The 260407-nt window shown below is 42.5% G+C and overlaps 6 protein-coding genes and 1 long non-coding RNA gene across 9 annotated transcripts; 4 read left to right on the top strand and 3 right to left on the bottom strand.

Annotated features, from left to right (window-relative positions):
• Window positions 1-768: 768 nt before the first annotated feature.
• Window positions 769-31046, top strand: slc25a38b (solute carrier family 25 member 38b). The gene is made up of 8 exons (XM_079998496.1): window positions 769-892; window positions 1105-1238; window positions 7859-7983; window positions 8482-8566; window positions 9521-9700; window positions 20287-20455; window positions 26245-26408; window positions 29610-31046. The coding sequence occupies exons 2-8, from the start codon at window positions 1224-1226 to the stop codon at window positions 29730-29732; spliced, it is 861 nt and encodes a 286-aa protein (XP_079854622.1). The 5' UTR covers window positions 769-892; window positions 1105-1223; the 3' UTR covers window positions 29733-31046.
• A 42453-nt stretch (window positions 31047-73499) lies between these two features.
• On the top strand, window positions 73500-80931 carry LOC307229736. Of its 2 annotated transcripts, XR_013844140.1 has the most exons (6): window positions 73500-73534; window positions 75035-75168; window positions 77567-77706; window positions 78899-79128; window positions 79945-80058; window positions 80766-80931. It is a non-coding gene; the product is annotated as an uncharacterized lncRNA (long non-coding RNA). The 2 variants fall into 2 exon arrangements; XR_013844139.1 differs by lacking the exon at window positions 75035-75168.
• Window positions 80932-81959: 1028 nt separating this feature from the next.
• ift56 (intraflagellar transport 56) lies at window positions 81960-99906 on the top strand. Its single transcript, XM_079998748.1, has 18 exons — window positions 81960-82192; window positions 82604-82753; window positions 86087-86179; window positions 86889-87003; window positions 87898-87947; window positions 88093-88235; window positions 90868-91039; window positions 91775-91849; window positions 93105-93207; window positions 94275-94330; window positions 96749-96802; window positions 96886-96949; window positions 97158-97246; window positions 97602-97685; window positions 97795-97864; window positions 98107-98213; window positions 98330-98463; window positions 99568-99906. The coding sequence occupies exons 1-18, from the start codon at window positions 82190-82192 to the stop codon at window positions 99680-99682; spliced, it is 1677 nt and encodes a 558-aa protein (XP_079854874.1). The 5' UTR covers window positions 81960-82189; the 3' UTR covers window positions 99683-99906.
• A 1448-nt stretch (window positions 99907-101354) lies between these two features.
• On the top strand, window positions 101355-124223 carry LOC307229525 (uncharacterized protein; the record flags this gene model as incomplete). The annotated part of the gene is made up of 18 exons (XM_079999524.1): window positions 101355-101663; window positions 102650-102763; window positions 103269-103367; window positions 104565-104681; window positions 105575-105675; window positions 107760-108249; window positions 108286-108414; window positions 111723-111793; window positions 112235-112364; window positions 115999-116129; window positions 116597-116707; window positions 117263-117406; window positions 118656-118706; window positions 119057-119099; window positions 119184-120572; window positions 121151-121352; window positions 123442-123510; window positions 123860-124223. 18 exons carry the CDS (start codon window positions 101355-101357, stop codon window positions 123904-123906), a joined length of 3747 nt encoding a protein of 1248 aa, XP_079855650.1. The 3' UTR covers window positions 123907-124223.
• Window positions 124224-124423: 200 nt separating this feature from the next.
• On the bottom strand, window positions 124424-211139 carry myh10 (myosin, heavy chain 10, non-muscle). Its single transcript, XM_079998521.1, has 44 exons — window positions 211029-211139; window positions 208405-208780; window positions 200562-200718; window positions 176507-176534; window positions 174865-174967; window positions 174219-174248; window positions 169389-169481; window positions 168826-168889; window positions 168108-168206; window positions 167440-167583; window positions 165811-165906; window positions 163725-163843; window positions 163392-163544; window positions 162499-162672; window positions 161956-162129; window positions 159651-159765; window positions 157726-157788; window positions 155783-155976; window positions 154943-155064; window positions 154756-154825; window positions 154476-154636; window positions 153607-153715; window positions 153039-153170; window positions 148143-148349; window positions 146937-147074; window positions 145637-145760; window positions 144222-144393; window positions 139845-140057; window positions 138973-139117; window positions 138364-138570; window positions 138125-138229; window positions 137813-137965; window positions 137089-137337; window positions 135480-135692; window positions 134717-134929; window positions 133510-133671; window positions 131684-131812; window positions 131110-131198; window positions 130505-130628; window positions 130304-130393; window positions 128837-128955; window positions 128330-128438; window positions 127998-128170; window positions 124424-127720 (listed from the first exon to the last, which is right to left on the bottom strand). Exons 2-44 carry the CDS (start codon window positions 208747-208749, stop codon window positions 127570-127572), a joined length of 6030 nt encoding a protein of 2009 aa, XP_079854647.1. The 5' UTR covers window positions 208750-208780; window positions 211029-211139; the 3' UTR covers window positions 124424-127569.
• A 16577-nt stretch (window positions 211140-227716) lies between these two features.
• On the bottom strand, window positions 227717-237933 carry pik3r6a (phosphoinositide-3-kinase, regulatory subunit 6a; the record flags this gene model as incomplete). Its single annotated transcript, XM_079999523.1, has 6 exons — window positions 227717-227835; window positions 229403-229473; window positions 230357-230471; window positions 231100-231173; window positions 233085-233244; window positions 237870-237933. 6 exons carry the CDS (start codon window positions 237931-237933, stop codon window positions 227723-227725), a joined length of 597 nt encoding a protein of 198 aa, XP_079855649.1. The 3' UTR covers window positions 227717-227722.
• Window positions 237934-239116: 1183 nt separating this feature from the next.
• Window positions 239117-255703, bottom strand: pik3r6 (phosphoinositide-3-kinase regulatory subunit 6). Of its 2 annotated transcripts, none has more exons than XM_079999857.1 (20): window positions 255671-255703; window positions 254802-254888; window positions 254286-254377; window positions 253509-253577; window positions 252730-252862; window positions 250320-250389; window positions 249770-249968; window positions 249057-249204; window positions 248725-248811; window positions 247353-247587; window positions 246557-246865; window positions 246083-246182; window positions 245666-245788; window positions 245009-245110; window positions 244146-244248; window positions 243797-243858; window positions 242578-242668; window positions 242188-242246; window positions 241935-242041; window positions 239117-241677 (listed from the first exon to the last, which is right to left on the bottom strand). In XM_079999857.1, exons 1-20 carry the CDS (start codon window positions 255681-255683, stop codon window positions 241521-241523), a joined length of 2346 nt encoding a protein of 781 aa, XP_079855983.1. In that variant the 5' UTR covers window positions 255684-255703; the 3' UTR covers window positions 239117-241520. The 2 variants fall into 2 exon arrangements, with proteins under 2 accessions (XP_079855983.1, XP_079855984.1); XM_079999858.1 differs by having other exon boundaries at window positions 245009-245107.
• Between the last annotated feature and the right edge of the window lie 4704 nt (window positions 255704-260407).

The raw sequence follows: 260407 nt of genomic DNA, 5'->3' as shown, positions 1-260407 counted from the left end.
CTTTTGTTTTCAATAAATTGTTTGAGATGAGGAAATCACCACTGCATGCTTCTACTTAAATGCCCTACTTTCATGATATAATTTCACTGTAGCCTGAACTTTTTACATTTTCCATAAATTTCACCCGAAAGCCAAATATCCCTAACTCTTTGTGAGTAGTGTATAACAAAATGGACAGAAGTCAAATAGGCCTAAAAATGTAAGTATCAAATAAAAAATAATTTTGACTTCAGGGGGAGGCTACAATGTTCATAATCCAGTAATTTGTAATTGTTTTTAAAATGTAGGTTTTAAAAGAATCTATTTCAATTTAAAAAAATATATACAATTCAAAAGGGGACTTATGAGTTTTCTTTGTTCATGGATAACAAAAAAAAATAGCGAATAGGACAAAAATGTACAAGTAGAACAGGCGTTTCAGTCGGTCGTTTCCCACGCGCCTTGAATGCAGCATTAGTAATGCCGGCTTCCATTGACCTCAGAAATCGGTCGTTCCGAAAATGGACCTCGCATAAAACAGCACCGGGTAGTTAAGGTCGAAGTTGGACGTGTTTAAAAAAAAAATAGTCATAAAAAGGGAACCCTGTCCTCCGTGCCGCCATGCCACTTTGACGTCAGGTCTGTTATCTCGGGAAATCCCGAATTAAATGGCCGGGTTGTTGCTTCCCAGCGAGTCCGATTTTTCCGAGTTCCAAACCTCGATGGAACGCAGCACACGAGTCCGATTCCCTGTACAACAGCGCCACCCTGAGTCCAAGAGACGAAACACAATACAGCACTGCGGGGAACCACAACAGCGCTGCAAGGTGTCACCTCCTGAGCGCCAACATCACTATCGTCAAGAAGTTTGCTGAAAGTTTGACCTTCAGTCCCTGGCGGATATCAAAGCCAGGTAGGAGAAGCGGTGGCGGAAATTCGAGGACAGCCAGATGTACTTTTTCAGTGCGGAATAACATTAGCCGAAAGTCTAAAAAGTTAGCTAGCACGCTAGTTAGCACGGTAGGCTAAGTGCTAATGTCACTGTGGACCACAGCCGCATCGATCCATGTGGTTCAGATCGCCGCTGTTTTATTTGCGTCTTCTCTTCCGTATTTCTTTATCTAGCTACGGCTGTTAGTGACCTGCTTGTCAACACGGCAGCCGAGGGGAGACTCCGACCTCCAGAAGAAACCGCACAATCACCCTCTAACCTCCAGCCCCCCTCCTCTGCAGCCCCATCCAGGATGGAGCTGGTCATGGTGGGTTCATGTGACTCTGTCTCCCCTGCGCATATCATTTCATTTATTTGACAGATTCTGATCCGATATTGGTCTGACAAGGAAGGCGTGGAAGAACGTACACTTTGAACTTTATATATTGATCACCGTGGGAGAAAATGTGTCCTCTACATTAGAGAGAGACCAATGCACCATCATCTTTTTTCCCTAAGAAAATCGTTAGAATTTAAAGATAAATCGATGAATCAATAAAAACAATCAATCACAAGCGTGAAAATGCAGCAGCAAAATGTGGGCCACTGGATCTGCTTCTTCCCCTCCGTCCGTCCCTCCACACTGGGTGCCTTGTCCGGGGCCAGCTGCCCCACTGCAGTGGTGTCCTCCAGGGTGATGGGGGAGTCCAGGGCGACCTGCTCCTCCCCTCCCAGCTGAGGCCGATCCCGAGGACACTGCAGTGGGCTCTTCGTGTGGAATCCCACCGCCAGCTTCCTCAGCTCAGGGTTGGTGGACAATGTCCCATCAGGCAGATGGAGGCAGGCTTCAGCCTTCCCTGGGCCTCTGTCTCCTCCAGATTGAACAAAGGTGGTGGTGGTGACGACCCAAAAATGAAAACCCACCTCTTTCCATCCCTCCCACCGTCAGTGTTTAAAATCCCCAAATTAAAAAACTACAAGAGGAAAAGGAAAACCAGTGAAACAAAAAGGGGACATTAGCATGACAACTTATCGATTGATTTTGAGTCTTTTTGGCCTTTTTGCTTTATTCCTCTGTCTTAAGCTCTGTCTTAAGAGTATTTTTTTTTCGTCCAACTGATCTATCCTGACCCTTTTATGCAGTGCACCTGCGGTTTTGATGAATTTGCTTGTGTGAGAAAAATCGGCTACCTTCACAAGCATTAAATCGAGAAATGAATGAATCTCCTCTCGGGTGTAGATTTGATCGTCTAGACTCTAGACAGTCGGCAATGGACATACCATCAGAATCGGTTTCATATTCCTTTTCCTGGCTCTCAGAAACCAGCGCTTCAGTCTCAACCACCGCCCCGTCTCCCTGTCTCTCTCGGACGGATTCGGCTCCCTCTGCTGGATGGCACACAGGGAGCTGGGACAGAGCCATGCATGAGTGAGTGCGCACGGAGCGGGGGGGGCCACCACAGTCCCTGCCGGGCTCCGAGCGGCACCAGCACCGAATATGATAAATAAGGCTGTTTTTGTTTTTTAAATAAAGCGGTATAGTTTGTGCAGGAGTCAAGCCGGCCTCCAAACCGGAGGCACGTCTCTGCTCCGCCGGTAGCTGGGCTGCTCGGCGGCGCGCTGCCAGTGCGGGCACCCAGGCTTCCTAGGCCGTACGTCCCCACATTCAAAGCATTTCATGGTTCCAGAGTTTGCTTTAACCATGTAATGCCCTTCAGCATGTTTTACCCTGAATTTGACAACCGAGCGGGATCATGTCAAATGGGCCGACAATATTACCTTGTTAGTGGAACAAACCATTCACCGCCCTCTCAGCTCACGCACGTCGGACTACTCAGAGAGGGAGGGAGGGAGGGAGAGAGAGAGAGAGAAATAGAGAGATTGTATGTGTAATTAGTAGAGAATGGATGCTTAAAATTAGATAGCAATAATTAATGTTTATAATTTATACTTTATAACAATAATTTATCCTGTGAATCAAAACACATTTTCTGTCTTCTATTTTTTTGTACTTTTGGGCTATTTGTTTGAGACAACTATTATTATTATTATTTTATACTGCTCTTTTTATTCTAATTTTATTTTTATTCTCCATATCTTTCATTCATCATCATTAATCTGATACTTTTTGTTTAATGCATGCTGTGGGTTTGGGTTGACACTTTCATCCCAAACCTGTAGAGGGGTCAGGTGGAGGAGACCTATTTTCTCTGGAAGCCTCTATCAGATTATGATTTATGCTTGCTTTGCATATTTGTAAAAGGTGGCATTACGAGAATGTTTTTGGGAGGATTTTCATGTTTTTTAATGTATACTGCTACTTCATATGCAAATACAGGGAAATGGCAAATCTGAAATTGAGAGCATTTTGAGTAATTTGATCTGATCTTTCGTATCCATCCTGCACGACCTACATAGTCTCTCTCTCTTTCTCTCTCTCTCTCCTCTCTCCCTCTCTCTCCCCATATACCAAAGCCACTGTGTGACTCATGCCATTTGACAAAGGGGGAATTTGGCAGCAAGCGCTTCGAAAGGAGAGGGGGGTGGGAGCTGCGTGTGGCGTATGATAAGGATAGAATTACCCAGAAAGAGAGTGTGTGGATTTAGCTCCTGCTTAGGCTAGAAGAGGGGGAGGGAGAAAAAGGAGAAAAGTGGGAGTGATGGAGGTACGCTATATGAGAAGGTGTTATTCCTAGCTGTGGGCTGGACGGATGGATGGATGGATAGATAGATAGATAGACCGGTGGGAGAAGGAGAGTAAATAGGAGGGATGCAAGAAAAACAGGATTCTCCAGCCGGAGCTCCGGGCAGCATGGGGAAGGTAGGAGGGGGCGATGGGTTTTCCGCTTGTGCACGTTTTACAAAAAACTAAGTGTGTGAGTGCTCTGCATGTGGAAAGCCTGCACGCATGGAATAAGAGGAACAATTTGGTTTCTGCTGCTCTGCATATGTTAGTGCTGTTTGTTGTTTTTTATGTCTATTTATTTGTAGCGTTTATGCACCTGTTCCATCACTTACGTGTTCTGTTTGTCTGTCTATCTGTGTTTGTTTTATTATACTTGTAAGGACCGGTCTCACATTTTTTGGTTTAGGAGTGCACCGGGAACATGGGTCTCCACTGACCAGGTGTATTTAGTCGGACTTCACTTTGAAAGTCCAAAAAATGTCTGTGGGGATGTCCCCGAAATGCTCACGTATCCAATGCCTCTGTTCTGTTTGTCCATGAGGCATGCTGCCGCCGAGAATGCTGCGTCTCGGCCTGATTCACCCTGTGTGTGTGTGTGTGTGTGTGTGTGTGTGTGTGTGTGTGTGTGTGTGTGTGTGTGTGTGTGTGTGTGTGTGTGTGTGTGTGTGTGTGTGTGTGTGTGTGTGTGTGTGTGTGTGTGTGTGTGTGTGTGTGTGTGTGTGGCCCGCGCTGTCTCTTCACATCTGCATCATCACCCCTATGTTCTGTATGTGTGTTGGATGGGCAGGGGCGTTGACTTGGCCTCTGCCTCCCATGTCTGTATGTAAAAAAACCTTGATATTAATATGCAAAGCCTTCACAGAGTGTGTATGAATATTAATATAGCTTCACCCCCCAGGTTGTGTTTTGCTTGAAGAGAATCAGTAATTTATTAATTTGTTTGAAATTAGGGTACAAACAAAAAATACTTGATGTGATTCAATTATATTCTAAATATTAATAGATATTAATATGATGCTATAAGTCAGATGGTAGGAGTAGTGAAAAATTTGGGAGCAATTCACATTATATTATATAAAATGTCAATATATTGATATAGAATCACATAAATATGGGCGTTGACCCTTTCTTCACAAAGTCTAACTTCACATTGAATCTGCTTGAAATTGGCTTTTTGCTTGATTATTTTATTTTTTAATTTATTTTTTAAATTTCTCAGATTAATAAAAAAATATCTTTATTTAAATTAAAACATCTAATATATTAGAAAAGTATTCGCCTTCCTCAATCACTTTGCTAACTCCCACCAGAAACATGTTTAGGCAATTAATATTTTTTCCATTCTTATCTTGTCCTCCCTTTATCATAGACGTAAGACTAAGTCTTTAGTTTCTCTGGACCTTAATGTCAATGAGCCCTTATTTTTTTTTGTTTTTCATTTTCTTTTAATAATACAGAACAGAGTAGTAATGATTTGCGTTGTATTTGTGGATCGGTCTGATTTGTGTTGAATGTTATGTGTGCTATGTCACCTGACTATTACTTACATAAACTTCACTATGAGAACTGAGTTAGTTTGTTTACTCCATTGAGAGCTACTCAGATCTAAAGTCTGGTCCAGAGAGATATTAAAATCGCCACCAAGGACAATGGCCATCAGATATTTCCTTAATAATTTAAATTGCAAATGTTTGCTTTGACTAGAACCAGCACCGAAGAACACCTGAAGTCCAACCAATCCCTACATAACTTATTAGACTTGACTTGTCAAAAGACTGCATCAAATTTCTTCACTTTTTGCGCTTTATAAATAAAGTGTGACTTGACTTGACTTAAGCTGCAGGGTTCCTTCGTTCTCTTGATATGGCTTCCCAGGCTGTTTACATTCCCCGTAGTGTAACATAACTTATTACTTCTAGCCATTTCAGGCAATTGCTAACTTAAAAGATATTAACCTAGCTACTTACTTCAAATGGCCTGTCGCATAAAACCAAAAGTAAAATAAAATTGTAATCTCAATGAATCAATTTTAGTTTTATCAAGCGCCATCTCACTAATGGCGCAGATGTTCAAGGAAGCTTTAAGGGAAATTGCCTCCTTTATCACAAGCCATTGTGATAAAGATGTGGAAAAAGTCTTTGAGCGTGTGGAATGGAGATAACTATTCTACACTCTTGGAGCCTTTGGGTGTGGTCAGACATTTGTGAAATGGATAGAGTTTCTGTATAATCAACCAGAGAAAGCTGTGCAGACAAAAGGAATAATTTCTTCTTATTTCACATTAGGCAGAGGAACTAGACAAGGCTTGGGTCTTTCTTCTGCACTCTTCTGTCTAGCACTGGAACCGATAGCGGCTGCAATATGCGGAAATTACACCTTCCCAGGGGTCAGATTAGGCAATGCAGTTCACAAGCTTATGTTCTATGCGGATGATATTTTGTTGATGGTAGCTAATCTGGTGAGGTCCATCCCAGTTTTGCTTAAATCTATTGCCTCGTTCTCGAAGCTGTCTGGATATAAATTGGACAAAATCTGAAGCACTTTACACTGACCTCCTACTGCCCCAAGTCTTTCTTCCAAGCAGGGTCATTTCAATGGAGGGCATTAGGTATCTAGGCATTGTATTTCCTCATCAATTGAGTCAAATTGTGGGGAAAAACCTTTGAACCCCTACTGAGGAAAATTTCATCTGCTGTAAGAAGATGGTCCTCACTTATGTCCTCCTTATGGGGAAAAGTGATGAACAGCATACACGTACCTAAGATAAAAATGTCCTCCAATCCCTACATATTAATATACCTAGAATCTTTTTTAAACATTTTATTAGAATATGTAACGACCCGGAATCGCCTGGAAAGGCTCTAACTTCCAGTTGATAGTGGGTGTCTAGGGCTGCCTAAACTAGTATTTTATCATTATGCTTTTAGTACCAGACATTTAGCTCAGTGGACATTACCCCAAGAGAGGGCTCCCCCATGGTATGAGATAAAGCGGGTGACAGGCTCTCTACCAAATTGTCTCCCTGGTATCGGTTGCATCCTATCATATCTCATCTGAAGGAAACGTGGACGATAATATGTCACACGTTCAATTAAATCGTTATCTTAACTCAAAATCAAGTATATGGTTAAATCCCAATCTACTAACTGGCAAAGCCCTTTCCGTATGGAAAGAGTCGGTAGATAAAGGCATTCTTACACTTTACACATAGATTTACATATGCTGTATGAAGAAAACACTCTCAAAACATTTAAGAAGCTAGTCTTAGATTTTTACCTTCCCAGATCTAAGTTCTGGCAATATTTACAATTGAAGCACTTACTAACACAGGTCTTTAGCTCACCCAGAAATATCCCTCAAAATTTTGATATTCTCACTAGCGTCACTATGGTATATGGAAGAGGCTTCATTTTATTATTCAAAGATCTTTGATCAGGTCAATAGAGTATCAAATGCTCTAAAGATAACATGTGAATGGATCCTGGGCCTTTCGTTAAGTGTACAGCAGTGGGAGGGGATTTGAATTTTATTTAGATTTTATTGGACACCTTCTCGACTTCACAAATTACGCTTAAGAACTCAGCGAAGGGTTGGAGGTGTCAGGCCCCAGACACAGAGGGCACTTTATTTTGTGCCCTATGGGAGTGCACTGTGATCCAAGACTATTGAAAGAGCTGAAACATGCATTCTGGAGAAGGCACCCTTCAAATCTGAGACAGCTGGAGCAGTTTGCTCAGGAAGAGTGGGCCAAACTACCTGTTGACAAGTCTCATTGAGAGCTACAGAAATCGCTTGATTGCAGTGATTGCCTCGAAATGTTGTGCAACAAAATATTAGGTTATGGGTCCCGTCATTTTTGTCCACGGCATTTTAATTTGTTTTATTATGTAAAATATTCAAAAGCAAAGTCTGATTTCTATTAAATATGGAATGAACAATGATGGATGCCAATTTTGTCAGTTTCAAGTTATTTCAGAGAAAATTGTGTGTGTGTGTGTGTGTGTGTGTGTGTGTGTGTGTGTGTGTGTGTGTGTGTGTGTGTGTGTGTGTGTGTGTGTGTGTGTGTGTGTGTGTGTGTGTGTGTGTATATAAAATGTATTTATCATTATAATTATTCACTTATTTGTCTATTTACTCTTGTCTCCCTCCCCCAGAATAATTTATTTTCCACATTATTTTCCTCCTTTGTGTTTTGTGCATTTGTTCTGTCCTTCACTGTTCTCTCCTATGCCCCCATGTAACAGTCTGCACTTCCCCCCCAGGCTCACCCAGCTCTCAAAGCCTTCATGTGCGGCTCGCTCAGCGGCACTTGCTCCACGCTGCTCTTCCAGCCACTGGATCTGGTGAAGACGCGGCTGCAGATGCTTCAGAACAACATGAAGCCCGGGTACGTGCATGTAAACACACACACACACCCCGTCAAAGAGCCTGCAGACAGGAGTAACGTGCATACTGTAGTTTTGTGCCAGAGTGATCACACAGAGTGCCATTGGGGGTCTCGCACACTCACAGTTTAGCTCCTCTGAATCATCTCTGCGACCCATATAGGCTGATTTGTGCAATCAGCCCCGCTCACTCATTTCTAGGCTGCAATTAGCTCCCTACAAGCACCGTAAATGGAACTGTTATGGACAAAAGGGAGTGTTTATTTAAAATGTCTTCATTTTAATTTTTTTCCCCGATTAGAATTATGACTCCCGAAAGAGCGGTTCTACTATTTAGTAGTTCTAATTTTCAAGGTGTGTGTGTGTGTGTGTGTGTGTGTGTGTGTGTGTGTGTGTGTGTGTGTGTGTGTGTGTGTGTGTGTGTGTGTGTGTGTGTGTGTGTGTGTGTGTGTGTGTGTGTGTGTGTGTGTGTGTGTGGAAGGAAACTTTTCTCCCCCCAGCATGCCCAAGGTGGGGATGTTCGCCGTCTTCGTTCAGGTCATTCGGACAGAGAACTTCTTCAGCCTGTGGAAAGGAGTGTCGCCAGTGAGTGTCTTCGTTAGCACTAAAGCATTCAGTTTATTGCATCTATGTTGGTTTTTCAGCTTGAGGCACGTCAGGCTTTTGTTTCCCCTTCTAAGATTTCTTGCTCATATTCCAAAAGGACAAATAAAATGCAATCAATCTTTGTTTGCCACACTGCACATTATTCATAATTTCTAATATAAGAAACAAATCTGGGTGTTCAAGACGCCATAAAAACTACATTATATTATTGTATAAGTATGATAATATCATTTTATATTTATTATTTTGATATATTTTGTTATTTTTTGGATGACAAACTACATTTCAGGAAATACATAGAAAATATGTATTTGAATAAGGGCTTCAAACGACTAAAATAATGAATCGATTAATCGCAATTTTTAAACTTACTCAAATTTGATCCTAAATATTCTTTCTATTTAAAAAGCATTGCATTAAGTTATAGCCATACTATGATTTGGTTATTATTTGATTTGATATCATTTTCACGATAAACAAACTGGTATTGTTCTCATTTTCCTTTGCACTGAGCCGGTTTCTAAAACAAACTAGCCTGTTTACAAGAAATGCTATATAAAAACATAACAAAATACAACAAAACAACACAATAAATTTAAAAAAAACTTATATAAAATAATAATTTTGCTGCAGAGTTAATGATAACTTTGACAGCCCTAATTTCAAGTGTTGAGTTATAAATATATATAAATGTAAAGAAAATATATATATATTAATTTATTTTGAATCATAAGCTGGAGTTTTCTTGTACATCCTGCAAGATTCCCTTATTTTACCTTGATCATAAATTATTCTACATCCAATGTTTTGTTGGGCGAAAGCATTAGAATTTGTAGCACAATTATATTCTGAACCCTCACACATGAACTTATATGATGTACTATAAGAAAATAATTATTTCTCTCATATTACATTCTCATCTTCCATCGCCAGTCATTTGTGCGCTGCATCCCCGGGGTGGGGATCTACTTCAGCACGTTTTACTCCCTGAAGCAGCATTTTTTCCTGGACCGGGTGCCCAACGCTGGTGAGGCTGTTCTACTGGGCGCCGGCGCCAGAACCGTGGCCGGTGTCTCCATGCTGCCAGTCACCGTCATAAAGACACGCTTTGAGGTAAGGAGCACTGTGAGAAGCAACATGTCACATATGTGTATATGTATAAACAGTATTATGTACGTCTGTGTGTGTGTGTGTGTGTAATAATATTTAAATCATTAATTAAAAAAAATATATATATTGGAAAATGCATAATTCAAGTTAATCCTTTAATTTTAAGTAAATGTTTTTTTTATTCTACATTCACTTTAGTAGCATGACCCCTTTATTATGCTGTAACTTTGAAACATTCCCATTTCCTGCATTTATTGTTTTATAACAATGTTTTTGAGAAGGTGCCACTTTTGACATTGCGAGCATTTAAACTTCACTAGGGGACAACAATTCCCAGAATGCCAATGGCGGGGTCCTCCCCGCCATTGGCATTCTGGGAATTGTTGTTTTCTGCGAGCAACCTGCTGCCACCTGCCAGTTCCGCGATATAATTGAGCTTCTGCCACCCTCTTCTCGTAATCCATAACAACACCTAGACTACATTTTCACAGAGAAGTCAAATTTCTTGCTTCTGGTGTTTATTTGTCGTTGTTGCGTTAAAACATTGCTTACCGAAATAACGTCAGTGTCGTGGTTAAAACATTGAGGGCTGTGAATTATTGCGGTAAAAAAGATTCAAGTCCGGGGCCTGTGATAAAAAAAAGCCTGGATCTCCCGCTCGGCGCTCTTATCTTATTCCGACCTTCAAAAACACTGGAACAGAACAAAATCTGGTGCATACAAGTTTTATTGTGTATGGGGAAAAACAACAACAAACTCGGAGTAGGCTTTGCGAAACCGACTGCATATCTTTCCTTTTCCCATGTCTTTATAATCACAAGATGCTGTTTTATTTACAAATTCCTTCTTTTTTTATGTCATGAAATCATCAAAAATCTGTTTTGAGCCAATCGCAGTCCTGATCATTTGTTCACCTGTCCAATGATGTCACTTCTCAGACAGCCAAACGCAGCCTTCATAGCCAAACACCCTCCCTCTCTTAGAGAGGGCGTTACTTGTAATTTTCTAAAAGCAGGCGGCTTCCAAAAAACAGGTTTAAGGGTCCTCTATTGGTCATATTATGTGCTAGACTTTGGCGTATAACAAAGTGTATTACATTTCAAAGGTAATTTTTAAAGGGCTTTTTTATACATTAAATCGGGTTTCTATGGCATTGGATTTAGTATAACATTAAGTGGGTTAGTTTGATTATAAGTAGTAACATTCATTATGCTGGATAACATGTGGATTGGTATGCAGGATATAATGTAGGCAAACAAGCGGCACATAAATGTACCTGTAAGTGAGTGTATAATCAAACTACTGTAGTGAATATACAATACCACTATAAAACACAACAAACGTATTCAGTATAAAAAATGTATAACACAACTGTGGTGAGTATAAGAAACTAAATCATAACACAACAACTGTGGCGAGTATAAGGAACAAAAACATAACACAACTGTGGCGAGTATAAGGAACAACAACTGTGATGAGTATGAGAAATAAAATCATCACACAACTGTGAGGATCAGTGAAGTATGTGAGAAATACGGGTGTGGGGTTTGCTGTGCATTAACATTGGAGTGGTCATATTTGATTATCAAAAAAAAGTATATACACACAAGTGGGGATTGCGGTTTTACCTGCTGCTCGTTAGACCAACTAATGAGCAACAGGTACGCAGCCACTCTGACCTAATCATCTAGATCCATGTCAGGTCAGGCTGCTCAACCGCACAGCCGCTGAATCTGCTGCAGTCGTTGATTGAGGGTGGAGATTTGCTGGCGCAGATTGTTATTGGCAAGAATAAGTCTGACCACTAGATTTTTGTATAATACAATTTGCTCAAGGCGGGCCCTGAGCGCCTGGTTCCGCCGTTTCTCCTTGACATGTACATGTATTTTACGTAGATGGATGGCTGTAGCTGGTGGGACCCTGGCCAGAAGGGACCGGAAAACCAACAAAGGGAAAGCTGCCACTGTGGTGGGTCGAGCGAAGAACGGGTCTACTGTGGGTTCTAGGCCCTCCTGTGGGCAGTTGTTTGGAGGGGCGTTGTTTGGAGGAGCGTGGTTTGGGTTTGGAGGAGCGTGATTTGGAGGAGCGTGGTTGGGAGGAATGTTGTTTGGAGGAGCGTGGTTTGGAGGAGTGTAGTTGGGAGAATTCTTGTTTGGAGTAGCGTGGTTGGGAGAAGGGTTGTCCAACGAGGAGCTGGATGAGGAGTCGGAGTAGTCCAGTGTAGTGAGGCTGCGACTGAGAGGTCGCATCCAGTTGTCCTGGTCGATGATGGCTTGGGAGCAGTCTAGGTTGACTGGAGTTGCAGAGGCGAGGGGAGTCGGCCATTAGTTGGATGCGGTGGTGTCCTCATAGCGGTGGGGTGTCGTAGTGAGGGCCAAGGTGGTGGGGTGGTCTCAGTCTAGAGCTGGTGTGGTATGGAGTGCGTGGCTCGGCGCCGCTGTTGGGATCCCAGGCAATGGGCGATAGTTGTAGCCGTCTGTCTTATCGGTCACATCTCTGGTCGCGTAGTGGTCCTTCAAGTGGGACGGGTAGGGTTGTTTTGACCTGGGCACATAGACTTAAACACTTGGTGAGAGACACATTGTGACAACATTGTTTGGTCTAGGTCCACGGTTGTAAAAGGAGTGCGTGGAATAATTCTATGATTCCCAAACAGTTATGCTGAATAGCCGACCACAGTCCCAGCACATAAAGTAAATGCGTGCACCCAATTGTAGCAATAGAATTATATTATCACAATTTCTAATATGTAGGTGATAATGTCCATAGAATATCGATTAGGCTACAAAATATCAGACAGTGTGTAAATCATGCAGAGTTTTCAAATTTTCTTAGAATGCATTTCTTGAATGTTGCCTAAACATAATCTTGTCTACATAATCCATTAATTAAGTAAAATCTAAGAGTGGTAAATACTAACTGGACAATCTAATCACTACTGGTTTATGTGGATTAATTCGTACGTGGCTTCTGTTGACAGAAGACAGACCTTAACCGCATTGGTCTCCCGGTCAGCACTTCATGCGGACACCCTGGTCACACCATGTTATTGTCCTTGCTTTGCCATTATCACTAATGGCAGGAATGAAACTCAGTCGAGCTTACCTTCACCGGGATTCCATTAAGAAAAACATGTCAATTATCACCAAACAACGTTTTAACCATGGTAGGGAGTCAGCTCGATAGACCCCATCATGAGGTGTTTAAAAGGAGAATGCAGAAAGCTGGCGGTGGAAATGCCTTTTCCTGTATTGTTGTAGGCACAGTCATTATGTTTACTTAATTCTTAAACTATCCCCCCTTTTTGACAAATGGTGCTCACCATATGTCAAAACAAGGGAGATACAGCTCTCCCTGCGGATCACACAGTACCAAATGTTTCTGCCACTACAAACTTTGGTTTTCCACAACAATATTACAGTGCAGAATGCCTGTGAGTAGATGAAAGAACATTAGTGAGAAATCCTGTGTCCTCATCTGGGGAGGAAACAACCATTATTAGATCAGAGCAGTATGAGGTATGGAGTCTTTGTCGGCTGCGTCAGCTCCAACATTACCTATAGAGATGGGGTCAAGTACATTAACGTAAATAAGACAAATAGGAAGATCAGAATGGAAGTGTTATGACATCAAAACATAAAACAGATGTTCTGTATATCACAATCAGTTACACCGCACTGTATCACATTGGCCTGTACACATTCACGGAATCGAAAAGAATACAAAACACAGTTTAAGACAGATAGAAACACAAACACAAAATACACAAACACAACTGGTTGTATAAAATAGAGAAAACACTGGGGGTTTTTTGGGGGGTGGGGGGTTTAACCTGTGCTGTCAGCATGCTGGGCATACAACAAAAAGTATTTGTATGCCGTTGCATATAGGACAGAGTTAGTCTGCAAGTAGAGCTCAAGTTCTCCTGCAATGCAATGCAACTCTTTATTAATTCTTAAATCATCAAGAACTGCTGCAATAACTCTGTCCTGTGGATGACGTGTAGAATGACAAGAGCACTGTTTTTGGTTATAGAGCATCACCACCAATCCCCCTCTTTGGAGAACTATTTATCATGTTTGGGTCTATGAACAACTGATCACAACTCCAAGAGGGGGAGAATCACCACGGGTGAGACCAATAAACATAGAAACAAACAACATTCACACAAAAACATAAACATTCGACGACAACATGTATTGAAAGACAGTTAATTAGGTCCAGGAAAACTGGACCTACAACTGGTCGTGGGTCTCTTCCTGTCATAGCTCTGGCAGTAAATGAGGGAGGAAAGGAGGGGAATGCAACCAGGAGGGTGCTGGGGTGCACTCGAGGTGTGTGTGTGTGTGTGTGTGTGTGTGTGTGTGTGTGTGTGTTCACGTTCACGACTTATCCCCATTAGTACTGGTGTAGAAGGTCGGTATTATGTCGTGGCCCAGCCCCAAGGAGCATTACCCAGTCTCAGGGAGCATGAGGAGACCCCAAACCCCAGGGGCACACACATACAACCAACCCCCAGGTGCACGCACAAGATACAGAACTCGGGCAGCGGGCCCGGATCCACTTCGACGTGAAGTGATATGTTGCTGATGGAAAGGTGTTGTCGGAGAGAAATTAGCCGATTTGCTTCGTAGCAAGATGAAGGCTACAGTGTGTAATCAAACCCGGCACCAAGTTTCCGAAGACGTCATGCATCTCCATATGATTAAAACAACACAGCAAACTTAAACCCATCTCCTTATCCACAGTTCTGCAATCCAGCAAACCCAACATTGATCAGGTGCAAAAGCTTGTTTGAAAGCAACAAGGACATTCTCTCGTATAGACGGCTTGGCAAACACTGCCTCATTCCACGATCCAAAAAAACAACAATCACAACAGCCCAGGAAGGCCATGCCAGGGTACGACCCTGAGGAGAAAATAAATAATAAAATAAATGTCATGACTTAAATAGTGAACGTTCTTTTGTGCTTGCTAGAGTTATAGGGAAAAATTAACTATGTAATCATCCTGTTCATATTATTTTAGGAAGTCCTGTGTATCCATGACACAAACAGATCAATAAATTATCAACATTCAAGTTAATGTGCTGCCATTAATAAACTAAAAGTCAGTCAAAATGCATTTCCGTAATGTGGCAGAGAAAACCTTACTTGAGACTCCACATAACTTCAACAATAAGTTAAGCAGCTAGAGAGGGTAAGGAAAAACAATGCGATTCACACACTAAAACATTTAGAAATCTAGCGTTCGTTACTATATTCCTAATTTATTTATATAAATGTACTCATACCTTTAAAGGTACAATTAATAACTGTGAATAATAAGCCTGAGATCTCCAGCAGTCATCAAGCTAATAGATGCCTGACTGGTGTTGCTCCTTGCGGTCGCCTGTGTGGGTGCTCAGTGTCGTTTACGGACATTTTAGTATTTTTTTCCATTTTATATATATATATGTATATGTGTATATATATATATATATATATATATATATATATATATATATATATATATATATATATATATATATATATATATATATATATATGTGTATATATATATATATATATATATATATATATGTGTATATATATATATATATATATATATATATATATATATATATGTGTATATATATATATATATATATGTGTATATATATATATATATATATATATATATATATATATATATATAAATTCCCTGAAAGAACAACTTTGGGACGATGCGCGGATCCAGAGTGGCCGGTTGAGATTTTACCCGCCAACACTCTCAACAACAATGGAGCCACTGTTCCACGGGTGGGCCCACGGAGGAAGCACCGCGGTAAACAAGACGGCATTCAGGTCAGAATGAGGATGCAACCTTACTGTCCACCTCTGCCAAGCATCCTTCGTGCCAATGTCCAGTCCCTGCAGAACAAGATGGATGACCTTCGAGCGAGGATTACATTCCAAAGGAATACGAGAAACTGTTGCATCCTCTGCCTGGCTGAGACATGGCTAAACCCGCTGCCGGACCATGCCATACTTCCAGCCGAGGCCTTCTCTGTGTACCGCACAGACAGGTCGGAGGAGCCAGGGAAATCCAAGGATGGAGGCATCTGCCTCATAATAAACGGCCGCTGGTGTAACCCCAACAACATCAAGACTCTCCCACTCCTGCTCGCCAAATCTGGAACAGCTGACCATCTCATGCCGTCCGTTCTACCTCCCCCGTGAATTCAGCTCGGTCATCATCACAGCCATTTATATTCCACCACAAGTGGACACCGACACAGCACTATCAGACCTGTTTGATGTGTTGTGCGGACTTAAAAACAAACATCCCGACGCAGCTGTGGTGACTAGGGACTTTAACAGGGCAAACCTTAAATAAAGTTCTGCCTAATTTCAACACATCACGTGTGCCACCAGGAGAGAAAGAACCTTGGACCACTGCTGCACACCGTACAAGAACGGATACAAGACTGCCGTGCTCCCTGCTTTCGGGAAGTCGGATCAGGCCGCCATCTAGTTTCTTTCCGTTTACAAGCCCGAACAGTTCAACAGTGCGTGGAACAGTAGTGATGAGGGACATAAAGCGGTGGTCGGACCAATCTGAGTCCGCGCCTCACGGCGCTTTGAGTGACGTCAACTGGGAAATGTTCCAATCAAGTTCCAGTGACGTCAGCGAGTTTCCGGAAGTAGCTACGAGCTTCATAGCTACGTTAGCGGACAGCATCGCTCCCACAGTGGAAGTTCGGATATTTCCTTACCAGAAACCGTCGGTCAATAAATCCATCCGCAGTGCACTGAATGCTCGCACTGCCGCTTACAACGACGGTCTTGTATCCTGCAACATGGACAATTACAAAGCAGTGTCATACAAACTGCAGAGGGCGGTGAGGGACACTAAACAGACGTACAGGGACACAGTGGAGCTACAGATGGAGCAAGGAGTCACCAGACACTTGTGGCTTGTGGAACTGAACTCATTTTATGCACCGTTTTAGGCTGGCAACAACACCACTAGCTCGCCGGCTAATTTGAGTTACACCGCTGGGAATGAGCGCGCACTCTGTGTCTGAGCATGATGTCAGGAGGGCTGCTGAGGTGGCTGTCACTTGGGTGCCAGGACAACAGCCTCGTCCTGAATGTCAGCAAAACTAAGGAGCTGATTGTGGACATTAGGAGGTGATTACAACCGAGGACACATGCGCCGTTGGTACTTAATGGGGCTTCTGTCAACAGGGTGAGCAGTTTCAAGTACCTGGAAGTCCACTTCACTGAGGACTTAACATGGACTTTACATACAGACACTCTGGTGAGAAAGGCGAGGTAGCCTCTTTACCACCTCAGGCAGCTGAAGAAATTCAGGTTCTCTGTGAGGATCCTCAAGTCCTTCTACTCTGGAGCAATGGAAAGCATCCTGACAGGCAACATCGCTGCCTGGTTTGGGAATTATACTGCTCAGCACAGGGCGATGTGTTCAGCCCAACGTACCACTGAAACTACCCTCCCCTCCCTGCAGGACATATATACCAGGAGGTGTAGTAGCAGAGCCCGGATCCTCACCACCCCAACAACGGAGTGTTCCAGCTTCTGCGGTCGGGCAAGCGCCTCCGCAGTCACACAGCGAGGACAGAGACTGAGACTGAGTTTCTTACCGCAAGCCATAAGGACTGTCAATGCTGAACTCACCAGGGGTCCTCACTGAGACACTCACATAGGCCCCACTGCCTTACTTGCAACATACTTACTGTATGTTGCATACTGTACTGCATACTGTATCACTGCACTGGATTACTGCATACTGCGCTATATTTCTGTTCGGTGTTACTGTATTGCTGTGCTTTACTTTTGTATACTGTACTGTATATTTCTACACAGACTAGTACAGTGGGGCAAAAAAGTATTTAGTCAGCCACCAATTGTGCAAGTTCTCCCACTTAAAAAGATGAGAGAGGCCTGTTATTTTCATCATAGGTACACGTCAACTATGAGAGACAAAATGAGAAAAAAAAAATCCAGAAAATCACAGTCTGATTTTTAAAGAATTTTTTGCAAATTATGGTGGAAAATAAGTATTTGGTCAATAACAAAAGTTAATCTCAATACTTTGTTATATACCCTTTGTTTGCAATAACAGAGGTCAAACGTTTTCTGTAAGTCTTTTACAAGGTTTTCACACACTGTTGCTGGTATTTTGGCCCATTCCTCCATGCAGATCTCCTCTAGAGCAGTGATGTTTTGGGGCTGTCGCTGGGCAACACGGCCTTTCAACTCCCTCCAAAGATTTTCTAGGGGGTTGAGATCTGGAGACTGGCTAGGCCACTCCAGGACCTTGAAATGCTTCTTACGAAGCCACTCCTTCGTTGCCCGGGCGGTGTGTTTGGGATCATTGTCATGCTGAAAGACCCAGCCACGTTTGATCTTCAATGCCCTTGCTGATGGAAGGAGGTTTTCACTCAAAATCTCACGATACATGGCCCCATTCATTCTTTCCTTTACACGGATCAGTCGTCCTGGTCCCTTTGCAGAAAAACAGCCCCAAAGCATGATGTTTCCACCCCCATGCTTCACAGTAGGTATGGTGTTCTTTGGATGCAACTCAGCTTTCTTTCTCCTACAAGTTGAGTTTTTACCAAAAAGTTCTATTTTGGTTTCATCTGACCATATGACATTCTCCCAATCCTCTTCTGGATCATCCAAATGCTCTCGAGGAAACTTCAGACGGGCCTGGACATGTACTGGCTTAAGCAGGGGGACACGTCTGGCACTGCAGGATTTGAGTCCCTGGCGGCGTAGTGTGTTACTGATGGTAGCCTTTGTTACTTTGGTCCCAGCTCTCTGCAGGTCAATCACTAGGTTCCCCCCATGTGGTTCTGGGATGTTTGCTCACCGTTCTTGTGATCATTTTGACCCCACGGGGTGAGATCTTGCGTGGAGCCCCAGATCGAGGGAGATTATCAGTGGTCTTGTATGTCTTCCATTTTCTAATAATTGCTCCCACAGTTGATTTCTTCACAACAAGCTGCTTACCTATTGCAGATTCAGTCTTCCCAGCCTGGTGCAGGTCTACAATTTTGTTTCTGGTGTTCTTTGACAGCTCTTTGGTCTTGGCCATAGTGGAGTTTGGAGTGTGACTGTTTGAGTTTGTGGACAGGTGTCTTTTATACTGATAACGAGTTCAAACAGGTGCCATTAATACAGGTAACGAGTTGAGGACAGAGGAGCCTCTTAAAGAAAAAGTTACAGGTCTGTGAAAGCCAGAAATCTTGCTTGTTTGTAGGTGACCAAATACTTATTTTACCAAGGAATTTACCAATTAATTCATTAAAATTCCTACAATGTGATTTTCTGGATTCTTTCCCCCCATTCTGTCTCTCATAGTCAAAGTGTACCTATGATGAAAATTACAGGCCTCTCTCATCTTTTTAAGCGGGAGAACTTGCACAATTGGTGGCTGACTAAATACTTTTTTGCCCCACTGTATATGTATGTGACAAAAAATCTCTTGAACTTGAATAGCGTAGCTATTGTGTTCAGTTTAGAACTTATTGTGCATAACCTCTGGGTGCGTTGCAATGACATTTCACTTCATATATGTATTGAAGTATGTATATGTATGTGACAAATGAACCTCTTGAATCTTAAATCTTGAATCCATATGTGCTTGTTTAGTTTTAATTAATTTAATTTCAAAACCATGACCGTTAATATGAAGTTGGTTCCTCCTTTTGCTGCTGTAACATCCTCCATTCTTCTGGGAAGGCTTTCCACTAGATTTGGCTGCACGGATTTGGTCTCATTCAGACATAAGAGCATCAGTGAGGTCAGGCACTGATGTTGGCCGATGGGGCTTGACTCGCTGTCGATTTTCCAATTCATAGCAAAGATGTTCAATGGGGTTCAGGTCTGGCTCTGTGCATGCCAATCAAGTTCTTCCACCAAAGTCTGTGAAGCGTTTCTTTATGGACCTTGCTTTGTGCACAGAGGTATTGTCATGCTGAAACAGAAAAGGGCCCTCCCCAAACTGTTGCCACAAAATTGGCAGTGCACACTTCTCTAGAATGTCATTTTATGCTTCAGCATTAACATTACCCTTCAATGGAATTAAGGGTCCTAGCCCAAACCATGAAAGACACCCTCAGAACATCATTCCTCCACCACCAAACTTTACAGTTGGCACTTGCACTCAGGCAGGTAGTGTTGTCCTGGCATCTGCCAAACCAAGATTCCCCCGTCAGACTGCCAGATGGTGAAGCATGATTCATTTCCACTGCTCCAGAGTCCAATGGCCGCATGCTTTACACCACTCCAGCCGACTCCTCTTGGCATTGACCATGGTGGTTTTAGGCTCGGCCATAGAAACCCAGTTCATGTAGCTTGCGCTGAACAGTTCTTGTGCAGAGGTTGCTTCCAGAGGCAGTTTGGAACTCGGTAGTAAGTGGTGCAACCGAGGACAGATAATTTTTTTGTTAATATACATGTTAATAAAATGAATTATTACATTGCGTCTTGGTCATTGGTCCCTGTGATAATGCAGCATAATGTGTACATTATGTTAATATACTGTACATTGTCTATCTGTGTATTGTGTTGCAGAGCGGTCAGTATAACTACGTGAGCGTGGCGGGGGCTCTGAGGAGCGTGTACAAGACAGAGGGCGTCCGGGCGCTGTTCTCGGGACTGACCGCCACCCTGCTGCGAGACGCCCCCTTCTCCGGCATCTACGTCATGTTCTACAGCCAGGCCAAGAGGGCGCTGCCGCACGGTGAGAGCCACGGCCAAACACTAATCAAAACCATGGCTTTGTAGACATAAATCACACTATGATGGACCCAGGGTTTCAGTTAGAAAAAATTGTTGCTGGTCTCTGTGTCCTTGAAGATTTCAGTGTCCTGGACAAATGGGAGATATTCCAGTCACATATTATCTGTGTTTATTGAGCTCAAAACAATTGATAGGCAAGCTATATAAAGAATGACATAATCAATGTATGTAGATTTATACTATTTTTTATTGAAAAGTAGGCTGCTTTTGCTTATACATTATATTCTAAATAAAATAAGTCCCGTCAATAGACTCACATTCATAATGCTATTTTGAAAATAAATAAATATTACTCTAGCCTACATTTGTTGGGGAAACATGTAAATGCAAAGAATTTCCTTCAGCTTTAGGCCTACATATTCTCAGATAAAATAAAACGGAACAAAAACAATTTGTAAACAAACAAAAAATTACATGTAGGCCTATCTGACTCATAACATTTTAATAACGGCGTGCTGCTGCCGATTTTAAATCAATTAATTTCTGTTCGCTATAAGCCTTTTCTCAGATAAAATAGAATAAAAACTCTTTGAAAATAAACAAATAAAATTATATGTAGGCCAGTTATAATGTAAGTAAGAAGTGAACAAGAAATAACAAGTGCAGCTGCTTTAATTCACATTAAGAATAAGAAGGGAAAAAGGGATAAGAAGTAAGATTAAAAAAAAATTATAATAAATATAGCTGCATACAGCAGCTATTCAAAGGGCTTTACATAAAACATAAAAAGCATGAAGACAAAGTGCCAAGAAACACGTTATTAAAGGACATAGAATGCATAAGTAAAAAAAAATGGAATACATAGATTGCGTAGTGCAAAAGAAACACATTGTAAAAGTAAGAACACATTTTAAAGTTTGGAAATATAATGCATAAAATCAAGTAAAAGTGACAGTGCAGTGCAAGATATAAATATATTTTAGTTTAGTAAAAGGCAGTGGCAAACAAAAGTCTTCAGCCTTGAATTAAATGGGGTGAGAGTTGCAGCAGTCCTGCAGTGCTCTGGGAGTTTGTTCCAGATATTTGGTGCTTAAAAGCATAAAAACTGAACGCTGCTTCTTCATATTTAGTTTTGACTCTGGGGACAGAAAGCGGAGCTGTGGATGACCTCTGGATGGTTCTAAGCATAGCAGAAGATCAGAAATGTATTTTGGCGCTAAACCATTCTGTTCTTTATAAACCAAAAGTAGTTTTTTAAAATCAGTTCTTTGCTGGACAGGAAGCCAGTGTAAAGATCTGAGAACTGGAGGGATATGACCTTCATTCTTGGTCTTAGTGAGGACTCAAGCAGCGTTTAGCGTTCTGAATCAACTGCAGCTGTCTGATTGATCTTTTACGGAGACCTGTAAAGACACCATTATATTACTCTAATCTACTAAAGATGAATGCATGGACAAGTCCAAAGTCTTTTAGTCCTTGATATGTTCTTAAGATTATAGTAGGCTGACTTTGTAATTGTTTTAATGTGGCTGTTAAAATTTAGGTCAGGGTCCATGACAACACCAAGATTTCTGGCTTGGTTTTTGCTTTTTAACATTATCGAGTGCTGACTTTTAGTCGTTCTTCCTTGGCTTCAAAAACAATTACTTCTTGTTTTTGTTTTATTGGAGAAAATCAATCCAATCATTGATTTGTTCAATGCACTTGCTCAGTGATTGTATTGGACCATAGTCCCCTGGTGATATGGTTATGCAAATTTTGTGTCGTCATCATAATTATGGTAACATATTTTGTTGTCTTTAATAATCGGAGCCAGTGGGAACATGTAGGTGTTAAACAGAAGAGACCCCAGAAAGTCATTTTTGTCTGCTCAGATGTGTAATTACCTACAGGCACAAAGTAGTCCCTGTCCTTTAAGTAGGATTTAAACCAGTTTAGTTCTGGGCCAGAAAGTCCCACGCAGTTTTACAGTCGGTTTAATAATATGTTATGGTCAACCGTGTTAAATGCAGCACTGAGATCCAGTAATAATAATTTTCTATTTATTTTTTTTAACCTGTGCTGTCAGCATGCTGGGCAGACAACACAGAGTATTTGTATGCCATTTGCATCCAGGACAGAGTTAGTCTGCAAGAGTAGTTCAAGTTCTCAACCTGCAATGCAACTCTTTATTAATTCTTAAGTCATCAAGAACTGCTGCAATAACTCTGTCCTGTGGATGCCCTGTAGAATGACAAGAGCACAGTTTTGGTTATGGAAACCCACCACCAACCGGGGGGTTGGTGGTGGCTTTGGAGAACTATTTTGGAGAACTATTTATCATGTTTGGGTCTATAAACAACTGATCACTACTCCAAGAGGGGGAGAATCACCACGGTGAGACAAATAAACATAGAAACAAACAACATTTACACAAAAACATGAACATTGGACGACAACATGTATTGAAGAACTGAATTAGGTCCAGGAAAACTGGAACTACAACTGGTCACGTGGCCTCTTCCTGTCAAAGTTATGGCAGTATTATTATTATTACATTATTACATTGCATTTAGCAGACGCTTTTATCCAAAGCGACAATTATTACAATTATAATATACAACTATTCAAAAACCAACGGACGCAGCCATCAGGAGCAATTAGGGGTTAAGTGTCTTGCTCAAGCACACTACAGCATGCTAGCAGGAGGAGCCTGGGATCCAACCAGCAACGCTTAGATTACTAGACGACCAGCTCTACCTCCTGAGCTACCGTCCCCATTGTAAATGAGGGAGGAACGTAGAGCACAGCACCCCAGGTTGTTGGGGTGCACTCCAAGCAGGTGTGCATGTGTGCGTGTGTGGTTTCTTGTATTTCCAATAAAATTTGTTGACTATTGAGTCGAGAGTATTAAACCAATGTACTGTTGGTTGCACTGGGGTCATTGAAAATATATCGTTTATTTTTGGAAGTATATTAATTTTCACTGCTGCTATCCTACCAATTAGTGAGATAGGTAGGTTGTTCCATCGAATTAGGTCTTCTTCAATGGATTTGAGCAATAGAGTGAAGTTAATATCAATTAAGGTCGCAATTAATAAGGCTTATGGGTCTGTAACTGGAGGTGAGGGTTGGGTCCTTTTTGGGTTTCAGCAAAACCGAAATAAGAGCAGTGTTCATGTGCGAAGGCATGGTTGAGTTTGACTTGACCTCTGTATCCATTCTGATGAAAAATCCGGAGATAAGTGGCCAGAAGTGTTTATAAAATTCCACTGGGTAGCCATCTGATCCAGGTGATTTATTGTTGGGCATAGAGAAGAGCGCTTTCCTGAGTTCTTCAAGAGTAAGTGGTTGATCTAAGGTGGTAGCCTGCTCCATCGAAAGTTTAGGAAGTCTCTAAATATGTTATTGATGTCTTGCGGAGAGTGTGTTATTCTACCCTGTGAATCTTTGATGGCTGTAATAAGTGATTTTTCTCCATCACGTTTCAATTGATTGATTTGTCATTGAATTCAAAATATTTTGCGATTGTCCGTGTCATAAGGAATTGTGTCTTTTGATGGATGATAGTTTCAAGTTGAGATGTAATTGTCCTGATCTCATTTCGGATTTGCTCAGAAGATGAGTGGGCTTGTTGGAAATGCAACTCCTTTAGTCGCTGTTCGAGTTTATTTTGGCATTCTTGTCCTTTCTTTTTCTTGTGAGTGGAGAATAAAATAATACTGCCTCTTAGAACTGCCTTAGCTGTTTCCCAAAGTAAGGATGGTGATGTTTCTGGGGAGTCATTCAGTTCAATGAAGGAAGTCCATTCTCTTGAAAATAAATGATTAAATTCTTTATCTGTGAAAAGTGAGGTGTTTAACCACCACCTGCCGGGAGGGTTCCGGTTTGTTTCATTTATCAGGTTGAAACTAATCGGCCGTGATTGGAAATTACAATAGGGTGGATTTCTGGATTAGTGATTTTGGACAGTGCAGAGTTACTTGTTAAGAAAAGGTCCATTCTAGAGAAACTTTGGTGGGGTGCTGAGTAATATGTGTATTCTCTAGAATGTGGGTTATTTGATCGCCAACAATCCCCAAGAGCAAGATCATTCATGTATTGTTTTATAGTGTCCGACGAACGCCAGGATTTGGAAATATTTCTGGTTTGTTGAAGTCTCTTCCCAATATGATAATTGATTCAGAAAATTCTAAAAGTTTTGAAATATATTGTGAAAGAAATTTGGGACATCCTCATTGGGGCCATAAATATTAACTATGGTTATTGTGGTGAGGTGAGCCTCTCACATTCCAACTAACAAACTTAATGGGTGTCATTGAAGCTAGTTAGGGGGTGATGGCACAGTGTATCCAAAGCAATAGCTATACTACCGTTCCCATTCTTTCCCACAGATAAGTCTGGGGTTTCCTCCTTTATATTCCTTTTTCTTGCCATAGTATTGTAGGCAGCTTGTAGGGATACATAAATACACAAACAAATGACGAGTAGACAAAGAAAAATACAGAACATTGCCGGATTACACATACATAAAGTGAAAGACAGTATAGAGTGAAAGTGATAGGAGACGTAAGGAGAGAGGGATTAGGGAGGTGAGATGATGAGAGAAGTATGGAGGGGGAATTAGGAAGGTGAGATGACAGTGAGCGATATTTTAAATCCTGACATAGATAACATGCCTATTCCTACCTCTTGCAGTATATAATAACTGGAATTACAAAAATACATACGTTATGATCAGAATAACCAGGGTGTGGTGGAGGAGTCTGGGTATAACTGACCGTCTATATATAATCTGTCAACAGTCCTGGTCCTCTTCCATCACGAAGGCTTTATAAAAAAAAATCGATATAATCCTCAAGGTCCTCAATTTTGGTTTTGTGCGGTGTTCCCTTTTTTATTTATATATATATAAAAATATTATTTGCAATTTGCTTTATTATTTTGTCTGAGGTGGAGCTACCGTGTTAGTTAGTGTAGCAGGGCGCCGCCATGTTGGGTCTCCGCTCACTACTCACTTTCGCTTCCGTCTTCTCGCGAGATCACAGCATGCTCACACCTCGTCACAGCCTCACACCTCCTCACAGCCTAATACTTGCCACTGTCTGTGTTTAGATGGATGTCATTGAAGACCTTAACAGTGTCTCTGTGCTCTAGTATGGTCGAAATCCTGGCTGGAAGACATCAAAACAGTTGTTTAGTGCCAATAAATTGTTCAGCTGTTGAACAACAGCTGAACAATGATTTTACTTTAAAACGGGAGGTTTGATATTGGCCTATAATTGTTCATTAGTGCAGCAGCTTGATGACAGCTGTTTTCAGGGCCTGTGGGAAGAAACCAGGGAGAAGAGATGTGTTGACAATTTGTAGAAGATCTGAGGCCATGCAATTTGAAACATTTTTGAAAAAGCCTGTTGGCAGAATATCAAGGCAGCAGGAGGAGGATTTCAGAGTCGTACATCAAGCAAGAATGGGAAAGAATTTCACCTACAACAATTAGTGTCCTCAGTTCCCAAACGCTTGAGTGTTGTTAAAAGGAAAGGTGATGTAACACAGTGGTAAACTTGCCCCGGTCCCAGCTTTTTTGGAACGTGTTGCAGGCATCAAATTCAAAATGAGTGAATATTTGCAAAAAAACAAAGTTTATCAGTTTGAACATTAAATATTTTGTCTTTGTAGTGTATTCAATTGAATAAAGGTTGAAAAGGATTTGCAAATCATTGTATTCTGTTTTTATTTACATTTTACACGTCCCAACTTCATTGGAGTTGTTTTTATATATTTATTTATTTATTTTTGTTTTATTTCCAGAGCTGAGTTCGTCGGCCTACATCCCGCTGGTGAACTTCAGCTGCGGCATGTTCGCCGGCGTCCTGGCCTCGCTGGCCACGCAGCCCGCCGACGTGGTGAAGACGCACATCCAAGTCAGCTCGTCGCACATGAGCACCGCCCAGGCCGTGCACCACATCTACACGGTGCGTCTACACATCACCAAGATTGTTTGGGAAGTAGTATTTACTCATATTACTTGATCAGCTTAGCGGTACGGACCAAAATCTCTTACCAACCTCTACTGTGGTCACCATCAATAGGAACATTTTCTCTTCATCGCCGGGCTTTTTAAATGTTTTCAAACAAAGAAATAAATTAATGCCTCTCCTGTCCATCCAATCCATCTCTTAAGTGCTTCAGTTCCGAACAGAGCATTGTTGTATTTCCATCTCATTTGTTGATGATTTGTTGTCAATTATCAAGTCAAATATAGCAAAGGAATGTTTCCTTTACATCCAGGGGTTAAATGAAGTTAATACTATGTTTATTATAAACGTACCATTAACGTCATTTAACCCCATTTGTTATTCTTCGATCTGTTTACATGTGGAAACTCATAAACATAAGAAAATCAATAAAGCTCAGTTGCAGATCAAGGTTTTAATTAGGGCTGTACCCGACTTCCAATTTTGTCAGTTTAATTGGATCTTGCTGTTCAATGCGAATATTTGCCTGTTCATCGACGACCGGGGGGGGGCATTGTACGCACCCGTCTCCCTCTCCGACGGTACCGATGATGCGGGCTGGCGATGGGGTGCCCGCGATCGGCCCACCACAGCAGTGTTTTTATTTTATATGTAGATTCTTTTATCTTCCGTCCAATTTTTGGAACATAACAAGTGAGTATGGAGACACGTTCTCCACGATTCTCTTCCCGATCACCCCCCCTCCATGCGTTATCCACAGAAAATAATCTTAACGACTCTACAAGTCGTGCCCCATTCCTCCGTGCCCTGTCCCCACACTGTTTTTAGTTGTTTTATTTGGAGGAACAGGGCACGGCGATCGGGGCACACGGAGAGCCGTGTTAGCGCCCATGTCTGGGCCCAGATGATTCACACATTTAAAAATATATAATATATATACAGTGGTACTTTGACTTACGAGTTTAATTCGTTCCGTGACAGAGCTCAAAATTCAATCTGCTCGTATAGCAAATCAATTTTCCCCATTGAAATTGAAATGCCATTAATCCGTTACAGCCCCCAAAAAAACACCCCAATTTTTTTAACATAATAAAACATAATAAAAGAGAATGTGTAGATCATTTTTGCCTTCTCGCAGATGATACCCTCCGTCACGCTATCTCCTGCGAGCTGCTTCTCCGTCAACCACACCAACAGCAGATTCTCCATCTTTTCATGGACAGCGGTTCGCAGCTTAGACATTATTTTAACGCCCTTGGCTGGCGTAATACCAGTATGCTACATGTCGTAGAAGTACTACGCTCATACTGCCTCGCCAATTCCATCACACGCACACCTCGCTCATGTTTTTCTATGATTTCATGTTTTAAGTCAATGGACATCAGCCGCTTCTTCTTCTCAGCACTTACTTTCTTAGGACCCATGGTTAGAAAAAAAAAAAGGCAAAATAACTGCACAAAAAGCACAAATCGCGAGCACAAAACACAAAAGAGATGTGAAGGAGTGAAGGAGTGAGGCGCGGGATGCTGGCGGCATTCGCTCGCCACGCCCACCAGCGGCAGTGCACCTGAAGCTCGCTCCTCGTAACTCACATTTTTGCTCGCAAATCAAAACAAAAAATCGACGGAGTGATGGCTCGTAACTCGCAAAACTCGTATGTTAGTGCGCTCGTAACTCAAAGTACCACTGCAATATATATTATTTATAATTCCTCATTGAAATGTTATCCCTGTGCATTGTGTAAGCTTTCTATCTGCATTTGAATGCTTCTATTTATTGTGTGTGTGTGTGTGTGTGTGTGTGTGTGTGTGTGTGTGTGTGTGTGTGTGTGTGTGTGTGTGTGTGTGTGTGTGTGTGTGTGTGTGTGTGTGTGTGTGTGTGTGTGTGTGTGTGTGTGTGTGTGAGACTTTTTTTTTTTAGTTTAAGTGAGACTATTTTAGACCATGGCTGAGAGAGGCCATTTATATTGGACCAGATTAAAAGTGTGATTTAGTCTAAGGAAAAAAACGCCCCTTTTTGTTTACTTTAATCCTTATTTGTGCCCACCCTTATTTTCTTTCCTCATAATTTTCTTTTTCAAAAGAAACCAAGATAAAAGTTAAGTGTGGTTTCCAGAGATTAATATTGTTGCTGTTTCTTTACACTTGCGAATCATTATGTGGTACAATCGAAAATGGCTGAGAGGCAGTCCTCTGTCACCTTCACCCTTCTGGCCCTGTGCCGCATGGGATGCAACTGAAGGCCATTCAGCCAGATCTGGAAGGGGCCCAGCGAGAGGAGACCCAAGTGTATCAGTACAGCTGCAACCTCCTGATGAGAGGGGATTGAGCCCTCTATAAATACATCTTGCGATGCACCTGGACACATCATCAGTGTTGTATCCTGGGTTCATTAGGTGTTTCGGGTCTTGCAACAGACTGAGCCGGGATTGATCAAGTCCCGGCTTGTGTCCAGGTAGCACTACCTCACCCATGCCTCTCCTCTCCTGATCCACAGCCCACTTAAAGCAATTTCAGCTGCCCCTGTGACCATCTTTATGGCCCTTTGCTTCCTCACTACTGTGAAGCCCAGCATGTTACAGAGGGACTGGCCAGCAATCCCTCTGCTCCCTATTTCGATGGCCTCACACCTCACTTGCCACCCATTGGCACAGCACTGTTCCACCACCTCTCTATTTATTGTGTGTGTGTGTGTGTGTGTGTGTGTGTGTGTGTGTGTGTGTGTGTGTGTGTGTGTGTGTGTGTGTGTGTGTGTGTGTGTGTGTGTGTGTGTGTGTGTGTGTGTGTGTGTGTGTGTGTGTGTGACTTTTTTTTTTAGTTTAAGTGAGACTATTTTAGACCATGGCTGAGAGAGGCCATTTATATTGGACCAGATTAAAAGTGTGATTTAGTCTAAGAAAAAAACAGCCCCTTTTTGTTTACTTTAATCCTTATCTGTGCCCACCCTTATTTTCTTTCCTCATAATTTTCTTTTTCAAAAGAAACCAAGATAAAAGTAAAGTTTGGTTTCCAGAGATTAATATTGTTGCTGTTTCTTTACACTTGCGAATCATTATGTGGTACAATCGAAAATGGTAATCATACCATTTTCAATTGGTCCATGACTTGAATTAAAATGAACTTTCAGTAGATCGGCTCATCCTTGATTATCTTTAAACCTAGTCTAAAGGTCGCACTCTCCTGCTCTTTTCTTCCTCAGGAGAGCGGCATGAAGGGGTTCTTCCGGGGGGCCGTGCCGCGGTCTCTGCGTCGCACCCTGATGGCGGCCATGGCCTGGACCGTTTACGAGCAGCTGATGGCCCGGATGGGCCTCAAGTCCTGAAAACCAACCACATGATGGAAAACTGCTGAAAACTAAAAGAAGCTGTGTGTGAGGGATGACGCCTGTCTACCGAAAACAATCCCCGTACCGGAGGAAGAGCCCCGAGACGCTGAGCACAGACTAGAGGTGGATGGACTGATACAGTTTGGGAAGGATGTGTGTATTTAAGTGTTTGTGGAGAAGTGCCTGTGAGTACATTCTGGCCTGTGTGTGTGTGTGTGTGTGTGTGTGTGTGTGTATGTGTATATGTGTGTGTGGCGTGACACCCGATGCACTCCTATCTAAGTCGTGACATTCCCTCACTGCTGTGAAGTGAATTGGCTGTTTGGAGGTAAACTCTTAAGTCCTTAAAAACCCTGCGGTAAGAACCGGACCCGATGACAAAAGCAAGGTCTCTCGCCTTCGACAGGATGCAATAAAACAGGTCAAGCTGGAAAATACGTATTTATGAGTGATGCATTTCTTTGAGTGTGTTTGTTCTTACTAGTGGAATTACTTTTATTTATTTATTAATTTTTGGACAATTAGTTACTTTTTTATTTTGTTTGGAGCTCAGACAATCACACAAGTAGCCACACTGCTGTGCATTGTGGGCAAAAAAAACCCTTCTCTAATCAGTCAATCTCTAATTGTTTTGGTACTGCTTAAAACTATGCTAATTTGTTGATCATAGTAACTATGCCATTTGCTACCCGAGTATTGTTAATAACAAATATGTGATATGTTTGGTTTTACTCTTAATTATTTGTTAAGTAAAGATTCCTGTGGGTTTACACTATGCTGTACCCAGGTGAAAGGGTAAAAAAAGCAGAATCGATCATTTAAAACAAGTTGCTTGTACTTGTACTCCTATTCCATATGTGAAACATCTAAAAATGAAGCTATTCTGTTTTAACAAAGCAAGAGCTTTATTAAAACAAAGCTCTGCCCTCTGGATTGGAAGTGTGTGCAGTGATGGCTAGCAAATAAACAAACTAAGCTTTTACTATGAATCAATTACTTAGGTCTTGACCAGTAAAAACTCAACCACTGCTGAAACATAGTTAAACTTATGGTCAAACGCACTTTAGAAATATGTTGTGACAGGAGTTTGCTTTCTGTTGCGCTATTTATCCTCATGTGTTCTGTGCCAAGATGACAAAGTGGAACTCAAGCCTTGTCAGTTGTCATGAGTCGTATTCTCACTTCAGTTTTGTTGTGTTGATCTACTGTTGTGACTATACTGCATATGGTCATTGTCATGGTGGGCATTTGGTCTGTGCAGGTGTCCTCTCAGACCGATGCTATGCCTCTTGGTTTTGAAAGTAAATAAAGATTCCCTTTTTGTAAAGAAGTCTGGATTCACAATGCTTTGACATGGAACAACATTGCTCATGGTTGCCGTAGTAATGAGACTATGAAATTCCTATGAATGGCAAAACAGCAAAGAGTCAACATCGTGTGATGTTCCCTGCAGTGCTCCAGGGCCTCCTCCCACATCTTTGTCTCCCCCATGACGATCAGATGGATGCAGAAGTGATGGCTCTCTGTAATTGAGTAATCATGCCATCCAACGTAAGAGTGTTCCAGCAAATCCCATCATAATTATCTGCTGTGGAGACTTCAGGTTGTCCCGCAGCCCAGTTATTGTACACGACCTTTGAACCTCCCGACCACCTCCAGCCGTCGGCGGACTGTTTTTTGTGGTGACAGATGTAGACCTCATCATCAGTTATTCTGTTTTTTTTCTCTTAATCTCTCTTCTTACCGCTTGCTGCTGATTGGGAGTAGGTCGGTGTAATTAGCCCGGCAGTATCTTTCCACATAAGGCAAAATCATCATTTCCCTCACATATGTATACTTTCTAAACTCACCTGACGTACTTAACAAGACGAGCAATTTCAAGGTTGTCTCCATGCTGCTTTAGATAAAAACCCGAAAGCAAATACCTAAGCTACTAAGGTTGAGTATGAGATTAAAAATGAAGCTTGGACTCTGCCTTATGTTGGTGCCACAGCTGATTGGGACTAATTAAATGCTTTCCCCTTACTTCCCTTTATAAGGAGCCAGGACTCTTTGCATCCCATTGTAAACATGCATAGTTAAACAACCAATGGGCTGTGCATGTTGTCATTTGCGTTCCATCCCTCATGCAAAGTTAAAGCTGAAAGTCAACAAGGCAATTTTTCTTTTACTCTAATGCGAAGGCCACGAAAATGTGATTTGAGTATAACCAAATAATCTTACCTTTGCTGAAAGATTGAAGGATGTAAGCAACAATCCTTCAGCAGGTTATAAAACTTGAGTAAAATCACCATTCCATAGTCTGGAGAAAAATTGTATCCATCTTTAAAATGACACTTCTGTATTAAAGTATATCATATCATGGTTGAAAATAAGAACATTAAGTTGATATAGATAGATGGAATTCTTCCACTTTGCAACATCCAAGTAGCGCATACACTGAAGATTACAATGGTTTCTTTTTTCTTGAGGTCTGGAAGATACCAAACTAAAGGGAATTACAGTAGTCAAGTCTGGAAAGGTACTTTATGAATGCATGAAGTATTCTTTCAAGGTCATTGGTGATCTGAAATGTCTAATCATTGGAATAGTTCTCAGCTGAAAGATGAACTTTACAACTCAGTATATTTGCTTCTCAAACTTAAGAGCGACATCAAAAATAAAAGCTGTGCTTTTAAGTGTAAGGCTGCTGGCAGGTTGTGGTGTGTTGAAAGCAGCGAACTAAATGACTTGATTTATGTGGAAGGGGAGAGCCTCTTTGGGAGGAATGATGGGGTGGGCCACAGGGTAACTCCGGCCCCGTCTGAGTTCCAGTGTACACAGGTTTTGCTAACAGACAGTGCATGTACTTCGCCAACATTTTTGTCTGTTGACACTGCCAAAAGAAAAGCCGTCTTCAAGCCATTTCAAGTTGGCACCCTCGAGTGGCTCAAAGGGAGGAGCGAGAGAGCCTCTTGCACCAGGGGCAAGTCCCATGACTTGCCCCTGGTGCTCCTTTTAGGAATCTTCTGACCAACCCATTTGACCCTACTGGTTGGTTGTCCACCTTAACATGCTGAGAAGAGATGGCCACTGCATAGACCTTTAAAGTGGGGTTCCAAAGTGGGGTTCCAGCAGGGACTGCCATAGGCGTAGGATTATGGGCACCGAACAGTGCTCTGGATTGTCTGCCTCAGTCTGAGAATATCCTTCATCAGCACGCATAGAGTGACTTGGTTGATGGTGCTCTGGAGTTAAGGGTGGTTCAGACTACAGCCTGGTCACAGACATTCAGCAGTGGTTCTGGCCTCTCAGGGGCCAAACCCACAAATGCAGCTGGCCTGCGTTTGGGTGCCAGATCTGACCTCCCAATTGGGAGAGGAGGTCCAGTCTCCTGGGAAGGTACCAGGCCTGCCCTCCGAGGAGACTGTAAAGCATCGGAAACCATGACCTTCCCGGCCAGTTTGGGGCCGCTAGCATCAGTCTGTGGCTGCCCTGACGCACTCTGTGTAACATTGCCAGGATCAGAGGGGTCGGTGGGAAGGCAAAGAGGAGGCCGTCCAGCCAGGCATGCGCCAGAGCATCCTGGCCTAGCGGGCTGGTACTTTCCATGAGAACTCCGAGGCAAAACGGTCTCTGCCTGCTGTACCGATGCCATATCTCCTCCATAATTTCTGGATGGAGTCACCATTCCCCCGGGGGAGGTTTCTTATGAGACAGGAAATCTGCTGCCTCATTCTGTGCCCCCAGGAGGGGCATTGCACTGAGGATCAAAAAGTGAGGGATGGCTTGGGTAACGAGCTGTGAGACCCAAAGGGAGGTGTTGGATCTCGTACCCCACTGGTGGTTTATCTGGAACACTGTAGAGGTATTGTCTGTCCTGACTTAGACATGCCTGCCTGACCTCCAGACATGAAAGGAAGCACTTGAAAGCAAAGAACGCTGCCCCTAGCTCGAGGAAATTTATGTGCTCTGACTTCTGAGGACTGTCCCATACACCTTCAACTGCCCTGTGCTGCCAGACTGTTCCCTAGCCTGACCTTGACGCGTCCGTGGTGACGTACCTCCTGACGAGAGGGGATCGAGCCCAAGATGACGCCTACCGACAGATAGACCCTTCTCCTCCACGGCTGCAAGGCTGAGAGGCAGTCCTCTGGCACCTTCTGGCCCTGTGCCGCATGGGATGCAACTGAAGGCCATTCAGCCAGATCTGGAAGGGGCCCAGCGAGAGGAGACCCAAGTATATCAGTACAGCTGCAACCTCCTGATGAGAGGGGATTGAGCCCTTTATAAATATATCTTGCGATGCACCTGGACACATCATCAGTGTTGTATCCTGGGTTCATTAGGTGTTTCGGGTCTTGCAACAGACTGAGCCGGGATTGATCAAGTCCCGGCTTGTGTCCAGGTAGCACTACCTCACCCATGCCTCTCCTCTCCTGATCCACAGCCAACTTAAAGCAATTTCAGCTGCCCCTGTGACCATCTTTATGGCCCTTTGCTTCCTCACTACTGTGAAGCCCAGCATGTTACAGAGGGACTGGCCAGCAATCCCTCTGCTCCCTATTTCGATGGCCTCACACCTCACTTGCCACCCATTGGCACAGCACTGTTCCACCACCTCGGCATTCTTGCCTCTCTTCCTCTCATTAGCTTCATTGATGCCATCTTCCCAAGGGACAGTGAGTTCCAACAGGATGACTTGCTCTGTGGCTTCTGAGAGCAGCACCATGTCTGGCCTCAATGTTGTGACAGCAGCAGTTACTGGGAACTTGAGACTAGGAGGCAGACTAAGAGGGGCCAGAGTATCCATGGAAGGATGCCATGCTGGTATATCTAGGCTTTGAACTTTCCTGGAGGGCCTGACTCGTCCACCGCCACCAACCACACTTCCAGTTCTTAATTGGTCGCTCGCATAGCTGCCGTGTCCCTCAGGCTGCTGTTAAACACTTTTCCCAGGCTCTTCACTGGTTTCTCGCTGATCGATGGTATCAGGGTGCTGCCAACCCTGAAGTGGTACTTGTCAACGCTCTTGCCCTTCTTTAGTACCAGGGATCTGGATTTCAATGGCTTGAAGCTCATGCGAGCCCAAGTGATCAGTTCCTCCAGACCCTTCAGGATCCACCTGCTCCTTGGGACAGATGTAGTTGTCACGGAAAGGTCATCCATGAAGGCCCTGATGGGAGGTTGTCAGACACCGGACTTGGTGAGTGGTCCTCTGCACTCAACCTTAGCCAACTTCACCAGCATGTTCATGGTGAGCGCGAAGAGGATCACTGAAATCGTATATCCAGTAATGATTCCCTTCTCGAGCTTGATCCACTCCAATGTTGGAGACCCTCAAACTGAAGCTGTTGTAATAGTCCAGTATGAGGTCTCTAAACTTGCCTAGGACGTGGTGCCGGTTAAGAACCACCTTAACCAGCTTGTGGGGTATCGAGCCATAGGTGTTTGTGTGGTCAAACCACAGCAACACCAGATCCCCCTTGTTCTCCGAGGCTTCCCAGATCAGCTGGGTAACCATGCCCGTGTGCTCCAGACATTCCGGTACCTTTGGGATCCCGCCTTTCTGGAGGGAGGAGTTGATGTATGAATTCCCTAGGAGGAAGTCTGAATATCTTCCCTTCAGCATTGAGCAGTGAGATGGTTCTGAACTGGTCGATGTTCTCTGACTTCTCCTCCTTCCGAATCCACACCCCTTCCGCACACCTCCACTGATGAGCAATCTAGTCCCTCCTCCAGATCACCTTCAGGATCCTCCAGGGCCTGTGGAGTAGCCCCTTCAGCCAGATCTTGAAGGCGCCCAGTGAGAGGAGACCCAAGGGTATCAGTACTGCTGCTGCCGCCGCCAGCATGCCCGTCATTCTCAAGAAGAGACCGAAAGGCGGTGAAGTGCCCCTCAGAAAGTTGAGGAGGAGACAAGAGTATGGCCTCTACCCACTGCTGAGATGGTGATGCCGTCATCGCCTGAGAGTGCAGGAGGATGCCTCTGAAAGATACCCTCTGGCTGGGTTTAATTGAGCTCTTCTCCGTGTTGAAGGTGAGGCCCAGACCTGCCATATGGGTGAACAAAAGTGACATGATTAACCAGTCATCGAGGCAGGGGAGAACCCTTACCACACAGCGCTCCATGGGCAACAGGGCTGCCCCCACACATCTTGTTTAGACCCTAAGGGCTAAGGATAACCCAAAGGGGAGCACTCTGAACTGATAGCCTGAACTCTGAAGGAAAACCATAGGACTTTCCTGTGATGGGGAGCAATCAGAATCTGGAAATAAGCATCTTTCAGGTTGATGGTCGTAAACCATTCACCTGGGAAGAGCATGTGAAATGGCAACACTGAATAAAATCCATCGGGCTGTGCGGGTTGACCGACAGCCTCGATGGCACCCTTCCCCAGGAGGGCGAGATCTCCTGGCCTAGGACTAGTGATCTTCTGGAATCTCTGACCGTGGTCCTTATGACCCGCTTGAAGCCTGGAGGCCAATGTCGGAACTGTGGGGTGTACCCCTTGGACATGGTCTCCCTGACCCAAAGGTCTGATGTATAATCCCTCCAGTAATCGAGGTGGTACTGCGATAGTCTTCAGGCGGTTGGCCCCGGGCCCTCAGGCCCCATTCTCTAGAGGCTCTGGGGGGGTCGATGACCAGTTCCCTGGCCCCTAGGCGTCTGGAAGGACCACCCCCCCGGGGCATAGCGACGCCGGTCCGGCTGCTCGAACAGACGGGGTTGGACCCCTTGGTAGCCACCAGGGCGAACTGCTAACTGTGATCCCACCCCCAGGGGGTTCTCTGCTGACTAGCGGCAGGCCTCAGTTCGCCTCTCAAGTGATATCTGGTCTGGTTCGCCTGCACTGTACATTCCAGAGCCTGCTGTGCTGCCTCACCAAACAGCTGGCCCGGAACGAGTGGAGGGGGGTGCTGCAGAGTGTTAGCCTACAACCCTCCAAAAGAGGGGATTGAGCAAGCCAGACCTGTCGGCGAGCCAGGGTTAGTGTAGAGATGAGCCTGCCAAGTTCCCTCAATATGAATCCAAAGGCCTGCAGTGATGCGTCACTGAGGCTCCATGCTGAGGCATCCTCTCCTGACGTCTGTAACGTCTGGGACAAGTCAAGCATGAGGTGAGACTGGGAGTTCCCCATGTGGCGCATGCAAGCAGCTCTGTCATGTGGTCATCAGTAATGCGGCTCTGAGTCCGGAGTCAAGGGGCCTTAGGCATCAATGCCTCGTCAGGGGAGACAATGAGCAAGGCTTTGGTTGCTCTACCATCAGAATGTGATCCAGCCCATAGGTGCTGGCATCCTGCATGCCCGCCAAGGCCCTGGCACCACTAGAATGGCAGGAAAGGGACCTGGGGTGTGCCCAACACCTTTGTAGCTCCCCAATGTAGTCTGGACTATAAGTATAAGTGGCTGTCTGAAGGGAATGCCTAATGAACACACTGCTGGGGCGGATATGACAGGGGATTCGTCCAATCCTAAGCCTGCCAACGCCATCCAAATGGCTGACTTCAGGCCCTCCTGATCACTCTCTGAACCCACTAATGAGCCACGGTAAGAACCTGGGTTTGATGCAAGCAAGGGTGGGGATGCTGGAGGGAGCAATGGACATCACATCCTCTTCCAGACCGGTGATATAACGGCACCCACCGGTCCGGGTGGGGCATCCCCTGTTTGGAGTGAGAGGAGGAGTGACTTGATCTCAGCCATCTCCGGCTAAGGTCAAGCCCTCAAGATCAAGCCCTCTTTGACTCTCTTCCTGGGTAGTGCCCCTAACGCTTCCGTTGGTGAGTGCCTGTGTGGCCCTATATGAGCACCCACTCTGTTCTGGGAGCAGAGTGGGGGACCCTCGACCTGAGCCAGTTGAGAGACCTTCAGGTGAGTGGCATGAAGGAACAATTCATAGAGGCACTGTCAGTCAAGCCCTGCCTCAAGTGCTCCACCCCCAAACACCTAGGACAGAGATCATGTCTGTCTGTGGCCAGTAGGAGCCATGCACCCGGAACAAGTATGATTGTTCATACCTCTTTCTTTTGCTACTGTTTAACTGGCTGACATGAAGCAGCGGGGCCACCTAATACTATTAGAACTAACGCGGCGGACAGCAATGTGCTCATAAATAAACAGTGGGGGCACCCCAAATAGACATTCCAGTTTATGAGCTGGTTGACACACTCAAGCAATGCCACACGATGCTATCAGAGCTTAATGTGAGGGAAAAAGGGGATATTGGCGTACAAAACAATAATGCTGTAATTCAAACAAATTTACCTTGCTGGTTTAGGCTCCTGGAGCTGAACCTGGAGTTTGCTCGTGTGAGCATACTACACAAACTAGAACAGACTTGAGCTGGCTAACCAGCACTGTGCTGGCGCCAGTTTATCTACATGTAGTGTAGCCTCCTCAGTTCAGTTCTCTGGAGTGGGTCCGCTCACTTGAACCGTACACAAAAACTAGGGATACCGAAGCCGATTCACCAACTGTAGGGTCAGCCTCTGGGGGACCACCAACACTGATCACCGACAGGACCCCACACTGCGTGAGTGTGCAACACCGGGTTTTTTTTAAACGTTTAGTTCGTAAGCTCCTCACGCATCCTGTATTTCTTTCTGCAATGCGAGAAGATCTGAAGGAATTAGAGCCCCGAGTCCCTTCTGATTATATAGGGGTGGTACCTGGGTATAAAATTCTCGACTGTCCATGTGCTGTGGATAAATCCGCTGTGGACAGTGTGAAACACTGCCCCTGGCAGTCAGTAAGAATGAAATAGAACTGCGGATGCAGCGCAAGTCAGTTCAATGTTTCCATACGTTAAGAGCCTTGGAGCAGATATGTCCGCACGTAGACATCTTGATTCTTTAAAAAAAGTTGTTGAATGTTTTTGCAAGAAAAACAATGTTGAATTTATTGTTGTTTCAGTGTAAAACATAATCTAGCTCATATTTACCTGTTTTTACTACTTAGCCAGGTAGCTAACAGTATGTGCTGTGTAACTAACACGTAAGATGTGAATGGTGACGTTTGTGTTAGATAATTCATGCAGATTATTTGACATTTCAGTTATTCTTAATACTTACCTACAAAAAGGGAAGTAGTTCATGCATTTCATGTGTTTCTGAACAATATATTTATACATTCCTTGGTACTGTGTTTTTCAGTTTCACAAAATCAGAAAGGACCAGTAAGGTCATCAAGGCAAGGAAACTGCTTTATGTGAATTTCTTCTGTTAGCTATCTATTAGTCTAGCTAAGTCACTCAATGGTGAGAACAGAAGTCTTGTCAGTCTGCTTCCTGCTGCAGACCACAGTAAACAGCTCTCCTGAGCCTGGAGTAAAACATTTTGAATCCCCTTTTCTTCTTGCTGTGCTCTGAAATAAAAAAAAACAAGGGAGGATTTAGTAAATGACTCAGCTGGTGTTGATGAACGTGGCCAGCAGGCCCTGGTGTTTAAGGAGCTGTTCACTCCAGTCACAGTGTACATCTCCTGCCTGATGTGATGATGAAGGGTTCTGCTGGTGTCTCCTCGTCCAGGATTGGCTCCATGTATGAGACAACATTAGTAGTGATGGGGTCTCCCTTGTCTGAGGCCCGGCTGGAATCATCCATTTGGAGCTTAAAAAAAGAGGGTACGTCATGGCATACCATGAACATTTTTCCAGCTTAGCTTTAGTTAAGCAATTATGGGGTTTTTTTATACCAAGGACAAAAAGCTTAGGGTTCAGAGGTAAATTAGATCTATCATATGATAGATATATACATTTTTACAAAATGTCTCCATTTGAGCCATTGCCAAATACAATGAAACCAGGCTGCTCTTGGCTCTACATGTAATACATCAGGAAGTTGTTATTGAATCTATGCAATTAAATAGGGGTTTTATATATATACGCATCAGCCCCAAACTTGTGTTCATTGTTTGCCTCCAGGCACAGGGGCGGAAATCACGGGGGACCAGGGGGGTCCAGACCCCCCTTCCTAGGAAAAACAGAGTTGTCCCCTCCCATCGACTGATTGCCTAAAGTGGCTAAATGGCTATAGAGCCGGAGTGGATATGGTGACATCCCCGTTTTATTGTGTCCCCCTCAATTCTCAAACAAAAGTTAGGCCCTTGTATGGGCCCCACTACAAGCCTCCTTCCAGACTTGTGAGAGAGATGTGTTCTCATCTATGTCTTCCTTCCATGCATTAAATGCTGACACAAAGGATTCCTGAGAACCAGACACCAACAGGTTGTACGAAAGTGAAACCAGACCACCACGGTAATAATGTCCTTTGACTGCCACCTCCAAAGAGGAGAGGGAAGGCATAGCCAATGAGTGGTTTTAAGATGAAGATATTCCAAGCAATTATGGGGGCTTCCAAGTTTAAAGATATCTGAAGAAGCGCTTTCTTGGAATATCATACTAAGTACCTCACCCTCCTTTTACTTGCATATCTGGAACCCTGTGTAACCCCAAATAAGACTGAAGCAAGATAGAGAAATATTAACAACTGAACATTTATGAGCATCAAACCATCTAATCATATTCAGTACTATAGGATTCTCTTTTTTCAGGTACTTAAGATCCGTTGAGTACATATGCAAGTATAATAGTAAGCTTGAACTAACTGGATAAGACTCTAAATTCAACATAGCAGGTGGATTCTCAGAAGAGAAGTAAACCATAATGGATATCGCATTTGAGCTGTGCAGTAGTACAGTACCATTGAAGTTTTGAACATTGAATCCCTCCGGTCAGATGATAGATACAATAAAGACAGACATAGTCTGGGAAGTTTGAGCTGCCAAATAAAGTTTGTAAATAATTTCTCAATCAAATAGAGAGATTTAGAGGGTATGTTGATATGTTGGAGTTGCTAATCCTGAATGCTTGAAAAAGGTAAGGTGTCCAATTGATATAGTAGTAAATTCCAATAATGGGTCCTAATTTGTTGGAACAATCTTATTTAGCTCAGGGACATTTTCATATCTAAATAAGTAAAGCTCTCGGTCAGATTAAAAGTAGAGGCATACGCACTGGGACTTGATCGCTCTATCATTAAGAAACTAAGACATTATAGATGATTTTGGGTGATTAACTTTACGTCTCAATGGGAGACACTTCTAGGAGTGCAGGGATATAGCTATTTTGTTTTATTCAGAGACAAAATGACATCATCAGCAAAAAGCACAATTCTATGTTCGAACTTCTTTGATACCGAAAAGTTCCTATGCATGCATTCAGCTGTAGCGAAAGTTTCAATTGCTTGAACAAATACTAATGGTGGGCACACCTAGTGACAACCTCTGGAGTCACCGAAAGGTTTAGACACCACATTATTGGGTAAGGAGACCAGCTGTGGGCCTGGTGTAGAGAAATCTATAGCAGTCAAGTAATAAATTAAGTAGAACTCCTTGACTTTGCATGGAAATTCAGTGACTCACACAATTAGGTTGGCAATTCATGGTTCTTTAGTCTAGGTAGCAATAAAAAGTGGAAAAGGATGGTAGATGGCCTAGTAGTAGTAGTTGCATAGTGCTAGCTGGCTATCTCTCTCACAAGTCACCGATAAAACTCTCCACTCCTGCGGGCATGTCAAAGGTGTAGGACAGCTCATCATCTGTCATCAAATGGGGGTCTGGATAGATGATTCTATGCTTTTGCATTCCCTCGCCTCGCAACACCTGTCCATTCCATCACAGCCCGTTGCATCTTGTGTATCCCAGTAGAAAGGTCCGGATGGAAACAAATTTGATCCTTGTCTTCAAAGTTCAGAAACTTCATGATGAGCATCTGTTGCATGAAGGGGCTTTCGATTAATTGTGCCAGAGGTTCAGTCCCAGAGCCTCTGGGAGCAACTTATCCCAAAACACAGCTGAATCCTGGTTCTCCTGCTTTTCAGGGACACCCACCAATCTCACATTATTTTGCCATTTCTACATTCCAGATCCTATACATTACTGTAGTTGAAAGTCTCTTGACTGTGTCTTCCAAACTGTGCACTATGAATATTAGCGCGTTGACTTCGTCTTCAGCATCAGATATGTGTTTCCCTGCCTGGGTAGTATGTCCTTCCTTCACTAACTGAACTGTTTAATCTCAAATACCTGTTAGTATTGCAGGATTCAGGAAATATTAGCACCAAAGTTGTGACCTCTCAGCACCACACCATAACCGGAAGTCAGACATTATTTCTTAAATGGTCGTGGCACATAATATTGTTAGTTTTGATGTGTTTTAAAATTGTCTTAAGTCAGTACCTCTTGGATCATGGATACCACGAGTATATGGAGTATATTCAATTTGAAATGGTAATGTTGATGTAATTTTTTGCTTTTTTTATTAGACTCCTTTGATCAGTAATTCCATCGATTCTTGTTTTTACCTCCTTGCTCTTCAGTACAGGTATCACCTCTGCTGGAGTGCGCTGGACTCTCTCTTTGCCTTTGGGGGGTTCCCACATGACACAGATCTGCTCCACGGCTGCATCAACGACGACTACCACCAGATCTAGCACAAAGAGATTCAACTTTTCCCCCATCAGTTCAGGTGAAATGTTCTCTCTCACCTTCCCCAGGATGGAGAGAACCATCTGATCTCTGATGGTCCAGGAAAAGGTGATCCGGTGGTCAAGGTTTTTCAGAGAGCTGGAGAGGTTGTCCAAAGTGGCCTTGCAGGCTGCAACAGCCGGTTTGCTGAGTTGCTGTGAGGGCATGATGAAGGACAGGCTTGGGGGATGAAGCCACAGTCCCTGAAGGACTTTGGGGACAACCATGATCACCACCTCCTCTAGACTAAGGAGGTTGATGCTGGGCTCTTCATCCTGCTCCTGCAGCATGTTGGAGATGGCCTTGTCAGCGAAGGCAATGATACAGGGGTCTCTGGAAATTAAAGTCAAGCGTCAAGGTGTAGGCTGAGGTCCATACACAGTTTTGTGCTTGTCACAGTTGGGTTGTATAACAGTTCAGTACTCACTCAGGAGCAATAAGTGACTTACTGATAGCGACGGCTGTTGGCCTTTGGTGAGTCAAGGACCATCAGAGCTTCAACCTCAATGTCTCTCATCTTAAAACTGACATTCACGTCCCATGTCTGAAACAGAAAAATCTGTTTATAACACAACACAACACATTCAATGTATACATTTAGCCTCAACCATTGATTTGCTCTAATCTAAATCATGTTATGATAATGGCTTTACCAGTTTCAGGAGTAAGACAGCCTCTTCATCCAGCTTCTCTAGAGTTGACCTCCACATTCTTAAAAATGAATATAACAACAGAAGTGATCTTTCTGCTCATCTCTCCACTTTTGAAGTTTACTATTAACATAACAAGATGAAATCATGTACAAGTACATGTTGTAACTGGTTGTATCAATGACACTCACTGCTCCCTCAGGGATGTTTTGGCCTTCCTCACCAGCCAGTCGATCATGTCCTCACTGGACAGCTGAGGTGGCACCTTGTTCTGCTGTTGGAGCCTGAAGAACTGAACCACTATCTTCATCTACAAAGACATAAACAAATGACAGCACTAGACCACAATACAACATGTTATTCTCCCTTGTAAGTCGCTTTGGATAAAAGCGTCTGCTAAATTACTAAATGTAAATGTAAATGTAAATGTACAAGAATAATATGTCAGAATGTAATATATGTACATATTACATGATCATAATGTAGAAAATCCAATACACAGTACAGGATGCCTCTAACGGCAGCAAAGGGTTAAGCAGGAGTTATTTCACACATTATCCTTTATTATAATATTAATTATTATTATTCTATTTGACAGTACCTCAATACATTTGTATAATATGGTAATTTATGAAGTGTTTCTTACTTGTTGGGTGTAATATGATCTATGCCAGCACATCTGCATAGTCTGTTCATACTCTCTGGTTTCGAACAAAACCTTTACAAAGAATAACATAAATTGAACCACGTTTACATCTAAACTTTGTTAGCAGCTCAAAATGATAAATGGTTTGTACCTTTAGAGGTGTGTATGCAACAGTCTTCTTTTGCATCCACTCCATCTCAAGGTGTGAGGTCAGGAATCGAAACTACACAAGATGTCAATGCTAATATTAATATATAAGGTAAAATTGCAACTTGACAGCAAGTTAGGAAAACACTTAGGAATTCAAGTTTCTTGCAGCGATGAACCTGCTCTGTTCAACAAATAAAAATAAATCAAATTCAAATTAACAAATTAAGTTGTATTCACCAGTTTTGTTGCTATGGCCAAACAAACTATTTTTGTGTTATTATTGGTAAATATTATTTATATTTCATATTAGTATGTTCAGAGAGCGGCATTGCCATGAGACAGAGAGCCTGTAAAGTACCAACACCACGACATTCTATGAAGACATTTTGTGTGTTGTCTTCTGTTTCCAGGTATGGTCCAAAATGTAATATATAAATAGCAATCTTGTGTATTTTTATTTTATATTAATTCTGTTGTTTATTATATGATTACTGTATATTTGTTTTGTAATGTTTAAGAAAATATTGTGTTCTTTAGGTGAACTATTATTTTGATAGAAGAGAGAGCGGCGTTGCCATGAGACAGAGCCTGTAAAGTACCAACACCACGACATTCTATGAAGACATTTTGTGTGCTGTCTTCTGTTTCCAGGCCTTATTTAAATTATATATACTGTATATATTATATATATTTATATATTTATATTTGTCTCTTCATATTTTGCAGTGTAGGCCAAGCGTGTAATATTTCATTTTTTTATCATTTTAGTTCTAAGACTGGATGCCAAGTTCAAGTTCAGCTGTTTTCTAGGACACAGGCCCTTATGATTTGTGTCTGAGACAATTCTGAAAATGTTCATACAATAAGAAAATTCAACACGCACAGTGTGTCTACAGGCTACACAATCTTTTTTGAAGCGGTCATGGCACATAATAATGGCATTTGTGCTGTGTTGGAAAATTGGCATTGGATTTAATTAGAATTATTTTATTTCACTACACTGTCATTGGTGTTATACAAGCAGTTCCCCTGACAATGACAATTTTACCCTCATTGAAATTGTATTGAAGTTATTTCTCCAAGTGAAAAGCAAATTATATTCATGTTCAGTCAATACCTCGTTGATTGTCGGCACTTGGATATCCTCATCGACAGAGGCAGGTTTCTCAGCTGGTACTTCCTGTATGGGGGAGGAGTACTTGTATCCAAGCTTAAAGCACTATATTCATTTTAAAATGGTAATGTTAATGTCAAGTTTTTTTTAGTATTTGACTCTTATGATCAGTAATTCTATTGCTTATTCTTTGTGCTTTTACCTCCTTGCTCTCCTGTACAGGAATCATCTCTGCTGGAGTCTCTGTGTCTTTGGGGGGTTCACACGTGACACAGATCTGCTCCACGGTTGCATTCACAACGGCGAACACCAGATCAAGCCCAAAGTTATTCACCTTTTCCTCCATCAGTTCAGGTGAAAAGGTCCTTCTCACCTTCCCCAGGATGGAGAGAACCATCTGATCTCTGATGGTCCGGGAAAAGGTAATATAATGGTTAAGGTTTTTCAGAGACCTGGCAAGGTTGTCCAGAGTGACCTTGCAGGCTCCAACAGCCAGAGCACTGAGCTCTTGTGATGGCATGAGGAAGGACAGGCTCGGGGGATGAAGCCACAGCCCTTGAAGAACTTTGGGGATAAGCAGGACCACCACCTCCACTGGATTGAGGAGGCTGGTGCTGGGCTCTTCACCCTGCTGCTGCACCAGGTTGGGGATGGCCTTGTCAGTGAAGGTAATGATGCAAGGGTCTCTGGAAATTAGAGTCATCTGTCAGGGTGTAGCCTGAGGTCTTAAACATTTAAACTAAGAGATCCCTCAAAAAATGTTTGTGTGTAACAGTTCAGTATGGTATCCCTGAGAGCTCAACGCACTGCGACTAAAGAAAACACATGCAAATAGACAAAACAAGCAAATTACGGAAAACACAACCGCATTACTGGAAAACACAACCACAAAACCACATTACGGAAGTGAGCCACACGATTATGGAAGTGAGCCACATCGGACACACTGCTTTATTTGCAATAAGATATATTGATTTAGACAGAAGTCTAGTCGTGAGAAAATTAAGGCATTTACTTTTTCTAGGTCGCTGTGTGATAGTATTGGTTTGAAAATGGTTCTCAGTTGAAAGAAGCAGGACTGGTCAAATCTTTTAATTTGTTGTTCAAAGTTTAGGTCAGAGTCAAACAGTACTCACAAGTTTCTGGCAACAGACTTAATATTTGTAGACAGAGTGCCAATTTTGGGGAGTGAAAAATATGATTTCTTATTTTGAATTATTGAGCTGAAGAAAATTCTGTGCCATCCAACAGGAGCTAGGCTGTTTGGGTCGTCTGCGTTGCAATAAAAAGAGACATTGTGTCTGGATATTTTTTGGCCAAGAGGCAGCACATACATTGAAAATAAAATTTTACCTAAAATGGAACCTTGCCGTACACCACTGGTAATTTGAGCTTTAGAGGATCAGTCGTTACCTATGGAGACCGCAAAGGTTCTTGCTAAAAGGTAGGAATAAAACCAGGCAAGTGCAGTGTCCTTGATGCCAACCCAGGTGGTTAAGACCAAGATCAATTAAAATGACGTGATCTACAGTGTCAAAGGCTGCACTTAGATCTAAAAAGAATTAAGATTGAACTTTCCCCCCTGTCAGCTGCTAAAAGGATATTGTTGGTTACTTTGAGGAGGGCAGTTTCTGTGCTATGTAAAGCTCTAAAACCAGACTGGAATTTCTCAAAGTTGTTATTATGACACATAAAAGCCAACAGCTGGGTTGATACCACCTTCTATAAAACATTTGAAAACATTTAAAATTGTTAAGAACAGAGGGATCAAGGTTAGGTTTCTTAAAAAAACGGCCATTATCATGTTTAAAAGCAGAAGGCAAAATGCCTTTCTCCAGCCAGTTATTTATAATACATAATAAACTGGATCTTATTGTGTCAATCACCTCTTTAAGAAATGTGGTGGGGATAATATCAAGGCCACACATGGTTGATTTCGTGTGGGATAGAGTTTCAAGTAATGCAGCAATGTTTTATTTGACTTTTTGTCTTTGTATGGGGCGACAGAGTCCAGAGCAGTCAGACAGGTGACATTGAAATGACGGACAAGCTCCTCTGTGTTAAAATCTGGATAAAAGGCAGTTAAAGGCAAAGCACCAGCACTGAAAAGCTCGGAAAACTTGCTCGCTGACATAGAGTTAAAAACACAGTGGAGGACAGGATTGTTGTGAGTGATAAAAAATTGGGATAAGACCACACTGAATAAAACCTCTTTGTGATCGAACACACAGTTATCCTTGGTCTCAATGTTGTGAGGGCTGAACCACTGCCCAGTATTAAGTCAAGCGAGTGGCTCTTAGAATGTGTAGGTTTTTGTACTGCTTGAGTGAGGTTAAAAGAGTCAAGAACCTCCATAAAATCAGTAATAAAGGTCTGGCTGCGGCAGCAGACATGTATGTTAAAGTCACCTGAAATCGGAATTCTGTCATAATTTGACATAATATGAGAAAACTCAGCAAATTCTTGGTTAAATGCATTATTTGGACTAGGCGGTCTGTAAATTATTTAAATTATCACTGGGTCCTTAGAATTTAGCATAAAACCAAGATGTTCAAATGATGTATGATGCTTTTAAAATCCCTTTTAAAATCCTACAGTATTGATAACGGCAACCCACACACACACCCTGCCCGAGAGCCTGGGTTGGTGGAGAAATGTAAATTCAGGTGATTTTACCATATGCTTCAATAAGAGGACTGCAGTCTCCCTGAATTAACCAAATCTCTGTGATGATAAAAAAAAATCTAAATTATTTAAAGTAAAAAAATCATGATATAAAAAGTATTTGTTATTTCGCGATTTGATGTTTAAAAGACCTATGTTTACAGGTTTACAGATAGAAGCAGCAGAAGGTAACAGTGGTCATTAAGGAACTCAAATTATATTATGCTTGACAGTAAGGGGGTGTGTTAATGAGCATGCTACCATAGGTCTATGAAAGGAAATGATGGTGGTTATAGTGGAAGCCATACCAGTCCCATTTAGGAGAACTGAGTGGGATGCTGGTGGTGACTGTATAGTGAATGGGTGTGTGGGACGCACTGACCATCAGGTGGTGAATGCATTGCAGGAGAGCAGTGTCAGTCTAATGTTTATGGAAAGTAGACTGGATCCTTCATGGTTTGGATGGAGGCGATGGACGGAACACTAGACAGACTGCTTAGGCATGGAACCAGAGGAGGAAGAGGCTGGTGGCGGTGGAGATGCGGCTGGCGGCGGTGGAGACGAGGCCCCCCACCCCCCAAAGCGGGGAACTCCAACGTATCCCTGACATCGACTGTGGGCTCCAAGGCTTGGAATCTGTTCTCCAGCCGCAGAATCTCCGGCATGGAGCGACGCAAGGAGCGCTCGCATCGCCGGCCACCACTCGCTGCCAGGATCCAAGTCTCTGGGGTGGAGCAGGTCTGAGACTTGAGCCATGGCTCTTCTATCACAGCTGGTACATCAGATGGACCCGACTCACCCAGATTGAGAATGAATTCAGGTCAAGGGAGAATGGTGGAGCAGGTCAGATGCACAAACAGTTAATAATTTTTCTTCACATCTTCATGCAGGCTGTGGATGTCCTTAAAGACCGACTTCTCTAGAGCGCTGAGTCTGTCAACCAGGCACAAACAGTTCTCACAGTCCGAGGAGGTAGGCATCAGTGCCGGCATACATAGCAATATGGTAAGCTAACTAGCGCTAGCCAAGCCAAAGTCCACATTCCAAAATCCGAAAAACTATTCAGGTGAGGGTCAAAGCCAAGGAAAAGTAAGGATATCACAGTGCGAGCAATCCAAAGTTTGGAATCCAAAATCAGGTAAAGCTGGGAAGCGATTCAACAAAGCAATGCACTTCTTCAAAAGATTTGAATCGTTCGCGAACTTAACCACACATCACAAAGTCGGTTGAAGCTGTTTTCTCTGTAAGATCACACTTAAATGGCCAAAATAAAAACTGTGGCTTGATATGAAAGTTGTTTTTTCTATTTATTAATTGCATGGAGGAAGCACTTCCCTAATTTCGTAGCCCACTTCTGTAATGTGGTTTTGCGGTTGTTTTCTGTTAATGCAGTTGTGTTTTCTGTTGATGTGGTTGTGTTTTCTGTTAATGCGATTGTGTTTTCTATAAATGCGGTTGTGTTTTGTACATTTGCATGTGTTTTCTTAAGTTGCAGTGCGTTGAGCTCTCAGGACCATTGTAGTTCAGCGTGTCACTAAAGAGCAACAGAAGTGACTTACTGATAGCGAGGACTGTCGGCCTGTGGTGAGTCAAGAACCATTGCAGCTTCAACTTCAATGTCTCTCATCTTGAAACTGACATTCACCTCCCATGTCTGAAACAGAAGAAAAAAATGTTCATAATAACTGTAGCCTCGGGCATTGATTCTCTTTAATTTAAATCATGTTATCATATCGGACTTACCAGTTGCAGTAGAAAAAAAAGGGGTTCATCCAGAGACTCGAGAGTGATCTTCCACATCCTTAATAATGAATCAAACGAAAAAGATGACCATAACCAGATGAAATCATGTACAAGTAAATGTTGTAACTGGTTGTATGAATGACACTCACTGCTCCCTCAGGGATTTCTGTGCCCTCATCACCAACCAGTCAATCATGTCCTCACTGGATAGCTGAGGTGGGACCTTGTTCTGCTGTTGGAGCCTGAGGAATTGAACCATTATCTTCGTCTACAAAAAAAAACAAAAAAACAATAAGAGCACTAAACTACATTACTGACAATATCCAAATTTGTACTTGGGTATTTTATTCATTTTCAGTTTTCCAATAATGAAACATTTCTTCTGAAACAGCACCTTGAATTGAAATATAAAACTTCACAAAACTTCACAAAACCTTCACCGGACTTCACAAGTATTTACCTTTATCTCCATGCTCACTTTATTCACATGCACTATACTGCACATAATCTGTACAAATGGCCTATCCCATATACATAACTCTATTCCCTTCTATTTTGTACCCCCACTTTGTATTGTCTTTTTGAGTCTTGTTTTATTTAAATTTTATTTTATTTATATTATTGTATTCACTAACTGCGTTACATTTTAGAAATCAGTTAGTTTCAGTTATTTAGCTAGGTAGGAATTAGGTTAGCGAATATGTTTGGTTTAGTAACTATTATGCATAATCTCTGGATGCGTTGCAAAGACATTTGACTGCATATATGTATAAACATATGTATATGTATGTGACAAATAAATCCTTTGAATCTCTTGAATTTTGAATCTTGAAAGTTTGTTTATCTGCTGCTTAAACATAAGAGTGTCATCAAAAATCACACCTAGGTTTTATTTTACGTGAGACCTGGCATAGGAGAAAAGATGATGCAGGCTGCAGGATGCTGTTTGTACTCTGATGCAGTGGGAGGAGAAAATTATTCCTCCATGCATTGAATATCTTGTAAACCATCAAGCAATTTGTTTATCTCAACCAGGCTTCGAGTTTTCAGTGAGAAATAAATTTGTGTGACGTCTGCGTAACAGTGAAAAAAGATTTTCCCTAGAGTACAATATGGGGCCCAAAACTGAGCCGTGGGGGACCCCGGGTGAAATACTGGTGAGGAATACTATAGCTGAGCGAGAGATGCCAATCCAGTTCCTCAGCTTTTTATATTTATGAATATTATTATGAGAAACATTCTATAGCTGAGCGAGAGATGCCAGGCCAGTTCCTCAGCTTTTTATATTTATGATTATTATATTTTACAGTACCTTAATACAATTGAAGTTTACAGTGTTTTAAGAGCTACTTACTTGTTGGGAGTAATATGGTCTTTGCCAGCAGATCTCCACAGTTTTCTCATACACTGGGGCTTCAAACAAATCCTTTACAATAATAACGTAAATTAAACCATGTGCTTTATTACATCACATTTTTACTTTTTTAGCTGCTTACAATTATAAAGGGTTGTACCTGAAGATATGGGAAAATAACCACATTCTTGTTCATCCACTCCATCTCGAGGTATGATGTCAAGAATCCAAACTACACAATAGGTCAATATTAATATTGTAAAACTATAGCTAGATAGAAAGTTAAGAAAAATGACCTTCTGGCGGCTTGCATCCAAATGTTTATAGGCTGAGAGTTGTGACATCACAAACATATTATGATGTTTCCAGGTTACTTGGGGAATTCCCTAATATGTTTACAATGGGTTTCTGTGACAACTGGGTTTGCGCTGACAATAATAATTGTAAGAATAATAGTACACACTTACACATACTATTATTATTGTAGTTCAACACAGAAACATGATGGTGTCTGCTGGGCACAGAAAAGATAGGTCACAAAAATATTCCATCAATATCCAAATTATCCAAACTAAGGGGGATAGAGTGGAGGGGATAGGGTTGACGGGGCAGTTTGCAAGGAGAGGGGGTGAAAGGCAAAGAGAGTTGTTTGGCCACTTTGATTTCCTCCATTTCCTCTCAGCTGCCCCAGGGTTCAGTTCTATGGGCTTGCAAAGATTCATACAGCCAGGGTGCGGGGTGGAGAGGACCGCGTAAGTGGAGTAGTGAGCAGACAGAGAGACTCTAGCGAGGAGGAGAGAACTGAGAGATGAATAGAAGAGGCTTCATCGGTGGACAGGTGAGAACTGCTCAGCCAAAAGGAGTGAGGGAATGGCAGAAGAGAGGTAGATGAGAGGGTTTTTAGGTTATGCCAGATGGAGATGGAAATGGGAAGTGGAGCAAGATGGGGCAAAGACAAGATCAAGCAGATTCCCTGCCTCGTGAGCTGGAGGCCAATGGGAAAGTGCAAGAATAGAGAATAGAAAAGGTGGAGCAAGACAGGAGATTTCAGCTTCTCTGGAAGGATGTTGAAGTCTCCAAAACAACAATGGAATACCATCTTCAGGAAAGAGGGTGAGAAGGACATCCATCTCATCAAGGACATTGCCAAGCTGATCAGGGCCCCCCTGATAGATCACCACGATGATGAAAAGTGAGACAGAGGAAGGGCTGTGAGAGTCCACCTAGGTTAAATGAGAAGGCCTTCCAAGGCATGAAGAATATGAATACTTCTTTTTTTTTCGGCTGCTCCCGTTAGGGGTCAGCACAGCAGATCATCTGCCTCCAATACCTTCTGTTCTGCGCATCTTCCTCCCTTACACCAACCGCCTGCATGTCCTCCCTCACCACATCCATAAACCTTCTCTTTGGCCTTCCTCTTTTCCTCTTGCCTGGCAGCTCCATCCTCAGCATCCTTCTCCCAATGTAACTCTCATCTCTCCTACACACGTGTCCAAACCATCTCAATCTCTCTCACCTTTCACTAAACTGTCCAACCTGAGCTGTCCCTCTAATGTACTCATTCTTAATCCTGTCCATCCTTGTCACTCCCATTGAAAATCTCATCATCCTCAACTCTGCCACCGCCAGTTCAGCCACCTGCCTTTTTGTCAGTGCCACCGCCTCTAAACCATACAACATAGCTGGTCTACCGTCCTGTAGACCTTCCCCTTCACTCTTGCTGGAACCCTTCTGTCACAGATCACTCCAGACACTCTTCTCCACCCACTCCACCCTGCTTGTGCTCTCTTCTTCACCTCTCTCCCACACTCTCCGCTGCTTTGGATGGTCGAACCCAGGTGCTTGAACTCATCCGCCTTCTCTACCTCCACTCCTTGCTTTATCAGCTTTTCGCCGCCCTCCTTCCCATTCAGGCACATTCTGTTTTACTCCTTTTTTGCTGACTTTCATTCCTCTTCTCTCTAATGCATGCCTCCACTTCTCCAGGCTCTCCTCAACCTGCTTCCTACTCTCGCTACAGATCACAATGTCATCCGTGAACATCATAGTCCACGGAGACTCCCGTCTGATTTCATCTGTTAACCTGTCCATCACCATTGCAAACAAGAAAAGGCTCAGAGCTAATCCTTGATGCAATCCCACCTCCACTTTGAATGCCTTTGTCACGGCTACTGCACACCGTACTACTGTCTGACTGCCCTCATACATATCCTGTACCACTTTTACGTACTTCTCTGCCACCCCGGACTTCCTCATGCAATACCACACTTCCTCTCTCGACACCGTATCATATGCTTTCTCTAAATCCACAAAGACGCAGTGCAACTCCCTCTGGCCTTCCCTGTACTTTTCCATCAGCATTCTTAAAGCAAACATTGCATCTGTGGTACTCTTTCCTGGCATGAAACCATACTGCTGTTCGCTGATCCCCACCTCTCCTCTTAACCTAGCCTCCACTACCCTTTCAAAGCTTCATGCTGTGGCTGATCAACTTTATTCCCCGTAGTTACCACAGCTCTGTACGTCTCCCTTATTGTTGAAGATGGGTACCAGTACACTTATTCTCCACTCCTCCGACATCCTCTCCCTTTCCAGGATGGTGTTAAACAGCCTCGTTAGGAACGCCACTGCCATCTCACCTAAACATTTCCATGCTTCCCCAGGTATGTCATCTGGGCCAACTGCCTTTCCACTCTTCATCTTCTTTAATGCTGTTCTCACCTCATCCTTGCTAATTTGCTGCACTTCTTGATCCACTATCCCCATATCATCCACTCTTCTCTCCCTCTCATTTTCTTCATTCATCAACTCCTCAAAGTACTCCTTCCACCTTCTCAACACACTCTCCTCACTAGTCAGCACATTCACATCATTATTCTTCATCCCCCTAACCTGCTGTACATCCTTCCCAGCTTGGTCCCTTTGTCTCGCCAATCGGTACAAGTCCTTTTCTCCTTCCTTACTGCTCCTTACAACTCGTCGTATGTCTTTTCCTTTGCCTTTGCCACTTCTCTCTTCGCCTTGCACCACATCAGCTTGTACTCCTATCTAATTTTTTCTCTCTGACCATCCCATTTCTTCTTCGCCAACCTCTTCTGCTCTATGTTCTCCTGTACTTCCTCATTCCACCACCAAGAGTCCTTGTCTTCCTTCCTCATCCCACATGATACATGGAGTACTTTCTTGGCTGTCTCCCTCACCACTTCTGCAGTTGTTTCCCAGTCATCTGGTAATGTTTCATTCCCACCTTTTGCCTGCCTTACATCTTCCCTTAATTGCATGCACTCCACACTCCACCTTTTTTAACTTCCACCATTTTATGTTTGGCTCTTCTTTCACTCTCTTCCTCTTGTTGGCCTCCAGAGTCATCCTACACACCATCCGATGCTGCCTAGCAACACACCCCCCTACCACCACTTTGCAGTCCCCGTGCAGTTTCCTCATGAATTGGTGCCATAACTTGGGATGCTGTAAATGACCATGGAAAAGAGGTGTGCATCCAGGTGATCAGCTAACTGGCCATTTAAAAAAAGAGAACTGCTCAGATAAGTGAAGAATTACACCTCAATGTAATATCACCCACAACATCTAATACAATCGACATCCTAGACAGAGTATGCCTGTTTTACCTTACCAGCTTGTTTCTCAGAGTAGAAATGGGACCTTCTTCAAGCGGACAGGAGATTTATAGACAGTTTGATGCCTTTCCCAATGTGGGTTAGACTAAATTTATGCTTTTTTAATAAATTTTTTCTGATAAGTGTTTTACTCACTTTTTTCTGTACTCGGGAACATGGTTCGTTGTGGATGAATCAAAACGAACGATTCAGTAGTTGTGAGTCACTCAGGCAAACTGCAGCCAGACACAGGGGTGGATTGCCTCAAATAAGTAGATCATATTGTACAGCGCAACCACTCAAACGTTGCTTTTATATAAATTAATTTCTAATTTCACTTTTTTTTTTAAGGAGTAACAATATGTTTCCATTTTTAATTATGTTTTTCTTCAAGAGGATCCACATCAATCTTTTGTGTTTTGAAGTAATAATTTGGATGTCTCCATTTGAAAAATCATACCGCTGTAAAATTGGGTGTTGCATTACTTTAATAATTTTAGCATTTACAAAGACAATTTAAAATATTTCCAGATTTCTTATTCAAAAGACCACTTATTGAGATTCATCAGACCAGGCAACCTTCTAACGTTGTTCCATGGTCCAGTTCTGATGCTCACATGTCCATTGTAGGCGCTTTCGGCAGTGGACAGAGGTCAGGATGGATATTCTGACAGGTCTGCGGCTACGCAGCCGCATATGCAGCAAGCTACGATGCACTGTGTGTTCTGACACCTTTCTATTGTAGCCAGCATTAACTTTTTCAGCAATTAGCTCTTCTGTGGGATCGGACAAGACCGACTAGACTTTGCTCCCCACGCGCATCAATGAGTGCCCATTTATCTGATGCTGGTTCAACGGTTGTCCTTCCTTGGACCACTTTTGGTAGGTACTAACCACTGCACACCAGGAACACTCCACAAGACCTACCGTTTTGAAGATGCTCTGACCCAGTCATCTAGCCATCACAATTTGGCCCTCATCAAAGTCGCACAGATCCTTACGCTTGCCCATTTTTCCTGCTTCCAACACAACTTTAAGAATTGACTTTTCACTTGCTGCCTAATGTATCCCCCCCCCCTTGACAGGTGCCATTGGAACGAGATGAGCAATGTTATTCACGTCATCTGTCAGTGTTTTTAAAGTTGTGACTGATCGGTGCGTACCTCATGACCTTGAATTGATCTGGAAGGCGCTGGGTTGTTGCTGAGGCCATTTTGCAAAGATGCATAACCTGGTGGCGTAAGGAGCACAAAACCTGGATCCATGATTACTGAAATAAAGTAATTTAGTCTGATGAATGTGAGAGAAGATGCAGATGATCAATGCTTTGAATGATGTTTCATATGTGTTTTATTAGACAATAGCCTTTTTTGTACCTTATGTAGCTTTTTAAAATACATTGACTTTTAATGACTCACTCAGAGCTCACATTGAAGAGACATTGTTTTTTTTAAGATCAGACCACATTCCTCAAGACCAGACCAAATTCCTTCCTCACTCAACCCTGTGCTGAGATTGTAACGGGTGTGGTTAGGACCCAACTGCAGCACAAAGACAGGCAGGGATATTTGGTAATGTCTTTTATTTGTAGAGCAGACGGAAGACAGGCAGGGGACAGGCAGGATACATCGTCGGGGACAGGCAGGTTCGATAACGAGGAGTACAGACAGAAGACAGGCGGGGGGGGCAGGCAGGATACGTGGTCAGAGCGAGGCAGAGTCGGTAGCGGGGAATCAGTCCGGAGAACTCTGGAGAGTCTGGTGCACACATCGAAGACAATCTGGCAATGGGTGACTGGTGAGAGAGGCATATATAGTGGTTAGATTGCAGATTTGGAACAGCTGTGTGCGCAGGTGAATAGAGTTGGGCTAATGGGACAGGTAAGGAGAGGGAGGGGAAGGTAGAAGAAGGCGGAGATCATGACAGAACCCCCCCTCAAGGGACGGCTTTGACGTCCCAAAAAATTAGGAAAAAAAAAAAGAAAATAACACCAAAAGTCCATGCAGGGTGGGAGGAGGGGGTCCGGAGGAGGGCTAGTACTCGTCGGAGACCCCATCCATCTCCACGTCCTCCGCTAAATGGGCCACGTGATCCTCATCGGAGTAGTCGGAGACCCCGTCCAGGTCTGTGGCTGAACTGGTCAGGGTGTTGTGGGCATATTCCACCCAAAAGCTGCTCAGACCAGGACGACGGGTGTTGAGACGTCATGCAGCGAAGGGCCGTCTCCATCACCTGGTTCTTCAGCTCCGTTTGGCCGTTTGACTGGGGGTGGTACCCTGAGGACAGGCTGACGGTGGCCCCAGGAGCGAACAGAACTCCCTCCAGAAGACCGAGGCGAACTGGGGACCCCAGTCGGATACAACATCTACCGGGATGCCATGGAGGCGGAAGACGTGATACTCAGTAGCTTGGAGGTGCCCTTGGCCGACGGGAGCTCGGACGTCCTCACCCAGGGAGGGCCACCAGAAGCGACGCTGGACGACCTCCTTCGTCCGCTAGATCCCCGGGTGGCAGGTGAGTCGGGAGTTGTGGGCCCACTGGAGAACCTCGGAGGTCAGGCAGGACGAACAGACGGTCGGGCGGACATGCGCTGGGTCCGGGTTGGTCCTGGGCGGCGGCTCTTACCTTCTCCTCCACCTACCAAGTGAGTGTGGCGACTAGACGGGAGGACGGTAGAATGGTGTCGAGGTCAGCAGCGTCTTCCTTCTCCTCCTGGAACTGTCGGGACAGGGCGTCAGGGTTTGACATTGCGTGACCCCGGCCGATAGGAGAGGGAGAAATTGAACCTGGTAAGGAAGAGCGCCCAATGAGCCTGACGGGAGTTCAGCCTCCTGGCGGACTGGATATACTCCAGGTTCTTGTGGTCAGTCCACACCAGGAACGGCAGCTGGGTTCCCTCTAGCCAGTGTCGCCACTCTTCCAGGGCCAATTTCTTATATTTCTTTTGGTGTCACTCCACGGGCTTGTCAGCAGCCCAGCAGGGGAACGTCATTCCTCCTGCGCCCGAGAGGATCATTATATTTTTTGAAGACACCATGCTAAATGGGGAGAAAGGAACACTTGGGCTGTGCTGGCTGTAGTAACCTGAGAACTCAAATCATGGAGTTAGAATCTCGGATATCCACACTCAATTCACGAACATGAGAATTTCCTGGACACATGATGCTTCTTTAGCGTGTAGCTCTAACTTCACTAGGCCTCACTCCCCACCTGATTATCCTGCGCCTACTAGGGGGATTGATGAGAACAGCTGGCCTGCCCCCGGAGCTAAGACACCTAGCGCTGCCTCCACACCAAGCAAAGCATGGTCCCAACCTACAAAACTACAAAAACGAGGAAGACAGCCTTCCCGCACCCGCTCTCCCCCAATCCCACTCCAAAACAGCTTCGGACTGCTACTAACCATCAATGAAGAAGGGGCTGATACCACCATTGCTCTGCCAGATGCTAAACGACAACGCAATACCACACGGGCTGAATTTGAAGAAACCACCGACCCATCGACACACTCCACACCAACGCGGTCACGTACTGCCCGGGAACCATCAATTTTACACCTTCGTCCTCTCGGACCATCAAACCCAGGTACTCCATCACCGCTCATGACACTAGCAGGGAAGCTGTTACTAAAAGAGGCACAGAAGCAAACATTGCTAACGCCACTAGCACAAAAGCTAAAGATAGCAGGCCCAACGCTACCAGACCACCAGTAACAAATACTGCCAGCACCAGCACTAGCAAAAAGACCACTCAAAGACATTCTGCTACAAATGGACGTTATGCTACAAACCTAATAGGCCCCGCGGCTAAAACGAAGGGTGACGTGGCGTCTAAGAACACGATGCCACAAGTGAAAACCAACGCTACCATCATTCCCAGGTACCCTAACACCGCCCACGACACTAGTTGGGAAGTTTTTGTTTTCGATGCTAACAGGGAACCCATTGCTGTTGAAAGTAGCACAGAAGCTAACATCACTAACGGAACTAGCACAGAAGCTAACGCCAGCAGGGCCGATGCTGACAGAGAAGCCACCGTTATAATATGTAGCACAGAAGCTAACATCGCTAACGCCACTAGCAAAGAAGCCAAAGATGCTAAACAAGGACATTATGCTACAAACGCTACTGATAAAACGAAGGGTGACGTGGCGCATAACAACACCATGCCACAAGTGAAAACATTTTTAATTGGAGATGCCATGACAAAGCATGTGAAATTAAATAAGACTGAAAACATCTGTCTCAGCAACGCATCCATCGAAGAACTGACATAGCCACTACCAGCACTCCTAAACGACAAATCAAGTGAATCCAAGATTGTCATCGACCTCGGCTCTTTTGACATCTTGTACAATAACACCCACACGGAGATACAAAAAAAAAACAGTTTACCCAGCTTCTCAATGCACTACACAGATTTCGAGATCTAACCATCAGTGGACCGATTGCAAGTTTTTGAAGAGGAAGCAAAGTTTTCAGCAGACTACTATCCTTCAACACATGGCTGACATCTGTCTGTGAAACACGCTTTTTAGGATTTATTGACAATTTCAATGTTTTCTGGAACTCTGCAGACCTTTTTCAAGCTGATGGATTCCACCCCAACCTTAGAGGCTCGAGGCTACTAGCAGAAAACTTCAGCCATGCACTCCTGACCACCGTAATGGGACTAGAAGTGGGAGGGGCCGCTTGGGCATTGAACACTCTGAACTTGTTAAATGCTCCGGCTGGCACATCCCAAACTGCCTACCGAGGCAAGGACTCCAACACTGCTCAGACCTCTGTCATCTTGACGGAATCCGTCGGTGACATGGACACCCAGCCAGAAAAACAGCGTTAGGACAGTCGCCATGCTATTTCAGCAAACAAACCAGTCATCATAAATAACAAATGGCATGGTAAAATGGATGATTACAACTACAAGATACATGAAGAGCGTCCTAGAAGTCTTAAAACAGTACATATCTCTACTACAAAAGCATCTCCTCCTGCTCCATCTCAAAATGCCCAGCATCTGAAACTGGCCCTCCTTAATATTAGATCATTAAATAACAAATCCTTTCTAGTTAATAAACTGATTAAGGACAATAACTTAGACTGCTTATGCCTAACGGAAACCTGCTAAACGATGATACAGCAACAATGATAGAAGCATGCCCGACAAACTATAACTTTCACCAAGTATCTAGGAAATCTAAAAGAGGAGGAGGAGGAGTTGCAGCTATTTTCTTGTCTAAACTGCAATTCAAACTCATTGAGATGGGCAATTTCACAGCAATTGAATATCTTGCCATCGAGCTCACAACAGAACAAATACTCTTCGTCATAATATACCGGCCACCCAAGCACTCACCAATATTTATACAGGAAATGTCTGAACTACTATCACTATGTGTCACCAGATATGATAAAATAGAACAGACCCCCGAACTATTGAGCTTCTAAATCTTCTAGACCGCTTCGATCTAACTCAACACATAACTGATTCAACTCACCGGAAAGGAAACACACTAGACCTAGTGATAACAATTGGCCTAAACTAAAATAATGTCTCAGTAACAGATCTACCACTTTCGGATCACCTCTGTATTTTCTTTGAGCTAACCATCGCAACCAACATAAACCCAACAAACCAACTCCTAACCCAAAAAAGATATCTAGATGACAAAGCTGTAGAAAACTTCACAGAAGAAATCAGTCTATATAAGCCAAATCAGGAATGCTCCCTTAATGAAATGGTGGACAATCTCAATGATGCCCTATCATCTGTGTTCGATTTGGTAGCCCCACTGAAAACTAAAATAAAGAAGTTGTCAGACATGCCATTCCCCTGGCTGAAAATGAAAAATGTCAGTTAAGGAAAAACATGCCGCGCAGCAGACAGAAAATGGAGAAAAACAAAATCCACCATTCATCACGAGATCTACAAAAATGCACTAACTAACTATAACAGGACCATTCGCCTAGCCAGAAAAACATACTTCTCTAATATCATTTCAAACAATGCTGGAAACTCCAGAGTTCTCCTCACCACTATCGATCAGCTACTAAACACTGTCCCCCTCTCCCCCCCACTATCATCAACCGATAAATGTGAAGAACTGGCTCAGTTCTTCAAGAACAAGTTCATTTCGATCAGAGCTAATATCACTAGCAGTGGATCTGTTACAGATACTGACAGGCCCTGCAATATAACCATGAGTAAGTTCACTTGCATCACAATGGGTGAACTACGCAAAAAAGTCACTCAAAGCAAATCAACCACATCAGATGTCGATCACATACCCACAACGTTCTTTAAGCAAGTATTTGATAGTATCTCAAGCCCGGTACTGGACATCATAAACACGTCCCTTACAACTGGTGTCTTCCCAGACAGCTTCAAAACAGCCGTAGTAAAGCCTAAACTAAAGAAACCCAACCTGGACTACAACACACTAGCAAATTATAGGCCAATATCAAATCTTCCATTCATTAGCAAAGTACTAGAAAATAAAGTCTCAATCCAATTAAACTAATTTCTAACAGAAAATAACATACTAGAAAACTTTCAGTCGGGTTTCAGAAGACATCACAGTACTGAAACTGCCCTTACAAAATTAATCAGCGATCTCAGAACAAACTCGGATGCAAATAAAGTGTCTATCCTTATCCTTTTGGATCTTAGTGCGGCCTTTGATACCGTTGACCACGACATCCTAATAAATCGACTTGAAAAACATATTGGCTTCTCCGGGTGTGTCTTAAATTGGCTCAAGACATATATCAGAGGGAGGAAGTTCTACTTTAGTCTGGGGAGCAATGTATCAGAGAAATACGAAAGCTGTTACGGAGTTGCACAAGGGAGCTGCCTAGGCCCCCATTTCTCACTCTATATGCTACCACTTGGTGACATCATTAGAAAATACAATGTAGACTTCCATAGCTATGCAGACGACACAACTGTACATATCCACCGAACCAAACGATAGAACAGCAACAACATCCATTACAAGCTGCCTGCTGGCAATAAATAAATGGATGAATACAAATTTCCTCAAATTAAATGAAGACAAAACTGAAGTTCTTCTTATTGGTCCCAAATCAAAAAGAGAGATACTAACAAAAAACCTAGGAAGCCTAACTTCCTGGATCAAACCTGAGGTAACCAGTCTTGGTGTCACCCTCGACTCAGACCTAAATTTCAACTCACATATGAACAAAGTGACCAAAACAGCTTTCTTCCACCTCAGGAACATAGCAAAGGTACGACCATACATAAATCAAAATGATGCTGAGAAGCTAATTCATGCGTTTATATATAGCCGACTAGACTACTGCAATGCCCTTTTCACTGGCTTACCAAAGAAAACGACTGGCAGACTCCAACTTATCCAAAACTCTGCAGCTAGATTACTAACCAAAACAGAGGCGAGAGCACATTACCCCAGTTCTAGCCACCCTACACTGGCTACCCATAACTTTTAGAATTGATTTTAAGGTCCTGCTACTCACATACAAAGCCCTTAATGGACAAGGACCTAGCTACATTGCAAACTCACTAACAAATTACACACCAGCCAGAACACTCCACTCATCTGACTCAGGGCTATTAGAGATCAATAGAAGCAGTAAAAAATTGATTGGTGATGCAGCCTTTGTTAAATATGCCCCAAAACTATGGAATACACTACCCACAAATATCAGAGAAGCAAACACATTGGATATATTCAAAAGGCAGCTTAAAACATCTCTTCACCAAAGTATTTCACTAACTCCCCCATCCTTGCACTATGATCTGACACTCCGATGTGCACTTTTAATACTACTAAACTTTAAATTTATTTTCTTAATCATTATTCTTTCTCCCCTGACTCCTCCTGTATGTTGTGTAATGAAAATCATGGTAAATGAAGTAACCTATCAAAGCACTAGGCTCTGATATGATGCAAATTAATATGTTTGTGTATGTATGAAACCAGATCATGATAACTAAAAGTAACCTATTAGAACACTAGGATCTAATACGATAAATTAGTATGTTCATGTCTGTTGTGCAACTAGATTATGATAACTCAAAGTAACCTATCAGAACACCAGGATTGGATACGATGATTATTGTTTATACTTTCTATATTTCTAACTGTCTTCCATAATAACTGCACTTGCCACTTGCCTATTGTTTTTAAACTACTGATGTGAAGCACTTTGCGCTGCAATCCTTGTATGAAATGTGCTATACAAATAAAGTTTTATTATTAATTTGACGGCGAGAAGCTCCCTATTCCCGATGTCGTAGTTCCTCTCGGCCAGGGTCAAACGCCTGGAGAAGAAGGCACAGGGATGCAGTTTCTGACCTCCCTGAAGTCGAGGTACTCGGCCGGGACCCCCAACATGTTGGGTGCGGAGCTGGAGCTGGTGGATGGCTGAGGTGCGGCGGCTTGATGATGCATGCAGGACTCCATTCCAGAATAGCCCCTGTGGTCCAGTCGAGGTGTGGGTTGTGACGCCGGAGCCAGGGGAACCCCAGGAGGAGAGGGTGACGAAGTGAGTGCAGGATGCAGAACTGTATCGTCTTGTGGTGGTTGCCGGACAGGAGCATGCGGATGGGAACCGTCTGATGGGTGACTGTCCCCAGGAGGCGGCCATCCAGGGCAGTGGCAGGAACCGGAGAGGGCAGGAGAACTCGGCCAACACCCAGCTGCCGTGCTAGGTTATCGTTGATGATGTTAACATCGGAACCAGAGTCAATAAGTATTGCGAGGGAATGTGAGCCTTGGGGCAGCAGCAGCCGAGCCTGGAACAGGGGGCGTAGGTTGGAGGGGGATTTGGAGGTGTGGCTCACCAGGAACTCCTCCCTCACTGGCGAGCCCGGCCCTTTTACCGGACACCCGGAAATGTAGTGTCCAGCTGGACCGCAGTAGAGGCAGAGGTTCCCCACCCGGCGTCTCTCCTTCTCCTCCGGGGTGAGGCTGGCCCGGCCAACCCGCATGGGAGAGGCCTCACTCGTGGGTTGATGGGCTGGAAGAGCTGGCAGCCCGGAGGAACCTGGAAGGCGGGTTGCTGGGCGGCGCTCCACTTGCCTCCGACGCCTCTCTTGCTGCCGGGCCTGGATGCGTCGGTCGATACGGGAAGCAAGCTCAATGATGCTATCGAGAGAGGTGGGCAGGTCGTGGGAAACTAGCTCATCCTTCATGTACTCTGTTAATCCCATCAGGAACGCGTCAATCTGGGCTGCCGGGTTCCACTCGCTCAGTCGAGCCTGGGTGCGGAAGTCGATCACGTAATCGACCACGGAGCGGGACCCTTGACTGAGAGCCAGGAGACCACCAGCAGCATCGGGACCTCGTGATGTCACCCCGAACACCTTGCAGAGCTCGGCCGCGAAGGCGTGGAAGGAGGAGCAGGCTGGTGTGTGTCGTTCCCACTCGGCCGTTCCCCACAGCCGAGCACGGCCCGTCAGGTGGTTTACAGCGAACGCCACCCTGGCATCCTCGGAGGCGAAGGTGTGGGGCTGCAGAGCAAAGAGGATGGAACAGTTCATGATGAACGGACTACAGCCGTCTGCGTCTCCGGCGTAGCGTTCTGGAACCCCCACCCGGGGCTCCAGGGAGTACCCAGGCTGGGCCGGTGCTGGTGGGTCCGGGGAAGCAGGCGGCAGGATGAACTGACCGAGAGCGATGGTGAGCTGCTGGACCTGGGTGGCTAGTGTGGCGAGCCCTTGCTCCAGGTTAGCCGCTGCTAGCCGAACATCGGCTGAGGTGGAGGCTAGGACAGCCTACTGGTGTTGGAGCTGTGATTCCACCCTTCCCAGGCGTGCCAGCGACTCGGGGTTGTGTGCTGGGTCCATTGTTGGCCAGATTGTACTGAAACGGTTGTGGTAAGGACCCAATTTGCAGCACAAAGACAGGCAGGGATATTTGGTATTGTCTTTTATTTGTAGAGCAGACAGAAGACAGGCAGGGAGCAGGCAGAATACGTCATCGGGGACAGGCAGGTTCGATAACGAGGAGTACAGACAGAAGACAGGCGGAGGGGCAGGCAGGATACATGGTCGGAGCGAGGCAGAGTCGGTAGCGGGGAATCAGTCCGGAGAACGCTGGAGAGTCTGGTGCAAGCATCAAAGACAATATGGCAATGGGTGACTGGTGAGAGAGGCATATATAGTGGTTAGATTGCAGATCTGGAACAGCTGTGTGCGCAGGTGAATAGAGTTGGACTAATGGGACAGTTAAGGAGAGGGAGGGGAAGTTAGAAGAAGGCGGATCATGACAGAGATAAGGGTAACGCCAGGGGGCTTAACAAAGCATTGTGGCTTGTTTTATAGCTCAGTACTCTTGCTATAAACGTGATGATTTAGGACATGACATTGCCCTTATAGCACCAACGATAAAATGCAGATCTAGTTATTAAATACATTTATGTAATTCGCTGGTTGGAGTTGCAGATGTCATAGATGGCATCATATTAAAATCACTGTCCCACCTAAGTCATTCAGCCTATTGACCAATCATAATGACCCATACAAAATCGATTTTGTTGGTACATCTATCTTTCTATCTGTCTGTCTGTCTGTCTGTCTGTCTGTCTGTCTGTCTGTCTGTATCTAGCTATCAGCACAAACCGAGTCTTCACGGACACTAAATAAATTAACATATTAGAGAATTTCCCCACATAGCCCCGCCCCAGTATCATATGATGTCTTTGTGACATCACAACTCTTCCCCCTATAAAGGACTGGGAGCGCCTAACGGGTTAGGGCAGCTCTCGTCCTCTCAATTCTGGCGGCTTCGGTTAGGGGCAGTTTCCAGGTTAAAAAGGTGTATGCGATGAGAGCTTTGCTCCTCGACCTAAAAGTAGGATCAAATCTGATGGGAGTGGGAGAGCACACACACACACACACACACACACACACACACGCTATGGCGGTAATGCAACGTTATAACTGGAGACGAGCCCCTGTTAAAACACAAGAAGAAATAGAAGATGAAGAGGAAGAAGAAGAAGTATGATCAAATTTGCATCACTGAGAGTTTTTGGTCAGTTAGAACTGATTCTACTTTTGAGCCCTGTCCCTGCTTTATCCCTCATCGCTATTATCTTTCATAGTTAAGCCCTGTCAGGAGACAGGGCTTTAGATGAGAGCAAACCATTAACTTTTAGTTACTAACCACCAGCCTACTTTGCTGGCCATTGTCATATTACAAGCATTCTTGTACGATTAAAAAAATAATTTTGAAAATGTCCATAAAAAACATCCTTAGCTTGGCTTGACAGATGAAAGCCAGAGCAAAGAAGTTGATATATCATAGAGGTGTTCAACATAAACTGTCCCTTCTTGGTTAAAAAAATGGTTTTTCATTTTTCAAAAAATTTGGCATTCATCAATATGTTCTGGAATTCGTTTTTACTGTACGAACAATTTTAGAACGGCCTTAGACACAAATCAAAAGGGCCTCAGTCAGGGTAAATTATATTGCCAATTTAAAACTAAATGTATTTGCACATTATTATGTGGAATCACAATTATCGAAAAATATAAATATATAGATATAGATATAATGAAAAAAACACCAATGAAGTAAAATAATAGGGGTTAAATTGTTATTATTAGTAGTAAATATTGTTTATATTTCGTATCCATAGATATCCAATTTAATAATAATAATAATAATAATAATAATAATAATAATAATAATAATAATCGAACCCCTATTATTATACTTCATTGGTTGTTTTTTTTTTGTTGTCGAAGTCTATATTTTATATTTTACTATAAACATTCTATTACTGTAGTGTATCACAATCGCTGCTTGAAACTTTGGATTCTAAGTGCTTCTTAACTTGCTATGGAGTGGTAATTTTATAATATAAGCATTACATTTTGTGTAGTTTGGATTCCTGACAACGCGCCTTGAGATGGAATGGATGAACCAGAAGATGGTTGTATACACACCTCTTAAGGTACAACCCCTTGATAATGTTGAGCTGCGTGCAAAGTTTAGATGTTAATGTATGTAACATAATGAAGCACATGGTTTTATCTATGTTATTTTGTGCAGAAGTTTTGTTTGAAGCCCCAGTGTATGAACAGACTATGCAGTTCTGCTGGCAAATATCATATTATACCCAACAAGCAAGAAACACTCTACACTGTCTTGTTTGAAGTTTCAAATGGATGATCTCGGCCAGGATTTGGATGAGGGCCATACTCCCCTCACCGCGAACGGCGCGTCTAACATGGAGGTCGTCCTGGATGAGGAGACAAGGGCAGGACCCCCCAATGTGCGATCAGGTAAGAGAATTCAACCTCGACTGGAGTCGAACTGGTCACATTCATCAACACCAACTCAGTTAAGCACTAAACTGTTTTTTTTTCTCTCTCTCATCTCAGATCACAACAGGAAGAAAGAGAGATTCATAAACCGTATCTACAGGCTGATGAGAGCCCTTTTCTGCTGCTGCCGCCGCCTGCCACAGGACACAGATTAAAACACACTCTACATCTTATCATTAGGAGCAGTAGAAGTTGCGGATCTAGTGGTAGTAAGGGGCGGCTGGTATAAATGGCCTAACAGGGCCAAGCCCTCTCTATATTGAAAAAAAAATACAGAGAAAATAAGTTTATAATAAAATACCCTTGAAGAGCACTTACAGTGTGTCCTCTTATTCCACATCAATAACTACCTAGAAACAGATTATTTCGAATTTTGGTGCAATAACACCACAGGGTGGTCATAAGAAAAACACAGGGTCTGAGTCAATGGTGGGACAAAAATAAAAATAATAATAAATGAAATAATGAAAATATGAAAGAGTTATATTTTTCTAAACATGAATCATTATCCTATTAGATTTAGAAACTTTGAACAAACATTTCCCGACATTTACTTAGTCATGTCAAATAAGTGCTTACAAAGATTTTATTTTATTTTTTCATTTTCTCTGCCCCCCTTGCAATTCCCCCGCGCCTCACGAGGGGTGCACGCCCCACGGTTTGAATACCACTGGTCTGAGTAATGTCAGGTTGGAGCTGGAGGAACTAATTACTTACTAGCCTCTTACAGCGTTCTGTGTTGCATAAATGACGTAAATCCCATAGTGACACCCCCCCTTCTGAGTTGTTGTGCATTGGGGCTTCATTTATCCTGCCCCTTAACTTGTTTGGTGGAAATAAATTAATTCCATTGCTGAGAAGTGATGCAAAGTTTGGCTCTGTATCGGTGAGCGTTTTGACTCAGTGAGTGCCTGTGTGCAGCATACGAAAACATCTGGGGCTCTCCTCAGGCCTCTTTGGGGTATCCGGCAGAATTGTTTTTACATTTAAACACTGACATCACCATTTTAAAGAAAGCAAGCAAATACAAACTGAAAGGCCAGATCATCCCAGACAAAGTCTACCTTTTTTTTTTCTTTTACAAATAACAAAAAAATAACATGGTTTGCCGTGATTTATCCCAGTGTTTTGTTGATCTGTATCGCTCCTCTCTGTCTCTTTGCTGTTGTGGCAGGTCTGCCTGCCACACGCCCCCCGAGTGCCTTTTTCAGGGCAGAGACACAGGCGATGGGGTTGAAAAGTACCAGTTTATTGGAGAGACTGGGCAAGATGGAACAAGCCCGGAGCAGATGGACAACATGTCATGACAACGGCGCCTCTCCTGTGGGTGTGGGGATGGGGGTTTTACCTGTTACTCATTGATTGCTCGTTGATTACTCTAACGAGCAACAGCCCGATCCCGGCCCAATTACCTAGACCCAAGACAGGTATGGCTGCTTAAACCATACCACCCCCACAACACAGCTGTCCTCTATTCTTACTGTACGGTCCAACCCTGTTAGTCAAATTAGTTATTAGTGCAAGAGGAAAGAGTAAACATTAGTCTGTCACACACACACACACACACACACACACACACACACACACACACACACACACACACACACACACACACACACACACACACACACACACACACACAAACACAAACACATAAACACTGGCAGAGAACGAGTGAAAAAGTAAGGGAGAGACCGTCCTCCATCAGGTCCCCCCGTTCTCTTATTGCTGTTTATTGTGTGCCTGTTATTTTTTTTTTGTCCCTCTTTTTATTTTATTTTCGTCTGATCTTTGTTATGTCCTCTCTTGTCGCTGTCATTGTAATGCCTGTCCTCCTTAATTCGAGCTTTCTTTCTACATTTTTCATCGTCCTTTCTGTCTGACTGTAATGAAGGTTTCTGATTGTCTCCTCCTTTTTCTTTAGGATTTTGATCTCGCGATGCCACCTATTTCCTGCATCTAGTAATGAAGTGTTCCACTGATTCCTCCTCTTGGCAATAGTCGCATAAATCTGTAAGGCGTATTCCTACTCGTTTTAAAGTTTTATTTAGTTGTCCCAACCTTAGTCTTGTCATCACCACTACTTTTTTTCCTATTGCCACTTATAACTCTTTGTGCATTGATCCTCTTCTAAATCTGCTATAAATGTATCCCCTTCGTCTCTCCATCCCAATATTCTTGCCATTCTTGGTCTACCTTTCTCCAAATTATGCCTTCAACTACAGATTTACTTAGCGGAATTTCCATTTCTACCGTGTCTTTTAACAAGGCTCACTTCGCCGATGTAACCACAGCCTCATTCCCCTTCAGCCAAACATGAGCAAGAACCCACATAAATGTAATATAAATACCCATCTTCATCTTCAGTCAACATCTCCACTGTGCAAACTCCCAGCATGTTGGACCTGCGTTGATAAATCTCCACTTTCTTCTTTTACTTCTTTCTTGGGATCCTTGGATCCATCTGAATATTTGTGAACAAAAATTATTTGTATTCTGCTTCTGCCTGACTATTTAAAGCATAAACCAAATCAACTCCATTCTTCTCTTTCCTTTTTAATTTTAGCAAATACAAACTTCCGCTTCCGGAACTGTGAGCAACCATGGTTCAAGCACAGGTATCAATCACCACAGTAGAATTGATCCTCATCCCATGTACTCCCATTTATTCTGCAAGGGAATTGCTGCTTCCTTCTAATTTGCAATGGCATTTCTCCCACCTCCACCTGTATAGCAGACACTGGCAAAGTTTTAAAAGCCCCGCTACATATTCTCTTCTGCTTGAGCTTGGGTTAGGGTTATCCCTCTACCATACATTGTTAGTTGTATCTTAAATCATTTTCCTGGTAAAGAAGACAGCTTGCGTTTTCTCATTAGAAAAACGAAAACCCCAATTAAATGCCCACTGCTCCGCCACATCAATTGCTTATTGTACTTTTTGTAGTGTACTTTTCTGTACTTTCCACAGAGCCCCATCATCAGCAAATAAAGACCTCCCTATACCCACCTGTACTCTGGAAAAGAAGCATCATTGATCATGATAGAAAATAATAAACGTGTGATGTTACATGGACCGTAGGTGAGCATTGTGGCATCTCCTAGTGGTTACTTTGAAGATTGCTGTCAGCTGAATGTACATGTTCTCTATTGGTCATTTGTGATCACATGGGTTGGGTGATAGTTAGATACCAGCCATTTTGTGTTGCCCAGTAAAGTGCCCCACATCTTTCTCTGTTTAATCCTTTTCATCCCCCCGAGTTGAGCCTTGGAGAAGCTTTGTTTGTATTTTGTTTTTTTCATAGAGTTTCTGGAAAAGCATTGTAGGTAGGCAAGTTGATGAAAATAAACAAGTAAACAGCCCTTAACTTACTTTCCCATCTGAGTCATTATTTAAGCCTTTCAATGCTTAGTACATCTGTTTAGCTATCCGTCACTTTGTGTAGAGCCACGTTCATGGGGGACAGAATAGTGAAAAAAGCCAAACATGGAGGGTTATTTGTTTGGGCTCCTCAATTATCATTTACACGAAGGAGTTCTATGTGTGAACGCAAATGTCCGAATCATTTGGACCGGACATTAACCAGAATTTACCAGCCAGCACCCTAGTTTAAAGTCTGTGATGTTCGATTGAGCGGTATGTGTGAACAGAGCGGGTGATTGTTCGGAGAATTCACAGCGAGTGGGCCTGTCGCGTATTGATGACATCTTTATCACGCGCCAGTCATTTACCTTTGTGCAGATCTTCGTGCACAGAGCGAAGCTGCTTCGGAATCCTTTGCATTCCTTTCCACTCTTTCATTTATATGGCAGATACGTTAATACATGGAGTATCAATGCAAAAAAGTCAATTATTGATTTTATTATTATTTTTTAACCTGTACTGTCAGCATGCTGGGCATACAACACCAAGTATTTGTATGCCATTGCATCTAGGACAGAGTTAGTCTGCAAGTGGAGTTCAAGTCCTCAACCTGCAATGCCACTCTTTATTCATTCTTTAATCATCTTGATTTTGAATCTTGAGTCAAGAACTGCTACAATAACTCTGTCCAGCTTTTTGTTATACAGAGCAGCCACCAATCCCCCTCTTTGGAGAACGATCTTACCATGTTTTGGTCTTTAAACAACAACAACAACAACAACAACAATCACCACGGATGAGACAAATACATGCAAGCGGAATTAGAGGCCTGGACATAGGGGTGATAGAGGAGTCCACGAGTGACTGGTCTAGCCCCATCTTGCTGGTGGGTAAGCCTGATGTGTCGGTCCGGCTCTGCACGGACTACCGAAGGGTGAACTTTGACATAGTGTCAAAGTTTGCTGCCTACCCAATGCCCTGGGTTGATGAACTTCTCGACCGGTTAGGTATGGCTTGTTTTTTCATGAAACAAGGGCTACTGGTAGATTCCTTGTTCCAGGAGTCCAAGGAAAAGTCGGCATTCTCCACTCCGTTCGGGTTGTACTACTTTCGCACACTTACATTTGGGTTTTTCGGTGCCCCAGCCACCTTTCAGAGACTCATGGACCACATTCTGCGTCCGCATGTAGCATACACCGCAGACTACCTAGATGATGTAATCATTCACAGTGACACCTGGGAAGGGCATATGCAGCATGTGGGCACAGTGCTTGAGACCCTTAGGCAGGCGGGGCTCACCACCAACACAAAGAAGTGTGCTGTGGGGCGGAGAGAGGTACGGTATCTGGGGTACCACTTGGGTGAAGGCCTTCCGACTGACCCCAGCTTTGTCAGTCAGACGGCTCCCCGGCCTAAGTCAGGCGGTGGGGGTATGGGGCGGACCAAGGGGTGTGTTTAAGCTGCGGCTGCAGACGGCAGCATGCCTTCCTTTCCTGCGGCCGCCCAGCTGCCCTGAGTCGGCCAAATCAGTGCCGCTGATTGGTCCGATGCGGGGCAGGGAGCTTTCTTAATGTTTTGTCTGTCTTGCAGAGTGGATCAGCAAACAGGCTCGTCAGCCGACCAGGATTTAAATATACAATATAATTATCATTGTCATCTGAGAACGGTCTGAAAAGTTCCTAAATCTATGCTCTGTGATTATATGCGGGGATGTTTAAAGTAGACTCTCTCTGACTGCGTCAGACCAGGTGTAACTGAAAATCGGGGATTCTTATTTTAACTGCTCTCCTTTTGCAGGGATGGGGGCTGCACTGGGCTCGGGTTGGGAGGAGGGTGAGTTAGAGTTAAAGTTGGTGTTTGAGGAACATCCCCCGCATCATTTCCGCTGCTTGCTGCCTGGGAGAGAGTGGAGGAAGCGCCGGCACTCCTGCTGTATGATTGGCTGTTCATGTCACATGGTTGTTTCTCTGCTCTGTACGATCGGCTGTCATAAAATCTCATAAATGTATCATAGTTATCGCAGGAGATTTTATTGTGAAGATTATCAACATTGTTTTATCACCCAGCCCTATGTGATAATTTGCTATCATTCCTCTACTTTCAAGATAAGTCTCTGAATGACCCCTATTCTAAATGCTTCCCCGTTATAAAATAGATCTGATCTTTCCCCAGATGGTAATCTGGATTTATTTATTTATTATGATATCTTTTCAAAAACCCATTTGCCCCCATTGCAAGGGGGGCATCTTCTTCCCATGTCAGTCCCACTAATCCCAAATGATGCCCTGCTGCCATCAATTGAACTTCCGCTGTACTGTTCCCACTAGGGGTGGGTGGACTGATTCCAAAATGATTGATACAACCGATACTACAAATTGTGCCCAAAGAATGAGAATTGTACAATACTATGTCTCGTTTCGAAGATCGATTCTAGTGTCAGTAGGATCGATGCCAAAAAAGGATCAGTTTCTCTCTCAAAACTAAGTTAAATTGCTTTTTTAAATATTCTACGTATATATTTCCTTACTTACGGCTGCTCGGTGCATGGTGAGCTGGGATCCTTTCCACACCACGCCCATTTGGATGCTGCGCATCCAGAAATGTCTCACTTTGGTAAAAACACTAAGAGCCAAGCACGATCAGACTTTTGTATGTTGCGGCAGTCGCCCCCTCAACACGCCCCGTTGGAGCGCGAAAAAATAATTTCATGACGAATAACAAAAGCATATTTGAATGGAGCAGAAATATTTTTTTTGTTTCATATTGTATCATACAAATTAAATTGAAATATATGTGTATTTCAATTTGTATAGAGTCTGAGTCTGTATAAAGTTGTGAAATGATTTATTAATTACATACTATTTCATTAGTAGTGTTATTTCTGTTATACAACTAGGATAGTAATTATTTAACCATCAATATGACGAAAAATGTAAAAATGTTCTTTTACATGAATAAAGGTGTTCTGGAAATCAGCCGTTTGGAAGCGGCAACAGACGGCTCTTATTGCTGAGCTGAGCCAAATGATCCGATTCCTTAGTGTCGTGTCACGCACGGCAACATACCCCACCTCCCCTCCCCGATATCGGTGATTCTTCCCTGGTATTTCTTTGGTATCGGATCGAAACCTCATTATGCGGTGCCGCCCACACTACGCACGACTCCTGCGATAAAGCGTTCGTCAGCGTTTCGTTACGTGCCGTGTAGGAACTCACCTTCAACGAAAGTTCCGCTCTGCGACAGTTATGTTAAAAGCAGCTGCTGTGCAGAAAGACCAACGCTCGTCTGACTAGAAAAGAAATGAATAGACTCAAAACATTCGGGGCTTCATTGGGCTTCACGACGCCGCTGCCTGTTCGAACATGTTAGTTTTATATCGATAAAAAAAAAAAATGAGAGCGACATAATAAATAATATCGTTAAAGAAGTCAAACGAAATCAATTAGATACAAAATTAATAAAGAAATGAATTAACTAATAAATTAATTAAATACAATGTATTTATTTATCTATCTATTGATTTAATAATAAAGAAAATCCGCATATATAAATAATAATAATAAAGAGTTTGCTGTGGAAGCTGATTGGAGGATTTGGGGGTATATATAACGTCACTTCCCTTTTCCGGCCTCTTTTACCCTGCGTCGCAGAGCGCCGCGCGGCGTTTCGTCATGGTGAGAAGCGATCAATGTTATTTCTTGTTAATTTGACATTAACCGCCAGTGTGACGCTCCACGAATTAACGACACGTCGGAAGTTAATACAAACATTCCCCTTGTTCGCTTCAACTCGGTAATATATCGGTGCCAGACCAGTGTCTAAAGCGCGCCGGGCTTTCTAATACACAGGCACGCGGCACAACCCAGGTATGCAGCACGTGTACGTGGATAGTCGTAGGTTAGCGCCCTTTCCCGGATGCTCAACATGGAAATATTGATTATAGCCTCTATGGATCAATGGAGTTGGGTGGAATTGTGTGGCAAGCAGCTGTGCACCTTGACGGTTAGTTTAGAGGGTTCATTAAACCTATATGTTAGCGGTTTGCGATCCAGAATCTGAAGCACCCTGTAGCCTTTCTAGTCGAGCCTCTAGTTGTGATCTGACGACTGCAACTGACTCAAACTCGCCTTCTGAAGCGCAGACATGGCCTTTTCAATATGACGTTCAACACCGTAATTGGAACCCTTCCGACTACATATCTGCCTGCATCGTGTAACAATCGGTTATTGGAATAATGCTTAAAGAACCTCATCAAATAATGTATACAGTGATTAAACTAAAACCTTTATGTTTGACTTACTCTTGAAGTATTTTTTCAAATCCACATGTTATGATGGTAACGACCAATCCAAACTGTCTCCTGATGATCAATAATACAATTTGTAATTATTGAAAGGTTCACTTTTTTTATAGTTGGTTCTTGATGAGATATTGTAAAAAGCCTATTTACATTTGTCGACCTAACCGAATTCAGTTGGTGTAACGCACAGTAAATGAGGTGGCAATTTAGTGAACGATAATGGTGTTCTGACAGGAATCCGCCTAATTCATGGACGTGCGGTCAGGTGAGGCAGAGCCTCATCTCAGATCGCGCACTCCCTCACAAACTGGGTTGAGAGCATGCGCCTTTTGCTTTCTCACGGTTTGTCACCAAAGTAATGTTTGTGGACACTTGTATGTCCTCACTTTCCATAAAGTTGCTAATGTATTTCATGCGTGTCTATAACATTTAGTCTTGCTTATCTGACATAAAACCGCACTGAAAAACCCATGAGGTGAGGCAGCCCATACCTCTGCCTCACTGAAGGGGGTGTGTGCGTCACACACAGGGGTTTAAACTTTTCAGGTATGCTTTCCTCCGCTGTGGCGCAGTCAAGTGCGCTACAGCGGTCCGTCAATTTTTATATTTTTATAGATTCTATATCCAAGCTTAAGAAAATCTGGACTTTCAATCAAAACATGAAGTGGTAAATAATGAAAGACCAATGCCAGAGCTAAAAGGTTTGCTTCAAACAACGGGACAGAAGATAACTCTCTTTTCAAATGGAGTGGTACAACCAAAAAGACTGGCTGTGCTATGAGAAACCGCCTTTTCTGCTTTCCCTGTCTTTTGTTCTCAACATGCGACAATGTCTGGACTAACACAGGATTTTGTGTCTTGAAAAATCTTCCAGGAAACCTCAGCAATCATGAAAGATCAACTACTCACATTCAAAGCCAAATTGCTTTGAAAACTTTTGGATCCTCAAGAATAGTTTTGGCTTTGAACCAACAGTGGAGACAAAATATTAGCGTCCACAATGCTAAGGTAAAGGAAAACCAAGAGATTTTAAAAGACCTCATTAATGCAACCTGCTTCCTAGCCAAACAGGAATTGGCATTCCGTGGTAACGATGGGAGTATCAGCGCTTCTAATCGTGGCAACTATCTGGAACTATTACATGCTTTTGCTGAGAAAGATGAAAGGTTAGCTAGACATTTGGAGACATCCACTGTGTTTTCTGGCTTGTCCAACAGAATACACAACTTAATTGAAGCAATCGGTGTTGTGATTAGAAATTATATCAAAAAGGAGATCAATGCTGCCCCATTTGTTGCTGTAGACGAGACAACGGATGTCACAAACAAAGCCCAGATCTGTCATTGTGCATTATGTGGCTAAAAGTGAGGTGGCATGTGAGGGAGGCGTTTTTGGGCGTTAATGATGTGAGTGATGACGGACAGACAGAGCCGCTGTTATAGCAGAGTATGTCTTGGGAGTGATGGAGAAATACGTGTCGAAAAGCCGGTAGCTCAGACTTATGACGGCGTGTCTGTGATGTCATCAGAGCTCAATGGGGTGCAGGCCAGGATTAAAGAAAAGGTGCCTGAGGCCATATTTACCCACTGTTACACACAAATTGAATCTGGTACTCTTGCAGTTGGAAAAATGCATGCCTGAGTGTAGAACTTTTTTAAAACAGCTGACGGACTAGGGACATTATTCAGTAAGTCCACGAAGCGCACCCACCTACTGGATGATGTTGTGACGCAATGTTTACCAAGAGCAGTGCCTACAAGATGACGCTCAATTTGCAGACAATAAGCATGTACCAATCTGATCTGTGTGCTTTATTCCATATTATGAGCGAAAATCCAGATAGTTGGGATAATGACACCTTAATGATGGCGGCTGGATATGAGCGGTGGCTGTCAAAAGCATCAACATGCTTTCTCGTTGTCATATGAGAACATTTTCATTGAAACCAATGCACTCTTTAGAGTGCTGCAGAACAAAGTAATGGACATTGGATTTTGTGCGCGAATCTGGGACACAATTGGAGTTGTGCAAAGCCAGAGACAGGAGTTTAACAGTTTCTATCAGTGATTTGAGCAGAAATGCGCCACACTCCGCCTGAGGGATAGTGTCCGAAGTCAAGTCAGTCAGATTAGAGGAAACAAATGTTTTATAACGTTCTGGACAATATCAGTGTTCAACTGGAAGCTAGATTTGATCATTTTGTTGAGCTAGCTCCTTGGTTTGGTCGATTGTACAAAATTTAATGACATGTCAACATTTTTATGACACCAAACTGCAGAGCCTGTTAAAATATGCCAGGTTCTTTGAATTTGAGACTAAAGGCTAATCTCATCGGACTGGATAGGTCACAAACAGTGAGGAATTTATGTATATCCCCTGGTCAGCTTCTTAGCTTTTTGGCCCAGAAGGGTCTGATGCAGTCTGTTCCTGAGGCGACAGTTACCCAGCTGGTGCTAACTATATCGGCTACAACAGCATATGTGGAAAGGTCATTCTCTCCTTTGAAAACACACAAAACATAGTCTGAATCGGACTGACCGACTACTTTCATCCTTGGCAATACTCTCCATTGAGACTGAGAGACTTTTAAAGCTAAAGGCAGATAAGGAGGACTTACACAGTCACAGATTTTTGTTCAGAAGGATAGGAGAAGGGACTTAATTTACAAGTAAAAGTAAGACCATGCTTACACTGCAGTATATCCTTTTATTTGTATTGAATGAGTATGTAATTAAATACTAATAGTAATTGTGGATTTGCGATGGCAAATTAAGAACACACGGAGGGTGCAGAGCCAATGCGCTCTTTTTCTGAGCAGCTATAAAATTAATGTTCTTCCTTGGCCAAATCTGTACCTTAACTATCTGTAAAGAATGCTGATTTGAAACACAACCAGTAGCCAATGTGCAAGCTGCCAACTGAATGGTAAATTTAAGCTACTCTATTGGTTCATATATTTGTAAATCTGACTCAATCTGACTCTGGGGAAAAAGTCAGTGCCTCAACATCCAGGAACCTCACCGCACGTCACTGGTCTAATTCTGTCAATGATTTATTTGGGCAGAAATCATAAATATTTAGTGTGAATGACTCACTTAATAATTAATTATGTCATTGATATATTTTGGTGGAATGCAAAGTGTAAATTGGCCACATTCGATAGGAATTATGCCAAATATCTTGGACTATAAGTTAGTCCTCAGTCATTTTCAGTTTGAGTCGAAGATCAACTTTCTCGCCTCTAGTCTTTCACTAAAAGTCATATCCACTGACTGGTCAAAGCACTGCTCGAAATTATATTTTCTTGCTCTGTTCAACATGGAAAGTGTGTTTGCTGCTGTTAATATCCCTGTATGTAGTAGTAGGGACACAATCTAGTCTGACACCCTTCCTCCTCTTTTCCCAGCTCTCACCAAACTGGGGGAGATGTCACAATGTCCGGAGGACTGGATGTGCTGCAGATGACGGAGGAGGCTGTAACTCATCTGGGAGGATCAAACATGTACTTCCAGATGAAGCATTATCTGTACAAGAGGAAGAACGACGGTCAGTCTGCCAATTCCAGGCTAGTTTGCAAGCCAACTGATAATTCAAACTTCCCAGGCTAAAGAAAAACCTTGCGTCGTAAATGGCATTCTACATGTTTGTGCTATCATTCGTGTCCTTTACTGTTTAAGTATTTAAAAAGGGCTTATTATGCATTTCTTTATTTCTGTCCTATGTTGCAAGGTCAGATGAACATATTGGTGTCTAATGAGGTAAACTAATGACATAGTAATCGCTGTTGGCAGAACTCTTAAATGCTCTGTTTTCAAAGGTTTTTTTCTCCTGTGTGAGCTGACGTAAGTTCATCATGGATTACATTTTGTGGTCATCTGCTCCATCGGATGAACTGCATTTCTCCAAACAAAACGAAAAAAAAAAATTATTGTCGATTTATTTTCTGCTGTTTACATGAAAAAAAACATCCCTGCGTGCAAGAGTCCTGGTGCGTCGTGGTGTCAGTTTCTCCACAAGTCTGGAGCATGGCAACAAAGTTGGGACCATCTTTTAAATTAGGCCTTGTAGAGCTAATGTCAGTGAAGATTCAGCAACTCTATTGCTTATTTCTCGTCTCAAATTTGTTCAGAAACAGATTTTAGTGTACTGTTGAGGTGAAATCGGTGAGTTTTACAGAGTCAATAAAACTGTCCGTAGTAACGCTTAAACCCCATTGGCTCAGAACTAGGGCCTTCGCTGCTCATTCACAATTAAAAAGACACAAGGTTTTTCAATAATGATTTGCAGTCCCCTTTAGTATGACTGTAAACATTTGATTTAAGAAATTGTGTTGATCTCCAAAGGCAGATACAGTGGCTTGGCGGCAACTGCATTTAAATTGTTTATCTGAACTTTTTTAAATTGTCGATACAAAGTAGGTACAGTATGAAACATTGACTATTTCAAAGCAAATATGGTAGCACACTATTAAAGCCTGACACTGAACTGTCGGTGTTACGGCGTCGGAAGTGTGCCACAGTGACCTGGCTAGGTTTTCGCTGACACCATGAGGGCTGCCGCCCGATGACCTGGCGTTTGATAGTAACCTGGGCCACAAGTCCCAGCTGGAAAACCTGCTCTTAACAAATGAGTTCAGTGCCTTCTTGTAGTCTGGGTCCTTCCCGCAAAGAAGATTCCTATTTCAGCTTTTGCAGCTAATTTATTTATTTTCTCATATGCATCTTGGTTTCCCGTGCAGAGGGCAGTTCTGAATGTTGCTGATGCCACAAGTTTCCATGGCCGCTTCACACCCCTTCACCAATCAGATCCAAGCTGCTTGCAGGAAGCCCCGCCTCCTGATGGTGACTGACCCATGTGCTGACCACCAGCCACTCAGAGGCCTCCTACGTCAATATCCCCAGAATTGCCCTGTGCAACACAGACTCACCACTCAAATATGTGGATATTGCTATCCCCTGCAACAACAAAGTAAGGTTCTGGGTGCTAGAAAGGTTATATTAAATATTGGCTATAGAATGTTCTGGACTACAGCCTTGAGTATAAAGCCCGTCCATTTTCAATCTTTTTTTGAAATACTGTATATTGACTTTGCTTACCTGAAAGTTGTATTGAACATTGAGCACACTGTTAAAGCCTGGCACTGGTCTGTCGGTGTTTAGGTGTCGGAAGTGTGCCACAGTGACCTGGCTAGGTTTCGCTGACACCATGAGGGCTGTTGCCCGATGACCTGGCGTTTGATAGTGACCTGAGCCACAGATATGAAAAAATTATGGTTTGACTTGTGCATGCCCCTTCAAAAAGCACAGTTTAACACAATGTAAGGACAACTTTGCAACAAAAATAAGCACGGAATGTGAAAATATAGGCATATTAGAACTTCAGGAGCATCAGTCGAGTCCAGGTTACTTCAATCGATGATGCTTCACGTATTGGATCACAAATCTCCCAGTTTAGTGGAATTGGATGATGTCACAAAGTGACACCCCAGTACTTTTGTTTGTCTGCTGCACAGAGCTGAGCCGCTCGCTCTTCCATGTTTATTACTTGTGTCCAAATTTGACACTGCACGTCCCATCAGGTGTGCCGTAGATCGGATGAACGGTTGACAAGATAATCAAAGCACATAGATTCCTTTCTTTTATAGGTAGATTAGATATTGTTCGCTACATTTTTGTTTTCAGTCAAATGGAACTTTGAGGACTCATCTGACATGATAGTGTAAGCTGGATAAAATAGAGTACTAATGTCACTGACAATCACTGGTGCTGTTGATTGTGTTTCAAGGGTTGTCAGTCTGCCTGACATGATGGGTGCTGACCAGAGAAGTGCTGCAAATGAGGGGAACCGTCTCCAGGTAGCAGCCTTGAGAAGTCATGCTGGATCTCTACTTCCCATGAGGTGATGGGCGTCCACCCGTGCCTTTAATCGGCTCAGGCCGTGTTAATATTATCGCAACTATATTTAAAAAAAATATATAAAATTATATCTAACAAAAAAAATGTAATTTAATTACGGCAATCAATACAATACATGTATTTGGTATTTTAACTACATCCCTCGGATTGGGCCAGATGCTATGAACTGTGGTCACCCTCACTCAACATCCACTGACAAGGAGCGTTACCTTAATATCCACTGAGGCTTAACGCTGCATTGCTGAGGTGAAATGGGAAGTGTAGTAATCAAGCACAAATGTGACGAATTGGCCAGTGACTGGCCAATCAGTGTCATATCTTCTGATTCTGTGCCGGTCAAATGTACATGCCAGATACTGTGCTCATGCACTGCACTGGTAAAAATGCTGCGATACTCAACACCCTCTCCACATTTCTGGACTCAGTATGTACAAGGGACACTGTAACCTAGATGTAAATTATATTTGTAACACTATCATTGAAATGTGACCGACAAGGTTCAAATGTGTCTGATAAAGTATTCTTTTTAGGCATCGGACAGTTTTACAACAGTGCAATTGCACTCAAACTGTAAGGATGCCAAATACCAAAAGTTACATAGTGCTGCTTTAATGTGCAAAGTTTTCTGATTGTTCTGGTGGCAGATTCTTCTTAGAGCCTAATGTTTTTTCTGCTCCTTCTCTCCCACAGAGGATTGGAGTGCCCAGCTTGCCGCTGAGGGTTGGTCTGCAACTCCTACTGTCCGGGCATCTGTCTGGGGTGGTGCTTCCTCAGATTGGTCCAAATTGTGTCCAAAGAATGAGAATTGTACAGCACTAGGAGCTTTGAAGTCAATAAAAAGATCATTCTTCTTAAACTTTTGTTTGCTTAACTTGATTTGGAATTGCATGTGATGGTAGAGTTAGAATAGTCACATATACTGACGCTTTATTCAGCATGGCCAAATTTGATGGCTATATGTTGTAGCCAAGGAGTCTGGTTTGATGGTTGCATATTGGCCTGGTATAATCACTAAATTATGATGACAATGATATAAGAACCATCCCCAAAAAATCAACCACCTGGGTGGGACTTGAATCCACAAGTGCCTTATCCATTAGCACTGGGGCAGTCTTGAATAAAACTGCCATGTCATGAAGGCAAATGTGCCATTATTGGTTGCGTAGGTTTCCTGATCTGTTTGTTTAGAAATGTACCTATTTCAAAACCTTTAACGTGCACAATCAAGCCCAATTCAGCGTGTGCACATCTGTATTGTTGCTAGGCAACAAGTGGTAAATAAATTCTTGCCACCAAAATGTTATGTTTGGCCACAGAACTTATGTCTAAGCGGAAGTCTCCAGGATATTTTGTTTTGAGATTGTTCAGGGTTTTGATTATGAATACAATGTGGTCGTGGTATCTGAACTGGTATACATAATATATATATAATGGATACATTCCGCCAATCTTTGTATGCTATTTTGTGCTGTCTATGGACTTTTACGCCGAATTAACCTGACTGGGAGTTGTACGGAAGCTCATTTCACACCTCACCTTAGGTGTATTTCGAATGATAATCTTTATTTTTTTATCCTATTCTTTGAGGGAATTTGCGGTGTTAAAGTAGGACACATCAAAACAAGTAGACACAAAATAGGATGTTTCCGCACAGTGAAAAATCAGTAAAATATAAAGAATTGACAATATATAACATTGATGCCTACAGTACAACAAACGATAACTTAAATAAATAGTGAACCTATATCAAATATCAAACATGAAAAACTGTGTGTGTGTGTGTGTGTATAAATAATTGGCGAGGTTTCTTCGGATCAAACTACTTCCGGTCACATGGGACAGTTACGTTTGGTGCGTCTGACATCACAAGCACGAAATCCTATCGATATAAGCTCCGGTACCGTTGCGCTTCGCGCGGGCGAAGAAGCGTCTTTGCGTCGATGTCGACCGTCCCATCTGTAGTTGTCAAATGTATTTCTAACTTTAGTTAGCATATGGATATTTATTCCATATCCGTATAGATATCTGAACGCACTTCGCGGAGGCAGGCGAGGTCCCCGTTGCGTTACCTTGGTTAGGGGTAAACAAGCCACCCGGTGTTCTCGGGAATCAACATGGTAGGAGCGCCAAAACACATAAGAATGCAAGGTCGAGAAATATAAGTTGATCCCTGTGTGTGTTTTATTTATTTCACGATTTCACTTGGGGAATGCTGTACGGTACCGTATTCCCCGTTGAACATTACATACGTATTCTGTTGCGCTACTGTATACACACGTACACACACACACACACACACACAGACACACATTCGTACACATACACAATTTTTCAGATGTATTATTCGTTTTATTTTCATCCGTCCTGCTTTGTTTTGCACCGTCGTTGGAAGTTTGCCCATTATGAGCATGTTCACAAATCTTGAATCTCCAGTGGGATCCAACGAAAGTTCCTTACGAAGTCGTGAATGGTCAATGACCGCTTGTCCTCCTGTGATTTTAATCCAAAATGCATTTGAACCAAAACAGATCCTGTCCCGTGTGAAGCCAGCGCTGGAAGGGGACACTTCATCACGTATAAATGAGAAGAAGAACAACAACAACAAGACCAAGAAGATTCCCTGTCTCGAGGAATATCTACAGCAGAGGGATTACCTCGGAGCCCTGACATTGTTAGAGGTATATGCACACCATACACTGCGGTGGTAGATTTCGGATTTTGGTGATCTAGAGCCTCAATTGGATACAAATAAGGCCACAGACTTCATTTGAAAAGATTAAATCTCTGGGACCCTGATCTGAGAAGGTTTTTATTGTCAGATATGATTGTACTCTAAGGGTGCTAATGTCTTGTAAATTAAATAATGACGAAGTTGAACTATTAATACTCTTGCTGGGGACCCTCAGGAACCCATTGAAGGACCCTATGTTGAATGCTTTTCTAGGAAGAACCACAGATTGAGATCAGTTTAAAGGTCTGTGACCATTCTGACTAAGTCCTGAGAAGAAAAACATCAATTTATTCTGAATTCTTTGTTGTTCTTTTCTCCCGGCACTGGACAGGAAGTTATCATCTGGATATGTAAATATAGGCTTCTTGAACATTGATTTCACTACTGTGAATTTCTTTTTCACATATAACAAGGCAAAGACGAAATAGGCTATACTGTTGTCAACACAGATTCGTGCAAAAATGAATTATGGCAACATCACATCTGAATTAGGGACTGTGAAAAAGGCATTCCTGAAAGCAGTTGCTTGTGTTAATTCACTGAGTTGATTCCCATGGAGTACTTGTACCTTCAAATGATGCTCCTTTAATCAATTGGCATCATTCATCTTTAAACCTTATGCCAACCCATCCCATCCCACTACTATAATGGGCGACGGTCCGTTCTTGTGTGTCGTAAGTAAGTAAGAGCATCGGCTCCTGCTGGCTAGCTGTTCGCAGTTTATTGAAAGTTTCTTAATATTACACGTGTTGCATGTCCAAATTGGACACTGCACGTCCTTGGTTCCCCAGCAATACACCCGCCTAGTGTGAAGTAGATTCGATCAACGGTTGTCGAGATAATCAAAGGACGTACGTACAGACAGACAGATAGACAGAGATTCCTTCCTTTGAAGTTTGGTAGTAAGATTACTAATTCATGGTGTAGAATATGGAACTAATATTACAAAGAAGAAGGAAGAAAGGGAGGAGCAAAGGCAGGAAGGAAAGAAGGAGGGAGTGAGGAAAGATGGAAGAAGGGAAGGATGGGTGGGAGGGAAGGATAGAAGAAGGAAAGGGAGTGAAGGAAGAAAGGGAGCAAGCAAGGAAGGATGGAAGTGAAGGTGGAAAGGAAGTAAGGAATGACGGAAGGAAGAATGGGAGGAGGGAAGGAAGGAGGGAAGAAGGGAGGAGGGAGGATGGCAGGAAGGAAGGGAGGAGTGAAGGGAGGAAGGAAGGAAGGGGCAATGGAATGAAAAAAGGAAGGGGGGGAGAATGGAGTAGGAAGGGAGCAAGGAAGGAGGGAAGGAAAAAGGGACAAAGGCAGGAAGGCAGATGCAGGGAAGGAGGAAAGGAAGTAACTAATGAGGGAAGGAATAATAAGAGAAGGGAAGGAATGAATGAAGTAATGAAGGAGGGAAGAAGAGAGGATGGCAGGAGTGAAGGCAGGCAGGCAGGAAGGAAGGAAGGGAGGAGAGGAGGAAGGAAGGAAGGGAGAGTTGAAGGAAGGGACGATGGAACAAAAAAAAGGAGGAAAGAATGGACTAAGGAAGGGATCAAGGAAGGAGGAAAGGAAGAAGAAGGGACTTAGGAAGGAATAGAGCAAGGATGGATGGAAAGACGAAGGATGGAGGAATAAAGGAAGGAATGAGGAGGAAGGAGGGAAGAAGCCGGGAAGGAAGGCGGGAGGAGGAAATGATAGAGGAAGGGTCAAATTAAAAATACTGTAAATGTTTCTGTTTGTCGTGGACTTCCCTGAAATGACCATCAGACACACACACACACACACACACACACACACACACACACACAGACACACACACACATTCCTATATTACTAACAGTAGACATCATTCTACATCAACCAAGTGACAACCAAGACACTTTGTTTCCGGTCATTTTGAAAAAACAAAAATAAAGTAGTTTGTAGTAAATTGCAAAAAGGGGACTTCAGCACATCCTTCAGCAATGTGTACTTATGAGAGAGGGGGGCCTCCGCAGTGTATCTGTCTGTACCCATTCTTTCACCCAATGAGTGTTTGTTTACTGCAAAGACTTTCTTTGTTTATTTCAATAGTGGATAATTCAACTTAAATGCTATCAATATTTAAACATTTCTCTGTGAAACAAATTTAAAGAGAATAATCATGGCCACTTTAATTGAGAGTAAATAATGTTTGACCTGCAATCAGAAGTAACTTGGCTGCATGAACTAACATGAAGGACTGCATATTAGCCACCATATTCACTTCATCTGGGCTTTACTTATCCAAAATATAGTCTTAGTTACATTTTAAAAGATTGATTACACCAGTGCACTCATTTTAATTTCTCTTTGGGAAATTCATATTCCTCTGTGTTATTGTTGGTCATTTTTGTGACCTGTGTGGAGTGGGGAAGAATGCATTTTAAAGAGGGCTGCCTTCATCCTGTGCATTAGATCTTATTTTGTTGTTAATTTTAATAACATCATTGGGAAAAAAAATGAACATTTCCCAATCGTAGGCAGGTTTTGATCTTCAGGGCATTCATTTTATTTAAACTCATTCATGAATATAGCGAGGTCAGATACTGATTTATTCGTTTTTTAATAAGGATCATTTACAGTGCTAATTTGCTCCTCTATTCTTATTCATCCATAATTGCGTATTAATGTTGGTTCTGTCAGTCTTAACAGTACAAGAGGGAACCTTCTAGTCAGTCCTATTAACATGCTTCACACCTAGTCTGACGTCACATCCGACAGCCAAGTTTTTTCCCAGTACAACAGTGAGTAGTTTGCTCAGCTGGACATTTTCTGTCTTCCTGAGCGCGAGTTTAAATTTTCCTTCATGTAGTAAGTATCACAAAAACATGCACAATTCACTTTTATAAAATGAGAATGATTGTTGCGAATGTGGTGATATCTAACGTTTACATTAATAATGTAATTATCTTATATACATGACTGATTTACTTTGTTTTAGTTCGAAAATTAGTTGAAAATCTTTAATGCATCGTGGAGCCCCGATTGGACACATAAAATTCCTCACCGCAGTGCGTAATAGCTTTTTGTGTATTTAATCTGACTCTCTATAGGAATGTATGGTCTTCCGTTTTGTTCTCATTGTTTGTCGTATTCGGTGTGAAGTAGGCATTAAGGCTTCGTGTAAGGGTAGGGCATATACACTGCATGTTGTTGAGCTACAAGTCCATAATATAATATCATAATATCATGATAGTTATTTTCAAACCATGGCTGTCTGCAGAGAACAAACCCAAAAGAAAGTGTCACCGCTCCTGAAATGTTGATATGTCTCAAGTTCCAGAGAGATGTCGGGGAGAGGGAGGAGCATGCTGACCTCTGGATGGGCTATTGTGCCTTTCACTTGGGCGATTACAAGAGAGCTATGGAGGTATGCGTTGTTTCTATGTGTACCAAAAAAGAAACAACAAACATAAAGAATACTTCAAATGAGACATACAATATAAACACTCTGCATGCCTTGTCTCTACAGTGTACAGCAGCGGTATTCAAACTTTTATTTTCAAAGCCCCCCCCACCTAGGATTTCCAGGACTTGACGCCCCTTCCCAAAGTTCAAATAAGAAATTGTCATATGCAAACTAACTTAGTTTATAGTAAGCAAGGTCATGCAGTCACAATAATGATACTGAAACAAATAATTAAAACAAATTAAAATATTGGATTATTAAACACATTGTATTATTTTCAATTCACTAATGAAAATAACAACTGCTTTCTTTTCCCATCTCACACACAAATATCGCCCTGATTTTTTTTATTTAACTATTTTCCTATTAGAATTAGAAATTGTACACAAAGATATCTATGGAAATTGAATTTGTCATGTCAAATCAGTGCTTAAAATATTAAAGGCCTTTTTCTCCTCCTTCATCTTCCACTTGCAATTCCTCCGTATCCCACTAGGGGGTGGGCGCACAGTTTGAATACCACTGGTATAAAAGGATGTGATTGTTTTTTTTTTTTTTTTTTTTACAGACCTGTTCAATTTTGATTAATCGATCCTATGAATAATAACCAGTTTTCTTGTTGTTTGTTTCTTGATCACCCTCTGAATGTGTCCTCATCATGTTTTAAAAGGAGTATAAGTCTCTGACCCTGAAGCCAGAGTGTCCACCAGACGTGTGGGTCTATCTGGCTTGCACCTTATTTTTCCTGGGGCTCTACAGAGAGGCAGAGGAGGCCGCGTCCAAGGGTAGGCTTCATACTTTCTCTAAGTGTCATTACCTATAGGTGATTATCCCTATATGGCAGGGAAGCTATTCTTCCTTCCTTCCTTCTTTCCTTCCCAATTTAACAAAAATGTTTGACCTGTATAACCCCTGAAATCACCCCCCCCCCCGGGTAATACACATTTGGGTGGTTTCATGAACACAGATTAGGCTTGATTTTAGACTAAATCCCACTTTTAATCTGGACTAACATACATTGCCTTTGTCAGTCACTGTTTTAGATTGTCTCAGAGTTGGTTTAAAAAATCTAATTTCAAGAAGAAAGATTAGCTCTAATCTAGGTCTAAGTGAAGGCTTAAATTAAACCTGGCCAGAGGCAAGTTGACCTTGACAATAGAGAAAAATATTCAGCTCCAGTCTGGTCTTGGTGCTGGACTAAGACCAGCACCAAGACCAGACAGGAGGAGCTGACTAGTCCTTCATTACCTTAGTCAATCACTTCCTAGTCTACAACTAATAATTAATCTTAAATTAAGCAACATCTCAGAAAGGCATTTCTAATTTCTGGATTAATTTAAATAGGATTATTTTAGTCCTGATCTGGAAAAGTGCTCCAACATTCAGTCAGTACTTCAGTTCAATCAGTTTATAATCTGAGAGAGAGATCATATATAATATTATCATACTACTTATAATGTTAAGTCTATACTGTGATAGTGGCATAAAATTAAAAAAAAATTTAATTCTCAATAGTGCAACAAGCGGTGGAAAAACATAGTTTGTGCAGCTCTAGTTTGTGCAAGATAGAGGTTCGACAGGACCATGGTTGCGCATAATTGAAACTCAAATATTTATACTGAATTTATATTTGTTCACGGTTTTGTTGACAATTGCATTTGCCGTCTTTCTCTCTGCAGGCCCAGCATCCCTGCTGCAGAACCGCCTCCTTTTCCACTTGGCTCACAAGGTTGGAAAATACTTTGGGTTACAATTCTGTATTAATATTAGTCAATATCCAATATCAGTATCCGGTGTAGAGCAGGGACTATGTCACTACGCCTCCCCGACCTGCTTTGCCTTGTAACTGCTTTGACTTCCCCTTTTGGTGTCAGTTCAATGATGAAAAGAAGCTGATGGACTTCCACCAGAACCTGCAGGACGTGACGGAGGACCAGCTGAGTCTGGCCTCCATCCACTACATGCGCTCTCACTACCAGGAGGCCATTGACATCTACAAACGCATGCTGCAAAACAGGTCTGTTTTCCGGGTCTGTTGTTGTGGTCACGCATGTCCTTTGTACGTAGGGGCTTAAGGGCTGTCCTGATGACATTGGATAACATTGGATTCCTTGATTACATATAAAAGTCTCAATCAATTAAAAATTTACACAAATCAAAGCTTGCAAAGGAGTTTGCAAGTTCTGAAAATGACAGCCTTGATGAATGAAATCCAGGGTTCAGAATGTGTGGAGAAGTCTGTTTTGGTTCTGGAATTAATGTCATTTATCCTGTCAAAGTAATTATTCAAAATTCAAATAAGTCTTGTGCCAAAAGTCGGTTAAGCAATTTCATATTGTATAAAGTAGATACTGCCTGAAAAGTGGCGGCTGCAATCCTGCAGAGGAAGCATACCAGGCTCTGTGTCTCAACTATGCAGACTAGAGAGGATTCTGAAAAGGAAACTTGTTGAATGCAGAAGAGGCTCCTTATACTAGTGGTCGACAGATTGATCGGTCGGCTGATTAATCGGACCGATATTTGCGCATTTTGGATAATTGGCATTGGCTGATGCCTGCACTCACAAGGCCGAGTAACAAAAAATGTCTGCAGGCTAGTGTTATATCAATTCTGAATATTTGAAACTGTTTCAATAATCCTTTTCCGCACTCTAGATACACTGGTAGCAGCTGCTTCCTTGCTCTCTTCTCTTTGACAGCTATGCACACACCGCTGCGGTGCCACATAGCCCGGCCTCCTCTCACTCACTTGCTCTCTTCTAGTCTCATTCATTTGTTATGGTTTCGCTCATTAAAGTTGACAAGTGCAGAGCCTCCGCGACCGTTTTTTAAAGAAAACAGCAGGAATACTGTTTGGAAATGATTTGGATTTGAGGCAAAACATAAACCTCACTCAGAGAATTCAAGTGAAGTTTTTTTTCCTCCTCCAGGCAGCGATGCACTGTGCTTGTGTTCCTGTTGTAATTTATTTATTTATTTTAGATCTATTTATTTTTGTGTGTTTCCAATTGTTTTAACCACAACACGGTTCTTTTTAGTTTGGGTTCAATAAGAGAACGGAACGCGGATCACGGGCGCCCCGATGCATGGCGAGCATCCCAATGCGTTCTGATCGCTGAAATCCGTCACCTCGATGCCCATTCACGGTTTAAAAAAAAAAAACGCGCCACATAAAAAGGGCATTGTGGACATGAGGGGCAGGTGTTGGGGATCCCTCAGCCGGGAGCCCACTGTCCAGAGCTGGAGACCCAGGTCTCCCTGTTGCTTTCCGTTGCTATGGGACTTAATTTAGTAAAAACAGGATGTTTTTGTCTCAATACTTTCTTCTTTTCCTTTGGGCTGCTCCCGTTACGGGTCGCCACAGCGGATCATCTGCCTCCAACACCTTCTGTTCTGCTCATCTTCCTCCCTTACACCAACCGCCTGCATGTCCTCCCTCACCACATCCATAAACCTTCTCTTTGGCCTTCCTCTTTTCCTCTTGCCTGGCAGCTCCATCCTCAGCGTCCTTCTCCCAATGTAACTCTCATCTCTCCTACACACGTGTCCAAACCATCTCAATCTGGCCTCTCTCACTTTTCCTCCAAACTGTGCATCCTGAGCTGTCCCTCTAATGAACTCATTCTTAATCCTGTCCATCCTTGTCACTCCTAATGAAAATCTCAACATCGTCAACTCTGCCACCTCCAGTTCAGCCACCTTTTTTTTGTCAGTGCCACAGCCTCTAAACCGTACAACATGGCTGGTCTCACTACCGTCCTGTAGACCTTCCCCTTCACTCTTGCTGGAACCCTTCCGTCACAGATCACTCCGGACACTCTTCTCCATCCACTCCACCCTGCCTCTACTCTCTTCTGCACCTCTCTTCTGCACTCGCCGCTGCTTTGAATGGTCACCCCAAGTACTTGAATTCATCCGCCTTCTCCACCTCCACTCCTTGTATTCGCATTTGTCTCAATACTTTACTTGTAATATAATAATAACAAAGAATAAATCCTGCATTTCTTTAACAGGGAGACTATTTCCAGAGCAGATTTTAATATGACGCAGTTTATTATTGTTTATTTTTTATCGTTTATAATTATTCATTCATACTTTTTTTTTACAAAGTTGTAGTTTTTTGGGTTATCTGTGGACATTTATTTTGTTAATAATTTTTTTATTCAAAATAAGTGCACTGCAGAGACAATGCAGACAATAACATAAGTGTTAAATAAATGTTTATAAGTTCAGCAATTTTGTGTCTCAGTTGTTATTATTATTAAATTGTTGTATTTTATCAGATGCAAAAAACAAACAAACAACAACCTGATTTTGGCATGATATAGATCATTGGCCACCCCGCTCTCTAAACATCGGCATCGGCCATTGGAAAAAAAGGTATTGGTCGACCTCTACTTTATACCAATGTGCTCCCTTCAAAAAATAGTCACATTAATAAAAATACTGACAGGGTGTTTAGTGAGCTCTTTAGGAGCAGGTATTATCAGTGTTGAAGAACAGCATCTCTACCTTTTTTCTCAGCAGCCGGTTCCCGTTCCTCTTCCTGTTTTTTCCCTTTCGTTTGAGTATTTCAAAATTTCTCGGTTGATCATCCGTTTCTCCTTAGCGCACAGCATTTCATTATAGCCACTTCCCGTCTCCGACCAGGGACTTCCTGGCGCTTAAGGTGTACGTGGCCCTGTGCTACTACAAGCTGGACTACTACGACGTGTCCCAGGAGGTTCTGGCCGTCTACCTGCAGAGCATTCCTGATTCCACCATTGCACTCAACCTCAAGGCCTGCAACCACTTCAGGCTCTACAACGGCAAAGCAGCTGAGGTAGAGTGTGGGAGAGGTATAGTCATAGTATGTATCTGTGGGGGAGGATGAGGCGGTTTTGCAGACAGGGTTGAATCTAAATCAGGACTGAGCTTACCCTACCTAAATGAATCCAGAATTTAAAAATGTCTTTCTGAGACGTTGCTTAACTTGAAGATTAATTTGTTCAAGACTAGGAAGTCCTAGACTAAGACAAATGAAGGACAAGTCAGCTCCTTCTGTCTGGTGTTGGTGCGGGTCTTGGTCCAGATAATCAATATTCTCTATTGTCAAGGTCAACCTGAGATAAATACAAAGATAAACCTATCTGGCCAGGTTCGATTTAAGCCTTCACTTAGACCTAATCTTTCTTATGGAAGTCATATTTTCTTTTTAAACCAAGGCAATGGCAAGTCTGCGACTATTTTAGACCATGACTGGGAATGGCCATTTCAGTTAGTCCAGATTAAAAGTGGGATTTAGTCTAAGATTAGGCCTGATCTGTGTCCGCCCCATAATGTAATGTACTTGGTCCCGGATCGTCCTGGTGGAGCACAGTCCCATCACCTTTATTTTCAAGGGCTGCAGAAATGAGCGAACAAAAAACGAAACAAATAAAAATTGATTGTTGGTGGAGTCATTTATAGAATAATGCCAAACACGCCTTAAAATCTGTCTAATGTAGGGGGTCTTTGCGTTTTTTGTTTTACTATAGCGCCATTTCTTTCTCTCTCGCTCGCTCTCTCTCTCTTGCAGGCTGAGCTGAAGCACCTCATCGACATCTCCTCCTGCTCTTTTGAGTTTGCTAAGGAGCTTATCCGACACAACCTGGTAAGCTCTCAAAAAAAAAAATATATATATATATATATTTTTTTCTTTTGCCTTTTTATTTCCATGCATCCATTTTTCTATTGTGGGTATCTATTGGTGACCCACACTCTGTCTTTCTTTGGTAATTTTAAAACAATTCATGTGCTTGTGTAAATGTGTATGTTTACGGAAAACTTTGATGCCTACTACTAAATGTCGACGAAAGCAAAACATGCAGAAATAAAAAGTGCCCTTGCAAAATGTGTACTTTATATAATTTAGAAAAAAACAACACAAAATGGCATAATAACCAACTTTGCAATATCATTCAACTGGTGATGTGGTCTGTATTATGGAGATGAAGGAGAAAGTGACGAAAGCCTCACATAAACAAATCATTATAATCTCAATGTAAGAAGAAAGATAAATGCCTCCTGGTTGAAGTCATCTGATCGTCAAGAACAGGAAGTCCAAGAACCTAAACAGTAAAACTGGCATTTTAAAAGAAAATGAATGGGGACTAGCAGAGCGGTTCCCCATTCTGCTATTCTGCTATTTTTTAGTTTCTGTGTTTAATGTGGCATGTGTTTGAAGTCATATTTCCTAGGGCTCGGTATTGGTCAGGATCCCACAACTCCATAAGATTTCACGATTCGATTCAACAACTGAATCCAAATTAAATTCACGATACATATAATTCTTTCTCCACATATTGACATTTTATGCATTAAGAGAAGCTAAAACTTTTTCAGTTTACAGGCTCATGTGCATCACAAAAATATTTCACAGAAACAAATTCTGTCTAATAGAAATAAAATATCTAAATAAATGTTTAACTATGGTATTTATATTTAATTGGAAAATTGTTGTATAACCTCCAAACAGTATCAATTACAAGTATCAATATTGCAATTTTCATATTGATTCAGAAATGGAAACAATAGAATTGTATTCATTTTTGTTTGTTCATTTTAATTTTTTTTTATATTGATTTTATTTTTTACTATATTATATAGATTTTTTATTATAGTATTTTTTTAACGCAGTCATAATATTTTCCCTGTTGAATAGTTAAACTGTTCATTGTTTACTGCATATCATTCACAATTTTCCACAGCTTGGCACAAGCTTACTGTTTGTACGTTCAATCCTCAAACCGTGTACACTTAGTCTTAGGTTGTCACAAAACACTTTTTTTGCTCTACAGTATCGCCTTGTTTTCATGTCACAATTTCATCCAATTTCACGGTTGGATGACTGCGCCCTTCTCCTGCAGGTAGTGTTTCGTGGGGGGGAGGGGGCCCTGCAGGTGCTCCGCCCGCTGATCGATGTGATCCCAGAGGCCAGACTCAACCTGGTGATCTACTACCTCAGACAAGGTGCAGCGCTCCCGCGACTAAAGGAGAAACAATGCTGAGAGTTGAGCGTAAATACACCACAAGTTTAACTAGAAAATGTCCCTCTCTGATAAATAACTCCGTAAAACCAATAATATCTCACATGAAACTCGTTTGGTAGCTTTTGTATTGTAGCTTTATTCTCATGTCAATCCATTTATATCAGTGCATTTCTCCTGTGGTAATGTTCAAATTGTAATTGGAGAAATTACCACCACTCTAAAGCTTGCTTCACACCGAATCAGTTGGATCCTCCCTCCTAGTGGCCGTCAGATTAACCGCGTCTGAGTTTCGCGTCACAATATTATGTGTCAGAGTAAATGGGAGAGCTGTTTTTTTCCAGTACTACAGCGAGTAGTTTGCTCAGCTGGAAATTTACCATGGTCCATGAACGAGAGTTTAAAACTCGCTTTTATATAGTGTTTCAAAGTGCAAAAAATAAAATACAAAATACACACAATTCACTTATATAAAATATATTGAAAATGAATTTTGTGACATCCAAGATTGACATTACTGACGACATCATATAATATACCTGATTTATTGACTTTGTTTCCAATTCCAATAAAAAAGTTGACTTAACATAACTCCGGTGGCAGTGTCTGACTGAAACTTGTCGCAGGAGTTGGAAAATCTGAACGCCTCCCGAGGCCTTGAACAGACGCGGAAATTCCGTACCGCAGCGCGTTACAGCTTTTTATATGCGTAATCTGACTCTTTATAGGAATGAATGTACTTCCGGTTGTCGCATTCGGTGTGAAGGAGGCTTAATGATGACCTCATTGACCTTTAAGCCTCCCAATCCCTATAAACTGCCAAAAAGTGGAGACTGACAAGATAACACCCACACCTGTATAATTTTATATAGTACTTGCTTGTTTGAATATGCTTGAGGATTAGACATGTTTTTGGTACCTCTCCAAATGTAATCATTCATGCAAATTACATACATTTATTTTCCAGTGATTCATGTGCATGTTTTTTTTTTTTTTTCTCCTCGAGAAGCCTAACATTTGGACTCCTGTGCTGTCATCTATCATTTGCAGACGATGTCCAGGAGGCTTATAACCTCATCAAAGACTTGGTGCCGACCACGCCGCAGGTGCTCACCCAACACAACTCTGACTTTTGTACTGATGCTTAAACTTTTGTTTAAAAAAAAAAAAAAATGAACACAATTCAAAGGATAGGTTAACTATCATTTTAACGCATACCTTATTTAAATGTTTTAATTGAAACATGTATAACTGTTCATAGCACAACCTTTCCGAACACTTTACTAGTAAGAAACATACCTGTTTCTAGTCTCCTATTTATGTGCGGGTGTTGCCAAAACAACTGATTTGCGGAGGTGCAAAAGATAAAAAAGTTTGTGGCCAGTATTTTGACAATATTGCTCAGTGAGGCCGAGATATGAAAAGTTATAAATAAAAGGAATCAACATTTCTGTAAGGTATGGGCTAATAAATGGCAAATCTATCCTTCAAGAAACAGTCAAATTAGCTTTCCTGGCAGATCCAAAGTATCATATGTATGTATATTTTATTAGTCAGTCCTCTTGGGGAAATCTGAGTGCTTAATTTGTGGTAATGGTGTGGATAATGGTGTGACCATATTTAGCTTTATTGGAAGATATTGCTGGACGCGCCTGATGTGGAGTTCAGGCTACGTGACTCTGGCGTGATTTTGCACTTGCAGACAGTTATTTGGAGATCGCTGACCAAAGCTCCAGCGCAGTAAAATCAGTGCTTGCTCCTGGAGCGACGATCACTGTGTGAACTGTTAAAGATGCCCGATAGATATCAAGCGGGTTAATATCTGGTCCTGTCGGAGAGCCATGCAATGAGCTAGAATCAGATCCGTAACTTCGGCATAAGGAATGGCTCTCAGGGCCGGGCCGGTCGGTCTGGGGTGCAAAGCAGGGCTGGGCCTGGCCGCGGCTGGGGGAGCAGCTGCCGTCGCCGCCCCCCCGTCCCTCTCCGCTGGAAAACTTATCATGGTGGCGGGTACAACCAATGAGAGCAGACGTGGGGTGAGGGGGAGGGGAGGAGTAGAGAAGGAGAGACTTTGGAAGTGCACCGGATCAGCATATATATGTATATTTAAATAAAATCATTTTTATGATATATAATAATATATTGATCTAATAATGTATAATAACAAAATATTTATTTACCTCCAACTATCTCTGCAGAACAGTCAGTAGTTGCTGCCAACATATCCCATTCCATTCTCTCACCCATTGTTCTCTTTTTCTTTTCTTTTTCTTCCTTGTTTTTTCGCTGCAAATTAGTGCACAAACAACTTGGACCCCTCGTTTCTTGCCAACTTCCATTTTGGATTTTTGCACGACTTTCAATGTGTCCATAGCATTAGGCAACTTTAGAGATCTACAAGGATCTGTTTACTGAGAGTGATCAATGGCTGATCGGCTGGTTTCCACTTGCAAGAACTTTATTTATTATTCATTATATTATTATTATTATATACAGTATCTTATTATATATGTAAAAATCTGGAGCCCCAACTCAGTCACATCACCAGATCACCCGCTCCCCCCTGATACCACCACGCAACCAAGTCCTCCCATCATCAGCTTCCTGGCTACAAGTCAGGGGGGGCAGTAACTCAGGAGGTAGAGTGGATCGTCTTAATCTGAAGGTTGCCAGTTTGATTCCCGGCTCCTCTTGGTAGCCTGCTGTAGTGTCCTTGAGCAAGATACTTAACCCCTAATTGCTCCTGATGGCTGAGTCCATCGCTGTATGAATAATTGTAAGTTGTTTTGGACAAAAGCGTCTGCTAAATGATGTGTGATATAAATATGTATGTAAATATTAATACAAATGGAATATATCATATTCCCTCATAACAAAGAGCACTAGACTTCCAGGATTGGAGCATTAGATCACACCCACAGCATGTGTACATCAAAGCACCATCCAGCCTCTGTCTAATTCATAAATAAAAAATTATCTTTATCCCTCCACTTTTTTTTAAATTTCAGCCAAAGTGCGAAACTCAGCAAACACAGCATCCACTGGCTCAGATCAGACAATACATAAAAGGACCTTGGTTAGCTTTTCAGTGTGCTATCCAGGTCATCTCTATCACTGAGCAGCAGCAGGAACTTCCTTATATGGCAAAATCAAGGCGTGGTCTATGCTAATTAGCTTCTGTCAATTTAGAATCATTCAGATTCATCCACATTCGCATGTGAATGAGAATGAATGTGGCTGGTACGCACGAGTCTTGAATCTGGCTGTGATTTAGGGTATCCAGCTTTTCAGCACACAAAGTCAGCATTTCTATGCACATGTAAGTGAATGAGGCTCACTGAGAATGAGTGCAATGATTTAAGGGACTGAAGGACGCTGGTAATATGTTGGTAGTTTTTGGTTTTGTGATGAACGTTTTATTGAAATCACGGGGCATTTCTCTCCCCCTGTGAAAGTCCAGCATCATGAGTGGGCAGCTATTCAGAGGGCGTCACAAGCTTCTTAACCATCGTCTTTTCTTGCAGGAGTATATTTTGAAAGGAGTGGTCAATGTCGCATTGGGACAAGAAATTGGATCGGTAAGTCTTTGTGCTGAATAAAAGTCTACTGTAAACCAACCTGGAATGACAACCATAGCTGACGTGATCATCCTCCCTTTCAGAAAGACCATCTGAAAATGGCCCAACAATACTTCCAGTTGGTCGGTGGCTCGGCCAGTGAATGCGGTACACACACACAGAGAGAGAGAGAGAGAGAGAGAGAGAGAGAGAGAGAGAGAGAGAGAGAGAGAGAGAGAGAGAGAGAGGAGAGAGAGAGAGAGAGAGAGAGAGAGAGAGAGAGAGAGAGAGAGAGAGAGAGAGAGAGAGAGAGAGAGAGAGAGAGAGAGAGAGAGAGAGAGAGAGAGAGATGTGTTTACACCTCCCTTTTTTCCAGACACAATACCTGGCAGGCAGTGCATGGCCTCGGGCTTCTTCCTATCCAGGCATTTTGAGGACGTCCTCATATATCTCAACTCTGTCAAGGTTAGCCCCTGCTCAGTAGAAAAGTCATTGAGGCACTGCATTGTGTTCGATATTCCAGCAGAGAAGGAGCTGCCTTGACTTGTATTATGTCAACTGTAAGTATGATGGAGGGGAATGAAAAGACCCCTGCACGCCGGTGAAAAGGTACCCCTCTGGATCCGAAGTACATGTGTGGTCCTTGATATGTGTGTGTTGTGTGGACCTTCCTTTTGTGAAAAGAGATTCATTCTGGTTTGCTATTAAAAAGAAAAACGCTCACAATGTCCATTTTCTCTATGTGGGCACTTGACGGTGTGCGTGAGCTGGAGGACATGAATTAAGTTTCTTGCGTTTTTAATCATTCTTTTTTTTACAGAGTTATTTCTGCAACGACGATACCTTCAATTTCAACTACGCCCAGGCTAAAGCCTCCGTCTACAGCTACAAAGAGGCTGAAGAGGTGCCCTTCTAGAGAAAACATTATACCGGACACATTATTGTAAAGAAATGTACTAACCACTCTAGTCATAGGATTTCACTCAGATTTTATTTGTACTCGTCTTTTTCAGATATTTTTACTCATTCAGAGTGAAAAGATCAAGAGTGACGAGGTTTACCAGAGCTGGCTGGCCCGCTGCTGTACGTAACATGAGCCAATAGTTATTTCTTCCAAAATAAAAGCGGGAAGTATCAACACAAAATAGTGTGCCAGACATGTCAATTAGCATAAGTAATGTCTAATTTACATGTTTTTAATATGTGTATAATATAACCAGATGTATAGAATCGAAATATTGAAGAAAAAAAAAAGTGTTTTCATGGTCCTCTCCTAATCTATTAGTTTGCTTCGTTCTAACAAACCCAATTGGTTCTCTACTCAGACATCATGAACCAGAAGGGTCGTCTGGCCTGGGAGCTCTACCTTAACATGGGAACCTCCTCAGATTCCTTCAACCTGTTGCAGCTTGTCGCCAACGACTGCTACAAGGTGATGCTCAAGAGAAGAAATGAAGGAAAAAATAAATTATACCTATATCTCTCTCTCTCTCTCAACCTTGGTTGACTACGGCTTCACTGAAAACCCTGTTGTCGTGGTTGTGTCAGATGGGCCAGTTCTACTACGCGGCCAAGGCGTTCGACGCACTGGAGAAACTGTACCCCAGCTCTAATTACTGGGAGGGCAAGAGGGGAGCCTGCGTGGGCGTCTTCCAGCTGATACTGGCGGGCAGGGAGTCCAGGTACGCCGCTGCTGCTTTTAACGTGTGCTCATTCCAGCCAAAATCACAGTCTGAGAAAATGGAAGGAAAGACATTTTAGAATTACACATCTACCGCAAATAATACACTATACTGACAAAATATTGGTAAGGTGGTGGAAAGTAGCTGCCCTTTGGGAATTAATAATCGCAGCCTTTTGAAACCAGAATAATAACCGTAACCCACCTTGAAAGTCTTGGATCTCAAAGATGCTGAAACCTGCGAGACACGCTGGAGCCTTTGGCTGCCATGTTGTTTCTGCATGATTTCAAATTGGATTTTTTCGATTTCTTCAACGACTCCATTGTTACTTTTCCCAGATGTCCAAAGTGCTCCCACAATGGCCATTTGCTTTTCTCTTGTCCTTGTAAGGTGGGGATATGGCATCCCTCTGTCATTTTCACAGCACCTCGTTGTAAACTAACGTTTGTATGTAGCCACAGCCACTTGGCACTAACACACAAACCTCTGGCCCACTATGCATACACACACACACACACACACACACACACACACACACACACACACACACGTACACATACATACACACACGCACGCACACACACGACTCACCCACGAGTAGAGAGTTAAAAAATACTGAAATACCATAGCTACATACCCTAACTTCTAAAATGTTCACACCTTGGAAAACTTAGTTTGAGCGTGGTTAATAGTGAAACCGGATGTCTAGAACATCCCCGGTCACTGTCATACCAATATTTTGCAGAATAGTCAGTAAAATAATAATTTTGTAACAATTGTCTTTATTGTTGTTGTTATCAGTAGTAGTGGTAGTATACTCTTACAACAAATAGGGTTCTAGTCCATTTGTCATGTTTGAGTCAGAAATGGAATAGTCGCAATATCAAAATAAGCAGACAAAGGTCTACCCCTCAGCATCAAGATTTGTACTTTTGCCCAAAAATAATTTGGAGATTTGAACTATTCAAGTGTATTTCACAAATGTAAAAGCACAGTACTCTACAGTGCTTTTGTGCATGTTTATTTGAAGTGCAATAAGGGCTGAAACTCCCAATTTGGGGGGAAGAAGGTATTTGATCTGACGTTTGTGTGTTTATTTGCCAGGGACATCCTGAAAGAGGTGCTGTCTCTGCTGTGGAGCTCAGGAAACCCCCAGGGGGAGTACATCATCAGGACCATGAGGAAGTGGGCTAAAGACAACCGGGTCGCTCTCTCATGATGGACTCTGAACGCACGGGTGGCGCCACACTATGCATATTGTAATATGTTTGTCAAACACTTAAAAAGAAAGAAAGAAGCCCGTAATTATTTATAACATTGTACTGGGGTTTGTTATTTACTCAAAGTGAATATATATGTATATATATATATATATACACACACACACATATACATACTGCAATGAAATGAATGTATATTTGTACTTAAACAAATGATTGAAAAGAGAGAACAAATACATTTTCCTGGATAACTGGGCTTATTTGGTGGTGGTGTGTTGGGGAGCAGGGGAAGCGGGCGGCTCGTTAGCTTCCGCTCGGGGATTTGACGTGTGACGGGGCCATTGTGGCAGAAACGCACATTTCAGCAGTTTCCCTGCATAGACAAGAGGGGGTGTGGGGGGGGGAATGGCGAGACGCGTGAAGGCTTAGCCGTTGTGGTCTTCCCTTCGACCGAACAACAGGGGCACGCCGGCGCGCGGTCCCGAACGTGTGCTTTTGTTTTTCAAATAAAGGTCACGAACGACGGCGGCGCCTCCGTCTCCGTCTCCTTATCGGCCGCTGTGACGGGGGCGGGCGTAAGGGACGGGGCGCGCGCGCTGATTGGACGTGCTGACCCCCCGCCGTCTCGCGCGGCTTCCGTTCTGACCGCGCGCAGGCCCAGTGACCTCCCTCTGATATCGTGGTGAAAGGTTCGACTCTGCTTTCAGACTCGATCCCCGACGAGTCACTCGGTGGGGATTTAAAAAACAAAAAAAACAAAAACAAAACAAAACACACAAAAAAAAAAGACTCGTCCGACCGGTTCGGTGGGATGCGCCGAGAGAGCGAGGCAGGACTTCCGGTGAACGATGAGCGTGAGACCGGTTGACCCTTGACCCTGAATTGCCAGTCCTCACGTTCGGCATTTCATTCCGTCACATAGTCTGGCGGGCGAAGCCGCATGCGGATCCCAGAGAATCTTTTGGCCAAATTTTGATCTATTCCCCCCACAAAAAAAAAAACCAAAAATCCAGCTGAAAGAAGTCGTTTTGGAGTAGTTGCCGACTTTGCTCAATATGTTTCTTCAAAAATAGTGCGCAAGCCATGTACACCATGGCCAGCACACTATTACAATTTCACCATAAATTGTCTAGGTGGATTTATTATTTATAAATTATGTTGTGTATTACATATGACAACCAGAGCCAAATTAGTTGTGTGTATGAGCAAACTTGGCCAATAAAGCCTTATGAAGACACGCACTGTGAATCACAAAAATGAATGACTTCTGTCAAAATTATTTATTTCGGTGGGATGCAAAGTGTAAATCAGGCACATTCAATATTGATTATGAGAAATGAGTGGGTGAATTCATTTAGTGCGCCTACTCCCAGTCGTTCGCTCCGAACGAATCGTTCTCGAGTCTCGCACCACTAACCCTCTGATATTTTATTTACTCCCCAAATCCAAGATGGCTCCTGTGGACGATGTCTCGGTCCCGTAGCGTTTCTGAGGATGCGAGCGAGCTAGTGATAAAAAAAACAACAACTTTTCCCCGGCCATTACACCCCCCTTGGAACTCCACTCGCATGGTGCGGAGGAGCCGCTCGCACCCGTGTAGGCACCGAGGAGCCTTGGCAGCTCCGCGGAACACCCTTGAAGTCCCCCATTCGGAGTAGTTTCGCGAAGTAAATGGCCGAACCGAGAAAAGTGCAGTTCGTCACCCTCTCGGCCTTCGCGGCGGATTGTAGGAGACGACGTTTGGACGAGGAGCAGGAAGAGGAGGAGGAGGAGGCCGACGTCGACGTCAACTTTGACGGAGGCGGGGAGGTGGAGGTGGACGCCGCGGCCACCGGGGCAGCGGCCGGTGGCGCTGACGGGGACACGGCCGAGGGGAAGAAGAAGAAGAAGATCACGGTGCGGCTGGATCTCTCACTGTCCGAGCCCGACGACCGTTCGTCGGCCGAGTTTAATTACAGCGAACTGATCCAGAACCTCCAGGTAAGGCAACCGAGGTGTGTCCAGAGTTTATTTTAAGAGTGGAGGACTTGTCACCGCCGCCGACCGGAGCTCGCTACCTTTGAACCAGCGTGTTGGGGATTACCACCCGTGACATTTCCACACAAAAGACACTCACCCCCCACACTCAAGTGTTGCAACTTGGGCACACGCTCCCTGATCTTAGCGGCTCTTTAGTGAGGAAGCTCCCCTTCGGAATACATGACACGATCCGGCTGATCTGGTGCTGCTACCTGTGTCCTGGTTCACTCAAGACTTGCCCAGCAACAGCCTAGTCATTCAGCCATTACAGCACTTGGAGAATGCCACATGCATTTTGGCCTGTGGCTGCACCGCTGATGGAAGTACCAGGATGTAGCATGGAGCTGTAGTCTGGTGTCACCAGACAACTGCACGGTGCACTGCTGTTTGTTTTGTTTGGTTTTTATGCATTGACATTTGATATAAAGTTTGTTAACTGTAATCAAATTGTATAAGTTAGTTATTGTTTTTTTTTTTTTTTTTTTTTTTTTTTAATTATTATTTTTTTAAATTTAAGCAGCATTTATGCATCTTTCATTGGTGGGGAATTTCAGCTGCATTTACACTTGTTTTCAGTTTGCGCCTATAATGTGTCCCTGTGCCGTGATCTATATTTATTGTGAAGACTCATTTCTTCAGACTACACCTGGACCCAACATGCACTGACTGACCCCCTCCTAACTAACTCTACAAATGATACTTATTGCTGCAGTAGGTTAAGCTGTCTTTGACTGATATACAGTGATTTAACTTACTGACTAATAGTACTTGTTGTAAGTTGCTTTGGCCAAAAGCGTCTGCTAAATGATGCTCAATGTATGCATGATGCTCAATGTATGCATTTGCACAATTGTTTCTCAGTTGGTAGGCAATAAGCCGCTCATTATGTTTTCAGAAATGATATCTGCTTATTTATGAATTAGAAAATATATTGATAATTCTTCCAGGCCAAGAGTAAACCCCCCAGTGTACCCCCGACCCGCGATCCCAAGGACCCCTTCGATGACGAGAGAGAGAGGCTGCAGGCGGAAGCCCTAGCCAAAAAGTTTGAAAAGAAATATGTAAGTATCTTATTTTTAATCAAAATATCGTATGGACTTTAACGGTTTGATTGTGGCGGAGCTTAATTTAAGGCTACGCTCCGGAACCAGACTGTCTTCTTTGACCCATTTTCATTTTTCAAGACACAGCACCGGTGTTTTGTGTTAATGAAACTGAACCATCTTCCTCCTCCACCGACTGGTTTGAGATCAAAACAAAAGTGTTGAGTGGTTTTGGGGTGGCTCTGTTTTTGTTAATTGTTGAGGTGAAAATTAAACCAAAGGAGGCGGGACTATTCATTACTGAATTTAAACACTCATCAAAATGTGCAAGGGCAGACAAAGGTGAGTTAAGCTTAGAAGCCTAAGTACAGGGAAGCTGGAAAGGAGTCCTGGAGGGTTTTTCCTCAGAGAGAAGCGAACCTAGGCTTGGCTTTGCATCTGCTTGCCCAGTGGCCCCAGTATGTTTTCAAATGGAAGCTGGTTGTCTGTTTTCATAAAAAGGACCTTTCTAACGTCCTCCCAGGGCAATACGGGTAAGAAGAGGAAGGACCGAATGCAGGACCTGATCGACATCGGCTTCGGCTACGACGAGACGGACCCTTTCATCGACAACTCTGAGGCCGTTAGTGTTGCCCGTTTCCGGGGATATACTTGCATTTATTTGTAATATTTCGTTTTCAAGCACGTCCATTGTCCATTCAGACGCTTTTCCACCATCCATTTTCAGTTTTCGCTTGTGATGATCTTTTGCTGTCCAACATGCCCGTTCCCTTATCTTATTCGCCTGAACGCCGTTTTTAGTTTCTGGGTTTAAATCTTAGTTTGCAGGTTTGCGGTGTTCTCACAACTCTGACAAACTGACACGATCTGTCCGTGTTTCACTTGTACCATCTTAAGGTGAGCATGTCTTTAGAACTTGTCTGTGTATCAGCAATGCACACACAGGCACTGGTGTTGGATACCAGTCTGATACTGTGCTCATGGACTTGTACTCTGTGATAGTTTGGATAGATGGGTAGACAGATGGATGGATAGATACTTTATTCATCCTCAAAGGGGAATTGCAGTTGTCTCAGCAGCTCGCATCAAAAGACTAGGCAAAATAATTTTAAAGCAATACAATCAAAATTGAAAAATAAAAAATGGGGAAAATATATAAATTACAGTTAACTGTACACAATCATATATGGCAATACACAGTAAACCTAATGATAAACAACAGATACAACAATTAAAAAAAAAAACAACACAAAAAATATATACATACATGCATATACACACACACACACAGTTGGTGACATGACTTTGTTTAAACCAAGCAGCGCATAAATAAATTACTGAGTACATGTGCAATGTCCGTTTAAAACATGCCTGTACGCAACATGCTGCACTGTGGATGTAAGTGACTCAGTGGCAGAGTCCTGAAGGCCTGCTCCACTACTGCACACGGCTCGCTGTTTGCTTGTTTATTCAAAGTTTATTACTATAACATGTGTCGCGTGTCCAAATTGCACCAGATTCGACAGTGCATGTCCTTGGTTCCCCAGCAATACACCCGGCAAGAGTGTACATCAGATGAGCGGTGGTCGAGATAATCGAAGGACATACAGATTCCTTCCTTTATAGTTAGATAGTAAGCACATAGGGTTTTACAAATCTGTGATCCAATTATTATTTTAAGACCTTATGTACAGACTTGGATCACAATACGCTGTTGGTGCAGCCGTCAGGTATTTATTTATTTTTTTCTGCTGTTAACAAGGCTTGTCGATGCACTTCCACGTCCCATTCCAGACTGACACAACGTTGTCTTTTTCAGTATGACGAGTTGGTGCCCGCCTCCCTGACCACTAAGCTTGGCGGGTTTTACATCAACACCGGCACGCTGCAGTTTCGAGCGACCTCGGACTCTGAGGCAGAGGGCGAGGTGGGACAGGTGAGAGCACCGAGCAGTGAATGAATGAATTAATGGTCCCGGAGGATCTGGAGGAGTTCTTGATTTCAATTATTTGTAGCTTTCATTCCTGCAATGGAGGTGAGATCATCCCATCGTCAGGTTGCTACCGGTTTGCTATGTTGCTTTAGTATGAAGCCCTGGCGGTTGAAGAATCGCCCATTGTCACATGTGTATTGGAACCGTCATGGCCCCCGTTAAAGGACAATGCCTGTCTCGAATTGAACTTTCTCATCATGCACATTTTACCCTATGACCATTTTATTGACAATAGCGCACATTTTCTGCATGTTAACAATGACCATAAGTTGAGAAACCTTGAGAAATGCTCTCTTGGGCCCTCCTCACGACAGTAACCGTCACAACCGTGCTCGATTTCAAATTAGTTAATGCCATTTGAAAAGGTGGAAGGGCCATTGCTATAAGAAATACCAAATAGAGTCAATATTAAAAGAATGTCCAAATGTGAGATATCATGTGGGAAATTGTGGGGGTGATGTAATGTGTGTCGAGTAAAATTGGCTAAAACGCAATCTGACACCAGTGTGGTACTGACGGCATTCTTACGCCTGCATATTATACTTAAAACTAGTGTTACAGATGTAATTATCTGAGGAGGTTTAATGTTTGATTTTGAAATGTAGGACATGCAAATGTTTGTTTCAAATGGAGTTGAAATTAACTACTTGGATTGATTTAGGAACAGTTTTCTTTAATAGTTATCCATATCTTGACCAAATGATCATTTTAGTCCCCTGAATGACAGTCATCTAATGCCGTAGTGTTGTATTGTACATGGAACATATTTTTGAAACTGTTTTGGACATTTGACAAAAAGAAAGCTCAAAAGGAAACCGTGCGCTCATTTTTAACAGCTGAACAACGACAGGGAGCAGGCGATGAAGAGGAGGAAGAAGAAAGATGGGAACAGTCTGGAGGAGAGGGTGCCCCGGAAAAATCAAGTGCTCAAAGAAGGGTGAGGAAGTTGGCATACCTCCGCGTTTCTTCATGCTTTGTTTGGAGAGCTGGTGTGACGGCCGATTTGCCCACGATAATGTTGTAAAACCACACAAAGGGTTTTAACCAGGTTTTATTCTGAACATGGATCTCGAAACCATGCACACCACTGACGAGGACCTTCGCAAGCCGCGGCTTTTTGTGTCCCCTCTGCTGGTAACGAGTCGCTTTTCCATCGCTATGTAATCACATGCTGCACACATGCAATCTCATTCTTTTATTCGAGGCTGTTATCATCCGTTTGGTTGAATAAAAGCTTTCCACGTGTTGGAGCGATGCCTAGCCTGAGAAATATGGCTCTTCGTCACAGAAAGCCAAAGCCTTTCGACAAATTCAAAATTACACGGAGGCGGTTTCAGATGACGGCGTTTTATTTCTGTCGTTGATCTGTGGACCTTTAAGCGGAGGTGATTTGACGATGTTTTCATCCAGTTTTCACTTGTTAATAACGCACTAGAATGTGCCGCACTGTGTGGGGCTTTGGGCGCGCATAGACTGAAAGCACAGGGTTTTTTTTGGAACGAGACAGTCCCTTGACTTGGTTGCGTTTAAGAATTTTGTTTCATACATTTAGGAAACAAACAAAAATAAATAGATCTAGGGAGCCGGCACACCGCTGTCTGGAGGAGAAATACAAAAAACTCCAATCCAATTCTCTGAGTTAGGTTTACGTTTTTCATTTTCCATACAAGAAACTCAGAAAACAAAATAGGTGTTTCTCGATGCGATTATATTATATATTGCTATATTATAATCACATGATTTGCATATTGGGCAACAGGTATGTGCGGGGGGGCGGTGAATGGGCATTGAGGTAGCCAATCGTCTGGGCAAGATATATTCATGAGGAACGTGTCCTGCGTGCGCCTGCGATGTGTGCACAGTGCTGCTCCGTTTGTCCAGAGCGGCAAAATGCCTAGAACCGGAGCTGGGGGTCCATGTGCCTTTTCCTTTATTCTTTTTTTTTTTATTTTTAAATTTTTAGCACCTGCCCCTTTTAAAGTCTATGTACAGGACTGTAGAGCGGGGAGTGAGATCCACCAGTGGTTACTAACACCGTTTCAATGCTCAGATTTCTCCTGATGGATTAAAAAAAGAAAACCAATTGTCATCAAGGTCAATCGCGATCGATGGAGTAGATTGCTGATTAGCGATTTAATTGTAAATCGGCCTAAATCTACTATGTGATTCACTCTGATTGTTTAGACTATATGGGGGTCTATTATCCTGCAGGGCTTGACATTAAGCTTCTGTGTTTTACTTGCCCAATAGTCAAGCGTCTGAAATGGAAAATGTAGGCCTATTAACAAAATGATAATAAAACCAACAGGGATTTGGACAATTGTTATAATTTATTAACGTACAAAACATACAGTTATAAGGTAACAATTTCAGTAAAGTGTGTGTGTGTGTGTGTGTGTGTGTGTGTGTGTGTGTGTGTGTGTGTGTGTGTGTGTGTGTGTGTGTGTGTGTGTGTGTGTGTGTGTGTGTGTGTGTGTGTGTGTGTGTGCTCCACATTTTGACATTTTATGTATTAAGAGAAGCTTAAACTGTGTATATGTGTGTATGAACACATACGTATATATATGTGTGTGTGTGTGTGTGTGTATATATATATATATATATATGTGTGTGTGTATATCTATATACACACACATACATACTGTATATTCTCCACATATTGACATTTTATGCATTAAGAGAAGGTGTGTGTTTGTGTTATATATGCGATATTAGGCGACAAGTAAGCATTTCTTGTTTTTGAAAGCCACAATTAATCCCATTTTTTGGTTTTCCACACACCTATTAATTTGTTATAGTAGCTGCAGCAGTGGATGTCACTTTGTCTGCTCGTCTCTTCTCTGTACTTTGTAATACATTGGCAGAAAGAAGTGATGCCCACTCAGAGTTGGTGGATCCAAAGGGTCAATGGCCAATTCCAAAAGTTATTATTCCTTTTGAACCATAATAATGTCCTTATAAGTAACTTCAATTGAAAGCGAAGTTTTTTGCTGAACAGAAGTCTTTACTGTGTTTGGACAGACTGGCGACCCTCAACCTCCATCGGCCGGAGAAGAAGAAGAGGAAAAAGTTAATGAAGGACTCCCTGTGCCTGGCGGCCATGATCCGCCGTTTCACACGGGAGAAGGAGGAGATGAGGAAGAGGAACCCCAACGCTCCACCACACCTGACCCTGGCCAACAAACCCCACCCTGCTGCCGCCACTGCTGCCGCCAACCAGCAACCGGCCTCCAACTCCAACGTCCATCCCCACGGCAATGCGGCCAACCACGACATCTCCCTGGCTGACCTGACGTCCGACCCTGCTGTGATGTCGCTACTGGGCTCCGCCAGTGAGAAGGAGCTGCAGGAGCTGCTGGGTGACCTGGACTTTGGCCTGCCCGAAACCGCGCCACAGCACATTGTTGCCACAGCCCGGGAGAATGGCCTTCTGGGAGTCGGAGTTCCAGGTCCCAAGGGAGGAGGAGGAGGAGGCGGAGGAGGAGGAGGAGGAGGAGGTGGTGGTGGTGGTGGTGGAGGAGGAGGAGGAGGAGGAGGAGGAGGAGGAGCTGGAGCTGGAGCTGGTAGTGGTGGGCTGGGGAGGAGTCTGGGCACCTCTGGGGGTCTATTCTCTACGCCGCCGCTGCCCAACGGACTGCCAGGTCCGCTAACCAAACGCATTGAGGACCTTCGGGCGGTGAGTGAGTGATATGAATCACAATGTACTGTACTGTATCACACTGCTGCGGTTTCGCAGAGTTTGCAGAGGGGTTCAATCTAAATGAGGACTCACCTAATCCTACTTAAATTAATCCAGAATTAAAAAATGCCTTTCTGAGATGTTGCTTAATTTAAGATTAAGGTAAGATTAGACTAGGAAGTCCCAGACTGAGGTTATGAAGGACTACTCAGCGCCTTCTGTCGGGTCTTGGTGCTGGTCCTAGTCCAGATGATCAATTTTCTCTGTTGTCACGGTCAGCCTGGAGGCCCACATCCATTAATCCAAAGATAACCCTGCCTCCCGCCAGGTTTAGCGAGAGGCAGGGTTATGTCTAAGCCTTCACTTAGACATAGATTACCTCTAATCTTCCTTCTGGAAATCAAAGTAAAGGAAGGAAAGGCCATTTTAGTTAGTCCAAATTTAAAAGTGTGATTCAGTCTAAAATTAGTAGTTAGTAATTAGTTTGTAATTGGTCTAAGTCAAATATCAGATACTTTTTGACACATACCTTGCTATCAATAGTTTGACGATATATTGGGTCTTTTGGTGAAAACTACTGGTGCCTTGATAACATATTTTCACACAATAAATATCTGAGAAACAGTCATTAGTAATGGGGAGATTTTGGACAAGCAGGTTGATTAGAATAGCTAGAACAGTTTATAAAATTAAATTTGCATTACTACAATGTAATGAAGCCTTAAAGACGCAATATTATAACATCCAAAATCCTAGGCAATACCTAGTCTCAAATCATTATATCGATAATATAACAATATCTCACTCAGCCCTTGTACCCACTCCAATATTCCAAATCCCTTTTTAAAGATTATAACTGAAGTTCAGCACATTGAACTTTAAGTTGTTAGCTCAATTTACCAACTGTATGGATTTGCCTTAACCCAGACAGATTCCAACTAAAGGCTCAGTGCATGGGCTGGAGCAAAAACATGGCAGGGCTTTTACTCTCTGGACCTGCGGACAAAGAGGCAAATTAAGCCAAACTTAAGTAAAACAATATGGCTGAAGTGGGCAAATGAAAGCCGTATGCCAAAATGCTACCTTTTAGCATGTTTTTGTAACCCACTTGAGGTCAGAGAATGACTTGAGCCACAACATTGCACATGAGTTGGACTGTGTGTTCGTCTATATATACAGTATATACACTGATCAGCCACAACATTTAAACCACCACTTATAACCACTAATATTGTGTAGCTTGTGTGGTGGCCATCCACATGATTGTAGCGTGATATGAGGCTTAGCGTGTAGTGGTTTGGCGGTGTGTTGGCGGCTTCGAGGGGATCTGGTGCGTTCGTTCAACGCAGGAGAAGTGACTCGGTCCAAAACGGTTCGAGCCGGAAGGAGGGATCTTGAAACGGTGGTTCTCCAACCAGGTTTAAGGGGAGGTAAAAAGGAAGAAAGGCTTTCAAGGTACTTGAGTGTCTGTCTCGGTGTCGGGTCAGCTTCGCTGCGTGGCGGTTCGGAAGAGGTGATTTTAAAAGAACAAAGAGGAAGACAGGCGGCTTGCCATCGCGGAAATCGTAAGTCGTCGTCAAGGCTGAACTGTAAGGATAAAAATCGTACACACAATGAGTCCATTCGAAATGTAGGAGAATGAATAGTTTGTATAATGTTGAAATCTTGGCTTGGGGCAACACCAACAGTGGCTGCTAGGGGGCATCCTATCTCAGCAAATGGAATGACAGCTTAACATATTTTAACTTAACTTCGTTATTATACATGTCTCAAAGTTGGGAGGGGTATCATTCTTTGCGCAAAAAGGGGAAATGTAAGTGCGTAGACATTGAAGATACATTTTCAGTCCGATCTCCCTTTTAGGGAAACAGAGTTCAGGTCATGTAAATCTCCTTGGCCAAATGGCTTGCAGTTCACTGACCCAGCCATTTGTGCCAGGGTTCCTTGCTGTTCACAGCAGGGGAAGGTTTTACAGACAAAAGACCAGAGTTGACTGTGTCTGCTCGTTTAGTCAGCTCCAACTGTAACATTTGTTTGTTCTTCCAAGATCATTGTCTAACTGTGGCTGTCAGAGGAGGGAAGCATATTCTCTTTAAAGTACAGGCGACCCTCGCTACATGATGTAGGAGAAAACATGATTCATCAGACCAGGCCACCTTCATCCACTGCTCCATGATCCAGTTCTGACGCTCACGTGTCCATTGTATTATTACAATGGAGTGAGTGAAATCTAGCCAGTCTAGTCCGATCCCACAGAAGAGCTACTATAGCACAAATTGCTGAAAAAGTTAATGCTGCTATGATAAGAAGGTGTCAGAACACACAGTGCATCACAGCTTGCTGTGTATGGGGTCAGAGTGCCCATGCTGACCCCTGTCCACAACCGAAAGCGCCTACAATGGGCACGTAAGCTTCAGAACTGTACCATGGAGCAATGGTGGCCAGATCTGATGAATCACGTTTTCTTCTACATCATGTGGATAGTCGGGGTTAGGGTCCGATCCGATCGAGCATCGTGGGTTGGGATGTGTTGGAACAACAAGCCTGATCCATCTTGGCCCTACCTCGCAACTTACAGGACTTATAGGATCTGCTGCTAACGTCTTGGTGCCAGATACTACAGGACACCTTCGGAGGTCTTGTGGAGTCCATGCCCCGATGGACCAGAGCTGTTTTGGTGTCACAAGGGGGACCCACACAATATTTGTCGTTATTAGGGGTGTCCCAATTCTCTAAATCCACGACTCAATTTTCAATTTAAATTTTTTTTTTTTCCAGCACTGACGGCTATGCCATTGTTAGACGATTGAGTCTTGAATTGTAAAGAAAAACACTTGTTTCTCAATAAGTGACTTTAATTTGAAGATGAAAAATGATAAATAATAACAAAATATGAGAATATTTGAAAAAACACAAACGGTTATGTGCTTTAGCAAAACTAGACTTTAAAATAAACAATAAGTTACCTATTACACTACTTTTAATATTCTCCATTTCCTGCTTCTACTATGCTGTGGAGCAAATCGGAGATGGCTCCTGGGAAAACTCCCGCCCGCTTTCTATACCTCGTGGCCTAGCACGGTCCACGAGCCAGTGGTTGGGAACCTCTGCACTAGAGGAAATTCCCTCTGTGATGATCGGGTTTATTTCCCACTTTCATCGCCACGTCTGTGAAATCACTGTGACAACACTGCGCTTTCACTGTGCAACAAACTGGATGAACTTATATTGAACTTTATTGTTAGAATTTTTTTAATACAATTCTATTAGATACACTGTGTGTGTGTGTGTGTGTGTGTGTCCAGGCCTCTCGTCAGTTCGACCAGGAAGGCAGGAAGAAGTTCTTCACCCTGGACATGAACAACATCCTGTTGGAGTGAGTGGGAACGCCTTGATAACGCAGTCCGCTAAAATAAACACTTCTCTGGCTTACTCCCACTCCCCTTTCATTCCCTCTCTCCTTCTCCGTCTCCTCCTCCCTCCCTCTGTCTCTCCCATCTCGGATTCGACCTTGAAGTTTTTCAGTACGAGCAAATTGTTCAGCAACACGTATACAATTACACAATACACACGCTGGGTTTCACTGGATTCATTGGAAATCAATGTCTTTGGATTCCTAAAGTTTGGGCAATGACTCTTCACACATACCCATGTTGGCTCTTCTCTTTCTTGGACCCATTCCTTTCTTCTCTTTATACTCTTTCCTTTCTTAATCACCTCATATCTCTCCTCTGTCCAATTCCCAATGCTCTCATACCCCGCAATGTTTCTAAATGTTCATCTCTTCTCTGCTCTTTTCTTCCCCATCTGCTCTCAGCATCGAGCTGCAGGTGCAGGAGCAGCCGCTGGAGGTGCGTGCGGCGGTCTACTCCCACATGGAGGCCTTTGTGCCCTGCAACAGGGAGGCTCTCCTCAAACGCCTCAAGAAGCTCAGCCTCAACATCCAGGTGGGTAGAACCAGCCTGCGTTTTTCCTGGTGGGTTATAGATTCAAATGGGAATAACAAAGTGCTTCTATACCTCTGGATTTGGGAATATTTACGAAAACACTCTTTCTAGCTGTATGTAGCAATCGGTAACAGCTCAGCCATTGTGTTATTTGGAAGTAAAATTATCATACATTAGCCAGTGGAACTGACGCCTGGACAGGCCTGTACTGTCTTGGTGGTGATGGATGAGGATGGTGGTAGCCACTGTGGAGGCATGTATGGAACCGGTGGCACTGAGCAGCATTAATTATGCCAGTGGGGTTATAACCACTGGGCAGGCTGTACGTTATATGCGGTGGTAATTAAGGACCGTGGGTAGATACAAAGTAAATCAATGCAGTGCCGCTGGAAGTAGTTAAGGATTATAACAGCGTGTGTATAGAGAGAATAGTGAAGGGCTGACGGTGTGGAGGGGGGAGGTTGTAGGACAATCAGTGCTGAGCTTCCTGGAGCTATCATGAGCCTAGTTCAAGAAAACATTAGTGAAAGAGGGCGGCTACCTAACGACCCCAGTGAAAGATTGTGTTTATTATTGTATCTGTTTACGTTATTGCATCTTCAGGTCTAAAGGTGACAGTAACTCATTTTGGTGAAATATGAACAAACGATAGAAGAACTTTCCATTCTCTTCTATCATGTTGTCTTTAAATTTCAGCAATTTGCCAAACCCCTCAATTACACAAAAAAATGATTAAATTAATCATGTGTCCTCTGTAGCAAAACAGTGTTACAGGGTAAAATTTTGCTAAGTTGTCAAATTAAATTTTGGCTTTCTAGTTTTTAATACATTTTACAGCAAAATTGAGTGAATTCATAATTTGCAGCATAAGACAGTACTTACTCGGACATAATGTTTCAGTGAAGTGTCACCAAAAGTTGCTGAATATTTGCTACAGCGCCGCCATCAGGAGAATTAGAGTGCCGTTGAAAATATAGTGCATTTTCTACTATTTTCTAAGACAAAGCAAAAAAGCAGCAAAAGCAAGAACAATCGGACTCTTTACCTGTCACCTAAAAATACATGTTTTAATATTTTGTGTCCTTTGTTTTTGAAAGCCAAACTGTCCTTTAACGTGTGTGTGTGTTTTATTTTTTAAAGAGAATATTTCCCCTCGCTCTCAGCCCTGAGTCTCACTTCCCAGTCACATCCGTGTAGGCTGTGATCTCTTCTAGCACTCCACAGACGTGCTGCTGGGTGCTCGCTGTGTGTGTGTGTGTGTGTGTGTGTGTGTGTGTGTGTGTGTGTGTGTGTGTGTGTGTGTGTGTGTGTGTGTGTGTGTGTGTGTGTGTGTGTGTGTGTGTGTGTGTGTGTGTGTGTGTGTGTGATACCGTCGCAAGGGTGCAATGCGTCATCTAGCTCTGAGAAACTAAAGTTGTTGAGTTTTCTGGAGCTGCTGCGCCGTTAGAGCTGTGCAATATGGCAAAAATGATTGTCATGTTATCGTATTGTTATTATTCTTCCCAGTATAATAGTGAGTAATTTGGGTTTTAATAAAATTACTCATCAAATTTTATTTTCAGTTTTTATCAGTCTATAATATTATTATTACAATACTATTATTATTATAGTCTAGTGTATTTATTTTTTTGTGATCCAATTGAAATATGCAACCCCCCCTTCCTTTCATGGCCTTTTCTCTTGTGTGCTTTATATTTATTTTATTACAATTGCCTTTATTGTTGTTGGTATTATTATTACTATTATGTATGTTTGTATTTATTCATTGCTTTGTTAATTGATTTGTCTTTCTGCTTCTGTGCTTGTGCCACTGGAATCAGTAGATACCACATATGCTTAATAATATCTCTCTCTATATATATATATATATATATATATACACACACACACAATGGGGCAAAAAAGTATTTAATCAGCCACCAATTGTGCAAGTTCTCCCACTTAAATAGATGAGAGAGGCCTGTAATTTTCATCATAGGTACACTTCGACTATGAGAGACAGAATGGGGGGAAAGAATCCAGGAAATCACATTGTAGGATTTTTAATGAATTAATTGGTAAATTCCTCGGTAAAATAAGTATTTGGTCACCTACAAACAAGCAAGATTTCTGGCTTTCACAGACCTGTAACTTTTTCTTTAAGAGGCTCCTCTGTCCTCCACTCCTTACCTGTATTAATGGCACCTGTTTGAACTCGTTATCAGTATAAAACACACCTGTCCACAACCTCAAACAGTCACACTCCAAACTCCACTATGGCCAAGACCAAAGAGCTGTCAAAGGACACCAGAAACAAAATTGTAGACCTGCACCAGGCTGGGAAGACTGAATCTGCAATAGGTAAGCAGCTTGTTGTGAAGAAATCAACTGTGGGAGCAATTATTAGAAAATGGAAGACATACAAGACCACTGATAATCTCCCTCGATCTGGGGCTCCACGCAAGATCTCACCCCGTGGGGTCAAAATGATCACAAGAACGGTGAGCAAACATCCCAGAACCACACGGTGGGACCTAGTGAATGACCTGCAGAGAGCTGGGACCAAAGTAACAAAGGCTACCATCAGTAACACACTACGCCGCCAGGGACTCAAATCCTGCAGTGCCAGACGTGTCCCCCTGCTTAAGCCAGTACATGTCCAGGCCCGTCTGAAGTTTGCTAGAGAGCATTTGGATGATCCAGAAGAGGATTGGGAGAATGTCATATGGTCAGATGAAACCAAAATATAACTTTTTGGTAAAAACTCGTCATGTTTGGAGAAAGCTGAGTTGCATCCAAAGAACACCATACCTACTGTGAAGCATGGGGGTGGAAACATCATGCTTTGAGGCTGTTTTTCTGCAAAAAGACCAGGACGACTGATCCGTGTAAAGGAAAGAATGAATGGGGCCATGTATCGTGAGATTTTGAGTGAAAACCTCCTTCCATCAGCAAGGGCAGTGAAGATGAAACGTGGCTGGGTCTTTCAGCACGACAATGATCCCAAACACACCGCCCGGGCAACGAAGGAGTGGCTTCGTAAGAAGCATTTCAAGGTCCTGGAGTGGCCTAGCCAGTCTCCAGATCTCAACCCCATAGAAAATCTTTGGAGGGAGTTGAAAGTCCCTGTTGCCTAGCGACAGCCCCAAAACATTACTGCTCTAGAGGAGATCTGCATGGAGGAATGGGCCAAAATACCAGCAACAGTGTGTGAAAACCTTGTGAAGACTTACAGAAAACGTTTGACCTCTGTCATTGCAAACAAAGGGTATATAACAAAGTATTGAGATGAACTTTTGTTATTGACCAAATACTTATTTTCCACCATAATTTGCAAATCAATTCTTTAAAAATCAGACAATGTGATTTTCTGGATTTTTTTTCCTCATTTCGTCTCTCATAGTTAAGGTATACCTATGATGAACATAACAGGCCTCTCTCATCTTTTTAAGTGTGATAACTTGCACAATTGGTGGCTGACTAAATACTTTTTTGCCCCACTGTATGTATGTATGTATGTATGTGTGTGTGTGTGTGTGTGTGTGTATGTGTGTGTGTGTGTGTGTGTGTGTGTGTGTATGTGTGTGTGTGTGTGTGTGTGTGTATGTATATATATCTATATATATATATATATATATATATATATATATATATAAATAAATCTCTCGCTCTCTCTCAGGACGATCGGCTGAGGACTCCGTTGTTGAAGCTGAAGTTAGCGGTTTGCAGCATCATGCCGGAGCAGATTGCCAGATACAACATGGATTGCATGGCCAAGGTTGCAAAGTAAGGAATATTCATTCACCCGCAATCCTCTTCTTTCACCTTGTACGTAGACGACACACACTCTTCTGAACAAATGTATCTAAAGTCGGGTGTGATACTGAGCTGCAACTTCAAGGTTGAGGGTGTCAACTGAAAATATGCAAGCGACGAATCAAAAAAAAAAAAAAAAACATCTTAAATTGGTCGACTTGTGTTTAGTCTTTCTGGTAAAATAAGCTATGAAATGGCAAAACAATGATTCTATCCACAGCAGGTTTAGTGTGGGCGTTTTTGAATTGACGACCACCAGATGTCACGCAGCTGTCTTCCTTGCTGGATACATAGTGCTTATTTTATTTATTTTATTGTCTATCACTTTTCATATTATGGGGATTTTGGCGATTAAGACCTAATTATGCGGTTTGACAAATGAAAGAAATTGACAGCCCTGTTCCTTAAGCGCTTGTATATCCGTGTGTGTGTTGCAGGCAGCAGTCGGAGGAGGCGGAGAAGAATGGCTCGGAGGAAGAGGATGAGGAGAAGCCCGGGAAAAGGGTGATGGGCCCCCGGAAGAAGTTCATCTGGGATGACAAGCTCAGGTATAGATGCCCCGCTCTGTTGTTCTTCACACAGCACCGCAGGTTTGAGGCCAAATGAAGGATGATACTGTCGCAATGATTACATACTCACCTGATCAATTATTTCAGGTCAATTTGTAAAAGCTTTAGGTTCTACAGTCATGTTTCCTTCTAAGTGTAGAAGGAATTTTAAACCAATGTTGAAAATTAGGTGCATTTCCATCCATTGAACATCAGATTAATTTTTATGTTTCAGTGTCAAAAGAGAGATTCTCCAGGCCTTGGCTTGGACTATAATTCCAAAAAATTTGGTTCAAGCCTTTTGTTTCCCACATAAAACTTCTCAATGAACCGCTCCAATATGCTATGAAAGATCAAGGTTCAACGATGGATTATTTTATTTTTAATGGATGTTCACATGCTTTTTGGAGCTGAATTAAACCTTGAGACCTTGAACCGAGTGAAGGTTGGATTAACCACTCAATATCACGGCAAATAAGAAAAGTGATAAACATCAATCATCTTGAAGTATCCCCTTGATTCAAACTATTTATTATTGTGTGTGTGTTTGCGCAGGTGCCTTCTGTGCAGCCTGGTGCGCGTGAAGCTGAGCTGCTATGAGGTGGAGAAGCCGTGCTCGCTGTCTGTAGAAGAATACCTCAAGGCTTTCATGGAGAACGAGGTCAAACCGCTTTGGCCCAAGGGCTGGATGCAGGCCAGGTCTGTCTGTCCGCTTACCTGTCTGTCTGTAGGGTTGTCCGTTGGCTTGCTCGTTTGTTGGCTTGTTCCTTTGCTCTTTTGTTATTTTACTCACTTGCTTGCTCGTTGCAGGCCTGGTCTGTTTGTTCGTTCAATTGTTTTCCTTGTCTGTCCCTTGGTCCATCCCAAGTGTCTCTCTCTCTCTCTCTCTCTCTGTCTCTCTCTCTGTCTCTCTCTCTGTCTGTGTGTGTGTGTGTGTGTGTGTGTGTGAGAGAGATACCGTCGCAAGGGTGCAATGCGTCATCTAGCTCTGAGAAACTAAAGTTGTTGAGTTTTCTGGAGCTGCTTCGCCGTTAGAGCTGTGCAATATGGCAAAAATGATTGTCATGTTATCGTATTGTTATTATTCTTCCCAGTATAATAGTGAGTAATTTGGGTTTTAATAAAATTACTCATCAAATTTTATTTTCAGTTTTTATCAGTCTATAATATTATTATTACAATACTATTATTATTATAGTCTAGTGTATTTATTTTTTTGTGATCCAATTGAAATATGCAACCCCCCCTTCCGTCCGTCCGTCCGTCCGTCCAGACTGGGGAAAAAGTGTTGCTGTCATGATCCAGTACAACATTTTAGTGTCATTATGATTAAATTGTGTGTGTGTGGTTCACTTAGCCGGTTAAATCGTAAATCTATTAATAGGATCAATGAAACTCGCTGACCATTCACTCAGCTCCTCCATTGAAATAACCTTTTATTATTATTATTATGGACACACACTTGTTTTAAGCGCACACCAAATGGAGATACAAAAGGTGAACAACGTAGGTAATGAACACATCCTCAGAAAACGGTCCAATTAGTAATTTAGGACTGCGCTCGGAGACTCCATTCACAGTGAAGGTCAGTGCGGTAAATTTGCCTGCGGGAATGCGGAGTTTACTCAAAATTTGAAATTCTGTCTGGTGGACTTTTTTCCTCTGATAATGCTTAGGAATGGAGAGAGAATGACAGGTTAAGGATAAGAGTCAAACTATTATCTGAGACAAGGTGGGTATGAGGCGATTCCTGCTGCTGAACTTGGAATGTACAGTAATTTGAAGGTTGATAACTCTGTGGAATACCTGACCTCAGCTCGCCGCTTTGTTGATAGAAACATGTTGACCTTTTTATTTATTTATTTATTTATTTTTGTTGTGTAATTGTTTGTGTAGGTCTCCCACAGGACTTGATATGTGATTATTTCTCTCTTTCATTTCTCTTCAGGATTCTGTTCAAGGAAAGCCGTGCAGTCCACAGTCACCTCACTGGAAACCTGTGAGTGTCTAAAGCTACGCCGTGTATAAAGGGTTATCAAACTTGTCATCCTTCCCTCCATCCATCAAATATCGAAGCTCCAATAATAAGTGGGTGTTTGTGGGGCCGTGGGTGTATTCAAAAAAAAAAGTTGACAAAATCACCAGTGGAGTTTGGATGAGGCTCGGCTTTTGTCCACACCGTTGTCGTCACCAAACTGCCCTAGCGTACGAGGAAGACTCCTGTGTTGGGAAGATACGGAAGTTCCCTTGCATCGCTTAAAGGTTTTTTGAGGACGTTTCTCACAGAAAGTGAGTAATTCAGATTGAATGACATCTGGAAATATTAATATTGTGGGTTTTTCCATGCAGAGTTAAAAGGAGAATGGTGCCGGGATCCAAGGCCAAGTCCAAGGTGAGTGATAGATATCCTAGAATTTCAGCTGCATTCATGTTCGCCCTCGTCCAGTTTGGCTGACTCATCCTCCCTCTCCTGCAGGAGGTTCTCTGGATCCAGAACCCCCCGCTCCCCACCGCAAACCAGACCCCCCCGGCCTCCTGCCGCCTCCCCCTGTCCTCCCACACTGAGCCCATCTGCCTGTCGGACTCTCTGGATGAGGACCTGACAGCTCCGTCTCTGGACTCAATCTCCCACGCTCTGGCCCTGCTCAGTGGGGCCTCCCGGGGCCTCGGCCCTCCCGACAGTCCCCTTTCCCCCCCGCCCCTGCAGCTCCCCACCTCCTCCCCCCCAGCCGTCGCCCCGCACTACCCGTCGGCCGTCTCCGCGTCCCAGCATTCCCTGTCCAAGTTGGAGTCCACCAACGCCACACCTTCCTCCTCCGTCTCTTCTACCTCCTCCTCTTCCTCTTCCCCCTCTGCTGCCGGCTGCTCTTTGGCCCGTCTGCAGGGGGGCGGCTCCTCCCTGACCCCCAAGACCTCTGAGGGTGTCTACGGTCTTGGCAAGGGACCCTCGGCCCCAGGCCAGACCCACAACCAGAGGCCCGGCACCACGGCGGCTACCCTCTCCATGCACAGGCCCGGCCCAGCGGCCATGATGGGTGGGGGTGTTGGCAAGCTCCGTCCACAGCCCTCCCCGTCCCCTCCAAAACAGCGGCCGCCTCCCACTGCCTCCCCCCTCCTGCCCCCCCACCAGAAGGTCTTCACCAGTCCGTCTGGGGCGGGGGCCATGGGAGCACCCCTCCAGGGCCCGGCCAAGAACGCTGCCAAGGCTGGCGTCGGACTGACGGCCCCCTCTTCCTCCTCACCCTCATCCCTGCTCCGCTCCACCCCCACCTCCACCTCTCACCCCGGCCCGCAGTCCTTCTGCTCCCCCTCGCCGGTCTCCTCATCCCCCTCCCACGGTACCCCGGGGAAACCCCACCACCAGGCCAACTTCATCACTCCCATGCAGGTCACGCTCACCAAGTCCCCCCACAGCAGCAACTCCTCCCCCATCATCAAGCTCACGCCGCGTCCCCCCGCCCTGCCTCCCGCCACCTCTCCCTCCCCCTCTTCCTCCTCCTCCTCCTCCTCCTCCCCATCCCCCTCACACTCCTACTCTCACCCCCAGGTCATAAACAAGGCTCCGGCCTTCCGCCCCCCCTTCAGCGTCCCCGGCGGCGTGCAGTTGAAGCAGGGTGGGGCCGGCTGTGGTTTCGCGGGGGCGCAGAAAGCCCATTCCGTCGGAAACAGTAACATAAACAATAGCGCTAACAACAAGAACTATAACACAGGAGTCATGGTGTCGGGCTCCAGCCGCCCCAACAACAGCCCCTCCCCGGCGTCCTCGGTTGCAGCCAATCACAGGCAGAGGGCCGGGGGCGGGGCCGGCCCAGGCTCCAAGGCGGGAAATGGCCGGGCGGCTTCCAACCCCTCCCATCTCTCGCAGGTGAAGCTTCACAAGAGGAAGAAGGCCTGGCTGGTTGTTGCACTGCTGCTTTACAGTCAGAGGCAGCGCTTAAAGCCGCTGTTTCAATGGAAGGGTTAGGGACCGTCTACAAAGTTACTGCACGTTGAAAACTGTTTAACTACGTGTTACTGTTTGACTGTTTGTAATACTTTTCAAACAACAATCTCATTACAAATGTTTGAATACGAAAGGCTTCCTGGTACACAGACTAAGTTTTATAGCCAAGGGGTTCCCAATCTTGGGTCCGTAGCCCCCTAGGAGTCCCCCAGGAAATTTCAGGGGGTCCACAGTGACACAATTTCTTTAGGGTAATTTGAGTAGATTTAAAAATGTTGTTTAATCGCGGTTAACTATACAAATTAATTATTTTAATCCATTAAAAGCCCTAATGTAAATGTACATGTTTTAATCTTGTGTATCTCCGATTTATCTGTCTCCCTCTTTCTTGCCTTTATCCCTTGATTGTCTCTCATTCTCTGCCATCCTTATCTATATTTCCATCTCGCTCTCCCTCCTTTTCACTCTCCCTCTCCTCCTCTCCTTCCCCCTCCATGTAGGTGTCCTCGGCGGGATCTCCCCTGCTGGGCACTGCCTCCGCCCTGCCGCTGGGCTTCGGGATGCTGGGAGGACTGGTTCCTGTATCGCTTCCCTTCCAGTTCCCACCGCTGCTGAACTTCAGCCCCGCTGGAGCACCGGGCGGTCTGGGTACGACCTCCGGTGCCAACTCAGGATACTCCCTAGCACAGAGCGAGCTGATGGGTGAGTGGTAGACTCATTTTAATACTACTACTATTATTATTATTGGCGAATTAATATGAATACATTATAAATAAATACATAAATAAATTAATATAATTAATACATTAAGTATTATTAATAATATAATATCATCCTGTGCTTCCAAACAGCTGTGATTTATTTTTTTATAAAAAAATGTTTTTATGTAGATGGCGTGGAAAAGTTTAGTGGTTGGTGCTCCTGTGTTGAATCCCAGAGTAATAGAGTATTGTAATTAGGGTTTGACCGATAAATCGGACTGACGATATATCGGGACGAAATTCTTGTTTTATATCGGCCTGTCAGCGTCGTCAACCTCAGACATGAGGAGTCTCTCGGTAGGGCCGGGCGGTATAGACTTTTTACGGTAATATGGATATATTTTGAAACGAGATACAGGATGAGACAATACTGTTTATAATGATGAAGTTTGATGCTGTGTTAAAATACATGACCCATTTCTTCCGTGAAGCTGTGCCAGTCCCTCCTCTCCGCAACTCCGCCTGTGCGCAGAGGGAGGGTCGGGGTAGAGAGACAGAGGGAGACTCCACTTATGCGACTTTGGGTTTCTCATGGGTCGGGTTGTGGTTTTTTGGGCTAATTTAAAAAAATATGGTCGCTTGTTACGAAAATCTGACAAGCGACTTTTTTTTAAATTTATTATTATTTTTTTTAATAACATTAATGATTGCTATTTTCCCCAATTCAGCCTTAAGTCAAACAAATATGGGTTTCGGGCCTTAAAAAACCCATATCTGTTGAACCCTAATTGTAATGTTTATTTAGGTTAGAACACACTTAAGCCTCCATAGAAGGTGTCCTGTAGTGTCTTGCCTAAGACGTGAGCAGCAGATCTAAGGTCCTGTAAGTTGTGTGGTGGCTCATGGATCCAGGTTGTTGTTCCAGCACATCCCACAGATGCTCGGTCGGATTTAGATCTGAAGAATCTGGAGGCAAAATTCACACCTCGAAACCTGTTGAAAGAGGCCACTGCCATCAGGGAATACTGCTGAGGGGGTGTACTTGATCTGCAACAATATTTAGGAAGGTGGTGCGTGTTACAGTAATCGCCACGTGAATGCCAGGACCCAAGGCTTTCTAGCAGAACATTGCCCAGAGCGTCACACTCCCTCCGCTGGCTTGCCTTCTTCCCATAGTGCATCCTGGTGCCATCTCTTCCCCAGGTAAACGACTCCCCACAAAAGAAAACGTGATTCATCAGACCAGGCCACCTTCTTCCATTGCTTCATGGTCCAGTTCTGACGCTCATGTGCCCATTGAAGGTGCTTTCTGTGGTGGACAGGGGTCATCATGGGCAACTGACCGGTCTGCGGCTACGCAGCCCCATACACAGCAAGCTGTGATGCACTGTGTGTTCTGACACCTTTCTATCATAGCAGCATTAACCTTTTCAGCAAGTTGTGCTTCAGTAGCTCTTCTGTGGGATCGGACCGGACGGGCTAGACTTCCCTCCCCACGCCCATCAATGAGCCTTGGGGGCCCATGACCCTGTAGCTGGTTCACCAGTTTGTCCTTCCTTGGACCACTTTTCGTAGGTACTACCCACTGCATGCTGGGAACACCCCACAAGACCTGCCGTTTTGGAGATGCTCTGACCCAGTCATCTAGCCATCACAAGATCTGCTCAGATCCTTATGCTTGTCCATTTTTCCTGCTTCCAACACATCAACTTCAAAAACCGACTGTTCACTTGCTGCCTAATATATCCCACCGCTTGACAGGTGGCATTGGAACGAAATGAGCAACGTTATTCGCTTCACCTGTCAGTGGTTTTAAGTGTGTGTGTGTGTGTGTGTGTGTGTGTGTGTGTGTGTGTGTGTGTGTGTGTGTGTGTGTGTGTGTGTGTGTGTGTGTGTGTGTGTGTGTGTGTGTGTGTGTGTGTGTGTGTGTGTGTGTGTGTGTGTGTGTCCTCCATCCATTTTTATTTATCGGTTCTCCCAAACCTTCCTCCTCTCATCTTGTTTTGTCCTTCATCCCCTCTCCACCCTCATTTCTATTTCTATTATCTACAACCTCTTGTCTTTGTCGTTCCCTCCCTCTCTTCCCTCAGATCTCTATAAGTCTCTCCAGTCAGGCTCGCAGGCTGCTCTACCTCCTCACTTGCAGCTTGCTTTCTCAGGTAATCTTCATCCTCCCTCCTCCTCATCGGTACATGCGTCCGTCTGTCTTCAGTCGCTCACTCATTCGCTAAAACGACAGCAGCTCACTACAAAGGGAGTGAGTTTGCGGAACGACAAACCTCTTTTCCCAAACGGCTTTGCAATTTGGGAATTTGCGGTCACTCATTTACCGACGTGAATCCTGACTCCTGAATCATTTAAAAGATTTGCTCGCGAGTCTTGGATCACACACACATCTATGTGTCGCACGCCGCATGCTTCCGGCCTTTGATATGATAGCAAAGTTGTTTTTTGGATTGTGATTTAAATTTTTTTCCTTTTTTCCATTTCTCCGTCTTCCCTGCTCAGATGTGAACCAAAGCCAGGGCGGAGACATGAAGAGGAAGTCCCACTGACCAATAGCGGCGCGGGAGATGCGGCGTCCACCAATAGGAAGCTCCGCTCTGCCCCGACTCACAGAGCAACGAGACGCACACAGACTCTTCTATGAGAAAACAAAACAAACCTGATATAGAATCTGTTTTTCCTCGCTACAATGGTGATAATTAATTTAAGCATTTGTTGTATTCCTTTTTTAATTACCGGGTAACGGCAGTGACGTCTTGAGTGAATAATGAAAACACTTAAATTAGTTCTGCCTTTTTTTTTTTTCTTTTTTTTTTGTCAACATGTTTACATATGACCGACCTCGATCACTGTGGAATAAGATTGTGAGCTCGTGGCGGAGTAGTTGTACGTAATATAATTCGTATTTAAGCTTCTGTGGCATAATGGGGACTTTTTTTCTTGGCAAAAAAAAAAAGATGAGAAATAGTTTAGACGGAGAACTAAAGTCTTTGTTTTATCTATTTTTTTTGTCTTTGTCTCAGACCGGGGGGGTGGGGGGTGGGTGTAGTGTCTGTAGAGATTTATTTATTATTCTTTTTTTTTAATGTTGGTCACCTCTGCTCCCTCAAATGACTGTTAAGTAGTAGCTTCTATAAATAATATCTATAAATTATTTGTAATTTACACAGGGACATACATTTTGTGTGTGTGTGTGTTTGAATTGAGTGTGTGCATGTTGGGGATGCACAGATAGTCGTATTGGATTATCAATACCAGGCTTAAATAGATGCTGAAACCTAAAGCCGAAACTATTTGGGACATCAAAAGCTTTATCTACATTTCTGAGATGTACTGTATGTATGTATGTATGTATGTTAGGTCAATCATTCATGAAGTTGAACTGACCTCAAGCTGTCCTGTTTTATTTTTCATTTATTGATCTACTATTGACAGAATAGCTTCAGTGGATTCAAAGTGTAGTTGAACAGGGCTGAAGATATTCTCTCCCAAACAAAAATTGTCGGGCTCAAACCCGATCGCTCGGGTTGTCTCCCGATGATCGAAAAAGTTTCAGTTCTCTGTATCGCCCACTAAACCTCTAGGGATCTGTGCATCGTGTGTGTGTGTGTGTGTATAAAAACACTATTGTATTTTCTTTCCATGAGTGTCTGCTTGAAAGCACGTTTCCCCTCTCCGGCTCGGCGTGTCGCTGGTGCTGTCTATCACACTGGACCTTTTTCTGGATAAAAGACTTGAATCGAAATTGAATTTGCAGAAGTGGAGGAGCAGGGCACTTGAGAGAGGGGAAGAAGAGAGATTGTAGTTGTGTACTTGAAATTTTATTTTTTATTTTTTATCCGCTTATTGACTCAACCTACTCAAAACTCAATATAACAACGCCTTAGTTTGTATATAAATAAAGTTAAAAGAGAAAAAAAAAAACTATGCAGGAACTGTTAAAATGCTTCAATGCAAACGTGCGAATTGTCACTTGGCTTTCAACCTCTTGGGACAGTCGGGGCGTTTTCCGGGAGTTTCGTGTCCGTACATCACACACACACACACACACACACACTCGACTCTTTCGAATCCCAGGAACGCTGCTGCTGCCGTCCCTCTGGAATTACCTCCGTTCACAAAAAAACACAAACTTGTTCTTCCTCTTGAGTCCTTTCTTTTGTTGTTTTCTTTGTCTGACTTGGTTTGTGAGGCTGTTTGACTGACTGCATCCAGAATGGCGCCAAAGATTGTCGTCCCCCCCTCCCTCCCTCCCTCCCTCCCTCAGCGTAGATGAAGGCTGAGTGGTGGTCAGGTGTGTGTATCCCATGAGTGTTCATGTCTGGTCTTTCCAGGATGTCGTGACGTGACCGGAGCAGTGGGGGAGATCTTAAATTTTTATTTTATTTTTTTTAAATCATGCTTTTCTTTTCGGGCTGTTACAAAAAAAAGACATTTCACGGTAACATGGTTCATTCATTTGGTCTTTTAGTAGATTTTTTTTTTTGTGTGTCGATTATTAAATTAAATTTCAAAGAGAAAACCAGATGGGTTTTTCCCACGAGGACTTGTCTTGGTGTCGTGTCTTGATTTTTGATTAAGGAAACGACCACGTGGCTACAATGAATATGCATTTTATTTTCCTTTAAAAAAAAAAAGAAATAAAAGAAACACCATCTAGAAATACAGGTATACAAGAAATAATACGGTATTTGCAGTCAAAATGTCTGAAACAGCCAGAAAAAGTTAACTATGTACTGGATGTTAAAGCTTTGAACCAAATTGACTTGCGTGCGGGGTCTCGGTTCCTCAAAAAACAATAAATAGCAAAAAAAAAAAACAGTTCCCCACGCCCCTTGATCTTAAACAGGAGGGGGAGGGGTTTTAGTGCCAAACATGCCTTTTTCAGGGAATATGGTAACTGCTCCCAACACCGAGAGCAGCAATAATAATAGTAATACTGACCTTTGACCCCGAGGTGTGATATGAAGAAGCAGTGCCTTCCCCATCCCAACAAAGACAAAAAAAATTGAATAAAAGTCTTAATAGTGTTATCTTTTAGTCTGGTTTGGGGTTTTAATGAGGACCGCTCGAGGTGGAATCGTCGCCCTTGTGTAGTGTCTAAGGCACTTTTTAAAGTAACGAACACGCTCCGAACAAGTATAACGCTAGTGTCGGCATCTAAGAACGAAGGATAAGCAAAAATAAAGAACTACTAGTGTATTGACAGATGGATACGGGTGCCTTTGACGTGTTCCAGGTACAGAAACGTCCCTCGCCTTAATCTCAACCAAATAGAAAAAAAAGGAAGTGCGGGAACAAAGCAAAACAAAAAACAATACTTTTTTTTTCTTCCTAGCAATCTAAAAGGTAACAAGTGCTCGAGGCGCTGATGAGATGCCATCGATGTTTTTGTTCCAGTCCAGTCCTCCCGACTTATTAGCGCTGGTGGTTGTAATTCCAGTTACCGGGGGGCGAGGAGCTCACGCGCCATTTTTTTCTTTCTTCATTCTTTCTACAACTGAGATGAAGCAACAAGAAGTAGTTTTGTTTTTTTTTTTGTTTTTTTAATTCACAGTAACATTTTGTTTTTCCAGTTCCGCTTCAATGAGATGTTCATCGGTGTAGTCGGTCCACGGGGAAGGGAGAACTGGAGAATGACGTTTTCCTTTGTAAGCAGGAAACATTTCCAGAAGGGAGGGGGGAGTGTGTTGATGTAGGTTTACATATTTTGTGCACACACACACACACACACACACACACACACACACACACACACACACACACACACACACACACACACACACACACACACACACACACACACACACACACACACACACACACACACACACGCATAGTTCATAATGTATAAAAAGCACTTTGTACCTAAGCAGAACCTCTCACAGAACTCCAAGCTACTGGAAAGGGGGGGGGAGGGGAAGGTCTACATTAGAACGATACACAATGGGGACTAGCAGCTTCGTAGGGTGGAGTAAGGCAGGCTTGTCCATGTGGCCCTGCAGGTGGTGCTTTTTTTTCCCCCCCTGCAGTGCTGACGGGGTTGGGGTTCAGGGGTTTTGGGGTCATAGGGGGGTGAAAGTTTTATTCTTCAACGACTTCCCGCTGTTGGGATAATTAACGAAAAGCCTAAGTATTACCGCCCCCTTGGCTGTCCATGGACTCCGACGGGCTGGGGTTGGGGAGAGGTGGGGTGGGTGGGTGACCAGGATCTACTCCACGTTGGACACCTGCGTGTCGTTGAGGTCGCTGGCACGGCTGTCGGCGTCGTCGTCCGACAGGTCGACCGAAGCGCCGTCCAGGTTGAGGTTGCGGCGGCCGGAGCGGCTGGAGGAGGAGAAACTGCTGACGGGGCCGCCCCGCCTGCTCGGAGGACACCACACACACACACACACACACACACACACAGAGAGAGAAAGTGCGGATAAGAAAATATCGACCCACTCAAACAAGCAGCTTTCAAACAGGGACGTGGCCCTATCACCCCAACTGTCAAGTGGTAATCCATAAGAATATTTTGTAAAAGAAAAAAAAATGTAATAAGATCCCATATACAGCTGTATATATATATATATATGGGATCTTATGGAAAGTGTGTCTTCAAATCGTGAGATGCTTGAAACGTGCACCTGTCCCATACCTGAGTCTGTTCTTGAGGGAGCTGACCTCCCGGGTGAGGCCCTCGCTGGCCTCCGTGGCGTCATCCAGCTCCCTCTGCAGCTTCCTGCGCGAGGCGTTGGCTCGGGTCGCCTCCTCCTCCGCCTCCTCCAGCTGACGCTTCAGCTGCTTCATGCGGGAGTTGGCCTTCTCCATCTGCACGGCGGGTGGCGGGATCGGGATGACGGTAATACAAAATATTTAGGGGAGTTGGGGGATGATTATTATTATAATACAATCACCATATCTGCTCAGATTTACGTCACATTTTTGTAGTAGTGAAACCCAATTGGTTAAAAAGGAAAATGCCCCCACCTGCTCCTTGTACTGGTCGGCATGGCGACGCTCGTCCTCCACCTGCATGGCGACCTCCTTCAGCTTCTTCTCTGTGCGTCGGACGATCTTATTGGCTGCGCCTCTCTCCCTGCAGGTTTGGAGGGAGGGGACGCCAACAAAATGCTGACTGGTTGAACATGGTTGGATCAAATACAGAGGCAGAACTAAAGCGACGTAAGACGGAGGAGTTGGAGGAGAGACTCGCTGAGGGAGTTCAGACGAACACCTCTACAACCTCATCAACACTCAAACTGTTACACTGATGGTCAATTTTGGTTTGGGAGAATCAACACTGCCCTCTAGTGGGTTGGAAGGAGCTCTCCAACACCTCTGCACTTGGTAGAAATGTCAACAGAGGTAAGAATGATGATAACAATAACCGTATTGACAACAATAGATAATAATAACAACAACAACAACAACAACAACAATAATAATAATAATAATAATAATAATAATAATAAAAAAGGCCTCTTGGAAACCTACTTGGCCTCCTGCTCCAGCTGCTCCTCCAGCTGCAGGATCTTGGCCTCCAGGGTGGTAATGGAGGCTTTGAACTTTGACTTGACAGCCCCTTCCAGTTCGCCCAGCTTGGTCTTGAGCTCCTGCAGTGGAAAACCAAAAAAGATGTACAATTAAAAAAATAGTTCAATTTTTTATTTTTACAGCGGATTAGTCACAGTGTTTGGCTCTCTTCCGTTCTAGCCACATTCGTTGCATATTTCGGTGCGTTCTGAGGACCATGTGCAAAGTTCCACATTCCAACAGATTGTGATTCTATTGTTTAGTATTGTAGTGTGAATATACGTGTATATATATATTTTTTTTTTTAATGTAATGATATTGTATATAATGGTATTTATACTGTATATTAGTATTGTATAATGGTATTGTATAAACTAGTATTGCATATAATAGTGTTGTATATAACGGAAATATACTGTATATTGTATATAATAGTATCATCATATACAATGGTATTGTATTTGGCTTTAGCAGATTAACGACTAAATCGTCATCGACAATCGACTCCATCGATCGTGATTAACATTGATGAAAGAATTATTATTTTTTTTTTTTATCCGCCAGGAAAAATCCAAGCATTGAAACAGTGACAGTGCAGTTTACCGTGTTCTGAAACTGGAGCGGAGAGAGAGAGGGGGAGAGCGGGGGAGAGGGAGAGGGAGGGAGATGGCGGGCGGAGGCTCTCCCCCTCTCCACTCAATGTGCTTGATTAACAACTGGTGATCGGGTCTCACTTCCCCTCTACAGTCCTGTACAGAGACTTTGAGGGGCAGGTGCTCAAAAAATAACAAATCAATAAAAATAAAATAAAAGGCAAATGGACCCCCAGGTCCAGTTCTAGGCTTTTTGATGCTCCGGGCAAACATCGTGCGCATATCGCAGGTGAAGTTCCTCATGAATATGCATCTTATCTTATCTTATATGCATCTTATATCTTGCCCAGACAATCCTCTACCTCAATACCCATTCACACTTAAAAAAAACCCCTCCCCTGATAAGAAGGGCACCATGGGGTCCCTGGGCCAGGTGCTCAGGCAACCTCCGCAGCCCTCCCCGCGCACGTACCTGCCGCTCAATCTACACATTTTGTGGTTAGAATATAGCAATATATAATATCATCTCGTAGAGAAAGATTTAGATTTATTTTGTTTCCTTGGTTTCTTACTTGTATGGAAAATGAAAAACGTTCAGATCTATTTATCTATTTAACAACCGCCCTGTTCTGTTCCAAAAAGACCTGTGCGGCCCCACTGTGACGTCTCTCCGTTGCTTTCGGACCTAATTTATTAAAAACTGGATGCCGCCCCCAGCGATTGGAATTTTGGACAATCGCCCAAGCCTATATTGTATATAATAGTATCGTACGCAATGGTATTGTATACAATAGCATCGTATACAATAGTATTGCATATAAACACAAGACTAGACCTTGTTCTGACGCTCCATCTGCTGCCTGGCGTTTTCACTCTTCTGGGCGGCGCTGCGCTCCCCGGCCAGCTCTGTGTTCAGGGCTTCCACCTGAAGGGGAGGTTCGGGTTACCTTGAGTCAAAGTTTTTAAGGAAAATGCTAATGAAGAAGTTCCGTGTTAGTCTTTGTGTGTGTGTGTGTGTGTGTGCGCGCGTGTGTACCTGCAGGTTGGTTTTCCTGAAGCGGTCGTTGAGCAGCTCCATGTTGCTCTGCTCCTCCTCAAGCTCCTCCTCCAGCTGTGAGATTCGAGCCTCCAGCCTCCTCTTCTCATCCAGCAACGAGGACCTGAAACACACACACAGACACACACACACAGACACACACACACACACACACACACACACACACACACACACACACACACACACACACACACACACACACACACACACACACACACACACACACACACACACACACACACACACACACACACACACACACAGACTCTTAGATTCTGATACAAAATTGTCCAATAGCCACCTTACCTTGTCCTTGATTTACAATCTGCATCAAAAAAGTTAAGCTTTGAATGTTTGACTACCTGACTGCTTGCATTGTCAAACTAGTTTTGCATGGAAATCCATCAGTGACGCTTGAATAAAGTCACATCTTATCTGATCTATTCCCATAGAACCCACACAATAGTGGCAGGCAACACGACTCTGCATTAACTTTTATTAATAATCCTATGTTTACGTAAAAACTAGACTGATCATGTTGCATAACATGTGGAGCTGGGTGGTGCTGTCTGGTTGCCACTGACTTTCCGGAGGCACTGTTAGAGATCTCGTCGGCCAGCTCGTCCCTCTCCTGTTCAGCGTGCCGACGCGCTCTCTCTGAGGCTGCGTGGTCCTGCGCGCGCGCACACACACACACACAGACACACAGACACACACACACACACACACAGACACACAGACACAGACACACACACACAGACAGAGAGAGAGAGGGAATTGAGTGCTGAAACTTTTAAATTCGCATTTAGTTAATAAGGTAATATTAGCGTGAAATAAAAAGAGAAACACTTGCAGTTGCAGATAACAGGCTGCTTCATCCATTACTTTGATTGAGCAATATGGACTTAGGCTGATAGTGTTATGTTAAAATAAGGTTAAAATAATTCTGTTCTAATAACCCCAAACTGTGTTCCTGGATCAGCGTTATCCGACGTCTCAAATAATAACACCATAAGATTTTCACTCAAGACATTCTGACATTCTATTTTATTCCTGGTATCTGATTACTGAGCTAGAATGATACTTCCCATTTCACAAGGTTTTCAATTAGTAGACATACATTTAAGGCAAATTAAGACCTGGCCGCAGTAGACGTACCTCCTGTAGCTGTAAGATCTCGGCCTCCAGGCTCTTGAGTTTCTTCTCGTTTTCCTTGGACTGGGTGAAGATCTCGTCCCGGCACGCCCGGGCCTCCTCCAGCTCCCTCTGGTAGTCCTTCATCTGGCCCTAATGTAGATATAGATATACAGTCATTCAGCACTTTATTAGGAACACTGTACTAATACTGGTTAGGGCCTCCCTTTGCTCTCAAAACAGCCTCAATTATTCTCGGCATGGATTCCACAAGGTGTTGGAAACTCCTTTGAGATTCTGGTCCATGTTGACGTGATTGCATCATGCAATTCCGGCAGATTTGTCAGCTGCTTATTCATGCTACAAATCTCCCATTCTATCACATCCCAAAGATGTTCTCTTGGATTCAGGTCAGGTGACTGGGAAGGCCACTGAAGAACATTAAACTCTTTGTCATGTTCATGAAACCAGTTTGAGACAACTTTTTCTTTGTGACATGGTGCATTATCATGCTGGGTGAATAATTACCCACACTATTACACTACCGCCGTCAGTCTGGACTGTTGACACAAGGCAGGTTGGGTCCATGGATTTATGCTGTTGCCGCCAAATTCTGACCCTACCATCTGTGTGCCTCAGCAGGAATGGAGACTCATCAAACCCTCCAGTCTTCAACTGTCCAGTTTTCATGAGCTGGTGCCCACTGCAGCCTCAGCTTTCTGTTCATGGCTGACTCAGGTGGAACCCCGACCTGGTCTTCTTGCTGTTGTAGCCCATCTGCCTCAAGGTTCGACCTGTTGTGCATTCCAAGATGTTTTTCCTGCTCTCCACAACTGTACAGAGTGGTTACTGTATCTGAGCAACCATAGCCTTTCTGTAAAAATGGGCAAGTGTAAGGATCTGAGCGACTTTGACAAGAGCCAAATTGTGATGGCTAGATGACTGGGTCAGAGCATCTCCAAAAAGGCAGGTCTTGTGGAGTGTTCCCGGTATGCAGTGGGTAGTACCTACCAAGAAAGGTCCAAGGAAGGACAACCTGTGAACCAGCGACAGGGTCATGGGCTCCCAAGGCTCATTGATGCGCGTGGGGAGGGAAGTCTAGCCCGTCTGGTCCGATCCCACAGAAGAGCTACTGAAGCTACAAATTGCTGAAAAAGTTAATGCTGCTATGACACAAAGGTGTCTGAACACACAGTGCATCACAGCTTTCTGTGTATGGGGCTGGGGCTATATATATGTCACGGCTTATGAGATAATTAAAAGAACCCAACCCACATCCATTGACCTATATACTAATTCTAGATTAAAAACCTCATATTGTGAGAAATATTAGGTCACATCTTCTCATTATTATTAAGACCACAGAATAGTCTATCACAATATTATTATACCATTATTTAAGGCCAATACGATATCACTGAAAGAACATAAACAAAAATATAGCCATACCAAGACATTGTCATATTGTGGAGAATCTGATGTTGTAATTCATAAAAGGAAGACATGAACATGCAATGATATGCAGTCTGATGATAGTTTTGTTCTGACAACACTCTTATTATGATTTATTGATAACGAACAAAATTCGAGGGGAGGAGATACATCTGGCAAACAGGAAGACCTCCATTGGCCACCATCTTTGTTAAATGCCCTTGAGCAAGCCATTGGCCGGTATGCTACAGCAGCTAAAACAAAATTAATATCCAAGATACGTAATGCCTGAGATAGAGAACTTTCCTCCTTTGCTCAACTCAATGAAGTACATGAAATGTACTTCAAAGACCACAGCGTCTTTAAAACAAACGGACATGAGCGTTCAGGTCGGGGATGGGGGCTTTTTGGCCGTTCACCTGCAGTTTCCTGAGCTGCTTGATGGCTTCGTCTCGGGCCTTGTTGGCCGCCTCAATCTGGCCCTCCAGGTCGTTCAGGTCCATCTCCAGCTTCTTCTTGGCGGCCACGGCCAGAGCCCTCTGCTTCCTCTCATCCTCCAGCTCCGCCTCCATCTCTCTCACCTGGTGAAGGGTTTTAAAAAAAAAAAAACATCAGGAAGGACCTCAAAGTACAAACACGGCTGCTTTTGTGGTTTGAGACGATCTGGAGACATGGAGTGTTTTTTCCCCCAAGAGTGTGGTCTAGAGCTCTCAGCCAAGTTTCAAAACTGTGTGGAATATAGATTTAGTAGTCACTTATTTTTCCATTGCTATTCATCGTTTACCACTAATAGACATTTCTAAACCTAGTTAAGAGTTAGTGAAGAAACAAAACAATATGCATTTTCCAAACTTAATAAATCCACAAACAGGGTTCATGCTGCTATTACAAAATGAAATTCAAGGACTTCCAAGTACTTTTTTACATTCAATTTTTTTCAATTTCAAGGACCTCATGCAAAACAAATAATTTTCAATGTTATCGTTATTAATGAAATACAATATAATCTTCTCATAGCCTCACTGTCTATTAATATATATTAGTATGTCTTATATATACATATACCCTGTATATGTATATATCTATTATTATTAATCAATCTCGAGAGCAATTATTAATCTCATTGTCATCTACTATCCTTCTCCTAGTTAAGTGGTTATTAAGTGTCTTTTTGGAACCTTTTCCCCAACATAATCTATGTCGTAAAAGTGATCATGGAAATGTATTACTTTATGGTTACATTTGAGTAGTTTTAGAGCTTATTGTGCGTAATCATCAGTTGTCATGACATTTCACTGCATATACTGTATGTATGCCCGTATGTATATGTAATAAATAAACAAATAATCTCTTGAACTTGATTTAAATAACAAAGCCAGAGGGAACATCACAGTTTTCTAATTATCGTGTTTTTTTTCCAAGGCCTTTTCAAGCACTCGGGCACAAAAGGGGCTATTTTCAAGGTATTCTGGTACTTACATTTCTGAAGACAAAATTCAAGCACTTCAATTCAGTAGATGTGGCTCAAAATTTCCAAACAAGTAAGAATGAACTATTCCACTACCCGAGCCATATATCAGTACATTTTATGCAAATGGTTAGGACCGCTCCTCAAAGTGTCTTCACCTGCTTGACCAGCGCCCTCTTCTTCTCCTCTCCCTGCTCGTCGCGGGCCTGCAGGTCGCGGTCAAACTGGGCCTTCATGGCCTGCATGTTGACCTCCAGACGCAGCTTGGCGTCCTCCGTGGCCTGCAACTCATCCTCCAGCTCCTCCAGCTGCGTCCTCATCTCGTCCACCTGCTGCTCCAGCGTGCGCTTGGACTTCTCCAGCTCGTGGACCTGTGCCCGTCGCCAGGAAAGAATTGTCAGAACATGCAGGAGACCTGCATCCTAATGGATATAAAAAGTTCAGATGCACTTCTGTAAAATAGTCATCTGGCTTGCAGAAATGATTGGGTGTTATTTTCGTCTTTGTTGGGCCTAAGGAACAGTTTATTGACTTTGACAATTCAGATAGCCTTCACCTGAGAAAACCTTCTGCAGACGAGGGCCTATACAAACAAACGTTCTAAAATCATTTTGAAAAACTAACATGAACAAAGTGAACTTTGTTCCTTGGCCTCACAATGTAGAAAATATCACAATGGTCTGACATAATATTGTTTTTTCCCCCAACAGACCAAGCAGTAGACTACTTTCTAAAATGGGTTGTGATAAAAGCTGCATGTGGCCTCAAGTATTAAGGAGATTCAAATACCATATTCATAGGAGTGCATGAAAACCTAAGGAGGTCCTATGAAATCCATGTTATTGCCAGCTAAAAGTTACAAATATTCAAAAGCTGTGTGTTTAGGTTGAAAAAAAAAAAAAAAGACGAAGAAAAGCTTACGTTCTTGCCAACGTCGTCCTTGGAGCTCATCAGGTCCTCCATCTCGGTGCGGAGCTGCTTGTTTAACCTCTCGAGTTCCTCCTTGGCCTCCAGCGCCTCCTCCAGAGCTCTGGTCATGGACAGGGCCTTGGTTTCCTTCTCCCGGGCCTCGGCCTCAGCACGGTCTCGCTCCTCTGCGTAGCGGGCTGAGATGGTCTTCTCCTCGGCCAGCATCTAGCATGAAAAAAAGAGGGGGGGGGATAGGTATTATTTAAGCAAGGTTTGACCTTGACTTGTGGCATTAGTTTCCTGCAATGACAATTAGGGCCGCAGCTAACTACTGTTTTGATAGTCGAATAATCTATCCATTATTGAAACGAATAATCGACTATTTGGATTATGAATCCACAATTACTATTATTTACATATCATATCTTATTTACATTTGATTTGAGGTTGTTTTAGGCATGTGCTAACTAACAATAGATAATAAATATAAACACTGCATTCTAAAATACGTATTAAAATAAAATACGTACTTTCTTGCTGATACGAAAGACAAATAAAAATTCCAATATCCATCTTTCTGTCAAATTTTAAAACCAAGGATAAGCAAAGTAGCTTTATATAAAATATAAAAAAACTACAGTAGCTTCCCCTTGATCAACTAACTCAAACAACCCATCTGGATTGGAAAAAAAAAAAAAAAAAAAAAAAAAAAAAAGGCGAGTTGCAGTTAGAGTTAGTTAGTTAGAGTTTCCGAGTTCCTGTGAATGCTCAAGGCGGCATCATTTAGTTTTACGAGGCCGTGAAGGCACCACTTCCTGCTGTCTCTGAATCAGACACAAACTAACCAGAGAGCCATGTCCGCGTCTTCTAAAAAAAAAATGCTAAAATGGGTCGCCAAATGGGAAACATTGCAGTTTTTGGCCGGGTTAACAGTGAAATGCTCCCACACACAGGTTTCTGGTCGTGAAGGTGTGGCCATCACGCTATTGTACACTTCACTCCAGAGTATTCCGGGTCAGCGCGAAAAACACATGTGATGACGTCACCACCTCATCCACAATCAAATTCGTTGGCAACTAATTTGGTCATCTATTTTTGTCGAAGAGGTCGATTATTCATTGCACCCCTAACGAGGCTACTGCATAGTTAACTAACAACTGGTCTGTTGTAAATGCAGCCTTTTTTCTATTGTCCACTGGCTTCGTCTATCCCTGTGGACCACGATTATTTTCTGTTAAATTGGTAAGATGGTGGACTTGTTGTGAAACACGCCACTGAAAAAGAAAGTCTGGGAAACGAGGCCTGTTATTTGTATAAGATAATGAAAGACAAAGAAAGGGCTAGAACTTAAGTTGGATTCTAATTTTGGTTGGTTTGTTGTCGTCAACCTACGATAGACTAATGCTCCCTCTACTGGCTGAAAATATTCTTTAGATTTGAAGATCTTCATGTTTTTGAATATGCCAATGTTAATGATTTTTTAATAGACCATCCCCAACACCAAAAAATATATATATATTTGCCTCTTTTTTTTTTTCCCCCTTTTCTTCAGGAGGTAGGAAAAGGTCTTAATTTAATCTCCTGGTTTTCTTGTTAGATTGGTGTGAGCAGAAGACGCTACCTGGTCAAACTTCTTCTGCTTCTTCTCCAGGTTGGAGACAATCTGCCTCTGGTGGTCCAGGTCCACCATCAGGTCGTCCAGCTCCTGCTGCAGACGCGTCTTGGTCTTCTCCATCTTGTCCATGGCCATGGCCTTCTCCTCCAGACGCTGAGCGGTCAGCTCCATGTCTTTCTGGAGCTTTCGCTTGACCTCCTCCAGGCCCTCCATGGCTCCCACGTCCTCGTCCAACTTCTTCTTGGTGTCGCACAGCTACAAGGAGGCAAGGAACGATGAATGAAGAGCTCAACAATTATTTTTTTTCATTTCTCTATCTCCGTGAATTTAACTATTCTCCTTCCAGTTTCTGTTTTATTTATAATTTATGTAGAATTATTTGCACTGTAAAAGACCATTTCATGTATTTAGTTTGGGTAACAGCCTTCTCAGAAACATCTGGTGTGGTTATGTGCTGTATTTCTGAACTTTTTGTAGTGTTTCTTATTTTTCTTCTGAAAAACTATGGTACGTTTCAAATAGAACAAATATATAGTATAGAAGTATCTCACTACAGACATACTATATGAATACTAAATACAATGATCAAACTATATGTATATTTCAGTCTAGTAAAAAAGTTTCTCTTTTCTTGCACTTTCTCTACTGGGTGTGCTGGCCTTTCCTTCCCCGGCATTTGGACGAACAAAGCCGAATCCCACATAAAAACGTGATGATTCCCTCCTCCTACCTGAGCCTGCAGCGTCTGCAGCTGCTTCTCCAGGTTGCGTCGCGCCTCCTCGTCCTCCTCCTGCTGCTCTAGCAGCGTGTTCTTCTCTTCCTCCAGCTGGCGGATACGGCCGCTCAGGTTCAGCTTCTGACGCGTCTCCTCCTGGAGCAGCTCCTACGCCACGCATGCGGGATAACAGCAAAAGGTTAGAAGTGAACAAACGTTAGGAAGTACTGTAATGACGTCTGTATGAGGAGAGTTTTCCCCAATACTAGTAGATTGTGGCCCACGTCACAATCCCATATTTCAATCTTTTGTTCCAGTCGGTCTTACCTGGGTGTCCTGCAGCTGGCTGTCCAGGCTCCCAGCATCCTTGGCCAATTTGATGCCCTTCTTCTCGGCTTCTTCCAACAGGGCAGACACATTGTCCAGCTCGGCCTGTACGGAGAGGTTTGGAGAAATGAAATTTATTCTGCAAACATCGCAAACCAGAAGGAAAAACTGAATTGGAATAAGAGTAGTTTAAGAAAAAAATCGTAAAAATTTGTGTTTCATTAATTAAACCTCTGTACCTGTAGTTTGTGGGAGCGCTCGGCCAGCTCTCCCTTGGCCCTCTCGCCCTCTGTGGCCCTGGCCATGAACTCCTGAAGCTGGCCCTCCAGCTTCTTCCTCTTGTGCTCCGAGTCCATCTTAGCCTGCTGCAGGGACTTCACCTCGCTGCTCATCTCCTTGTTGTCGTTCTCCAGACTCTGCTTGTTCTTCTCCAGGTTAGTCTTGAACTGCGGCGAATAGCATGATATGATGGGGGTCATATTATCAACCTGTCAATATACACAGCTGACTGCCTCCAAGAGGGCATTTCCTGATCATTTGTATGATATAAACTATATTAATCACAAGTCATCGATTAGATGACCTTGACCTTGCCAGCCTACTATTACATTATACAAAATACTGTTCATACTAAATTACTGTTACTATGGATGCTCCAGAATATGTTTTCTGCTTACGAAGGACTGCCTGTTCAATGACATAACAGGAAAGGGAAGGAAATAAATAAAACATTTAAATCCCACAGTGCTTTACAGTACAGTCATTTGGTTATTTGATTTCCTGAAACTCTGTTTTGGTTGAGGTGCTCCCTAGCAATGACCAGTTATCACACTAGATGTCAGACCCACCCTCTTGGCCTGATCCAGCTGCTCGGACAGCTCCTCCAGGGCGGTGCCGTGCCTCTGTCTCATCTCCTGGATTTGGGCCTCGTGGTTCTTCAGCTCCTCGTCGATGGCCTTCTTGAGCTCCACCACCTCCTGCTCCCGCTTGGTCCTGGAGTTTGGAGAAAATGGTCAAATACAAAATAAGAACACGTGCAGAACCCTGAGATTTTCATTCAAACCAACCCATCTATACCACCCAACGTGTCTATAAAAAAGGTATTTTAGATTAACTGTCAGCAGCAGGAAACAAATATGGATCATATTGTTGCCAGGAAATGGTATGAACAGTAATGTAAGTAGAGAAATCAATATCAACTGCTAAAACTCTAGGAATAGAGCTGGTTATTGCTATTTTGTACATTCCAGACAGAACCTTTTAGCTCATAAATAAAGAACAAACCAGCTAAGGTATAACTTCGATGTAGAGACATATTTAAGTGAAGGGTAAGAGTTTCACATTGGCTACTTTTTAATTCCGGAAATAAAATACACACACACACACACACACACACACACACACACACACACACACACACACACACACACACACACACACACACACACACACACACACACACACACACACACACACACACACACACACACACACACACTTATTTATTTGCAAAAAATGCTCGTTCATTTCACTTGGAATTTGTATGTATGTTTACAATTCCACAGATCACAGCTAATTCAACTTAAATATGCAGGTTGGTGACATTGTTGGTGACATTTCAGACATTGTGCCATTCTCACTAATTTGTTTCGTTTCCAGCAAAAAGAAAAGCCAAAACATTTTCTGGTGTTCCTTTCCCCAGGAGCTTCTGTGCCAGTACCTGAGCTCCTGCTGGGCAGCAGTGGTGTCCAGCGTGTCCTCCAGCTCTGTCTTCAGCGCCTCCAGCTCCTCTCCCAGGTCCCTCTTGAGCTTCTCGGCCTTGCAGCGGAAAACCTTCTCCGACTCCAGGTCCTCCTGGAGCTCAGCCAGCTGGGCCTGGAGCTCCCGGACTTGCTTCAGGGCGTTGTTCTTCTGGGCCGTCTCCTCGTCGTTCCTGGTGTGGGAAACAACACGCGAGATGTTCACTATACTGCAATCAAATGGTAAGCAAAATTCACAAATAAATCAATATTAGACTTGATTTCAGTTTGGGGTCACCATTTTAGATTCAAGGAGCTGAAGGATCACGACCAGCTACTAAAGCTAACTATATACAGTACACAAATTAATCTAATTAGGATATACCTCTTGAAATGCATCATCTCGTAAAGTTACCGAACATGTTAACCAACTAGAGATGCACCGATTGCAACTAGATTTTTTTTAAAGGCTGACCCGCCGATTCCTATTTTACCAATTTTGATTTTCATTCAATTGTATTGTATTAAATTTTATGTTCATAATTAAACATTGACCACTAAATATGTTTTACAGTTGTCCGATCATTTTGAGTTTATATCTGCGATCGGAGAAATCCAATTTTCTGATAATTTGGTCTCATTGGGTTTATCTGCTGCACATCAATGAAAAATACATTGTGTGATCTGATCCCGCTCACGTGATAGGACAGCTGCACATACAGACTACTGCTGCAATTTTTAGTTACCACAATAGAGAGTTTGTTGATTTTGACACTGTGTGTTTATTATTGTTCACTAGTTACTATGGAACAATAATAGAACATGAAACTGTCATTGAGTTCCAATAAAATAGAATATGGCACTGTCATTCTCACTGAGATTTAGTAGGACACAACAAATAACTAATATGAAAATGTCCAGTTCAAACTTCAAATAAGTCTCTTTCACTTAAATTGCAAATATACCTTTCTATGAAATTGATATGGTAATTACGATACCAAAATAAATTGCAATCATTGCAATTTTTTTTTCATAAATTTTAAGAATAATAAAAGAACAAGAAATGGCCGACTCTTCTTACTCTCATTCACTGAGTGTTCTCCATCACTCACCGTGCATTAAACCAGCTGAATCAAATCGAACGACTTGTTTTACTGAGTGACTCATCCACAACACAGTGTCAAAAAAGAGGCAAATCTTCCATCACAAGCTAAGCACGTGCACTAGGAACCAGAGCAGACGCTCCGCTGTAGTGACAGCGATAGATAAATAATTGATCTTATCTTCTTCGTTTACCTTGCAGTACCTCCAAACAGCCGACATTTTCTTTCTTTCGCCCTCTTTTTTGAGCGTCAACTACGCAATTACATCACATTACGTTGGTATTGGGTTTGAGTTTTGGATAATCTTTACAAGTACGAGTACATGAGTATCAGGTGTTGATGCAATTTGACCGGCGACAAGGAGACCTCAATACCGCGAGGGCACAAACATACAACCCACCCAAGTGCAGGGTGGCGACCATGTCGCAAAATATTACCCATAATAATATGGGGAGAATTGCGAACCTACTTGTGTTTTCAAAGTTTGAACACTCATTTTGATTGATTTTTGATTTTGAATCACAATTGTGACACCCCTAGTTATTACTACTCCGTGCAATCCTTTGATTCATCAGTCATTCCACAGTTTATGATTAACAGTTTCGTTTAGGGCCCTTTCTCAAAAAATTCCTGTGGTGGACTTGGTGGACTCTTAGTTGGATGCTGCTATTTTTATTCTAATTGTCTGTACAGCAATGCAACACCTACTAGGACACATTCCTTTTATACCAAATTCCATTGCATTGCAGCTGGATAGGTTTCAGGCTAAAGACAACATGAAGTATTAGTACTTTATATTGGCATTGAACGCCATGATGACTTTGCGGTAATAACACAAGGCATACACACATCAACGTCAGCACTAATAGGTACCAGGGACTCTGTGTCCGAACAGAGGTGGACACACCTCACCTAGAACAGCGTCTGAATTCCCAAAAGGGCGCACATCAGCGGTAATGAGAGCTTCATAATCACCGACCATGACCATATGATGACCCCCGGGTGTGAAATCACACTGACGGACGCTTTCTGTCCACGCCACAGATGATACAAAGTGACCTTCAGCTCGGGGAACGTCCACGGCTGGCATGGCTCATTTGCATTGGGTCTTGTGTCGCGCTAAATCGCCGTCGTAATTAAATACTGACACGTTGCTAGGGAGTTCTTTCACTGCGTGGAAAATGACTTTGAACTGGATTAGGGAGGAGGCATAGCGGTTCTTTAGACGTCGAGGTCGCCACTTTGCTCATTAGGAAAACAGACGGGTCTGAAATAGCCGCGACAATAGGGCGGGACAATTTTTAAGAAGTGTAAAAATCTTGTTCTTCTGAAGATACAAACAACTCCGCTTTTTCTTTTTCCCTCTTTAAGACCATCTCCTCCTGTTTCCCTTCTTGTGGAAAGATAGATGGCAAAGCTTTCAGCTGCAGAGCATCAATCCCCATCAACTTGTCTGAAAGTAGACGAGGCTGAGAGCGAGATGAAAGATCTGAGCCGAACCGGCAGCAGGCGGCTGCTCAGAGAAGACGGAGAATAAAGGAGACAGAGCCGAGCTACACAATAAGTGTGTGTGTGTGTGTGTGTGTGTGTGTGTGTGTGTGTGTGTGTGTGTGTGTGTGTGTGTGGTGGAACAGTAAACCAACTGAAGGAACACTAGGCAGCTGTTGAACCAAGCAACTGCTGTTGATAATCCTAGAATTCAGAGCCTCCTCACCACGTGTGTTGTCTGCTGTTTACATAGGATATCGCTCATCTCCAAAGTCTGCTTCTCATTCTAGTAAAAACAAATGCATGCATGTGTATTTGTGCATTCAAGCCAGTTAAGAGCACTGAAAAAATGCCCAAATATAATAAGAAGTAATTCCCAAGAAGAAAAAGTATTTTCTGAAAGTCAGAAAGTCAAGCATCCTTCCATGCTTTGACTTCAAGGTCACTGCACCATATCCACTCAAACTAGGAAATAGAATTGGCATTGAGCACTATGGTGACCTCAAGTCGTGCTTATTATTATGACTTTGTATTTGTATAGTGCTGAGAAAAAAAAAAAAAAAAGAAAACTGAAATCAGAAAGAAATGCCTGGACAACTGTTTTTCTTACTACTACTACTACTACTACTACTCCTATCAGTTGTTTTTATTATTTTGTAAGACAAATAAAAAAAACCACAAATTGAAAATAGAATTGCTTTACTTAATTTTTTATTATATATACTGTAAACAGTATAAACATATATTAGGGATGCAACAGTACATGGTATGTTATCGAACCGTTCGGTACGCCCCTTACGGTTCAATACGCACACGTGTACGAAATGAAAGTTGAAGTCATGCTCGGTGATTCTTTTTTTTCGTCAAGTTTTACAGTTTTATGTTGTGTTGTTTCATTAATTTGCTGCCACCGGCAAATGTTTCCCCCTCCATGTAATAAATAGCCTATGTCCGCCGGGAAAGGATTAAGTGAAGGCCCACACGCACTGGACTGTGAGGTTTTATTACAATAAATTGTTTTACTATTATTATGTGTGAAAAATACGGTTGATAGATGTTCTACACAAAAACAACGAACTATAGTACTAGTTGTATTTTATTTTTTTATAGTGAAACTTTTAAAAAATATTATATAAACAAACAAACAAACAAACAAATAAATAAATAGATAGATAATTAGCGAATATTTATATTTGACCCACTATCCTGGACAACTCCCATCCAATCAGATTAATTTATGCAAATTATAACAACCCACCAATGAACTTGAAACCTCCCCCCACAGTCCTATACAGAGCGTTATACTAGTTATTTATGAAAGATGACTATAAAAATTATTTTTTTTTACACCTTTTAACTTTTACATTTTGTATTTTATTTTCTTAAATATAAAGATAACAAAACTCTACCATGGCCCCTAATATATATGTGTATACACTCAGTGTGCACTTTATTAGGTACACCTGTACAATCCAGTGTAATCCAATACACCAGCTGAGCCATAGATTTTGCTTTATGTTGCTTATAACATTTAGGGTTTTTCACGCTGTCACAGAAGAGGTGTCAAGTCAATGATATGTTTGAGTGTTGAGGTCATAGTTGGTGGTGGTGTTGAATTGAGCTGCATTATATTCAGACGTTTATGATTGCTTGTTTGATGTGAGCTGCTCTGATGCTGTAATTTTCCCCGGGAGATGAATTAAGTATCTATCTATCTATCTATCTATCTATCTATCACTGGTCACCAGCCTAGGATGTGCTGCTAACCTGGCCAGGGACGCCTGCAGCTCCTCCTCCTTCTTGGCGAGCTGCACCTTCAGCTCCTCGATCTGGGCCTGCAGCTCAGCGATCTGCTCCTGTAGGTCAGTGGTCTCGGCGTCCAACTTGCGCTTGGCCTTCTCCAGCTCCTGCCGGGTCTTCTCTTCCTTCTTCAGGCGCTCTGGAGGGAGACACGAAACAAAAGAAAGAAATGTAATTTAAAAAAGATAAATATTTATATTGTATAGTTTCACCTTCAGGTCGAAGCCCTTTAGTGGAATTTTTGAACAGCGGTGTGGTTCTCAGATGAGAACCGCTCAATGCACTGCTATTTCGTTCTTGTGGTGTTTCCATTTGTTTTGAGGAGCAAAAGTAAGAAAGCTGTATGCCATTGTGGTTATGTATCAGCATTCATGGCTATATACTGTAACTGTGATTTTTATGCCTGTATCCCAAAAATCGCTCCATCAGAACCAATGAAGAATACCATCCAGCCTTTGGAACATTTGGATTTCTTATATTGAAATTGGTAGTTATAAAAGATGTCTGAAATAAAGTTGACAATTGATGTTTCATAGTGTTAAACTCCTTGTCAAGGCTTCAAAAAGTAAAAACAAACAAATTGATTGTCTAGATCTAGACGACTTTCTGGGATGCATCCAAGGGGAAAATCCACACAACACAAAGAAGACATTGTGGCTGCAGAGGTCTTTGGGCAGTCGCACAAAGAGGTGAAAAGGTGACAAAACTCGTCTCAGACAGCCTGACACACTTTGCGGTAATCTGATTGGACGTTTAGCATCATTAAGCCGCTATAAAGCTGTACACGCCAAATTTACACAATCAAGCACCAATTTACAGACAAGGCTGATGGCCTACTGATGACCGAGCTTCAGTTCTATTTCCAAAGGATTTTGAAATAGAACTTGGAATTTAAGTAGAAGTTCTTGAACGATGCTATCTCCCAGTATCGGAAACATCAGAATCTGGATTTTGAAGTTTCATCAATATATTAGTACAGGTACTTTCTCACTTAACTGCCGAGACCCGTTACTAGGACCAGGTCGATAAGCGAGGACCCTTGTTATTTCAGGGTAAGGGGGCGTGGCCATTGTGAATGCTAGTGCAGTGAATACTGACAGACTGTGGGAACGAGACTGAGAACGGTGATGAGATGACATGTATACAGTATATATAATGTGTAGAAAAAAAAAGGTATATAGTATATAAATGATGAGATGCTTGACGCTGAGACGCCGTGCACACCGTAGTATTGTACTTAGCGTACAATACAGACTGGTCAGAGAGCTGGTCGTAAGTCCGAACGTTCGTTAAACAGGGAGGTCGTTAAGTGAGGAGTATCTGTAGTACATCTCTTATTTTTTTGTGGTTGGCCATTTTGGTTCTCAGAAAAGAGCCCTTACCCTCCAGGTCAACCATCATCATCTCCTGCTTATTCTTGACTTTGCCCAGGTTCTTGGCCTTCTCCTCTTCCTCGGTCAGCTGCGAAGACATCTCTGTGACCCGGTCATCCAAAAGCTTCTTCTCCTGTTGAAAAAAATCAAAAGAAAAGCGTGGCGATCAGTATCAGTTCATTGGACTGTACATCCGAGGAAGGCTGCATGGTGAATTCGCTATTTTGTCCATTCCAAAACACACAAGAAGCATGAAATAAAATAGAGATGAAGTGATTACACACACATAATACATTCAGTATGTCCATAGTTGGACTTGGAGTCCCACTATGAAGGAGTGGCGATATTGTTTAGATTCAGTGCAAAGAAATGAACGGAAGGATTGTTAAAGGAAAACTCGCGATTAGAATCTTTTGCAATGATCGGATCGAAAGACAAGGTTTAGGCAAAAATATACCAGTTTTCCAATTGCTTCTGCTTAATGATTTGATTATTGAATACATTCCACATCGATTACATTGGATTTGTTGGAGGAAAGAGAACCTTTTAGATTTATCTTGCATTGCAGCTTGCCTGTTCAAGCAACATTAAACAGGGATTTCAGAACGACAGTTTTTCATTAAGATTAAATCAAGTCATTTAACACTACTAAACACATTTGGAAATTTCTACAAATTCACAAATGAAGACCTTTTATAACAAATGAAGGCCTTCAAAAGCATTGCATTTCTGCATGAAAGTGTGTGTATTGATGCATTTCCCCTCTTGCAGGCCACGAACTGTATATCTTCCACATGTGCCGCATTTGGCTTGTTTTTGTTTTATTTTTGTATCATGAAACAAAGCTCTGAAACGATTGGCACGTTCTACCGTTACCAATAACTGACGAGAAGAAGACGCTTCATCTTCAAACAGAGGAAAGATCACTGTGATATCTGCAGAATTGTTTAGGAGATGTATTAAATTCACAAGGCTGACTATAGGCCGGATACCATTTATTTTTCTTACAGTCTATTAAGTGACAGTGCTTTGAATAATAATTCATATTTTCGGGAACCAGTTTCTATAAAGTACAATTAACAATTGAATAACTGTACTTTGACAGTTACGGAAAGTTTCACATTCAGTTCCACGTCTGCATTGCACTTGAAATAGTCAATAACATTGGAAAGAGTTAATAGAGACGTCTAAAATTCTTCCCTGTGTTAAAAAAGGCAAAATTGTAAATATCTGCCATTTGTTTGAGTGACACGATTATTGTTTCCGGTTCCAAAAAAAGACGCGGTTCCTCCACCCTTCCTCCTCTCACCTTGAGGAACTTGGAGTTCTGGTCCTCCAGCTGAAGAATGTCCTCCTCCATCTTCTTGATCTTGGCCTCAGCCGTCACCTTCTCCAGCTGCAGTTTCTGTCTGGCGGCCTCCTCTTCGTCCAGCTGCTCCTCCAGGTCCTGCGAGGAGAAGGTGCACACAGTTAGCACCGCCGAGCTCGGACCTGCGATTTTACCTTTGGCTCATAGCTTCTGAAGTGATTAATCACAACGAAAATAGTATCAAGCTATAGAAGTTTTGTATTAACTGTCACAGCATTTTTAAGCACCATAAGAGTACAGTCAGTAAATAGTATTTTTTTATAACACACATACATCCTCTTTGTGCATGCAAGGTAATGAGCTTTCTCCGTCCGTGTCGCTCTCTGTCATCTGTGTCTCAACCCCCCCCCCCCCACCGCTTTGTTTGGAGAAAATTACAATTGTGATATTTGAATATATTAGAACTTGTGTTTTTTCAGAAGGAATATTTGAATGTGATTTTTGGCCAATGTTGACAGCCCTAGTACAGAGTCATCATCAAAATACAAACAATAAAACACAAAATGTAATAATTACCCATAATCATTGTATTATTACTCACTGAATTACTTATTCCAGGATTCATTCTGGCGTTATGAAATTTAATTCAAGGACTTTCAAGTGCTTTATTTAGCATTTATTTTTCATTTTCAAGGTCTTCACTCAAAACACATGCATTTTCAATGTGATCTTTATTATTTAAAATATGATATAATATGATCTTAGCCTCATTGTCTATCTTTTATATTAGTATATCCATTATATCTATATCTCTATTATTAATCTCATTGCCATAAGTGTCCATTTCCCACCATGGCATAACTTGTCGTAAAAGCGATTCTGGAAATTATTTATCACGTTACGGTTTAAATAACTAAACCGGGGAACTGTCACAGGTTTTCAATTATGTTTTTTTTTCACTTTACCACAAAATTGACTATTTTCAAGGTATTCCAGTACTTATATTTCTGAGGACAAAATTCAAGCACCTCAAGGACCTGGTAAGAACCCTGTTAATCTTTGTTTCTGATGCTCACTATAGTGTGTGTCGTAACATTTAGTCTTAAACTGAGCCACGCAGTATAGAATGCCGCTCAGAATTTGTGTTACCAGAGCCACAGGTATCAAATTCTACCAATGGATGAAGGAAGGAGGAAAGGTGGGGACCTGTATGTGGGCCTGCATCTTCTTCTTCTCGTTCTGCATGCTCTGGTTCCGCTCCTCCTCCTCCTCCACCCTGGACTCCAGGTCGTGGAGGATCTCCTCCAGCTCCTGCTTCTTGGCGGCCAGCCGCGCCCTCATCTCCTCGGCCTCTGCAAACAGCTCTGTCTCGGCCTGGAGCTGCTCAGCGAGGATGTTCTTCTCTTCCAGGAGCTACGAAATCGTCAAACAGTTTTTTGTTTTTTTTTGTCTTTGTTTTTTGTTTTTTAAATCGACCCTGACACAGTTAAAGATTAAAATATTTAATTGAGAATGAAGTGGGTTTCTTAAACAAGTTACAAAGTGGTTTACAGACAAAACAGTGAGAAAAACCAATTACGTTGTCACATCAGACATGGGGGACACGTCTGATGTGACACAACTCAAAGTTGGGGACAGCCATTAAAAACATCAGAGACTCAGCTGTGTCTTTGTCTATTCCAATCTAAGCAGATAAGAGATCCAAACAAGTCAACTCTATCCCACAATGACGATTTGATGATGAGCAAATTAGGGGAACTAACTATAGATATTATATTTGGTCTGTCCTTCGTGCGGAGCAGACGTGTTTTGCTTTGCTCTCCGCTCTGCTTCTATTTTCACTGTCTTGGCACCTTTTTCCTGCTGCAAACTTACAGAAGAAAAAGTGGCTCCATCTAACAACTGGACACTTATTTTACAACTGTTTATAAAGGATTAATACCAGCACCAGCTACAGTGGACACAGCTCTCCTCGCTTCAGTAAGCCAAGCCAAGCTAAGCTAAGCTACGCTAATTACACAGTGCAGGGCCTCTTCAACCCCTGTCCTTGGTAGGACACAACTGTGGACAGCTGCGAAAGGGTGAACTAGCAACAAACCTCCCCAATTACCAAGTGTGCAACTGGAGAAAAGATTTGCTCCACTGTTGCAGACCCCTGGATCGCCATCTGACGACCTGGATAACCTCTGGTCCTCACAGAGCGAGGTAAAGACAGAGTAACTCAGAAAGTAAAAGGCTACAGGGAAAGCTAACGACTGGGCCCCAAACTCTGATTGTGGGTGGCTTTGCTGTAAAAGATGTAAGAAGCATATGCAGTACATCAAAATACTCTACTTTCCCAAGGATATGGTCTCTAACATGAAAGAAAGAATCCGGCATATTGTCGCCGCACATCCAACTGTGATAAGCACCGTGCACACAGGGGCCATAGGGATGAAACAACAGTCTGAAGTTCTGAAACGAGATGTATTGATCTGTTGAACACAGTCAGCTCCTTGAATGCTGAGGTGTTTATCAGTGGCTCTCTACCGCCGATCAGAAGAGGAGTGAGAGATTCAGCAGAGTGTTGGCACTGAACACATGGCTTTCAACTGCATGTATCGCTCATTCAGTGCAATTTGTTGGCAATTTAAACTTTCTCTGGGAGCGCAGACACCTTTTTAAGGCAGATGGACTTTGCCTTGACAAATTAGGAGTAAAACAACAACCGCCTGTGCACCTTCTTCACCCCCCCCCCAAACCCCATCCAGGACACCCTCCTCTCTAGTCACTGCCCCCCACATGACGCCACCAGAATCACCCTCTGCCTTCGCATCCTGATAAAAGCACAGCACGTCCAGTTATTTGTGTACAAATTACAGGACGCTCTAACTGATATCTGCTGGGTCCAGGCTGCAAGGCTAATGGCACTCATGACTCTCCCAAGAACAAGTCGGGGCCCTGTGTAGCTTCCCCTATTCCTGTCTTGGTAAGTAATAGAAAAAGAATGGTGAATCTGCTAAGATACAGGAAGCACCATGCTTTTAACACACTAAATCTAGCTTTATTAAACATTTGGTCTTTGGCAGGAAAAACATTTTTCATTAAAGATTTTATTATCAAGCACAACCGTGATTATGTATTTAACTGAAACTTGGGTTAGACCAAGATACGTCATTGTTTTTCGACTAAAGGTCAGCGCTCAGCTGCAATTGGTAATGTTAAAAAGCACAAACCAAGCCAGAAATCTTGGTGTAGTCTTGGACTTGGAACCTCAGGAGCAGCCAAATAAGTTGAAAAAACCTTTCTTGAAAGAAAATGAGATTTTTCCAGATTTGTGTTTCTTCTATCCCTCAACGTATCTTCAAAACCGAGTTTGCGTTATAAATAGTAGAAAAATGTTAAACCGTGGAGTTAAATATTCCCATTAGATAAGCGCTGAACAACGCCAATCGATCGTTTCCTTTCCTGCAAAGTGACCGTCTAGGTAAATCATTCCTCCATATTCCCTGTGATGTGAAGTCACAATGTGAAACCGTTTTGATAGAATTCAACCTTTAAATCATACTACTTTTACACACAAACAGTGACATCATTGGGGGCGTGTACCAATGTCTACATCGAAGAAGAAATCCTTACGTCACTGCCGTTAACAAGACAAGGATCCGGTTTCACTTGTTTGTGAAAACTTTTGTCTCCTTGTTGTTATAGATTACGAGAAGCGGGTGGAGGAAGATTTAAATCATATAACGGACCTTAATCTGACCAGTGCGATAGATCCAAGTCAGTGTAAGTAGCGCCTACTGGACTTAATTTTCCGCGATGATGGTTAGTTCTCCGACAGCGACACTGAGAACGACAGCGCTGCTGAATCTAATATTACCCCGGAATTGCAGAACATTTCAAACGGTGGAATTCAACCTGAAAGTGACGATGAAACTGAATATTTTCAAGAACAACCGGAGGAGACCGACAATACGCCCATTGTTGTTAAAACGTAAGAAGTTGATGACGTGATGAAGTCCGTTAAGGTTGGTGAATGGCAGATTTTCAGATTCCCGAGACTCAAATGTGTCCCACCACAGCAAAGCCGCCATCCCACGCATTTCTAATATTGCGAGGAGCAGCCAAATAAGCTGAAAAAACCTTTCTTGAAGGAAAATTAGAATTTTCTAGATTTGTGTTCCTTTGTGTTTTTTTTATCTCTCAACATATTTTCAAAACCAAGTTTAATTTATAAATAGTAGAAAAATGTTAAACCGTGGAGTTAAATTCTCCCATTAGATTACATGGGGAAACACAGTTCACTCACAGAGACGCTGAACAGCACTGAACAACGCTGAACAGCACTGAACAACGCCGATCGATGGTTTCATACAAAGGGAGCATCCAGGTGAAGATCATTCATCCAAATTCCATGTGATGTGAAGTCACAATCTGAACCCGTTTTGATATAATTCAACTTTTAAATCGTACTGCTTTTACACACATGGAGCCATTGTTGTGAAACGGCGAAGAAGAGGAACCCTTCGCGTCACACACCTACGTCACTTCTGTATACAGACAGTTAAAGCGCAGCACGGGGTGTTTCGGTCTCACTTGTCTGTAAAAACTTTCTTCTCTGTATCGTTATGGATTATGTGAAGCGGGCGGCGGAAGCTCTGAATCATATTTTGGACCTTAATCTGACCAGTGCGATAGATCCAAGTCAGTGTTAGCAGCGCGTACTGGACTTCATTTTCCACGACGATAGTCAGTTCTCCGACAGCGACGCTGAATCTGATATTACTATGGACTTGGAGAACGTTTCAAAGAGCGGATTTCAAACATCGTGACGATGAAACGGAATATTTTTAAGAACCACCGGAGGAGACCGATGATACGCCCGTTGTTGTTACAACGGAAGAAGTTGATGACGTGATGAAGTCCGTTGAGGTTGGTGACAAGATTTTCAGATTTTCTGAGACTCATAATATTGATACTCTACATTTTGTTGTGTTGTCCGTACTTTTAAACTCCAAAATAATTCCACTTTTATCAAACATGTTTATTCTTACTGTTAAATAAAAGGTTTTTTAAAAACAAAATTAGTTGTTTGTTGTTGAGCTGTTTGTGATTGGCCCATTCAGCGGTATGTTAATTAGCCATGAGGCTTTGTTTGTCCTCCAACTCATTTGCATTCTGGGAGCTGAATGAACCAGGTGTAGGGAAAACTTTGGAGGTTATTACCTCAGAATCACAGTTTGCCACACCCTTGTCATTAACAAGTCATAGCTTTAAAAATATTTTCTTGATTTGCACAAGTGACACCTTGTTTGGAAGCTCTGATTCTCCACTTTCAAATGATGCCAAAAAACAACTCAAAAGCCGCCAAATGACCCTAAAGTATGCGCGGGTCACATATTATTGATAGACTCTACATTTTGTTGTGTTGTCCATACTTTCAAACTCCGAAATATTTCCACTTTGATAAAACATGTATATTCTTCCTGTTAAATAAAAGCTTTTTTAAAAACAAAAATAGCTGTGTGTTGATGACGCTGTTCAACATTCCCTCAAAACACATTAACAAAGCAGTGATTTCCCCATTCACCAGGATGTTAAGTAGCTATGTGGCTTTGTTTGCCCGCCAACACCATTTGCATTCTGGGAGCTGGCTGAATGAACCAAGTGTAGGGAAAACTTTGCAGGTAATTATATCAGAATCACAGTTTGCCACACCCTTGTCATTAACAAGTCATAGCTTTAAAAATATTTCCTTGATTTGCCCAAGTGACGCCTTGTTTGGAAGCTCTGATTCTCCACTTTCAAATGATGCAACACTCGAAACTGGAAAGCCGCCAAATGACCCTAAAGTATGCGGTGGGTCACATATCATGGATTGAAGTACTTATGTCTCAGCATAATTCTCGGAAGATTAATTTCTTGCACTACACTATAACTTTTATGCATTCTATTTCCTTTTACAATGTATTTCTTTGCACTTTGACTGAATGCTTTTCATGTTTTATGTAAAACACTTTGAAATGCCTTGTTGTTGAAATGTGCTAAACAAATAAACATGCCTTGCCTGTGAAGCTCAGTTAGGAATCAGAAATAGATCAGTGAATAGCTTGTGCCTACCTGCTGGTGTTTTCTCTCCATCTCCACCAGCTCGTTCTCCACCTTCAGCTGCCTCTCCTTCACCTTGACCAGCTCCTCATCTTTGGCCTGCATCTCCTCCTCCTGCCGGGTCACCTGCAGCAGCGGCTTCACCTGGGAGATGACAAATGATGTTTCATGAGAAGATGTAGGATACACTTAGAAGGGTTATTTTGTTTTGGTATCATTAGGTCATCCGAACATAATGATTTTTCTTACTGAAAAAAAATCCATCATGCCTCCATGTGCCAAAAAAGCAAAACCTCAAGTCCCTTTTCTTTAATATGACATTCCTTTCTGTAAATTTCAAGACAAATACCCTATTTAAACCTGGATCTAACCCATAATAGCATCTCTAGATTCAATGGTAATCAATCTGTATCCGACAATCAACATATTATATAGCAGCGAGGGTCCTGCGATTTCTGGCAATTATCACTCCAGAGGGGTTCTCCACATTGTCCTCTGACCTTCAATTTTCAATGCTCAATTCAGCCCTACTTTATAAGAAAGTCTCTGTAACAAAGAGTTGTTGGAGCGATGTTCGCACCTTGGTGAAGAGCCTCCACCACTGCCAGTGCCGCAGCTTCAGGTAGGCGGCACAGTTCCTTTGAAGGACCTTCAAGGCACTCAGCTGCTGCTGCTTCTTTGCAAAGGCCCTGCGAAAATGATTCAGGAGTTATGTCTCAGTGCCGTGGGTGATTCACGTTTTTTTTTATTCTTCTTTTTAAAATTCTGAATAGAGGCCTAAATCTATATTGGCAGGCAAATAAACCATATTTATAATACACGTGTGTTAAAGAAAAATGACAGAAAATGTCTTTGAGAGCTGCACAGGTACATTCCAGCAGAAATGGGATATTAAGGATTAATGATGTACGCATGGTTAAATTAAGTACAACAGGCATGTAAAAGAAGGGTACCTGGACAAACTGTTAGAGAGTATTCATCTCTGGATCTCTAAAGATTGCAAAACACTGGCAACATACTAATCTTTGGTCAGAGCAACCCCGTCTCATCTGGTTGTCAGGTTGAAGGGTGGGCTTGCCCAGTCACTTCAGCTGGCAGTAGCTTATTAAGGACAACAGGAGCAGGTGGGTTTGACAGTGTGAGATGTTGCTAAGTTCATCTACTGTGTTGTGTACTGGCCATGAATTGAACTGCTAACTGGAGCGCTAGCGCTAACCAGGGGCCGAGAGGCTGAAGTCTCCTGTTCCATTTCTAGTCCCACTGCCGAACTAGGACTGGGAGATAAATGGATATTGTTATAATATCTATATTGTCAAATGAGAGTAGATATCGTCTGGCAACGTGAGTAAAATGAGTTAAATAAAGTTAAAATGTTGTCTTTAAGTAATGCAATTTTCTGAACTTCATAGACTGTTCTAATAAATTGTTTGGTTGCCGTGACACACTCACTTGCGGGCCAAGTAGCCACGGCAGACGGACTGGAAGTAGATGATGATGTCAGTGATTTTAAGGTCTCGTTCCTCCTCCAGGTGGGCCAGAACCCCGGTCCTAAAGAAGATCTTGCTCTGACCAATGCGGAACAGGTTGGGGTCGAGCTCTAGGGCTCGGATCTACAAGAGGCAGAGGTGAGTTACAGAGAGTTTATGTTCAGTGTCTAGAAATGCTAAAATGGTTTGACTACAGTAGTTATCACGGTAGAAAAACACGGTAAACCGCCACAAGACATTACCATTCTCTCACAGGCTTGTTTCCCATCCATGAATGCCTTGGGGATAGCATTGGGCGTGAGGATCTCATATCTGTTAATATCAGAAACATGTAAAATATATCTTAATATAAATAAGTCTAAATATAAAATCTGAAGGACTAAAGGTAATCTCTAAAAGTGGTTTGTCACACTACTTGACCACTAATACCTCTGCCTGAACTCCTGGAAAACGATGCGGTTGGGGAAGCCCTGTCTGCAGATACGGATCCCCTCCAGAACTCCATTACACCGGAGCTGATCCAGAACCAGGTGGGGCTCCAGCTTTCCAGCCTGAGAAGAGAGGGAGACGGGACAGAAAGACAGACAGCAAATGAAAGAGTAGAATTGTCAGTTACTCACTCCTTCAAAACAAAAAAATCCCTATAAAGGAAAACAGAGTACAGAGACTGAAAACCCTTTAATGAGAAAACAAGTGTTCGGATTTAAAATTTTAAGATCAATAATCACTCCAGGCCACAATATGCCACTGCTTAGCTTCATGTAAAACATTTTTTATTCATACAGCACTTTTCAAAACATACTGTTACAAAGTGCTTTACAGAAACTTGATTGAAGAAAATAAAAAACAGAGTGGGCATAGAAATAAAATAAAAAGTTAATAAAATTTAAAAAAAGGAAAATAAAATACAAAATATGAGCCCACAAAGAGACAAGAGACAAGCCAGACACATTGAAACTACTAGTATTTGTAAATCAAAACGTCAAGCAGATTTAATGTGAATTATTAAAAAAACAGGACAAGCTTAGCTTGTCTTTATTGTCCCTAACACACGACAACACATGCATTATGTGCAGCATTAAATGCTGCAAGAACTACTTGTAAACTTTGTTATTATTACTATTACTTAAATTATTAGTATCATTGTATTGTAAAAAAATATATACTCTATATTGAGGTATTTTCCGCACCACTGCAACTTTCAAAAATACATTTCCTAGCGTAGCACCTGACACCCGACAGGGAAAACAAAGTAAGCTTTGGCCATACCCTCTTCTCGTGGTTGGGGATGATGCAGCGGACGAAGTTGGGGTTGGTGTTCCTCAGCGTGGCCATTAGCTTGGAGAGGGACTCCTTGTACAGCTGGCCCACTGTGCGGAACATGCCCTTCTTGGTCTTGTAGGTGGAACCGAATGCTGTCTCGTTCATGCCCGCCACCTGGTCCAGGCCCACGATGCGGTCCACTGTTGGAGGTGGGGGGGGTGACAGATTAACTCATGGAGTCTTCAATAGGGAGCGGGAGGAAGGCTCTAAGACAGCAGCAGCAGCAACGCGGTGGGTGATGGGACTACAGGGTGCATGGGCGAATGAAAATGACATCTAGGCAATAGGTTGAAGTTCAAAGTGATGAATCAAAGAGCAGCAGCTCCTAAAGATGGCCGGGAGATCTAAAGCTAAATGCATGCTGGGGCAAAAGCTCTTTAATGGACATGGCTTGATGGAAAATTATAGAAAATTGAGACTTATTTGTTTATGATCTCTATGTCTACACTCAATTTCAAATATTTCCAGGTCCCTGGCAAAGGGTTTCTCTCATGAAAATAAGATATTTTATCCTGGTTTATTATCATGTTGGGTATTTTTTGATCTGGTATTACTGAACGTTTGTCAGGCAAAACAGACCACTAACTATTGTGACTTGTCTGAGCAAAACCTGACACTAATTGAAGCAATTTCAACCGAACTCTACAGCTACTGCAATGGAAACTCAAGGCATGCCTGGTCAAACATCATTCACAAACTACTTTTATAATGACCTTGTATTTTACGGTACCGTGCATCTCATGTGGTATCAGCGCGATATTTCCAAGGGAGGTTTTTCTTTTTATTTCCAAACGAGATCCTGCTCAAAATTTATGACGGACTTATAAAAGGTCTTCGCCTTGAGGGAAGACTCAACGTTCTGAGGAATGATATTTCTGCTATTCTAAAAAGGCATAAGTCACTCGTCAATGTCGAACCCGTTAAATCTAAAGCTAAAACCGTTGGAGCGAGTCGCAGGCGAACGGAATGTCTTTTGAATTTCGACATTTATTTGGAAAACCTGTGCATAGCTCCATCTGGACCCCGTGCGCTGACATCTGAGCACGGATCTGAACCTGAATCAATGCAAACACCAAGCGCCGCATGTGGTTTTCATTTGCCGCCACCGTGATCCCCGTCACGGCGGCAAATTAACACCATTAATCTGTCTAGAGTCTAATCGCTATTTCTTTTGCTCATGAATAAAAACAACGATTTTTATTTTCCCCCTCTTTTCTTAATCGAAGATGGCTGCCGTATATTCTTCATATTCACTTTGGGGCCAATTTTTCAGAGATTGTGTATCCTGCACATCATTAGGGCTGCCATTAATGATTATTTTGGTGATCTGTGGATATTCTGTTGGTTATTTTCATGAACGAGGATTTTTTTAAATGAATGCTTTAAACGTGAAAGTGATTTCTCTTTTTTGACGCCTTTGATCGGTTTAAAGGCTGTCACATTTCCTCAATGATATCAAAGCAATATGAAACAAAGGAAGCGGTTGATTCTAAACTCTAGTTTGACTCTCAATCCTCTATTTAGCTACATGTCACTACTGCTGGCTGAGACAGGGTTGGCATGCAGCCTGGAAGCGAATGGAGCCTCTGCGGCTACACAGACACAGCACTGGCTGAAGCACGTGGCCACGCTCAGTCAGATCTGGGCAAAAATACACACATTCCAACAAGGCCTTAAACTATTTGACCTGCTTGAAGGGGGCAATTGAAGTTATCTCCCCAAGCCCTTGAGCAGCTGGACCAGTGAAGTATTACATTTAAATTGCTTAAATTGCGCATGACCGCAAGCGAGTAAGCTGGAGAAAGACGACAGAGATTTTCCAGTCGTTGGAACTGGGTTCAAATCTTATTTTGGCCCAGGTCTGCCTACAGCATGGCCCAGACAATCACCTTCTGGCTCATCCAGACTAGTGACATTGTCATAGAATGAGGCCCTTTGAATGGTCTGAATCTCTACAACAGAGAGATAGAGAGAGAGAGAGAGAGAGAGAGAGACAGAGAGAGAAACAGAGGGAGGAAACGGAGTAGGACTATGGTGACTTGAGTAGAACACACACGACAGCCTGAAGAAGTAGAAAGTTGTTAGTAGGCTTGTGTCTTATTAACCAGCTGGTTAGGATGAACGAGTTAAAGGGGACCTATTATGTAAAACTCACTTTTTCTAGTGCTTGTGCACATACATTTTTGTCTCTGATGGGCCTACTAACACACAAACTGTGAATTTAGACAACCCAGTCAGTTTTTTGTGAGTGTATGTCCTAAAACAATCCACTCCGCTTTGCTCTCCTGAATGACATCACCAAGGGAGTCATTTCAATAAGGAATTAATACCAACTGTCTGTGAAGAAACATGGCAGAAGATGGAAATGTAAGTATTTAAAAAAATATTCTGCCGTTTATTTCTAAAAAAAAACAAAAAACAAAAAACAAAAAAATGTGGTAGGTGTATGTGGTAGGTTGACTGTAGACTGTAGGGTTTTTCGGACCAAACAGTTCTGGGGGGAACTAGGAACCGGAGGTCCCCCAAGAACTAAATACCTTCAAGGGTTTTATTCTGCTTGCATTGGCCAGTAGGAACTCTGAAGTGACGTAAGCCAGTGGGGTTTCAGCACGAGTTCGGTGTTCAGTGTTGTATTTACTCCAAAACTCACCTTATTCACCTTATCAGTCCACCAAAATCTTTTTCTGAACAAATTTCAGGAGAGAAATATGAAATGCAGTTGCCGAATCTTTACTCATATTAGATCTATAAGGCCTCATTTAAAATTTTGCTCCGGCTTTCGTAAGGCAAGGGCCACCAGGACACCGCACAGGGATTTTTTGTTTCATTCAATTATCGTCGATAAAAATACAGTTTTTTATTGTTTTTATTTCAATTTGCGGGCTGGTCCCCACACAGAGAAAGAAAGGTTCCTCCCACAAATAACAGCCATTTTGGAATAAGAGGGTATAGAGGTATGTTAGAATGGCTAGAATGCCATTGGTATTTTCAGCAAAAAAAATTTCAACATGGTTTGGGGACATCAGAGACACCAATCAGCCACAACATTAAAACCACTGACAGATGAAGTGATATCATTGCTCATCTCGTTCCAATGCCACCTATCAAGGGGTGGGATATATTAGATAGCAAGTGAAGAGTCAGTTCTTGAAGTTGATGTGTTGGAAGCAGGAAAAATGGGCCAGCGTAAGGATCTGAGCCACTTTGACAAGGGCCAAATTGTGATGACTGGGTCAGAGCATCTCCAAAAAGGCAGGTCTTGTGGGGGGGGTTCCCAGTATGCAGTGTTTAGTACCTACCAAAAATGAGCCAAGGAAGGACCACTTGGTAAACCGGTGACAGGCTCATTGTTGTACGTGGGGAGGCAAGTCTAGCCCATCGGGTCCAATACCACAGAAGAGCTGCTGTAGTACTACAAATTGCTGAACTACTGAATGCTGGCTATGAAAGAAAGGTGTCAGAACACACTGTGCATTGCAGCTTGCTGCATAAGGGACTGGTCAGAGTGCCCATGCTGAACCCTGTCCACCACCGTAAGCGCCTACAATGGGCACGCGAGCATCAGAACAGGACCATGTAGTAATTAAGCAGGTGGCCTGGTCGGATGAATCACATTCTCTTTTACATCATGTGGATTGCCGGGTGCTTGCGTGTTGTTCGTGCGTGTGTAAAAAGGAGGATAATAGGTCCACTTTAACAAACAAACAAACAAACAAACAAACATTTATATGTGAATCTTAATAGTCGGGTGATTAAAATGATCATTCCTGTTATCAAGTGAGGCAGATAAGGGGATGTGCCAGCGGGGGCTTACCATCTTTCCAAAGCTCAGCTACAAATTTGTCGGTAGATTGGTGCAGGAGCGTTGCCACGTTGTCATTTAGAGGGTCCATGTTCTTCATCAGCCATTCATCTGCCTTGTAGTCCACCTGTAGAACAGGAGACTAGGCTTGGGTGATCATGCAAAATTCCAATCGGCAATCGCTGAGGGGCAGCGATCACCATAGAATGTTACGAAATGTGGGAAATGCGGTCTCCCCGTTACAGAAGTGCAGGATTTATTATTTACAAGTTAAGCATTTACACAAAAACATCAAATTTTCACAAAATGAAGTCTCATAGCAACGGAAAGCAACGGAAGACGTGCGTGGCGCGCCAGGGGCAGTCACAGGACAGTCCCTTAACTCACTTGTGCTTAAAAATGTAGTTTCATACAAGTAGGAAACAAACAAATATAAACAGAACCAAAATAAAAACACAGGAAAGGCGCACCTGTCTGGAGGAGAAAAAACAAACAAAAAAAAACAAAACTCCACTCGAATTCTTTGTGTTAAGTTTACGTTTTTCATTTTCTATACAAATAAGAAACAAAATAAATTAAAATCTTTTGCTAGAGGGAGAGAGCGGAGTCTCCCTCCGCCTCGTCTCTGTCTCCGTCTGCTTCTGAAATGATCGAGTCAGAGCGGGGGGATCAGTTTCAGAACACAGGAAACTGCATTTACACCGTTTCAATGCTCGGATTTTTCCTGGCGGATAAAAAAAATAAAAAATAAAAAATTCTGTCATTAATGTCAATCGATCGCCGATCGCCGATTGACGATTTAATCATCAATCTTCTCAAGCTTACAGGAGAGCGGTGTTAGATTCAACGTTTGCCTTTTTGTTTAAATTCCAGGGTGAGTGGAATAAGATCGGATAGGATTGTTAAAAAAGCTTGTCGAGTAATTGTTGAGGTCATCAGTCATCTTAATCCCATACCAAATTGCTTTGTCCATGATTTGCTAAGGATAAATTATTCAGCAATTTACCAAAAAGGATGTGTGCATTGGCATCTTTAGTATTCTGGGAGTGTAACTGCTTCCCCCATCCCATAAGAATTTCTTCAACAATGCATTTCAACAATTTTTAGGAAAAATGTTTAGAGGTTAGAGTGCAAATACTCCATTATAACCATAACACGTACCTAAAAAGTCATTGTAGGTGGTTAGGATGTGGCATGTTAGATCTTACTCACAATAGCTTTTGTGTTGAAAATATTGTTTGGCAGTTTTGGAAATTCATTTTGCACCACAGTTATGTGTTTGACTCTTCTTGGAAGGAGGTTTTGCAGTCTAAACTTGGATGGATGGGCTCAACAGATGCGTCAGTTTGCGTCAGCCAGAAAAGTTCTGTCCTCTATTTCTCAGACGGTCGAGTGGAGCTGAGAGAGGTCAGGGGAATACTCAATGAAAGGTGATCATTTCTAGCACAGAGACAGGCAATCTGGTCTTGATCACTGCACAGCATAAGGCGGCAGTGTTCAGGAGGAATTGTGCTTGATATGGAGTAAAACAATGTCTAGACACATAACGGAAATGAATCACTACCTGAATTACGCAGCGTGTACTGGAAGTCATTTGGTAGACGTGGTAAAGTCAAGCAATTTAAAACACTCAGTGCTTAAAGTAACGAGGAACCATTAGCATTATGTTATCAATCATACATACAGTGATAGTCATGTTGATATTATATATTATCATTAGAGTGCTGCATTTGAGGAAGCAAGATTGTAGAACACGTCTTTCAAGAGTAGCATACCGCTAAAGAGACCCAAGCCATGAGTTCAAACAGCAGAGAACGCTTTTTACTACTAAGTGACCTACGCTCTTGCTGACTTCCCAGAACAAATACAACAAAAAATCTTTCCATATAAACAACAATCCGTATAAACAACACATAATGTATCTGCCAAGTAAATCAATATCTACGATTTGTATGCTTTTTGCTTCTTCCGATAATTATTTGCCCCAAAACTTCTTCCAGCAAAGTGTCCTTAATAATGCATCACCAGCAAAACCGATAACATTTGAGGGCAAGTGTTATAGAAGACCTCAGATTTTATGTGATACAGATATATACATCATGACATCTGCTTATAAATTCAAAATCAGTTGTTCAACAAAGGAATCAACTATGGTTCATATGTGTGGCCCATCACATGTGAACTATATGTTCATGTAAAATAAAATAAAATGTTGGCTGCCCTCATTTATAACCAACATTTGAATCAGACCTATGTTATAAAATTGCGAACCAAAATTATTATATCAAATGTATTAAATGTATTATAACAGGCGTACCCTGCCGGCGTAGTGGATGATGCAGAAATCGGCTTTGTCCTTGAGCTGTCGGGGCTTCTGGAACTTGGTGTGCGTGCCCTGTTCCTGAGTGAGTTTGTCCACAAAGGTCTTGTCTGTGGCTTTGGGGAACCAGCACTCCTCGTCCAGGAGGGCGAGCACTCCGGGAGGGTTGGCCTGAAGCAAGGGTCAAATACCAGAGGAGAAGAGGGAAAAATGTCAACAAACTGTATCATTTGACAGAGCTGATACTCTGAAGTACTCAGACGGTCTATCTTCATAGAGGGTTTCTACAACAAAATGTTTTTTATTTTTATTTTAAAACCTTTGAAAGATAAGTAAAAACCCCTGTGCAAGGTCGGGCTCTGTGATATGGAGTAATCTATGATATAGGGAATATAGACAAAGTGAATATTATCCCTAATATCCATAACATTGTGGTTAACAAGATTGGACTACATTGCACAGTAATTAAATAATATAAAACAAGTTATAAGTGTAGAAGTTGACCCAGAACATGTGAAGTAATATGTTATATGTACTAACCGGCCTCTCGATGAGGTCGATGCAGGGCTGCAGGTCGAGGCCAAAGTCGATGAAGCTCCACTCGATGCCCTCCCTCTGGTACTCCTCCTGCTCCAGGATGAACATGGTGTGGTTGAAGAGCTGCTGTAGCTTCTCATTGGTGTAGTTGATGCACAGTTGCTCGAACGAGTTCAACTGGTGCGGAGGATGGGTGAGAGGGACATAAGATTAATATTTAGCTCTAATACACAATTGTAATACAGTTATAGAAATAACAAAATCTCTCGGAACCAACAACAGAAGGATGGACTTTAATAAGAAGATGAACTGAGCAAACCACCTGTTTACCTCTGGCTACAATCTAAGGCCACAAGATGGGCGATAGATAACGAAGGTTTGAGGTCTCATCCACAGTTAAGTCAGAACAATTATCCACAGATGGATTTGATTTGTGCTCTGATTCACGGAGGATACAGACTTATTTTTCCTCAGAGTGCACATAAAATAATGCAAATAACATCCTAAGCTGTCTTCAAGGGTTCTGGCAAAGCTGTTCAACAGCTGTCGGGGAATAGGGGGCTCAGCTCAGCCCACTCTTTTTTAAGTCATACAACGTTCCTTGCAGATAGCAAAATAACTTTTATATCAACAATGCCTGAGCTGAGTTCAAGCTGGTCTGGAGACCATTAGACTCAAGCCAATAACAAAAGAAACTAAACCATCCAGAGGACTTTGAGAGGAACATTTGAAAATCTGACCAATAGCCAAAGGGAATGGACTTAAATATGATCAAAGCAAACAAATACTAAATCCGATTCAATATATACATGGTCAGGTCACCGGTCGGTTGCAACACTCACACACCTTTTCCAGATTCTGTGCACATACAGCAGACTTGGCTTCCGGTTCCATACCTGAAAAATCTCGAAGCCAGCGATGTCAAGAATACCGATGAAGGACGCCCCCTGCCTCTTGGTCCTGTCCAGGGCTCTGTTGATACGGTGCACCAGCCAGCGAAACAAGCGCTCATACATGGCTTTAGCCAGGGCCTCCACCGCAAAGTCGGCCTGGAGGAAGAGACAAATAATGGATCAGGGATCTTCGATGAGGAAACAATAACTGTAGCCTAAAAAGGCTAACATATCCAAATCAAACATAGCAACAATGGGAAAACAGCATTTCACCTCACCCTGCAGCTAGAGAAGTATGTTGTGGTGTTGTTCATGGATAAATCATGGCTGACTGACCTGTTCTTTGGTCTGGGCCTTTTGAACGTAGTCCCTGCCCACTTTGATCCTGGGGGATAGAATGGCCCTGGTAAACTCCATCACATTCATCCCCAGCAGGTGACACAGCTTCTGGGCAGCTGGAGACAAAGAGGCGAGAGAATACACATGGATGAAACAATGAAATCCAAGGGTAACATATGTTACTTGAGTGCACATATTTAAGGTATAGGTGAATGTACATTGCTATTCCAGTCTCTACGATTGCAGGTCTTTTTATTCTTAAATTCTATTCTATTTATTATTTTACTTCTTAAAAATGACACTCAGACCCTAAGCATGTCTTTTAGAGTTAGGGATTGGGAGAGGCACTACATGATGTATGTCAGTTCGGGAAGTATGAAGTGCTGCGAGTGCGGTGACATTTGGCACAAGCGCTTCGCTTGCCCGCACCAGGGCGTAGAGCTGGAGAGGAACAGGTGGACAGTGAGAGATAGAACAGGTGGAGAAAGTTCCTTCAGCGGAGGCAGAACGTGTAGGACAGGTTGAAAATTATCACACTAATTTATTAGCATGGGGTTAGGGTAACTGCGTCCTGGGACAGGGGCACCGTCCTCGCTCCGTCAGCGGAGGGAACCGAGTCAATCCGGGAGGTGTGGGGAGATGGGGAGGTGGAAACTGACGCGCTGGTCTCTGATAGCCAGGAAAAAAATTAAACGATTCAGATTGTACGTCCGTTGCCAACATTGTCCAAATTATCGCATCTACACTGGACATAACCTACCAACCCTAACCCATTATGTACTGCATCCGTAACAATCATCGAATGTGGGAACAGACTCCATAAGGAAAAGGAAAGAAGGAGGCCAATGTGAATGACTACCGACTGCCTTTGCCGGATATTTTATATCCAGCAATGTTATGGATTCCATGTGGGAAAGGGGCTTACTAGTGTTGCTTTCCATTTGCTGAATCGGTAACCAACAGGATTTCCCTTCGTCTATTAAACTTTTAAATAAACAAAACATTATATTGGAGCAACTGAAATGAATTTGAATAATCAAGAGAGAAAAAAAATATACACGTTTATTTCAATAATTTTGTAGATGACTTTTGAATGATTGAATACGTGGTATTTAAAGGATGACCGTAGCCATACATTTGCTCGCCAAAATTAATGTGCGTTCATCTTGCAAGCATGAAACTCTACTCAGGAAAGTTGATCTCATTGCGAGAGCATCTCTATTAACTATGGAAACCCAAAACTCCTGCAGATTGTTCAACAGATTTCCAATGAAGACTGGTATTAAAATGTATCAGCAGGCTTGAAATGATGTCTGATTTTCATGGAAAAAGCAGGGAAGTCAGTAAGTAAAAGTTGGATGGGTAGATTCCCATACATATTGGCCAACGGGACTGCGGACTGCTAAAAGACATCTGCCTCAGCCCAGGTTTCTGCTTTCCACATTTGGAAATATCTGTCCTGGCTTCAAGTCACCGACATTGGGCCCTTTGAGATGTTCTGACACATTTCTTCATGCGATTTAGAATGGAATTTGAGGCCAGTTTCACAGTCAAGACAAATGAGGGAACATAAACAAGGTTGAGCCCATTGGGGATATAGACTTGGATGAATAGGTGCTGAAAAACAATGCCAAAAGAAACATTTTGGGACTACAAAAAGCTACTTTTATTCTCCTGACCTTGTATGGCCATGGGTTCAGATAGTTATCAATGAAGGACTTTGGAGGGCTGTCGGGAACAGCGGACAGTTCTATCCTGGCCCCCTGCGCTCCCCCTTTGCACTGAACGGCAGAGCGTGTAGTGCCACATGTAGGGGAGCAGGGAGGCTGCGCTCCACTGCTCAGGTAGGTGTAAATCTTAATAACACTGTTGTTTAATGTCAGGATTACAAGGCCAAGGGAAAGATGAGGAATAAATCACCAGGGCCCCTGCTCTGCCGACAAGGCTGGATGAGACAGGAAAACGAAGGAAGGAAAGATATTTGGAAATACAAAGAGTGGAAGTAAAGGAAGTGTGTATGTGTGTGTGTGTGTGTGTGTGTGTGTGTGTGTGTGTGTGTGTGTGTACGTGTGAGACCGCCTACTTGTATTCTCCGGCATAGATGCTTGGTCTGTGTTCCTCTCTTTCTTGAAGATGATGTTGCCAAACTGCAATACTGACGACACGACTTTCAACATGGCTGCCAACATAAGTGACAGGAGAAGACATTAGAAAACCTTATACTGTACACAGCGACAAGCTAACATCTTTCATTTGCTTTGGCCACAAATGAACCACGGTAAATCCTCGATGAAACTGAAAGTCCCTGTAAAGCAAAAATAAATGTGTTCTGAGTTTGTCAAACTACAGAAAAAGTGTTATTAACCACACAACTAAATTTGAATCATTAAAAACAATCGCCAAGTATATGAAAATAGGTCAAAATCAAAATAGTAAAAAAATAAATAAAAAAAAGGCAGTCCCCTCTCTTCTCTCAGATGGTGGGGGCCTGTCTGCTGAAGACGGGGGCGGGGGCGGTGGCTCATGAGCCGGTTGGCTAGTGGCGGGTGAACGAAACCAACTAGGACACACTACACAACATTCTGTCTTGTGATCGTAAATCTTGAAGTCGTTGTGGTTTCACACTACATGACTGATCGGCGACAGGGGATCATACATTATGAGATCTTTCCACAGGAGGGATCCCCAACGAGTGTGTGGTCTCCAAACTACGCTTTGTCATGAAAACATATACAAGAAGTGACCCCGGAACGAACCATGCGCGGGACAGGATTATTATTATTTTTTTTATTAGACTCCTGATCAATGTAACAAAACAAATAAAAGCAGAATTTAAATAATAAATATATTAGAAACCTAGAGAAGAAAAGTAAAATATGTATGTTTTGTGTTTCTGGCTGCTGCTCCGGTGCACTCCTCGCCCCCCCAATCAGTGTCTGCTCTCATTGGCTGTAGCTCGTTTCGTCACTCCCGACTCGATCCCAACACGACCAGATATTAAACCTGCTTGATATCTCGCTGGCGTCTGCGACCGCTCGGTGAGGAGTCGGATGGCCTTGTGAGCGGTTCACACCACAAGCTTGTCATTCACAGGAGTGCTTTGATTTGCCTCCGATCTGGGGCTTTAGTCTGCGAGCTCCGAAAACCTGTCGGCAAGTGGAAAGATCAGGCTAAAATCTTGTAGTCTGAACTTGCCATTACTTAAAACAGGACTTCCCAAAAGATCGCTCTGATCAGAGCTGCTAAGCTCCGCAATGGCTTTATATAGTGTTAGAGGAGGGGCCATGCCAAGTGTGACCGGTCCACGTCATCTGGCCCGCCCAAAAAATTCGTAGTGTAAAAATGGTGAGCAACGGTGTAACATTGTTCAGTCTTTTCACATGTTTTCAGCAATGATTTTATAACATGTCTATTGTGTCTAGAAACATATTACTGATTTCACTTTAAAGGGACTTGAAGTTTGGGTCTTTGGCATGGAATAATTGAGAAGGTTTCATGATTCAAGTTCTTATTTCATTAGAGCTTTACTATGAAATACACTCATGACATAATCTGTATAAAAAATAAGTATGAAGCCTTAGAGCTAAAAATAAATAACTAACTAACTAACTAACTAAATAAATAAATAAACAAACAAACAAATAAAAAATAAAAAAGAAGAAGAAAATACAGAAATCCTTCCTCCTATAAGCGGTTGTGGAGAGGTTTGTACCCAGGATCTCGTCGTGGGAGAAGCTCATTATGTGCATGGCTTCCATGGTCTCCTGGAAGTTGTCCTTGTCCTGCTGCCCTGGAATGGGAATGTTACCGTTGGACAGGAAACGGTAGTTGTTGAAACCTTCCAAAAGCAGGTCCGCTGAGAGCAGGAAAAGACAAGAACGGTTAAGACAGGTGTGCAAGTGAGATAAATAAGGATTTCAAGCCAACAGTTGTACTTCTGTACAGGTACTCCTCACTTAACGACCTACATGTTTAACAAATGTTTAACAAAATTCGGACTTACGACCAGCTCTCTGACCAGTCTGTATTGTACGCTGCGTACAATACCGTGGCGTGCGAGCTGCCTGCTCTGGGTCTCAGCGTCAAGCATCTCATTGCGCATCGCCCCTTATATACTGTATAAACTATATATACTATATACTCTTTATATACTATATACATCTCATCTTATCACTGTTCTCAGTCTCAGTCTCGTTCACGCAGTCTGTCAGTATTCACTACATTAGCGTTCACGACCGTGAAATAACACAGGTCCTCTCTTATCGACCAATTCACTTGACAACCTGGTTCTAGGAACGGAACTTGTCGTTAAGTGAGGCTTCGATTGGAAATTAAATGTATCTTCCCTGTAGAGAGAAGGCCTTCGAAAGTGGTACTCACATTTGAGGTGCTCTCCGGCCCCGGCCAGAAGCTGGTAGAAGATGTGGAAGGTACGCTCATCTTTGGCTTGGCGAATAGCTCTGGATTTCTCCAGAAGGTCTGACACATCACAGTCAAGGAGACTGTAATACAGTTTGAGTACAAGGGGATTTAAAGAGGGAAAAGTTTGCTAAATATGTCTACTCGTTGAGCGATACATGTACGGTAATGCTTGCCAACTAAAAACTGTAAAGTATTACAAGGCTCTGCAACGTATCCCAAGGCTAAGGAGCATCTGAGCATCTGTTTGAAACCATACTGTATTTACAGTTTTATTTTTATGCGATGCTGCAGTTCTGACTCTGGTCTGAAAATGGTGACACACAATATCTGCATAGTCTGATCTTAAGGGATAGCATATGTTTTGGTCACTACATTTAAGAATAACTTAGTTCCATGAGTAAAGACTTTTCAAAGGAAATTCCATAAAAGTATTTCAAATTTTCCTTGTGTGAAGTAGTGCTTACTGTACTGTATATGGAGAACAAAAGACTGTTTCAATTGGTATTTTTTTCAGATTCAGTTACTGTAACTTTCACGGCATATCTCAGAGATAGATAATAAATAGAGATAAGCATTTCAAGCAAAGCTATTTGTGATTGTAATTTGGTGTTGACCGGCCCTTCTATTTTATGACGGACATTGCAGAGGCAGTTACCACTTCTACAAAGAAGGATACAGGTTTCAATATTGGCACCAACAATGTATCCAGTGACGTCAAAGTTGATCCGGATGAATTTCCCCTGTGGAGACAAAAAGAGACAAAGGTCAAGGAAGGACACAAGACATGATACTCAGAAGCAAACAAGCATCTCTTGTCCCTCCTGTCCTATAGGACGTTGATGGAGTTTGCCTCATCTGCCTCCAGTCAGGGCTGGCTCTGGCATATCAAAGCCTTCATTAATGACTACCAGGCGCCTCTGCCCGGCTAGTGCCCCTGTGTAATTGCTTGCAGGAAAAGCAGGATAATCAAATTCCTTTCCATCAACTTTAGCCCTACTTATCCTCAAAAGAAGATTTATTTTCCCCCTGTAGATGCCAAACATGCCAGCTAAATTTCCTTCAGGTGTCGGATTATTTGGTAAGATTAACCGAGGCAGTACCGTTGAATGAGAAGGTGGTATAAACCTTGAAAGATCTTGCTCTCACTCCCTTTCCCTTAGTAGGCGACGATTTGAGCTACAGTTAACATAAAAAAAAGCCTTGGTTTAGGAATTTTTGTTTAGTCTCTTTTGTACTCACAAAACGTGATGAGTTGTCATTTTTCACTGTCTTAGCGTTACCGAAGGATTCTAGAATGGGATTCGCTTGTAAAAGCTGGCGCTCCAATTCACCCTGGGAAGGAAAAAGAAAAAATTATGTTATCGCAACATACAGTTTCAAAGCATTTGTTCACCACAAAGCAGGAAAATTTGAACAAATAAAAGGATTCATCCATTCTCACTTACAAAATAAATAAATGAGTAACAATATATGCAGACAAAGATAGCAGAGATCTGAAGAGGTTTCCCAAAGCTGTTTACAGCAGGACCCTGCATATCCTGACTGCACATAACTGCTAAATTTAACCAAATAATGTCAGAGAAGATGAAAACTGGAATAGTGACAGAAATGGTCATGTTCCTAAAATAACTTTGCAGGCTTGACGACGGCTCCATTTAATGTGAGAGATGTTGGTGTTGCAATAGAAAGAGGATAAGTAGACTAGTGAGCATCAATTTGTAAATGGAAATTACATTTTACTAAACATTGGAATACTGTTGAACTTTGTCTATCTACTAGTTTTTTGGTCAACGGTGGTTCCTTACAGCAGTTTTCCAAATGACTGTGTACATACAGTATGTCTACCTGTGTGTAAATAGTTTTGTTGTGGCAATAGCTTCAATTCCCTACACGGTCAATAATATAGCATCGGACCAGACGAATCAGAATACTGCACACTGAGGAGGATCCTGTATCTATCTCTTCTTGGTCATTTAATTGTCAAATACAGCGGAATGAAAGTAGGTTCCTATCATATACCAATATAGATTCAATATCTGTGGAGTGATTATCACATACGAAGGGAAAGCGACGAAGACAGAGTCAGAAAGTCAGAAGCAAGAGAGGGAAAAGTGAAGCATCTGCTTTCTCCAAATAAATCAGAGCAACATGGCAGGTGGCAGTATTCTATGGATACATACTAGGATCAAAAAGTATAATGTTCCTAGTCTTATACCATATAGTACATAATAATTCTGTATATCATATTCTGCAAATTTCAATTTAAGTGAATTATCTTAATACATTAGCACATACAGTATATCATGTATTAAAAGCGTCTCTGAAGTTTAAAGCATAAAGGTGTGAACTTGTCAATATCGAGCTCACATAGTTAAAGTGAATGAAACAATACAATATAGACTGGAGAATGTGCCTGTAAATCATAATTATTACATAAACATAAATATAACATATTGTATAGAAAAACAAATCTAACTTTTTTTTTTTTCCCCTGGTATGCTGTGAACAGAGCCAAATCAACCAAATCAAACTTCTCAGAAAAGACCCTCTCAATAACCACTTCAATTCTTTGTGCAGCTGTTGCATTTCTTTGAAGATTCAAATGTGTGCAAAACAAACAACCAGGCTGATTCATGGATGACTAAGGGGCAATGAGGCAGCCGGGCTGTAGCCACAAGCCGGTGATGAGAGATAAATCCAGGGGAAATGAGGGGCATCTTGTGGTGACAGAGGCCAGACACACATTCTATCCTATCAGGAAGAATTTGTCCACAGACCGATCCCAAGGAAGGGGAGCTGGACACCGAGCTTTGTTCACACACCTTATTGTCAGACTGGACAGCTTTACGAGGCTGAATAAAAAAAGACTGGTGCATGTTTGGACAGGTGGCCCATTACGCTCCCATTCCAAGCCACATTGTGGGGTTGGTCATGACCAGGAAATCCAAAATGGCTGATAGAAAAACAATCTCTTCAGGGACTTTATTTCTCTTTCGCGGCTGAGCGAATTCCTTCCCATTACGTCAAAACTAGCCGCACTTTTTTGGCACGGAAGGCTGCGTTCCAGATGAAAGAACTCTGATGTATAGGTTATAGAAAACCCCGCACTACGCTCTGAACTCAACAATGTGATCTTTGGCCATAGAGTGTTGTGGGCTACTTTTAATTGAGTTTTCAAGCTGCTGGAATGAGGCAGGACTTAATGAGCTAAGCCAGTTTCTAATGCAGCCTCCAGAGCCATGGCAGAACCCTTAGAGGCCAGGGAATTTAACCTCTGAATCCTGTGTTTCTATACAAACACAGCAAAGTGATCCACCTTGATAGCTTACATCAGCCTTTGGAAAGATATACTTGTTCGGCTCAACAACTGAACATGGGCTAGACAACAGGATAAAAGGACCAGTTAGAGGCCAATTTAGCATCATTAGAAGTTGATCAACATTCTCTCTGCAAGGCATATGTCAGGCAGCTGATATCAACCAGAAGCCAGGTCCACTTCAGTTAGCTAGTCGCTATTGAGCAGTGATGACAATCAGGGAATATGTAAAGACTTCAGACTTCGGCAGAATCATTAACTATTCAGAGAATGAGCAGGCCTTTAACCCTACAAATAAATGGCCATTATCCAAGATGAATTTCCCTTGCATCGCCCTCCCTTCTGATCATCTTTTTTAAGACAACATGAATGGGTTGTATTTTATCCAACCCTTCGCAGGCCCATGCAACAGTGATTTGAGATTGATTGAGTAGAGAACCAAAGAGGATCAGTCCAAACCGTCCTAATAAATCCTTCACAGAGCAGTGGTCAAATAATATAAAAAAACAGTGCAATTAGAGGGACAGAGTAAAACAAAATGTGGATAACTAATCTTCCCTATGAAGAAGGCAGAGGTATGGACCATTGTAGTACGGATTCAAGTTCATGAGAGGGGAAATGAGTGAGGGCATCAGGTTTTACGTAGATTTTGATTTTGTACCTCAGACCATTGGGGTCTCTATTTTATTGACCTCCTTGGATTTTTGCGCATTTTGATTTTTATGCCAAAAACAGATATGACCTCCTTCTGATATGGCCTCTTCTCTTGAGGCTCAAGAGGCTCATCGGTGCATCACCACTCAAAAAGAATCCTTGCCCCAAGTGAGCATGATGCCTAATGGTTATCGGGAATTCATGAAGCTGTGGTTACTTGAGTAAAATTAATGTAATCCAGTGATTAAGAAGTGCTGGCCAAGGCACTCATCAGCCATTGGCCAGTCGGCAATTTTAATCATACTTAGCATAAATGTAGGCCAAAGTAAACTATGGTTTAGTATGGACTAGCTATTAATACACGTTAGTATAAAGATCTATAGATTTGACTTTTAGATCAAAGTATCAAAGGTATACGTAGATGATTTCATCCAAAAGTCCTTCCTGCGAAGGAGATGTGCAGCTGACTGCACAGAGCAGTAGAAGCCTGCTGTATAGTTTTGGACCTGTACTTCTCCCTATTTTCCCAAAGGGAGAGGTTTTGGCACAGCTCCCGCTGGCTCTCGTTGCTGCAGCTTGAGGCCATCCAATGGATTGCTGGATGAGGGCTCTGAATAAAAGACTCCTCATTGGCTGCAGCTTCTCCTAGCAATATAGCATTCCTAGATGCAGAACCAGATGCAGGGGAGATCTTAGTGGCAATTGCTGACAGGGGGGGGGGGGGTTCTTCTCTGTGTGCTCAGTGGAGCATAACACATTGCAGATCCAGTGCTAATAACTGGTTATAGTATAAAATCATAAAACTGGAATCTGCCAGCTCAGATAGAGTAGCATCTTAAAGAACAAGTTGTAAAGCAATGAATGATTCGAGTGTGACATTGCAACCAAGTGTAAACTATTTGAAACAAGCAGACCAACCACAATTTGGGCCAAACTAGATGGATGAAGGCAGATGGAAAAAGTAGTTATATGCCCAATGCCGTTCACAGACTAGGGTTAGGTTATGATTTCAGCGTGGTATAGGCACCCCTAACATGTTTAGTCCATAGAGATTTTAGCAAGATAAACACATTGAGAGGTGAAGAAACTACATACTACTCACGTAGAACAGGGGTCCACTCTGTAGCCAATGTGCAGATTCAAATGTTATCATGGAAACAAATACATTGTGTTAATGTCATGGGTACTAGGAACACATAACCAAATACATAAAGTGGAAAATGAATGGCAACAATTATAGATTTTCAGAGCACAAAATGATGTTTATGGGAAAGTTTAGCGTGGGTTTGAATGAAAGGGATGAAGAGATGATTGCATACTTCTACAACGAAAGAAAGCAAGCAATTCAATGAAAGGATATTCTAAACAATACAGTATAAGGTATTTGACAAATTGCAAATGAAATTTTCCTTAGAGACCTGCAGAGCAGAACTCCCAAATTATGTTACTAGCTTTTTGATATAAACAGAAGCTATATTAATAAATTGTCAGGGCCAAACATTTGATGTATTTTGTCCTTGACGGGTAATAAACCTCTGCAGTTTGGCAAGTCACTCTTAAAACTTTCAATATTACACAGCTTCACATTGGAGTCCCTCAAATAAACCTTTTATTTAGATGTAACCATCATTATTATATTAAGGATCCCTAACAAAGACTAATATGCAATCTCATCTCCTCAACAACGCAATTTCCTGCATTTTAATACAGCAAGTCTGTCATAGCAAATATAATAAATATAATACATTCTAATAAAGACCACATACGGCCATGTGTGATTAAGTTTCACAATATTGCAAGCAAATATGGTATGGTATGGCGCAATAGAAGGAATGTGTTGCAGGCATCAAATTCAAAATGAGTAAATATTTGCAAAAACACAATAAAATGTATCAGTTTGAGCATTAAATATTGTCTTTGTAGTGTATTCATTTGAATAAAGGTTGAAAAGGATTTGCAAATCATTGTATTGTTTTTATTTACATTTTACACAATGTCCCAACTTCATTGGAATTGGGGTTGGTATTAGAGATAGTGAGTTTAAATCAAAATAGTTAGTGTAGCATGCATAAAAACATGGTGTATAAGAAACTACTTGCCTGTGGTTTCACTGGTTTCGGTGACTCTGGCTGTTTGTCAGAAATAAACAAATGTAAATTGTTAGAAGTTTTGCACACAGTATCAGCCCACCACTACAGGCGTTGGGAACAAATGTAGATATATTTTTCAACAATCATGATATAATTTAGGCCTAAATTACTTATGGCTGCATAGCCATACTTCACTTTATTAAGGGCAAATTCATTCAAACCAGACCAGAATCAATATCAACATAAGCATATACATATGGCCTAATTGCAACCTAATGACAGCCAAAATCCATCCCAATCCAGAATTTCCATCCCAGTCAAATTGCCCATTGATTTCCTTCAGTGGCCGTTACTCCAATTAGTGTTGCACTGATGTAGCAATGTTAGGCTTAATCCTTTATGTACTGTAAACACCACTGGATTAGACTGGCCCGCATTCAAGAGGTCGGGGCGTATGATAGTGCAACATCAGCTGAAGTGGTTACAAATCATCCCTCATAAGTCATGCCTCGTTAGACAGAAAGACTTAAAACATTGGATTCTCATTCATGGCTACGGTATAGACGTGTGGTTTTCTTCGAGGAGTACAGATCACTAAAATAATTGGGAATCCCGAGGAAAGAGAGAGAATTATGAAAATAGATTGAATACTCACAGGAATGTTATGGTCTTTCCTTCCTCTGTGGGAGGAAGCGACGTGTGCCAGGTATTGGATGACCTTTTTGGTATTTTCTGTCTTGCCAGCACCTGACTCACCTCTAAAAAAAAAAAAAAAAAAAAAAGAAAAAGGTAAAAAAGGAATTGAGGGTGCTCCTCAGTTAAAAGAGGGCACATCGAGAAAATAAACAAAGTAAATCCCTAGCAACATTCACAACATAACACAACTAGCTTTCTGATTTTAAAGACTTTAGTAAGATCCCACCGGGACTGAGAAGCAGAAGTAGGACCATCCCCTTCTTAAGTATTACACTACTCGTATAGCAAGCAACGATTCGCTTCGGACTTTTTGATGAAGTTGGATATAACCAGAGTCTTTACCTGTCAATATTGTCAACTACAAATAACAATATACGTTTATTTGGGTCAAAGGTTTATAGTGTGCACTTTGGGGAATGTTTGCATTAACTTTCTCTGCATTTCCATTCTAAGTCAGCAACATTGTCCTGTGGTTTAACAGAGGTAAATGTGGGAGCCCTTTTTGTACTGAAGCATAGCACAATGAAGACAGTTGGGAAAATCTGGAGAGGAGAATAACATAACTGGACATCAGCACTCATGACAGGGAGTTTTGCCTTGATGCTTCTACTATAACCTTTGACATGATGATAAAATCATAGTGTGTGTGTGTGTGTGTGTGTGTGTGTGTGTGTGTGTGTGTGTGTGTGTGTGTGTGTATGCGCATGACTGGGCAAAAGTAAATATATTACTGTTAAACAGACTTGACTCTCACTATAACATCCATCACAGTAGATCTATGATTTCTATGACAAATCAGATCAACTCCTGTGTATCTGCATCAAGTAGCCCTATATACAGTACAGTAGGACAAGGTATGCTCACACTGATACGGTCCCATGTTGTCGCTTTTGCCCCTTTACAAAAGGATTTGGTGAGCCAAAGTGACTCAGGGGGTTATTTCTGGGATTAAGATGAAACTGAAAAAGCAAAAGCTATGGCAGGGAAGACAGGCTTTAGACACACAAGAGCACAGGATAATGAGTTACCCTGGATTGCCTTTCACACAGCCCCAGCCACTTGGGTTCATGTGTAGACATTTACTGGGGCTGCATTCCTGTCATCTGTGGATACTTGGCGCTTGAACAACCGCAGGAGCCTTCATACAAAAAAGCCAGACATTTCCCAGACCCTAGTATGCTGACTTTTGTCTTAAGTAGTGTCAGACCAGTGTGTGTCACCAAGACCTTCTCTGCTTGGAAAAACTGCAAAGAACCTGGGGGGGGTACTGCTTCAACTTTATTGCTCCAAAGACCTAAATGCATTACTGTCAGGTTCAATTCAGTTTAATTCACACTAATAGCATGAACCAATGAGGAGAGATCTATTGGCCCTATTTGTGTTTTGATTTTCTAAAATGCTAAGAGGAGAGAAGGGTGGGAGTAGGAATGAAGGCAATGATTAAATCATGAACACTATGTCATCTATAACATGTAAGTTAAAGAAGTGGAGACGGAAAAAAAATTGATTAAAATTTAATGCTGAACGTCTATGGTTTGACATCAAATATTGACAGTATTTCAGAGTAGGGAAAAGCTGACTTGGCCCAAGAGATTACTTACGTGCAAAGAATTGATTGGTCCTCTCGATCTGTGTGTGGGAAGACATGAAAGAAGGAGAGGGGGAAAAAAAAAAAAAAAAAAAATCAAATTCAGCATTTTAGAATGCGAAGAAAGTCTTACATAAAGGTCATACTATCGCCGTCACTAGCTTTCTACAATGTTCAATATTTCTACCCAAACAGTGACAAAAGTTTCCAAGCTCAATGTAGTCCAGCGTCAAAACTCAGCACAGATCTGTGAACTCAAAAGCAAAAATTATTGTACTTGTGAGTCAGCTAGAAAAAAATTAACATTTTTACAAAGGCTGAAACTTATTTCAGAGGTTGATCCAATTTATTTTCTCCCAAGATCTGTGGTCTCTTCATAGCATTTCATCTCAGACATTCTGAGCCATGGAATGAAAAATGTCAAAACCATGAGAAAAATAACGCTGGAAAGTCACATTTCTGCGCCATTGAGATAAGGCTTTGATTATGTCCCTTCTTAATGCTGGTAAATGCCAGGCAGCTGATTTGTACAAGCTAGTGTCAAACAGTTTCCATTTCATCTATGCATTATGTATTTCCTAACCTTAAAAAAAAAACAACAAACAAAAACATAAGACATATCCCACAGGTATATAAACATATGTATATTAACATCTCAGAGAATTTTTCCTAGCCTCATATACAGTACAATGGGGTTTCATTCACATTTTCTAAAGCAAAAGAAACATAAAAAAAAAAAATTCTGGTGTTGTAGAAAGCATGCTGCGTTAAGAAGAACAGTCTTCAAGGTTTAATCAATGTATTATGGTGGTAATCTGTACATCAGAAAGGCATGAAAATGGTTAATAAAACAAGTTGTCTGGACTGCCCCATCATATTGTTTGTGATTGGATTTTCCTAATTAGAGGGAATTCAATTCATTTTCACCAGTTCTGACATGACATTGTGTAACCGAGAGTGTGCCGCTTGATGTAGAGCCAGCCAGTACCATCATGAACTGAAGACTCTTTGGGGACCCATTCTGCAGCCAGGACAGCGGTCCATGACCAAGACAAAACGACCCAGATCCAATCTGGAGATCAGCGAAGATATCAATTTCCAGCCAGAGAGCCTTTGACAGCTCAACATGGCAATAAATAGCAAAGAAACACTTCCCTGTCTGATGACCAGTTTTAGGTCAACTGGCAGTAAAAATCGAATATTTGACAATTCCCATGCAGGTTTTCATTTTGGTGTAGGTTGTCAGTTTAGAGTCAAAAGGGTCAGAGTCCTCATATGTCATCGGAAACCAGTAGTTTCTTCAGTTTTTGCCACTTTGGGCACTCACAGTCTCAGTTTCAACTGCAAGACACCAATATCTTTCTTTAGAGCTGACAAATGTAATGCATGTGTTAAAAAACTGAATTCCTTTCATGGTTCACAGAGATATCAACAACCGGTCGTTAACTTGGCCTTGGAAGTCTCCTGTACCACTCATGAAAGAGTTTGTGCCTCACCGATAGAGAGTTAAACTTCTTTCGTCATCAATACCACAATGGGAATTCTGCACATTAGCAAATTTAAATGTTTAAATTAAAATGTGACTTAAATGTTTGATGCTTGTGTTTCGTGTATCATGCTTGGTGATTGAGAGCTTGCTGCATTAGTAAATTGACTTGAGTGAGGTATGGCATGAATAACGTAAAAGAAAGGTGTTTTTTTATTGTACTTCACTAAAAGCCGTCAGATTATTCTGAAGTGAAGTATTGTTTGAGATAGAAATAATAAATGTCTTAATGTTAGTTACTACTAACTGTTAGTTAGTTCTTACTAACTACCCATTGGCACAATGAATATGAAACAAGAACTGTTGACCGATATGGGTTTTTAAGGGCCGGTACAGATATTTGATTGACTGAGGCTGCTGATACCGATATTTTGGGTCAATATTCAATATCGTTAAATTGAAAATTCTTCACACCAAACAAATATATATAATCTAAGTGTAATAATAATTCCAGGATACATTACTACCTTTGAAGAATTCATTTTATTTCATTTTAATAAATAGAATGTGCAAGGAAAATAAAATTGCATTTATGAAATAAAAGTGAATGACAGCTGTAATCAGACCAATCAGTCTCTGAAAAGATTACTGTCCTTTTCACATATTTATTTTTTATTCCTTTGGAAAGAAAAAAGAGCTGGAAATAATTCCTGCCCGCCTTCTCACACGTGGTTGGGAACCTCTGCATTGGTGAAAATAGCGAGTATAAATATAATAATACAAAGTTGCTCGTCAGATTTTCGTAACAAGCAACCATATATATATATATATATATATATATATATATATATATATATATATATATATATATATATATATATATATATATATATATTTTTATAAATCAAGGCCAAAAAAACTCCCTCTGTCCCTATTCTCCCTCTGTGCATGGGCGGCGTTGCGGAGAGGGAGTGAGAGGAGAGACACTGGCACGGCTTTGTGAAGAAATGGGTTATGAATTTTAACGCAACATGAAACGATATCTATATCCATATAAACAAGTTGTCTAATGCTATAGATCGTGATACAATATATTGATAAACCGTAAAAAGTCGGTAGCCCTACAGAGGGATTCTTTTCATTATTTTTCATATTGGAGGTTTATGACATTGATAGGACGATAGCCGATATCTAATTAAACGCCAATATCGGCCCGATATAATGGAAATCTGATATATCAGTACAACCCTAAATTCAAATTAATGACACTCAACAGAACAAAGTGGATGTGAGGAGAAATGAATGTGCCTCAAGATCTGCTACGCTGAGCAAAGGAAAAAGGAAATTAGCTGGATGTTATTTAACATAAAATGGGCTTTTCAGAAGGTGTAGAAATATTCTGTCATGATTATGTAAATCACACTTCAATTGAGCAGATATATTTTAGAACCTAAGTCCTATTACTGGTTTCAGAAGTGAGCAACACAAGATTTTTCAACAGAATGATAACTGGAGTTTCCCTGAAAAGCCTGTTTTTGCCCCATCTGGAATTAATGCAAATTTATAAATGTACATGCATATTTTTATCTATGATGAATATCAATTAAACATTTTTTTAACAATATTGATGCCCAGTGTAACAGCTGAGACCAAACTGAACCCAATAGCACAACCACAGAAACAATCAATTAGACGTAACAGTTCTTTAATGGCTCTCCGGCATAAGACAGGAAAGCGGGAAAACAGTCCATACAGCTAACAATTCGGAAGGGGCAGGAAAAGAGTAAATCCAGAAGACAAGAACACTGGAAAGCTGGGTGGAAGACACTAGACAATGAACCTCCGCGAGAGTGAACAGGACCGGTAAATGTGTCCCACAGCAGATTTTAGGTACTTTTGGTGCCGTTTTACTTTTTTTTCCCCCCCATTATTTGAAAGTGGAGAATCAGAGCTTCGAAACAAGTGTCACTTGTGCAAATCGAGCAAATCTTTTTAAAGCCTTGGCTTGTTAATGATGAGGGTGTGGCAAACTGTGTTTCTGAGATAATCCCCCTCAAAGTTTTCCGAAGGCTCCACGCGCCTTGAATACGGAAATTACGTCAGCTTTCCTTATTCGCATGTTAAGCCGCCTACAAAACAATGAATCCAGGTGAGTGTATAAGACACGTAAGATTTAAAGGTTTAAGTCTATCAAATGGGTTTCACATTGTGACTTCACATCACATGGAATATGGATGATCTTCACCAGGACGATCGCTTTAAAGGAAACTATTGATCGGCGTTGTTCAGCGTCTCGGTAAGCAAACTGTGTTTTCCCATGTAATCTAACGGGAACATTTAACTCCACGGTTTAACATTTATCCATGTTTATAAATCAAACTCGGCTTTGAAAATACGTTACGATAAAAAAAACACAAAGGAACACAAATCTGGAAAAATCGTATTTTCCTTCTAGAAAGGTTTTTTCCCCAACTTATTTGGCAGCTGGTGCCAATTTTAGAAATGCGCGACAATGCGGGTTCTGCAGCGGTGGGTCACATATAAAGACAGTCCGAGACAAACATGTTGTCACAATGCTATGATGTCACAGTGTTGACTGGGGGGAAGCCAATTGGGAGGGGCAGAACTCTAGTGAAGACCGAATCTGTAATGGCTGGAGAAATAAACAGGATAAGTGACAACCTGTCGTGTCAGCCCAGATGCCACAACATTGATACCAGCATCTATTACCATGAAATTTGTGACTCTTATACTTTGGATGGTAAGAAGAAAACCATCCGACCCCCCCCCCCCCCCCCCCCCCCCGGGACCCCTTGTCAGTCGCAATCAAAAGTTTAGCTAAATAATTAAATAAAACAAACACAAAAGCAATCTGAGTTCCACTGCATGTTCCCATTCCCTGTTTCTCCAAACAAAGCAAATAAAGGCCCACGTTTTTTTTTGTAGATGTACGTATTTTCCTCCCCGGGTCCGTGAACATTTTGTGCGCTGCGGTCTTGTCTGTGATAATAAAGGCTGGTTTAGAAATTTGAAGGTTGGCGGTTCGATCGCCGACTCCTGCTGACACACTGAGGTGACACTTTGGCTCCTGATGGCTGCGTCCATCGGTGTATGAATAATTGTAATTTGCTTTGGACAAGTGACAATATGATTATATAAATAATTATTCTGTACATCCTGGAGCTTCTTTTTAATATTCATTCTATTTTTTACTGCTTATTGTATGTTTGTGCAGTATACAGTATATTGTGAATTTAATATACATTAGGGTTGCAGCGGTTACCGGTGTTAGACAGTGTTCGGTGATACACTGATTACTTGCCCACTGCCCCCACCGTCGTTTTGCTTTTTCTTTTATAGAAATAAAACTCATTTAGTTCATTTTCGCATATCAGCGCCCACTTTCATCAAATAAAAAAATAAATTTTGTAAAATACTAAGCGTGTTATCAATACTTAGTAGATGCAGGCACTTTTTAAACAGCACGGGAGAAGCAAGGGGTAGGTACAAAACAAGCGTTATGATATGTTGCTATGGTGATGTACAAATAAAACATTAAACTAAATTATTTTGTGTCTGTTATTATATATAAGAATTTATACAAATAATAACCTGGAGCTGCAACTGGAGCTGCAACTTCAATGCCATCCCCGGACCAACACAACCACCAAACAGACACTAGCTTTAATTGAAAAAAAAAAACACTTTTATATCAATTCACATATAGTAGTATATCGTTTTTATTCAAGCCATCAAGTGCGATATTCCAGATAAAACGGCATCTACTGGGTCCGGCACTCGGAGTTTTGCGCACCAGACATGCGCAGCAGAGTCGACAGATATTGAGCGTCACCAACTAAAAAAATGTATGGTGTTACCGGTAACACCAGTGTTGGCATGAGTTTATTAACTGGTGGGAAAAGTTCCTCACCGTGGCATCCCTAATATACATTCTCTTTCTTCTGTACTTTCAACTTCAAGTTCCCGATTGAGCTGCTGAAATGCCTGAATTTCCCGTTTGGGAGATCAATAAAGTACTATCTTACCAATTCTTAACCCAATATACATAATTATTCTATTAAAACCCACACTTGTTGAAGGGGGAGGGGGCAAAGGGGGACTGATCATTCATCCATGAGCAATAAGAACACAGGCTGGCAGAATGCTCATGGTCCTGGCCGTGACAGCGCTAGATTATGGTTGGTCTAATGCCTGCACGGCCTCCTCGTCACAGTGAAGAAGGGTGCACTGCAGCCTAGTTGTGACTGGGCTCGTCAAAGCCACATTCAACAATCAGCATGACATGTGTCTATTCCAACCTAGTTCAAAACACTCAGAATAAGGGAGACGCGAGTGCAACTGGATCTAGAAATCATCAGGATGTTTAATTTACTGAGAGAAGACACAGGGCCATTCTAGCCAGTGGGGGGAAAGTGCTGAGTGTGTTCCTTTGGTGAGAGGCGTGCACCGTGGTGGAGGATAGGTTACAACTGGGGTCCAGGGTGACTGAGGACACAGCTGGATGGGAATGTCTGGGCTTCCTGGTTTGCAGTGAATACTTCCTGTGACCTCAGACTCTGACACAGGCACATCAACGGAAATTTTATCTTCTCTAAAGGCATGACAGACATTGTCCACACACACACACACACACACACACACACACACACACACACGCCTCTCTGCTGCATCTCCGTTTACAGGTCTATCTCTGCCAGACACAAACAGAAAAAGCCAGAGAGCCACTATCTCCTTATCTGCTATGCCACAGACCGGAGTTTCCGTTAGAAAAAAATGGTGCCAGTCAACACGTCCTGGGAGATTTCAATTTCCTAGACAAATGGGAGAGATTCCGGTCAAATATTATTTGTGGGTTTTTTTTAGCTTAAAAACAATTGATAAGCAGGCTACAAAAAGAATAAATTCATGAAGGGATGTAGATTCATAATATTTTTTTTAATTAATATACAATATAAAATGAGTCCCGTCAGTAAATGCTATTTTAAAAATAAATAAATATTACGAATATTAATACCAGAAATCATATTATTTAAGTTTGTGAACAATAAGTAACAAGTACAGCTGCTTTAATTAAGATTTCACTTCGGTGTGTCTCGTCAAAATATTTGACACAATGAATATTTACCGTCTGCTTTGGGTAGGAACTTAAATATCTCAAAAAAACGCCAAACTATGGATGTATGTTGCCTTTTTGTTACATTACATCATCTTTCTGCTTCTCCTCAGAGTTCTAGACACTGCGGCTTTGTCTCTGCTCCATGCGTGTGTGTCTACTGTGTTTCCAAAGGCCACCTGTCCATGTGGGAGGGGGGTGGGGCTAATTTCTATATCGACAAATGTGATTGGTCAGAAGTGAAAGGTTACCTTTTGATCATCGTTTGATCGTCGAAATAATCTATTTTATCTCGACATCGAGAAAAAAAAAAATGATGCTGATAATTATCGTAATTGTTTTATCGCCCAGCACTTATTCAAATTGTGCTTAGATGGAATCATTTTCACCAGACATTATGACCGGGGATATTTAAATATGTCAGACTTCAACAAGGGGGAGAAGACGACAGCCTTCACGAGGCCTCTCCTGTGAGTAGTGAGAAATGGTGCAAGACCAACTCACGAAACTAATGTCGCCAAAGAATCATCGAGCTGGCAGACCAAGGTACAAGCCAATGCCAAAACCAAGGCAGAGAACATCCTCTTTAGGACGGGCGGACACCCCCACCGTCGAAAACCAAGGTCTGCCGGTGCTCCAACTCAATGTCGAGGGCCTTACCATCGCAAAACTCGAAGTCATCAGGCATCTCGCCGATTCCAACAAAGTGGCAGCGGTCCTCCTGCAAGAGACACACTGGGTGTCAGATGAAAACCTCAAGCTTCCTGGGTTCTCCCTCGCTGGATCCATCCACAGCAAGAAGCATGGAATGGCAACCTTCGTCCGAGATGGTTTGAGCTGGGCAGCCACCAGCCAATCTCCACCTGGCTGCAACATCGAGTGGCTGGCCACTAAAATCCAAGAAACATCTGTCGTGAACGTATATAAGCCCCCACCAACAGCGCTGACTGCATCATCACTTCCATCCGTGACTGCTCCTGCCATCTATGCAGGTGACTTCAACTGCCAACATACGGATTGGGGTTACCAACACACATCACAGGATGGAGAAGCACTGAGTGAGTGGGCCTCTAACATTGAGGCACTACTGCTGTACGACCCAAAGGAGCCCCCAAGCTTCTGCTCTGCACGTTGGAACTCTTATACCAACCCAGATCTGGCCTTCGTCATATGCCGCAGTAACGACCTGAAACCGGAGAGACGTGTCTTGGACAGGTTCCCTCGCTCACACCACCGGCCATCCATCATCAAAGTACCATCCCTAGTACAGCCGGTAGCTGGCAAACCGGTCAGGAGATGGAACTTCAGGAAGGCGAACTGGCAGTCGTTTACGGTGGAAACAGAAAGAAGAACTGCTGGTCTCATGGACCCAGAAGCAGAAGACGTGGATGCTGCATACATTGCCTACTGTGAAGTCCTCCTAAGGGCAGCAAAGCACAACATCCCACGTGGCTACAATAAAAACTATATCCCGGGCTGGGATGAGGAGTGCAGCTGCCTGTTGCGCCAACACCAGCAGGCGATCACCAGGGAAGAAATGGACGCAACAGCAACAACCCTACTGCAGAAGCTGGATGACACCCGAAGGGCTAGGTGGACGGAAGTAGCGGAATCCATCGACTTCACCCACTCCAGCCGGAAGGCGTGGCAGACCATCAACTTGCTCTCAGGGAGAAAAACAACACCTCGTAGGTGTCCAGTGACTGCAGATGCTATTGCTTCCCAGCTCCTGAAAAATGGTCGCTTCCCTGATGCGGACAAAAACTTCGCACGACTGACATCGTGTGAGGTATCATCCCTCTCCAGAGCAGCCACCGGAACAAGCCGGCTTCCGCAGAGGCAGGTCAACGGTGGACCAGGTAACGCTACTCACCCAGGACATCGAGGACAGCTTCCAAGATAATGAGAAAGCTGGAGTAGTATTCCTGGACCTGACAGCCGCTTATGACACCGTGTGGCACCGTGGACTACACCTGAAACTGTTGAGAACAATCCCGGACCGGCACATGGTGAGATTTACTATGGAGATGCTATCTAACCATAGCTTCATCCTACAAACCAGCGATGGCCAGACCAGCAGGCTCAGAAGGCTGAAGAACGGTGTCCCGCAAGGCTCTGTCCTCTCACCAATGTTATTTAACATCTATATTCACGACCTGCCAGACACAACATCCAAGAAGTACGGCTATGCGGACGACCTGGCCATCATGCTTCGATGCCCAACATAGAACACTATGGAAGAAGGCCTCAACCGAGACATGGGCATCCTGGCAGACTACCTCCAGAAGTGGCACCTTCAGCTCAGCATGGGCAAAACAGTGTCTGCAGCTTACCACCTCTACAACCGGGAGGCAAGAAGGGAACTGGACGTGCATGTTGGCAACATCCGCCTGGAGTTCCAGCAAGCCCCCAAGTACCTCGGCGTATGCTTGGACCGGACGCTGTCCTACAAGCAGCACCTGGATGAAGTGAAGGCCAAGACAACCGCAAGGGTCTCGCTCATCCGCCGCCTTGCAGGCTCGACTTGGGGAGCTTCCCCCCAGACCCTACGCATATCCACGCAAGCCCTGGTCCTACCCGTAGCGGAATACTGTGCCCCTGCCTGGAGCAGAAGTCCACATGCGAACAAGGTGGATACTGTCATCAACAGCGCCCTCCGGATAGTAACTGGTTGTCTGAAACCCACCCCTGTGTCCTACCTGCCAGTCCTAGCTGGTATCGCCCCACCCAGTCTCCGACGGGAAGCAGCTACCCTCGCCCTGGCAAGGAAAGCCCAGAAGAACGACTGGCACATCCTACACAAAGCCACAACAACACCGGCACCACCATGCAGGCTCAAGTCTCGCCATCCCTACAACAAGGCAGCACAAGAGATGCTACAGTCGATCCCTGACGACTTGTCCAAGGACGCCTGGCTGGCAGCATCCTGGAGACAATCGTGGGAGTCAGCTGCGCCCTCCCGCATCCAACGATACATCCGGGACCCAGGAGGAGGTGTAAAAGGAGAAGACATGCCACGCCACCTATGGACCTCGCTGAACCGCCTGCGTACTGGCGTCGGGCGCTTCAAGTCCTCTCTAAAGAAGTGGGGCCTATCCGACAGTGCGTCATGCGAGTGTGGCGAACCTGAACAGACTGCCGAGCACATAATCACCAGCTGCCCCCTATACAGCCCACCCTCAGAAGCTGGCCCTTTTGACCTAGGACTGGAGACGAGGGCGTGGCTATATGACACTGAGTTGGCCATCTGATGATATACGAAAGAAGAAGACTTCAACAGATTTTCTTTCGCAGAAAAGGATATGATCCAGCCACAGTGGCAACTATCACTCTCCATTCATTCACTGCTGCTGCCCTGCCACCCTAACAGCTGCTTCAGATTGTTAAAAAGCAGATTACCCAGAAGCCATTAAGAGTGTGCAGGGGAGAGCCATCCAAACAGGGGAGGTTATTTGTGTAAAATTACTTCAGACAAAATGATTCCTTTTTTCACCCACCCAGTTTTGCATGATTAGTGATGTTCTTTCCATATTCACATGACTCCATTATGTTGCAGAGCCTCAAGACTGCTTCAGGACATTTGTTGGACCAGTTGAAAAGCAAGTTGGGAGACAAAAAAAAAAAAAGTAAAGCCATTTGGAAGAAAATGTTTATGGCCCTAAATTCTCCAAATTGACAAATAGCTCCATTGTACCAGTGCAAGTAGACCATTTCTATAGTCTTTCAGATGCTAAATCTTGAATGTTTTTATCAGCACGATATAGGCCACACAAAGACAAACTGCCTCAAATTGCCAAGAAACTACCCAATTTCAACACGTCCAAAGTCTGCAAAGAGAAAAGCACTGATTGTCAATCTTACAAAACAGTGACAGAGCGAAAAATTGGTGGACATCTTACCGCTTTGACGGGAACACAGTGTCTCTGCGTGTGACGTTTCTCTCCGTGAGGGAAGGAGGAGAAGGGAAGGACACGGGGAGCACATCTCAAGCCTCTACAGTGAGCTCATTGTGAGGCGGCAGCCTACTGGTCTTGAGCCAGCCTCCACCATTGAAGGCTAAGGCCTGCATTAAGGAGAGGCAATGGAGTGCAAACACTCACCTCAGAAAACCAGTCCAGCACACAGTCCTGCACTAGTTGCAACCAAAGTGACTTTGTGGAGAAAGTCTGCGCTCGTCCACTGTACTATAAATGGAGGAATGACAAATCAGCTCAATGTGTTTGGCAATGAAGACAAATCCACCAGCTTTATGGCGCTGTCTACTCAACAGGAAGACACAAATGAGGTTTGTCTTCAGGTTGTATGGCAAGAAGGGCAGTTATATTGTTATCGGCTATCTTTATTAGAATATCATAACATCTGCTATCCAAGTCATTCAGCATTTGCCTTTGAGGAAACTGATCTGGTTATCTTTTGATCTGGTGTTATTGACGTGACGTCAACGTTACAGTGTGGTCCAGCCCATGAAGTTTCACGTGGCCCATCTGTTAATAACTGTTTCTTTTCAGCTAAGTCCAGTTCAGGGGAACTCCCCAAAGACCACGAGACAGTATGGCCTATTGGACGCTGTGTGTGGATCGCTTCCTTTTCATGGACAAACCAACCCACTTCTCTACCCCCACACACTGGATTAATGCAATGGCCCAACTCATTCCAAACATTCCGGTCGACTGCTCTGCCAGCCAGCAGTGCTTTCTATGGTGAGTAAGCCTGAATATGGTTTGATACGCATATACAGTACAGTATAGAATAGTGCGCACCTGTGCTGCAATGATATACAATGCAAAGTACAAAACATCTCACTGTCTGCTTTGATAAGATGAGAAAAAAATGTTTTTGTAGTATTGACTTAAGCTTCAGGATTTTATGTATGATGGTGTTGCAATCGTGAAAAATAAAATTGCAATACTTCAATGAAGAATTCTTCACTATAAAAAAAGGACTAAATATTTACAAGATATTAACAGCTATAAATAAATGATTCCCAAAAATAGTCCTTCCAATACAAACATCAGAAAGAAAGCATTACATGCACCAAACCCAGCTGTCTAACTGACTGAAAGCTATGCTGACCATTGTAGAAAGAAAAACACTTAAACTTGTGTCGAATACTCCATTCATTTGATTTTCCAACTAAGAGAGGATCCTACACTGCAATTATGGGATTTGCGTCTAAGTATACTTGAATGGAGAGGGAATGAGGCAATAAATTCAAACTATGATGACAGTTTGTAAACCACAGAGCTAGGCTTGGGGGATCGTGCAAAATTCCAATCGGCCAACGCTGGGGGGCAACGATCGTTGATTTTTACAGGGGGGGGTATGCACATAGAATGTAATGTCAAACGGCAAATACGGTCTCCCCGTAACAGAAGTGCAGGATTTATTATTTACAAGTAAAATATTTACACAAAAACATCTAGGTTTTACTAAATTAAGTCCCATAGCAAGGGAAAGCAACACACACACACACACACACACACACACACCCACTTCAAATGGTGGCCGGTGAAATGAGATCTCTGCTTTTGACCCATTCCTGGCTTGTCCTTCCTCCAGGGGGCAGCCAGGAGCAGCGGGCAGCATACGGCGACGCCCGGGGACCAGTTACAAAATGTCCATCGCTGGTCAGACGATGATGTTGTGCATGTTTTTGGTGGGGGTCCTTACTGATGTTACATGGAGGAAAACCAATGTGAGCACGGGTAGAAAATGCAAACTTCACAAAGAAAGGACCCATATTGGAAACAACCCGCCGGAGCACGGTGCCAAGAGTGTCCCAGGCGGGAATCGAACCCAGGACCTTGCTGTGAGGCAATGCACTGTGCCACTGTACCCACAGTGGGGACACACAGGGTTTTCTGGAGGGGGACAGTCCCTCAACTACTTTTTAATAAAAACACAACTATTTTTTTCGTACAAGTAGGAAACAAACAAAAATAAATAGATCTTAAATAAAAATACAGGAAAACCGCCACAGAGTCAGGAATCGGCATGGCGCACACACTGTGCACCCTGCTATTTGGCAGAGAAGAAAAAAAACTACACTCTTTCACACAATTCTCTGAGTTAGGTTTACGTTTTTCATTTTCCATACAAGTAAGAAACTCAGGAAATGAAAAAAATCGAAATGTTTCTCAATGAGATTATATTGTATATTGCTATATTATAATAACAACAATATTAGAGTTGCATATTGAGCAGGGACGTGAGCTCTGATCACAGCTGGTTACTCAAGATGCGTGGAAACATTCTACGCATTCTAATTTTGTTCACAGAAACTAAAGTCGTTGTTGCATTCCATTTCTGTGGTCGTAGATAATTCAGACAATACACTTCACAATGAGGGTTAGAAGAACACAAAGTCACAACAACGAGAGTGAAAAACAGTGGGGTTTTTGTGTTTCTTTTTACATGTAATACAAGAACACTTTTATACAAGATACCCCTCCACTCCCGCTTTGATCGATTCAGAGCAGGGGATCCGTTACAGAACAAGCTCAATTGCATTTACACCATTTAAATGCTCAGATTCTTCCTGGCAGATTAAAAAAATAATAATAATAATTGTCATTACAGTTAATCGATGATCGATTGACGATATAATCATCAATCTGCCCAAGCCTACATAGAGCAGAGATCAGAGAAATCCATGAATTGCTTTAGCTCCTGCAGTTTGCTTCTTCTTGTGGAAGACATAGAAGACAACACCACAATGGGTTGAGAATGTTCATTTCCATTGCACCTCACGGGCAATGAGCATCAAGGCCCTACGGAAGAGAATAGGTCTAGTTCTGTTTTTCAGAAGTTTAGGCCAATCTGCAATCTTACTACATCTTATTTAAATACTTTGGGAAAGCCACAAATTAAAGGCAAAAAGGATTTGGACCCCTTGCCTAGCTGCAGTGTCTGTCGGGTTTTAGAAGTCAGTGAACCTATCCATTTTAAACTCATCACAAAAAAATGCTGCAATGGCAAAGGGCTGTGATGCTGGCAGAACTTCAGGATGGCACTTCATCCAAGGACTTGCAAATGGAAAAAATAAAAAAATTAAAAAATAAAAGAACAAGATGCATATCCTAGCCGTCCAGTTTACTGCTTGGAGATAACTAAGCAAAAAAAATTCTTGCCGTAGAGGAAAATCAATATGGAGGATTTAGCACGTTGAAGACAAAGTGGCAAGGGGAATTTACTCACCATTAATGCCATTCCACTTGGACCATGTTTAGGAAACCTGGGCTTAAGATCTATATTAGGTGAAAAATAAATCACTAAGGACAGCTAGAGTGCCAGTTAAAGGCAAAAGCAATACAAGTAAAGTAGAGCGAGGGAGGTAGAGAATACAATTGAGTAAGGGAAAAAGGAAAAAACATTTCAAGCAGACAGGGAAAAGGAGAGAATGTTCACACAGGGCTAAAAAGAAGACATTGACATACAAGGCTGTAATCCATCATCATAATGTCACAATCACCTCACAAGGGGAAATCCTAATAACCAATAGACTCCCTTATTGTCAGCGGCTTAAGGAAGCGAATGGGCCAGCAGATCAGGGTTATGACAAGAGTATTATTTAGGAATTGCAGAACCTTTAGAGTTTTATGAGAAAAGCTCCCATAGGCTAGCTTTGCCTGAGAGACATTGCACACTGAGCATGTATACATTGAGAACTCTAAGGATGTATTCTTACAGCAAATCAACATCTACACACTTTTTTTTTTTTTTTTTTTTTTAACCGAAAAGTGAATGGCCAATGGCTGAAACCAACAAAACAATCCATCTCAAAACCATTGAGGTATGTAGAATATAGCCATTTTAAAGTTTACATTTCATTAGAGATTGATGTTTTAATCGACTATTGATTAATTGCCAAGAAGAATTTAATCGATTAAGATTTTGTCTTATCGATAAGAATGGAACAATCTTCCGTCTTGTTGTTATTGTATCAACGGGAGTCTTTGGGGCGCAGGGCATTTTGAGAAAAAAAAAAAACAAAAAAAAGGAAAATAAACATGGCTGCGCGTAGGAAATTATGTTTACGTTATATCTAAATATTTAACTTGCGCAAAGAAGGGTTGTAAATATTCCTGAATGCGCGAACCAGCTCAGCGAGTCTTGCCTCGAACTTCCCCATTTTGAAATAAAATGAAACAAGGAGAAACGCTCCTTGCGCTCCGCCATAAAATCTCAGAGGTTTTATGTTATCAAGTGATCAAGGATTGTTTAGGTTAACAACTATCAATTAAGGAAATTCCTTTAAATTTCCATTCCTAGTAGAAATGACCACCCTAACTGGACCATTTGCTCAATATCAGACAGCTTTCTATAAGTCACTTTCAACGTAAGGTGCCTTTATCACACACGTGCCAATGCAAAATCATGGGATAGGAGGGTAAATCAGTTTTGCTTTCACTCACTCTCTCATGCCAGCTTTGCCAAACAGGTGCCGGTGTAAGCCATCATTGCATGGCCCAGATACATCTAGTATACCACAGAAGAAAATATCTGCATTCCTCTGCATTTTTTCCCTTACATCACCCAGCCTGACATATTTTCCAAAAACACATAAATCCCATTGATGGAAAAGGCAACGTGGCCAGGGCAAGGACACATAGAGGAAACTGGTATGTCCTAGTCTCTTGACGCCCTGTGTGGCTTTCCTCCTCCCACTCCCAGGGCCATAAGGAGGCCAATCCAACTCCTTCTGCATCTGCAGACAGTGATTTATGAACTCAGAGGAGCCATAGCAAGGCCAAATAAAAAGGACCACTCAACACTCATTAACCGTGCTTTTGTTTTGATCCTCCAATGACAAAATAAGGATGGTGCACACAATAAACTACTGTTAAACTTTCTGTTTAAGGATTTAAAAAAATGAATCAAAACCAAATACTTAGCCAGGTGAAATGCCCCCTTCTGTTAAACAGCAGCGACATAAATATATATATTTTTTAATTTGTTGGTTCTTTGTTGATTCATCATGTGTTTCCTAATGCAGTGAAAACATCTTTAAAGGACCCAAAGTGCTAAAAGGCATGTGTTAAGGCGACGGAGGCATACAAAAAGAAACACAACTTTTGGACTAAAAAGACGTGTTCAGAACAAGAGAAGAACAAAATGATGCGGTGATATGGGTTCTTTCTGTGTTTTTGGTGCAAGCCCTGGAGGCGAACTTTGTGTTTTGTTTTTTTCTCGCTCCCCTTATCACGTTTGTCTCAAAATGCCCTTGAGATATGGCAGCAGATGGACAACCTCCTTTTTGTTTTTTTCATCTTTAAATAAACCAAAGCCACTGCCGACACCTCTCGCTGTGCCATTCGTGCTCCTTACACCACCGCCATTGTTGTTCTGTTTCCAGAAGCTCACTCTGGAAAAAGGTGCGACAGAATCACACTTTGACCCCTAGTGGCATGAAATTATATATAAAGACGTAAACAGAGTTGTTAATTTTATATAGTATTCTGACAACATTTTCTATGGTGATCCTTATGTCTTTTGTTCTTACATCTTTTAAAGTAGGCCTAAACCTTAAGACCACTTGGCTGGGAGTTCAGGGGGTTGACTGTAAATCCTAGGAGGAGGTTCAAGTGCTGGCTCATTGCACAATGTTGTGGGAGCATAAAAACAAACAACTAGACTGATGATATTTGCTCCCAAAATGTCAAGAGATTTTTCCAAACGGGAGTTACGGGGTTTGTTAGTGGTTCAAGGCTAAATTCTCATTTTAAAGTTTATTTTTTCTCTGTAAAGATAGCATTTATCCCCATGAGTAACCATTCTCCTGATTGCAACAAATGAAGAATATCTTGTTCACTGTTGATGCAGTGGGCTTCTGTGATACTAAATATCGAAGTGATGTGGTGCTTTGCTCAAAAAGCTTATTGAGCCAAGATGGATCTAGCAGGACTTGACCTCGTGGCCTAACACCAGGCCATGTGTAACACTGACGGGAGTCCTTGTCCTTTTCCAAGAAAACAAAGGTTGACCATCTGACAACCTCACCTGGGGACTCTAGTGCTGTCGATGAACGGCCATTCTGGTAGCAACCCATATTGCTGACTAGGCTTGGGCTGATTTACGATTAAATCATCTATCGGCGATCGACTCCATCGATCACGATTGACTCCATCGATCACGACTGACATTGCCAGACGTTTTGATATTTTTTATATGCCAGGAAAAATCAGAATTTAAACTAAGTGCAGTTTACCGTGTACTGAGATGGAGCCGAGAGAGAGAGGGAAAAGGGGCAGGGCTCAGAGCTGTCCAGTAACCACTGGGGATCGGGTCTCACTTCCCCTCTATACTTCCGTACAGAGACCTTTAGGGGCAGGTACTTAGAGGAAAAAAAAAAAAGGCACATGCACCCCATCCAGTTTTTTGTTGATATCCGACTGGCTGGTTGAGATTGTTGAGATGCAACCTCAGTATTGCTGAGCTAATTAACAGATCCCTGCAAGGTTTAGACACCCTTCAGCCCTGAGTGTAATGTGACAATCAGTTCTAACTAGGATGGTAGTCAGTAAAACAAAACAATAAATGGAAAGATTTATTTCTGTATTGGCAACCAATGTTATAAATTTATCAGCATGTGAGATGTGAGCAGTTAATCATTGGGCCACACTAGCGTGCCAGGGGAAGGCTGACACTGTGATGATATCCATTACCATGTTTGGCTAACCAGCAGCATTCTAGCCAAGCTAAAAGGGAGATAACACCAGTGATAATCTATACAGCTGGATATTCACTGAAGTGAACCAGGTTGCTGGAATGCACAGGGCCATGGCTGAGCAGCAGCTGGAGTACGCTAATCTCCAACCTACAAACCTCCATTTTAGCCAGAATACTGGTGATTCAAGCACAGTCCCAGTAATTTGTTAAAATAATAGTGCGTCTAACAGGTCAACCGTGTGTCCAAAGTGTCCAAGAGCACTGGAAAAATGGCTTCAGGGAAGGGGTCATTATAAATAAAAAATAAAAAAATAAAAATAAAACCCACATGGTTCAGATTGAAGTCCCCCAGCCCTGCCCCCCACCACTAATTTACAGTCCATCCATGCAGAAGCACAGCATGAAAGGATAGTCGGTGTGAAAAACGGGGAAGAGGACAAATGCAACTGGCTGGACCAAAAGACCATACAGAGTACCATAGTCCCAGCTGTGAAGCAAATGTAGCCAGGCAGATCAGCCAAGGGACAAAAGCATAGAAGTTATGTCCAAGTTCTTCATGAATTACTGTTGTTGATGTCACAGACAGAATGAAGGGTGTACAACCACTGTTCCTGAAATGGCCACAGATTAAATAATCTGTGGCCATTTCAGGAACAGTGGTTGTCCTGGATTAAAAACAAAATGTATATTAGCAACATTTGGCCCCATTTCTCTGGGTCTTATTTTCTACATTTGTTTGCACTGTTGAAGGTAACTTCACTGCCAAGCTGTGTTGAAAAGAAAGCTTTCCTCTCAACAGAGATGAAGGAGACAACTTCCGACTGGACAGTGCAGTTGGTCTCCACCCCCACTAGCTTTCCCTCTCTGGCACACAAAGAGCCCATTGTCTGGCACAATGCAGGGCAGCCTCCATTCTAACTGGTCTGATCCCAGTCAGTCACCACTCCTGAGGGCCCTCGGAAGCATCCCGTCAATAAAGCAAACATCTTTCAAGATATCATTCAGCCAGTGTGTGTTGGTTAGGTGTAATTTTTACTGACACCTATTTCATTAAATACACATTGTGCTATGCTCTTACACATTTACATTTACATTTAGTCATTTAGCAGACGCTTTTATCCAAAGCGACTTACAAGGGAGATAACATTCAAGCTACATTGCGACAGAGATTAGTGTAACAACAACATTCGTGTAACAATAAATACTGCAAGGTGGTGCTAAGTAATTGTAGGTTAGGACAGGAGGTACTCACTGAAGAGCTCTCAATGTTTAAAACAGGAAAAAGCACATTTTGTTTCATTTTAGACTAAAAGTATAGCAAAAAAATAGGCAATGGTGGAGAAGTAAAACAGCATCTCATACAGAATCTAGGCAAGGCAGGACAGAGGAGTTAACACAAAGCAGATATTGTGAAAACTCCAGATTGTGTTTTGGTTTGGAACCACCATTTATTATCTTTTAACCTCAAACTGTAAAACTAAGCCTTTTTAAGATGGTGCTGCTTGTAGGATCACTTTCGGAGCTCTCCAAAGCAGAAAATTATTTTTCCGCAGCTGATTACATTCTTGACATTGTTAATATAACTTATATAACTTATATCTTGAGATGGAAGAATTATGTAATGTATGTATCTAAAAAAAGTAAAACTGTATTGATTTCCTGTCTGTTGGTACCACTTTAGAACGTGTCAGTCCAATACCCACACCCTACGTAAATATATGTGTCCCACCACAGCAAAACTCGCCATCTCGCGCATTTCTAAAATCGCCAGGAGCAGCCAAATAAGTTGAAAAAACCTTTCTTGGAGGATAATTTGATTTTTCCAGATTCGTGTTCCTTTGTGTTTTTTTTTTTAAATCTCTCAACATATTTTCAAAACCAAGTTTGATATATAAATAGTAGAAAAATGCTAAACCGTGGAGTTAAATATTCCCGCTAGATTACGTGGGGAAACATGGTTCAGTTACCGAGACGCTGAATAGCGCTGAACAACTCCAATCGATCGTTTCTTTTAAAGCGACCGTCCGGGTGAAGATCATCCCTTCATATTCCATGTGATATGAAGTCACAATGTGAAACCGTTTTGATAGAGTTCAAACTTTAAATCATAGTACTTTTACACACACACACAGAAACATTGTGTAGGGGGCATATACTGTACCAACGAAGAAGTAATGTAACACAGTTCACTTACCGGAATGCGGAGCAGCTCTGAATAACGCCGTTCAATCGTTTCCTTTAAAGCGAGCGTCCAGGTATAGATCATTCATCCATATTCCATGTGATGTGAAGTCACAATGTGAAACCGTTTTGATATAATTCAACCTGGTACTACACTTACACACACACGGAGCCACTGTTGTGAAACCGCAAAGAAGGAAAACCCTTCGCATCACGCACCTACGTCACTTCCGTAAAAAGACAGTTAAAGCGCAGCACGGAGGTGTTTCGGTCTCACTTGTCTGTTAAAACGTTCTTCTCCATATTGTTATGGATTGCGCGAAGCGAGCGGAAGCTCTGAATCATATTTCGGACCTTAATCTGACAAGTGCGAAAGATCCAAGTCAGTGTTAGCAGCGTGTACTGGACTTCATTTTCCGCGACGATAGTCAGTTCTCCCACAGCAACGCTGAATCTGATATTACTACGGACTTGGAGAACATTTCAAACAGCGAATTTCAAACTTAATGTGACGATGAAACTGAATATTTTCAAGAACCAACGGAGGAGACCGACGATATGCCCGTTGTTACAACGGAAGAAGTTGATGACGTGATGAAGTCCATTGAGGTTGGTGACAAGATTTTCAGATTTTCTGAGACTCATAATATTGATAGACTCTACATTTTGTTGTGTTGTCCGTACTTTTAAACTGCAAAATAATTCCATATTTATAAACATGTATATTCTTACAGTTAAATAAAAGTTTAGATTTTTTTTTAAGCAAAATTAGTTGTGTTGTTGAGCTATTTGTGATTGGCCCATTCAGCAGTATGGTAAGAAGCCATGAGGCTTTGTTTGCCCGCCAACCAAATTTGCATTCTGGGAGCTGGCTGAATGAACCTGGTGTGGGTAAAACTTGGGAGGTGATTATCTCAGAATCAGTTTGCCATACCCTTGTCATTAACAAGTCATAGCTTTAAAAATATGTGTTTGATTTGCACAAGTGACACCTTGTTTTGAAGCTTTGATTCTCCACTTTGAAATGATGAAGAAAAAAAATCTTGAAAACCGTCAAATGACCCTAAAGTATGCGGTGGGTCACATATAGACGTGTATACTTTATACATACACACTTTGTGGTGGCACCATTTCTAATCTTAATTTATATGACAGAGGCTTAAGTGTGTGACTAACCACTTATTTAGCTAAAGGACTCAATTACACCCAAGTGAACTTACTGCATGGCTGAGGGAGTTTGGAGGTGATTAGTAATCCCTTAACTTGTACATCTGTTGTTAAACATTTACAGGCAATGCTCAAATGGGCAATTCAGAGAATAATATAATGTATGACTGACTGGGGAAAAATAAGCATTTGGCTGCTAATAAAATGTTAACACCATATAATAGCTATACAGCTACAATTGAGAAACTTTATTTGGGGATGAAGAGAAAAAGTGTGGCCCTTCAAGCTTAACTGTTGTTATCAGATATTACATCTATTTTCATGAGTATGTGTTCAGATTTGTGAGTAAGCTCTGAAACCACCAACAACCTTCCACTTCCCAAACTAATGACCTCAAGAGGTTGACTTTGACAATAGTTAGTTAGTTGACAAGAAGAGTCTTCCAAAAGTCGACTTAGTGTTTCATGGTCAGTTGGTCCCAGGAAAAACACTCCATTCAAGAGCTGTACTTGTCAAAATTAACCTTAAAACTGATATGGCTGGACCCATGTATGAAATGCTAGAGTGCTTTTAATTTGAAACAAATTTTAACAAAAATACATGTTCAGTCTCATTGTTGGTTGTTCCGAAACATTCAGAAGAATAATTACTGCTTTTAAAGGTTTGCTGGCAATTAACAGGCGGCTCGCTTCATGTGTAGACACCGTGTAGCACTTGTAAATTTAATTCATATTTTGAAGGCTGGTTATAAGTCATTGTGTTATGTTACGCGTCTTCTTCTTCTCCTTCAGGCTACTCCCGTTAGGGGTCGCCACAGCGGATGATCTGCCTGCAACACCTTCTGTTCTGCGCCTCTTCCTCCATTACACCAACCGCCTGCATGTCCTCCCTCACCACATCCACAAACCTCTTCCTCTTGCCTGGCAGCTCCATCCTCAGCATCCTTCTCCAAATGTAACTCATCTCTCCTACACACTCCCTCTCTCACCTGTCCACAAAACTGTCCAACCTGAGCTATCCCTCTACTGTACTCATTCTTAATCCTGTCCATCCTTGTCACTCCAAATGAAAATCTCAACATCCTCAACTCTGCCACGTCCAGTTATGTGTTATGTTACTGACAAATAAACAAAATGTTCAGTCCCCTTGCTGGTTGTTACCACACATTCAGAATCGGATTTTCCTAATGAGTAATTTTCCCTGACATCTAAACGTAAGTTGGTATGCCACATTTCAGTGCAAATTATGTCAATATGTAATTTAAATGTGCACATTAATAAAATACTAATAGGGCCTAATAAGTTTAACCGATGTAATGTTTAACCGGTGTAATTAATAGGCGGCTGGCTTGTGCGCAGTGCTTGTAAATTTATAACTTAAAGGGTAGTTATTAGGTTTTGTATTTATCTGCAATGTAGGACAGTGTTAACAATGTTGGTTATAACATTCTTCCTCAGCCCTGGAACTGAAACCAATATCTGATGCCTGAAAAATATATTGATGAAATAATTATATGTAATATGTGAGTAGCAAAACCCGCTATATGCGCAATTCTAAAATCGCCAGCAGCAGCCAAATAAGTTGAAAAAACCTTTCTGAAGGAAAATTTGATTTTTCCAGATTCGTGTTCGTTTGTGTTTTTATTATCTCGTATTTTCAAAACCTAGTTTTATTTATAAATAGTAGAAAAATGCTAAACCATGGAGTTAAATATTCCCGCTAGATTACGTGGGGAAACACGGTTCAGTTACTGAGACACTGAATAGCGCTGAACAACTCCAATCGATTGTTTCTTTTAAAGCGACCGTCCAGGTGAAGATTATCCCTTCATATTCCATGTGATATGAAGTCACAATGTTTTGATAGAGTTCAAACTTTAAATCGTAGTACTTTTACACACACAGAAACATTATTGTGTAGGGGGCATATACCAACGAAGAAGTAATGCTCACTTCCGTAAACAAGCCGAGGATCCTTTGGTTTCACTTGTCTGTGAAAACGTTCATCTCGGTGTTGTTATGGATTATGAGAAGCGGGTGGCCGAAGATCTAAATCATATCGCGGACCTTAATCAGACCAGTGCGATAGATCCTAGTCAGTGTAAGCAGCGCGTACAGGACTTCATTTTCCGCGATGGTAGTCAGTTCTCCGACAGCAATGCTAAATCTAATACTGCCGTTATCCAGGACTTGGAGAACATTGCAAACAGCGGATTTCAACCTGAAACAGAATATTTTAAAGAACCACCGGAGGGGACCGACGATACGCCCGTTGTTGTTACTACGAAAGAAGTTGATGACGTGATGAAGTCTATTGAGGTTGGTGAGGCAGATTATGAACAAGTAGCAATAGACACGATTCTCAAGTTTACCTGCAAATGCAGCCAGTTGCGAAAAGAGAATGAAAAGAGGCCCCAAACAGGCTCTCAGAGTGTAGCTGGGGTAGTTTGGGGTTGGCCCACATAATAATTTGAAGAACTTTGAAGATATTTGGCATACGCACATTTATATATTAAATGACACACCAAGGCTGATATACAAAGACTCAATAGACTCTACATTTTGTTTTGTTGTCCGCACTTTTAAACTCCTAAATAATTCCAATTTTATAAAACATGTACATTCTTACTGTTAAATAAAAGCCTTTTTAAAAAGAAAAGATGCTGTGTCTCAATGACGCTGTTCAACATTCTCTCAAAACACAAGAACAATGCAGAGATTGCCCAATTCAGCAGGGTGTCAAATCCCAATTCAGCAGGGTGTCAACTGGCCATGTGACAAGTAGCCATGCGGCTTTGTTGGTCCTCCAACCATTTGCATTCTGGCAGCTGGCTGAATGAAGCCAAGTGTGTGTGTGTGGCGGGGGGGACGGACTTTGAAGGTGATTATCTCAGAAACACAGTTTGCCATACCCTTGTCATTAACAAGGCATAGCTTTAAAAATATTTGCTTGATTTGCATAAGGGACTCAATTGTTCTGACGCTCTGATTCTTTACTTTCAAATGATGTGAAAAAAAAAAGAAAAAAAAGTCCAAAGCCACCAAGTGTACCTAAAGTCAGTGGTGGGTCACATATATGAAATAATTAAATAATATCATAAAACTTTGACGATTAGTCGACTAATGGCTTGAACTGACGACTAATAGTCGACGAGCAAAATCTCTAGTCAAGGGCAGCCTTAGGAAGAATAAATGTATAAATGGTCATGTGGATGAAAGACTCCTTGAAAGTTAATGTAAATGATCATCTCAACCATGACGTCTACTGTACTGTGGCTAGGTTAGACCAATGATTTCCTCCTCAATAATTATCTGACATGCAGCTCTTTAGCAAAACCAACAGAAAAGGATGTTTCACAACAGCATGGGAGATGGAGATGGATTAACCAGGGAGTTAATAGTCATTAGATTGCCTGCACGCATGCTGACTTACCTTGGAGCATGCATCTGTACGCTGACTCTGAGATAGCGTAGATGTGAGGGGGCATCTCGTGCCTCTTCTTGCCCCTGTACATCTCGATGATGTTCTCCGAATAGATGGGAAGGTTCTTGTAGGGATTTATGACTACGCAGAAGAGACCGGAGTACGTCTGTGAAGTGAGAAAACGCAAACTCACTTTGAATGATACAGAGAATTAAATCTCAAAGTTCTTTAAAGCAATCTTTTTGTCACAGCCTTCTGGCTATTATCATCCAGTTAAATGTATCATAATGTGCAATATTTGATGCATACTGCCCTTTAAATTGTACACATTAGAAATTTATCCCTATGGAGAGGGAAAATGTAACCCTTTTGAAAATAATGGAGCAGTGGATTGAAGTATAGAGAAGTCTTTATTAAGAGTTTACTAGTTGGGAGGATGCTAGCTTTATCAAAGCAATGGTAGGAATGCCTTGGTCTGCTATCACTATAGACAGGTTTGTAGCATCTGCACCCAAAAGCTTAACTTCATTAATTGTCTTTTCATCTGCTTCAAAAAGATTTGTGTTGTGCAAAATAAAAAAAATCATGGATAAACACATAAATCTGCAGGTTGGTAACATGTAGTCAATGTCATCTATTGAGATTCTTCCTCCCTTCTTCATCAACCTCCTTTGCTATCTCGTCCTCCATTTTCTCCTGAAACACAGGCTTTGAACAAGGTTTTTTTTAAACCCTTAACCAGGCGTATAGATACAGTATCAGCAGCTGCATAAGTGCAGTATGGACAACAGTAACAAGGGCAGAAAGTCTGCATATCTCCCATGAACAGAAAAGAAGGGTGGGGGTAGACCTTTTAATCCATGCAGGGTATAATTCAGCCCTCTGATGTCGACAGGCAGTGAAGAGCAGGCAGACAAGGGTTAATCTCTGCTATGCCTGCTGCTGTTGGTAAAATGTCATTCAAAAAAGAAAATAGAAATATGGGTGAAGGTATGCAGCCAGTCTTGTGTGTCATAGATAAACACCTAGGGACCCACACTAAAATAGGCTTTAGCATAGGTTAATACTAGCAATATAGATTTTTAGAATTATCCATAAACATAAACCTGAGAGGTCATTGCAGGATACGCTTGTCAGTGTAACATGGAGTAATCGCATAATATAATATTTCACTGGATATAGTATGTCGTCTTGGTACGTTTCGGACACTAGACACTAATTTGGCATATTAAATAGTATGCTAGTATGCCATTCCAGAAGCGCCGAGGGTTCTTACTGCCGCACAGCTTACTGTACTCCATCCTCTTCTCTGACCCCGCCCATGTCTCCTCTCCATTCTTTTCTTTGTGCCCTTACACCTAAAAAAATCCCCTCACCTTCCTCTCTTACCCCAATCCCTCTCAACTCGGATGCGCCGCAAAGGCACATTCCTTAAATTATGTTGTCTCTGTCAAGCTTCGGACTGCATGGGGGGGTGGGGGGGGTCAGTGCCAGAGCCATGAAGTGGTGGCTGTTATGAGAGAAGGGAGAGACCCCTAAAAAACGCATGACTAATTGCTTAGCTGGTGGAAGGCGGCACAACAAACTCAAAGAACCAAACAGACACTTCAATTAATAATAAAATCATGTGAAAAGGGCCAAAGGCCTTTGCGGTCATGGAAAAAATAGTTGTGTTGAAAAGCAAACGGAGGAAGGACTGTGCTGGTTTTAGGATGTAATTTGAGGTAGTGTGTGTGTGTGTGTGTGTGTGTGTGTGTGTGTGTGTGTATACTGTAAGGGGGGGGTACCAGATGGCCAGCCTGTAATGCACATGGATGCTTTATACACAGTTCTTCAGAGCATCATTTGCACAAACAGATGAGATGAACCACTGGTACAAAGAGATAACAGATTTCTTTCTCTGAAATCTCCTAACCTCGTTTTTGCATTATTTAAATGAAAAAATATCATGGCATTCATCATTAAAAAAAAACAACAAAAGAAAATAAACGAATGATCATTATTTTTGACTAGCCTTTGAGAGCTCGAGGCACCAGGTCCCACTCCATCCCCTCACTGGGTCAATGAGTGAGAATGAACCCATCAGCCAGCAATCATCTACACTTTGTAAGCATCAATCTGAGCATGTAGTTCAGAAGTAGGGCCAGCGTCAATCCCCTAACTCAAGGCACCCCTGCGGTGGGCACAGCACCAGGCAGATGGATCAGTGCCTCTAGCCCGGTTGTAGGCCACAAGCAGAGGCCAGCCAGCCAGCCTAGATGGTGGACCCCCCAAGGGTAGTTATGGGTGGGTGGGTGGTGTTGGTGGAGGGATTAGCAGGGCTCTGCAGACTAGGGGTGAGACGCCTACATGGGGATATCAAGGCCAAGCTAATAGCCAGCCTGTCAGACAGTTTTGCTTTGTCTGTGTGTCTCAGCATTTTAAGGCGATATGCTCTAAAATTAAATCTGAAGTCATTGGCCAAGTTCGTGCAAAGCAACAAAAATTAAAAAATAAAATCAAAGAACAGACATCAAAATTCATCATTGCTCTATCTTGGCTGGCCAGTGCTAGAATCTGGAGAACTGTCAAATTTACTTTGAACAACATGTAATTAAATCTGAAGTAGGGCTGTACTGAGGGGGCAGGGCCCGCTCTCCCTAGAGATAGGCGGCTGCATAGGGCGCCTTCCCGAGGTGGGGGGGGTGATCGAAGTGCATTTTGCGCATCTGTCTCCCTCTCCGACGGTACCGACATATCACAGTTTTTAATTGTTTTATTTGGACAAACGGGGCAAGGGGATCAGGCGCATGGAGAGCCGTGCTCACATCTGTTTCTGGATTGTTTACCATTCACACATATAAAAATATATTTATGATTCCCCTGATATATAAGGGGATAATAATAATAATAATAATAATAATAATAATAATAATTTCTCATTGAAAAGTAATCCCTGTGCATTTTTGTAAGCTCCTAGCTCCTAGTTTTATTCTGTTATTGTAATGCACACCGACTGACAAAAACAACAAAAAAAACAAAACAAAAAAAACAATTAAAAAAAACGACTGCTCGACTTGAGGAATCTCAATCCACTAATGTGTTTCCAACTCATGATCCGACTCGTGGACCATCAGGGGGCAGCCCTAATCTGAAGCATTTAAAGACATATTTCAGTTGTGTGTCCAGCACAGCAGAGAACCAAGAGGAACTGTGGTCAACAGAAGAGAACTCTGACACAGTTGAATGGGTTCCCAGCTCTCCGGAAATGTCCAAATACACTCCTGTGAATAATGCAGCGCTTAGCAACTGGGCCTCAGCCCCTCTCCCTGGGAAGAGAGGAATTGTACTCTGGGAAACATACCATACCACAGAGAACTGGAGTACCGACTTATCATAAAAAAAATACACATACAGACCGCAATTTCTCTTGTCTGAACAACTAATGGTTTTCCTTTGATATGTAATATCATGTTTCAACAATAGCAATAGGTTATCTTAAATGATTTGCTCTTAATGCTTGGTCACTCTCAATCTCTTTTGACAAAATATTTATTAAAATGGTAATTCTTTCATCATGTGTTTTGCATTCCTCATGTGCAGGAGCTTAATAGTGGTGGAAATCAAACTGCTTTGACCAATAAGAATTGACAAGGTTCTCCTGTCCTGCAAAGGAATGAGCTGGTGGAAGTGGGGTAGTTTTATTTTAAAGCGGTTTTTTTTTTGTTTTTTTACTCACAAGTAAGGAAAAGGCATGAGGACCTAATCAATATTGTGAAGCGTTATAGATTCACTGAGGTAACTTGGCGTTGGGCTTTGAATGTCCTAATTTTCAACTATTTGGCCATATTTTACTCCAGCCAGAGGGGTGAAAAAAGCAGCTGACTGACGCAGGCAAGTTCAGGTCGAAAAAGAGTAACTGTGTAATAACTGTAAGCGATGATTTTCAGTGCCGCGCCATGGCAGCGTGGTCTGAGCATGGGCGGGGACCAGAGCACGAAGCACACGGCTCTGCTCAGCTTAACGGTGCGAGCGTTAAGTCAAAGCAACAACTATCTTCGGAACAGGCACCAGAAAGAGCTGCAGTTTGATACAGGAAAGAGGTGTTTTGCAGTTTGATGGGGAGCACTATGAGGAATATAACATTTTGCCAAGGAAATCATCAGATTCTGTCTTCCAGTGGAGACATCCATTGCAGTGATAAAGGTATTGAGGCATGGACTCCCAGTTCTCTGCCTGAAGCACACTGTACACTACATTCTGCTTCGCCACTGCACCAAATTCTATGGAGTTATGCAAGCACAGGAATTCAATAATGCATAACAGAAACAAAACGCCTCCTTTTGTCGTTCCAAAACCCCTATGCTTGACCACATGTGGTTGACCCAAGCATTGTATTACATCAACACAAGACATGAGCGACGCACTGTTGATTTAAAAATGTGATTCAACTGGGTTTGTTTTAAGGCAAGGGGTTATGAGCGTTGAAAGGGCATCATTGGATTGGAAAGACAATCTCTACAATTCAAACATCATCCAACGTGATTCATCATCAGCTTTCAATTCACCAGCCATTGTATTGTAAGGTGGGACTACTTATCAGGGGTCTTGTCAGCTTCATGATTCTTGGCTTCAACTATAGAGGTCATACACATATTTAAAAAGCACAGTGAATAAAGCAAGTAAGGAATGCTGATCAGCTGGCAGACAGAATCCTACAGACATGAAACCCTAACCTCCTAAACTCTGTGTGCAGTCAAAACACACAGGGGCTTTGATTTTGCGGCTGCCCCCCGTCAGTTTGACGCACGGAGTGAACTGGTTGCGACATTAAATAACCTATAGTGACATCTGACAGCGGACAAAACTGACCTAACAGGGAATTACCCGATACCCATCTCAGAGTCCAGAGCACTGAGAGAAAATGAAAGGGGCAGCCATGCAGTGGATGACTTGGCGGGGACAAGAGTGGCGAACGAATCCAAAGGGGACTATGACACAAAGGTATTTTTTAATCAAACGCTGGTTTTCTGACTTCAGTTGTGAAGATTTCCAGTTATTTGAGCAGACAGCTGCTGCTTATCAGTGGGAACAAAGGGCTCTGTGAAGGCGTGTTGACCGCGGTGTGACTCAGCACGAGCCTCCCTTTGCTGACATACGAGGCTCCGGCCAAGACTTTCTTCCTTTTAAGTGGGTTTTTTGTTGAAAAATTCCCAACCATTTCTCGGCATTACTGGTTTTTGCATCCAATCAACTGTCAAGCGTTATCAAGAATTAAATCGGGCACAGTCTCAGCCATGGCTATGTATTGAGTTTAATTAAATGAGATCATGATGAAAAGCTAGCAAGGTCGCACGGACGGCGGTAATATTAATTCTTCACGCAGTAGAGTATATAATTAGATGCACATATCTAGTGTGTACATGGTGTTTGGCCGAAACGCCCTGTCTACACTTACACGAATGTTTGTAAACTGATATTTTCCCCTTCTGTTTAAAAAAAAAAAAAAAAAAGATTCTGTCCACACAACCTTAGTTTTACAAAATATCTACATACACAAGAGAATGCAAAAACAACTAGAAATGCTCAAATTGTCCCTCCATCTGCTGATTCGACTGGGCCTGATGCAAACGTGTAGTTTCTGGCAGACTTTAAACCCTGGACACTGGACCAAGTAATATTGTGTGCAGCAGACACCTTTGCGAGCCGGTGAAGTGGTGCAGCTGCAGCAACGCTAAGTTAAGTTGTAAACTTGTGATGAGACCTAGCAGTGCTAACCAAATGTAAACAAAGAGTATATATCCACCATAGGTGTTGGCGCAACGATGGGCATGTGCAAATTGAGGTGGGATGTCACGTTTCCCCAAACGCTCTGTATCATATGTTCACACGGACAAACAGAAACTGAAGTTTTTCAAAATCTGCGATTTAGAAGCAGTTCAATCTCAGTTTTAGTGACCAACAAGGCTGTTTGCGTGTGGATGAGACGCCAAAACGTAGAGGAAAATGTTAGTTTAGAAAAATATCCATATTAGTGTGGACAGGGCCTCAAAGGCCTAGGATGTCTGTATTAGCACTTGCAGTTGTCCACATTAAAACCACTTGGCCAGGGAGTTTGAGAGTCCCCAAGCACAGCCTTCACCCCCCCCCCCCCCCTTTGCCTGTATGACAAAATGCCGTTCCAATATATTTTTAAAAGAAATATAAACAATTGATCATCTGGCATCAATCAATCACCTGTCATCAGCCAATGATTACTTATCAAAGGTCATACAAAGCCCTGCATTTGCGTGCTATAGAGAAGTGGCTATTAAGCAAAGAAATCAGTTTAGAACCATTGGCAGGATGCCATCATCATATAGTCACATGGCAGACTCTCACAGTCTGACTTCCACCTAAAGACCATGTCTTCAGCCATGGTGCATGAGAATTGTGTGCCGCTTTCAGGAATCAGCCTTCCAATTTCAGTCATTTTAAATTATTGATACAACACTACTGTATAAGAGGTCCTCTAGTCACTGAAACTGTTAAATGTTAAAAATAATAAAAGTATAGCAGTCAGAGCTATCTTGGACGGGAGTTCTCAAATATGACTCAACTATTTCAGTTACAAGATCATGAATCCAAACATATGGCACCTGACTCATCACGATATCTCGATGCCTCAGAGTCTGTTTGAATCCCCCCACAGGGATACACTCAGCAGTAATATGGGATAAACTACAGCAGCTTGACCTTGACAAATGACATAATGTTACCTTAAACCGTGCACTGGGACCAGACCCAGACCTTAAAGCACAGCAAATAAGAGATTATATATATATATATATATATATATATATATATATATATAAATAAAATCAAAAAAAAAAATAATTGGTGGGTTTGGGAGCCATCTCAGACATAGCCAGTCTTTAGAGACAATCTCTCCCCTACCCCTTCTTCTGCCAACAATAAGGGTACTGGTTTTGTCCGAGAACGACTAAGTGTTCATTATACAATATGTCCTTTATGTCTCTTCTGTTGTGAGGAATAGCGGCATGCATCTACTGTTTGCATTAAAGATGTGTACCAAACAATTTTCGACATATGGCTTGAGTTTCGAGTGCACAATGACAGGAAAAGATTATCTAAGCATTGCTTTCTTTCTATGCCCTGCCCAAAAGTGCAGTCTAGTTTTACTTGACGAATTATCTGAACTTGTGACTGGGCCTCTTAAGATTCAAGATGTTTATTCGTCACATACATATACAAACTTTCATACATATATGCAGTGAAATGTAATGCAACACACCTGGTGATTACACACAATATGTCCTGAACACAGTAGCTACCTAAGAAAATTTCTTTCTACTAGACCAACTAACTGATTCCTAAAACGTAATACAGTAAGTCGAATACTTATAGAATAAAATAAAAATATAATGAATAAAATTAAATACAATTAAATGGAATAGATAAAAGGGAATAGGCTTACGTATATGGGATAGCAAGAACCCCTCAACCTCAGCCTCCTCTGTGGGTCTCAGGTGGCCCACAAGCTCCCAATCTAGGCTATTCCAGGAATGCATGTAGCTAAGTGGGTCGTAATCACAGGCGAAAGGACCGCTTATCTAGGACATGATGGCTTAATCATTTAGAGAAACTTACTTCATAGTATTTTGGATGCAGAATTTTGAGTACCAACTTCATGCGCTTTGATTGCTTTGCTATAGCAAAGTTATTTGCATTTAGTGTCAACATATATACATATATTGTAGAAACCCCTAATGATCAGTGAGCGAGAACAAGAAAGGACATGTTTTCGTCTAATGTATGTTCTAAAGAAGAATTGATGAAGAAGTCGACCTTGACATAAATTACAAATACTCACGTAGATGAGACCAGAGTAGTAGCGATCCTTGAGGTTGTGAAGCACCGAGGCCTCGTTGAGGCAAGTGAGCTCGGCCATGTCCTCCACCTTGCTGAACTTAGGCGGGTTCATCTTCTGGATGTCATCCTTGTTGACCACTGCCTTCTTGCCATTCTCCGCCAACTCCACCACCACCTCGTCCCCGCGCTCCTCACGAATGCTGGCAGCTTCAAAGCCGTTGCGTTCAGAGGGAATCCAAACCAGCTTCTTGGCAGTCCAGTCGGCCTGCGTGGCTGGGTTGTAGACCACGGCCCGGTCCACAAACAGGTACCGCTCCGGGTCATCCTGGCCGCTTCGCTGTGACATCTCCGCTGCGAACCAGTATTCAGTCGGCCACCTGTAACCAAACGAGAGGTGAGACAGAAAACAGACGGTTGAAAATTTGTTCCTACTGAAAGCAAAAACGTATCAGCATAAGGCCTAGAGCCCATCGTTCTGCCAGTCTCAGTGATTTATTTTAGCTCTGGATAAAAGCATCAGTGAAATGCAGAAAATGTAAATGTGTTGATTATAAAAAAGACCATATATACACTTTTAACATAAAGCATAGGGGGGTGATGCGTGATGTTGAATGGTTCAAGGGTTATATTGGGAAGCCATGTAAACATTTGAATTATTTTGGCTTATCATATGACACATCCTGCAAATACAAAATGAGGACTTCAGTCAAAAGTGACTACCTAATGCAAACATTGTAAATCCAGACATGATGGAGATTGAAGTTCTAAATTGAAATAAACATTTGCATAAAATTCCAGGATTCCTTGGCTTGTTTACATTAAATGTAACACATAGTGTATGTGGGTCAATGAAAAAGAATATGGTCAAAGAAAACATAACAACTAGCAACATTTTGAATTAATAATGTGCTCATATACTCATGTCATTTCCAGTCTGTCTGTTTATCCAGTGCTTAAAGTTCAGCCCCCATCTGAAATGAGCCATTCTTTATTGTAACAAGATGTGTGTGACTTGGCGCATTGATGTACGTATCGTAACTTTTAAGCTCATAATTTTTAATCATGAGTAGTCGTGCTGCTGTTCACTGTGCATCTCTTCCATCGCTCTTCTTTTCCAGAAAATAGCTGCTGCATTATTTAGTCCAAATCATAGGAGACCGATAACACAGAACTATATGTCTTCACATCATCCCCATCTACCTATATGCGAAACCATTACATTGTCCATTGAACCACTTGAGGCACTCAGAAAGTCTTTAAAAGCCTCATTGCATTTTGTAATAAAAACTAAGAACTCAATATTTCCCTGCAACAAAGTAATAAATACAAAAGACAGGACTTTGTGTGCAACTTATTTCATTACACTATTATAAAAAGCACAGATTATGAATAGAAATATTCATAATCTGAATGTGACTGAACAGAACACAGCAGCTTTGGAGAAGCAATAATGGGTTGGATTTCAAAGTCTATTTGAGGCACTTGCGACCAACCAAATAATGTCCTAGAGATATATTCAGTTTAACCCTTTCAAACTGTTCAAAATGAGGGATGGAAACTTTCCTTATAAGTCACTAATGTACGAAAACACCACATTGGTCAAATACTCTAGGTAAGTCCCTGTGCAAACATTGACCAACTTCAGCTGGTGTCTGGCCCAGAGATCCCATGGAGTCCCATGCCTAGAATACATTGATAGGCTCGAATCTGGGTCAGGTCACGGGATGGGAGATCATGGAGGCAGGCTGGCTGGCTGGCTGGCTGGCTGGCGGGCTGCTTACTGAAACTGTGCTTTGATCGGTCTATCAATCCCAATGCAGCGCACTATATGGCAAAGTGGCTATTTGGACATGGGTAAATGTGGCTGAGAAAGTGAAAATAGCCCTGTATGGTTGATGCCCCTGGCAGGTCAGAGAGAGAGGGAGAGAGATAGAGAGAGAGAGAGAGAGAGAGAGATAGAGGGGGGGGGGGGGTTCAAGTCATTACAAATGACAAGACACTGATTGGTGATGGTTTTGCATTTGGAAAGAAGAAAAACCTGCGATCACTAAAAATACAAAACAATACAGAGAATAAACAAGCAGCATCGACCTTTAATGCCCATTTTTTCAGTTTTTATTCTTAGCAATTTACATTCACTATATATATATACATATATATATAGTATTTTTTCTATTTTATAAAGTATTTTTTTAGCCTTGTTTTTGTATTATATTATTTATTCTTATTATCGTGGCCTATTGTTTAGCAATTCCTCTCCTGGGATGAATAAAGTATCCACCCATCTATCCTCCTGCAGCACCCCATCGTGGGTGTGGGTGGCTCAGAGGATGACTGGGTGGGGATGAAATGCAGGCGAACAATGAGTGCATTGCTCTTCCGCCGCGGCAAACAGACACAACTTCTAAAAAAAATATTTAGGCTTTGCTTTTCTACTCACACGTTAAAGTCAATTACATTCCGACCCGATGACCTAGCGTTAGCTTTGTGGAGCTAACGCTAGCAAAAACCGCCAGCCCTCCATCATTGAAAAGTCACGGCACAATAATCCGCTAGCTCACTTGCTAACCCGCTCCATCCCTCCCATACTTGACCGCCGTGTCGCATTCCCGTCCTTCTACTCACCGGGTGCGGCGCGGGACGGAAACAGTGGAGGTGGTCGGTGTCCACTCGAAAATCCCCTCGGCGTCTCGGGAAGGAGGAGGGGGAAAAAGAGAAAGGTGCTGGTTGTCCCCGCTCTCTCATCAGTGGTACTCCGCCACCACCCAGCGCAGCGCCTCGCTCGAGCGAACAGGGGCGGGACGCGGCGCGGCGTCTTCTTCTCGGACGCGCCCACAAAGCCGACCGCTGTGCGACCCGATTGGCTCGTCGAGCGACAAGAGGCCGAGACGTGATTGGTTGGAGACGAGTTGCATCCTCAAAGAAAAATAATAATAATAATAATAATTTAAAAAAAAAAAAAAAAAATGTCTTTGCCTGCCGCTCGTGCTGCGTTCCGTTGAAAACCGAACTCGGGATAAAACGAACTTCTGACCCGTCCGACCCCCGCCCGGAGGAGACCCACACCCTCGTCGTGGAAGCGGCTTTCTGCTTTACACCCACGGACCTTTGATCGACGTGCTGGACCAACGCTATTTAACTTCCATCCCGTATGAAGGACGCAAAAAGAGGAGGCGCTCGAGGAACGACACTGTGCCAGACCCGTCCGGTCTGTTTGACGGTCACGTCTGGCCCATGTACGTCAAACACAAGCACATGGCGGCGGCGGGGGGGGGGGGGTTGGAACGGCGTTAGATCGCTCGAACCCGAGTTGGTCGAGACAACATAACTGACGTCACAGCAACGCACAAGCCCGTCGTCCGCGGCGGGAATCGAACTCACAAGCAAGAAGGTCCTGGGTTCGATTCCCGCCCGGGGCGCTTTCGGCGCCGTGCTCCGGCGGGTTATCTCCCAAAGTAGGAGCCTTTCTGTGTGGAGTTTGCGTGTTCTCCCCGTGCTCACATGGGGTTTCCTCCACCTTAACGTCAGTAAGGACCCCCCCTCAAAAACATGCACCCGTCATCGTCTGACCAGCGATGGACACTCATCACCTGGTCCCCGGGCGCGTCCACGTATGCTGCCCACTGCTCCTGGCTGTGCCCCCGGAGGAAGGACAAGCCAGGATGGGTTAAACGCAGAGGATCCATTTCACCGGCCACCATCCAAAGCGTGTGTGTGTGTGTGTGTGTGTGTGTGTGTGTGTGTGCAAGCATGTGTTGTAGTGTGTGGTGTGTTGTGTGACAAATAAAAACTGTTTCTTTCTTTCTTTTCAAACACGCGTTTGCTGTGGGGCGTTCATGGCAGATTTAGCGGAAAAGTAGGGACTAACGAATAGGAGTGACCGATATCCGAGTTGCAACGCGACGCAGCCATCGGACCGTGAAGCGTTCGCATGCAGCCCGCAGGCGTCAGGCGGCCCCCAGAGTTTATACCCTCCTTTAGTTTGGTTATATCATGATAACACACGCGATGTCATTCTTTTTTCTTTTCTTTTTTTTTTCACCCGTCATCATAAGTCGTCATCATTGAATTCAACCATCCATTGACAATCTCTTATCTATTTTTAATGTCATTTAAAAATACTTATTTGAAATCGTATAGTACGAAGCCTAACGCCAAATTCCTCTTACATGTCTATTCTTAGACGTGATAGCGCATCTAATAGATGAAATCTACTCGGATGTGTGTTCAAACACTGCCCCTTGTTGGTGCAGAATGGGTATTGCTGTCGCGGACCGCGCCATTGTGAAAGAGGTCATTGTAGAAAAAAGTCTCCAGAGGCGGTCAGCGGGTGTCAAGGGAACCGCAAGAAAACGCGTTGTCAGGGGCCAAGAAATGATTACGCCCCGTAAAGGATGTTTGGCCCTTCGAGTACAGTACGAGCGCGTCCGTGATCAAAGTGGGCGTAGCATTACCTTTAAGACCCGATTGTTGTTGGTACCATTATAACATATAAAAGTACTTTGAAATGAGAATTAACAGTGCCTGGTTAGTTCAGTTGGGTGTGCGAGATTGGCACCAAGTGCGCATGAGGTTGGTCGCTGTAGTGCGTCAGGCAATTTAAAACAATGTTCGGACTCCGCCACTAGATGCCCCCCGTGACTGTTTTATGAGTATAGAGCGCCTGCTGTTCGGGACTTGGGCCGTTTACTAGACACAATGGCGTTCCTGTTTTAATAGATATATCATCCTGTTAGCATAGGTTTATTAAATGGCTTACAAGCAAATCATTATTTATAATGTTGATTGTATCTATGTATGTTTATATTTAGCCATTAAGCCGACCAGTATAATCTAGTATTTTTTTAAATTCTATGAATGTGTTTACAGCACCGCTCGGATCACTCACTGTTCACGGTGCTGTCCTGTCCTGTCAAACGTGTTCTGCACGACACACCGACCGAGGGGAATATCCAGAGCCACCCAATGCAGTCATTCTATACAGTCCAGTTTAAATTCCTCCATTTCAAATGCACAAAAGTCGTAGATCTGTTATTGCACTGTTCACTTTCCAGTCATTTTCCTTGGATTAGACATTGCATTTGACGAGCACGGAGCACCACATGGGCTCTACCTCTCAGCTTTATCGTCATCACAAGTTGGAAAACCGCAATCAACCAATCAATCAATTCTGCACATCGATTATGTCTGTGAGTGGGGTTGTGAGTGGGGTCAGGAGTATTTTTGAGTTGGCATCAATAGTTCATAACGATTGCAGATAGATTGTGGTGTGTGGGTGGGAGTGGGGTGTGTTAGCTTCGCATGATTTCATTTGCAAAAGGCATATACTGTATCTATTTACTTATCTATCTATCCATCTGTCTGTCTGTCTGTCTGTCTGTCTGTCTGTCTGTCTGTCTGTCTGCCTGTCTCTCCGTCCGTCCGTCCATTCATCCATCCATCCACCTTCCAGGGTGACGCGGATGCAGGGATGACTCACCAGCAGGTCTCCCATGACTAAATATTTTCCCTGCTCTGTCCATGTAAGAGCTGGGGCACCGTGAGAACTCATTACGCTCAAGAAGCGCGTCCCATTGAGATGTTACAGCGTGAATTGACTGGTGCATGTGTGTGTGTGTATGTGTATGTGTGTGTGTGTGTGTGTGTGTGTGTGTGTGTGTGTGTGTGTGTGCGTGTGTGCGTGCGTGCGCGCGCGTGCGTGCGTGGGAGCGTGTGCGAGTGTGTGTATGTGTGTGTGCGTGTCTGATAACTGATATGTGAATGCTTGCGCGTCTGTCCGAGACAAAGTCATTGATGAAATAAATCAATGAATTAAAACGAATGCATATCGACTTTGTAAGTCACAAAATAAAACAATCTGCGCCCTCTATTATTCAGTGTTAATGCTCCTGGTGTAATTATGGACCATTCAATTACTCATTAAATTATTCATCATTAGAATGAAGATAGCTGTTAATATTTATTACAGAAAATATTTGAACACACAAAAATAAATAAGAAGGGAACGAAGAGTCACATTAAGTAGAACAGATGAATCGGCCGGACACGGCTTCGCATCTTCTGTCTTTCGGCTCAGAATTGTGCCAGGTAGAGTCGACTCCAGCTCCGCCGACAGTGTGAAATTAAAAAATATATATAGTTTTACTTTTTTTTTTCCTTAAATGACATTTTATTCCTTTCTTTGGGTTTTAAGCATGCGCTCCACACCACGCCACACCTTACAGTACTGTGTATGTAAATATTTAGAACGCTATACTGTATGTCATTAAGAACAATTTAATTACAATTGCATTTTATATTCAAGTCTATATAGATACTCTGTAGTGCTCATAACACCTTAATGTAAAAACATTTATTTATTTTACCTATTGTCCGATTTATTAGAGCTATATTTTAACATATATTATAGCATTCAATTATGTAGCCTTGTACCATAACACTATCAGCTGTTAACTTAACACCTTAATAAACAAACAGACATTGATTTAGACTGATTTTTCTTTATTATTTTTTATATTTTATTATTTCATTGTAGCACTAGATTCTGGCTCCCTCTGCCCTGTGGTGGATCACTCCGTCTGTTCTCCGCTTCCTCCACCCATCTCTGCCTGAGCTGCATTCACCTCTTCACATGTCTCTCCATCTCCTCATCGGGAGCGTGTACATGTTGACGCCGCACACCTTTGAAAGACGAGACAGAAAGAAATGATTATAAATAATTGGTATCACTTATGAGTTTAGATGTGTACTTGTTTCCACATTTGTTTTAGATATTGGTTATGTATTTTTTTTCCTCATAATACCGAGGGAATAAGGCCAGGGGCACCAGAATGGGCGGGATACCGGGATTTTTTGTCCCCCCACTTTCAGGTATTACTGTAATGGAACGTTGGTGACAGTGGCATCGTTAGTGGTGAGCGTCCAGGTCTTCAGACCCAATTGTTTTACTAATAGCCGGAATCTAAAATAGCCCCGCAGGACCGGCTCTGCGCCCCAATCGATCACTCCCTGACTGTAGCGACTGTGCCCCAGATGGGCGCCCGTGATGGGGATGGTGGTCACTCAACATCAAGCCTTCCGATTGCTGCAAAATGGAGGGAATGAACAAAGAAAATACAAAGTTGGTTTTCAAGACTAGTAGAACACTTACATCGCTGCTGACTGGACGAAGTAAAAGGCTCTGTGACCGGTGACAGATTAACTGCCAATAAACGATACATGTGTTGCGACTTCCAGTGACCTGGCAAATTTGTGTTGTTCTCCTCGACTCCTGTGTTGTGATCACTGGTGCAGGAGGTAGTGCATTTGGACTGATCCTTGGATGTTTTATTGTCCCCTCATCCACACCTTTGCTGTCCATCTGCCTATCAATGCCCATGATATGGAAAATACAGGCTTATTAAACTCAAGAAGGTATTGTGATTTTGTCCAGCAGTTGGAAAACATTTAGGAAATCCTCTGAGAGTCTTACTGTTCTCAAAACAAATCATGTTTATTAATGGTAGTTATACCTTCCTTTCCTCTTCATGTAAGCTGGGTGGTCACCCCCCTCCTCCTCTGTCTGCAGATCTGATTGGACGGCAGCCATTGGCAGCTTATGTTGAGCCTCACTGTAAGTGTCTGTAAGGTAACATTTGTGTGTTTACAGATACTGACAGTTATTTTAAGATTGATGCCAGAAAAAAAGATAGCTATGACACAGTTGACACATGAGAAGGCCACCTTACCTGCATTGCACCTGATATGAACTTCATATGAGGTCCATGGGGCTTGAGGAATCTATCCACTCTTAAATGCCTTTGTGCAGTGTTCCATGGAAGCCGGGCAAGTAGCACATGCAGTTATGGACCCAATATGGACGAACAAACCTGTCTTCTTATTACCATTTGAAATTAAGTCCATGATGAGAAACATTCTGTGTAAAATCACTAAAAATCTATATATTAAATTGCAATGTACTGTACTTACATTCAGTGTTTATATGGATTTATATGGAGAATTGTATATTCAAGTCCATAGAGATGATGTTCACAAATGTTCACTTGTCCATTCCATTTATTTTAAAACACACTCTATAAAAAACTGTTAATTTTGACAATATATATTCCAGCTCTGTACCTTAACCCAAATGCAGAAGCGGCCCACCAACAAATGTTTCTTTAATTGGCAGAAGAACATACTTCAATAGTTTTCATCCATCTTGACACAGGAGATTTTGAGAAATATCTGACAGAAGAAATATTATAGGCAAACATATGGATACCCCTGAATCAAAATAATATTTCTAACTAAACATATGCAGTCTTTACATTAAATGCAATTGTCACCACTGGAAACCTTGATGCAAAATTTGGGCAGATCCATTTCCTTAAATTCAGCAACATGTTGTGCTATAGGACTGCCATTGTGAATTTTATTTTTCAGTTTAGGGTGAGATGGGACTTCTTTATAACTATCAGAAGTCAAATGTTCACATACTTTACAGTAGAAATACTCAGTTGTATATGGCAGATAGTAACAGGAGCCATAGTAGGATTGGTCAATAAACAGTAACAAGGATGGGGCGCCTGTGCCATTTTGACGCCCCCAACTGAGTGACCGACACCTAGCCAGAATCAACCCGTTTCCACTGTGCTAACTGGGCATTGAGAAAACTTACTACATACTGAATCTCATTTTTACTTGTGCGTGGACCTCCCTCCTAGCTTTCCTTAAGCACGCGCACTTATGGGCTTTCTACCCAAGAGCAGCTCAGAGAAAAGAAAATCCTGTGGAGGCCTGGGGAACCTCCCACACTGCAAATAACAGAGGGTCTAACCACCTATCCCAATTTAGGCTATCCTCGTGAACAAACTTATGAACCACGTTCTTCAACGTTTTATTGAATTGTCTGGGGAGACCATCTGTCTGGGGATGGTACACGCTGGTCCGAATGGAGCAAACACCCAAAGGTTCATACAGTTCCCCTGAGTGTGCGTGACATAAATGAAGTGCCTTGATCAGTCAGAATCTCTTTTGGGATTCCGACTCGTGAGTCGGCATGCAAGGAACTGCATATGTATATACTGCATATGTATATATATATGTAAAATGATGTGTACATACAGTATATACTGTATATACTATACAGTATATACTGTATGTGCACATTATTTGTATACCCATATACCTATGCAGACCATTGGTAGGTCTAATGGCCCGATGAGGTCCATCCCAATTCTTTCAAAGGGACCTCAACTAAGGGAAGGGGGCGCAATGGCGCTTTTGGGATGGCAGCGGATTGAAAAACTGGCATTCGTGGCACGACACACACCACCATCCGCACCTATCGCACCTCTGTGCGAATCCCTGGCCAAAATGGGACATTATCCAGTTCAGTGTTTTGTCATTACCTATAGGATTGTGATGAGTCGACGACTGCGGACCCTGGTGACGGCTGGCCTGCTGGTGCTGACCCCGGCGACAGCTGGGCTGCTGGCGCTGGCTCTGGCAACATCTGGACGGCTATCAATGGCTGGCATCCACCTTTCTTCCGGCTCTGTGGTGGAAGGGACTGCTGTTTGGGGTGGAGGCTCTGGCACTCCTGCCTCAGGTGGTCAGGTTACGCGTCAAGAGCTGCTGCTAGAGCGCCTGAAACAGGCGTCGCGTGCCGTGGACCTCCCGGTGCAGGAGTGGAGTGGTCTGGACCTGCTGCTGCTGGCCCTTCCGGATCTCCTCCCGGACCTCCGCTAGGCAGCGGAGAGTCTGCCCTAGGGGAGATTCCCCCTTTGCTCCTGTTTGTCCGTCCATGGTCCCCATTAAGGTGCCACTGTAACAAGTCCCTTGTCGATTGCGGGGTAGATACGGACCAGGAGGCAGGTAGAATACAAACCAGCCTTACTGTAGCTGGGAGTTTATAAAAAAAAAGTCTCAACATCTGTCTGTTCTGACAAATGTAAACAAATACTTTGTGCAGCCAGGAGTGGGAGACCAGCCTGGCTGTCAGGAGAGAGAGTGAGGTGAAAACCACAGCAGCATATCAGGATTCTGCTAACTTCCTAAATTTCCTGCATGTGCGTCCACTTTCGGTTGCCAGTGCTAGCTTTCTCCGCCTGCAGATGCCGTCAAAACTACTCCCCATTGCCACAATTACATAAATTGTATTGTCTTGTATTATATTACATTAGATTTAATTTTTTTGACAATGTTATTGGAGACTCGTCATCCATCATTTTACCATAAGATAATAAGATCAGTCAAAAATCTATGTTCTCCATGTTCTCTCCTTCAGGCGTTCATAGCCCAACTCATTAAACCACCAGTAAGTGGATAAGTGGCAAAACACCGCTTGGCGTAGCGCAGATAATCACTCAGCGCAAGAACTTATTTTTTTGCTTTGAAAATAAATTACTTCTTTTTAGGCAAGTTGTTTGAAATAAATGTTAGTACCTGACATTGATGATACAGTACCTACAATATATCTTGCATATCGTTAAAAATGCAAACGAAGAAAAAAAATAGATAGGTAAAGGGGTGAATATTTGATTCCCATCGCACTCGAAGGTCCAGTTAAGGTTCAGGTTTCGAGGGCGCACATACTGCAAAGTACCTGCAATAAAATGAGGAAAGTGCTTTCAAAGTGCTTTGGCTAACACTGAATAACAAGGCCATCACTACAATCTGCAAAAGAACAATAATGACACAAGTAATTAGTGAAGCAATCACAAAAACAGAGTTCTGACAGACAACTCTTAGATTTACTTTTAAATTATCTTTGTTTATTATGCATCGTGGGAGGTTGGTGTCTGGACTCTCCTGCTCATAACTCCCGGCGAGATGTACAGCAAACATAGGTATACTTAGTGAGCTATAAATATAGGAGTAAGGAGCTTGAATCCCCCCATTGGATAGAAGAGTAGAGGGATAGAGAGTGCAACGCAGTACGCAAGCAGTCAGCAAAGCAGGTAGGACGGGAGAAATGGGCTTAAATAGGCCTGTAGTGCCGTGTTAGAAAAATTATTTTGCTGAATGCCCTGTTTTCTAATAAACAATGAAGAGGAAAAAAGTGAATTATGTTGTACAAGGTCCGGTTGTACAAGGATCGGATCAGAGATGCGCTTAAGAGCAGCTCCCTGAGACCAACAGTTTATTTTCAGGGAGTCAGAGAATATATGGTCAGCTTGGCGTCACAGATTCATACACACAAAGGACAATGAGGTGTTGTTCCTGCTCTTGCAGCTGCATTGTGGGGGATAGCATATAGACTGTGCTGAAATAAAGATATGTGACTGAGGATATATATGAGGTTTTGTTCTTCATTATGTGTGTGCATATACAGTATGTTTCTGTGATTACATAGATTTAGATATATTGTTACACACACAAGTTTATATGGTCATGGTGACACAACATAGCAAAGTCATTAATAATATTCCTATCATGCCGTCAAGTTGTCTAGCGGAACTAGTTCTGCAAGCTATGCATCATTTTAAAGTAAAATAGGTTACATTAAGTTCAATTTACATTGACAAATTAATAAATGTAGCTTTTCATTTTTATGGTTGCATCTGATACTGTTGGCATACGTACTGGTCACACCTGAGTAACTGGCTGGAACATTGAGGCACCCGGCAAGCCCAGATCCAGCCGGGAAGAACATTTTTTTTTATTATTGAAATAAGTGTCCCCATAGAAATATGTGTTTTCCAGGAACTCTGTGGAGAATGAGTCATCCAACAGCACCGCAATGCAGTGTGTGTGTGTGTGTGTGTGTGTGTGTGTGTGTGTGTGTGTGTGTGTGTGTGTGTGTGTGTGTGTGTACGTGTACGTGAATGCACCCTTCCCACCTAAGAGCTATTTACATGACAAAGATATAAATAATAATATATTATAAATAAAATGATTAATGATGATGAAAAAGTAAAACAAAATTGCCAAAGAAAGATTCAAGGGATGAGATAACATTTTGATTTTTATGTTTACCCCGAGGGTTAGACTTTGTGTACTTTTAATTTTGTGGGTCAAATAAGATTTTTTTTTTCAGTGGTTATAGGAAATCAACAAGGTGTGAGTGGAATAATAAACCTTGTTTTCACAAATGAGGCAGAAAGCATTTTGGCTGAGGCATTCTGAGTTAGAGTCTGAAGGGGGTGACAACAATACTCTGTATTGCTCCTTTGTGTTCTATTTGGCTTTTTCGGAATCAAGTGTGGTGTCAAAACTTTCAAAAGTAAAACAAATGTTGAGCCATTATCATTGTTACCTGGATATTGTAGACGTTTATTGGAAGATATAAGTAAACATCTTTTCCATTCCTCTTAAGGCAGGGCTACACAAAAATACTTTTAGAAGGCCCCACACATCACGTATTATAAAGTTTTTGTTTCTCCATTCCAGTACTACACATGCTATAGGATTTTCATCACAGGCAAACAGAAACATCTTGAGATTCTAGCACACTGTGACGGCCGCAACAATTTTAACATTTTCAGAGTACCCCTTGCAGCCGCTTCCAACCCTGGTCATCGTTGGAAGGGGCTGGAGACTATCCCAGCTCATGATGGGTGTAAAGTGGGGAGGCACCATGAATCAATCAGTCCATTGCAGGATCACACACACACAAACAGCGATTTACCAAGGACCAACAACAAATGATACCAACAAATGATGTTGTGAAATTGTTGTCCGTGATAAGCAGAGTGCCTCACACAGACGCTGGAGACCATATTGGATTCTTGGGAGTGAGCCCACACAGAGAGAGATTTTTAGGAGCATGAAGGTTGTTCGACGGCAAACAGCAAGGCTGAGAAATGTATCATTGGAAAAGTGACAAAGATGCTATTTCTTTCACTTGTTGTTAATGAGGAAATGGGATTAATTCTGAGCTGAGGTCACTGAGCAACCTACTAAGCAACAGCATGGGAGCTGCCATATGAAAAAAAAAATACAAGAAACATACATTCACGTAGATACATATATGGCTCCCATATGAATATACCAGAATGCTGGGAGTTTTCTGACATGATACATGCAAAACAATATTTTACTTATACTATAAGTAAAACTGTAAGTCTTTTTTAAAGCATACGTTGCACTGTAACATCAATATTGTATGGTCCTATACAAATCGTATATGCACAGTATGCTTATATGATAAAGAAAAGATAAAAAATAAAGTTATTAGTCCCCGGAGGAAAATTCAGGCGTTACAGCAGCAATGCAGTCAAGAAAGAGATACAAATTAAAGGTCCAATATTATACTCCATTTCAACAAGTTAATATAGGTCTCTGAGGACCCCAAAACATGTCTTTGCTGAAACATTTTTTTTTTTTTGCTGTATATACCACTGACATACATTCGAGCCATTCGAGCATGCCTCCATATGCCCTCTGTTTCAGTCCATTTCTCAACGGACTGTTTCTGTGCCTGTAGCTTTAAATGCAAATGAGCCGCCGCTCTCCACGCCTCACTCCGCCTACATTCTGGATGGGCAGAAGTGAAATGGCCTCCGTGATTCACCGCAAGCCATTAAACCTCTTAGGATTCTCTATAAAATCAGGAGCAAGAAACTATGTGGGGACATCAGCACCCATTCTCTCATTTAAGTCTCCTGTTATTTAAGAGTGTTGATAAGGTAGACTTCATCTTACAGACATTCAAAGAACAAACTGATACTGTAAATGTTATTGCGGATCCTGCAGCAAGTAAGACAGTAACTTTCAAGAAAGTCACATCTAATAAAGTAAATAGAAACGCACAGCACAATCATTTTCTAAATACTTCCCTTGTCTGCAGTTTTGTCACAGTTTGGGATGTTACCATCAAAAATAAACATTCAGTTCCCGTGCTGAGCTCTAGCTTCGACATAATGCTTGACAATCACATTTTGAACTGTCGTAATCATCAACTGTATCTTCATGACCACTAAATATTTCTGAGTATCATCATCATCATCATTGTCGTCATCGTCATCATCATCATTGTCATCGTCATCATTGTAATCATCGTCATCGTTATCATCATGCATTTGGGTTCAATTGCCAGTATAGATCATGACACTTGGTCCAAACTTCTTGAGTTTGTCTTGAGTTTAATTGAAAAACAAAAAATTAAATGTTTATGACACTTAAATCCAATTTGCACAATAATTTGGAACGCGGTGTCGTAAGAGAGATAACAGTGAAACCAGGAAACTAATTTTCCAATAAGCTTTTTCAGAAATCGTTCTTTGCCCCATATATGCTCTTCAAGAATAAGGAAACCGTTAAAAGGACAGTCGAGCTGTCCTATGAACGTGGGTGTGTAGATCACTTTGAGTTTTGTGTAACTGATCAATTCGCAAATAAAGCTGCCTTCATTGACTTGCGTAGGGAGCCCAGATAGAGGTTGGGGCAAATGGTTGGTTTGGGACAGCGATCTCTCACAGCGGTGTCACGAGGGGAGTGCGGGGGGTGCGAACAGCACAACATCAGAGGGGGTAACACTAAAATGACTGTCTATAAAATATTTGTGCAGTGTTTCAGCAGAAATGTATTTTTTTATAGTTAGTTATAATAACATATTTTTTTCGTATGCACTGTTTACATGGACTGTATCAAAAGACCTACAAGGCATATTGATAGGAAATGCGTAATGGAGAAGGAGCGATCTCCCCTCCACTACGCGTCCCTGTTCCCTGTTTCTCCAAACAAAACAAATACAGTGTGTGTGTGTGTGTTTTATTTTAGATGTATTTATTTTCCTCCCTTTCCTAACTGAACGAAGCGTCACGCTGATGCACGTCTACCCACTGTTTTCCATTACTATGGGACTTTATTAGGTACAAACAGTTTTTTTTTTTTCTAACATAACTGAGACTTCCACTCCTTGTCTGACCCTTTCTTCACGGGCAAACTCATATTATTGACACAAATAAACAACTATTGTGATAGAGTTCAGTTTTTATTTATTTGTGTGTTAAATTTCATGCCACTGCCACAGTAGCATAATCTTGCATGGTTCGTCAAGATTAATTTGGCATACAATCTAAATAAATGCATCATCTCTGTATTTGGGTCTTTCTTTTGTACCATCATCACATTTTTTGTCACAAAAAAATAATTTTCAAGACAATAAATCGTAACATCAAACACTTACCGTGGTGAAAAACTGAATAATAACGACTGCATACTACGGTTCAAGGGTCCGATGCTTTTAACACTGATAGTCATGCAGTTGCCTTTTATTTTCTATTTTTACAATTATTCACAATAAAACCTCAATGGTTACGTGTCAATGTGCAGTACAATATAAAAATAATAATAACATAAACCATGTACAATGCACAACAGCAACAAATACTGTACTCTGTGCCAGTGTGTATCCTGAACTATAGGTCCTACAGACACACACACACACACACACACACACACACACACAGCTTTGTTTTAGTACAGTAGAATCATTTCAAAAGTAGCAGCATTTCCCTGGAACATTGCGCAAATGCCCAAAAGCTGAGACATTATCCGACAGTTTGGGCTTATTCGACTAATAACACACACGCACACACACACACACACACACACAAACACACACACACACACACACACACACACACACACACACACACTGGAGTGGCTGGAGACTGCCAGCTCATGATGGACGTAATCAGGAACCATGGCACCATGAATGTCAATGTGTGATCCTGCAATGGACTGACTCCATTGCAGGATCACACACACACACACACACACACACACACACACACACACACACACACACACACACACGCACACACACACACACACACACACACACACACACATATACGCACATACACAGGGACACTCAGACAGAATTAATGGAGGAGTGAGAGAGACAAAATGACACAGAGGTATTACAAGGTGTCGTTCTTCAAACCCCATCGTGCAGTCACGCCAACCTGGGCATTTTGGAGTACCCCATTACCATGAATCTGGATGCCTTTGGAGGCGGGAAGCAAACCCTATGCCAACACAGGGAGAAATGTTGAAATAACAATAACAGCACTTCACGGAACCTTCCCTTTCCCAGGGAGGACGAGCCAGGATCTTTGGGGAGGAGTTTAGATCGGTAAAGGTGTGCTTTGTTAGTACGGTTCGGAAAGTATAGGTTTAAACCACAGCCATGTTACGTCAGAGATTTTAAGTTAATACAGCTATAAGATTAGAGTCTTTGTAAAAATCAACATGAAAACGGTGTAATCACCGTCAGATGTGTGGCCTCAATAGGCGATACGCACCGAAGAAGAGAAATCATACGCAGCGCACTGCAGCACATTTCTAAATCCCCAAAAAGCTTCCTTTTTCTAGCTAGAGTGCTACCCTTGAATTTAGTTTTAGAAATTAAGTTCAAGATCATATCTATTCCTCCTTGTATGAACACATTCATGCCAGAATGGGCGCAAATGGGACCCTTGTCCGCTCTAGTTACTTCTGTTTTAAGTAGAAATAAAGACATTCATTGTCTGGTTGAATGAAGGGACCATTTTTGGGATTTTTGAAAATTTCTTAATGCTATTTAATGCAATTTAGTAGTTTTTCTCCGACCAGAAAAATGAAGAGATGTCAGACTATTTACTGTATGTTGAGGTGTAGTTTGATCTTAGTACAAACCCTGTTCAAATCAATTCCATGTTGTAAATGCCATAAAAAATAATTTGAATAGAGATTATTTAGCGTTTCTCTCCATATATATAATCATAATCATAGTATGGCTATTTATTTTTAAATAAAAAAAGCAAATTTGAAATGGTAGTTAATCATGATTAATCACAACAAATATCAAGCAAATAATCACAATTCATTATTTTAATCCTTTGACAGCACCTGAATAAAACTATAAGCAGAAATTAAATGCAATTGTGTCCCTTTTTGAGCATTTTGTATGCGTTAAGGCTTATTTACAACGATCCTTTCGGCTGGAAAACCGTGCGGGACCAAAAAGAAGCCCAAGAAAAGCTATGCCATGAAATTGATAAGTTGCCATAGTAACAAAGTGATGACGAACTCGCTGTCAGCTTCCTGCTGTTTTCCTGGTGTTCTAAGGCACTTTGCACATACGCCAAGACGCACCGGCCTGTACACCCACACAACGGTAAACCACAGGCTCTGTGCATAATCTGCAAAGGACTGGGCGGATGGGAAGGTGCGGTGGCTCCACCTCCACGGGATGAGTCACACCAAAGTAGAAATAAAACAAACCAACACGCTCTCTCTCTCTGCCCTGCTCTCTCCTCCCTTGTTGCCATTTTTTTGTGTCCCTCACTCGTTCTCTCTCACGCTCTCTTATTTCCTTACTCGCTCTATCTGCATTATTGTTGCTTATTAGGTTTCCTTTACTCTGCTCCCCCCTCTCTCTCTTCATCTCTCACATGGTCGATCCTTTCTTTTTCTTTCTGATCTTCTCATCCCGGGTGAAAGAGAGAAGGAAAGCATACGAGTGGCTTCTAACTCACGGCTGCATATAAATCATCAGGGTAGAAGCGTAGAAGCACACGGGACCCTGGGCGACTTTTGGAATATTCACCAAAAGCACCAGATTACACAGATGGTGTGTGATGGAAATGCCGCAGCGAAATCGGCAGCATCATCACAACAGGGTCAGAGAGAGAATATTAAAGTGTGACCCTTCAGGATTGCATCTATCTGATGCTTCAACCCAATGTGTGTTTCATGGTATGGATACAGGGGATGGGGATGGGGGGGGGGGGGGGGGCGTCTGGCGATGCAAGGTTGCCATGGTGACCGTTCTTCTCGGTGACACGGCGAGCGCTGCACACGCTCTGCGCTCTGATTGGCCGCCACGTCACCCAGGACCTCAGGCCGGCATCCGCTCGAAAATCTCCACCGTGTCCTCTGGAGAAGGATGTCAATGAGCATGTCATGATGTCATGATGTCTTCTGGGTTGATGCAAGGGAATCAAAGTGAAGAGCTCCCTACCAAATGTGCCTTAACGGGGTGAATCTATTCGTTGTTAGAGAGAGGGGACTGGGCAGGTTGAGTCATCAAGTCGACTGTACATCCTTTATGGAAGTTTTTCTTCACATGATTCTGGGATGAACTGGAAATTGTGGGGTAATATCAACCAGCTCGTATAGGGGAGGTATGTCTGAGAGCCATTTTGGTGATTTAGACCTGTTAACTAGCACATAATCATAACTCTACGGTCCAAACAACCCCTAAAATTATGACTGTGCCATAGTATACATTTATACTGGGAATATACGTATTATATAGTCTTAATATTATACTGACAAAGAGCAGCATTTCCCATCCATTTTTCTATCATGACATGTTTTACAATAAAAAATTCCTATGGCACACTACTACTACTACCTGTCATGAGCACTTAAAAAACATAATACTTGACAATAATCACTTTCAGCATGAAACTCTGGCTTCTTTTGATGAACACAGAGCTGCTATCCTGGCTATTTACCGCTGATAGTTGGAATTTGAAAATTGTGGTCGGGAAAAAAGTGGTTGAAAAACACTGACATACGCTCCTTGCCATGGCATCCCCTTGACAAGGAAATAGAACCGTATTTGTGGCTGTGTAGCGTGTGTCACTCAAAAAGGAAAGGCACGTATCACCTACTCACAAATGCCAAAAATCCCTATTAGTCTATTAGTCTGTTCACGGACCGACACTCTTTGAAGAAGGTCATGTGCATTAAGACCCGCTGTCCATTCCTGAGCGGTTTCTCCCATGCAGAGCCACAGATTAATGTCAGCTTCATTAGCGTCGCCTCCTGCTGTTATTTACTGAGTTTCGGCGGCGACATACGGGGCAGGCCGCTGACTCTGGTGAAACAACTCATTCCGTAATGAAGTAATTACCGTTATCACTAGCCAGTCAAGGCTTTAAAAATTTAACTGGCTGGGCAGTGCCGTTGGGCTCTCTAATTAGAATGTTCTCCATACTGTGCTGTTATCTGATGCTACTCCTCTAGCGAGACGGCGAGTGGAATTATTATATATATTTTTTAAACCAAGCATGAGACTGACAGGAGATGGGGAGATCAGAGACACGGGAGACGGAACACAAAAATAAAGCATGAAAGAGAGCCAACCAGACAAACAATCCCCTCCCCCGATGTGTTCTCCACCGGCATCATCCACCACTTCCCCGGAACATTACTCAACTGGCATCGCGAACGGGTGGAATCCACGCCTCCGCAGCTTTTGCTTGGGTTTTGAAAAGCTGAAACTGCAAAAAAGTTTGACTTTGTGTGGCTGGCCGGCCAAATGGGGCGGCCATTATGGTTCCCTGGCCCCCCTCGAGTCTGTGGTCCTCCGCCATGGCCCCCCGCCCCCCGGCCTACATGATGGAGCAGGTGAAGCCGCAGCACTCCTTCAGCAGCGTGAGGCCAGTCTTGGTGAAGGGAGAGGAGCTCTGCTGCTGAGACATCACCCTCCTGGCTGGGACGGGGCCTGCGAGACAGGGGGCGCCACAACGGAGAAAAATAAATAAATAATCTCAATAATGGCCCTGTAGACAGACAGACAGACAGACAGACAGACAGACAGACAGACAGACAGATAGACAGACAGACAGACAGACAGACAGACAGACAGACAGATAGATAGATAGAAACTTGAGGGAAATCACAGCAGCTCACATAAAAGCTACATAAAAATAGACAATAATAATAATAAGTAGAATATTAATTAATGTTGATAAATGTAATAATTGGGCTAAAAAATGAAATTTTGCAATAAAGAATACCTAAACCTAAAAACTAACAATGAACCAGAAAAATAAAGCAAGAAACAAACAAATGAACTGTAACCAATTGCCCACAGCACATAAGTAGAGCGTCTTGGAAATGTGATGAAGTGCAAATTGAAAAACTTTAAATCCATTGGTGCCAGTGGAATGCATTGACCGTGCAAAATATGCAAAGTCAACTGCATTGGTTAGCAAATGTATTTCACGCTTCTGCATATTGCAAAAAACTCCAGGAAATGTTAAATACAATCCAAAACAAATCCAACCAACAATTCGTCTTCTCGGGATTAGTTTTCGTCTTTTAATGGGCTTTTATTAGGGTTGTGCATCTCTCCATTATAAGACGACCCGATACGTATCTAGAGACATGGGCTCCGATAGGATTCAGGGACGATACATTTTAATACAGAACGATTCGGCGCGATTTGATTTGATGCAATCTGATACCGTTTTTAACATTTCTTTAATGTAGACATTCATCTTTGATTGCAAATTAAAATAGGCCAATTCTATAAAAGTGTCATTGCTTACCTTCAAATAGATTGATTTCATAAAACACCAGGGAATCCCAAATATTTTTGTTACTTTATGGCAATAAGATATAATAATATCTAATACATTGTGATTCTGATATAGTGATATACAATATACTGTAATATTGTAATGACCCTGGATGAGTTTGAGTATTAATTCTAAGTATTTGAGTATTAATTGAGTGTTAATTCTCAGTTATAATGTGTTCACAAGAGGGAAGGGCTTTTTTCTGTGTTTTTATTTTGGATTTATTTATTTTGGTTAGTTTCTTACTTGTATGAAACAAAAATGTTCAACGCAACTAAGGGACTGTCCGGCTCCGCCTTGGATCAGGACAGTGGATTGCATAATGGAGAGGGAGCGATCTCCAGTCCACTGTGCGTCCTGTTCCCCGTGCCTCCAAACAAAATAAATATTTATTATTGTGAGAGTACCATGACTTGTAACGTTAGATCAGTGAGTCTTCCGCAGCAACTTAGTTTATACTAAAGTAGAAGTAGCAGCAACGCTTCAATCAACCGGTTGGTCATTTTAGAATCGGGGCCATCGATTGGTCCTTGGTACATTTAGATCGATCCACAGGTTCGTGCATCGATGAAGTCGCATCTTTAACGTTGAAAGCGGTTTCCCATTCGTATCAGTGAATCGTTATACCCGTAATTTTTATGCTGCCTGAAGATGATGCCTGGGAAATGTCACCGCATGGGGATAAAAGCGCGGAAGGTGCGGAAATACCTTTCTTCTTGATGGTTTTAGGCAACTTGGACTGAAGGAAGTCTGCCATCTCCTTGTCTTCTTCTCTCTCCCTGTTACAGACAGCAACAACAAAATACAATCTCTGTTGTTATGAAGAATAATTGACAACACATCCCTGTGAAACCCTCCTCTTCCTCCTCCTCATCCTCCACCCGTCCTCTCTTGTTTTTTTCCCTGACATACATTTTCCTAAAACTCTATTGTCTCCATCTCTTTCTCTCCTTCTTGCAGTTTCTCACCTCCCTATGGTGTGAACCGCAGGCACACTGTATTTTAATAACCTGAGCCAGTGTCAGTGCCAGTGCAGAGATAACAGAAGATCAGCAAGAGACACCTTTAATTGGGATACAAAGACATACGTGGGATTTTGGGAGGGTATGTGTGATGTGATATTTGTAAAGGAAAAATTGGGAGAAGGCTGAGGTTTAAAACAATGTAAAGAGAGAAGCGAGGGCAACTTAAAATATAGAATGCTCAGAAATGAAACTTTATTTATTTATATTTGTATTATAATTATTTATTATAATAACAATAATTTTTAAATTTTAATTTTTTTTTTCCGTTCCTGAGGTATTAAGATTCTATCATTTGTTGTTATTATTATACTGACCTTTGTGTTGAAGTAGCGGAAAAAATATAATTACTAAATATAAATGTCTAAACAGAATTACTACAGATGGAATATGATGATTTGTGTATATCATTTATATCTATATGTGTATGTTTCTATTTCATACCTTTTGGTGTGACTCAATGTTAATATTACATTGTAAACAAACACTGTAACATTGAAACAAGATACAATGAAGTATATATATATATATATATATATATATATATATATATATATATATATATATATATATATATATATATATATATATATAATGTAATCTGCAATGCAGCAAAATTGAAAAAAAAAAAAACCAGCACCTAAGTCGTTCAAACTCCACGTCATCCACCAGGAAGTCTCTGGTCTCCACCAGCTTGTGGATCTGCAGCAGCAGCTCCTCCTCCCTCTGTCTGTCCTCGTTGGACTTGTCCTTATCTGGAGGTGGACGGACCTGAGTAATTATAGCTCTGACGGACAGCTCTTAGAGTCACTTTAAAATGATCTTTATTTATTGCGCGTCGCTTGGCGCCTGGGCTCCACCGCAAACACAGACATACTTAGTGAGCTAGAAATAGAAGAGTGATGAGCTTGAATTGGATAGAAGAGTAGAGCCTAACAGGCGGAGGCAGGGGAGGCGCAGGAGGGGTTGGCTGCTGAAATAGGCCGCCGTGCGGTGCCGTCAAGTTTTCTGACAGAAGCTACGCCGCATTTTGCAGTGGCACGTCATGAAGTTTGTCCAATTCTAAAATGACAAGGCGATAAATAATCAAAAGCACCCTCCCACATTTCAAATCGAGCCTCATAAGATGCCGTGAAACGTTTGATAGATCTCGGCTGTGTGTTTTGTCGCCGCGCTGATTCTCTTTTGCGTTCCCTTCCTCTAATTTAGATTGAAAACCAATTCAGGTAGGGTTTAATCGATTTGCTGGCATCTATTTGCGGCAAATCAGACGGCTCCCCCTCCACCCGAAGGGGAAAAAAATAAATAAATAAAAAAAAAACTCCCCAAAATATACTTTTTAAGGAACCTCGAAAATGGACTTCTTGAAACATTGCTGCTTACCTGGAATGCACATCAGCTTCTGTAGTTCCTTCTTCAGATGAGTGATCTCCTTACACAACTGAATGTCATCCATCCTGCACACACACACAGACACACACACACACAGACACACACACACACACACACACACACACACAAAAGCTTTATTTCATTATATTATATCAGTTTTTTCATCTTTCATTAAAAAAAAAACTGATTGAAAAGGCGGAGGTTATATTGATCTGTTATGTCAAGCCGCAGATTAAATCGTCCCAGCGGCTCAGAAATCACAGAGGCGTTTCGGAGTCTTTCAGTGGCATTTCCCCCCCGCCGTGGCCCGTCACTCACATCCCCGATACAGAAGGGGAAAGACAGAAACGGAAGGAGAGAAACAGAGAGAGGGGTGAGAGAGAGAGGTGACAGACGGACAGAGAAAGTGAAAGAGACAGACCAGAGCTACCAGGTGCAGACAAAGGACCAAGACCAAAGGAGATGGAGAAAAATGTATCTCATGAAGAGTGCAGGAGAGACAGAGGAGGGGGACAGAAAGCAGGTTGGCGCGGAGCTTTTTTTTGCTCCTAGTAAATCAATGGCTCGTATCTTCTTCTTCACCTTCGGGCTGCTCCCGTTAGGGGTCGCCACGGCAGATCACCTGCCTCCAACACCTTCTGTTCTGCGCATCTTCCTCCCTTACACCAACCGCCTGCATGTCCTCCCCCACCACATCCATAAACCTTCTCTTTGTCCTTCCTCTTTTCCTCTTGCCTGGCAGCTCCATCCTCAGCGTCCTTCTCCCAATGTAACTCTCATCTCTCCTACACACGTGTCCAAACCATCTCAATCTGGCCTCTCTCACTTTTCCTCCAAACTGTCCAACCTGAGCTCATCCCACTCCCAATGAAAATCTCAACATCCTCAACTCTGCCACCTCCAGTTCAGCCACCTGCTTTTTTGTCAGAGCCACCGCCTCTGAACCGTACGACATAGCTGGTCTCGCTACCGTCCTGTAGACCTTCCCCTTCCAATATGGCTGACGGCCACTAGATGAAAAAGTCGGGGGTAAAAAATAAAATTCTCGTTCAAAACACAGTTTTTCACAGAACAATTCTTTTTTTTAAAGGTCTCCAGATTTTAAGTTTCCCTCTACTAATAGGACGTGATTTGGAAAAATATTGTTCCATTCAAAAGATATTAAGGTTGAAACACTTCCGGCTCTGTTTGCCGCCAAGGTGGCGTTGGGCAAAAACCCAAACCCCAATTTTTTTTTACGGGTGACGTCACAGAAGTTACGTCCATTTTTCTCCGTATGGTCTTTGGACTTAATGCACATGCAGTTAAAGTTGAATTTTCTCAGCAAGTTGGGAGTCAGACAAGCAGCAGCAATGTTGACGACATCCTGGAATCTCGCTCAAATATTGGATTCCCGTTCACCATTTTTCCACCGCGGGACCTAACATCAAAACGGAGGAAGGAGGTAAAGAAAGAGGTGTTCCTTTCCCTGGTTTCTCACATCAACTCCCCCTCTCTCTCTCCCTCTCGCTGCCTCATTTCCTCTTCTTTATCTTCCCCCTCTTGAGTTTTGATCTGTGTGTCACAGCTGGAGGGCAGATGACGATGGTGACAGAGGAACGTGAGAGGCGAGAGGGTGATGCTCAGCTCGGCTCTTAAAAACTTGAGAGCCCTCCATTTAAAGAGCACTTACACTAATCAATCAAGCTAAGCAGAAAGACAACCAACCAATCAACCGACCAATCAACCGACCAATCAACCAACCAATCAATAACTCATTTACTCATTCACACAAATCACCATTTCCACCACCCCAGCAACGTATTGATCAATATAACAAGGAAAGCCCTTCACTCACACCTCTGTGAGTCTTAACCAATGACATGCAGTGGAGGCATATGCATGGATTATTGGGGGACACAGGGGACATATTGGAAATAGTTCAACACCCCGCCCCCCGCCTGTGAACAGCACAGAGGTGTTGCAGAGCCACTCACATGTATCTGAGCTCCGATTCCCTCCTGACCAGCACGTCCCGGATCCTCTCGATCTTGAACAGCTCGCCCTCGATGGCGTCCACCGTGATGCTGGAGTCAGCCATGGACACCATGTCCCCCTCTGGCGGGACGGAGCGGAGAAAGAGGCCCGGGTTGATTTCTGTCTTTGACCAGAAATCTTTTCTTACATGTTAAGAGCATATCAGTCCGTTTCAATCAGTCCTCAGACATGTCTGAGGACTGATTGAAACGGGAGCAAACACTTGCGCGCGCGCGCACACACACACACACACACACACACACACACTAGTGTTACTAACAAGCAGTAACAATACAATATGACTTAATTTGGTATATTAGCTCAAACTAAGCCCGAGATGCCAAGGGGCCGCGCACTCCAAACAAAAATTGAAAGGTCGTGTCTTGGAGGCACTTATGCAATCCCCACCCCCCAACCCCGCCCCCTTGATGCCCCACCCCTTTGTCATATGAATAAAATGATGGTTGTGAATTTTGGATGTTTTTCTTGTTATCCGTTTATTTTACAGTCCCTTAAGTACTGAGCAAATACCCGCTGTATGCCGAGAAGGTATAGATGGTGATTGCAGCTGAAAACAAGTAGGTCAATAAAACAAAGGTACTGAAAAAGGACCATCGGGAATCCAATTTAAACGGTCAGTTTAAAAGACTGCGGGGATGAAGACGCTTACACCCCAAGGCACCTCATAGTGAATTAGTCCATTCTCTGAGAAAAGCCTTCCCTCTTAGCTTGTCTTTAACATTTCCTTTGGTCATGAATGCAAATTCACCGACCACAAAGCCTCAGCATTCCTTTAAAACACAGACACATTGTCAAGTTACAACTTACCCTTGATGTTTGGATAAATAAAAAATGTTTTCATGTTGCACCGACCTACACTGGGTATGAGAAAGATTTTTCTCTAACTAACTAGTAGTTTCATAACTGGTAGTAGTTTTATAATTAGTATGCTTAGTTTCAATTAGAAATACACTGTTATACTGTAGTCTTTTCAACATGCTAATTCGATAAGCCCTGGATGATAACAAGCCGGAGTAGAAAAGGTCTTTTCTTACTGTTCAGACGACATGATGCTTAATATAGACATAATATACCCCCCCGCCGAAGACATCTCTTCCTACTCCTCCAGCTGTCTCCCTTGATCAAACTCACTTATTCGGGAACCGATCCTGACACACTGCTTGGCAAACACACACACACACACACACACACACACACACACACACACACACACACACACACACACACACACACACGCACACACACACTGATGCTTTATTACGGGAATTTTGCGCGTTGTGACCACGGTTGGTTGGGATGCAGGGCCAGTTTTGGTGGATAGCGTCCAAATATCTTATATACTGTTTGATATTTTTCTGTTTTCTATTACAAATATCACAGGGATTATCCTGTCCAGTGAGATATTATAGTTTAATATTTTATTTTACTGGACAAATTTTAACCTTATCGGTCACGTTTCAATAACAGTCTATGTTACAAATGCAAATATAATGTACACCTAGGTAACGGGGGGGAGTGAGAGAGAGTGCTACTGGTGTAGGTACCAGATGTGCTCTGCCTGGCAGATCGGCTCGCATGCACGAGTCAGAGGGTGAAACAAACCCTGTGGTGCAATGAAAGTGAGGGTTGGTGTGCGGCGACTGAGGTGCTGGGCCAGTGGGGTGCCAGGCACACCACTGGTCTCGTCCATGCCGTTGGGAAGGTGGAGCGGCTACATTTTTTGTGAGTATTATTACCGGACATTTTGACAAATATATAGCAAGCGACGGAGTACCGTAAATTTAAACACTTTTTTCGCGGTTTCGAACCCGAACACAGAAGTTACATAGTGCAAGAAGAGGCGTTCCGGTGGGGGTGGGTGGGAAGGAAAGAGTGCCATTCTCCATATTACAAATCATCAAAATGATTTTGAAGATTCTGCAACGCACTTTGTAACTGTATGTTTTTAAAAGTGCAACAAAGATTCACTTACTTACTTAAATTTGAACGATTTCCCATGAACGTGAAATCTTGACAATTTTACAAAATTATTGTGATTATCTCAAATAATTTCAATTAAGAGATTAACTATGTACTAATTGTAATAGCTCTAGTCACATGTTATATTTTGCAACACAATCTCACTTTTCATAAAAGTGAATACTGTTGAGCCCTGACTAGATGGTGCCACTGTTTTTGAAAGAAGTTCGGCAAAAGCAGCGTCCTGAAAGCGTTTTCGGCGTTTTTTGCTTCAAAGCATGTTGCTTTAAGGCGTCACTTGAAACGTCTCATACAGAACTGAAACGGAACACTTCTTGCGGACTTTTCCACCCTGTTAGCAGAGTGATTTGTTCCTTCCTCATGAAGCGAAAAGAAAGGAGAGGCGCTTCAAAGACCTGATCCATATCTTGTGTCTGTAACTTCAGATCTCTGGCAACAACTTAACAGGATTAATTGTTCTACGTGCTGCCGACATGCAGCCAATAGATCAGTTTCCTGTTTACAAGTGAGTGTGGATGCGCAGGCAGCCAAGGGGCAGAACACACATCTGGACTTTATCCTCATGGTAGAAAATGGGGGAATGTTTTTAGCATTTAGAAATGCACTTACACGCTGTAAAAGCATTTAAGTGGAAATCCAGAAAAAATTGTGGTAAAGGCGGAACCCGCCGCCAACAATGGAAACAACATATACTGTAGAGGAGCGCACTGTGGTGTAAAACTACTGACTACGACTGTTTGCCAATGTTTTCCTTGAAGGCAAATGTCTGTTTTGAACTTTTAATTACTGTTTCGTTGATGCCGCACCAGATGGTGAAAGACATCAAACCACTGGGGTCTAAAGTGTTATCATCGATTGTTATCAGGGTTTGCTTTACGACCCCTGCTGGGCATTGTCTTCACAGTTTGGGGAACAATTTCATTTTTATACAGTACACTGTCCCCCGTTCCCACATTGTCAGCTTGACACCCAGAGAGGATGTCTTTGATGTGTTTTGTCCCCCAGTTACCTCTCTCCAATCAGAATGTACCTTCCTGTATCATAGGATGTCTTGTTGAACGCTATAACGCCAATGTGGACAAAGAAATATTAGAAGTCCTCTGGCATGCTACCTGGTGTGTAGGACGCTTTCTCTTGAGCTCAATAAAGTAATCCTTACTTGAATTCTCACCGAGATTCTAAGTTGATTTATTAAAGTAGTAAAGGTGAATTTCCACCACAGCAGGCAAAACGCAAATACATTGAATGGTGGTTTCTCCTCGAGTGCCAGCTAAATAAAATATCAAATACGTTTTTTGTTATGCAAAATAAACTTACGGATCACCACTTTAAACTACTTTATTTAGAGATAATTCGTATGGTCTTTCTTTATATATAATTTTAATTACCTTGTTTTTCTGACATCATCTCATAGTCTTCATTTTTGTACAAGGTAAGTCGTAATTTTTTAAGCCTCTATCTTTATCTATCTCTATTTATAGTTGCTACAGTAATGACAAAACTAGAATGCCACAGTAAACAAACTCCCTGTATCTGCACAACAAACCTATCCATTCATCTGTTCGAGCTGCATCGTGCATTGATGAAAATAAAATTGATCTTATATTCAGAAGATTGTTCTTAAGTTGGAGCTCCTACAGTGTGCAATACACATATTACTGGGGTGATTTAGATTATGTACATCTAGCTCTGACACCTGAAGATTGTTCTTGTTGTCATACTGGACAAACTGGGTGATGACACATCTGATACTGTGGTTTTCTCTGCACTCACTTACGAGCACACACACACACACACACACACACACACACACACACACCCTATCTACACACCCATTTTTCTCCTTCCAACTCTCTCAAACACACATACTCAAACATACTAAACTCCCCTTTGCAACAGTCTACAGTTTCTCCGTTGATTCCCCCTCCCTTTTCTGCTCCGCTGCTCTCTCTAGAAATTTTTCATCTCTTCTTTCTTCCTATCCCCACTCAGTTCTTCTTCTACCTTCACATCACGCTACCAGAGCCTGAAGGCACGTAGTGAATGAGGTCTGAATGTGTCATCCTTGCTCCAACTCCAAAAACCTCCCCTGCACCCCACAACCACCAGCAGCACCATGGAGAGAGAGAGAGAGAGAGAGAGAGAGAGAGAGAGAGTGCAATGAATGTTTACAGAAATCTGTCTGCGATTTAGTCTATATCTTTACTTCTATTTACAGCATAATATATACATATATATATATTTTTTTACTTTGCAATTCCTATTTGTATTTTAGCTTAACTTGACTGTGTATTCTATATGTTTTTCTCTACAACATTTTCATTTTTCTATTTTAATTCTAGGTTATATTTTTCACTTTTTGTTTTCCACTTGCTTTAGTAGTATAAAAGTCAATGGCAATATGTCAATGCCCCATGATTAATATGACCTTTGAATGCAATTGAATTGAATTGAGAGAGAAAAAGGAAGAGGAAAAAGTAAAGTCAATGATAGTGTTAACAGTAGAATGGCTTTTATAGTCAAGCGCACTCTCTCTCTCACACACACACACACACACACACACACACACACACACACACACACACACACACACACACACACACACACACACACACACACACACACACACACACACACACACACACACACACACACACACACACACACACACACAATGATACCACCTGTGGATACTACAAACTCCAAACTCCTTCAGATCGAATCGGATGGAGAGCCTGGTGTACCTGCATTGGGGAAGTCTGAGCTCCACCTGGTACTCTGCAGAGCTCCGTACTGCTTGTTCTCCATCACTCGACGTTGTGTCCACCCTTCCAATGGCCCGACACACACCAAATACCTCCTCAGCAGGGATGTCGCGGTGTCCTGGCGGGTTAGATTCCCGCTCGGAGATGTTGGTCTGATGACGTTGGAGAAACGCAGCAACGACTGCGCTCCGGCGCCGCACGGTCCGCTGTGCGCTGCCGAGGTGGCGGAATTGTTAGACAACAGCACCACCCTGTGGTGGTACGAGGCAGGTGCAGTTCTAGCAAAAAATGAAAAATATTTCTAACATTTAGTCAAGTCCTGGAACGTTACAATCTTGGAGTCACTCCAATATTATTTAATGTATTCTGAAATATGTCACAGTAAATGTTATACACAACCTATATAAGGGTCTCAATTCAATCCTTATAAAAATAAATCCTCAAGTGTACCAATGTTTACTTGTAATTCCTCTGGTAAGGTACTGATATACAGTTAGTTTGAATGGCTTTGGACAACCTGTGTCTGCTATGACGCTTGTGTAATGTGATAATCATAATTACAACATCCCAATAACATTTTGTTGGATGCAGAAAATTGCACTGAAAGGTAAATTAATGTAATTTTGATGATTGTGGGTTGTTCAGGTGTTCTGGTTTTCTGGTTCATGTAGCTTTACCATGCTGGTGTGTGCATGGTTTTGCTTTTGTTTAGTCTTATTAAACTCAAATGGAGTAAATATAAATAGTGGTATTTGGTGCAAAGCCTTTTGAAGCAGCTTATTTGAGTGGTTATCCAAAAACCTGTTTGTTGCCTCATTTGCCATTAAATTCTCGTAAATCTTGCAGGCGACAGTGTTTGCCACTTCCTGCTTAAAGTGTAAAGTTCCACTGAAAGTGAAAGTACATTAGTGCTACATAATATACTGTGTAAAGGTAGGCATTAGGTTGGATGTGTTGCCTGCTGGTTGTGAAGTTCTAAACTTGAAGAGGCCCCAGTTATGTTTGGTGTAGAGTGGCAAATGGCCATTAAAATGCCATAAAATGACCATAAAACACTTGTCTGGTAAATGGTAAACAATAAAAACCAATCCCACTTAAGTTTATCAAGCATTACATATTTAAAATAGGAAGTACAGACATTTGAATTTCACCATCTTTAATTAAAAAATATTCATTTTCAATAGAAAAGAAAATCACATATTGACATTTGGACAATGATTTACAATATCATCTATACATGGGATTAGATCAAAAAATCTGTGCAAAATATTTCAGGATCAGGATTTCCAAACTCATTGTTCAACCCCAAATGCACACACTAAAATGTCCACACACACACACACACACACACACACACACACACACACACACACACACACACACACACACACACACACACACACACACTCAACTCAACCTGGTTTCCAGCCCATACTAACTAATTAATATACACTGTACAATAATTTCTCACACACTGTAACCATGGTTACCAGTCACATCATTACACAATACATCCTGAAGTCACAGATGCTATACTGATATTTCTTTGTTTGCTGAAACCTGCAGTAACAATGCAAAAAAAGTCCAGGTTGTGAATGGGAAGTGTGCGTGTGTGTGTGTGCGCGTGCGCGCATGCGTGCGTGTGTGAGTGTGTGAGTGAGTGTTTGTTGTGGCAGGAGCTCGTACATTTAGCACGATATTGTGAAGAAAGCAAAACGACGAGTGTATTATGGTTAAAATATCCCATTATGATATTTTTGCATTTGGGTTTTCCAATATAAATTATTCGATATAAGCAAAATGGTGCAACTTTCAGGACGGAGAAGCCCTAGCTGCAGTACAGGTATAGAGACACTGCCCGGCCCTTTCCTCTTTAGGTGGTATTTACCACAACCAGACTCCACCAGCCAGAGAATCACCTCAACACAATGTTAGCTTTATATTTAAGACTTTTAGACACAAGTTAACGAATGACAGAAAAAAAAAAAAGAGTGCCTCTATGTTTAGCAATAGACTCAAAGACAAACTTTTTAGCGGAAAGGCACACGCCAGGTTAGTCAACAGTGTCTCTGAATGACTCATACATTTACTTTCCGCCACGTGTGAAATAAATGCATTAATGTACCCAATGCATATTGCAGATTCATATTGCACTCTGCTCTGGCTTTTATACCTAGTCCAAAAAAAAAAAAGGGTGTAGTTCATCCAATTTCATATTTTGGAAGGTTTCCAGTTAGCCCAAAACATGAAAGACCAAAACTAATGTAAGCTGCTTAAGGAAACACAATTTGAACGCACTAAGGAAACAACAACAACGACAGCAACAACAACAAAGCCACAAAACAGGAATATTGTGTGAGCGCATCGTACCAAATATCGACTTTCATCCAGGCTGCTTGTGTGTGTGTGTGTGTGTCTGAGAGAGAGAGATAAAGGGACACAGGCATGACCTCCTGAGTAGTGTGTTGATTGAGGGAAATGGACTTCAAAAAAACAAGAAGAAAACGAATCTGCAGGACTAATGGAAGACCGCATTTGGCAGTAGCTTACTTTGTTCGCTAGATCTGTGTTTATGAAGCGTCCACAACAGAGACGATCATGACTCAGCCTCTTGAAATAAAAAATACAGTAATGGCTCCATTCCATCTTCTGGAGAATATTTGCTAACTTGTTTGTCCGGTACTTCCAGTATCTCCACTGTACTTCCCGTCTACTAAGGGCAGGGCTTGTCCCCGCCCTCCAATACCGTAAATGATTCACTGCATTTGACGACTGACTGGTTATTCGAGAGAGAGAGCGAGGGAGAGAGAGAGAGAGAGAGAGAGAGGGAGAGAGAGAGACTGAGAGAGAGACTGAGAGAGAGACTGAGCGAGAGAGAGAGAGAGAGATCGGTATGTGCTCAGTATGTCCTCGAGCTCCTCTGTTATCACGCCTACTTCTCGGCAGATCACACTCGACGTGCCAAAGTCGACCAGGAGCATTTAGAGTTTATTGACATCTATACTTTTTCAGGCATCTTTCAAGGCTTTATAGGGCAAACTCAAGGTCGCATAGAGCTAAGAATGCCTAAAATGCCTGCTTGTGTCCACACTTGACTTTAAATATGGAGGGTACATCGGTTGGTGACTTGGTTAACTGACTCAACACAACACATTGAATACAGTATTAGAATACTATATTGAAATACAGTGATACAATACTGAAAAACAACCCAGTGGATGGGAGGTCTGAGGCAGAGATGAACCCAAGACAAACTACGACGTCCCCAACTATATTTATCACCCATAAATATAATAACTATACTATTACTTTTAGAATCAAGACAGCATTTGTAAACACTGAATTGCAATGCATCTCAAATGCATCAACATTGTCCAATGTTCATGTAGACGACGGCAAGATGTAGAGAAACCCAGCTGCTTCCTTCTCGCCACATTCCAAGACAGTCCCGGCAGTTCTGGTCGGGAGCGCCTCGGAACCCAAACAGCACCGTGTCTGGTCAGATGTGTCATAGGCAGGACTGAAGACGTCGCAGGAGGTCTTGTCTGATTCCAAACCTGTTTTCATACTGACCGGGATCGGTGGGGTCGGGTTGGGTCGGGTCTCTCCTGTCGGGGTCGCTCCCGCTCGTCAGTTGATGATACCTGAGAAGGTGTTGATGGGCAGGGTGAGCCGTTGGTTCATGTATTTGCACAGGCCGTCGTAGCCGCCGTCTCTGCTGCCGAATTTGGACTTCCTGGACTTCTGGACGCTGTAGCAGGGGTCCAGGCAGGGAGAGATCTCGATGCTACAGATGAGGTAAAGCAGACATGTCTGTTAAAAATAAGCACCAACAACCATCCAAAATATATTCATAGATGTTACTTGGCACATGATAGACCAAAAAGTGAGTCATGGTTACAATGTGAGACAAATAACTTGTATTTCATTATTCCTCATTGGAAACATCGATGTGTCCATGAGTAGATCGATACCATCTGATATTAGTCGGAGCAATAGCGCAGTTGTAATCACACCGATAGTCAGAGTCTGACACACTCTCACCTCTGAACATCTTTAAAGGCCCTTCGAGAGTCTTTGTCCAGGACTACGGTGAAAGACCTCCTCTCCAGAGAGTGAAACCTGATGTTGCAGGTCCGGATCTTTTGCTCCTGAGCATTGAAATGTAAATAAGGGGTCGAGTCAAACCGGAGAAATTCAATGAAGAAAAATCTCAAAGTTTCGCATCCTTTTGACGTGTTTGAAAGTCCAGCTCCAAACGGTCGGACGAAAGATGTGCCCGACACAGTGCGCTCACCTCGCTGCTTTTATTCTTAGTTTGAGATTCATTCAGAGTCAGCGTCAAACAGTTCAGATCTGGAGAGCGGAAAAAAATGATTTCAATGTATTTTTTTAACAGTAAAATATGAGATAAAGAAAAAGATTACAAAACGATTTCAACGCAATAGAACGGTCAGCAGGACAAAATTAAGACTTAGAGACAAAAGTTATTCAAAATTTGGTTAACTCAAAGGTTCGCAAATGGGGATCCTTGGCCACCTAGGGGTCTGTGGAGGATTTTTTTTTTGTTGTAGTGAGATTTGAACTTTTTGTCAGAAAAGTTTAAATGTTCAATGTGGTAGGGGGATTTCACCGCCTCACACTAAAGAGCCAAAAGAATAGAAAGTACTGCTTTGGCTTAGTGTACCTTCTGTTTCACTGGAGGAAATCGCACTGATCTGAGCACTTGACATCTTCACAGAGAGGCCAACGTCAATGTCACGACCACTCAATGTAACCTGGGGGGGAAGCGCGCGCGCGCGCACACACACACACACACACACACACACACACACACACACACACACACACACACACACACACACACACACACACACAAACACACACACACACACACAGTTTGTCATAGCCACATAGAGACATATGAGCCTTGTTCAGACTCTGCTGCTTAATGGTCACACCTGAATTTTTGCACATAACTGAACTGACTGACTGATGTTGTATCACTTTTCACATTTATTTCATTTATTTATACAACTTAAGGCTTGACTTTAGGAGCAGATGGAGAAAACAAAATACTCTGATAAACAGTCTTGATGTAGCCCTTTACAATTAAGGGGTCATTGCATGTCTACGACACAGTCCTATTTTGAAACAATATTGAAGAACCCATCCATTGCCTTTTTAGCTTAGCTGCAATATCACCTACTGCAAACTCCTAGCTGAGGTACTGTCCTGAATCCTCCCTGATCTCCCAGTATTTACATCTGTTTTCATGTTTTATTTTCATCTGGTCGTTTCCTCGTGCCGCTAACCTCCATGTCATTTCAGATCAGCCCACACCCTTTTGTTCTGCTGTCACTCCCTTCCCTTCACCTGGTTTCCCCCGCCTGAAGCTCATTCCCCCGTTAGTCCCTCAGTATAAATACCAGTTCACTTCCCTTTGTTCTCTGACAGATTGTCTCTTGCACCACGCTGAGCTTTCCCGCACTACTACCTGTTCCCTATACTGTACCTTCCGTCCAAGCCGCTGCCTGATTCCCTGGACCCTGATTCTGTTCCCTGTTGGATAAATTTGCCTTCTCTGACTGATCTCCTAGTTCTGACCCCTGCCTGTTTTTTGGAATAAACTTTGTGGGCTCTGACTTCTTACCTAATTGCTTTTGTCTCGTACTTATGGGTTCCTATCCGTTCTGAGTCAGTGAATGTAATAAGCTATGGTACACAGGGCTTGCATATCACCTTTCTCTGTGACTTGGAAATGTCTTTTCGGAAAGACATTCAGTTGTCCATGAAAAAGTTAACCATTACTAGAGAATGTTGACGATAGAATGTTTTCAGAGGTTTTTCAGCACTGCCATCAGGTAAAACACGAGTATAGAAAGCATGTGGGGATTGCCACAGACCTTTTTGTAGTGCATAGAGACCACAGCTCCACAGACCTCCCCAGAGTTCTTCTTTTGCTTCTCTGTCAAAAGACACGCAGGCATCTTGTTAAACTGGATTTGTAGCAGATTCACAAAAATGGGACTTTTCACACACACACACACACACACACACACACACACACACACACACACACACACACACACACCAAGTCTGATATTCATCCCAGAACCGGGTGATAATTTCTCTAGTGGCGAAAACCCCACGATATAATTTAAAATGAAGTTGCTAATGTTTCGCTTACAGTAAAGGTAATGGAATGAATATGTTGTTTCCACCGGGCACACACTCTACCTACACAGCGTTTACCTTTGAGAGAGCGCGCGATCCGTTTGAACTCCGGAAACTCCATCTCCAGGTGGGAGAGGAACACCTCCTCGACTGGCTCCTTGGTCAAGCAGCAGAAAGAGATCTGGCCAGAAAAACAATCAAACATTCGAGAGGGACTAGATAAAACGAATGTTTTTCATTTCATCTATGGACGCTAATCTAGATTTTTTTTTTCTCTGACCAATAGCCAACCCTCGTTAACCGATCATTAACAGTTATCCAACAATAGTAAAATATTAGGGCACTGTCCCCCGACAAAATAATCTTTGTAATTGGACATCACAAATTGTAATTACAAATATATTTTTAAACGCAAACACAGCTCTCCGTGTGTCCGATCATGGAGAGACGCGATGCTGTTCTGTATTTGGAGCCATTTCTCCAAATAAAACAACTAAAACGGAGTCTTATTCGGTTTTTTTTACACTGTTTTTAGTTGTTTTATTTGGAGGGATGGGGACGGCACACGGATGAACTTGTGCCCGTTCCCCAGTGCACCCGTGCATCCCCCCCCCCCCCCCCCCTCGTCGAATCCGATTTGACTGACAGCCCTAGAAATAATTAATAATAATTAGACACAAAAAATAAATCCCCCTATATATTTAATCGACCGTCCCTCCCTATTTTCTTTTACAATGCAACAAAATTATTTTTTTAATTACTTAAAAAAAATAAAAAATAACATTTTTGAACTGTTTAACTGATAGTATTTATCAGTTTAACCTATTGTCAGTTCACAGTTAAACAGTTAATTATTAACATTCCAACGTTCCATCTTGTTAAAAAGGCTTTTGCACATCAAATCATTAAACATTCTTGGAATTTTATGCTGCATGTCTCACCTTCACTTGGTAGATGGTGAAGTAGACGGGCTGCCGTCCCATTCGGACGTAGTAGGAGATGACGTCAGAGAGGAAGGGCTCCTTCTGCCTGGTGTTTGTCTGCTGGCAAGAGGGAATGTTCCAGTGAACGGAACGAGGCAAAAGGCTGAGTTCGGGGGCCAATTGTTGTTAATATATAAGTCAACATAGTGAAGTGCATTTTCAACCTTTTGTGCCAGCTTTTTTTTATTTTGGCTGATTCGGTTCAAGTTGTGTGTCCACAAATTTACCAAGATTTCTCATTACCAGAAGGGAAAGTTGTTTCATTGATATTTGTTTCCCCTTACTGTCAGAGATGTGTGTGGTGTGGGGATGGGGTGGTTTGAGCAGCGCCACCTGTCCCCACGCCACCATGTGAGTTCCTGTTTTTCAACTTGTGCACAAGCTCCACATTTGCATTGTGGAAATCCACACCGAACAGATTGGGAGCAAGCAGTCTTATTTATAATTAAATAAAATAATTAAATAAAAGAAGCATGCATGAAGTATGATACACCATGTTGTGGTCATCTCACTATATCATGTTGTAAAGTCTAAGTGTAAAGTCAGCGTCGTACACAATAGAGAGTCCCAGCAATAACCTAATGCTGAACTGATTGGTGGAAAAAGACTCTGTACCCTTTTAGCGAGGTCTGGAATGGTAAAGCCCAAGCTCTTGATGTTCGACTCATACCACGGGTCCACCATTCCTAAGTAGGCGCCGAAAGCACAGGGGTTCTCTGCGAATGGGGGGACGTTTTCCTAAAAAGAGTAAAAAAAAAACAGGATTGGAAAACCTGTCAAAGCACATAGAAAGCGGGTGAGGCTTAAGTGTTGGGCTGTCAAACAAACTGCCTTTGTTCCGCCAGACATAGGGCTGAATGGCTCGAAATGCCAGGGACCGAAATACGAGGTGGTCGTTTCATGCACACTACGGAGGTTCCGTGGTGGCTAAAGTGCGCTCATCTCTCTCACAGTGGCTGTTAACTTTTACACAGCGTGAAAAGCGGATCCTCAGTAAGGAGGATGTGGTGGGTGAAGGGGAAGTGCTCTTACTTTGGCTGGGGAACTGGGCGACGGGTCGTCGCTGACAGGGATGTAATAAAACTGGAGGTTGACTTTACTGGTCAGAAAGAGCCGTCGCGCTTCCCTTTTCCTGCAACAGCCAAATCAGAAAATTTATTTAAACAACCTTTAGTTCAGCTCAGTTTCTAAAGCACAAATGACTTGCGTACATTGACAGCGTAGACATTTTGTAGACTCTTAAGTATGGGATGATTTGGACATGATGTTCGACACATAATAGGTTTTTCACCATTAAAAACATCTAAAATGCTCTGTGTAAAAAACGAAATCTAACTTCCTTTACATACATTTGTCATCTCAATAAGTAACCTACTATAACTTGGCAATGAACCAGATCTTTCATACAGTCCCATGCAATACGACAAAACTGAGCTTTCAATCAGGTTTGAGCGTCAAGTGACAGACAGTGTCTACCAGCAACCTTCCTGGACCAGCTGCCTTTACCTGAGCGAATGGAAAGTCCTGGCGAGGCGTCCCAGCACCCGGTCATCGCCAATAGTAACAATCCTGGCTGTGAAGTGTCTGGGCCGCTTTGAGCAGTTGGGGAGCTGCATCATGCTGCTGCCTGCCCGGCGCTGCAGCTTGGCCCTGCCCTGCTCCTCCCAGCCGGCCCTCAGGTGCCCCTGCTCTTCCAGGGTCTCCTGCATCAGCACAATGCCCTCGCTCACTGTGGGCCTCAACTTAATGCCCCCCCGCCGGCTCAGACGGTTTCCCTTGTTGGTGGCGGAGTCCACCTTTCCCAGTGAGAATGTACTGATTGGACATGCACAAGAAGTGAGGGGCAGATGTTAAAAAAATAAAAATAAAAAAATTCAAAGCAGTGTCAAATGGAATTATAGGACTAGCAGTGCAATCCACCCAACACAGATGATGTTATGGATTTCCACTTTATAGCCCTTATTCAGAATAAATACATGTAGGCAAACAATTGAATATTGAAAAAGTTAGACTTTTTTTATAATTAGCTGACCCACAGATACGCTGTAAAATTCATAGATTAAGCCAAACAAAAAAGTTGACAATCATTTAGTAACACTGTAGAAATTGCCTGTTCAGCTCAGTTTCTTGCTGTTTTGCTAATGAAACGATTACACTAGTAAGGCTCAGCGACTATTTGGGCCTAACTGGGCATCTTTTGTACAGCGAGGGAGAGATCTCTACATTAAATAGGTAGGCCACTGTTAACTGTAATGTACTACTATTTCTTGCCAATTTAATAAATAAAATAAAAATTAATTACTGTTTGGAGTCATGAGCCACGCTGCAGGACTCCATAGAGGACGTCAGCGAGACGTCAGCGCCGGGGGGCAGGTCCCTCTCGATGCCGCTGTCATTGGACATGACGGAGTGGCGCAGTGTCTCCGAGGGCATCAGGTCGCCCAGCAGGTCGCACAGCTCGAAGGCCTCCTGGTCCTGGGTGCCGGAGAACTGCTCCGACATGGAGCAGGAGCGCACGCACCGCGCCAGCTCCTTCCCTGTTCAGGGCATACGAGAGAAGTTCTTATACGCCCTGCGAAGAGGTGGATCAAGATAACTGACTGCCTGAACACCCCACAGATTTCTCTCTGTGGTTACCAGGACATAGTTATGGCAAGCTATTTTAACTTTGAATCCATCAGACGAACCAGTCACTTTTTAAAAGTTACTAGTACTTACTACGGTAGTTGTAACTGTAGTCAGTAGTTACCACAGTAGTTGCTATTCTCACAGTTACTAGTAACTATTATAATTTTACTAAAATCAAAATATACTAGTACGTATTTATTAGATGCTAGTAACTATTCCAATTGTTACTGGTGACTATTGCAATATTTCTAAAAATCGAATACTAGTAAAACAAAAAATGTTAATTGTAACAGCAGGAAAAGGAACTAGTCACTATTGAATAAGTACTAGTACTCAATTATTAGTGACTCGTAAAATTGAAATAGATACTAGTAATAATGGGAATAGGTACTAGTCTGAGGCAAATATATTTGATATCTCAAACAAAAAAACCCTATAGGATACAATGACAAAATTGGCCAAATTCTTACGAGAAATATTGCAATAGTTACTAGGAACAATTGGAATAGTAATTAGTATCTAATAAATGAGCACTAGTACCTAATAAATTCTGACAAGTTAAACTAAAATAGTTAATAGTAACTGTTGGAATAGCAACTAGAACCTAAAATACAAGTACTTGTAACTTTTAAAAAGTGACCAGTTTGTCCTATAGTTTAAATATTAAAAAGGCTTTCCATGCATATTTGTCTGGTCAGAAATGCACATGTCGCATGCATCTCTGCCAGTTTGACTGACTGCTCAGTTACAAGTTGGTTTCTCAACAGTCTCAACATCTGAACATTACATTTGCGCTCCACTTAATTTGTGTTTTTTCTTCATCGTATGACAAAAATGATTTGAGAATGTTGGAGATGTCAAGTTGTGGTTAATTTATGAGTTGTACAAGTATGCTTTACATATGTTCATACATACATTTTCATTAATTAAACCAATCAACTGCACTTCGTATTCAAATAACACTGCAGCCCTTTGTCTACATTGTATGGGTTAGTATGTGTGTTCGTGTCTTTTACTAGACCCCCCACGGTGTGTAGACCACTTACAAATATCCTCATCCTCCTTCCACAGGTGGAAGCTCATCTCCGGGTTAGGAAGAGGGCTATCGCACAGCGATCCACTGGACAATGGGTCTGCAGGCCACACACACACACACACACACACACACACACAAACACACACGATGAGAGGAAGAGGAAGAGACCATAACTGTCACAATGACACTCAAAACATCCCCCCCTTCTGCCTTCTCTTCCTCCCTCTGTCCATCTTTTCAGCTGCCCGTCAGGGATGAAGCGTATCCATCAAATGGAAGCAAGGATGTCACGGAAATAGATATCCTGAAAACAAAAAGCCAAACTGGTTTGGAATCTCTCACCCAAGTGTGTGGTGGAAAGAATCTCTCTGTAGAGCTGCTGGAGCCGGTTGCTCAGCTGTCCCCGCTCTCCTTTCCCCCCCTCCTCGGCGCTCTGCTCCAGAGCCGCCACGACTTTCTGGAAGACCGGCCCAATGTCTTCACCCATGTCCTGTCACACACACACACACACACACACACACACACACACACACACACACACACACACACACACACACACACACACACACACACACACACACACACACACACACGTCACACACGTCACACGCCACACTCTAGCAGGATCATTACTGTGTTACTGCCATTAAAATAAGGTATGGTTGTGTGAATTAAATGTGATGATGGTTTTCGAGTAGCAATATTATAATATAATATATAAATATAATAAATTAATATAATATTACATACTCTACAAACCGGCCAATTTTATATAATAATACCTTCAGTACAATACCTGTTGCAGAAGTAATTATATACATTATTCCTAATTAATTTCAGAAGATATAAGCGATAACAAGTAACCCCCCGCACAGGAGCTGCGAATCCTATGTAAAAGCCCCAGCTCTGCATTTGCACTATGCCAAGCGGCGAGCGCAGTGCACACCGCGTCCTGTATGTGAAGGACCCTTGACTCTTGGACCTGTGAGTGACAGGATCACTCAGTTCGTGGAGCATGCCAGTCTCTTGCCAATTTAAACACGATGACCACTGACCGTCAGGGCCTGGGCCAGGCTGGGGCCGTGGCACCGCTCGCCCCCCAGAACAGCCTGGATGGAGTGTTGGACCACACTGCGCATGTGGTCCAAAGGAGTCCGGAACCTCCCCAGTCCGGACCCCGAGGCCTGTATGTCTCCCTGCAGGAGATCCGACAGCGATCCACAGAAAACCTCTGGGTCGGCGAACACGAAAACCCTGCAGGAAACGGAGGAAGATAGGTTGGGCTAAGGTGTTTTTTGTTTATGTTGTTTATGTTGTCATCTACATTTCCTCCTCAAATAAAGGAAAGCAAATGCATGTTACGAGCTGAGGAAAGCTGGTGTGGTTTAGGTAATGTTGTGCAATTATTATCAAGCTGGTATCGTTTCTGTAGGACAAGAACCCTTTTGAGGATACTGTGACCGTGCTTTAATTGCTATAATGAAGTCTTTGACCTGTGTGGAAGAAAAATAGGTTACTCTCTGAGTTGAAAAAAGGCTTTAAGGCTCACATTCTGACTAATCGACCAGCACAAGGAAATAATAATTTCTTGAACGGCTGACTCACCTCTCCTGAAAGGGGTAGTGCTCATTTTTAAGGCTCTGCTCAGCAACGACCATCCTCTCATACATCAGCCCTGTGGACAAAAATAGACACCCTGTTGTAGGAATGTAGTACTTTGTGGTTTTATAGCACATAGGTATATTTGACCCATTGGCATAAATATAATACCTATATGCTCACTCATATGCTCCCCAATTGACATTTTTAAATCATATTATGATTTAAAAATGTCAATTGGTGAGCATATGAATAGGTTCACATGTTGATGCTTATTATAGCAGCTGCTATTAAATGTAAGTTTTGTTGAAACACACACTTGTATGAATGCAGAGGCTGAAGCACTGGGAGAGTCTTATTGAGGGTAGGGTATCACATTTATTTACAGCATATCTTAAGGAGTTTAATTTCCTGATCTGCTTATCACTTCCTGTCCTCCTCCTCCTGCCCTGCCGTCCTCCATGAATTGTGGATGGATGAGTTTTCCTGTTTACTGTACAGTGGGGCAAAAAAGTATTTAGTCAGCCACCAATTGTGCAAGTTCTCCCACTTAAAAAGATGAGAGAGGCCTGTAATTTTCATCATAGGTACACCTCGACTATGAGAGACAGGATGGGGGGGAAAGAATCAGAAAATCACATTGTAGGATTTTTAATGAATTAATTGGTAAATTCCTCAGTAAAATAAGTATTTGGTCACCTACAAACAAGCAAGATTTCTGGCTTTCACAGACCTGTAACTTTTTCTTTAAGAGGCTCCTCTGTCCTCCACTCGTTACCTGTATTAATGGCACCTGTTTGAACTCTTTATCAGTATAAAAGACACCTGTCCACAACCTCAAACAGTCACACTCCAAACTCCACTATGGCCAAGACCAAAGAGCTGTCAAAGGACACCAGAAACAAAATTGTAGACCTGCACCAGGCTGGGAAGACTGAATCTGCAATAGGTAAGCAGCTTGTGAAGAAATCAACTGTGGGAGCAATTATTAGAAAATGGAAGACATACAAGACCACTGATAATCTCCCTCGATCTGGGGCTCCACGCAAGATCTCACCCCGTGGGGTCAAACTGATCACAAGAAAGGTGAGCAAACATCCCAGAACCACACGGGGGGGACCTAGTGAATGACCTGCAGAGTGCTGGGACCAAAGTAACAAAGGCTACCATCAGTAACACACTACGCCGCCAGGGACTCAAATCCTCCAGTGCCAGACGTGTCCCCCTGCTTAAGCCAGTACATGTCCAGGCCCGTCTGAAGTTTGCTAGAGAGCATTTGGATGATCCAGAAGAGGATTGGGAGAATGTCATATGGTCAGATGAAACCAAAATAGAACTTTTTGGTAAAAACTCAACTTGTCGTGTTTGGAGGAGAAAGAAAGCTGAGTTGCATCCAAAGAACACCATACCTACTGTGAAGCATGGGGGTGGAAACATCATGCTTTGGGGCTGTTTTTCTTCAAAGGGACCAGGACGACTGATCCGTGCATAGGAAAGAATGAATGGGGCCATGTTTCGTGAGATTTTGAGTGAAAATCTCCTTCCATCAGCAAGGGCATTGAAGATGAAACATGGCTGGGTCTTTCAGCATGACAATGATCCCAAACACACCGCCCGGGCAACAAAGAGTGGCTTCATAAGAAGCATTTCAAGGTCCTGGAGTGGCCTAGCCAGTCTCCAGATCTCAACCCCATAGAAAATCTTTGGAGGGAGTTGAGAGTCCCTGTTGCCTAGCGACAGCCCCAAAACATCACTGCTTTAGAAGAGATCTGCATGGAGGAATGGGCCAAAATACCAGCAACAGTGTGTGAAAACCTTGTGAAGACTTACAGAAAACATTTGACCTCTGTCATTGCAAACAAAGGGTATATAACAAAGTATTGAGATGAACTTTTGTTATTGACCAAATACTTATTTTCCACCATAATTTGCAAATAAATTCTTTAAAAATCAGACAATGGGATTTTCTGGATTTTTTTTTCTCATTCTGTCTCTCATAGTTGAGGTATACCTATGATGAAAATAACAGGCCTCTCTCATCTTTTTAAGCGGGAGAACATGCACAATTGGTGGCTGACTAAATACTTTTTTGCCCCACTGTATATGCTCGTGCTATTTGACCAGAGGAAAGCTGCATAGTGTAGGTCTAAGTCAGGTGGACACAAACAAAATGGGAAAGTGGAAGGAAGAGGAAAATGGCTTGTAAGCTCAACTTATTTCTTACATGTAATATTATCCGCCATGGGAAACATAAGTTAACTTAACTTAATCTATTTTGTTTTGTTGAGATGCTTGTTGATTTGCTTTTGAGGCATTGTCACAGGTTGAACTACGATAATACCATTATAATGTCTCTCTCCATTACTCATTTATGGAACATTTGAGGAAAAGAACAATGTGATGGGGAGTGAGATACCAGGCGTGCAGAGCTCTGCCTTCATCTGTCTGCTGCTGATCAGGCCCAGGGAGCAGTAGGGCTGCGGGAAGGTCAGGAGTCTCTTGCAGAAGTCATAAACACGCTTGTATAAATCATCTGGAATGTGGGCGGTCTGGAATAGTGGCAGAGAGGGACACACACACACACACACACACACACACACACACACACACACACACACACACACACACACACACACACACACACACACACACACACACACACACACACACACACACACACACACACACACACACCAAAGTAAGTCACACTCTAGCACTGTCCCGGGAAACATCTGAAGTGGAAGATAAAGTGAATAATTAGGCAATGAACAGCATCAAACTATCAAATCTATTTGAAAATGCGCTAAAGCACAACATAAAATGTGAATGAAATAACATATGTATCCTTTTGGTTTATTATTATTATTATTACCATTATTAATATGCTTTCTTCCTCTCTAGGTTGCTGACTAGAACATTCTGGAAAACCACTTAAGGAATATTCTCTGGATTAGTGTTGCTCATAAAAACTTCATGAGATCATCATGACATCAACAGTCAAGAAATCTAGTCCACTTCCCTACAGACACACAAACCTATAGACATGGACGGATGAAGTCCAGCGAAGTTGGAAGTAGAACAATAGCAATAGCAATAGTTGTAGAGCTACAGTATACAGTACACAGAGGACAGGACTGTGGTCCCTGTGTGCCCTGCACTTCAGTTTGGGACGCTGGGTGTCACTGTGTACTGTACCTGTTTGACAGCATACATTAGAGTGTGCAGCAGAGGAATGATGTTTTTGCGACAGTCCACTCTTTCAGCCTGTTGAGAAAACACACACACACACGCACGCACGCACGCACACACACACACACACACACACACACACACACACACACACACACACACACACACACACACACACACACACACACACACACACACACACACACACACACACACACACACACACACACACAAAGTGCAAACGCAGATTAGATAGCGAGCTATTAAATGATTATAGAATAAGAAAAGGACATTTGCATACAATCATCCACTAGCACTATCACTTTACTAGAATTTGACACCTCATCGGTACTACTTTTACTCGACCTGAGCCCTGCTTTTAATACTATTGATCATAAGATGCTGCTGGTTCGCCTTGACACATCCATTTGCATTAGGGGGCTGGAACTATCCTCGTTTAGATCTTCAGAGGGGACGCACAGTGTAATTCATGGCAATGGCATGAATGGCAAGTTCTAGGTATTGTAATGTTACTTGTGGGGTCCTGCAAGTGTCACTTGTACTTGGTCCTTTGTTGTTTAGTATCTATATGTCGCCACTGGGAAATATCATACGCAAATATGGCATTAGTTTTCATTGTTATGCTGATGAAACCCAACTATACATGTCCTTAGAACTAACTAAAGCGCACAATTGTCATACTCTACGAGCCTGTCTCGAATAGCCATTTAGCATGCAGTGCAGTTTCACTTTTAATGATACAATAAAATTGTTATCACATACCTTTTCCAGTTCTTTGATGACAACTCTGACCAGGGCTAAGCTGCTGGTAGGACTGCTCTGTACCTTCTTATGAAGTGTCCATCTCAAAATGCCTGCGCACACACAAAATATAAATACATAGTGCGGCAAATAGTCTATACCCTCCTAACACTTCTAAAATGACTAATTATTATTAATTAATAACTAATATTATTTAAAAATTCTAATTTACTATATCATTATGGATGCTTGTAGGTCATTCATTCATCAGTATTGTTTTGATTCTACACCTATTGCATGAACAGTCTTCCAACAAGAAGGATCCCTCTCAAAGTCCCTCACTTAGGGAGTTTTGAGACTCTCCCGTTTGCTTGTCTGAAGGATTCGGGTTAGGGGGCATCTTAAAATATCCAAATTAAACCCCTTGAGACTGTAAATGTGATAAAACGCTACACAAATAAGCTTAACAATCACATTAGTGCTTCTATTGCTAACATTTTTTCAGTTGTACTCTGGTAGAAAAGTAAGCCAGCATACCGTGGTGCTGGCATTCTTGTTCTTTGGGGAGAAACGCCTGGACTCTGCGGTACAACTCAGATTCTGAAACTGTGGTGGAGCCACCAGCTGAGGGACAGGTTCAAAGGTAACGTGTTAAAAAGACATCACAAAGTTTTGAGCCTGAACTAATTTGTAATCACTGCTTTGGGATACGCTGATTGTTTTTATTTTCTGTGAGTGTAAAAATAACTCATATGAGTGTACGACATATGTGTGCATGGAAGAGAGAAAAATGGTGAGAAAGAGTTCCACTAAATACATTAAAATAAGAAGGCTTTCTATTTTTTGTAAATGTATTGGTTCATCTCAATGAGCCCTTTTCCCAACTTCCCAAGCAGCTAAGGCAGCAGCTGCAAAGCACATATGAATATGTGCTTTGTCTATTAACAAATGTATATAGAAATCTGCCAGACAGGACTCATACATACAGGCCTAAGTATGGTCAGATGTTTGTGACCGACGACATTGAATGTATTGATATTTCGTGTACGGATCATACCGCAGATAATAACTGTTGTTCATATGATTGTTTCTGGCATAGTTTAAATTTGCCATTTGGGTTGCTTTTAAGGAACAGTTTTCATATTCAGTCATTCATTTCAGTTTTCCTAATGACGGTTCGCACCAATGAGAGTCTACTAGAGTCCATTTTCACCGCCGGTCCTGTTGGAAACTGCTGAAATATGCAGTTCTGAGAGTTATTTGATAGCAAAAAGGAAGCAACGTCATGACTACAGCATTGAAAAACCATGACAGTGTTGTAAATGCCAACCTGGAACACCTTCAGGCAGAGAACCAACTCAACCCTGGTATATATATACTTGTGTATGTGCGTGTGTTGCATGCACCTGATGGCTCCATGCCGCCGAGACTGCTTGAGCTATCCCAGGGGGCCTTGTTGGTCATGTCGTGCATGCATCATGGGACCACGACCTCACGGCTACAGGCAGAAAGAGGACAGACACAGAGTGTTAGTAAAATTCTCAGAAAAAGAACCACAAACCATTATGAGCCTTTGTCTCACATATTTTATTTGACATTTACAACAGGTCCACATCCCACAACATGGCAAGCTGCTTAGAGGTCCCTCCTCATAAACGTCAAATTTGAGTATGGCAGTATTTTTCACACAAATGCAGCCCATAAGAAACACAAAACAGATTAATTAAATACAATAATTATAACCAAAGAACCACTGTCCACTGTGCTCTAAGCCTATACGAACAGCGGAATATATGGATACAAACAGGAAATGTGTGAGTATTTTCTGCAGACAATTAAAGAAATCAACATTAGCACTTCAAACAAACATTTTGTGTCACAAGTGTTTTTTTTCAGTATGATGGCATTTTTCACACAAATATACAATAGGAAATGCAACAGAACGATGTGTGCAATCCACTCTTCAGAACAAATGAGGCCATTTGTGTTTAATAACAGTTGGGAATGTGAACTGCACACAATGAAAATTGAAAAACCCAACCCAACCACCCTATGGCGAGGACATTTAAAAAAGAGATATTGCTCAGTCATGTAGAACTACAGTTACGTATGCAACTACAGTTCTGTGAATTCTGGATGACCACCAGAGGCAGTGTAAAACACTGCCTCTGGTGGCGAGAAAGATTGAAATACAACAGGGAAACAACAGGAGACAATTATCAGTGCACATTATACACTGATAATTATTATAATTGGTGTTTGGTGTGTATTTTCTGGCAAAGAAAAGTATCTCAGCCTTGTTGTTACAGGTTAACCTGTTTCTCTTCCCATGTCCATGACATGAGAAACTAATCATGGCAAGGGAGTGTCATGATTTCACCGATCTGCTCCATAACATCCATTACTGAACAACCGTGACAGGCTCTTGCATTGGCAAGACAGTGTTAGTCACACCCTTCAGATCCTGTTTGCCATTGTTGTTTCCAAATCTCAATCCCAATCTTAATCTTGGTGATGTGACACAATTAATTATACTGATAATCATAGGGAATGTTCCAAGACATCAATATGCATCACAACTAAACTCATCACGCATGAATGCATCAATTAAACTAAACGCATCACACATCATCTCTGATGTAAACTAAAATTTGACTCACAATCACAATATGACTGGTGTGTGTTCGTAGTGGGAGGAGAGGGAAAAAGGGGAGGGAGCAAGTTTGTGTGTGTGTGCGCAGGTGTTTGAGTGGGCGAAGGAGTCATAACCTGTTTGAACCGCAACAAGCTGCTGCTGTTTTCTTCCTGGACTTGTGAATGTTCAGTGAGAAATGTTACTTTTGTCAACTCTATTTCTAGCCCTGCAAATTCTTGTTCACTTTTACTCTTAGTCACCCAGGCAAAAACACCCACACTTACTTTGCCCTGGGGTCATTTCAATGGCGGTGTGTGTGTGTGTGTGTGTGTGTGTGTGTACAAGACGGGTTTAGCCGATAGTGGATTTAGCCTTGATCCCGGTAAAAAAAAGCAACTCTACTGAAAACAAGCGAGTTCCGAGCGCTGCCTCAGCAAATGAGTACACTGTCTGTATGACCGCTAGTTTCCTGTTGCCTTGAATGTGTAAGTTTCTTTCTCTCTGCCTGTTGCCCACAATACTCATAGCTATTGTTTTAGTTTATTTTTTCCTCTTTCACACATGCTAGTCACATAGTTTTTCTTGTCTTAATCTCCATTTCTTACACACACACACACACACGCACACACACACACACACACACACACACACACACACACACAAGAAAAAGAGCAGCTGAGACACATGTTTCCTGTGCATCAGAATCAGTTGGTAGACCTATATTTAGAATCTAGTTGTATTTCTGAGTGCGAGAGACAGATGGAGAAACAGGCAGAAAGAGGGATGAAAGAGAGAGAACTAAAGAGCTCAAGAAGAAAGCTTGACTTCGGGTTATGCTGAATTAAAAAAAAAGAGAAAAAGGGCCTTGTAAGCGGACACAGGGCATCATTCAACGCGTTCCAGCTTTGAGCCGGTCCCATCTGCTCAATCCAGAAATTGAAATGCATTGAAAAAGGGAGACAACGGCTCATTTCATTTGAAGGTCTGCATACTTGTTGATGCATTTTGCTGCCCAGGGGCTCAATCAAATCTCAATTTCACTATAGTTCTTTTCACACACACACACACACACACGCACGCACAATGGAGTCGGAACAGAGTTTCCAAAAGTGTGAAGTTTGACAATAGACCACCCAAGTCTAACGTCGCTAAATGTGGTTAATAAGTCGCATGAAAGCCAATAATCAAACACTCAATGGCGTGCACTTATGTGGGGTTTATCTAAATGAATTACATGTGATAACAATATTACCGTAATCACAAGCGTTTTTACTTGTGATGAGAGCAATTTATCGCGACTTATGGACTGCCAATCACGCTAAATCCAATCAACAATTTCTGATCTTGGAAATCGCGCACAGTGTTTGTTAGATAAACAACAAAGATATAACAACTAGGGCTGAACGATTCATCAAATTCAAACTGACATCTAAATGTAATAGAACGCAATTTTCTGCGATTAAAGAAAATTAAATTAAAGTTTTTTTTTATGTTATACAATCTAACAAATAGGGCTGTCAACATTGGCCAAAAATCACGTTCTAATATTCCTTCACATAAGTCTGAACATATTTTAATCTATTACAATTTTAAAAAGTTACAATTTGACCAACTTTTGGGCTCTGTCCGCCGCCGCCTACCCCTCCTCCCCAGACTGGTAGCAGAGACGGGGGGCGGGATGGCTACTGTGTCTGGGATAATTACACAATTTGGTCCTTTTACTGAGCTCCTCCACAGTTTATACTTTGTTGCGAGAGTTTACAGTTGTACCTTTTTGTGGGTTTGTGTAAATGAATCATCTCTCTCAAGAGCAAAAATAGAACGACTGAAACTTGAGGTTGCTGTTGAGGTTGAGTGGGGTGATGGTCACTGGGCACAAAACACCTTCAGTGACATATCTTTTAAGCTCTCTTTCCTTCACTTTGGACATGATTACTCATTCCATGTTACAATAGTCACTTCAAATTGACCTCAGCAAATGTAATATTACATGCAAGAAAAATGTTTTTTTTTAATCTTTTCTTAACAAGAAAACACAAGAAGATTTAAGGTCGTAATCTTTGTTCTTTGATTTTTTCACAATTTCGCAAAACCTCTGCTTTCTCAGTGAATGAGGAGACTAATCTGAATATTCTCATATCTTTTGCAAAAAAAACCCCAAAAAAACAAAAAGTACCAACAGTACTGTAAATGAACGTCTTCACTTTCCCAGGGTACTATTGTGCATCTGATCAGTTATTACTCAACCTTGTGAATGCCTGGGATGGTGTACTTTCTCTGGGATAATTACCTGTTTTGGTCCTTTTATTTAACTCCTACTCACTTTATCCTTCGTTGAGAGATTTAAGAAACGCCTAATTAGGCAATTGTTTTCAGCGAACCTCCAAGCTGCGCCCAGGTGGGACCCAGTGCTCTGTCCCTGGCCGCAGTGCACTGCGCCGCTGGCGGATTCCGGAACACCTGTCGAGTCCGGACAGAGCCTCTTCTAGAACACTGCGTCTGTTTGTCTTTTTTTTTTTTTTTAATGAGCATAAAGCCGCCCCTGCACCTGCAGGGACCAAATAGATAGAGCGCACAGACAAAGTGCATACTAAATTGCAATCGCAATATTGGTATTAGAAAAAAAAAAACGCAATTTGATTATTTTCTAAAATCATTCAGCCCTACAAAATAGCCATCTGCTCTTGCTGGGCACATTGAAGCACTTGGATACAGCTTGGATTCAAATTTTCCCCTTAAAAATGGATTGGACCAAATGATACCATAAGTATTTTAGGATTGGTTTGACCTAACCCTTTTTGACTTCTGAATGGGTTCAGTTTGAGAGGATCAACATTCAGATGTCACTACTAGACGTCTGAAAATAAATAAGAGCTGTTTTCTTGACTGTCAACACTGGAGGAAGTGGAGATTTCTTGCTGGTAAAATAAATCTTACCACAGCATTGTGGTAAGGTTTAACCCAAAACGTCTAAAAATGTCCTCTCTGATTGCTTACTATTCACAGTGAACAGTGAATAAGTTCCTGATGTGGAAGTCGGCATTGGTGGGATTAACGTTCACACCTCGCCTCCTGTCCTACGGCGGCCCTCGCCATTTTACAGTCAACCATCAACCCCATTCTAGAACAATGCATCAATGAAAAACAAGACAAAACAAAACAAAACAAGGGACCTCACTTCCATTGAGACATGCTGCAGATGCCACTGAAAACAGGAAGGCCCCTGCACTGTTGTGTGGAAGTGGACTCGAATGCGTATGTGTATAGAATGTACATGTGATCTTACCTGGAAATCCCCACGTTAATGAGAACAAAAATGTTGGCCAATACATACAGCTCTCTTTAGCATCACATGGGGAAAACTATCTTTAGTCTTCTGTGAGGTGATAATTCACTACCTGAAAACCAAGCCCCAAGTTACATAACTGGGAAATTTCTCCCTGAAAAGGGAACCTCAATATGTTGCTACAGATGGAAAGAATGCTCAACATCGCTGAATTTCACAACT

This window comes from Zeus faber (assembly GCF_960531495.2).
Source record: "Zeus faber genome assembly, chromosome: 4".
NCBI classification, from domain to species: Eukaryota; Metazoa; Chordata; class Actinopteri; order Zeiformes; family Zeidae; genus Zeus; species Zeus faber.
Note: the sequence above shows the minus strand (reverse complement) of the source record. Positions and strands in the feature narration are given on the sequence as shown.

Coding starts and splice junctions, on each gene's coding strand:
- slc25a38b (XM_079998496.1), top strand. Junction 20,456..26,244: donor CAAGAGGGCGCTGCCGCACG/GTGAGAGCCACG, acceptor TTTTATTTCCAG/AGCTGAGTTCGTCGGCCTAC. Junction 26,409..29,609: donor CCGTGCACCACATCTACACG/GTGCGTCTACAC, acceptor TTTCTTCCTCAG/GAGAGCGGCATGAAGGGGTT.
- ift56 (XM_079998748.1), top strand. Junction 87,948..88,092: donor TTTTCCACTTGGCTCACAAG/GTTGGAAAATAC, acceptor TTTTGGTGTCAG/TTCAATGATGAAAAGAAGCT. Junction 98,214..98,329: donor TCGCCAACGACTGCTACAAG/GTGATGCTCAAG, acceptor TGGTTGTGTCAG/ATGGGCCAGTTCTACTACGC.
- myh10 (XM_079998521.1), bottom strand. CDS start 208,749: ATGTCACAGCGAAGCGGCCAGGATGACCCGGAGCGGTACCTGTTTGTG. Junction 162,130..162,498: donor TCGACCTCATCGAGAGGCCG/GTTAGTACATAT, acceptor CCCTTGCTTCAG/GCCAACCCTCCCGGAGTGCT. Junction 134,930..135,479: donor AGGACGACGTTGGCAAGAAC/GTAAGCTTTTCT, acceptor CGACGGGCACAG/GTCCACGAGCTGGAGAAGTC.
- pik3r6 (XM_079999857.1), bottom strand. Junction 243,859..244,145: donor GATCGCGCGCTCTCTCAAAG/GTAAACGCTGTG, acceptor GTCTTTTGACAG/AGAAGCAAAAGAAGAACTCT. Junction 242,042..242,187: donor CTAAGAATAAAAGCAGCGAG/GTGAGCGCACTG, acceptor TTCAATGCTCAG/GAGCAAAAGATCCGGACCTG.